Below are 288,358 nucleotides of genomic sequence, written 5' to 3'. Positions count from 1 at the left end.
ATATATGTGAAACTCTGTTAGATATTATAGATACAAAGATAATCTGATTCTTAAATGAAACACAATTTGGGAGTGGCTAATGGATGAATAAATGATAGTCGGGCAGCTGTAGATAGATTTATAAATAGCAATGGCAATGCCTAGTTAGTCTATGGTTTCTTGTAATTGTGCTGGTTTTAAGAAGATTCACACAATGTCTAATTTTACCCTCACTCTCTTGAGAGGGAAGTAGGATTGCTTATTGCCTATTGAAAAATGAAGAAACTCACATTCCAGTAAATAGTGTGAGTAACCAGCATATTAATCTGGTTATTGGAGGACAAGGGAAAGGAGTATAAATGGGGGCAAAGGGATGGAGAAAGGCCAGAAGAGTGATCTTTCTAAAGCAGATGGACCCAGCCAAGCTGAGTGGAGAAAAAAAAAGCCATTGTTCTGAGCACCTGGACCATGTATGTACAAGCTGTCTTGTCAGCAAAGTCTCACGTCTGGCGCTGGCAGGATCTCCATGAAGTTTGAAGGCTTGGGTGAGGTTGAGGTGGCTGTAAAAAGATCACTAACAGTAATATTGAGAAACACAAAGATGTACTGCATTAAAGAAAACTTGATCTGTGAGAGTCTGCATTGGCTTTGCTCTATACAACATGTTTGCAATATACCAGCTCAGGGTAGCTCAGCTCAGTTTAGGGACCAGGACCAACACTATGAATACTTTCCTTTTTATTTATTTTATTTCCTTTTAAAAAAATTAGTCATCATGAAATGACAAAGTTATTAATGAGTTGGTTTTGGTCCACTGTGTGTAGTACCGTGGTTTCTTTACCCAGTCATCTATTCTTGGACATTTGGGATGGTTCCAGATTTTAGCTACTGTAAATAATGCTGCAAGGAACATAAGAGTACGAATGTCTTTTCCACATTTTGTTTTTGGGGTCTTGGAGTATATTCCAAGAAGCGGGGTTGCTGAGTCAAATGGAAGCTCAATTCCTAGATTTTAGAGGAACGTCCATGTTGTTTTCCAAAAAGGCTGGACCACTCAACATTCCCACCAGCAGTAAATGAGAGTTCCTTTCTCCCTGCACCCACTCCAGCACTGGCTGTTCTTATTCTTTTTGTTGTTGTTGTTTTTGCTTTTTGGGTCACAGCCCGTGATACACAGGGGTCACTCCTGGCTGTGCACTCAGTAATTACCCCTGGCGATGCTCAGGAGACCATATGGGATGCTGGGAATCGAACCCAGGTCAGCAGCGTGCAAGGCTAATGCCCTAACCACTGTGCTATCGCTCCAGCCCCCATTTCATGTTCTTTTGGATGTGTGTACCAGTCTCTGTGGTGTGAGATGATATCTCATTGTAGTTTTGATTTGCATTTCACTGATGATTAGTGATGCACAGCATTTTTTATGTACCTTTTGGTCATTTGAGTTTCTTCCTTGAGGAAGTTTCTGTTCATCTCTTCTATCCATTTTTTAATTTTTTTCTTGTAAAGTTCTACCGACCTCCACTACCCAACTGCTGCCACGCTCCAGGCCACTTTCCACATGCTCGGGCCGAGCCTCACGTATGAATGAACACATTCCTGGACACATAATAAGACACTCTCTACCTATTTTCCACAAAATCATAGAGGGAAATATATATATATATGTATATATATATACATATATGCCTCTCAGAGAGCCCAGCAAGCTACCGAGAGTAGTCTACCTACCCGGCAGAGCCTGGCAAGCTCCCCATAGTATATTCAATATGCCAAAAACAATAACAAATAACAGGACTCATTCCCCTGACCCTGAAAGAGCCTCCAATCATTGGGAAAGAGGAGTAAGGAGAGGCTGCTAAAATCTCAGGGCTGGGATGAATGGAGATGTTACTGATGCCCACTCAAGTTACTCGATGAACAATGGGATGACAGTGATACAGTGATAGTGATACAGTGAAAGTTCTACCAGTGCTTTGTATATCTTGGATATTAACCCCTATTGGATGTGTGCTGGGTAAATAGCTTCTTCCATTCCATGGGCTCTTTGCATTAATTGTCTTGTTTGTATTCCAGATATTATTTTCTTTGAGGTTCAGAAGTTTCTCAGTTTAATGTGGTTCCATTTGTTTATCATTGTTTCCACTTGCTTGGTGAGTGGTGTTTTATCCTTAAAAAGAGTTCTGCCTACATTTTCCTCTATGTACCTAATGATGTTGGTCCTGATATCAAGGTCTTTTATTCATTTTAATTTGACTTTTGTGGAAGGCATCAGAAAGGAGATGTGACCTTAATTTTTACATGTAGCTGATCAGTTTATCCAGCACCACTTGTTGAAGAGGCTTTCCTTGATCCACTTTATGATTTTCATCTTTATCAAAAATTATCCAGTCACACACAGGGTTCTGTCTCAGGATATTCAACTCTATTCCATTGATCTCAGGGTCTGTCTTTATTCCAGTACATGCTGTCTTAATTATTATCTCTTCATAATACAGTTCAAAGTTGGGGAAGGTGCTGCCTCCCATATCCATTACCCCCACTCCCCAGAACTGCTTTAGCTATTTGAGGGGTGGTGGGAGGTTATAGTTCCATATGAACTTCAGTACTATTTGTTCTATTTCTTTGGAAAATATCATGGGTATATTTAGAAGGACTGAATTGAATCTGTGCAGTACTTTGGATATTATCATCATTTTAATGACATTAATCCTCACAGTTCATGAGCAAGGGATGCGTTTTCATTTCCTCATGCTTTCTTTTAGTTCTTGAAGTAATGTTTTGTAGTTTTCTTTTTATAGATCCTTATAGATCTCTTCATTAAGCTGGTTCCAAGGCACTTGATTTTTCTGAGGGTACCATTGTGAATGAGATTGTTTTTAAGATCTCTCTCTTTCTTTCATTACTTTCATAGAGGAAAGCCATGGACTTGTTGTGTATTAATTTTGTAGCCTACCACCTTATGATACAAATCTATTATTTCTAGGATATTTTTGTAGTCTTTAGGATTTTCTAAATATACTATCATATGGGGCTGGAGTGGTAGCATAGCGGGTAGGGCTTTTGCTTTGCACACGGCCAATCCGGGTTTGATTCCCAGCATCCCATATGGTCCCCCGAGCACTGCCAGGAGTAATTTCTGAGTGCATGAGCCAGGAGTAATCCCTGTGCATTGCAAGGTGTGACCCAAAAACAAAACACAAATAAATATAGTATCATATCATCCACAAAAATGTAAAGAAAGTAAAGCTTTACTTCTTTCTTTCCCATCTGTATTCCCTTAACATCTTTTTTTTAATCTAATTTCTACGGCAAGTGCTTCCAGTACTATATTGGATAGGAATGATGAGAGCAGGCAGTCTTGCCTTCAGTTTTTCCCCATTGAGTATGATGTTTGCTGTAGGCTAGTGGTAAATGGTCTTGACTATGTCGAGGTAAGTTTTTTCTATTCTCATTTTGCTGATAGTTTTTATTATGAATCAGCGCTAAATAGTGTTAAATGCTTTCTCTGTGTCTAGTGATATAATAATATGATATTTTTATTTTTATTTTATTATGAATTATGTTGATTGACTTGTGTATATTATATTTGCATCCCCAGAATAAATTCAACTTGGTCATGGTGTTATGATCTTTTTGATGCATTGTTATAGTCTATTTGCTAGTGTTTTGTTAAGGATCTTTATATCTGCATTTATTAGGAATATTGGCCTGTAGTTCTCTTTTATTGTGGTGTCTCTGTCTGCTTTTGGTATCAGGATGATATTTCTTAATAGAAACTTTTTGGGAGTATTTCTGTGTCTTCAATTTCCTGGAAGAATCTGTATAGGATTGACAGTAGGTGCACTTTAAAGGTTTAAAAAAAATTCATTAGTGAATCCATCTGAGTCTTGGCTTTCATATAGGGGAAGACTTTTGATGCCTTTTCAGTTTCCTCAGTAGTGATAGATCTGTTTAGGTATTCTAGATCATCTCGGTTCAGCCATAGGATGTTACAGGAATCCAAGAATTAGTCCATTTCTTCTAGGTTCTCTCATTTCATGGCATAGAGTTTCTCAAAGGATCTGATGATCTTTTGGATTTCTGTGGTTTCTGTTGTAACTTCCTCTCTTTCATTTCTGATTTGGTTTATTAGGTTCTCTATCTTTGTGAGTCTTAATAATAGTTTATCAATTTTTTTTACTTTTTCAAAGAACCAACTCTTGGTTTTGTTAATATTTTGGATTTTTGGGGCTGGAATGGGTAGGGCATTTGCTTGCACGTGGTTGACCCAGGCTCAATTCCCAGCATCCCATATGGTCCCCTGAGCACCACCAGGATGTGACCCTGAGTGCAGAGCCCCCTGAGAATCTCTGGGTGTGACCCCCCCAAAAAATTTAGATTTTTCTATTTTTGGGGGGGAGGGAGTTCCAGTTCATTAATATCTGCCCTGAGTTTTATTATTTCCTTACTTCTTCCTGGTTTGGGCTCCTTTTGTTGGCTATTTTCCAGTTTCCTAAGGTGTACAGCCAGTTGTTTATACAGGTCCTTCTTTCTTGATGGGTAGATGCTTGCATAACTGTGAACTTTCCTCTTATCACTGCTTTAGATATGTCCCACAAGTTTTGGTAGCTCATGTGCTTATTCTCGTTTGTTTCCAGGAATCTTTTAATTTCCTCTGAGATTTCCTTTCTGATCCACTGGATGTTCAGAAAAAAGTTATTTAATTTTGGAATGTTTGAGTTACTTTTCCATTTCTGTTTGTGACTAACCTCTGTTTCCAGTGTATCATGGTATGAGAAGATAGTTGGTATGATTTATATCTTCTTGACTTTATGTGGTATATTTTGTGTCTCAACACGCAATCTTTCTTAGAAAAATGTCCTATGTGCATTGAAGAAGAATGTGTATTCAACTTTTTGGGAAAAAAACCATATATATACATATACATATATACATATACATATATATATGTATATATATCTCACTGTATCACTGTCATCCCATTGTTCATTGATTTACTCGAGCAGGCACAAGTAACGTTTCTATTACAGTCAGCATTGAGCTTTTAGCAGCCTCTCCTTACTTGTCTTTCCCAACGATTGGAGGCTCTTTCAGAGTCAGGGGAATGAGACCTATCGTTACTGTTTTTGGCATATCAAATACTCCACGGGTAGCTTGCCAGGCTCTGTCGTGAGGGTGGAATACTCTCAGTAGCTTGCCGGGATCCCCAAGAAGTATGTATATATCTTTTACTGTATTGGGGATATGAATATGCCATGGGGAGTTTGCAAGGCTCTCCCATGTGGGCAATAGAGGCTTGGTGTCTTGTCAGTTTCTCCAAGAGGGAGAATAAGGCTATTAGATGTCGCACAGCCACTTTGTGGCCTCGTGCTTCTGGGAGCTTGGTTTTATAGTCTCTGGATGTTGGCCATTGGTGGGATTACATGGCATCGGGGGGCAGTTTATGGGCGTGGCTGCCAAGCTACTGGAAAATGGGGGAGTCTGGGTGGAGAAGGCCCAGTTCCAATCCGAGCAGGCTTGGAGATATCAGCCCTGGGTTCTACACACCTTGGTTCCTCTGCTGGTCCCTTCATGTGTGAGGCTAGTCTGAACATATATATTAGTTAGTATATATATAGTATAGTATATATAGTATATGTAGTATATATATGTATATATATACTAACACACTCTCTTCTATTTATTCTTTCAAAGAAAGTCTTTGTTTACTGAACTTTAGTCTAGTTGATTTATTAAGAAGTGGCAGAGTGCTAATACATTCTCTGACTACTATTGTGTTGCTATTAATGTCTTTTAAAATTTTTTAATATTTAATTTTTGAATTAAAAATATTTTTTATTAGTGAATAACCATGAGGTACAGTTACAGGCTTACAAACTTTTGTACTTGCGTTTCAGTCATACAATGATCGAGTACCCATCCCTCCACGAGTGCTCATTCTCCACCACCAATGGTCTCAGCATCCCTCCCACCACCCCGTCCCCTCCACCCCACCCTGCCTCTGTGGCAGGGAATTCCCTTTTGCTCCCTCTCTCCTTTTGGGTGTTGTGGTTTGCAATAGAGGTATTGAGCAGCCATCATGTTTGGTCTATAGTCTACTTTTGGCACACATATTTCAACCCGAATGGGTCCTCCCAACATCCTTTACTTGGTGTTCCCTTCTCTATCTGAGCTGTCGTTTCCTCCAGCATGTGAGGCCGGTTTCCAAACCGTGGAGCAGACCTCCTGGTCCTTATCTCTACTACTTTTGGGTGTTAGTCTCCAATTCTGTTACTTTATATTCCACAGATAAGTGCAATATTTCTATGCCTGCCCCTCTCTTTCTGACTCGTTTCACTTAACATGATACTTTCCATGTTGAGCCTCTTACATGCAAATTTCATGACTTCATCTTTTTTAACAGCTGCATAGTATTCCAAAGAGTAGATGTACCAAACATCTGTTCTAGGGCACTCAGGTTTTCCAGATTTTGGCTATTGTAAACAGTGCAGCAATGAACATACAAGTACAAATGTTATTTTGACTATACTTTTTTGTCTCTCCGGGATATATTCCCAGGAGTGGTATTGCTGAGTCAACTGGTAACTCAATTTCTAATTTTTTGAGAATCATCCATATTGTTTTCCAAAAGGGGTGAACCAGTTGGTATTCCCACCAGCAGTGAAGGAGAGTGCCTTTCTGCTCACATCCGCACCAACAGCGGTTGCTTTTGTTCTTTTGGATGTGGGCCAGTCTCTGTGGTGTGAGATGATATCTCATTGTTGTTTTAATCTGCATGTCCCTGATGATTAGAGATGAAGAGCAATTTCTTTTTTTAAAATAATATTAATCACTTTTATTTCTTTCAAAAAATTTTATGTATATTTTACTTTTCTTATTTTTTTACATTTGAATTTCTTTCTTTTATTTATTTTTTATTATTATTTTTTTATTGAATCACTATGTGGAAAGTTACAAAGCTTTCAGGCTTAAGTCTCAGTTACATAATGTTTGAACACCCATCCGTTCACCAGTGCACATATTCCACCACTAAGAACCACCATAAACCTCCCCCGCATCCTCCCGCCCCCCAGCCCCCTACCCCACCTGTGTAGCTGATAAATTTCATTTTACTTTCTCTTTACTTTGATAACATACAAACAAAAAAACTCACTATTATTGTTTGGAGTTTCCCCCCCAGAGTCGAAACTGCTGGAAAAGAAGCATTTGATAATTTGTTTTCCATTGCTGAGAATAAAGAGATATGAGGTCGTGTGGCCACAAGAGCGGCCTCGAGGTTCTAGATTTCTGTATTTTAGTATTTTAGTGACTGAGTCCAGAGGGCTTTCTGCCAGAGATTGCATCATTGCTAGCTCATACCTCTCTGCTACTTTATATTCCACATATGAGTGCAATCTGTCTGTGTCTGTCTCTTTCTTTCTGACTCATTTCACTCAACATGATACTTTCCATGTTGATCCACTTATATGCAAAGTTCATGACTTCATGCTTTCTAACAGCTACATAGTATTCCATTGTGTAGATGTACCAAAGTTTTTTTAGCCAGTCATCTGTTCTCGGGCATTCAGTTTTTTTTCCAGATTCTGGCTATTGTAAACTGTGCTGCAATGAACATAAAGGTGCAGATGTAATTTTGACTATACTTTTTTACTTCTCCAGGGTATATTCCCAGGAGTGGTATTGCTGGGTCAAACGGGAGCTCAATTTCTAATTTTTTGAGAAGCGACCATATTGTTTTCCTAAAGGGCTGAATCAGTAGGCATTCCCACCAGCAGTGTAGGAGGGTTCCTTTCTCCCCACAACCACACCAACAGCTGTTGTTTTTGTTCTTTTGGATATGAGCCATTCTCTGTGGTGTGAGGTGGTATCTCATAGTTGTTTTGATCTGCATCTCCCTGATGATTAGTGAAGAGCATTTTTTTCATGTGCCTTTTAGCAATTCGTATTTCCTCCTGGAGAAAGTTTCTGTTCATTTCTTCTCCCCATTTTTTGATAGGGTTGGATGTTTTCTTTTTGTAGAGGTCAATCAGTGCCTTGTATATCCTTGATATCAAACCCTTATCAGATGGGTATTGGGTGAATATCCCTTCCTATTCTGTAGATTGCCTCTGTATTTGGGTCACGGTGTCTTTTGCAGTGCAGAAGCTTCTTAGTTTAATATAGTCCCATTTGTTTATTTCTGTTTTTACTTGATTGCTCAGGTCCGTGTCATCTTTGAGCATACCTTTGGCTCAATATCGTGGAGGGTTTTTCCGACCATGTCTTCAATGTATATTATGGTTTGTGGTCTGATGTTGAGGTCCTTAATCCATTTTGATCTGACTTTTGTGCATGGTGTTAGGTTGAGGTCTAAGCCCATTTTTTTGCATGTGGCTGTCCAATTATGCCAGCACCATTTGTTGAAGAGGCTTTCCTTGTTCCAATTCACATATCTTGCCCCCTTATCAAGGATCAGATGATCATATATTTGGGGTTTCATGTAGGGATATTCCACCCTGTTCCATTGATCGGCGGCTCTGCATTTTTTCCAGTATCAGGCTGTTTTAATTGTTACCGCTTTGTAGTAAAGTTTGAAGTTGGGGAGGGTGATGCTTCCCATCGTCTTTTTCCCAAGAATTGCTTTAGCCATTCGTGGGCATTTATTGCTCCATATGAATTTCAGGAGTGTTTGATAAATTTCTTTGAAGAATTTCATGGGTATCTTTATAGGGATCTATTGAATCTATATAGTGTTTTGGGGAGTATTGGCATTTTGACAATGTTAAGTCTTCCTATCCATGAGCAGGGAATATGTTTCCATTTTCTCGTGTCCTCTTTAATTTTGTTGAGTAGCGTTTTGTAGTTTTCCTTGTAGAGATCCTTTAATTCCTTAGTTAAGCTTATTCCTCGGTACTTGATCTTCTGAGGCACAATTGTGAATGGGATATTTTCTTAATGTCACTTTCCTCTGATTCGCTATTTGCGTATAGGAAGGCCATGGATTTGGGGGTATTGATTTTGTAGCGTCCAACTTTGCTGTACAAGTCTACTGTTTCTAGGAGTTTCTTAGTGGAGGTTTTAGGATTCTCTAGGTATAGAATCATGTCATCTGCAAATAGTGAGAGCTAGATTTCTTCCTTTACTATCTGTATACCCTTAATGTCTTTTTCTTGCCTAATTGCTATTGCAAGTACTTCCAGTACTATGTTGAACAGAAGTGGTGAGAGTGGGCATCCTTGTCTTGTCCCTGATCTTAGAGGGAAGGCCCTTAGTGTTTATCCATTGAGGATAATGCTTGCCATGGGTTTGTGGTAGATGGCTTTGACTATCTTGAAGAAAGTCCCTTCTAAACCTATTTTGGTGAGAGTTTTCATCTTAAATGGTGTTGGATCTTGTCAAATGCTTTCTCTGCATCTATTGAAATGATCATATGGTTTTTATTTTTACTTTTGTTGATATGATGGATTATTTTGATTGATTTCTAAATGTTAAACCATCCTTGCATCCCTGGGATGAATCCTACTTGATCGTGATGTATGATTTTTTTTTTATGAGTTGTTGGATTCTATTTGCTAGTATTTTGTTGAGAATCTTCGCATCCGTGTTCATCAGGAATATTGGCCTGTAGTTTTCTTTGTAAGTGGTATCTTTGTTTGCTTTTGGTATTAGGGAGATATGAGCTTCATAAAAACTGTTTGGTAGAGTCCCTGTTTCTTCAATTTCCTTGAATAACTTGAAGAGAACTGGCAGCAGGTCCTCCTTAAATATTTCAAAGAATTCACTAGTGAATCCATCCGGGCCTGGGCTTTTGTTTTTGGGAAGAGATTTGATAACAGTTTAAATTTTCTTGATATTGATGGGTCTATTCAGGTAATCCAAGTCATCTTGATTCAGTTTTGGGAGATTGTAGGAATCAAGGAATTTGTCGATTTCTTTTAGGTTCTCTTGTTTCATGGCATAGAGATTTTCAAAGTAGTTTCTGACGATCTTTTGAATTTCATTGGTTTCTATTGTGATATCCCCCTTTTCATTTCTGATTAGGTTTATTAGGGTTCTCTCTCTTTCTTTTTTGTGAGTCTTGCTAGCAGTTTATCAATCTTTTTTATTTTCTCAAAGAACCAGCTCTTTGTTTTATTGATCTTTCGGATTGTCTTTTGGGCTTCCCTATCATTAATTTCTGCTCTAAGTTTTTTTTTTAATTTTTATTATATCACCATGTGGAAAGATACAGTTTTCAGGTTTATGTCTCAATTATACAATATTCAAACACCATCCCTTCACCAGTGCCCATATTCCACCAACAAAATCCCCAGTATACCCCCGCCCCCGCCCCCCCCTCAACTGTATAACTGATGAATTTCACTTCATTTTCTCTCTACCTTGATTACATTCCATATTGCAAAACAAAACTCACTATTGTTGTTGGAGTTTCCCCCCAAGGAAGACAGCCCTACTAAGGAAGCATTTGATAATTGGTTTGTCATTAAAAGATTGTATGTTTTCAGTTTTTAGAAAAGGTCGCGCGGCCGCGTCAGTTGCCGCGCGGCTCGGATGTGTTCCAGTCCCGCAACCCGGAGCCGTGTTAGTTGCTGCTCAGTGTCGCCAGGGCTCCATCTGGAGAAGGTGTACCAGCTGTACCTCCTCCGTCTGGATCCCTGGTGTTGTTGGCTCGGATTCGGGTCCGGAGCATTTCTCCGGCCGTGTTGCTCACCAGACTGCCTGGCCTCTTCTCTGTTGAAGGTGGGAAGATCCTGCTCTAAGTTTTATTATTTCTTTCCTTCGGTCTGGCTTGGGTTCCTTTTGCTGGTCCTTTTCTAAGATCTTGAGCTGTGAGGTCAAGCTCTCTGTGTAGGCCCTTTCCTCCCTCCTGAGGAATGCTTGAAGGGCTATAAATTTTCCCCTTAACACAGCTTTAGCCACGTCCCATAGGTTCTGGTAGCTTGTGTCTTCATTCTCATTTCTTTCAAGGTATCTTTTGATCTCTTCCTTGATTTCCTTTTTGATCCACTCGTTGTTCAACAGGGAGTTGTTTAATTTCCAGGTGTTCGATTTGGTGCTCCATATCTGTGTGTGCTTAGCTTCTATTTTCGGTGCATCATGGTCCCAGAAGATGGTTGATACAATTTCTATCTTGCTGATTCTATTGAGGTATGTTTTGTGACCCAGCACGTGGTCTATTTTGGAGAATGTTCCGTGTGCACTGGAGAAGAATGTATATTCTTTCTTTTGGGGGTGTAAAGCCCTGTATATGTCTATAAGCTCTCTCTCTTCTATTTCTTCCTTCAGGGCCATTGTTTCCTTGCTTAGTTTTGTTCTTGTCGATCTATCCAGAGGTGGTAAGGTGGTATTGAAGTCTCCGACTACTATTGTGGTGCTAGTGATGTCATCCTTAAAGTTTGTTAGGAGTTTTAATATTTAGCTGGTCTCTCATTAGGTGCGTATACATTTAAGAGTGTGATTTCTTCCTTTTGTACATATCCCTTGATGAATAGAAAATGACCGTCACGGTCCCTTCTAATCTTTGTCAGCCTGAAATCTATGTTGTTAGATACTAGTATGGCCACCCCAGCGTTTCTGAGGGAGTTGTTTGCTTGTAGGATTGTTTTCTTTTTTTTTTAATTTTATTTTTATTAAATCACCGTGTGGAAGATTACAATGCTTTCAGGCTTAGGTCTCAGTTATATAATGGTGAAACAACCATCCCTTCACCAGTGCCCATATACCACCACCAAAAAAAAAAACCCACACAGTACACCTCCCATACCGCCCCCCCACCCCCTACTTTGTAACTGATAAGTTTCATTTTACATTCTGTTTACTTTGGTTACATTCAATATTTCAACACAAACCTCACTATTGTTGTTAGGAGTACCCCACTAGATTCAGACCTACTGTGAAGACAAATAAGGTTTTGAATTTCTGTACTTTAACAAGAAGTCCAGGGAGATTTCTTCCAGATATTAGATAATTGCAGGCTTGAAAACCCAATCTGTGGTCGTCTTAATATGGAGGCCACCGCGCCCTTCATCCCCGGAGAGAAAGAGGCGAGAGAGAGAGAGAGAGAGAGAGAGAGAGAGAGAGAGAGAGAGAGAGAGAGAGAGAGAGAGAGAGAGAGAGAGAAAGAAATACCTTTCCCCTCCTGGGCGGGCACAGGGCCGAGGCTTAGTTCTCAGGCTGGAGACATTCTGCGAGGAGTTGCCCATGCCGAAAGAGGTTTTGCTGGGTCTGGATTCACGCTTGTGCAGCTGCGGAGAGGCCACACACCCGTGCGGCCCCCGGGATCACATCTCGGCGGTGGAAGGGGCCGGTGCCTCCCACCTTCCCAAGAGCACCCTCGTGTCCTTTTGCTGCAATTTTTGTCGTAAATCCCATCTGTGGTCGTCTTAATATGGCGGCCACCGCGCCCTTCATCCCCGGAGAGAAAGAGGCGAGAGAGAGAAATACCTTTCCCCTCCTGGGCGGGCACAGGGCCAAGGTTTAGTTCTCAGGCTGGAGACATTCTGCGAGGAGTTGCCCATGCCGAAAGAGGTTTTGCTGGGTCTGGATTCACGCTTGTGCAGCTGCGGAGAGACCGCACACGCGTGCGGCCCCCGGGATCACATCTCGGCGGTGGGGCTGTAGGATTGTTTTCCATCCTTTGACTTTGAGCCTATGTTTGCTCTGACTGTTCAGGTGTGTTTCTTGTAGGTAGCAGACAGTTGGGTTAAGTTACGAATCCATTTGCTAGTCTGTGTCTCTTGATTGGTGCACTTAGCCCATTGACATTGAGAGAGATTATTGTCATGGGATTCTGTAGGGTTTGTTGTTCTTGTTAGGGTTTTTGTTTGTCTTACAGCAGCCCCTTTTGACCTTTTTTTAGGTTTGATTTTGAGTTTATGAAGTTCCTGAGTTGTTGTTTATCTGAGAAATAGTGTATGGTTCCTTCGAGTTTAAGTGAGAGTTTAGCCGGATAGACTAATCTTGGTGAGACGTTCATTTCGTTGAGCTTTTTCACTATATCCCACCATTGTCTTCGGGCTTGGAGGGTTTCCTCTGATAGGTCTGCTGTAAATCTAAGGGGTGATCCTTTGTATGTGATTCCCTTCTTTGACCTTGCTGCTTGCAGTATTGTGTCTCTATCCGTGTCATCCATCATTGTGACTATGATATGCCTTGGAGTTTTTTTGTTGGGGTCCCTTTTAGTTGGCACCCTTTGGGCTCCTTGGATCTGGATGCCCGCATTCTCCAGCTCTGGGAATTTCTTAGCAATGATATCTTTAACTGTGTTTTTTTCATTGGGATTAGTTCCCTGTGCTTCTGGTACTCTCATGATTCTTACGTTGTTCATTTTGAGGTCATCCCCTAGGACTCTGATTCACCCTAGAGCCATCTTGTGGTCTTTTGCCATTATTTGTTGTTGTTTATAAGCTTTGTGCAGGTCATTTTCAAGCTCACTGATTCTGTCCTCGGCTGCAGTCATTCTACTGTTGAGGGCTACTATTGAGCTTTTTATTTCATCTACCGATTCCTTTAATTGTGTGACTTCTGTTCGTAGCTATGAAATTTCTGCTCTTATTTCTTCCTATATTTTCTTGGTGGTCCATTCCAAGACTGTGTTCATATCCTCACTTAGTTTATTGATTGTTCGTTCTATAGTTGTGTTCATATCCTCCCTTAGTTTATTGGTTGTCCGTTCCATGGTTGCTTTGAGTTCCTCGATCATCTTCACAATTTCTTCTCTGAATTCTTTATCTGAGTGGAGGTTGTATTTGTGGGTGCCCTCTATTGAGGTTTCTGGAATCTCTTCATTTTCTCTTTGTGTTGTGTTTTTTTCGATGTTTCTTCATGTTGTTATGGAACAATAGAGGTGAAAGCTCCTGATTCTATATCACTATTCCTCTTGCTCCAGGAGGGGATTCTAGGTGAGCTAAATCGATAATGGTAATCTTTTCCCCCTTCTAGAAAAATTCCTTACATTACTGTGGTCTTCCTAGTTTATGTAGGGCTTCTAGTCAAGGCTTGAGGCTATGATCTGTTTATGAGAGCTTTGTGTACCTTCTTGTATTCCTGACACTTTTTCTGGAATTAGGATGGGTTAATGGTTTATTGGCATATAGTGATCAACATGGCCAGCTTATTCTTTGAGTACATAGATCACAGAGATTTGTGACCTAAGTGTGCAGTATAGGAGAGGGGGAAAAACAATTGCAGCTGCTCCGAAATTAGGCCATACCCCTTTGAGGCCACGCCCCCTGACGTAGAGGACACTCTCCCACCAGCCAATGGGCTGGACCCTAGGATTATCTGGGGAGGGGAGTGGTTGACTAGAACTGTGCGCAGGCGCCCGAGGACCCAGACCCCCACCCTGGCAGTCCCCCAGGCTGGGTGGAGCCGGCGTGAGAATTCTTTTAGAGGGGCAGGAAGAAGAGAGTGCAATCCCCAGTCGAAGTTACCTGGCGAAGGGGAGTGGTTGACTGAATGGCGCGCACAGAGGCAGGTGGCCCGAGGACCCGGAACCCTACCCTGGCAGTCCCCCCACTATTAATGTCTTTCTTCCAGTTTTTTAGCAGTTGTTTTAAGTGCTTTGTCCTTCATGGTGTATATGTGTTAATGAGTGTGTTTTTTCTGCTTTTTGTTCCCTGATCATTAAGAAATAACCCTCACTGGTTTTTATAACATTTTGGAGGCTAAAGTCTATGTCTTCTCATACCAGTATGGCCACTCTGGTCTTTTTCGGTGGGTTATTTGCTTGAAAAATTGCCTTCCAACCTCTTCCAACCTTTAAGTTTGAAGTCTGTGTTTGTTCTGACTATTCAAGGATGTTTATTGAAGACAGCAGAATGTTGGGTTTAATTTTCCAATCCATCTTGTCTCTTAATTGGTGCATTTAGTTTATTGACATTCAGAAATACTATTGTCAAGTTTCTGTAGAAGTTTTGTGTGCTTGTAGGATTTGTCTTGCCTTTACAGTATCACTGTCACTGTATCACTGTCATCCCATTGCTCATTGATTTGCTCGAGCGAGCACCAGTAACATCTCCATTGTGAGACTTGTTGTTACTGTTATTTTTTTTTTAATTGAATCACCATGAGAACAGTTACAAAGCTTTCAGGATTAAGTCTCAGTCATACAATGACCAAACACCCATCCCTTCACCAGTGCACGTGTCCCACCACCAAGAACCCCAGTATACCCCCCTCCCACCCCTCACCCTGCCCATGTGGAAGATGATTTTCACGTAGCTCTCTCTTTACTTTGATTACCTTCAATTTTCTTCTTTTTTTTCAATTTTCAACAGAAAACCCACTATTATTTGGAATTTCCCCCCAACAATCAGACCTGCTGAAAAGGCATCATTAGATCATTTGTTTTCTATTGCTGATAATGAAGAGCATATGATGTTACATGACTGCAAAAGCGTCTATGCGGTTTTGGAATTCTGGTATTTTAGTAATTAAGTCAGAAGTATTTCTGCTAGCAGCCACTGCGTTCTGAGATTGGTTTGTGTGCCTCTGGCATAGTGGCTGTTAGGAGCAGAGAAGCTGTTCATGGGCTGCCGCTCGGGGTCTTATTTGGGCAGGGAGCAAGGGCTGGTTCTGCCCTCCCATCTCGAGATTTCCCGAGCACCCCATCACTGCAAACTCTGTCCAATTGTCTCTGAAAGGTGGCAGTCACCATCCTGCCACAAAGGGGAAAAGGCCGAGGGACAAAAAACCTTTCCCTGCCGAGGCTGCACAGGGCCATAGCTTAGTTCACAGTCCAGGAGTGTATCTTCCAGCAGCTACTGTGTTCCGAGTTTGGTTTGTGTGCAGAGGAGCCATTCCTGAGCGGTTTTTGTATATCAGGAAAGGTCGTGTGGTCGCATAAATGGCTGCATGGTTTGGAGAAATAGTCCTGGTACCCACATACCGGAGCCATGTTAGTAGAAGCTCAGTGTCACCAGCATTCCATCTGGAGAAGATGGGGAGACTGCACCTTCTCTGTCTGGGGCACCCCAGTGTTATCAGCTTGGTCTGGGGTCCGGAGCATTCACCAGTGTGTGGTGTCCATCGGCCAGAATTCTTCACTGCTCAGTGTGGCAAGATTGATGTTGTTACTGTTTTTGGCATATTGAATATGTCACGGGAAGTTTGCGGGTGAGATACTCTTGGTAGCTTGCCAGGCTCTCCGAGAGGGATGGAAGAATTGAACCCAGGGCAGCCGTGTACAAGGCAAACGCCCTACCAGCTGTGCTATTGCTCCAGCTTTTAGAGTCACTATCACTATCATCCGTTGATCGTCAATTTCCTCGAGCAGGCCCCGTAACGACTCCATTCATCCTAGCCCTGAGATTTTAGCAGCCTCTCTTTACTCATCCTTCCCAACAGTGCTGCATTAGAGGCTCTTTCAGGGTCAGGAGAAAGAGACCCATCATTGTTACTGTATTTGGCATATGAACATATCACGGGGAGCTTGCCAGGCTCTCCTGTATGAACAGGAAGCTCTCAGTAGCTTGCCAGTTTCTCTGAGAGGGAGAACTAGGCTATAAGATGTTGCACGGCTTCGAAATGGGAAGCTTGGTTTAATAGTCTCTGGTTGTTGGCCGTTGATGGGATTACAGGGCGCCCAAGGCAGTTTGTGGGTGTGACTGCCTAGCTACTGGAAAATGGGGGATCTGGGTGGAAGAGGCCCAGTTCTGATCTGAACAAGCTTGGAGATCTCAGCCCCAGGTCCCAACTCCTGGGTTCAACTCCCAGTTCCTTTATGGTGAGGCTCATCCAAGCATGTGGAGAGTGGCCTTGAGCTTGTCTGTGGCTGGGTTCTGGAGGTCTTTGGCTGCTGGAACTCTATTGGGGCAGGGAGGGAGACTCAACCTACCCCCTCCGAGGGGCCCCAGTGAAGACAGTCAGGTCAAGAGACTCCTTAGAGTAGCTCCTTTAATTCTCCTTGTAAAGATGGTTTCACATCTATGAATTCTTGAGCTGTTGCTTATCAGTGAAGTTGTGTACCATTTCTCCAAATCTGGATGAGAGTCTGGATGGGTAAAGTATTCTCGGTGAGGTGTTCATTCTATTGAGCTTTCCTTTCTATATCTCAGCATTGGTTTGGTCTCAGAGTGTCTACTATAATTCTTTTTTTTTTTTTCAATTGTGTCACTGTGAGATACAGTTGCAAAACTTTCATGATTGAGTTTTAGTCATACATACAGTGACCAAACACGGATCCCTCCAAAAGTGTACATTTCCTAACACCAATGTCCCCAGTTTACCTCCTGCCACCGCCATACCACCCCACCCCCTGCCTCTCTGACAGGCACTTTCCTTCTTACTCTCTCTCTACTTTTGGGCATTATGGTTTACAATACAGATACCTAGAGGCCATCATGCTTGACCTTTTCAGCACACATCTCCCATCCTGAGCAATCCCTCCAATTATTACTGACTTAGTAATTTGCTGTAAATCTTAAGAATGCTCCTTTGTATATATTTTCCTTCATTTATCCTTCTGTTTTCAACATTTTATCCCTATCTGGTGTCTTTGTCATGCTGATTAGGATGTGTCTTGGGGTATTTTTATTTGAATTTAATTTTGCTGGTACCCTTTAGGCCTGCTGGACCTGGGTGTATGCACTCTTAAATTCTGGGAACTTCTCAACAATAATACTTTTGACTGATGCTTCTTCATCAGGGTTGTCTTCCTGGCCCTCAGGAACCCCATTGATTCTTAAGTTGTTCCTCTTGAATTCATCCCAAATTCATCTATTGTCATCTGTTCATTTATTTATCTTCTGCTGCTGTTTGAAGGTTTTCTAAGCCTCATCCTGAAGCTCACTGATTCTATTCTCACCATCTGTCACTATGCTGTTGAGTTTCAGTGTGTTTTTCATTCCTCCTTCGAAGTTTTTCAGAACTGTCATTTCTGTTCATAGTTTTCTCATTTCTGTTCTCATATCTTCTTGTGTTTTATTGGAAGTCAGTTCCATAATTTCTTTGAGCTTGTTAAACACCCTAATCATTTCCACTCTGAACTCCTTTTCAGAGAGATTATATAGGGGGCTGTTACTGATAGGATCCTCAGGATTACAGTCTCCTCTCAGTAACATTTGAGGTATTGGTGCTGCTTGACCATGGTTTCTTCTGTAATCTGAAGGTGCATAATCATCATCCACCCCACTGAGAATGAGGTCACTGGGAGAGTTTTATAGGGGGGAGTATATTGTGCACTGGGGTAGGAAGTGTGCCTTTAGCTTTTATTTTTTTCTTTGGGGGTCACACCTGGCGATGCACAGGGGTTACTCCTGGCTCTGCACTCAGGAATTACTTCTGGAGGTGCTTGGGGGTACCATATGGGATGCTGGGGATAGAACCTGGGTTAGCTACTTACAAGACAAACACCCTACCTGCTGTGTTATAGCTCCAGCCCCCACTTTGGTTTATTCCACTAAGGCTAAAGTCATACAGTGAAAACTGGGGACACTGGTGGTGAGAAATGTATGCTGATGATGGAGGGATGGGTATTTGATTATTGTAGGACTAAAACACATCATTATATGAAGTGTGGGAGGAGTGAGGAGACTTGTTGTTCTGGCCCACGTTGGGAAGGGAGGGTGTCTTGGCCACTGCTCTATGAACACTTTTCTTTCACACTTTTTCTTCTTCTTTCCCTAAATACCACATCCACAAGGTTTAAGTATAGATACTGATTAAATGCCTCCTCTTTCAGGAAGTCTTCCTCGACTTCAAACATAAAGTTAGAGGTCCACTTCAGCTACAACTCACACTTGCCACAGAATATGGAAGCTCTTAATGTCCTTGTGTTTCCCACTGATAATGGGCTCCTGATGGAAATATTCTTATAGTCCCAGAACTTTCTGGATCATCTAGCAAAGAGTAAGTATTCTAAGTTTGTGATAGAACTCAATGAATAAGAGAGTTTATGTACGTAAGAGCAGTATTACCACATCCTCCAGACAATGTTATCTGTATTTTCTACAAAATTTCTAGTTTCTGGATCCAACAGTACACCCACTTTTTCTAAAATACAAAAGCTCTTATTTTCAGAAACATTCTGGACTTCCACACAAAATTGATGATGGTCTTTTTGATCTGTTAGTTTGAACAGGTTTTGGCAACCAGTTACTTATTCAATAAAACACAAGTTTAGGTATTGCCATGAAGGCATTTCATAAATATAATTAAAATCTTTAACTGGATAATGTTAAGTAAGGGAGAAAACTTTAAATGAGCTAGACACATCTGGCTCAACCAACTAAAATATATTTTTTAAAAATTGTATTCTATGCATGGTGTCAGTTCGAGGTCTAAGCCCATTCTTTTGCATGTGGTAGTCCAGTTATGCCAGCACCATTTGTTGAAGAGGCTTTCCTTGATCCACTTCACATCTCTTGCCCCCTTATCAAATATTAAGTGATCATACATCTGGGGTTGTGTGTAGGGATATTCCACTCTGTTCCATTGGTCTGCGGCTCTGCCTTTGTTCCAGTACCATGCTGTTTTAATTGTTACCGCTTTGTAGTATAGTTTAAGGTTGGGGAGGGTGATGCCTCCCATCATCTTTTTTCCAAGAATTGTTTTTGCTATTTGTGGGCGTTTATTGTTCCATATGAATTTCAGGATTGCTTAATCCATTTCTTTGAAGAATGTCATGGGTATCCTTATAGGGATCGCATTAAATCTGTATAGTGCTTTGGGGAGTATTGCCATTTTGACAATGTTGATTCTCCCTATCCATGAGCAGGGGATATGTTTCCATTTCCTCATGTCCTCTTTTATTTCATGGAGTAGCATTTTATAGTTTTCTTTGTACAGGCCCTTTACTTCTTAAGTTAAAATTAGATCAAAATGGAATAAAGACCTCAACATCAGACTACAATCCATAAGGTACATCGAAGACAAGGTCGGAAAAACCCTTCAGGATATTGAAGCTAAAGGTATCTCCAAAGAGGACACGGAACTAAGCAATCAAGTAGAAATAGAGATAAACAAATGGGACTATATTAAACTAAGAAGCTTCTGCTCCGCAAAAGACACAGTGACCAGACTACAAAGGCAATCTACAGAATGGGAAAGGATATTCACCCAATTCTCATCTGATAAAGGGTTGATATCAAGGGTATATAAAGCACATGTTGAACTCTACAAGAAGAAAACATCCAACCCCATCAGAAAATGGGCTGGAGAAATGAACAGAAACTTTTCCAAGGAAGAGATACGAATGGCTAAAAGGCACATGAAAAAATGCTCTGCATCACTGATCATCGGGGAGATGCTGATCAAAACAACCATGAGATACCACCTCACACCACAGAGAATGGCACACATCCAAAAGAACAAAAGCAACCGCTGTTGGAGAGGCTGTGGGGAGAAAGGGACCCTCCTGCACTGATGGTGGGAATGCCTACTGGTCCAACCCCTTTGGAAAACAATATGGATGCTTCTCAAAAAATTAGAAATTGAGCTTCCATTTGATCCAGCAATACCACTTCTGGGAATATATCCTGGAGAAACAAAAAAGTATAGTAGAAATGACATCTGCACTTATATGTTCATCGCAGCACTGTTTACAATAGCCAAAACCTGCAAAAAACCCCAGCGCCCAAGAACAGATGACTGGCTAAAGAAACTTTGGTACATCTATACAATGGAATACTATGCAGCTGTTAGAAAAGATGAAGTCATGAAATTTGCATATAGGTGGATCATCATGGAAAGTATCATGCTAAGTGAAATGAGCCAGAAAGAGAGGACAGACATAGAAAGATTGCACTCATTCCTGGAACATAAAATAACAGAGTAGGAGACTAATGCCCAAGAATAGTAGTATATAATACCAGGACTTTGACTCCATAGCTTGGAACTTGGCCTCACACACTGGGGGAAAGTCATACCAAATGGAGAAGGGAACACCAAATAAAATGTGATTGGAGATCCCTCGTGGTAAGGGAAATGTGTGCTGAAAGTGGACTAGTGACCGAACATGATGACCACTCAGTACCCCTATTGCAGACCACAGCACCCAAAGGAGAGAGAGAGAACAAATTAGAATGCCCTGCCACAGAGGTAGGGTGGGATTGGGGGGGATGGGACTCGGAGTGGGAGGGATACTGGGCTCATGGGTGGTGGAGAATGGACACTGGTGGAGGGATGGGCTCCCGAACACTGCATGAGGGAAAAACAAGCACGAAATGTATGAATCTGTAACTGTACCCTCACTGTGACTCACTAAATAAAAATAACAATAATAATAAAAAACTAAATCCCAAGCTACAATTTTTCCTCTTGAACAATAAAGTCAAAGTTGCAATAACAAATTGTATTCTATTTTATTTTGGGCACTGTGGTTTATAAACCACATTTGTAGGGTTTATATAGGAAGTATTGCAGCTGAAAGAGTTTAGCTGAAGAGCTGAGGCTTCTCTGAAGAAGAAATTCTGTTTGTGGACATTGAAGAAACTGCCCCTCCATTTACCTGTGGATTTTGAACTTGCACAGCAATCCCCCGCTAATCACTCAAGCCAGTTCCATACAATAAATCTGTTAACATACACATTTACTTCTGCCTCTCTGATTGAATCATGACTGACACACTATAAATTCAAAGGTTTGAATTCTCCATTTCCTCATGCATTTTCAGTAAATAAAAGAAGATTCCAGGCTTTCACAGTTTTAAATCATTTAGCTCATACAAGAATGTATCAGCATGCAGATTAAAACAACAATGAGATATTATTTCACACCACAGAGACTGGCCCACATCCAAAAGAACAAAAGCAACCAGTTGGTGAAGATGTGGGGAGAAAGGGACTCTCCTTCACTTCTAGTGGGAATGGTGACTGGTTCATCCCTTTTGGAAAACCATATGGACGCTTCTCAAAAAATTTGAAATTGAGCTCCCCTTTGACCCAGCAAAACCACTTCTGGGAATATATCCTGGAGATGCAAAACTGTATAGTAGAAATGACATCTGCACTTGTATGTTCTATTGCAGCACTGTTTAAAATAGCCAGAATCTGGTAAAGACCCAGGTGCTTGAGAACAGATGACTGATTAAAGAAACTTTGGTACATCTACACAATGGAATACTATGCAGCTATTAGAAAGGATGATTTCATGAAATTTGCCAATAAGTGGATCATCATGGAGAGTATCACTATCACTATCATCCCATTGATTGTCTATTTGCTTGAGCAGGCCCAGTAATGTCTCCATTTGTCCTAGCCCTGATATTTTTAGCAGCCTCTCTTTACTCATCCTTCCCAATGGTGCTACATTAGAGGCTCTATCAGGGTCAGGAGAATGAGACCCATCATTGTTACTGTATTTGGCATATGAATACACCACGGGGAGCTTGGCAGGGTCTCCCATGTGGACAGGAAGCTCTTGGTAGCTTGCCAGGTTCTCCGAGAGGGAGAAGTAAGCTATAAGATGTTGCTTCTGGGAGCTTGGTTTAATAGTCTCTGGATCTTGGCCATTGATGTGATTACATAGCATTGGGGGCAGTTTGTGGGTGTGACTTCCTAGCTACTGGAAAATGGGGAATCTGGGTGGGAGAGGCCCAGTCCTGATCCGAGCAGAATCTCTTGCTCCCACTCCTGGCTGACTTCACTGAGGCCCCTTGGAGGGGGTGGGTTGAGTCTCCTTCCCCGCCTCGAGCAGAGCCCCAGCAGCCGAAAACCTCCACAACCCAACCACAGCCATGCTCAAGGCCACTCTCCATGTGCTTGGATGAGTCTCACCATGAAGGAACCGGCAGAGGAACCCAGGTGTGTGGGACCCAGGGTTGAGATCTCCAAGCCTGCTCGGAGAGTATCATGCTAAGTGAAATGAAAGAGAGGGACAGACATAGAATGATTGCACTCATTTGTGGAATATAAAGTAACAGAATGTGAGACTTACATTCAAGAATAGTAGAGATGTGTACCAGGAGGATTTCTCCACAGTTTGGAAGCTGGCCTCACATGCAGGGGGAAAAGGCAGCTCAGATTGAGAAGGAACCACCAAATAAAGGATGCTAGGAGGGTCCACTCAGGATGGGAGATGCGGGCTGAAAGTAGACTATATAGCAAACATGATGGCCACTCAATACCTATATTGCAAACAACAACACCCAAAAGGAGATAAAGAGCAAAAGGGAATGCCCTGTCACAGAGGCGGGGTTGGGAGGGATGGGAGTGGTAGTGGGAGGAATAGTGGGATCATTGGTGGTGGAGAATGGGCACAGGTGGGGATATGGGCACTTGACCATTGTATGACTGAAACATAAGCACAAAAGTTTGTAAGTCTGTAACTGCACCTCACGGTGATTCATTTTTTTAAAAAAGAAAAAAAGAATGTATCATCATTCTTCTGTTTACTGACAAATTGTATAAAGGTATCTCATCTAACAGGACCTGTTAATTCTATGCCAAAATGGTTTGTCTAAACCCTCACAGAGTATAGGAGGAAATCGAGCTCATTAAGAAAATTAGGGGGCTGGAGCGATAGCACAGCGGGGAGGGTGTTTGCCTTGCATGTGGCCAACCCAGGTTTGAATCCCAGTATCCCATGTGGTCCCCTGAGCACCAGCAGGAGTAATTCCTGAGTGCAGAGCCAGGAGAAACCCCTGTGCATCGCCAGGTGTGACCCAGAAAGAAAAAAAAAAGATAAGAAAAGAAAAGAAAAAAGGAGAAAATTAAAATAATCCAAGTTACCTTGCCACCTTGAAGTAGGACTGATTTGAAGTGGTGTTAAATTATTCAAAAAGTCTTAGGTAGCACAATTTACATATTTTCTTTCAAAATCTAGTAAAAAAAAGACACTCAATCTTCTTGATAATTCAAAATAGCTTAATTGACAGTGTTGTCTGGGTTGGGTGGATGCTAATTGAAAAAGAGAAAGCACTTGGGTGAGTGGTGGTCAGGATAAAGCATGAACTATGAATTGTAATCTGCTAGCTGCATACTTACACTTTTACGTTACATCTGTCTCAGCATCTCTTGGCTTTCTACTGTCAGTTTTGTAGGCACATTTTTTTTTCTCAAGCTTTGTGATCCACTCTGCTTTTGGGGATAGTTTTTACTATGTCAAAATTAATTCCATATGTTGGTGAAAGCTTCCATCTATTTTCCCACCAGTTTCATTAAAAAAACATTTTCATGTTATCATAACTATTTCCCTTTTCTCAGAAGCAATTCTAATATTTTTTGCTGATTTTGTACAATGTACTTGTAGTTAAAAATGCTTTCTTAAAATCATGCACAAATGCTCTATCTGTACCAAATATTCAAGAATAAGTGACTGTCACAGACTGGCAAAAGCAGCCTTTCTTGTTTGGGGTAGAGCTGGCTTCTGTGTGTAATAGCTAGAATTTCTGTGTAATAATACATAGAAAGTATAATTCCTATAAAAGTTCCTAAGAGGGAGATCTTCTAAGGGATTTCACAGTTCTAGATGTACTTCCTTTCTGAGACAGTTTAAATATTTTATTTTTATTTTTTTATTTTTACAAAGTCGTTCACAGTAATTTATTACATTTATTATTTCAAAACCAATCCCACCACCATGACACCTTATCACTACCAATATTTTGAATTTTCCCAACCACCACTCAGGACTTCCCCAAAAATAGGCCCTAAATAATTTATTTTGTCTTGTTTATTATGAATAATCCACTAAAAATGACCAAAAAAAGTTGCCTTAGAAGAAAATGTATGAATATTGTTGTAGTTCAGTCTGGAGCCATTAAGCCCTTGTATAAGAGATTTACTAACATGCTGTTACAGGTTGAGCCTTTTGTGCTAACATATACATTATATAAAGTATATAATAACATACATATACTTTTTTTATCAAGATCAGTGGCCTTCTACTTTATACCCTATTCAATGTGGTGCGGTACTCCTGCTATATCATTGGTGTAGAGTTGAGAGTTCACAGCCATGCACTCCAGGAATGTGGGGTCCAGAGGCATCTCTGTAGCTTGTTGCTCTCTTCTGGGATTTATTTGTGAGTCTCTGGATCATGGCCATTAATGAGCTTATATGGCACTGGGGTCAGTTCGTGGGCATGACTGCCAGGCTCCCAGAAGAATAGGGAGATAGGGGAGGTTGCCTATTCCTGATTCCATGAGAGTCTGGAGATTTTGGTCAAAAAAACCCATTTCCTGAGGTTTTCAGCTGTTTAACTCATGGATGAGGTTTGTCCGAGCCTGTGGATATCAGCTGTGAGCATGGCAGTGATTGAGTTCTGGGGGTTTTGGCTGCTGGGGCTCTGTTGGGCCAGGTGAGTCCTTCCACTGGCTCCCCTCTGAGCTGTCCCAGATATAAGGTTCAGTCTGGGCGGGTCTGGAGGCATCTCTCAATTGTTTAAGTCTTTAAAGTTGAGGACCACTTTGGTCACAAAGTAATGGGGTCCATTGAGACATCAGGAGAACCCACATAAGGGAGGCCTGAGAGAGCCCACACTAGTCACAGCAAGCTGAGGTCATTCAAGTGTGCTCTGGCCATTAAGGCTGAAGGTCACACCAACACCAGAGATTCTCTACTCTGGATGCGCATCAGAACCTCTAAGGAAAGGGACTGGCTTGGGTAATTTCCCGCCCCATGTTCCCTAGTTGATTTTGGTATATAATCAGGACTTAAAACTACTTACTTACAGGAATAAGAGAAAGATATGGAAGTTAATGACCTCCACATTTGTATGTAATTTCCTCACCATGCATTTTAGACACAGAATTATTTATCAGATTTCCTCGGGGGATATCATATATCAGAAAAAAATATCAGGACAAAGCGGTTTCTTTATTTTCCTAAGGGTGACCAATTTATTTGTGACTAGTCCAGATTAGAATTTGGTACCGATAATTCTTAGCCCCAAGCATTGTAAATTAGAAGACATCATCTCCCTGTGCTTCCCAAGTATTTTGTGAGAAGCATTTTCTCATTTTCTCACAGGCCCCAATAACCATCATTTTTGTACAAGGTACTAATTGCTTCATTGTTATTTATGCTTATTTCCTTGCATGGTTATGCCACAACTTTTCTTTATTGTACTATTTAAGGATATTTGAATTGTTTTCTGGTTTGGCTATTTAAAATAAATTCTGTGTGGATATTTAAATATTTAACTTTTAAGGAAATACTTGAAGTATTTTCTTGGATCACAATCTAGAAGTGGGACTTCTAGCTATGCATATAATAAACTTTTATGTGAACTAAGAGTTTTTTATATGATTGTTACATTCCTGCTTATATCATATCTCATATCTTGATATATCAACATATGAGTTCCACTACTCTACAATCTTACCAATACCTGTTATTATCAGTCTTTCCAATGTTAACAATGTTGATACTATGTCAAGTAGTTTATTGAAATTTTAATTTTCCAGTATCTATGCAGATTAAGAACTTATTTTTTCACATTTACTGTGCTTATAGAAACTTTTGTGAGGAAAAAATTGTCCAAGTTTTACTAGGTTTTCTGACTCTTCCTTATGAAATTGTAGGAAAGATTTCACGCATGAAAAAAATTTCCCCTATTCTATGACGTTCAATTTCATTTTCATAATGATATCTTTTTCTAAACAGAAGTTAATAATATTTTAATATTTTATTTATCAATAATGCATTGTGCATTTTGGTTTTTTAAAAAGATCAAAGGGTAATAAATGATTTGTTTATCTAGAAGTTTTACATTGCATAACCAAAATCTGAAAAGAAACTAAGCATTCAAAAATTGATAACTGGATAATGAAAACTCTGGCATATACACACAATGGACACAATGGAATACTACCTGGTTCTAAGAGATTAAATCATGCCATTTGCCACTAATTGGATTTTTTTATAATAAGATGGCTATCGTAGGTATACCTTTTTCTAAGTTCTATGAGTTAATTTAGAAAATCATTGAACCTAAAAGGCACATAGAATCCAACATTATAGTTCATTGCTCATAGGTCATAAGACTTGCAACTGAACTCTAAAGCAAAGGCAGTCTCATGAAGAACTTTGCCCTTAACCTGTACAGTCTGTTCATACTCATGCATGCAGTATTGAAATTGAATTTGCAAAACATCCAGTTGGTGTTAGAGAACTGAAGACAGAACATAGATTGTGAAATGTTTTCTTAGTTTTCATTTTTTTCTGAAGTGTTTCAATTTTGCTCTCATTTGAAGAATGTTTTTTACTGGACATAGATTTGATGTGCCTAACTCTATCAGTCCTGTCCCGTTGTCTTTTCACTCCATTGCTTCATTGAGGTGCCAACTAATTTCTGATTTACTAATTGCATATACAATATTTCCCCGCTCTCTAGTTGCCTCTGGGTTTTATCTTTATCTTTGGGTTTTCCTAGTTCAATTGGGATGTGTTAGTTGTGATTCTCATTGCATTTTATTTTATTTTTTTTTTAATTTTTTATTGTGGAAAGTTACAAAGTTACAAAGTTTTCAGGTTTAAATCTCAGTTATACAATGCTCGAATACCCATCCCTTCACCAGTGCTCATATTCCACCACCAAGAATCCCAGTATAGCTCCACCCCGCCCCCTCACACCCCAAACACCCCCACGCCCCTATCTCATTGCATTTTAGCCTAATTGGCATTTCTTAATCTGTTCTCAAGCTTTGAGAAATTTTCTCTCTGAAATACCGTATTTTTTTCCTCTGTTCTATTTTAATTTTCTTTTCCCCTGGAAAAGAAAGACTCCAAGTGCCCTATGGTAAACCACTTGACCTTGTCCTGGATGTCACTGAAGCTTTCATCAAACTTTTTATTTTATTTATTTATTTTTTTTGTTTTCTTTACATTATTTAATATACAGCGACAATCTCAAAAATCTTTCTCTTCATCGGTTGTTTGATCCGCTTGTAAGTTTTTTGGTCTTCGAACTTGAACATGGAGCTTTATTCCATCAATAATATGATTTTCCTGTTGCAGTGCATCATGAAGTTCCTCTTCCGTAGAAAGTTGAGCCCAGGCCATACCTCTGTGAAAGCCAGTCTCTTCATCAAAAGGCGGGGTGCACTTTCGTACATGACCAAACTGTGCAAAGTGTTCTCCCAACTCACTGGCGGCAGCGGTCCAGGGGATCCTCCGCACGAACGCCACGTGCCGGCCCACGCTCGCCCGCGCTGCCAGCGCCGACCTCGCCGCCGCCGAGGCCGCCATCCCTAGGTCGCGGGCTCCCGGTGACCCCCGCCCCGGTCGCGACCCGGTCATCAAACTTTTTAAAAGATTTGTCCCTGTGTCTTTTATATTAACTGATTTCTACTCACATATTTTTAAAGCTTTTTAATACTTTATTTTTTGCCTTTTCAAGTTTACTCTTAATCTTACTCAGTTATATTTATTTTAATCTTTTTCTGTGCAGTTCTAGAATTTCCATTTGCACCTTGTTATAACAAGAAATGGAAACTATAGTTTCCATGTCTCAGCTGTGATGCTGCATATTTTTGTTAATTATAATAATGCTTTCCTTTAAGCTTTTAACAATATCTAGAGAGCTACTTAAAGTCTTATCTCCAACATCTGAACCATCTCACACTATATTCTATCACCTATTTCTCTTGCTTATTTTATACTTTCTTGCTTTTAGCCTGTGATAATTGTTAACTGTGTATTAGACATTTTGACTAGCATATTGAAGTAAGAGCATTCAATTTATGTAGTGCAAATATTATATTGAATGATATATCAAATAATATAAATGAAATATACATTATTTAAACATATAAAATATATATTGAATATATAAACATATATTGAGTATTATCAAAAGATGCTATTATCTTTGACGATTCAGGTTCTTCTGTCCCCTTATGAGGGAATTACTCGTTAACTTGGGCGGCCCCTCTCTGTGGTGAGTAGTAGCTGGAATCTCAAAGTTTCTCAAACATCCACTACTGCTTTTTACTGGGCTTCACACCTGTGTAATTCAGGGCTTATGCAGGGGTTTGAGATATCTCTCTTTGAATTCCACCTTTTCAAGATGTTATTCCTCACTCTCTATCTGCATGAGTGATTTACCTAATCATTTATTAGAAGGTTAAGATCTATCTTCTCTTCTTAGATTCTTGTTGCCCTTTCTCACCTCTGGAAACTGCCCTCAGACAGAGGCCTCTACAGGCAAACATGTCACGAAAAATTGCGATCCTGACAGGAATGATTCTTCTCCAGTTTTTGCCCATTCAGTATCTTTAAATAATTTTCTTTTTTCCTCCAGATTTTTATCACTGTTTACCATAGGAATATTTATCTAGTACAAGCTAATACAAAATACTAAAAGAAATATATCATACCTTGAATTATATATCTAATACATAAATATAAAAATATAATATACATATATAATACAGACATATTTATATATACACACATACATACATATATGGCTTGGAGACCAACCTGAAGGTACTCAGGGCTTAGTTCTAGCTCCTCTATGCCACTTGGGGACCATCTGGGGTGCTGGGGATTGAACCCAGGTAGGTAAATGCTAGGCAAGCATTCTGCCTGCTGTATTATTAACATAGTAACAAGTACAGCACTATGTAGACTTCCTAGCTTTTCTTGTTTTATATTTGATAAACTATGCTATCCAAGGAATTCGACCATGGGAAACTTTAAATTTATTAACAAAATATTATTTGTATCTTAATATATACATTGTTAGATTAAATATTTTGAATGTGTATAGAACTGAGTAGGAAACTAGAGAAAGTTGTAAGCATGGCCCAAATCCAAATCCAAAAGTGTTTTTAAAATAGTGTAACATTTATTTATATTTCCTTAAATTATCTTTTTGCTTCAACTTAAGAAACTGTAAATGAGAATTTTTAATTTAAAAATATCATGTTATAAAATTTTATCTAATTAAAAGTTTAATAAAGTATTATCTATTAATTAAAGCAAAGTCAAATTGCTCCATCCTCATAAATGGTAATATTTCTGAAAATTGCCTAAGCCTTTTTTATTCTCTTTAGTGATAAAAATATGTTGGCACTGTAGCAGTATTATAGTTCAATTATAAGTAAATAGTATGTTAACTAAAGTTAGCTAAAGAGTACAGTAGTTAAAACATAGTTTTCAAATTAAATCTAGATTCTAGTTTTGTAGCTGAAAGAAAAAAATAGAAAAAAGATGTGGATTTAAATCAAATAAAATTTTTGAAAGGCTAGTTCTGTGAATTTTAATTCTCAAGTTACTATTCAAGGTAACCTCATCTGGGAAGTAAACTTTACTTGATACTCAGTAAGAAAAAGTTTTCATATACTTCTCAGATATCCTTTGTTCATTCCCTTGTTATAAGCTATAATTCAATTATCACAATGCATCCTTAATTCCTTATTTGAAACTTACACTTAATTTTCTACACCTAAAATAACCTCTTGCTTTCTTTTTCATTTTGCAAATATCAGTTTCACCATCTCCTGTTTTCTATCAAGGGGTGAGGTCAAAGAGGAAGAATAAGGTTAGATCTATGTCTTCTTCATATTTATGGAAAAACTGCTTCACTTCATAACATAAGAGATTACTCTAATGTTTCTTATTTTAATATTTGTCAGAGTGATTTGCATACAGTAAGATCCACCCTTTTCAAGCAGAATAAATTTTGATAAATTTACAAAATCTAGGAATAACCACCACAAAGTATAGAGCATTTTTCTCTACCCAAAAGTTTCTTTTGTTGCCAACTCTCTCCCTGTGTTTTTAATAAAGAGCTGAGCACTAATCTCTATTTTGTTCCAATAAGTTTGGATTTTACATAATATCGTATTAATGAAATCATATACATATTTTCCTACTAGTACTGCATTTGAGGTTTATTCATGCTGATGCTTGTATCAATCATTTTTATGGCTCAGTAGTATTCCATTGTACAGCTATACCACTATATTTTACATATTTATGTAGTTAATTCACTCAAATACTCAATTGATGAGCATTTAAATAACTTCAAATTTGGTGCAGTTACTGGTAAAGTTAATAGGAATCCATTTTGGTATGGAATTATGTTTGCATTTCTTCGGGGTAAATATTTGAGTGCTATTCATCTGCGGACTATAAAACAACAGAATGGGAGACTAACACCCAAGAATAGTAGCAATAAATGCCAGGAGATTTGCTCCATGGCTTGGAAGCCAGCCTTACATGCTGGGGGAAAAGGCAGCTCAGATAGAGAAGGGAACACCAACTAAAGAGTGGTGGAGGATCTGGTCAAGATGGGAGAGGTGGTTTGAGAGCAGACTATAGATTGAACACAATAGCCACCGAATACCTCCATTGCAAATCACAACACCCAAAAGGAAAGAGAGAATAGAAGGGAATGCCTCTCACAGGGGCAGAGTGGGGTGGGGTGGGGGGTACAGGATGGGGTTTGGGAGGGATTCTGGGGCCATCGGTGGAGGAGAATGGGCACTGGTGGAGGGATGGGTACTCAAGTATTGTATGACTGTAACACAAGCACGAAACTCTGTAACTGTACCCTCACAGTAACTCATTAATAAAAAATAAAAACATATTTAAGAGTGCTATCACTTGTATCACTTGTCCCATTGATCTTCTATTTGTTCGAGCGGGCACCAGTAACGTTGCCATTTGTCCCTGTCGAGTGCTAGTGCAGCCCAATGATATATGCTTATTCCATTAACAGGAAGAGCCTGCCTCAAATCGTTCATTCAGGGATTTGATGAAGAAATCTGACCATCTAGTTAGTGGGTGGCCATGTGGTCTTCTGACATCCTGTGGAATCCAGTCAGTAACAGCTCTAGTCCAGCGGTCGTCTCTGAATTGCATTACATGACCGGCCCATCTGATTTTTGATGCCTTGGCAAAAGAGATAGCATCCCTGATTCTTGACCATCGACGGAGGTCAGAACTACGGATTCCTTCTCTCACTTGAGTGAGATGTGATACTCCTAGCATAGCTCTTTCGATTCCTCTTTGGGATACCCAAATAGTGTTCTCATCCTGTTTGCACAGGGCCCAGGTCTCTGAGGCATATGTTAGTGCAGGAAGAATGGTGGAATCAAAAAGATGTGCCCAGAGCCGGAGGTTCTTCGTCCTCTTAACCACTTCTTCGACGCTCTGGAAGCTATTCCACACTGCTCTCTTCCTCCTGCACAGTTCTGGTGCCAAGTCATTCCTCATGTTGATTTCTCAACCCAGGTGCACATAGCTGCTGCATTCGGAGATGTTTGTTCCATTGAGAGCAAATGGAGCTTCAGGGACCAGTTCGTTTTTCATGAGCATCATCTTGTTGAGATTCAGCTGCAATCCGACCTTTCCACACTCGTGGTCGAAGTCGGCCAGTATTTGTGCCGCTTGGCTAATGTTTGGCATTATAAGAATGATGTCATCAGCGGGGCTGGAGTGATAGCATAGCGTGTAGGGCGTTTGCCTTGCACGCGGCCGACCCGGGTTCAAATCCCAGCATCCCATATGGTCCCCTGAGCACCTCCAGGAGTAATTCTTGAGTGCAGAGCCAGGAGTAACCCCTGTGCATTGCCAGGTGTGACCCAAAAAACAAAAACAAAAAAAAAGAATGATGTCATCAGCGAAGCGGAGGTGGTGTAATTGCCGACCATCTATCTTCACTCCCATTTCTTCCCATTCCAATCGTCACATGATGTTCTCGAGGATGGCACTGAGGAGTCTCGGTGAAATGGTATCACCCTGCTACACCCCTCTCTCTACATCAATGATCACTTCCTTGTAGAATGGTGAGATCCTAGTGGTGAATCCACAATACAGCTCAAGGAGGATTTTGATATACTGAGTTTGAATGCCCTGTTTGGCTAGGGCTTCGATGATCGCTTCAGTCTCAACAGAATCGAAGGCCTTCTTTAAGTCGGTGAACGTTAGACAGAGCGGCATCTTGAACTCTCGCGAAACTTCAATGAGTTTGGTCACTGTGTGGATATGGTCTATTGTGCTGAATCCCCTTCAGAACCCAGGTTGCTCATATGGTTCTCCTTCATCTACTGTTCTGCCTATTCTATTCAGGATGACATGAGTGAACAACTTGTAGACGACAGACAACAGGCAGATTGGGTGATAGTTGCCGATGTCGTGGATGTCTCCCTTCTTGTACAACAGAATGGTCCTACTGGTTTCCAATGAGACAGAACCTTGTATTCAGACAGGTAGCATGTGAAGAGCCAAGCCAGTGTAATTATGAGTACTGGTGGCACATTCTTCAGGTGTTCGGGTCTGACCTTGTCCAGACCAGGTGCTGTATGCATCTTTACCAATGAAATGGAGTGTTGGATTTTGGAAGGGAGGACGTTGGGAACAACATATCCATCCTGCGGAATTTTGTATGTGGGAAGGTGGACATGGCTGTCAAAGAGATCCGAGTAGAAGTCATGAATAATCCTCTCCATTGCCTTTCTGGAAGATGTGATAGATCCATCAGGATGTCAGAGGGCAGTCATCTTGGTCTTGTAGTTGGCGAAGGATCGGCACCTCCAGGACTGTGCGAAGAATGCCGAGAGTGAGAAAGCCACAGACAGATGCCTGTCTTCAGAAACTCTCGAGCTCATTCATCAATGGAGTTTGGCGTGAGCCTCACGCAACCACAAGCTAACATTCGTGCTTGTAAAGCTGTGCAGAGATGCGATAAAGGAAGACTTCAAAGAGAAGAGCAGCAGTGTTGGCCAATGCAGCAGAAACTGGGAAAAGTATTCGCAACACTCGCCTATCCTTCCTTAAGAGTGCTATAAGTAAATCATATGGTAATTGTATACTTTGTTTTTTTTTAAATGCCGAACTTTGTTTTCCATAGTAGCTGTACAACTTACACTTCCATCAGCAAGTGTGAGAGTTCCAATTGTCTTGCAATGTTGCCAGCAACTTTTCTTATAGGTGTTTCTATTAGGGTGTTGCTTAAATTTACTTTCTGGTTTCTCCTTATTTTGGGCCACACCCAGCAGTGCTCAGGGCTTACTCCTGGTTCTACACTCAGGGATCACTCCTGGTGGGTTTGGGGGATCACACTTAGTGCTTGGGGTCAAATTTGTGTTGTCTGCATGCAAGGGAAGCACAAAACTCACTGTTCTATTGCTTTGGCCCTAATTTTACATTTTATTAATTACTAATATTGTTGAGTATATTTTCATGTTTGTATTTTGCCATCATAAGAACTGTCTCTTGGGGGCTGGAGTGATAGTATAGCAGGTAGAGCATTTGCCTTGCATGCGGCCAACCTGGGTTTGAGTCCCAGCATCCCATATGGTCCCCTGAGCACCCCTGTGCACCTCCAGGTGTTACCCATAAAGAAAAAAAAAGAGAATTATCTCTTATGAAGTGTTTGTTTAAATGCTCTGCCAGCTTTCAGTAGTTTTTTGTATTGTTTTGCTTTCTTATTTTTGTTTTATGAGGGACCTTGGTATGTTTTAAGTGTGTTTTGAAAATATTTTATCCTAGTCTTTGTCATGTATTTGCGTTTCTTAAAGAATGTCAATCATGTGTGAAGAGTTTTTTTTTTCTCAGTAGTTATATTTATTTATTTATTTTTTTAAAGAAATATTTTATTGAAACACCGTGAAAACAAAAAAAATACAAAGCTTTCAGGTTTAAGTCACAGTCAAATACTGATTAAACCACCATCCCTTCACCAGTGCACCCGTTCCACCACCAAAAACCCCAATACACCCCCCTCCCACCCCACCCCCCATCTAAGTAGCTGATGATATTCCCATTATTCTCTCTATATATTGAGTACATTTCATATTTCCATACAGAACTCACTATTGTTGATTGGAAATTTTCCCCAACAATCAGGCCTGCTGAATAAGCATCATCTAATAATTTCTCTTCCTTGGTAAAGGTGAAGATTTTGAGTCCGCGCGGCCGCGATAGCGGCCGCGCGGTTTTGGGTTTCTAATATTTTAGCTCAGTTCGCAGTCAAAATGGATGGCTCCAAGAATCTGCTCTGGTGCCAAAATGGGTTAGGAGACCTCAGGATCACAGTCAGTAGGCGGGAGGCTCTGCTTCTCGTGCCGCGGCTCTTGGTTCATCTCTGGGCGGAAGGCGCGCCGGGAACACCTCCCCTCCCAGGATCACCTACAGGCTACGTCACTAAAGAAAGTCCTACCTCCTGGTGTAGGGGTCTTAGAGGGTGGCTCTCACCGCGTGGTTGCTGCCGCTGCCGCCATTTTCGCTCAGAAAAATGGGGTGGAGAGGGAAAAAAATCCCTCCCCGGGCTGCACGAGGTTGTAGTTCAGTTCGCAGTCAAAATGCATGGCTCCAAGAATCTGCTCTGGTGCCAAAATGGGTTAGGAGACCTCAGGATCACAGTCAGTAGGCGGGAGGCTCTGCTTCTCGTGCCGCGGCTCTTGGTTCATCTCTGGGCGGAAGGCGCGCCGGGAACACCTCCCCTCCCAGGATCACCTACAGGCTACGTCACTAAAGAAAGTCCTACCTCCTGGTGTAGGGGTCTTAGAGGGTGGCTCTCACCGCGTGGTTGCTGCCGCTGCCGCCATTTTCGCTCAGAAAAATGGGGTGGAGAGGGAAAAAAATCCCTCCCCGGGCTGCACGAGGTTGTAGTTCAGTTCGCAGTCAAAATGCATGGCTCCAAGAATCTGCTCTGGTGCCAAAATGGGTTAGGAGACCTCAGGATCACAGTCAGTAGGCGGGAGGCTCTGCTTCTCGTGCCGCGGCTCTTGGTTCATCTCTGGGCGGAAGGCGCATGTGTGAAGAGTTTTAAATTTTGATGAAAATCTTTCTATCAACTTTTTCTCTAGACTTGTGCATTTCATATCCTATCTAGTAAATCTTATCTAACCTAAGGTAATAAAGGTTTTCTTCTAGAATTTTTTAATTTCTAGAATTTTCATTTAGCTCTGTAATCTACTTCCCAATTGACTTTTTAGTGTGTGTGGCAGGATGCATTTTATTGTACATGAATTCCCCACTGTTCCAGAATCATTTGTTTCAAAGACTGTCTTTTCACCTTTGAGTTGTGTTGACTCAGTTATGGGTTCTTCAGTGTTATTTATGTTCTTGATTTCAGTAATATCTCACTGTCTTGATTAACATGGTTTTCCACTGAGTCTTAAAAACATGTCATGTGAGCCCTTTAACTTTGTTCTTTAAAAATTTCCTTGGCTACTTATGTGCCTTTTGTGTTCCTTATAAATTTCATAATCAGCTTTTGTAGTTCTATAAAAAGCCTGCTGGATTTTTGAATGTGTTGGCTTTATTGGTTAATTTGGATAAAATTGACTTCTACACAATATTAAGATATCTAATAAATGAACACAGTATATCCTTTCATTATTTTAAGTATTTTATTTTCCTATTATATTTTAGAGTGGTTTTATAGAATACAAATCATTTACATTTCCTACCAAAGAGTTCAAATTTCTATGTAGACTCTACAAATTCAAATTTCTATGCAGATTCTATTTTGAAGAAAGGCTTTTGTGTTGGACTCCTGCATCCTTGTCTGTCCTTTCAGTGAAAGGAGAGGAGTCTGGAAATGCAGAGACGGTCCTAACATGGAGAGTTTTATTGCATAATTAAAGAATTTTAACTTTACCTGGTAGTATGCAAAAGCTGCTAAAATTTTCCTTCTCAGGAGGAGAGCTGGATCACATATGTATATTAGAAAAATCTTTGTGTGCATTCCTGTCTGTTCTTGATGCTTGTCAGGGTGCTCTCACCTCAGAGGAGTTAATCTGAGGTGGGTAAGAAATGGAATCAGCTGAGAAGAAATGTGGTCTTAGAGCCATCTGGTCTAAAATTAGGCTACAGTCATCTATTGTGCATTACACTGAGCCTCTTTTCATGCCAGATACAGTCTGGGGGCCAGACCTGTTTGGAAACATGGGTTGGGTGAGAAAGTGGTTGTCCTTTCCAAAGATGATTTGGATTTCAAGAGAGAAGTCACGGCATAAGAGATTCCAAGCAAAGAAGTTTCATAGGTCAGTTAAGTTGATAAAACAATTAATGCCTCAAAATAAATCTAATTAAATATATTTGAGAGTATAAGTGGGAGTTGAATCCATGTGTACCCCGGAATAAAATTGCGAAGCTTTATCAAAACCAGAAATAAAAATACAAAGGTGAATTTAATCTTTCTGAAGCAGGACTGGGTTAAGATTTGGCAAGTTTCTGGACTCTCTGGAAGGATAAAAATAATAGCAGGGCAAGAAGTTTTCTGTAAAGGGGAAAGGAGAAGTGTATTGTTCTATAAGCCCTGTTTTTCTTCTCAGAATCAGATGGTGCCCTGCCAAAGTGAGGCAGCTGGACAAGAAACATGAGGAGTTTGACAATGATTTTCAAACAAGCCCATGGATCTCTGAACCCTAGATCAGCCTTATATCATTACAAAAAATTGACCTAAATTAACTATAACACAACCATTAATTAATATTTTGTCCCATCACTGGGTCTTTCAGAAACAACCCATTGGTTAATTCTATACTCTGTTCAGCTTCCTAATGGAACACTAACGACATTGGGAAGCAGAAGATTTAGAATACTGGTCCCAAGTCCAAGATGTGCTGCTTGATAAAGCCTGTTTCTTCATCTGCAAAGGGGAGATGATGACACAGTATCAGCAATATCCTAACAGAAAAGTCAATAAAATGAGAGTGGATATCCCTCGACCATCATCATTGAATATAATAGCCATAAGAGCAGGGTTTTGAAATATGATTAGTTTCAAGTAAAATGTGCCATTAGAATAAGTACCAAAAATATAAAGTCACTTCATAATAATTTTTCTATAACTTTCAAGTAGAATTATGTTTTATCCCTATAGGATTATATAATTAAAGCTCTAAACATAAGAAAAATTAAAACTAATTTATTATTAAATTATTGATTAATATTTTAAAATGTACTAAATTAATCTATTTCATTTTACTTCTTTTATAACAGCTATTAGAAAAATTTGAAGTATGTGTGTGGGTTCATTGGGTATTTCTGGTGTATGGAATTTCCCATCTATAAAACAAATGATATGAAATGTGAGAATTTCAAGAGCTATATTCAAAATGAAGTCAAGATATATCTCACTAATTCATTGGCATATGTGTACGTGTGTGTGTGTGTGTGTGTGTGATGTTAGGTACCGAACCTAGAGGTCTCACACATGCAAAGTACTGTATTCTTCTTCTGAGCCACATCCTTAGTTCTAGTCCTTTGTCCACTTAAAAAAATGTATTTTCCTGACATGATTTGGGCACATACTGTGTACCAAAGGTGGGATACAACATAGTCTATGGCTCATACTGTAGCCATGAATGAGGATTAGTGAGTCTTTATGAAACTCACAGCACCCCATGGTCATCTAGAATGTGGTTCTGATAGAGTATCACCTATCTTAGGGTCCCCAAATGCAGCTCTAAGGAAAGAAAAAAAAACATACAATACAGGAAATATGACTCAGTCTTAATATTCTTCTTACTGTGGTTGAACAGCTCTGGCGTGTTTCAATATTGTATATGGAGATGAATAAAGGGCCAGTTTTCAGGAGGCCTCTCTTAGCTCAGACTGAAAGATATAGTGCCTAGAAGGTCAAGGTCATAGATTAGTTCTCTGTATGTGTCACTTACTTTGCTCTAATCCATGTCTCAGATTGGCCCTGCAAACATCAGCCAGTGCCTTGTAAATATCTCTGACTCTCTTGGGGAATGGAGTGGGAGCATATGCAGGGGGCAGTGCAAGTATCTCACTGCTAGAGAAAGGACTAAAACACTTGACTAACACTGAAGATGTCAGAGAGTGTGTGGCTTAGTGTATCTGTGCAAGACTGTGTGCAGTTATCTTTCTCCTGTACATCTCTACCTAAAGTCATTGACCAAAGCAGCGCTGGCAGGGAAAGACTCCTGGGCACTCTAGCCCCTGACACTCTGGACCATGGATACTGCAGAACACATGCAGCATTCACTGGGAATTCGGGCTTTTCTAAAGACAGTGTTGCCAACAAGGACATGGGACCTCCCTGTCTGGCCGACAGAAATTGTTTAGACTTGGAAACATGGACACCTATGTCTTCAGTGCCCTGTCGACTGGTAATATTTACATCCACATTCACACATAAAGGTGGTATGTTTTAATTTCAGACTGAGATTCAGCGACATGCACCTCACTGAAGCATCGCTGACAGAAAAGCTGGTCTGGGATCTCCAGCTACACAAATAAATCCTAGAGCAGAGCCTAACAGGAAGACCCGCACTCCCCAATTTGTTCCAGATGGCAGTGATGGATGGCTGTATGTTTATATTTACTTGGTTTCCCAGGTGACTACTGTCCTGGTTTCTACTGGTCATGGTTTGGTGAGAATTTCTTCGAAGATATGTGCTGCCTTCCCCAACAGTCCAGCTTTCAGCCCACAGGTCTACACCATACTCGACATTGTCAAGAGGTCATTATGCTTCGTGGATGCTTAGTTAGTTAACTCTTTACTAACTCACTAATTTGCACAATGTTCACATATAAAGAAACCTGTGACTCAAAAGTCAATGTAAAGTGGAATAAAGAGTATGATATTAGACCAGAACCTATGAAATACATCATGAAATTCTAGGCAGAATGTTTCAGGATTAGCACCTCAAGGTTATTTTCATTGATATGACCCATCCGCAAAGACATCAGAGACAAAAATAAACAATGGGACTACATAAAATTAAAAAGTTTCTGCATGGCAAAAGAAACAGGGGTTAAGATTTTAAAACTCTCTACTAAATGAGAGAAAATATTTGCCCCTAATACATCAGGTAAAGGATTCATATTCAAGACACACAAAGTACTCATGAAGATTAACAGCAATAAATCTAATAATCCCATAAAATGGGAGCAGATGAACAGACACTTAAAGAAGACAGACAGGTCACCAGTAGGTATATAAAAAAACATGTCTGTAATCACTTATTATCAGAGAAAACCAAATCAAGATGACAGTAAGATGTCACGTCACATCAGTGAGAACAGCAAGTATCAAAAATACTCGCAACGGTCCCATGTCCCACAGCTGCCCCATGTAAGCCCATCTACCAGCCTTCTACCAGAGACTCAGAAATAAATCTCGAAAGAGATCAACTAGCCATGAAAACTTCTCAGTTTTCCTGGATGAGACCTTTAGGACAATCTCAGGAGTGGGGTGGACAGCTCTCATCCTAACAAAGCCCTAGCAGCTGTTCCCACACCCCCAAGCCACTGCCATGCCTTCAACCGGATTGCCCAGTTAAATATTCTTGATTTTCAGAACATTTCCACCCTGCACAATCCTGACTGGGAATTCCAGTTAGTATCCCAGTAGTAGCACAACAGATTGGATGGGATAAACATAAGAACCAAACAAATTTGACTAACAAAAGCATTAGCACTGAGGGCTTAATTTGCAACTGTATCTCTGTATCACTGTATTTTTTTATCATTCCATTAGCCATTTAGTGGTAACAAGCAATATAAAATAAATTATTGTGAGCCTGCTTAAGGGGCAGGCTTGAGGAGTGAAAGGAAGGTGACAGTGGTGGTGGAGTTGGTGTTGGAATATTAATGCCTACAACACATCATCAAGTCCTAGAGCAATAGCACAGCGGGTAGGGCATTTGCTTTGCATGCAGCCGACCCAGGTTTGATTCTTCCGTACCTCTCAGAGAGCCCAGCAAGCTACCAAGAGTATCCCACCCACATGGCAGAGCCTGGCAAGCTACCCGTGGCATATTCAATTTGCCAAAAACAGTAACATGTCTCACAATGGAGACATTACTGGTGCCCACTCGAACAAATCGATGAACAACTGGACAATCATGCTACAGTGCTACAGTGTTAGAACAAATCATCATGAACAACTCTTTAAGCCACAGTGTTTGACAAAGTTTGGGGGAAATGTTAGTAACAATCTGTGTTGCTGGAATACAGTGAAAACAAGCTATCATGCACTCACTGTTCAGGTGGGAATGTTGTCCAGTTCAGACCCTATGGAAACAGTATAAATATTTCTCAATAAAATGAGCTTGCACATGACTCAATGATTCCACAGACACAAAAAATTTCATTCACAAAGTTAAATGTACACCTGTGTTCATTGCAACACTTAGTATGACTAAGTATTGCAATACTAAGTATGCAATACTAAGTATGCAACACTTAGTATGACTTAGACATGGAAACAACCCAGATGTCCAACACTGACAGATAAGTTGGCATTGGACTTGTGGTACATAAATACAGCATTCTACTACATGGCCACAAGGTGTTATAAGGGGGTTTGCCTATTTTTTTGCAAGTAACTGACCAGTTTTTCAGCACCATTTGATGAAGAAACTTTCCACTTTAAACTTTTTGTTCCTTAGTACTTTTTGCTCTAAGACATCAGACTTAGTCCTTGTGTTAGTTAACCTGTGCCCCAACACACCTTTTTACTTGCTTGTCTCTAGGTCTTTGCAAATACTATTTCTTTGCTTGGAGCACAATGACCTTAATGTGTCTATAGTTACATCTTATTCAGAAGACTTACCTCAGGCATTCTTTGATCCAAGAAAATTCCTTTGACATATCTCTTGCTTCCTTATGGCAGTTCTGATGTGTGTTCTGTGCACTTGATTGCACAGGAATTTTAACTCCCTCCTTTTGCTAAATAAGAAGATAAATATACACAGAAAAAGTGACATAGAAATATGTAAAAAGAAAGTTAAATTCTCTTGCCACCACTCAACAGATCTTGCTGCTCAATTATTATTACTTTCTTGATAACTATGCAGGAAAATAATGTCTAACCATGTATTATAGTGAATGTCTAGGTAGCTGGGATGGAGAGAGGAGCACTAAGTTAATGATGGTTGGAAGGATCGTTTGGGATAGTAGATCCATGTTGAAAATAGGTTATGGACCAAACATAATGGCCACTTGATACTTGTATTGTAAATCATAACACCCAAAAGGACAGAGAGAGTAAGAGGGATTGTGCCTGCCACAGAGGCAGGAGGTGGGAAGGGGTTGGGGGGAGGGATACTGGGAACATTGGTGGTGGAGAATGGGCACTGGTGGAGGGGTGGGTACTTGAACATTGTTTGACTGAAACGCAATCATGAAAATTTGTAAGTCTGTAAATTATCGCATGATGATTTATTAAAATTAAAAAAAATTTCAAAAAGCTCCGAGTTAGATCTCAGCCTCAGATCTGCACCATATCTCTGAATAAGATTTCTGTCACCAGTGAAGGTGATCCTATAATCACACTAAAGGTGACCCACCGCACAAGTGGGTCCTCTTGTCCGCTGACACTACGACAACAACAACAAACAAACCCTATGCTCCTTGGGACTGGAGCAATAACCCAACAGGTTAGGGCACTTGCCCTGCATGCAGCCAATCTGGCTTCAATCCCCAATGCCCCATATAGTCTCCAAGGTGCTCCCACCCCAGGAGTGATACTTGGGCGCAGAGCCAGGAGTAAGCCCTGAGCACTTCCAGGTGTGTCCCACAAACAAACAAAAAAACAGAGTGATAGATGTGTAAGGTCAAAGCATAGACATTCCTTCTGGCATTACTGACTTGCTGTTGAAAAGCAAGACAGACAGGAAAATATGTGAAGATACCTCTGATTGCTGAGACATAGGCACATGAGGAAGTTGAAATTATTTTCCCACCAATGTGGTAATACTCCCACAAACTGTGCATGTGCCTGCACACACATATATACATATAGGAGGGGAAAGAAATTGTCTTAATGAAAGAAAAATAGATGAGGCAATTTCCTGTTTTTGCTAGAGTCAAATTTGGGCTGGAGAGTGGGCAAAGCCAGACTTGAATCCTTTTCGCGGAAAGTCCCCTCTGATTCTTTGCAGTGCTACACTGTTCCTCGGGTCCCATTACTTAGAATATTGAACCTGGTTCCCTGAACATGGACTAAGGATGTGATAGGTGTATTAAGAACAGTAAGGACTGTAACTGGCAGGAGACCGGAGGAACCATGTGCCCTGGCGTATTTGTGAGAACACTGGCCTTACTTAACTTCTATCTTTCTTCACACTCTTCATCTTTACAACATCTATCTTTACATTATCTCACATACATGAATGGGGCTCTTGACATTACATGTAGGTGTATGCTTATATTTGTGTGACATGCATGTTTAATTCAATAATGAATTCTTATCTTTATATGAAGAAAAAAATTTTGAAATGCAACAATTTCTACTTGAGGAAAAAATTTTATTCATATTCAAAGAGAAAATAAATTTTCTCTTTAGAAATTTTAAAATAACGACAAATGTTTAATTTACATAATAAAATGAATATACTTTTTACAGATTCTTCTGGGAAACTAAAATATGATTATGTGCTAGCTTTGGGCAATTTTATTATTTTTCCTTAAGTAAAAATCACAGAATTTTCATATATAAAATATGGCAAAAAAGAGTAATAAAAATCTTTTTTGATGTATTACCGTGTGCTTTTATTGTTACCTTTTTGCTTTTCTGAAGAAAATGATGACAGGTATTGATGCTATTATCTCCCTCATTACTATGTATCTTGTGTGAACCTATACTGATGAGAGATCATGCAAGTCATAATCCTGGGTTGACTCTCAACAGTTTTTTTTTTCTTGAGTCATCACATCTAGAGTAAAAACAATATATCTCCTTTATATACTGTACTTTTGACTCTGATTCCTACCATTTGATATGCAGGAAGTTGAGAATTGGTATTTGAAAGTGAAAATGCCCCTCAAGCAGGAGGATTATTGTAAGAGCCCTGGAGAAGTGAAAATGTAAGGAATTTTATTACAAAATGTTTCAACTTGGAGTGAGCTGAACAGATCCTGTCTCAGCTCCTAAAAATTGGTTGGGCTAAGAGGGACAGACTGTTTTAATTGAAGATTTCTTATCTTAATTGAGTTGGGTTTCAGAGTTGGGTTTCAATTCTAGCCTGGGAGAAGCTATATATTTCTAACCATTTCCCTGTCAATGCACAAATCTCATCCTCACCAGCTTGGTGGGGAGTCTGAGGAGAAGGAAATGCCACATTAGGAGTGATCGCACATTAGGAGCCACAGTTTTGAGTCACACTATATGGTTAAAAATAAAGTTAAGGGGGGGATTAAAAAAAAATAAGGTTAAGTTTAGTCCTGGAATTTCACCAAATGGTTTTTGTGCCGTGAAATAAGACAGCATCATTTGGAGAGGTTGGTGTCCAGGCAGACCAAGAAGAATATATGGCATCAAACTTTCCATTTCCCTCCATGTCATTATTACTTTCTTTTTTTTTCTATTTTTAAATTTTTTTTTGTAACAGAAAATATTCTGCCTTGGAAATTCTTTTTTTTTAATAAATTATTTATTTTCAATTAGTGAATCAACGTGGGGGTACAGTTACAGATTTATACATTTTTGTGTTCATGTTTCCCCCATACAAAGTTCAAGAACCCATCCCTTCACCAGTGCCCATTCTCTACAACCAGCAAACCCAGTATCTCTCCCACCCTCCCCAGTCCTGTCTCCCCCCACCCCACACTGCCACTATGGCAGGGTATTCCCTTTCGTTCTCTCTCTCTGATTAGGTGTTGTGGTTTGCAATAAAGGTGTTGAGTGGCCATTGTGTTCAGTCTCTAGTCTATATTCGGCACACATCACCCTTCCCCCGCATGACCTCCGACCACATTTTACTTGGTGTTCCCTTCTCTGAGTTGCCCAGAATGAGAGACCAGCCTCCAAGCCATGGAGACAACCTCCTGGTACTTATTTCTACTAATCTTGGGTGTTAGTCTTATAGTCTATTATTCTATGCTCCACAGATGAGTGCAATCTTTCTTTGTCTGTATCTCTCTTTCTGACTCATTTCACTTAGCATGATACTTTCCATGCTGATCCACTTATATGCAAACGTCATGACCTCATTTTTTCTAACAGCTGCATAGTATTCCATTGTATAGATGTACCAAAGTTTCTTCAACCAGTCATCTGTTCTAGGGCACTCGGGTTTTTTCCAGATTCTGGCTATTGTAAACAGTGCTGCGATGAACATATAAATGCATATGTCACTTCGACTATACTTTTTGGCTTTTCTGGGATATATTCCCAGCAGTGGTATTGCTGGGTCAAATGGGAGCTTAACCTCTAATTTTTTGAGAATAGTCCATATTGTTTTCCAAAAGGGCTGAACTAGTCGGCATTCCCACCAGCAGGGTAGAAGGGTTCCTTTCTCCCCACATCCTCTCCAACAGCGGTTGCTTTTGTTCTTTTGGATGTGTACTAGTCTCTGTGGTGTGAAGTGGTATCTCATGGTTGTTTTGATCTGCATCTCTCTGATGATTAGTGATATAGAGCACTTTTTCATGTGCCTTTTGGCCATTCGTATCTCTTCCTTGGGAAAGTTTCTGTTCATTTCTTCGCCCCATTTTTTGATGTGGTTGGATGTTTTCTTCCTGTAGAGTTCAACCAGTGCTTTATATACCATTGATATCAACCACTTATCTGATGGATATTGTGTAAATATCATTTCCCATTCTGTGGATAGTGTTTATATTCTGGTCACCGTAACTTTTGTGGTGCAGAAGCTTTTTAGTTTAATGTAGTCCCATTTGTTGATCTCTGTTTTTATTAGATTGCTTAGTTCTGTGTCATCTTTGAAGATACCTTTATCTTCAATATCATGGAGGGTTTTGCCGACTTTGTCTTCAATGAACCTTATTGTTTGTGGTCTGATGTTGAGATCTTTAATCCATTTTGATCTGACTTTTGTGCATTGTGTCAGGTCAAGGTCTAAGCCCATTTTTTTGCATGTGGTTGTCCAGTTGTGCCAGCACAATTTGTTAAAGAGGCTTTCCTTGCTCCACTTCACATCTCTTGCTCCCTTATCAAAGGTTAGATGATCATACATTTGAGGTTGTGTGTGGGGATATTCCACCCTGTTCCATTGGTCTTCGGCTCTGCCTTTGTTCCAGTACCATGCTGTTTTAATTGTTACCGCTTTGTAGTAGAGTTTAAGGTTGGGGAGGGTGATGCCTCCCATCATCTTTTCCCCAAGAATTGTTTTAGCTATCCGTGGGCGTTTATTGTTCCATACAAATTTCAGGATTGCTTGATCCGTTTCTTTGAAGAACCTCCATGTCATTATTACTTTCTTTTTTTTTTTTTTGCTTTTTGGGTAACACCTGGCGATGCACAGGGGTTACTCCTGGCTCTGCACTCAGGAATTACCCCTGGCCGTGCTCAGGGGACCATATGGGATGCTGGGATTTGAACCCGGGTCGGCCGCGTGCAAGGCAAACGCCCTACCCGCTGTGCTATCTCTCCAGCCCCGTCATTATTACTTTCAAAGTGTGCAGCACCCCGGGCAAACAGCTTCCAAAGTGTTTGGAGCTATTAGACAAAGCAGCTCTCTGACTCCAGCAGTTCTCTTGGATTTCCCAGTCTTATCATTCGGCACAACAAATGAAGCTGAAGACAAGTTGCTTCTATAGAGCAAATGTTTAAGCACCCCATATGTGGGACATTTTCACATTTGGAGATATCTTGCATTATCATGTGTATATTGTCTTGTAGTTATTATGTTTGCAGTTATTTTTAAATGCATGCTGGACTCTGCTCACTCTGTTAAGATAGAATTACAGATAACAGATATAAGAAGTAAAATAATTTATCAGTAAAATGAAAGGACAACCTATTGCATGGGACAAGATATTTGGTCTGGTCCAAATCACACATTTGACCATATTCACAATATATAAAGAAAATGACTTAACAAAAATAGTATGACTAAAAATGACCAGAAGATATAAGACTTTTCCAAAGAAGACATACAGATAGCAACAGTTCCATGATAACACACCCCCTCCTAACATCTCTAAAATTCAGAAAAACGCAAATCAAAGTCACAGGGAGATATGATCTCACAGAGTTAGAATGGCTATTATCAAAAAGATGAAAAATGATATGTTGTCAAGGATTTGGAGAAAAGTGAAACTTCATAAGCTGTTGGTGGGATATAAATTGTGCAGACATTATTGAAAAGAGAATGAAGTTTCCCCAAAAAGTAATAACAGAACAATTTTAATAATTCTATTAAATATGATATGGTCCAAAAGTTTATTTCTGTGCTTTCATTTATAGAAAACAAAAACACTATTTCAAAAAGATACAAAAGATACTTTTGTGTTTCTTGCATAATTATTATAAATAACCATAATGTGAAATGACCTAAATGTCTACTGATAAATGAAAAAAAAGTATACACAAGCACAATAATGGACTATTATTGTAATAAGAAGGAAACGTTGCCATTTGTGACAACAGGCATGGGCCTCACGGGTGTTGTGCTAAGTTAAATGTCAAAAACAATTCAGTATTCACTTTCTGTAGCACTGTCCTCCTGTTGTTTGTCGATTTGCTCGAGCGGGCACCAGTAACCATTGTGAGACTTGTTACTAGTTTTGGCATATCGAGTACTCCACGGGGAGCTTGCCAGGCTCTGCCGTGTGGGCAGAATACTCTCAGTAGCTTGCCGGGCTCTCCGAAGGGATGGAGGAATCCAACCCAGGTTGGCCGTGTGCAAGGCAAATGCCCTACCCACTGTGCTATCACTCCAACCCATGGATACATGACAGATGAAAAAAAATGGAGCAAAGAGAAGAAAGCAAAGTGCAGCTTTCATGACAGACAGTTTGGGTGAAGGAACTATGATTTATATAAAACAAGCAAAATAAAAATAATTCACAGACACAGAGCACAAATTTGTGTTTTGCAGAGATGAAAGGTGATAATGTGGTATAAAGTAGGCTATGGATATTAAAAGATATAAACTCTCAATTATATAAGTTGTGGGGGTATAATGTATAGGATGGTGACTGGATTTCAAAATACCTGAGTCTGGAGAGACAGTATAGCAGTTAGGGTTCCCTTACATGCAACCCAGTCAGGTTCAATTCCTGGAGCCCCATATGGTCTTCTGAGCTCTGCCATGAGTACTTCCTAAGTGTAAAGCCAGAAGCCAGGAGTGCACACCCTGAGCATCTCTGGGTGTGGCTCAAAAGCAAAACAAAACAAATAACCATATTGCACCTTTGAAAATCACCCAGAGTACATCATAACAATTCTTCCTACAAAAGGAAATGTAACTTCATATAGTGGTAGACACTTATTAGACTTACAATAATAATAATTTTTAATATAGACAGATATCAAGTCATTATTATACACCCCAAACTGATATAATGCTATATGTCAATTATAATCTCAGAAAACTAAAGGTTGGAAATGATTAGGTATAGGAAGAAAGTAAGAGGCGTAAAACTAGGGGCTGGAGTGATAGCACAGCGGCAGGGCATTTGCCTTGCACGTGGCCAATCCGGGTTCGATTCCCAACATCCCATACGGTCCCCTGAGCACCGCCAGGAGTAATTCTTGAGCGCATGAGCCAGGAGTAACCTCTGTGCATTGCCGGGTGTGACCCAAAAAGCAAAAAAAAAAAAAAAAAAAAGAGGTGTAAAAAGCCCAGATCTAGCCACTGAAGAAAATCTGAGTCAGAATTAGCCAAAGTTGGATGGATAGTAGGTTACCACCACAGATGGCATAGAATTGGAGGAAAGGTGGGGGCAGAGTCTGTCATCCAATGCAAGGCAAAATCCAAGGAGTTAATAAGGTACAAGAATTCTTGCTAGAGCAATGGTATAGAGGGGAGGGTGTTTGCCTTGCACCAATCCTGTCCCCAGAATCCCAGAGTCTAGCATGAAGTCTACTTCAGGCTCTGATGGTTACAGGTATTCTGTGATTGGCACTAATATTTCTACTGTAAAAGTTGATTTTAAAAAAATTCTATAAAATATTTTACGTGGTCTCCTAGTTTTTTCTATTCCTGTTTTAATACTAAAAATTCCATGCATAGCATATTTCAACCTACTTTCTTCCCCCATCTTATTCCATTTGATCTTCACAGAATTTGCAATCAGTGTTTACAGAATAAATTTTTATCTTGGGAGATGACTTTCTTACATTCACAGTTATTAGGGAAAGAACTTAGAATTTAACATGAGTTGCCTAAGTTCAAAATTTATCTTCTACTCATTTTCCATTCTGTATTCCTATAATAGATAAGTATCAAAGACAGTTTGTATTTCTCATCAGAACTTTTCCATACTTTAGGAATGTCTACTTCATCTAGAGAAAATTATGTTGCTTGATTGTCTGGTTGTTTAGTTGAACTGGAACATCAATGTTGGTCATATAAATGTTTTCACAATTTGAATATTTTGGTATGTGGTCCAAGTTGACCTAGGAAAAGATCTCCTGGAGAAGATAACTGACAGGGTGCCAAGTGACCCCCTGGTGACCTTATCTAGTAAGTGTCAGTGCCAGAATTGGAACCAGATCCATCTGACTCTGAAGCTGAAGTCTTTTACATTTACTCTGTGTGCCTCCCCATCCAGAGAAGGATGTTCAGGGAAGAAAGACGATCAATGCATTCTTTTCTTATAGGCAAATTACATGGAAAGTCAAACTTGCAGAAGGTTGCATGCTGAGCATGGAATCAGAGCAAAGAAAGTTCAGGGCTAAAGAAGTTAATTTCATCTCAACTTGCTGAATGTTAGCTTATGCACAGGGGGTTGTATAATGAAAACCCCAAAGAGGCTATTAACTGAGTAACAGAGGTTTTGAAAAAATCCGGTCAAGGATGAGGTATTATTAGAGTAGTAGGGACTATTGCAAGATGGAGAGCATACAGCTCTTAGGAAGAGCTGACCCCGCTTTATCTCAACCCATTGTTGCCAGTGTAGTTAATGCCAGGCCTGCCAATTTTTAGTACATAATAGAAACCTAGATTTTTCTGTATGAAATTTAACAACTTATTAAATATTTAAACTTTGGAGTCAAAATAACATAGAACAAGCAAAACTTATCTGTAAGTCAGGCTTGGTCTCCCAATTACTAGTCTGTGACCTTTCAGCAGAGGAAAACTTTGACCAAGATGGGAGTTGGTGCAATAGTGCAGCAGGTAGAGTGCTTGCCTTGCACACTGCTGACCCAGTTCAACCCCCAACATCCCATATAGACCCTCAAGCCCCACCACGAGTGATTCCTGAGTGCAGAGCCAGGAGCCAGCCCTGAGAATCATTGGGTGTGGGCCAATAAAAACAAAGAAAAGACAATAAAGAAAAACTTTAACCATAAAAGATATGTGCTCCAGGTCATGATTTAAAGTCTTCTTCACTTCTAAAAGGTTAAGATTTTCAGTTCTTTTTCTTTTTTAATCCAGCAATCCAACTTTTATTTACAGTCACTTCCCAGGTAGAAGAAATCATATTTCTCTCAAGTTCCTCTTCCTAAATTACTCTTAGATATCAGCCATATCTTCTTAAGGGTTTCTTGCCCAGCTTTTAATTGGATTGACATGTAATCAATTCTTTGTGTTATTTTTACTGTCGTTATTATTTTTAGAGTTGCTATTTTTAAGGCAGGAGCTTCCTCAGGAGACCCAACTGACACTAGGAAAGTCAGGCTGAAGAGTTCTGTGTGAGGGTCCAAGGATCTGGAGTTGCTTGGGTCCTGTGGTGTGAAGTTCCACCAGGGTTATTATTGTAGGTCCTTAAAGGGCCATGTGGTGTCTGCGATCAATCCAGAATTGGGTACATGACCCCTGAGCTATCTCCATGACTCTTTATATTAGATAGCTAATTATGACAACTGAGTGAAATTTCTACTAGTTTACTTATCAGTGGACAATCCAATTTTTATAGGACTCCTTCCATGCTGTTGTACAGTTGGGATCAAAAACAAGCAAACAGAAAAGAGATTGTCATTATTTTTCACACATAAAAATTGCCTCTAGCAGAGACAGAGACAGAGAGATAAGTAAAGCCCCTGCCATAAAGGCAGGCCGGGGGGTGGGAGGGGGTGGGGTGATGGTAGGAAACTGGGGGACAAATGATGTTGGGAAAAGTACACAAGTGGAGAGATGGGTGCTGGAATACTGTATGACTGAAATATAATCATGAACAGTTTTGTAAGGGTCTATATCATAGTGATTTAATTTTTAAAAATTGCCTCTAAATATCTAAATAGAACCTCACGGATATGTGAGATTTTTTAGTGAGTGACTTTTTTTCTCTAAGAATTCTGTGGGAGTTACAGTAAAAGAAAAAGAAATAAATAGGGATGCTACTTTAAATGCTAGCATGCACAAAATTAATTGGTTTGGGGATTACACCTGGCAGTGTTAAGGGTTTACTTTAAGCTCTGTGCCAGGAATCACTTCTGACTCAGAGAACCATATGGGGTGCTCGATATTGAACCCATATTGGCCACATTCAAGGTAAGTGACCTATCCACTGTTCTATCACTCTGGTTGTACACAAGATGAATTAGACTGGCTTTCAATTCAAACTGAAGACTGACAGGGCAACACAGGTTTAAAATCAAAGGCTGGAGAACAGTATTTCAAGAAAAAAACTTTAAAAAGTCACCCTTTAAGAAGTCACGATGACCAAATTTATATCAAACAACATAGACTACGAGTTTTAAAAACTTATGAGTGACAGGGATGGTCATTTCTTATTGTTCAAGATATATGTACATGATAAAGAACCCACACTCATAAATATTTATATACCTACTGAGGAACCATCACAATATGTAAAAAAGTAACAGAACTGAAGGAAGATAATTGGAGACATCAACATCACTCACCTTTGGATTGATTAGCTAAACTAAAACTCATCAAAATTTTAAAAAACACTGAATTTTAAGGAAGAAACAGAAGAGATGGCTTTGAACACACAGGCACAAACACACAGACATACATATGTACATATATACAGATATATGTGAATATATATACATACATACATACATACATACATACACACCACATTTCCCCAAAATTCAAATACACATTCTTCTCCAGTGTTTAGGAGACATTATCCAAGAGAGATCGCATGCTGTATCACAAAATATATCTCCAAATAAATCAAGAAGATAGAAAATTCAGGCAATGACACACTGAAAATGGAAGTTAGTCACAAAGTAAAAACCCATACATGATAGCCACTTAGTACCTGTATTGCAAACCATAACACCCCAGAAGGAGAGAAAGAGTAAGAGGGAATGTGCCTGCCACAGAGGTGAAGGGGGGGTAAAGGGAGGTGGCGGGGGGGATATTGGAAACATTGGTTGTGAATGGGCATGGGTGGAGGAATGGGTACTCGAACATTGTATGCCCAAAATGTAAGCCTGTAACTGTATCTCACAGTGATTCATTAAAATAATTTTTTAAATCTAAGCCAATCTAATGCCAAATGAAGAATAAACTAGTAACTGACATTGGAATGTAAAAGAAAAAAGAAAAAGAAACCTCAAACACTTAGAAATAAAACAACTGTACAGAACAAACAGCATGTCAAAGAGGAAATCAGAGATGAATTTCTCAAAAGATTCCTGGAAACAAGTGAGAATGAGTACACAAGCTACCATAACCTATGGGACACAGCAAAAGCATTTTAGGAGGAAAACTCATAGCAGTGAAAACATTCATTAGAAAGTAAGAAAAGGCTCTGGAAATGAAGGCCTAATTTTCCTTCTTAGACCTCATTGATGCTGGGATTGATCAGTCTTTCAGAGTGACAGTTTTTCCTACCACAAGGCAAACAGCTCTCCCAGCACCTGTTAAATTGCCACTGGAAAGGGAAAACAAGGAATAATCCTGAGAATTAAGAGAAGCTCTTCCCACATCATGCTAATCAGACTGAGGTAATGTACTAACACATCTCCAGGAGAAACAAACTGGTGAGTGATGGCATCCAGATGTGGAAACTTCATCAACATCTTCAAACAATCAATTCAATAGTTTAAGTTCATGGCCAACTAAAAAGAGTCATTTCAGTTAGCAACTGTCTGCCCTTCATTAAAGAAGTATTGACTTCAAGATTTATCCATTTGACTTATCTTGCCTTTACTGTGGAGACCTGACTGATGACACACTTCTAACAAAATGACATTCAGTCTGAATCTAAATAGCTAGGAATAATTTCAGATCTAGTTTCCCATTCCAATAGTTCTGCATAATAATAGTAATTCCTACGCAAGAGAGCCTAACATATTCAAGGGTCTCCTACTTCTCTGAATCACTGGCTTAAGAGCAAATAAACTGAACTATAAAGCTTTATTTACTCTCTTGTGACAATCTTGCGCATTGTTTTTGTGGTAAGCAAATTCTTTGGAAATTGGTGGTCTGAAATACAAGACTTTTCAAGAAACCATTGATACTTTCTTGATAATATCCTCAGATTATGCAATAATTTAGTGCTTCTTCTATTCCTTTCACTTGGAGGTAAAGAACACAGAATCAGACATGTGCTCGAATGCTGTCCATTTAAATCTAAAATCTTAGGCAAGTTTATTTCTTATCAAGTTCAGTCTCCTCAACTGAAAATAAAGCACAATGCTTAGCTCCTAAGGATATTCCTGTGGGGGCTCAGTGCAATAATGACGTACCACACTGTAATCCTTTCATTAATGGTAGCTGCCAGTGTCTTTTTTTTTAAAACTCATTCACCTATTTAGCGGGCAAATCAATAATAATGAAGCATAAAAAGTGAATAAGCTTTAAAGTCACCTTTTCCACTGAAAATAAGCTGCAACCAGCCATGAAACATTGCAAGGCCTGTCTAAGGCTACTTATAGGAAAGGGCTGCACCCCCCATAGAACACCAGTGATGCAGAAACTAATAAACGTTGCAATGGCAATGATGGAGCATTAGCACTTCTGACTCTCCTATCCTCACCTGATCCCAATAGTGAGAAGCAGATGCACAGAAGGAGCCCAGACTACACGCCTTCCTGACACAGCTGTGCTTTGCAACCTGTGAGAGCAAGCTGGAGCATCACAGTCAGATGGGTGATGGTGGAGACAATTATCTCCCAGCCCTTTGAAGCTCTAGCCAGGAATATTTGTTGTCACTATCACATGTGACTACTACAGCAATGTCTTCCTACAGAATATAGAAACCTTTGTGTGCCATCTTCCCTCTGCAACTGCCAGAGAGCAGGAAGTGGAGAAAGGGGCCGGCTTTCCTCTTCTCTTGGTCCAATTTCACATGTTGGTTTTTCAGCATTAATAAATTGGTTACATTTGCCCGCATTTGGCAGGCGAGGTTTCTAATAACACTTGGATCCCTTCAGAGAACATGAATCACTGGCATGTGGGGGCTCTGGTTACCTCCCCCTCCCACTCTGGGCTGCTAGAGGTCCCACACATTAGCAGGGGTCAGGCACTTGCCTGCGCCGGGGCAGAGTCTAGGACAAGGGCCATGGCTCCGAGGCACTGTCACAAAGCTCAAAGGCTTTTCCTCGGAGGGAGAACAGATAAGTTTAGAGCCCAAGCAATGTGTGACTTTCCTCAGCTGTCAATCCTATTTAGTTTGCATATAGATTGAGAAAATGTGTGAGATTTTACCACAAGAATCAGTCCAGAGAATTCAATGTGTGTGTGTGTGTGTGTGTTGGGGGGGTGGGAGGTGGGGGTGGCGGAGCAGGGATGGGAGAGACAAAAAAAATGTGTGATGCAGATGTCTGAGAGTTACCCTTGGCCCAACACCACTTTCTTTGTGAAGCTGGGAATCTTTGGGGTTGGAAAGCTGAATGAGGACAGTGTGTAATGCATCTACCTTTCTCTGAGGAAGCATTGTTCTGGCCATGAAATTAGGTGTACAAAAATTCCACAAGCAAGAAGCACTGGGTCTGAGAAGGGCTGAGAGTTAGGGTCCTGTCCCAACTTTCAGCTGTAGTGGGCCAAGGAGGAGAACAATTAGGGAAGAAGTAAATAGTGATTAGGGAAGAAGTAAATACTTACACATGGAGTAAGAAGGGATGAGAAGAAAGAGCAGTGAAAAGATGAGACTCAAGATGAGAGGGAAGAAATTAACTAAATCCCACAGATTCCTCCTGCTGACCTCCTCTGGGGAGAAAAGAGTGTCCGTACACAGCCCATACAGATAATTCAGTGCCGGCCTCCAGGAGCTCCCGGATAAATTTGAAAACTCAGTCACCTCACTCGGTCCTGGCACAGAATATGATGCAGTGTCATGCAGACATCAGTGTCTCAGCTGCAATAATGAAGAGCAGAGGTTATCTTGGGGAGGTCTTATTGGAGGTGGGTTTTGAGATAATTCTATAAAGGTAGATAAGTTCAAGCTAAGCATAGGTGTGCTGGAGTGTTCCCAGAAGAAAATGATGAAAAATAGAGAGAGGATAAGGAGGTGAGAGACTGGAGAGGAGCAGAGAGGATGTGGTGGGAAGACAGATGGAAAGGAAAATGAAGAGGCCAGGCTGTCTTCTCCACACCAGGGTATTCTTGGGTATCACACAGATTTGGTGATCTTAGATCTTTTATTTTCTTAATTCAGTGAATTTATTTGTAACAGTTTATTCTTTTTTTTAAAAAATTTATTCTTTTATTGAATCACCATGTGGAAAGTTACAAAGCTTTCAGGTTTAAGTCTCAGTTATACAATGCTTGAACACCCATCCCTTCACCAGTGCATATATTCCACCACCAAGAATCACACTATACCGCCGCCCCACCCCCCCACCTCCTCAGTCCCCCACCCCGCCTGTGTAACTGATAACTTTCACCTTACTTTCACTTTACTTTGATTACATTCAATATTTCAACAAAAAACTCACTATTATTGTTTGGAGTTTCTCCCCCCAAAATCGGACCTGCTGAAAAAGAAGCATTTGATAATTTGTTTTCCATTGCTGAGAATGAAGACATATGAGGTTGAGCGGCCACACTAGTGGCCGCATGGTTTTGGATTTCTGTATTTTAGTAACTAAGTCCAGAGAAATTTCTGCCAGAAATTGCATCATTGCAAGCTTGTACCTCTCTGCTACTTTATATTCCACATATGAGTGCAATCTTTAAGAGAATAAATAAGCATTGGAAATGTCTGAAAGAATTCTTTAACCCCTGGCATTCCCGTCCACACCAGCCCTGCTCCAGGCCACAGGGAAGGACATAGAATCCCTACATAGGGAGCAGAAGCAGGAAGCACTTTCCTGACCCCTGGGCCCTGACTGCCACAGGCAGATGCTCCCCACCAGCACATCTGCAACTGCCAGCCCAGTTACCTTTATCAGTCTCTGTGAGACAGTCCAAAGAAACTTGCTGCCTGCACCCCTCCCCCCCAAACCTCCTTCTCTTGCTGACTCATATCCATGTCTGTGCTTTCCAGGATTCCTGAGACTGAAAGATTTTTCTCTTCATTGTATTTCTAAACATTTTGTTTTGAAAAACATTTAATCTTCATTTGAATTGCTTATCTATTATTATCAATTGATTCCATATTGTTATTTGTTGATAAAATCTGGGTGTGGGGGGACTAAGGGAGAAGTTCTCATCTGTAGTATTTGCCACTTTCTATGGTATTGAAAACATCCATCAAAGTCAACTTTAAGGTAATTTATTATTTATTTAAATATTTTTTATTGTACCATAATTTATAAAGTAGATCATAATAGGATTTCAAGTCTTACTTTTCGAGCCTATGTTCTCTTTGCTTGCTTTTTCCACTCTAGAGAAGTCCCATGTTCACTCTTGAAGATGGATTCTCTCCTTCTCTCTTCTTATGTTTTTTGTTTTGTTTTGTTTTGTTTTGTTTTGTTTTGCTTTTTGAGTCACACCCGGCAATGCACAGGGGTTACTCCTGGCTCTTGACTCAAGAATTACTCCTGACAGTGTGCAGAGGACCATGTGGGATGCTGGGAATTGAACCTGCATCGGCCGCGCGCAAAGCAAACGCCCTACCCGCTGTGCTATTCCTCCAGCCACTACCCCACCATGTCTTTCTAAGTAAATTTTGTTCAATAAAACTTGTCTTAGTTTATTATTTCACCTCCTCTTGAAATTCTTTTCTGTGAGGGAAAAGGGATGGACCCAGAATACATGTGCTGAATTAAGGACCAATTTTCCTTTCCTGCAAAGACCAATTCCTTGCTCCAGAATGAGTCCACAGCTCCCAAGTTATCAAGTGGCAGGAATCATCTCCCATGAAGGACAAGTGGACTTCAGGTTGTGTTTGATATATACTTCATTGTATGTTGGCACTATGCAGGTGCTCATGGCAGGCATAACCAGTTCTGACCAAAGTCAGGCATTGCCCCAAATGCAGGTGGTTACAGTGGATGAGCAGAAAGGTGGAAGAACCCTCTTCTCAAGGCGACCCCCTCACTCCCCATTTTACCAAGTCACTGGCAATACATCTTTAACTACAGGCAGTTTCCTGATACCAAAAGTGAAAGTAATGATTCTGGCAGGAAAAAAGGTTAGCAAAACATAAGTTATATTTCTCTGATATATATCACTGTATCACTGTCCTCGCGTTGTTCATCAATTTTCTCGAGTGGTCACCAGTAATGTCTCCATTGTGAGACTTGTTATTACTGTTTTTAGCATATCAAATGTGCCATGGTGAGCTTGCCAGGCTCTGCCGTGCTTGTGGAATACTCTCGGTAGCTTGCCAGTTTCTCCGAGAAGGACAGAGAAATCAAACCCGGGTTGGCCACATGCAAGGCAAATGCCCTACGTGTGTGTGTGTGTGTGTGTGTGTGTGTGTGTGTGTGTGTGTAGTGTGTGTGTATACATATTCTTACTGTTGATTTTCTGAATCCACAAACCACTGCCTGGAACTCACTAATGCTAAGTTGGCATGAGATTTCACACACTTAAATGGGTAGGGGTTGCATTCGTTTTCTGCATGAAGAAGTTATAGAAGACAGGTCTTTCACTCATGTACCCCTTGTCGATCTAAGGGCGTGAAATCTTCATGGGGGAAACATTGCAGGCAGATAGATAGGTGAGCCCTGGTGATGAGCTTTTTGCAAATAATAAAACTGAGAAACTTCCTAGCCCTGAAGTAGCCCAAAGGCATGAGGAATTGCATCCACTTGAGATGCAAATCCTAAACTCTTTGGAGAAGGAGAAACTGAGTTATGGCCCAGAGTAAGGGTGGAGTCCCTTAGAAAAGAAGCTATAAGAGACTCTCAAAGTCATAAGAATATGATAGGATCATTACAAATACAAGATTTTCCCTGTGACAATACCCAGATTAACTCTTACATCTGACAAGAACTCCTAGACAGAACAACTTGGAGAAATTGTATATAACCTTCTCCCAAAAGCCATTCTCTCTTATTTTTCAACCCTGGAGAAGTCTGTGTCCAGTGCTGAACATCTCTCTCTCTCTCTTCTTTTCTCTCTCTTTCCACACACATTTCTCTAAATTTTCTCAATATAAATTATTCTGTTTCACATACACACAAATAAACAAATAAAAATTCCAAGCATACAACATTCCAACAGCAATTCCACTACCAGTGTCACCTTCCCTTCACCAACATCCCTAGAGTCTTTCCACTCCTCCCACAGGCTTACTCCTGGCTCTGTGCTCAGGGATTACTCCTGGCAGTGCTTAGGGAACGAAATGGCTTGTCAGAATTGAACCCAGATTGGCCGCATGCAAGGTGCTGCCTAACCTGTTGTGCTATTGCTCCAGCCCCTTAACAGGAACATTTTAGAATCTGGTTATTGCAGCTTGGTTTTATGTTTGCAGTGTTGTCAGAAATATAGATCATATTTATATATACCCCTCCTATCAGTGTGCTCAAAATTCCTCACCCCTTCCCCCGTTACTTCCCAACCCCTTCTTCAATTTCTTTCATTCTCTTTCTCATTTCTATAATCTAGGCATCCCCTCTGTGACCCCTTGCATTCCCTTGTTGTTGTTATTATACACATCACAGATAAGTGAGATCTTTCTTCTTCTGACTTACTTCACTTAATATGATATCCACCAGTTCTATCCAAGTTGCAGCCAATTCCATGATTTCATAATTCCTTGAAGCTGCATAATATTTCATTCTGAATATATACCATACCTTTATTACCTTTTTGTCTTGGTATTGAATCTAGGTTGATTCCATATCTTAGATATTATATTCAGTTCTGCAGTGAATTGTTTGTGTGTAAATGTCCTTTGTAATGAATGTTTTTTATGTCTTGGAGGCAAATTAGAAGTGAAGTTTCCGAGTCTTATGGAAGCCTTATTCTTACTTTTCTGGGAATCATCATACTGTTTTTGGTAAGGGTTGAACCAGGCAGCATTCCCACCAGCAATCGATGAGAATCCCATTTTTCATCACACCCATGCCAAGGCATATTGTTTCCAATTTGGCATATAGATATGCCACTCTCACTGGTATGACACAATATCATATTGTCTTGATTTTGGAATTTTCTGATAATAAGTGATGGTGAGCACTTTTTCATGTGCCTATTGGCCATCCATCTGTCTTCTTCAGAGAAGTGTTTCTGTTTATTTCCTCTCCCCATTTAAGATGGAGTTTTTGGATTTCTTTGTTGTTGATCTTTGTGAGTGTCAAGCTAATTTCAAACTGGTTTCACGAATAGCTTGCAAGATTCAGGAATGTTTTGCTTTCTCATAGGAATTGGCAAAAGCTGGCTCCAGTACACTATATTTTTCAACTACTTAAAATAATTTGTAGATATCATGGCACTGAACCAAATACACTTTCAGAAAGTATCTCTGAGAAATATGATCATACTTTAGCATAAGCACAGCACCATAACACACTTTAAAAATTAGCAACACATTTCATAAATTTATCTAACATACATACATTCTTACTAAATTTTTGCCAAATGTCTGTTATAGCATTTTCTAAGAATGCAATGAAATTTGGGGCCTCAAGTGAAGTACAGCAGGTAAGATGCTTGCCTTATACAGGGCAACCGTGCTTCTATATGCAGCACCCTCAAGTACTACCAGTGGTGATCCCTGAATGCTGAACATCACTTGTGTGTCTCAAAAGCCAGAGAGAGAGAGAGAGAGAGAGAGAGAGAGAGAGAGAGAGAGAGAGAGAGAGAGAGAGAGAGAGACTGCAAGGAAATTTGTATATTGCACATGGCATTTTCTATTTTCTTCAATTTATTTTAATCAAGATTAGCCCCAAATGTCTTTTTTTTTGAGTTGTACTTTTAAAAAAATGATACTGTGTAGATTATTTTTTTTTGGTGTTTGTTTTGGGACCACCCTGGCAGTGCTCAGGGATCACTTATGGTATGGCTCAGGTGAATATATGGGTAATCAGCGAGTGAACCTGAATCAGCCACTTGCAAGGCAAGTACTCAATGCTGTCCTTACCTTTCTGGCCCTCTGATACTTTCTCTTTTGAAAGATCATATAGAGAATGTGACACTGGAAATATACAGTCATTACTTATGGCTATAAGCAATCTTAAAAATAAATCAATAAATCAAGTTCATAAATAATAAATAAATCAAGTTAAGTATTAAAAATAAGTTAAATATTTTCAGCAAAAATAACCAACAGGTATATTTCCTATTAGATGTGCCCTAGAGCAAAATGTTCAATATTACCGTAGTATTCCACTGTTGGTGATGCTATTTGATTACTTAGTTGAATTAGTAGCCACCAAATCTCTCAATTAAAAAGTAATTATCCCCCTAGTACTTAATAAACTTGTGAGTTATATGTTAATTCTGTTCAAACATCTTATATTCACTTATACTTGGTGTTAGAAAATATAATAAGTATAACCAAGTTAAAGCTAAAATATGTTATTTTCTAATGATTTCCTATCCCTCTTTCTATACTTATTACATGCCATTTTATTTTCTTAAAAGTCCTTTTTTATATAATGATTATGGATTCATGGACTTCAAAATAACTTCAATGGATTATAATCCATTACTGTCATTTTCTTTTTGATGTTGAAATTATCCCCAACTGGGCCACTGGGAACCCCTTCAAGCAGGATCCTGTGTCCTTTTGACATGACCTCATTAATCTCTAAGTGTTTCCTTTCTTTCTAGCACACCAAGATTCCAGAATCACTTGTGTTTGCCCTGTACCAGAGCCAGAGCATTTATTTCTCTAAAGAGCCCTAAACTTTTTTAGTGGAAAATGATATTTACTGAATCAAAATCTTGGTGCTAGGTGTATTCATTGTTGCAGTGATGTTATTGCTTTTAGGATCTTTCACTTGCTAAGACTGGGGAAGCTATATACATAAGATCATATATAAACTCAAAAGTAAAACTCAGAGAAGGGAACACCAAGTAAAATGTGGTCGGAGGTCATGCGGGGGAAGGGTGATGCGTGCCTAATATAGACTAGAGACTGAACACAATGGCCACTCAACACCTTTATTGCAAACCACAACACCTAATCAGAGAGAGAGATCAAAAGGGAATACCCTGCCACAGTGGCAGTGTGGGGTGGGGGGAGACAGGACTGGGGAGGGTGGGAGGGATGCTGGGTTTACTGGTGATAGAGAATGGGCACTGGTGAAGGGATGGGTTCTTGAACTTTGTATGGGGGAAACATGAGCACAAAAATGTATAAATCTGTAACTGTACCCTCACATTGATTCACTAATTAAAAATAAATAATTTATTAAAACAACAACAACAACAATAAAAAACAGAAGAAAAAGAAAAAATATATATATATTGTGTATATAATTAAATAGAATTTTTATATGCTATATTATGTAAAATATTGAGTATAACTACAAAATGATATTCACAACAAATGTATTAATATTTGGAAATACGGTCATTATAAAGCTAAGTTAGTTAAAGTGAAATTATTAAAGTTGGAACTAAATCACTTTGATTCTGTGATAGTACAAATAGCTAAAGCAGTTGCCTTCTGGATTCTTGGGGATGGCAAGTATACATCATTTTCTTTAGTGTTATAGCTCTTTGCTTAAAACTCACAAGGGACTAATAGCAAACTGTTTAGGGCAGGAAAGCCCTAAAAGATCCCTTTCAGCGGCAGCTTCTCACAGTAGCTTCTCTCTCTTCAGGACTGCAATTCCCAGCAGTTCATAATCTGTGCTGCTGCTCTATATGTATCCCTGACTTTGTGGTCTGATTGGTTATGCCCAGTATTAGCAACGGTGTAAATGTTGATCAACCTGATTTGTTTCCTGACACAACCAACCGATCACCTAGATTAAGATCAGATTATTTCTTACACAAACTACCAAAACGGGAGACAGACAGACAGACAGACAGGGGGAGGAGACAGGGGTGGGGAAGTTACCTGCCTGCTTAACTTCTGTTGTAGCAAATGTTCTTATAAAAGACAATTATTTGAACATAGAGACACATATAGAGGGCTTAAACTGTGAAAACATAAAGAGGACAATCATCTACAGGCTAGGAAGAGAGCCCTGGAACAGTTTGGAACTCTGTTCCCATCGTCACTTGGTTTCAGTTGTGAGAGAATACATTTCTGTTGCTTGGTTTTCAACCTCTTTACACCTGCAGACCAATATTTGAAAACTACTGATTTAAACCACCCAATTTGTGGTAAAGAAAAACCTAGCCATCTAAACCAACCAAAACAGATTGACACAGATGTAACAGGTTAAGACAATGCCTATTTATTATTTCTCATTTCTGTAGAACACTGGCATAGATATCACAGGGCTGAAGTTGGAACGTCAGCAGGACTACATTACTTTGGGGACCCTCGAAAAGAAAACTTGTTTCTTGCTTGTCAGATTGATGGCAGAGTTCTATTACTCATGGTTGTAGAACTAATATCATCCTTTTGTTTTTTAATAGTCAGCTGAAGGATGTTCCCAGCTTGGTTTCACTGGACCCACTCAAATAATACAGAATGATCTCTTTATGTTAACATCAATGACATCTTTCAAAGTTCTTTTTAGCATGTAACATTACATTGTCACCCATTCTTGGGATGTATGCCTTGGGTTAAGGTGTTGCAGGGGACATATTAAATTGCCTATCAAGAAATTTTTACAAAACTCCTGGTATTATAGTTATATAGAGTATATAAATCTAACATTTACTAGTAATAAATCATAAAGAGGTACCAGAGAGATAGAACAAGGATTAAAGTGCTTGCTTTGCACAACCTTCGATGGATCTCTAGTACTGCCTATGGTCCACTGAGCATAATCTCCCTGAGAACAAAACAGGAGTCAGAAGGCCCCGAGTGTTTCTGGGTGTGGCTCTCCCACATGGTGGCAATCTTCTCAAAGAAAGTAGGCCAGAAGAACTAGTAAACCAAAGGCCGGAAACTCAACACTAGTCTTTATTTTTATTTACTTGTTTCTTTGCGGGTTCCCCCTCTTTGGAGTGGGGGTGTGGAAGGGGGAAAGGGACTGCTGAGAGTTTTATTCCGGGCCAGTGGCAATGAAGCAGAAGGGAGGATGAGGCAAGGAAGTTGCCCATCTTTTGACCCGGGCAACTAAGTAGTAATCGACTGCACTGGACTACGCAGGAAGACAAACCAGTGGGTCTGACCACAGACCGAGGCACTCAAGGTGTTAGAGAGAGGCACAGAGACAGGGTTTCTGCCCTTCTGGGAACTGTCGATTGTTGGGGGCAGTTTTCTGCCAACTTAAAGGGTGCTGGAGCTCTGGGAGAATGTGGGTCGTCCCTCTGAATTTACCAAAGTTCACAGGAGTCATAATCTGTACTGACTACGTAATGTAGGGTGTCAAGAAAAACCCCTGAATAAGATCCTGAATTAGGCTTCATGAAGGATGTAAGGCTTGATTCAGAAAACTTGAGAAAAGAAGATAACTTGAGCAACAACAAAAGCATATATTGTAGACATGGGAACAATTGGTCAGCCAGCGTGGATGAGTAGAGCAAGCACTTGAGTAGAAAAACTATGAGTCATATCTGCCTCAGAGGTTAATGTGTGACCTGTAGTGTGAGTATGTGATCACTGGGCCTCACATTTCTGTTTCCTCAACTGAAAAACAGAAATAAGACTACCTATTAACCTGTTCTCAAGAAAATCTGAGCCCTTTTGCCATTGCTGCCGCTCCAGCATGACCAAGGAGCCCCAAAGAGCTACTTTGGACACCAGCAGCCCAGTGAAATACTTCCAGAATGTGAACTGAGCATCTATGCCAGGCTGCTACAGCGGGGACCGGGTATTTCTCTCTAGGCTTTTCCATCGTATGAGCACCATAAAAGGGTAAAAGTTTGTAGTGATATAATTTCTGGCAGAATTTTCCCTGGACTTTATGCAGAAACCCAAAACCGCGTGACCTAATGTCATCTAATCATCAGCAATATGAAATGGTTCTTTGTAACGGGTTGGACTTTGGGGGGATAATCCTAACAAGAATAGTAGGTCTTTTGTTGAAATATTGAAGGCAATCAAAGTGGTAGCCATCTCTCTAGACTGAACTAAGCTATAACCCCACGCCAGCTGAGGAGAAAGAATATTTATTTCTTGGGAAGAAAGGCGGCGTGGCATTAGCCATATTATGATGTCCATTAAGTAGACATGAACCTGGTGGCATGGGAAAGGGATATAAGGAAAAAAAAATTACTATGTACATGGAACAGCGGGACGCTGGTGGAGTCTTGAGCCGGGGCCGATACCAGCACACTACTTTTGGTTCCAGAAACTGCTTGCAGGCATGCTGCTAGACTATCAACTAAGCTATAGCCCCACGCCGGCTGATGACGGGAAATAACCATCTTTCTCGGTTCTTTTCCCTTTGTCAGGCAGCGTGGCGTCAATCATACTATGAGGATTACTAAGTAGGCATGAACTCGGTGGCGCGAGAAGGAGGGGGGGGAAAAGTTATGTAACAAACAGCGGGACTTAATATCTCTACATTCTCAGCAATGGAAAACTATCAAATGCTTCCTTGGCTATAGGACTGTCTTTTTTGCGGGGGGGATCTCCAGCAACAATAGGGAGTTATGAGTTGAAACATGGAATATAATCAAGATAAAGAGTAAACAGAGTGAAACTTATCACTTACAAGGGTGGGGACTGGGGGGGCGGGAGGTATACTGGGGTGGTTGGTGATGGAATATGGGCACTGGTGAAGGGAAGGGTGTTTGAGTATTGTATAACTGACATAACTCTGAGAACTATGTAACTTTCCACATGGTGATTCAATAAAAAAAATTTAAAAAAAAAAGAAAATTTGATAGAAATAGATTTTTGTGGGGAGAGATAATACAGCAGATAGGGTATTGCCTTGCATGCAACTGACCCAGGTTCAATCCCCAGAACCTCATATGTTTGCTCAAGAACTGCCAGGAGTGATCCCTGAATGAAGAGTCAGGAGTAAGCCCTGAGCACCATTGGGTGAGCCCCCACCACAAAAGAAAACAAGAACAAACTGATTTTCTTTGTGGAACTTTGGGTGTATGAGAGGAGAGGATGAATTTGGAGAATAAGGTCTAAAGCAGATTATGAAGTGAGCGGTTCAATATCAGGCTGGGAAGTTTGAATTCTGCCTCCATGGCAGACAATTTCCCCCATACTCTCTCTCTACTTTGGGGCATTATGGTTTACAGTACAAATACTGAGAGGCATTATGTTTGGTCCTTTATCTACTTTCAGCACACATCTCCCATCCTGAGTGATCCCTTCAACCATCACTGACTTAGTGATCCCTTCTCTATCCCAGCAGCCTTCTCCCCAGCTCATGACTGTCTCCATTTCTTTGCTTGCTTATTTCCACTCTAGAAAAGCCTGTGTTCTTTTGTACACATTTCCTCTCTTTCTTTCTTCTCACACATTTCTAAGTAAGTTTCATTCAATAAAAACTATGATGCTTCACTAAATTTTACATTATTACAAATTAGTTAGTCATCATTGGACAGTTAACCTGGGCCCTTGTTTACACAAAGATACTTCCTTAGGAAGATTATTTCTTTAGCAGTGATTCTGAAATCTACATGTACATTAAAACCACCTGAGATTATTATTAAAATACAGATTTCAGGGCCCCACTCTCATAGTTTTATATTTACTAGGTATGGATGAGGCCTGAGAATTTACATTTTAGCAAATTTTCAGGCAATGCTGATGGTTTTATCTAGATTAAAGTTTTGATAGCTATCTTTCTATATAATGATAATCTAAAATTAGAATCTAAAATTAAAATTAGCTAATCTAAAATTAGGTAATCTTAAAGAAGAATAGTTAAATACGATGGTATGGAAAAAATATTCAGAGTATGCTATAAAAAATTTAAAATAGGTTCCAAAATATACCGTTAGTCTGTGTGATCTATGTGTGATAGAATTATAACTGATTTTTTAAATCTTCTTCCTTTAGCTTATCTGTTATAATTCTTTAAGATAAGCCTCGATGGCTGTCCCATATCAAAGGCATGATTCTGAATGAGAGCTGACATCTACAAAGCGATGTTTGGGTAAGATTGTCTTGCAGCAGGAATTTAGACTGAAAAAAGGCTGGAGGCAAAGAAGGGTTGGCTGAAGGCAAGAAAAGTTAGGAAATGATTGAATAATGCTGGAGAGTGGTGCTGTGGGATTAGGTAGAAAGTAGTAAATACAGTCAACATTAGGAAGAAAGACAATAATTGTATTCACATCCAGGGAGGGTGATGAGAAACAATTTCAGGCTAAATCCAGCAGAAGCCCCTGGAATTTCAGAATCATGTATTGAGGAGACACCTGGGAGGAGGAAGGATCCTCTATTGTTCATTTACTAATTTATCTTGGTATTGAAGTTTCACTGTCACTGTCATCCCGTTGCTCATCAATTTGCTCAAGCAGGCACCAATAATGTCTTCATTGTGAGATTATTTTTTTACTGTTTTTGGCATATTGAATACGCCAACGGGGAGTTTGCCAGGCTCTGCCGTGCAGGGTATTGAAGTTTAGGGTATGGGGATTAACATTAGAGGAAAGGAACATCATTGAACAGAACAACAGATTTGAAATCCCATAGCCCAGGATTTATATCCCAGTTCAGTGCAGAGATTCATTGAGAGACTCTGTGATATGGAAAAATTAAAATAAAGCATTATGCATTTCTACTGTGCTGCTTCTTATAACCATTAGTTAACACCCCAACCTATTTGAGTCATTTTGCTTATTAAATGGGAATTTTAATAGCTATTGTGAGAATTAAAAAAGATAGTGCCTATTAAATACTGGTTCACAGTTAGCAGGTATGTAAGGAGTGGTGCCTTCATTCATCATTGTAAGAATAACAATATCACAGAGAAACAAGACACTACAAATCATCCCACATCTTGACCCCTATAGAGATGAATTCATGGCTATCTAGACATGTCAGTTTGTCAGTGTAATAAAACTGTCCAATAAAACTAATTCTGAAGTTCCTTTTGTGTCTGTGATGGCTCTGGGTTGTGGCGTACTCTTGAGCTAAAGCTCCTAGATGAGTTGTCAGAAGGATGAGAAAATTCTGTATATACTGAATACCTCCAGAGTTTTTCTGAGACTTCAGGCATACAGAAACAATGAAAACCAAAACCAAGACAGATCTAGTCCTTCCTTTTTTCTTCCCTTCATCTTCCCTTCATCTTCCAACTCACACAGAAGTCAGACTATAGCTACAATATCAGAATGCAAATATCCATTGTAATAAGTCTGTAGATAAGTTTATTTCTCCAGTTGTGATCTTTTCTTTCTTAAAGTAGAAATATTACTTTCTAGGCAAGTCTGAGAATAAATGGTGTATTGCATTTGAAAATGCTTAGCACGATATCAAAGAGGAGTGGAGACTTACTGTTGTGTTTCCTTTGGGAACCTCTTTAAGGCTATTTCTCTACAGATCAGTAAGTCAACTACACTAGAAAATGAAGTTATTTCAGATCTTGGTAACCAGCAAGTGTATGACTAACAGAGATATCAAAAAAATCATTATCCCTCCCAACTCCACAAAACTAACAACTCCATGACACAGCATAAAACTCCTAATATCCACTCTCCTCACTCTTATCCCTTGAGGTTGGAAAGGAAGAAAACTTAGACCCACTTGCTAATGTCCTACCTCTTTTAGATGAAAAGAAGCACATTTCTATAGAGCAGTCAGTATTTTGGCAGAGAACACAATAATGTGTGCAGGTTAGTCAGAAAGTGAACCAACACTAATTGTTCCATATCTACTTTAATAAGTAAAATCCCTCTGATATGCCCTTGCTTAAATCTTATTTTCACAAGCCCGATAATGGATATTATTATCTTTCTTTATCCAGTGTGGAAATAAAGACTCAGAAAGATTAAGTTAATTGTACAGCAGTGTTGGTAGCTGGTGTTCCCCACCCCCACCCCACCCCTACCTCCCTTCTTTGGGTTTACATTCCTTCCCTGTGTTCCTATTACCTCAGTGGCTTTACAAGCCAACAGACTTGCAGCCCACACAGGAGAAGGAGCATTAAAGACCGTATTTTCACCTCCGGGTCATTCTGTGTCATCTGATCCTAAACTAGGCATTGTTTTATTCAAGGAACATAATATCAAACTCAAACATTACTGTTTGGTCCCCCATTTCTGACACAGTGAAAAATAAAGATGGAAAATTTTACTTTTTAGGGCTGGAGCGATAGCACAGTGGTTGGGCTTTTGCCTTTCACTCGGCCAACCTGAGTTCAATTCCTCCGCCCCTCTCAAAGAGCCCGGCAAGCTATCGAGAGTATGGAGCCTGCACGGCAGAGCCTGGCAAGCTCCCCGTGCGTATTGGATATGCCAAAAACAGTAACAGTAAGTCTCTCAATGAGAGACGTTACTGGTGCCCGCTCGAACAAATTGATGAGCAACAGGATGACAGTGACAGTGACAGGTTAATGCCCATTTGGTTTACTCATCTATTAAAAGTCTTACACAAGATAAACCAGTTCCTGAATACATTGTTTTAACAAGACCATTATGTTTTCAAAGTGAGATGAGTAGAAATGTGCCATTTCCTGCTGCCCCTCCCTCCGCCCCCTGCTTTTCTCTTTTTCTCACCCTCTGCTTAGACCAGAATTTCTTCCTTCCAGAGATGCTCACAGCTGTTCCCTTCCTCTCTCCTGAGATCTCTGCAGCTTTCATTCTTCCGCCTCAGCATGCCTGGGGCCGCACAGAAACTCCCCCATTGTATGATTGCTTCCACACTTTCAGATGCTTTAAGGAATATCATCTGAGAACGGCTTATTGATCGTGAGAGGAGAATCCTCCCTTACAAAGCAATTTGTAATTGGTGAGGAATGTTAAGGCATCCTTCTTTGCTTGCTGCCTCAAACTCCCTCGACACACCTCCTGCATATTGAGGTCCTCCAGTCCAGGCTAACCCTTACTAAGTACTTCTGTTCTTAAATGCCTCTTCGAGGCTGACTTTTCTGCTTTTCAGACCCTGATAACTTGGTCATCCCATTGCTATCAACTTTCAATTAGATCTCTATCTAGTTTAAAGATACTATTTTAAAGCTCAAATATGGAAAAGAAGGAATATCTCCAAGTGCTTAAGGTCCCCAGAGACATAGACTCTACCTTCTCAGATACTACCAAGAGTTTCTGCCTTCTCCCTTCTACCAAGCAGCAGAAAAATCAGTGGCAGAGCAACAGGAACAACTGCCCATGCTGTACTTGGTTGGCAGGACTGACTCTGCAGTACTGTACTCAGTCAGTACTCAGTGCTGAGTGAAGGAGTGGGGAGAAAAAAGGAGAGAGCTGCCTTTTACGGGTAGGGAGGGGAAAGCCACACTCAGTGTGCTCAAGTACTACTCCTATTCAGTGCTCAAGGTCCTTGGCGGGACCATACATTGCCATGTAACAAACCCAGGCATCCTGCATGCAAAACATGTGCTGCAGTATGACTTTGAACCATCTTTCCAGTGCCCTCTTTGCTTCAGTCACTAAACTGACCCATATTATGCTAACCCTCCCCATACCTCGCCATAGGAGTAAAATTTATGGTCGTATAAAATGAACTTTCCAAGACCCTTTCTCTTAGCATCATTATTCTATTTTTATTTTTTTGGTCTAGGAACAACACCTGTGTTCTCAGGGCTTACTCCTGGCTCCGTGCTCAGCAATCATTCCTGGTGATGTCAGTGGACTTTACCAGGTGTTGGGGATTGAAGTAAGGTAAGCGCCCTATCTGCTGTAGTATCACTACGACTCCTTAACATCACTATTTAACCAATGCAAAAAGCTCAGCTTAGAGAAGTAATGGTTTGCCCTAAACTACATAGCACATAAGCAATGACAAAGGTAATTCAGTCCACTCTGTCCCCAAGTTCTGTGTACTGGCCATTTCTCCAGAGGGTGAATCTAGAATTGAAACCAATAGGCTGCCATCCTATTGTGAGTTTAGAGGTCAACATTCCATGGCTAGTGCTTCTTTGCAGTTTACATAGTGACCATGAAAGCTGTCCACAGGATGTATCTCTGAGCAATCCAAAAGTTTGGATGTCCTGGGCCTTGAACAGGGTCACAGTGACTGCAGAAGAACCTTTCCTTGCAAGTAGAGAACTTCTACTAATATATTTGCTTATATTAGTATGGTTCACCAAAAAATCCTAATAAAATTTGTAGCAAAAATATGTAATAGAACTGAAAATAGAGATGAGTTAACCTCTTCACCATAAGCCTTGCCTTCTTTTTATGAATGGCGTTGGAAGGAATTCTTCATCTGCCCTCTCCTTCTGACTTGAGTTCACTTAGCATGGATGATATTCAGTTCATCCAAAAAGTGGAAAATTGTGTGATTTTGCCTCTTCTCATCATCATCATCATCATCATCATCATCATCATCATCATCATCATCATCATCCCATGGATCATTGATTTTCTCAAGCGGTCTCAGTAATGTCTCCATTCATCCTAGCCCTGAGATTTTAGAAGCCTCTCTTTACTCGTCCTTCCCAATGGTGCCTCATTGGAGGCTCTTTCAGGGTCAGGGGAATGAGACCCATCATTGTTACTGGTTTTGGCATATGAATAAGCCACCGGGAGCTTATTCATGCGGGCAGGCAGGAAACTCTTGGTAGCTTGCCAGGTTCTCCGAGAGGGAGAACTAGGCTATGAGATGTCGCTTCTGGGAGCTTGGTTTTATAGTCTCTGGATGTTGGCCATTGATGGGATTACACTGCGCTGGGGCAGTTTCTGTGTGTGACCGCCTAGCTATTGGAAAATGGGGGATCTGGACATTGCCTTTTCTAGCCAAATACATCATTATAAACATATACCATAGTTTCTTTATCCAGTCATCTGTTCTTGAACACGTGTTATTTCCAGAGTTGGGGCTACTGTAAATAGTGCTGCAGTGAATATAGGAGTAAAATTTGTCTTTTCTGAATAGAGTTTCAGGGTCCTTGAGGTTCACCTTGAGGTAAACCCCAAGAAGTGGAGTTGCTGAATCACATAGAAACTCAATTATTAGTTTTTTGAAAAGTGTTAATATTGTTTTCCAAAAGAGTTGAACCAGTTGACATTCCCACCAGCAGTTGATGAGGGTTCCTTTTTTTCCCACATTCACACCTGAACTAGTTTTTATGCTTTGTATTACGAGCTAATCTCACTGGTGTGAGATATCTTCTTATTTTGATTTGCATTTATAACAGCACATATTTTCCATATAACTATTGCTCATCTGTATGTCTTCCTTGAGAAAGTTTCTTTTATCTCTTCTCATTCTTTGATAGAATTGGCTGGTTTCTTCTAATTAAATTCTGCCAGTGCTTTATACAGCTTAGATATTAACCCTTCTATCAGATGATTGCTGGGAAAGTATTTTCTCTCAGTTTGTGGGTTGACTTGTTTTTCTGGTCATAATTTTTTGTTCTGAGCAGAAGCTTTTAAACTTGATGCAGTCTGATTTGTTTACCTTTGTTTCTATTTATTTGAAATCATTGAAGATACCTTCAGATTCCATGCCATGACTTGTTTGTCCTATGTTTTTCTCAAATGATTTATGAATTCAGGTCTGATACCAGGTCTTTAGTTCATTTTAAAGGGAGTTTTGTATGTGGTGTGAGATAGGCAATTGAGTTCACATTTCTCACATGTGACTGACCAGTTTTCCTTATATCATTTGTTGTTGTCCTTGCTCTACTTCATCCTTTGCTTCTGTGTTGAAGATTATCTGACCATATACCAGAGGCTCTGTTCTATATATGGTTCTCAATGGCTCTATTGTTCTGAGAGTCTGTCTTAATTCCAGTACCATGCTGTTGATCATTTTATAGTATATTTCAAAGTTAGAAAAGAAAAAATTTCCCATAACATGTTTTCCTAGAATTTCTTTGGCTATTTAAGGTGGGGAGGGGGTGGTTGTGTTTATTATGCCATAGAAGTTTCAACAGCATTTGGTCTATGTCTTTTAAAAATGTCATGGGTATTTTATTTTGCTAAATTAAAAAATGAGAATACACCATCGAGAGGGCTAGAGTGATAGCACAGGGGGTAGGACATTTGCCTTGCATGCAGCCAACCCATGTTCGATTCCTCTGTCCCTCTCAAAGAGCCCGGCAAGCTACTGAGAGTATCCCGCCTGCACGGCAGAGCCTGGCAAGCTACCCATGGCGTATTCCATATGCCAAAAACAGTAACAATAAGTTTCATAATGGAGACGTTACTGGTGCCCACTTGAGCAAATTGATGAACAATGGGACAACAGTGCTGCAGTGCAAGGCTACACCATAGAGATGCATCCAGACACTGAGCCAGGCTGTCTCACCTGGGGTAACTTAAAGTTGGGCAGGTGAGTTCCCCTCCTCATCCAATGGAGCCCCAGTGGCCGAAAACCTCCAGAACTCAATCATTGCCATGCTCCCGGCCAATCACCACAGGCTCAGACAAGTCTCACCCATAAGCAATTCTACTGAGAAATCCACGTATGCGCGACTTGTGATTGAAATCTCCAGGCTCCATAGAGTTGGGAATGGACAACCTTCTCCCATGTCCCTGTGCTTCCGGGAGCCTGGCAGCCATGCCCAAGAACTGCCTCTCATGCCATATAATCTCATTAATGGCTATGATCCAAAGAGAAATAAACCTCTCAAAAAGAGCAACACAGAACAATATGCCATAGAAATGCCTCTGGACCCCAAAGTTACCATCCAGTTAAAAATAAAGTAACCTCAGCTGTATAACAATATTTAAAACTTTAGAATTCCTGGAGTGTGCAGCCACATTTGCAGCCATGTGACATCTCATTCTTATAGAAGGGCTTAATGGCTCCAGTGTGAAATATGACAGTCTTCACATACTTTCCTTTACGGAAATTTTTCGGATCATTTTTAGTGGATTATTTATAACAAGCAATAAATTATTTAGGTCCTGCTTTGGAGGCAGGGTTTGGGGGTCAGGGTGGAAACATTCAAAATATGGTGATGGTTAGCTGTAATGGTGGTGGGATTGGTGTTGGAATATTGAATGTAACAAATTATCGTGAACAGCTTTATTAAAATAAAATAAAATTAAAATAAATTAAAAATTTTTAAATGTTTATTTAATCATCACAATATACAGTTACAAAGTTGTTCGTGATTGAGTTTCAGTCATATAATGTTCCAACATTCATCCCTTCACCAGTGAACATTTCCCACCACCAATGTTCCATTTCCTTCCAGCCGTTTTACCCCAGCCTCCCAGCTTGCCTCTATGATGACTCTTTTCTTCTCTCTCTCTTTTTCTCTCTCTCCCCCCTCACACACACACACACACACACACACACACACACACACTCACACAAACTTTCACTCTCCTCCCCCCCCTGTTGAAATATAGCTCTAAACATTTTAGGTTTTACATTGGTTTGCATTCCCTGCCTCTGTGGCAAACTTCCTACCATGGATCAGTCAATGTCAAATTTTTATTCCCAGCATGGCATGTGGTCTCCCAAGCCCACTAGGAGTGATTCCTGAGTGCAAAGTCAGGAGTAACCACTAAAGCACTGCCAAGAGTGGCCCCAAAACAAACATGTTTTGGAAGAACTCATGAATAAACCATCTGGACCTCAGCTTTTGTTTGAGGGGAGACTTTTGATTATTATTTCAATTTCCTTCATAGTAATTGGTCTATTCAGGTGTGCTATGTTCTCTGGGTGCATCCTTGGAAGGTTATAATGCCCAAAAATTGATTGATTTTTTTTGAAGCCAAATAGATAGTACAGTGGTACACTTGACTTGCACACATCTAATCCAGGTTTTACCCACAGCACCCAATATGGTCTCCTGAGCCCACCAGAAGTGATCTCTGAGAACAGAGCATGGATTAAATCCTGAACACAGCCAGTGTGGCCCAGTAAAAAACAAAAACAAAACAAATTTTATTGATTTTATCTAAGTTCTCCAATTCATGGCATAAAAATTTTATGGTTGAAACAGAATGACAAGTTGAACTTCCCAGGTGGGACCGGTTCATAGGATGAAAACTCTGGGGTATTATCAGAATGGGTGAGGGCCAGGTTCCCCACATCCTCCCCACCATTGTAAAACCCAGCAGGACCTGCCACACCCTCATTTTACCAACAGAGAACCAGCCCAGTGCCACGTCTCCAAGAGATTGTGACGCCATCAATTCTTCCCAGGTAGACTGGTCCAGGCTGAGAACTCTGGGGCCTTCTCAGAATGGAGGAGGGCAGATTCCCCTTTATGCCTGAAGGCATAGCAGCCCTCAGCCATATCCAACACCCTCCAACACAGAAACAGTCCAGCAACACAATTGAACTCATCTAACTGCCAAGCCACCAACTTGTTCCAGATCTTTAGTTCCTGCAGACTTCAAAATTTAAAATATTGTAAGCCCAGCAGGATCACAACAAATCTGATGGGAAAGCTGCATAGATGACCACCAAGCACAATGAGCCTAAACAATGACACTGAAGGCTCAACTAACCAGCACAGTAGAAACTCAGATAATGACTTCAGTAGCATCATCATAAGATATGACAATTGTTACAAATTAGCCAATTTGTATTGACTTATACTGTCAATATAAGATTTGATAATTCCATTTTCCTTTGTACTGCAACAATATGAAGTAAATATTGTGCCTGCAAGGGGGCAGGCTGGGCTGGTAAGTGGAAAACTGATGACATTGGTGGAGGGATCGGTGGTGGGATTAGTATTGGAACATTTAAGTCCTGAAATAATTGCATTATGAATAGCTTGATAAATCATGATGGCATAATAAATTTTTTAAAAACAAATACAATAAAAATTAAAAATATGTTGTAGGGTAAAAAAAAAGATTTTCATAGTAACCCCTGATGAGCTATTGTATTTCCATGGTTTCTGATGTGAATGTCTCCACTTCAATTTCTGATAAGGTTTACTAGTGTCTTCTCTCGGCTTCCTTCCTTCCTTCCTTCCTTCCTTCCTTCCTTCCTTCCTTCCTTCCTTCCTTCCTTCCTTCCTTTCTTCCTTCTCTCCCTCCCTCCTTCCCTCCCTCCACCCCTTCTTTCCTTCTTTCTTTTCTTTCTTCCTTCCTTTCTTTCTTTCTTTCTTTCTTTCTTTCTTTCTTTCTTCCTTCCTTCCTTCCTTCCTTCCTTCCTTCCTTCCTTCCTTCCTTTCTTTCTTTCTTTCTTTCTTTCTTTCTTTCTTTCTTTCTTTCTTTCTTTCTTTCTTTCTTTCTCTCTCTTTTTCTCTCTTTCTTTCTTCCTTTCTTTTTTCTTTCTTTCTTTCTTCTTTCCTTTCTTTTTTTCTTTCTTTCTCTAGACTCTAGCTAACAGTTTGTCAGTCTTGTTTATTATTTCAAAGAACCATTTCTTGGGTTCATTGATCTTTAGAATTAGATTATTTTTGTTTCTATTTGTTTATATAAAGTCAATTTTTTACTTTCTATTTCATTGATTTCTGCTCTAAGTTTTATTATTTCCTTCTGTTTGCTTGGATTTCTTCTGTTGGCCTTTTCCTAGCTTCTAAGTTTACTTTTAGGTTATTTATTTGGTACTTTTCTTGCATTCTAACAATTTTTGTATTGCTATAAACTTACCTCTAAACACAGCTTTTGCTATGTCTCATATGTTCTAATAAGTGTGTCTTCATTATTGTTAACTTCTAGGAATCTCCCCATTTTCTTCGTGAGTTTTTTTCTTTGATCCAGTGGTTGTCAGTGAATTATTTAATTTCCAAGTATTTGAGTTTCCCCCACTTTTGTTTTCAAAGATTATAGTCTGAAGGGATAATTGGTACAACTTCTATCTTTTTTATTTTATGGAGAGAAGTTTTGTGACCCAGCATATGAGAGGAACAGAAGCATGGAAATTAAATAACAAATGGCCAAAAGATCTGAACAGAGAACTGGTCTACAGAACTGAGCCCACCATGGTAGAAAGACGAAATGTAGTGGGTGCTGAAGAGGGAATTCTGAGACAATGGTGAAAGGAAACAGAAACTCTGGTGAGGATGGGTGTTGTGTTGTAGCATTGTAGGCATAAAACCTTTATCATGAAATTATTGTAAAAGATAGTGACTTAAATACATTTTTAAAAACATACTAAAATGTAAGGACTTCTTAACTGTTCTTGGTGAGCTCAGTATTCAGGTTATAAATGCCAGCTGCTTGACACTGACATATTGAAAAGTTATATTTAAAAATATAAATAAGTGGTGCTGGAGCGATAGCACAGCAGGTAGGGCATTTGCCTTGCATGTAGCTGACTTCGATTCCCAGCATGCCATATGGTCCCCTGAGCACCGCCTGTGCATCGCCAGGTGTGACCCAAAAAGCAAAAATAAGTATAAATATAAATAAGTGACTAGAAAGATAGTACAGCAGATAGAGCACTTGCCTTGTATGTATCCTACAATAGTTTCCTCCCAGGCACCCATATAGTGTGGGTGTGGCCCCCAAACTATATATATAAAACATGAAAATATAAAAATATATTCCTAGGTATTTGAGCCATCTGAAATAGTCTCTAATTTCCATGAATTTTTTCAGTATTTTGCCCCTTTGGAGGGTAAGTAATTTCTAAAACATTATTTGTTCTTCCTCTTGCCCCCACGCCTGGCTGTCTCCAACTGAGGCCCCTCAGAGAGGGACGGGTTGAGTTTCCCTCCCCACCCGGACCAGAGCCCCGGCAGCCTAAGACCTCCAGGACCTATCTACAGCCATGCTCAAGGCCACTCTCCATACATTCGGATGAGACTCATGCATGAAGGAACCAGCAGAGGAACCAGGTATGCGGGACCCGGGGCTGAGATCTCCAAACATGCTTGGGTCAGGACTGGGCCTCCTCCACCCAGATTCTCCATTTTCCAGTAGCTTGGCAGCCACACCCACAAACTGCCCCTGGTGCTGTGTAATCCCATCAATGGCCAAGACCCAGAGACTATAAAACAAAGCTCCTGGAAGCGCGAGGCTGCATTCAAGGCCTTATGACCTCTTATAGTCTATTTCTCCCTCTTGGAGAACCTGGCAAGGAACCAAGAGCATCGTGCCCTCATGACAGAGGCTGGTAAGCTCTCCGTGGCTTATTTGATATGCTAAATACAATAACAATGATAGGTCTCATTCGCTTTACCCTGAAAGCACCTCCAATGCGACATTGCTAGGAAGAACGAGTAAAGAGAGACTGCTAAAATTTTAGGGCTAGGACAAATGGAAACGTTACTGGCACCCACTCGAGCAAATCAGTGAAACGGGATGACAGTAATACAGTGATATTTGTTCTTCCAGAAGATGATTCCAGGACCAAATTTTTAGGATCAAAATGTCCTATAGAACAAAGAATTACACTGAAATCAAAGTTAATATACATTATTGCTTCTCAAGAGAAGGGATGGAAGAACACCAAACAATGGATTCTGCAGCAAAGATTCCCTTTGTCTGCTGTATTCCATGGATCATAGCCAAACCTTTAACTAGGTCACAACTTTCAAAGAACCCACCAAAAGTATGCTCTTAAATGACTATTTCTGGGCCGAGAGCCATTGTATTATATTATGTCTCATCCTTCTTCTGCCATCACACACTATCAAGTCCACACACTGGACTAAGGATGTTTACAGCCTTTCACAGTTTGGTTCTAGATTCACTTCCAGTCTCCTGTTGTTGATGGACAAACACACCAGACTCTCCTAGTCTCTGTGGATTATTTTCACCTATTTCCATCCTGCAATAGCTATTCTCCTTCTTCTGGTTCAGTGACATTGTATGAAACTCTCCAGGTCTGGTTTAATATTTGCCTCTTAAGGAAAATCTATTCTTCCTCCCCCTCGAGGCTCCCTTTGAAGTGTGAGCAACTGACTTCACATCAGAGCCACACAACATTGGCACAAACAGGAGTTTGTCACCTTTGGTATCTATCAAAGATTCTGGCACATAGTAGGTTCTCAGTAAATGATTATTGAGTTGAATTTGTTGAAAGTTCTTAAAATGTATAGAACTGTTAACATAATAAACTGTTAACATATTATGTCAGCATAATAGAACTGTTGTGAAAGAATGTCTTTTGGTCATTTTAAATAACTATTAATTCTAACCTGTCTCATTAACATAACATGCTAAACAGTTTCTGTTTAATAATAGACTTGTATCAGTTGTTCATGTATTAACAACATTCTTCCAGAACAAAGAATTAGGATTCTTTTTACTTTATTATAATATTTATTTATATTAATATGATACTTTATTATGCACTATCATTTTGTTGTTCATCAATTTGCTTGAGCAGGCACCAGTAATGTCTCCATTGTGAGACTTATTGTTACTGCTTTTGGCATATCGAATATGACACGGATAGCTTACCAGGCTCTGCCGTGTGAGCGGGATACTCTTGGTAGTTTGCCGGGCTCTCCGAGAAAGATGGAAGAATTGAACCCGGGTTGACCCTGTGTAAGGCAAATGCTCTACCCACTGTGCTATCACTCCAGTTTTAATACTTTATTTTATTATAATAAATAAAAGTATAATCCTGTAGAAACTTATGTGTGTATATATATATATATACACATGAATAGTGCAAATAATTTTGGTTACTTTAGGTTGTAAAGTAGAAGTGTAAATATTGGTTGCAAATTGCTCAGCTGCATTTTTCCCCTTTGATTATTTAACCTCAAGCAATTGTCCTAAGAACATTAGATAAATACCAGACTTTGGGTGAGTATGATACCTGCTTTGTGAGGAATAATAATAAGATCTAATTATGGTTTATTGTGAGAGAATTAACAAAATAACTATCTAAAGTACTTGTTAAAAATGATAGCTTGTAATGATGAAATTTCTGCTTGACCTGATAGGCTTAGGAGAAATTCCTATCAGATCACTATTTTCCTACTCACTGGCAAAGATGGAGTTCTGTAGTTTTATTTCTAGTTGTCCTCTGATATTGGACTGATACATACATAGTTTTGAATAACTCCTAAGGGTGCAAAGCCTGCAAGATGTGCTCGGATCAGTAGATTTCTGTATGGACAGACTCATCATGGGCACTCTTGGTGCCTGTCACTTCCTCTGAGAAGGCTTTTCTTCCTTCCTCTAAAATAGTCTGTCCAAGAAGCTTTCCTCCATAGGCTGAATCAGGATTTTTTCTAAAATTAATTCCAATACAAGGAAGAAATGAGAACAGAAATTTCAAACCTACGAACAGAAGTCACACAAATAAAGGAATTGGTAGATGAATTAAAAATCTCAGAAGATGCCCTCAACAGTAGAATGATTACAGCCGAAGACAGAATCAGCAACCTTGAAGATGAGCTGCAGAAAGCTTATAGACAACAACAAATAATGGCGAAAGATCTCAAAATGGCTATAGAGCGAATCAGAGTCCTGGGGGATGACTTCAAGAGGAACAACATAAGAATCATTGGAGTACCAGAAGCACAGGGAAGTAACCCCAATGAAAAAAACACAGTCAAAGACATCATTGCTAAGAAATTCCCAGAGCTGGAGAAGGCAGGCATCCAGATACAAGGAGTCTGAAGAGTAGCAGCAAAAAGAGACCCAAATAAAAAGACTCCAAGGCATATAATAGTCAGAATGACGGATGTTATGGATAGAGACACAATTCTGCAAGCAGCAATGTCAAAGAAGGAAATCACATACAAAGGAGCACCCCTCAGATTTACAGCAGACCTGTCAGAGGAAACCCTCCGAGCCTGAAGACAATGGTGGGACATAGTGAAAAAACTCAACGAAATGAATGCCTCACCAAGAATACTTTATCTGGCTAAACTCTCACTCAAACTCGAAGGAACTATACACTATTTCTCAGATAAACAACAGCTGAGGAACTTCATAGACTCCAAACCAAACTCAAAAGAAGGTCTAAAGGGGCTATTGTAAGACAAGGAGGAACCCCATAAAAACAACAAACCCCACAGAAAGATGACACAAAACCCCATCAAAATAATCTCTCTCAATGTCAACAGCCTAAATGCACCTATCAAGAGACACAGAGTGGCAAAATGGATCTGGAAATTAAACCCAACATTCTGCTGCCTGCAAGAAACACATCTGAACAGAGTAAACATAGACTCAAAGTCAAAGGATGGAAAACAATCCTGCAAACAAACAACTCCCTTAAAAAAGCTGGAGTGACCATCCTGGTATCCGACAACATACATTTCAGGTTGAAAAAGATTAAAAAGGGACAGCAAAGGTCATTTTCTATTTATCAAGGGATATGTACAACAGGAAGAAATCACACTCTTAAACGTATACGTTCCTAATGAACGACCGGCTAAATATTTAAAACAACTCCTAACAGACTTCAAAGAGGACATCACTAACAGCACAATAGTAGTCGGAGACTTCAATACCGCCTTATCATCTCTAGATAGATCGACAAGAACAAAACTCAGCAAAGAAACACTGACTCTGAAAGAAGAAATTGAAGAGAGAGGCCTAATAGACCTATACAGGGCTTTAAAATTAATTCCAATACACTTTTACTTCCTTTTGGGGAGCAACTAACACATCGTCTTGAACAGCCTTTTAATATCTTACCTGAGACTTAAATATTTAAGCCAGATACTGAGTTCCACACATATTTAACCTTATTATCACTACAGTAATGGGCACATAGTAAGCTCTCAATTTATATTTGCAGAGTTAAAAAAAGAATGAACAAATGTTAATAAGAGGACAACTAGATGTGGACAGATATCTGATCCTATATTTGGAATATCAGGCAAAATGATATTGTAAGATGACAATTAGGCCTGATACTAAAAGTTCATTTCCCCACCAATAACAACACATGTACTTCAAAGCTTTGTATTAATTAAAACATTTTCAGATTAAAACCTGAATATGGACACATGGTGTGTATGATGTGTGTATGTTTTTGTGATTTTAAATAAATTTTGTTGGCTAGGGCTGTAGTTTAGCAGTAGAACACTTGTCTTGCATGTTTGAGGCTTATCGAGGTCCCTATAATTTTTTTCATGCTATTTTTATTTCTCAAAGAGCAAGAACTCTGTGAACAATGAACAATAAACTGGGGAGAGCAATGAACCATGGCAAACCTTGATGCACCTGGTTAAACTGTGCCCTGAATTCCTGCCACCTACTATGTAAGAAGATACACAACTTCACTCTGGTATTTCTCTCTTTAGCACTAATACTAATAATAATAATCAATACAGCAATATATGTTACAAATTGAGAGAAACTAGTCATGTATTACTAAAGACTTTCTATGAAATGTAGAATTATACATAGCAGGTACTGATGAAAAATATCCATTATAATTTTGAGGGTGTTAGTTTAAGCTCTCTCTACTTTCATAAAGTGATATTCCTCGTGTATGCCTCAGAAGGGGAAAGGCAGGTGCAGAACAAGTTCCTCCCAGTTTTGAAGCCAGTCTAACAAAGACCAGTGGTTTTCCGAATGCTCAGACTCTTAGCTGCTTGGAAGTCTGGAGCCTCTTGTTGCCGCTAACATCACTGGGTCTGGAGTCTGCAATTTTGAATTGGACAAGCCATCACTCTTGTTCACACCCCTTAGATGGCCCAAGTAATATGTATGGACATTTACTCTGTTTCCAGTAGACTCTTTCCATCTTGGACTGACCCTCTGCCTTTTGCCCCAGTATATCCTCAGTCAACCAGCCTGACTCCCAAAGATTCCCTCTCTTCTTAGGAGAACATAGTATTGAGACCTAAAAGACAAAATCTTCAACTCTCAGTACTCTCATAGGACAGACATAAGATTTCAGAAAAATAAAGCCAAAATAAGAGTTAACTCACTGGGTGTGAATGCTTATAGTAGAATAGTAACTCAGAAAAATAAGGTGTATGAGAGCCAACTAAGGATGTTTACAGCCTTTCACAGTTTGGTTCTAGATTCACTTCCAGTCTCCTGTTGTTGATGGACAAACATACCAGACTCTCCTAGTCTCTGTGGATTATTTTCACCTATTTCCATCCTGCAATAGCTATTCTCCTTCTTCCGGTTCAGTGACATTGTATGAAACTCTCCAGGTCTGGTTTAATATTTGCCTCTTAAGGAAAATCTATTCTTCCTCCCCCTCGAGGCTCCCTTTGGAGTGTGAGCAACTGCTATACTAATTTCTACCATAATAATTCATTATGTTGGAACTTCTTAGATAGCAGTAGTTTTTTTTCTCCTTTGTGTTCTTTTATTTATTTTTTTAATTTTTAATTTATTTATTAGTGAGTCACAGTGGGGGTACAGTTACAGATTTATACATTTTCGTGCTCATGTTTCCTTCATACAAAGTTCGAGAACCCATCCCTTCACCAGTGACCATTCTCCACCACCAATAAACCCAGCATCCCTCCCCCCCACCAAATCCCATCTCCCCCTGCCTCCCTCCCCGCCACTGTGGCAGGGTCTTCCCTTTTGTTCTCTCTCTCTAATTAGGTGTTGTGATTTGCAATAAAGGTGTTGAGTGGCCATTGTATTCAGTCTCTAGTCTACATTCAGCACTCTTCACCCTTCTCCCATGTGGCCTCCAACCACATTTTACTTGTGTTCCCTTCTCTATCTGAGCTGCCTTTTTTCCCAGAATGTGGAGCCAGCTTCCAAGCCATGGAGTCAACCTCCTGGTACTTATTTCTACTATTCTTGGGTGTTAGTCTCCTACTCTGTTATTCTATATTCCACAGATGAGTGCAATCTTTCTATGTCTGTCTCTCTCTTTCTGACTCATTTCATTTAGCATGATACTTTCCACGCCGATCCTCTTATATGCAAAGATCATGACCTCATTTTTTCTAACAGCTGCATAGTATTCCATTGTATAGATGTACCAAAGTTTCTTCAACCAGTCATCTGTTCTAAGGCACTCGGGTTTTTTCCAGATTCTGGCTATTGTAAATACGCTGCGTTGAACATATGAGTGCAGATGTCATTTCGACTATACTTTTTTGCTTCTCTGGGATATATTCCCAGCAGTGATATTGCTGGGTCAAATGGGAGCTCAATTTCTAATTTTTTGAGAATCGTCCATATTGTTTTCCAAAAGGGCTGAACCAGTTGGCATTCCCACCAGCAATGTAGAAGGGTCCCTTTCTCCCCACATCCTATCCAACAGTGGTTGCTTTTGTTCTTCTGGATGTGTGCTAATCTCTGTAGTGTGAGGTGGTATCTCATGGTTGTTTTGATCTGTATCTCCCTGATGATTAGTGATGTGGAGCACTTTCTCATGTGCCTTTTGGCCATTCGTATCTCTTCCTTGGGAAAGTTTCTGTTCATTTCTTCACCCCATTTTCTGATGGGGTTGGATGTTTTCTTCTTGTAGAGTTCAACCAGTGCTTTATATACCATTGATATCAACCACTTATCTGATGGGTATTGTGTAAATATCCTTTCCCATTCTGTAGATAGTCTTTGTATTCTGGTCACTGTATCTTTTGCGGTGCAGAAGCTTTTTAGTTTAATGTAGTCCCATTTGTTGATCTCTGTTTCCACGTGGTTGGCCAGTTGCATGTCATCTTTGAAGATACCTTTATCTTCAATATCATGGAGGGTTTTGCCGACCTTGTCTTCAATGTACCTTATGGTTTGTGGTCTAATGTTGAGGTCTTTAATCCATTTTGATCTGACTTTTGTGCATGGTGACAGGTCGAGGTCTAAGCCCATTTATTTGCATGTGGTTTTCCAGTTGTGCCAGCACGATTTGTTAAAGAGGCTTTCCTTGCTCCACTTCACATCTCCTGCTCCCTTATCAAAGATTAGATGATCATACATTTGGGGTTGTGTGTAGGGATATTCCACCCTGTTCCATTGGTCTGATAGCAGCAGTTTTAATTATCAAATTCACTGACCTGGTTGGCCCCCAAACATGGATATAACTTTCAAGAAGAACTTCGTTATTTCAACAGAGACCTTCTTCAATTTAGTGACTTTTCTCTGAGAACAAACTTCCTCAAATTTTCTTTCATGTGAACCAGTTCAAAAATAGAAGTAATGGTCAGAGAACATACTAATTCCTATCATATTATCTCCAGGCTCCCACCTTAACTCAATGCCTAGGCTAGAGTCCTCTAACCCACCTCTGTAGCTGCCTTAAGCTCCTTAAAACAAGGTGTCCTGGTATGATTTTCTAAACCTCATTCTCCTAGGCTGTCATTTCCAACTAAGAAGGTTTTTATTTGATGTGCCTGTTTGCCAAAACTCATATAAATCAAAGTGTGCACTTTGCAAGACTTAGATTTGATTAATCTTAAAAATTTAGAAGCTGCATGAGTGGGGTTTGAGATTAAGTGTGCAAAGATATTTAGAAGCAGCCTCCCCGCCAGCCTGCAGATTGAGATGGATGAGAAGCAATACTGGCTTTGAGCTGTCCATAATTGAAAAAGTGTGTGCCTGAAATATCATATTTATTCTGCACTTCTCCAAGAGCCATAACTCTAAAGGTTTCCATTAGAACTTTGATAAAGCCAATATCTTCAACTTTAAAGGTCCCAGAAAATTTCTGCATTTAAGATTTTAATAGAATGAACACAGAGGTATGGGAGGAAGCTCAATTCCCCAAAGGGGACTGGCCTGACGCACCAATGGGAAGGCAGCACAAATTTGTAGCATAAAAGTATTTGTAAAAGACTGAAAAATAGGATAACAGATATAAACCACATGAATACGAACTGATCACCCAAGGAAGCTGTGTCCGAAGAAGCCCACCACAGTTTCTCCAGAGAGTTTCCAAGGCATCCAGGTGTCTGGGGCAGTCGGGTTGTCTGTTGCCCAACTCTGGGCTCTCCATCCACACTCCAATCTGGGATTTGATTAATCAAATATAAGTTCTTGAAGTTGTGCAACATCATGGCTACGAGCAGCAGGAGCCCCCAGGAAGACCAAAAGGGAGGACTGCAAAGACAGTACATGGGTCTTTTGGCTCTCACAAACCCCCACATCTTAAAAAAAATTGTAGTTTTGGAAATAATAGTGCTAACTTTTATGGTTTTGATGTGCAAAGTCACTGTGCTGTCACTGCCACCAAAGTGCCCCAGATCCTCCACCGCTGTCACCGTTAGATCAACTCATCCTTCTCCCCACTTCCTCCACTTCTGGCCAGTCTCTGTTCTGTTTGTCAAGACCAAGAGGAAAATCCTGATTCTGTACCAGTGGCATCTTCAGAAGTATTTGAGGGAGGGCTGGTGTTCCATGAGCATCCAGCAAATGCTGAGCACATGGTCTGTGCGAAGTTTTAAGCAGTGCCATGAGGTATGCAGATATGAAGGAGAAATATTTTCTGATCGAAGAAGCATGTAGAGATGGACTTCAGCCTCCCACCTGGCCGTGACACTGGGGTCTGGATGGGAGTTTGCCAACACTGCATCTGCCGTTCACTCCCTGCCTGCCATCCCCATCCACTCCTATTTCCCGACTTCTGTTTTCTTAACAACTTTTGTTTTAAATAACATAATGTAGGACTCAATTATATATAAACATGTATATCTTAGACTATGAATCTTCCCCAGAAAGTTAACTTCAATCTTTGGTCTCTTTGGGATACTTAAATGCTGACATTTAAATTTTCTCCTAGTGTTTGTGTGAGTGTATATGTTTATACCTCCATTAGCATGCATGAATAATTCACAAAGGATATTTCTAATCAAGCATAGACCAAGGGTTATAAAATCAGCTTTCAATGTGAATCATAAATTAAGTATAATCATTAAAAAAATTGTCAGGAATCTTGACACAAGATTTCACACATAGTAACAAATTGAGAACTCAGGGAAAAACAGTGTGGAGGAGGTTGATTCTTTTTATTTTTAAAAGAATAATACCAATTTTAGATAGGAGATTTCAATTATTGCAATATTCCCACCACTCAGTGGACCTCTTGGATTTAATATCACAAAGGGACAAATGAACAGACACCTGAGCAGCATGAGGCCCCCAAGAGGTCAGTTCTTAGGAATGAATTCATGCATACAAATTGAGGCACTGTGCAAAGCACAGCATCCAAGACTGTCCCAAGTTTGTGAGTTAGGAGTTTTGGAATCATTTTGAGGTAGGTAGTCAGAGGATCCAACTAAGAAACTCACGAATGGTGAAATACTGATGACCTATCACACATCTACACAAAGTGTACACAGGACTTCAAAGAACTACTCTGGCAAGTTACCCTCATAATTGCTTTATAAAATGAAGAATAGAGCAAAAATAGAAAGCCCTCCTCTCACTATATACTCAGTTCTCCGTACATACTCACATCTCAGAAATATAAGCAAATAAGACAAATGATGGGGAGCCAAACTCCCCACTAGCCCTCAGTTCTTGGCTCATTCTCGATCTATGTGTGTCTTGAAATTCTTCTGTACTTGTTGAAAAGCCACATAGGGGATGCTTAGTCAGAAGTATGGCCACTTCAAATCAGAGCAGATGACAGACTGACAGTTTCTACTAAGGGAAACTTTTGTCCTGGACCCTTCAGAGAACAGAGGGGGGTCCTGTCAGAGTCACAGGTGTAGAAGCATTTTCCCCCACTGGGCAAGGAGCAACAGCTAAAAATTCTTTTCTTAGGGTCTAAGAACCCAACATATGTGACTGATTATACCTAATATCTCATTTCTAATTCCATTGATTTCTTGCAAAGCAGAAGTTCCAAAGACCACGGTTATTCTTAGAAATTTCAACCCTCCCCCACCAAGCTCACAGCCTGAGAGAAGGAAATGGAGGCCATCAGGGACTCCTGTCAGATGTGGGCAGCGAGGACTCCTGGCCCTAGCCTAAGTCTGTGGGGCATAGTATCCAAGGACACACCTGTGATCATAGCAACACAGATTTAAACAAGGGTCTCCCCTGCCTCTCATTTTGCTCATTTTTAAGATCTAGCTGTGTCAGAGCTACCACTGATAAGGAGAAGAGTCCTTTCTGGACCCAAAGATTGTGACTTTTACAATCAAACTCAATTCTTCCTCCCTTGTACCGTAACCTGTGGTTTGGCTAGCAAGTTTCTCCAGGGTCTTCAACATTTTTGCCACTGAAATTAAGGAAGAGCTTGGGTCCCACTTAACCAAATCAAGGAATGGAGTCATCAGAGTGGATTTTCCAGGCTATATGGAAACATCTGGAGACCTGATCCAGGTGCCCCTTGGAACAGAACAGACTGAAGGATTGAATTTGGCTTCCCAGAGGTTCCATATCTTGGCATGTTTTCTTGGTGGTGGCCTTGAATGAGTGCTTTTAAAAACTGAGTTGAATTAATTACATGAAACTCTCACCTCTTGGCTTTCTCCAGGTAAAGCCAGGCCGTCTTTGAGAGGATCTTTGGTTTTACTGATGAAGCATGTCTAGTATTTAGCACTGCCACCAACTAGCTGTCATCTTGGATAAGTTATCTGATTTCTCTGAGTCTTATTTTCTGCATAAACAAGAGTAATATCCTTGAACCTATATATCTAAATATTTTCTATGATGCCTTTCAGTTGTAAAGAGGCATAAATGAAGATCTGAGTCATTTTGGTTTTTCCTCCAGTAAAAAGTTCTATCAGGTCACCGTATATTTGGTCTTTAGTTTTTAGCTTTGAAAATACATGAAGTTGAATGCATGATTTCATGGTTCATATCTAAAGATCCCCAAACTAGCACTGGGGATAAAATGATGATAAATGGAAACTAACTTTGTCATCCAAAAATATCCCCTAAAACTCTGAAGAAATATTGATGAAAATTCTCCATCTGCTGAATAAATCAGAACAAGACTGGAGATCCTACCCAGCATTGTTTGAGCGTGGAGGAAAGCCAGTAAAATACTGGAGTTTCATGAAAACTAATCTCAGGAGAATTGACATAAATAAAACATGTCAAAGTTTTAGAGATGAAAATGAAAATAAAAGAGATAGCAGAAGTGTTTTCTGTTTATTATTATCCTCCATGTAAAGAGCTTGTGTAGGAAGGATAGAAATCAAGGTCTAGGAACCAAGAAACTTTCACATTTAGTCTCTGCCCCTGATTCCACCTAAACTTAGTAAGTCATTTCACCTCTTTTGATGGGCTACCTCACTCGGTGATTGTGAAATTCAATTTAAAAAGTAAATAAACATCAAAAGTTGCTGGGGAGCGGGAGTGCGTTCAAGTTAAGAATCCACCAGAATAAACCATGTACTTAATTATAATTGGGTGGACTTATTCTGGCAAGTCCTACAGCAAAGAGCTTTGGGAAGTATCAGCTGCTTTATTCATTAATTTGGAGACAAGGAGTGTTAGGCTGCACCTCGCAGTACCCAGGATCTACTTCCTCTCATGTGCTCAGATGTCACTGTGGGCAGATGCTGCAGGAACCATGCAGTGCCAGGAATCCATCAAGGGTGGGCAGCATTTAAAGAAAGCATAAGCTGTATTAAGGCAACCCCTGTAGGTTGTTCTAGGTGTTGGCCACGGGCTAGAGTCCAAGATTTCCCATCCTGGGGGACATTCAGGGAACCTGAGCCCAGCCTTGTGCTAAGAAGAAATACCTGTGGTGAGCACACACAGGTTTGTTTGTGTGTGTGTTGGGAGAGCGTGTGAATAAGAAAATACAGTTTAGTTTTTATTCTCAAGATTCCTAAAATGGGGGCTGGAGTACAGCGGGTAGGGCGTTTGCCTTGCATGCAGCCAACCGGGGTTCGATCCCCAGCAACTCATATGGTCTCCTGAGCACTGCAAGGAGTAATTCCTGAGTGCATGAGCCAGGAGTAACCCCTGTGCATCTCCTGATATGAATCAAAAAGCCCCCCCACTAAAAAAAAAACGATTTCTTTTTTTTTAGGGTGCTGGAGTGTTATTTATTTATTTATTAAATTTATTTTATTGAATCACCATGTGGAAAGTTACAAAGTTCTCAGGCTTATGTTTCAGTTATACAATGCTCAAACACCTGTCCTTTCACCAGTGCCCATATTCCACCACAAAAAAAACCCAGTATACATCCCACCCCCCACCCCCTGACACCCCCCCCCATAACTGATAAATTTCACTTCCTTTTCTCTTTACCTTGATTACATTCCATATTTCAACACATTACTCACTATTGTTGTTGGAGTTTCAACACAGAACCCACTATTCTTGTTGGAATTTATCCCCCAAGAATACGGCCCTATTGACAGGGAAATATTTGATAATTAGTTTTCCACTGATGAGAATGAAGAGATATAAAGTCCCGTGGCTGCATTAGCAGCCGTGCAGTTTTAGGATTTCTGTATTTTAGTAATTAAGTCCAGGGAGATTTAAGTTGGAAATTGAATCAGTTCCCTTCCTGGAGCAGCATGGAGCAAAAGCTTAGTTCACAGTCTGGAGACATGGCTGCAAGCACTGGCTGGAACCCCAAGTCATATGGCTGGCTCTGGATCCTGCTCATTCAGCAGCCAAGCGGCTGTGCAAAGGCATGGCCACCCGGGTCGAATCTCGGCAGCGCTCAAGCCGGCTCCATCCCCAGCCCGAGACCGCCCAGGCATCCCGCTGTTTCAAGTTCAAAGCACGTTTTATTCTTTTCCGCGCCACCAAGTTCATACCTGCTCAAAAGTCCCATAAAATGGCGGACACCACACCTCCTCCTCCCGGAGGGAAGAAAAACCAAGGAAGAAGGATATTTCCTCCATTAGCTGGCGTGGGGCAAAAGCTTAGCTCACAGTCTGGATATATGGTTGCAAGCACTCGCTGGAACCCCATGTCATATAGCTGGCTCTGGATCCTGCTTGTTCAGCAGCCAAGCGGCTGTGCAAAAAAAAAAAAAAAAAAACGGTATCTAAGATGCTATTACTAAGGCCCACTGATGTCCCTTCCCTACCAACAAGTCCCACATCTATTGCATGAGGTTCAGATTTCATCCTGGTCTCTTGCTTTCTTCAGTCTAAATACCCTGGGGAAGAACACATGTTCTCCTGAAACCTCCTCAAAGGCAGGTCAGATAAGGTGACTGATAGTTGTTAGCTGGGTGTGAGAGCTCAAGATAGGGAATCTCACCAGTTTGCAGAATTCTTGGCTTATAAATAAAGATTCTTTGTGTCTCCAGTGAGTATCTGTTGTGTTTCCCACCTCCAAACAAAGTAATAAATGTAGTCTGCAGTCTAAATGACTGATCAGCCACACAAATGGACCAAAATATCTTCTGAGGCTAAAGTAAGAACAGCTGTAAGGATCAGAGTACATTGTTGGAAATTCAAACTGGGGTAAGCCCAACAATTTATAGATATCAGCATGATTACATTAATGTGATCAAATGCCAGTATTGTTAGCATATGCCATATAGAAAATAAAAATCATAGCACCCTTTTCTCTTTTTTCCTTTTTTCTTTTTGCTGTGGGGGTAGGAGTGCTTTCTTAGATATTCTATCTGGGAAAGAATTTGAAAATACACTGCATGGAACAAAGGAGCTTCAATATGAGCTACATATAATAATCTTGGGAACTTTAGCGGCCAGATGTGTGTGTGAGGGGGGTGGGCAGGGGATTCCCTTTTTAAATTGTTTTTTGTGTGTTTTGGGTTTTTTTTAGCTCCTCCTTATTCCTCTCTTCCATATCCTGATCTTCTCATACTGATAAAATATCTGAAAATGCTAGAGCAGAGGAACGAATTAGATTTGTGGGTGGGGAAACGGCAGTGACAGATTCATTTTTTACACTCTAATATTGATGCAGGGTGGAGGAGAGGAGTCCCCAAAGACCAGCAAAGGGGGATTGAGTTATTTGACTTGTCAGTCATGACATGGTCAATTTGTGCAGATTTTAAGGAATTGAGAAGAAAATTGTGTTACTTAAATAAAATAGGTATTTCAAAGAGTCATAGAATTTTACTATTAAAAGGAAATTTACAGATCACTGTATCTTAAAGATGGACAAATGTTTCCCCCAAATAAGTAAAATAGCTTATTTATAATGCATTGGTGAGGATCAAAGAGAGCACAGAGGGTGAGGCACTTACCTTGCACACGGCCAATCTGGATTCAATCTCTGACATTACATATGAGCTCCTGAGCACTGCCAGGAGTAATTCCTGAGCACAGAGCCAGGAGTAATCCTTGAGCATTGCCAGGTATGGCCCCAAAATAAAATCACTGTCAGAGTCACTGTCACCCTGTTGCTCATTGATTAGCTCAAGAGGGCACCAATAACGTCTCCATTCTGAGACTTATTATTACTGTTTTGGGCATATCAAATACACCACAGCTAGTTATATGGCACTGGCAGTCCGCATGTGCTCTTCAGACAAGTGTCTTTTCAACCTCACTCTCCATTTTTACTGGCAGTATTGGTTTTTACTTTTTTTTCACTCCAGAGCTTTGTGAATACTTCATATATTTTGCTATTAGCCTTTTGTCTTATGTTTTATGTACAAATATTTTTCTCCCATTTAGTAGGATATCTTAATTTTGTTCCCAGTTTTTTTAGCCATGAAAAATCTTTCAAAGTTGATGTAGTTCCATTTGTTTATTTATTTTTTGTTATATTTGGCATTGGATTTAAATCACTGAAGACACTTCTGAGGCTGAGCTATGTCCAGAATATCCTAAAGAGTTCTGCCTATGTTTCCCTCAAGGTATTTTATGAATTTTGGTCTAATTTAATTTACTTTTAATTAATTTATGTGAATTATGTGAAATACAGATCCAATCCCATTTTTTTATTAGTTTATTTTTAATTAGAGAGTCATCATGAGGGTACAGTTACAGATCCATACATCTTTGTGCTCATGCTTCCCCCATACAAAGTTCGATAACCCATCCCTTCACCAGTGCCCATTCTCCACCACCCGTAAACCCAACATCCCTCCCCCCCTCCCCAGTCCCGTCTCCCCCCACCCCACCCTGCCACTATGGCAGGGAATTCCCTTTTGTTCTCTCTCTCTGATTAGGTGTTGTGGTTTGCAATAAAGATGTTGAGTGGCATTGTGTTCAGTCTCTAGTCTGTATTCCGCCCGCCTCACCCTTCCCCCACATGACCTCCAACCACATTTTACTTGGTGGTCCCTTCCCTGAGTTACCCAGAATGAGAGACCAGCCTCCAAGCCATCAATCCCATTTTTTGACACGTGGTTATCTGAGCAGCATTTGTTGAAGTGATACTCATTGCTCCATGTCAAGTATCTTGATCCTTTAATGGAAGTTAGCTATCCATGAATCCAAGGGTTTGTCTCTGGGATTCCAGTTCTTTCCCATCAGTCTGAGAGAGTCTATCTTTATTCCAGTACTACACAGGTTTGATTACTGTAGCTGTAACATGATATCTCAACTATAATTTTGAAAACAAAAAAAAATGAAAATAAACCTTTAAAACTTTCTTGGGAGTGTATTTTGTAGAATTGATGGGATATAATGTTCATGTTTAGTTTTTTGAGGAACTATCAAGCTTTTCCAAAGAAATTGGAGGATTTTATATTCCAATGGGTAATATACAAGGGTCCCAGCTTTTCCAGATTTTTGGCAACACTTGGTAGTAAAGTTTTAATTGCAGTCATCCTAATCAGTGTGTGAGATGGTGTCTTACTGCGGTTTTGATTTGCTTTCCCTTGATGAATAATGATGCTGAGCATCTTTTTACATGCTTATCTTTTTCGGAAAAAAAATCTTGTAACTATTGAAGATTACTGAAGAAACTTGTTAGTTCTCCCTAGTTCTCTCCTCCTTAAGACTGTCAAGGAAAAGACCTAAACACTTTGCATATCTGTCCCCTGACCTTTCCTGGGAGAGGACTGCAGAGAAGAGGCAGCAGTGGGTTGAGATGAAAGTAAGGTACAGAAGGGTGAGCAGAACACCCTTCAAGGTAGAGAAAGGGGGGAGGAACATCCTTACATCACATAACATGAAATGATTCATACGTGACAGTGTGAACACATAATATGTTAGTGCCTTTCTTTTTCTCTGGATCCTATTTGTAATAATTCTTCCTCTGATAGTTATAAAACAGTTAGAGGAAGTCATGATGTAGAAGTCATGGTTCTTCCTCTAAGATATGAAGGACATACCTGTAAAACATGTAGTTGATAAAAAAGCTCATGAGGCATTCATGAATAAGACTGAGTACAGTACCTCTGCACTGTACACATTCCTTCCCCAACTCTCCTTCCTGTTGTGACACTGAGAGACTTCAAAGGATTTCTCAAGGATCTATAGGCAAAGATGTAATTAACCCTTTAGTTCGGGGCTTTAGGGATTCCACATGTTCCAAGGGCAATATGTGCTTGTGAAAGAGACTCAGATTTCATGCATATGCTTAGCATTGGGCTGGGTGCTAGAGTAAGGTTATAGAAATAACAGATTCATTACTTTTCTCACTATTTATTTAACAAATGCCTTTGAGCACTTACTATGGGTCAGACTCATTGCTTCCTTGAGGAAACCAAACTGAAGGAAAGTAATTCAGCCCAAGTCAACAACTGATATGTCCCATGTGACGGTCCCTCTATAAGAAGAGAAGAGTAGAGCGGGATCTACTCTTAGTGGGAAGCCCCACTAAGGTGGTGTCATGAAAGAATGCCCATTGGTGCAGCTACCACTATTGGCCAAGGAAGCCCCAGACTCAAGGAAGGACTCATTCCCATGGCATGCAAGTAAAAATGATATTTTTGAGCTTTTACACATCTTCAGAACTTATCTCCTACCTTATAGAAAAGTTATCCTATTCCAAGTTCTAACTTTGTAGTTAAGAAGTAAGTGTTGTTGTTTCAGATCACTATCATATGGTGACTGGAGTGTCCCTTAGAGCTTTTGGGGCCAATCACCATCCCCCAGGCTGGCCAATGATGACAATGGAACAGGGGCACAGGCTGGTTGGTAATAAGTGGCCATTTATTCAAGTCTCACAGTGTTAATTACAAAGAAATCATGAAGGGCTTGAGAGGAGCAATTACAAAAAGGTGTGGTTGAATGTTATCGTAAACAATGAACAGATGTAAAGCCCTTCCTTCAAAGGGGAAGTTCTAGGAGACCCACCCAAGGACAGAATCTCATCTACTGTTCCAGCACTCTAGATTCCTACTAGGAGATTTTTTCCCAAGGGAAGAATTCCATCTAAGGGCATATTGCTTTCTCCTTTCTGTTGCTAGTAATCCATTTAAACAATTATATTAAATTTACTTCTTAATAATGTTTCTAGTCATTTTGTATGAACACAGTAAGAGATATATTAAGATTAAATGGTGGCTCTTCCTGAGGACATCTCGCTATGTGTGTATATATATATGTATATATATATACATATATATATTACTGTATCACTGTCATCTCGTTGCTCATCAATTTGCTCAAGCAGGCACCAGTAACATCTCCATTGTGAGACTTGTTTTTACTGTTTCTGGTATATTGAATACAGCACAGGTAACTTGCCAGGCTTTGTCATGCAGGCGGGATACTCTTGGTAGCTTGCTGGGCTCTCTAAGAGGGACGAAGGGATTGAACACGGGTAAGCCAAGTGCAAGGCAAATGCCCTACCCGCTGTGCTATGGCTCCAGCATATATATATTTATGTATATATATGCATATGTATATATATATATATATATCACTGTATCACTGTCATCCCGTTGCTCATCAATTTGCTCAAGCGGGCACTGGTAACGTCTCCATTGTGAGACTTGTTGTTACTGTTTTTGGCGTACTGAATATGCCATGGGTAGCTTGCCAGCCTCTGCTGTGTGGGCAAGATACTCTCGGTAGCCTGCCGGGCTCTCCAAGAGGGGCGGAGTAACCAAACTTGGGTTGGTCTTGTGCAAGGCAAACGCCCTACCCGCTGTGCTATCACACCAGCTCCTATATGTGTGTGTGTATATATATATATATATATATACATATATATGTATATATATTTATATACAGTCCTCAGGCTAGGTTAGTTTTTTCTAACCCCAATAGGGTCCTTATTCAGTTACTTCTTTTTGGGTCATGTCAGAGTTTGTTCATGACCATGCTCTTAACTTATTATACTTCTTATGGTGCTTATCCTGCTCCTTCCCAAAGCCAGGGTAGCTTACAGCTTGCTCTGAGCCCATACGAGTCCCTCAGCAGGACCCCCATTTGGGGTGTTGGGAACTAAGGGCAACTGAGGCTTAAGTCAAGTAAACATGATGGATGCCCAGAAGTAAATTTTATTCGGAGTCAGTTAACTCCCTTGTTTCAAAAGCATAGAATTAACTGTCTTCCTGTGTCTATACAAAAAGGATATTGCTTTAAAATGTTTTTATGCAAAGGACATAAAGAAAAGAGCAAAGCAATATTTCACTTACATATACAAAACCCAGAGTCCTCAGGAGATTTGACCTGCAGGTCACAGAGTCTGATTTAAAGATATTTGTGGTTAACAATCAGGGAAGAGAAGCACAAAGGAGAGGTTCAAGATAAACACAGAGAATTGGGAGTGCCCATGGGCTTTGGTGTGCCTCAGGAGCACTGTGGAAAGTGTCCTGCAAGGGAAGAAAGGACAAACCAGTGTTACTTCTTAAAATGCTTAGAATTATAATCCAACAGTAAGCAACCTATTATTAATTACTAAGCAGTTATTATTATTTTAAATAGAATCTTATTGATCACCCCAAACCTTTCTTGTTGTTTACTTTTTAGTCAGGGTTAATTAGTTTCTCTTTGCTCTTTTTAGTTTTCTACATGATAAGCAAACATTTTGAATACATCTTGATTAAAGCATTGAGGCCCCCAACTCCATCCTGCCAGCTTCTTTTGAAGTTCATGTAAACTCAATATTCAGATCAGCTGCCCAGGGCACAGAAAAATGAGCTATGAGCTGTGACAACATGAGGGCACCAGGCCATATGTTGCAAGACTGTCAGCTTCCTTCTGGGAACACACTCTCCAGATAGTTTCATCTCTCTCTCCAGTGGTTAGGTGTGACTAAGGGGGGCGGCAGGGGAGAATTTAAAAAATGAAAAGATGATTTCTCAAGTCTCTTTCACATACTGTCTAAATTAAACCAGAATCAATTTGCTAAAGCTGCTAGCTGACTTTCCAAAGCTTGAAACTGCCCAGGAATCTAGATTCTTCTAGGATGCTAATTTGGCAAGTTGGGTAGTTGATTCATAGTTAAAAAGGAAACGTGAGACGCTGTTATTCAGCCATAATAGGAATAGAGTATTGATTTGTGCTACAATATGTATAAACCTTGAAAATATTAAAATTAAAAAGTCAGAAAGTCAATGTATTGTATGATTTTTATTTGCAAAAAATCACTAGAATAGGAAAACAAATAGAGACAAAAAGTAGAATAGAGGTTGTCGGGGCTTGGGGAGAGGGGACAATGCCATGAAAGTGGTAATTAATTAGGGTTTCCGTTAGGAGTAAGGAAAATGTTATAGAATTGAGTGTGGTCATAGTTAAACAATGCTTTCAATATACTAAGAAAACACTGACTAGTATAAGAGAGTAAATTGCATGGTGTGTAAATTACATAACAAGAAGCCATTCTAAAAGAGAAATTTGGAATTACTTAAAGAACAAATGAATTGTTCCTGAAAACTAATCTCAATTTGAAACTTTGGAGAGGGGTATTGGGGTCACACGCAGGGGTGTTTAACAGCTGCTCCTGGCAGGGATCAGGGGACCGTGTGGTACCAGGGATCAAACTGGATCGACTGCATGCAAGGCAGCACCTTAGCCCCTGTCCACTCTCTCCTGCCTAAAACACTTTTCAGTTGCAAAGACACCGGCCTTTTCATCATTAACATCCCAGCTCCTACCCTAATGCTTCCCAGATCCACAATCTCTACCTAAAAGGGAGAAGAAATAGGAGAGACATCAATCAATAGTCAGAGATAAATTGGGAAGCACTTGAGATTTGCAGACAATCTCTGTAAGAGGGTGGGGAAGAGATGAGACAGAGGAAAGGGATATAATGGAAAACGAATTGCCAAATACCAAAAAGTAGTCATCTGCTGTGTAGGAAAGGAAGGCACACTGTATCCAGAGAGGTGACACTTGAATCCTTTCCCAAGCATTGACTGTATGGTAGCACAATCAACTTAATCCACTTTCAGCACACATGTATTTGACCTGAAGATAGGGGTCACCACTATAAATTTGAGGCTTGTCTGCTTTCTGGGATTCTGCCTAGGCTCATATTTTGCTGGTTTATCATCTCCCCTGGTTCAGAAGCTGCCAGTTCCCTGTTCCGATTCCCTTCTCTCTTCTAGGATAGATATATAACATTCTCTGAAGGCAGGCCAATGCATTATATGATTAGTTGCTTATTCAGCTACTAAAAAACATGTCTTAAAAAACAAATGGATGTCTTTATAAGATCCTGCCTTTTCTATGAAAATGGTTACTGCTGCAAAATAAAAACTACATGGTCACTTAATTTGGACTATTTCAATAAACTCATAAAGAAAAATAATAATGTTTCCCAGATCCACAATCTCTAATATTACACTGTCAGTGTAATGTTAATTAAATAAAAGAACATTTTAAAAGTATGATTAATATCAGCCAAAAATGGTATTAAAATAGACATGCTTTCAGATGAAGGACACATCATTCATGAAATCCATGCAAAAAAATAGATAAAGAAGAACTTAGAATGGGAATTTGAAGATATAACTGGCTAGAGGAACAAAATAAACTTTTTTCTAAGGGAAACAGAAAAATTCAGGCATTTGGAAACTCTACAGATGAATGACTTAATTTCTTCAACAAGTGAATTGTAAAGAAACCCTAATGGATTAAGAGATAGTGAAAAACTGGGTCAGAGCAATAATACAGTGGGTGGGGCTGTACATACACATTGCCTTGCAAATGGCTGACCTGAATTCAATCTCTGGCATCCTATATGGCCCCCCAAGCCCTCCAGGAGTGAACTTTGAGCACAAAATCAGGAGTAAACCCTGACCATAGCCAGGTGTGGCCAAAAGAACTGTATCACTGTCATCCCATTGTTCGTTGATTTACTCGAGTGGACACCAGTAACGTCTCCATTCATCCCAGCCCTGAGATTTTAGCAGTCTCTCCTTACTTGTATTTCCCAATGATTGAAGACTTTTTCAGGGTCAGGGGAATGAGACCTATCGTTACTGTTTTTGGCATATCAAATACACCAAGGGTAGTTTGCCAAGTTGCCAGGCTCTGCCCGTGTGGGCAGGATACTCTCGGTAGCTTGCCAGGCTCTCCTATATATATATATATGTATATATATATATAACATAGAAATTAAGATTATTTACATATTTTGCCTAAAGGCACATCATTTAAAAGAAAGTTAATTTGGAAGTGAAAATAAATATATATACATATATATATATGTATATTGTTCTCTAGGATTTGTTACCTACTGTCTGAATTCCAACAAATATGGTGTGGTAATTATGGAAAATAGGTAGGAAGTGTCCGGAAATTGGCCTGAAGCGTGGCGGCAATTGGGTAGTGGAGGTCGGCTGGGTCCCTTGGGGTGGGGGAGGGTTCTCACCCGGCCCCCTCTGGGGCACCCCGAGTGAAAATAGCCTGGCACGGAGTCTGAAAAATGTTATACTGATGAAATGTGGCCCAATCAGTTCATAGTTACCATCGTGGTTGCCATCGAGAAGTGAGAGATAATGTAAACAAGGGAATCGCAACATTAATGTTTACATAATTGGGGGGATGGGGTGGGGGGAATACAAACACTAACTTCCTTCACATTCTGGTCGATTCAGCCTGGCTGAATGAAAATTTAAAAGCTCCAAATGATCATACTAAACCTAATCATATACAACCTAAGCTTACTCTTGAACAAGAAATTTAGGTTGAGACCAGAACAACAGTACAGTGGGTAGGACACTTGTTTTGCACATGGCATCTCAGACGGTCCCCTGAGCACCACCAGGAGGCCAGGAGTCACCCCTGAGTGCAGAGCCAGGAGTAATTCAAGAGCACTGCTGGGTGTGGCCCAAAAACAAACAAAATAGAAATTAAGATTATTTACACATTTTGCCTAAAGGCACATTATTTTAAAGAAAGTTAATTTGGCAGTGAAAAGACCTGAATTTGAACCCCAACTCCAGAAATCCCAGCAGTCATACACACACCCCAAAGCCAGTTGAAAATCTAACTTCAGTTGTATTGAATGCCTGGAACAAATCATCACGAACAACTTTGTAAACCACAGTGTTTATAAGAAGTGTACAATGTTAAATATATATTTAAACAATATATATACAATGTTAAATATATATTTTATATATTATATATAATATATTATATATTCTTAAAATTATATATAATATATATTTTAAATATATAGTTATTTATATATATATTAAATATATAGTTAAAAAACTATGCATAACACACAGACAAAGAGCCAGAGAGAGAGACCCCAGGTATAAGGTACTTACCTTGCATGTGGGCAATTTAGTTTCATCCCACATGTGATGAAACTACACCACATGTGATCCTCTGAGCGCTATCAGAAGTGATCCCTGAGCACAGAACAGGAATTAGCCTTGAGTACTGCCAGAGGTGACATAAAAATAGAAACAAAAAGGCACACATCTAGGCAAAACTAAGTTAGTTTTTTGTTATGTACATTTAAATGATAGCACTGTAAAGAAAAGTAGGAAGAGGTTGCAATAAAAATAGGGTCAATGGTTACTCCAGAAGAGAGAGGTATGTATTTGAGAGGAGTGCAGAGAGACCTCTGGGTAGAGCAAGAAAAATATCTTACACGGGTCATGGAGATATCTCAAGTGGTAGACTGAATGTCTGTCATATTCAAGATCCTGAGTTTGATCCCAGACACTACATGGAAACAAGGACCACTGTGTATAGCCCTGGTATACCCCTCCACCCTTCTCTCTGAATCCAGCTGTCCCTACACGGGCTGAGATTTGATGATTCTGGTTCTATCTAAAAATATCTTGGGGCGAGGGCCAGGAGTGATAGCACAGCAGGTAGGGTGTTTGCCTTGCACTCGGCCGACCCGGGTTCGATTCCCAGCATCCCATATGGTCCCCTGAGCACTGCCAGGAGTAATTCCTGAGTGTAGAGCCAGGAGTAACCCCTATGCATCGCCGGGTGTGACTCAAAAAGAAAAAAAATTTTTTTAATTAAAAAATTTAAAAAATTAAAAATAAAAATATCTTGGGGGTAAAGTTGTGGCTCAGCATGCAGAACGCATGTCTTGCATGAGTGATGCCCTGTGCCAATCCAGTTAAAAAATTCATACATGTCCTAGCATGGCTGTGGCTGGGTTCTGGAGGTCTTCAACTGTCAAGGCTCTGCTTGGGGTGGGGAGGGAAAGGCAGCCCATCCCCTCTGAGGGGCCCCGGTGAAGATAGCCAGGCGCAGGGGGCAAGGGACTCTGCTTCGCTCTCTTCCGGGAGCTTGGTCTTACAGTCTCTGGATGTTGGCCGTTAGTGGAATTACACAGCGCCAGGGGCAGTTTGTGGGTGTGGCTGCCAAGCTACTGGAAAATGGGGGGTCTGGATGGAGAAGGCCCAGTCCCAATCCAAGCAGGCTTGTTGATCTCAGCCCCGGGTCCTGCACACCTGGGTTCCTCTGCCAGTCCCTTCATGTGTGAGACTCATCCAAAATGTGGACAGTGGCCTTGAGCATGGCTGTGGCTGGGCTCCAGAGGTCTTTGGCTGAGGGGGCTCTGCTCAGGGCTGGGAGGGAAACTGAAACCCACCCCCTCCGAGGGGCCCCAGGGAAGACAGAAGAAAGCCAGGCACGGGGGGCAAGAGACTCTTTTTATTTAAAAAAAAATAAAATAAGCCTGACTTTCTTCTTGCCACTCCACCATCCCAGGTGCAGCTTGCCTCTGGCTGAAGTCACTGGACCTGTTCCAGAATGAGAGGCAGAGCCCCTCCCTCCTGGGTGGGTCCCAGCAGTCTCCACACCTGATCTCATACAAAGAGTCAGCATCACAGCACCTCCCTGGCCTTCTGCTTGCTTCTACACCATCCCAGGTGAGGCTTGCCTTCAGCCAGTATCACTGGGGCGATTCAAAGGGAGGCAAAGCTTGAGCAGGAGTCAGTGCTCCTCCCTCCTTAGTGGGTCCCAGATCCTCCACACCCAACCTGTGCTGTAACAGGGGCCCACACCACAGTTCCTGAAGCAAGGGATCTACTTAACAAATTATGTGGTGCTCACAGTTATTCTTCTTGTTATTCAGTGAGCATGGGCAGAGAAGACAGAGAGCAATATCTAGCTTAATCCCTCAGCATCTTCCAGGAGGACTAACTACAGAATCTCACCACCCAACACACCAAGAACACTAAGAAACCAATGGGGAAAACACATAGAAACCTACCAAGCTCAATAAGCAAAGACAATATCACTGAAGACATGAAAATGAGGATGTTCAAAGAAACAGGTAGTCATCAAAGCACAAGGAAGTATAAGAGGCCCTCCCCTGCCAGCTGCCGCACTAAATTCACCTGACTAACTTCTCCAACCACTTGTGTGTGGACCTCAGCGACCTGCACTGCCCATCCCCCCAACCTTGCCCTCTACCAGGAGGGAAGTTCCTCCTCCCAGCATCTCCCTGGGAACTGCCCTCCTCTGCCAGCCGCCACCCCAAACACCCCAAACTGACTTCTCTAACCAGGTGTGTGGTCCTCCAGCATTGCCCCCAGACCTACCCCTCACAGCATACCCTTAAAATCTAACCACAAAACCGTGCAGACACAATAGCATCCATGCAAAGAAGTTACTTCATCTGCACTCCACACTTGAACTATTAGTTAACCTACACCTCCTTACCCTATCAATAAGCCATGGTGACACACAAAGAAAGCCCTACTGCAGGGGCCAAAACGTATACAACAACACACAGAAAAAAAACTACAGAATGCAAAGGTCACAATGGTAAAACAACTCAGAAACTCACCAGGCTTAATTATTGAAGTTACTAGCCCAGATGAATCAAATAGTAATAATGAACCATATAACCTCTCATATAAGGAATTTAGAATGGAGCTTTTAAGGAGGTATAAGGAGTTCAAAGAAGCAATGGAATGTACTGCTGATAAACTGCAAGAAGGTATGAGAGCAGAAGAGAGGAAAATGCAAACAAAAATACAAGCTGAAATGACAGACCTAAAAAAACTTGGTGGGTGAAATGGAAAGCTCAGTGGAAGGTTCAGCAGCAGAGTAACAGCTGCTGAGAACAGAATCCAGTGAGCTCCAATATGAGGTGCAGAGAATCTCCAGACAACAACAGAAAATGGAAAGGAATCTTAAAATAAACCAACAGATGTCAAGAGAAAATCAGGATGATGTCAAGAGGAATAACATAAGAATCACAGGAGTCTGAGAGGGACAAGAATAAAACCCTCATGAAGAAACTGCCACTTTTTTTGCCACATAATTGCTGAGACATTGCCAGAGCTGAAGAGCATATGTAAATAGATTCAGGAGGCTCAAAGGGTACCCAGTTAAAAGAAATCCAAATAAAAATACTCCAAGACACATCCTTATCAGAATGACGAAAACCATAGACATAAAATTCTGAAAGCAGCAAGATCAAAGAAATAAATTGCTTATGAAGGAAAATCTTTAAGATTCACAGCAGGGCTGGAGCGATAGCACAGCGGGTAGGGCATTTGCCTTGCACGTGGTCGACCCGGGTTCGACTCCCAGCATCCCATATGGTTCCCCGGGCATTCCTTCATTCCTGAGTGAAGAACCAGGAGTGTCTCCTGTGCATCACCAGATGTGACCCAAAAAGCTAAAAATATAAATATATATTCACAGCAGAGTAATCTGATGAAACCCTCAGGGCCCAAATACAGTGGTGGGAAAAAATTCAATGAAATAAATGTTTAGAATACTTTATCTAGATAAATTCTCATTCATATCAAAAAGAACAACACACAGCCTCAGAGACAAACAATAACTCAGGAACATCATAGCGTCAAAACCATGATTACAAGAACAACTAAACGAACTACTTTAAGACAAGGAAAGCCCCTCAAATACACCAAACTTTGGAAGAAAGATGGGACAAAACCCAATAGCAATAATTTCTCTCAATTATGAAAGTTTATAACTGTATCTCATGGTAATTCAATTAAAAATAATTTTAAAAAACTAAAAAAAACGAAAGTTTGCGAGTCAAAATTAAAAAAAATCACTAGCCAGAAATGAAGAACATCATTATAATATAAAAAAAAAATGTCATGAGGGCCAAAGCGATAGTACTTCAGGGTTGGCATTTGCCTTCTAGTAATTCCTGAGTGCTGACCATGAGTAACTGAGTAACCCCTGAGCATTATCAGGTGTGATCCAAAATGCTACAAAAGTAAATAAATAAGACTTTTTTAAAAGTCATTAGAAATTCTGAATAGAAGAATAACAAAAGCTGGGCAAATTATTGAGAAGCTCCAAAATAAAAAGAAGGCAATTGCTAGGAAACAGCATGAAGAGGAAATAGTAAGAAAATTAATGAAGAGCATATCAGAGGGCTATGATATGAGTTTAAGAGGAACAATAAAAGAATCATCGAAGTCCCTGAAAAACATGAAGGCAAATGTGATGAGAAACAATAGTTAAAGAAATTATCAATAAGAACTTCCCAGAATTCAGCATTATAGGCACAGAGATTAAAGAGGCTTAAATGGTCCCAAAGAAAATAGATCCAATTAGGAAAACTCCAAGACACATTATACTTAAGTGACAAAATTCAAAGACAGAGACAGAATATTCCAAGTGACAAAATTCAAAGACAGAGACAGAATATTGCAAGCAGAAAGATCAAAAAAGGGACTTATGTACAAAGAAAGTCCATAAGATATGCAGCAAATCTATCAAATGAGACTCTACAAGCAAGAATATAGAAGGATAAAGTACAAAAGCTCATTGAAATGAACACATCACCAAGACTACTCTCTTCAGCTAGATTATAAATCAGATTTATTTTTTTTCTTTTTGGGTCACACCTGATGATGCACAGGGGTCACTCCTGGCTCTGCACTCAGGAATTACCCCTGGCGGTGCTCAGGGGACCATATGAGATGCTGGGAATCAAACCCGGGTCAGCCGCGTGCAAGGCAAACGCTATCCCTGCTGTGCTATCGTTCCAGCTCCTAGATTATCAATCAGATTTAAAGGAACTATACAAAGCTTCATGAACAGACAACTGCTTAGAGAATTCATCACCCTAAAATGAGTTTTACAAGAACCATTAAAAGCGCTCCTTTAAAGGACAGGAGAAATTTCCTTCCATATGGTATTGAGTAAGGCACTCACTGATGGTGCTAAAGGTTGTTTTATACTATATTAAAAATGGTTAAAGATATAGCAATTCATCATCACAAATTGATTTTCATTGATTTATTTTTCTGATAACTCTACTTGCCCTTCCTTAAAGATTTTTGAACCAAGTAATATGAAATAAATTTGTATATGACCTCAGGGGAGGGGAAATATCATTCATAGGGAAGATATGATGATTATCACGATAAGATTCAAGTGAAAAATAAAAGTTAATGCAATACATTTTAGATAACAGTGTTGAAAACTTAACTATGTAAATGAGAATAGGTAATATACTATATTGAATGAAATTATTTGAATTTCCTTATTTACATAAATTAAAAATCATATAGCACCCACAAATTGTTGTTGATTTGTTTTCTGATAATTCAAGTTGCCATTTCTTCAAGTTTTGTTGAAGCAGGTAATATAAAATAAATTTGTTGTTTGCCTGTCAAGAGGTCAGGCAGGGGAGTAGCAGGGACCTGGGGACATTGGTAGAGCAAAGGGGACACTGGGGGTGGGATTGATGTTGGAACATTGCATGCCTAAAACAACTCCATTATGAGCAACTTTGTAAATTATGATGTCTTACTAAAAAAAATAAACAAAATGCACAATAAATTTGGTTAATTGTAATGTGCAGTGGAAGCAAAGTGGGAATAAAACGGCTAGCAGAGAGGAGACTATGCAAGACTGGCAACAACACGTCTGGCCAGAGGGATGGCAAATATCGAGGCCACTGTTTGGCAGAGGCCTGGCAGCACCACAACTGTCAGAAAAGCATGTGGCCTGGGGTCTCTGCCGAGTCCCTTCAGAGAGACACCAGCATTCCTGGGAGCAGCTGGAGAAGTCAGGACCCCTGAGAAGAAATGTCAGCCCCAACACAACCTTAGGAGCAGGCAAGAAGGGCTCTGTAACAGAAACTTTTGTCTGACAGCCTGCCTGTCTATCAGCATGACATTTTAGGTCAATAAATATTCATCAGGATGCACCATTTCAGCTGACCTGTGTTCTCCCCTCGGCTGGAGGAGAAAATAAACAGGCCCTGGGGGTGGGAGCCAGAGGATCTACCTCTTCAGAGTTGCCATTGTGCTCAGTGTACAAGCCTTGAGCTCTGAGCACGTTCTGGCTCCAAAAATCCTTGGGGATCTGTGCATCCAGTATTTGGCATGGAGCCAACTCCTTCCCTGTATGTGACACAGGAACACAGTGCTATAAATGCACTATATTATGTCAACCACGACGAGAATCACATTCAAATGGGAATTAATCACCAGGAACCTCTCCATGTAACTTTCTACTGGAGAGGGAAAAATATCCCTGCAGAGCATCTTTCCTCTGGCTCTGACATCTATTTTCACCAATAATTTGGCTTTTTCCTCCCAATTCTGTATCAGTCTTCACTGTTGGATGTGGAATCTTTACTCAATAAAATATCTCTTGAATAAGGCTTATATGCAAAGCATTATGCTGGATAAGGTGACAAAAAATGGTGCCTCGTGGAGCACTAAACAAGCATTAAACAAGAACATAAAAGAAATTATTATTTTCTAGTGCTGAAGAAGAAAAGACAAAGATTTGAAAAATGAAGGATTTCTGGGGAGATTTGTTTGATATGGTCACCTCAGGAAAGACTTTGGTGGGAAAGTATGAGTAAGGATTAGTCAGACTAGAGATGGGGAATATATTATCCTGAGTATCGAGCAGAGAGGGCAAACCAGGGGTGGAGAAGTGACTGAACCATAATATGAAAAATATGGAAGACCTTAAAAAGAATTTTGAATTCATAACATATGTGCAATATAAAGACCTACACGTTAAAAATGATGAGGCCCATCAGATGATTGACAATGGGGACAAAAGCAGTGAAGATGAAATTGTGGACTAGAATATGGAAGACAGTGTTGGAGAAAAGGTCAGAGATCTGAACTTTATCTGAGAGGTACATTTTTTAAGAATGTGAGTGATAAGGGTTAAACCCACAGCTTCTAGAATCATCCTCAAGTCAGTGATGGTACCATTTAATTGCATAAGCAATATCCTCCAAATAGTTCAAGACTATTCCACATGTGTGCACAAATTCTAAGTAAGATTCAACAGGTTTTAGATATCAACTAAAAATGTTAATCTAAAAATTAGCAAATCTGGAGGCTGGAGATATAGTACAGAGAGTAGGGCCCTTGCCTTGCACACTGCCCACCTAGGTTTGATACTTGGCATCCCATATGATTCCCCATGCACCATCAGAAGTAATTCCTGAGTGAAGAGCTAGGAGAACATCGACAGGTGTGGCCTCAAAACAGACAAACAAAAGTTAGCAAGTCAAACTCAGTAGTGGAGTATTAGTAGCTAACATATATTAAGTATAGATATCTACCAGAGGCCAAACACTGTTCTAATTTTTGCATTCGCTCAGTCATCTAACATTTACTCAAACCCTAGTTACTTCCGTAAAGTCATTTATCTCTACAAATAACACGTACAAGCACTCTCATTCATCCGAGGGGTAAATCATGACTCAATGAACTACTTTACTTGCATAAACATAAAGAACTCTTCCAGATATAATGGTGAGTAGAAGAAAACAGACTTCTGAGCCCATGGATGCTTCCATTTGTGAGAAGTCCAATAGGCATATTATTCTATGGTACAGATGTTACCTCTGTGTAAGATGCTGATGGACAAATAACAAAGAATTTTGTTGGGTAGAGAAAATTTTGATGGATAGTTTTCCAGATATATGTATTTGTTGTGTGATGTAAACATACCAGATTGTAAACTATCTGTGCTCTATATGTTTTACCTTGAATTTAAAAAGAAAAAATGTAAACCTTAGAAAAGATTATTTTAAGGACATAAAGAAGACATCAATATTTTAATTTTAAAAAACAGTCCCCATAAAGTCAGTACAAATTAAATCTAGTTGGAAGTGGAGATCAATGTTAGGGTATATGTCACAGATCTCAGGCGTTCTGGGTTTAATCCCCAGTACCACAAACAGAAAATTAGTGATACAAGACATAAAAAGATGGTTCCCAAATAAGAAAATCTATGTGGAAAATATATTAAATGTGTTGAAGTCATGAACTAAGAAATATAAGTTAAACATTAATGGCATGTTTTTCTTCTAAGTGACAAAAATATGAAGGTTGTTAATATCAGTTGCTATGATGATGTTGATAGAGGCAAATGTTGCATGTGGAGGTATCAATTATTACCAATTACTAATTTACTGTGTTCAGGCTTACTACACCAATCAAGAGTCTTTTCAATTGTATATACTTGAAAAAGCAATTCTATTTCTCTAAATTCATGATAAAGAGTCCCTTTAAACATGTTTAGTTATATAGACCTTCACCATAACTCTCAGGTAAAAAAAATGTTGAAAACTACTTGCAAATAAGTAATTAATAAATAAATTAATGCAACAGCCCAGAGAAATTGCTTGAAGGGCTAAAGTGTATACTTTGCATGCAGAAGACCTAAGTTTGTTTCCCAACACTCCACGGCCATCTGAGCATATGTAATTAAGGAGTGGCCCCCTATCCCCAAGTTGCAAGAGTGGCCCTCAAGCACTGTCACTTATGGCACAAAAACAAAAATTGTACAGTAATACAAAATGCTGTCATTAAAATAATTATTTCAATCAATATTTTCTTGAATGAAAATATATCCACAATATATCATTTTAATTTTTAAATTGGACAATAAATAAAATATGTATATACACTTATTTATGCATCTGTGTATTTGTCATTTGTATATCTGTCAAACACATAATACACATGTTGTATCATTTTAACTATATTAGATGGATGTATCAATGGAGAAGTATAAAACACAGTGTAAGGGGTAGTTATTGATCAGTAACACTGTTGGGTGAAACTTGTTTCTTCCCAACACACATCATTATAGTAGGAAAAATTCTATGTTGAGAATGATGTATACAAAAATACTTTGCATTTCATTGTTATAGCAATACCAATACCTTATAAACACGTTCAGGTATCTATGCTGAAAATAAAGAAATGGATCACAACTGGATAGATTTTCTAGCGATTTTTATTTACTAATTTCATATGCCTGATTTATAATTTGAGTAGTAAAACAAGCTCTAGTAATACCAGGTTCTTACCTAGGACCTTAATTTTTCTTCTCAGTGGAGTAGTTTGAGGCTTCCTAAAATCTTCTGAATATATTTTCTAAATTTAGAGGAGTCTTTCATACTGTAATCCCTAGTAGAGCTAACGTCAGTAATGTGGGCTCCTTTTGTCGTTGACATCAGAGCTATGAATTGTGCCTTGCCAATCAGATGTACTCATCAGAGTCGGCTTGGAATGCTGTAAGCAGACAGGAGGGAAGGGCATCCATTCCAGATGAACACGACCATAGGGGTTTAATGGCTGAGTTTTTGGCCTCCAGAACTGAATAGTATCAACACAAGCTACACTTCCATTGCCAACTGTTGGCAGAAGTGATATTTTCATTGAAGCAAATTCTGCAATATGATTTTGTGTTATTTCTGGCCTCATAATTTCTAAGTCTTATTCTCTTCATCTGTGGGGGATTCTGTGAGTTGTGTGAATTGCCTAATATTTTCAATAAATTTATTTTTTAACCTAAATTAGTCAGAGTGGGTCCTCTTCCTTGTACCAAATAACTGTGCCTAAAAGTACTCCCTTCATCCACATTTTCCAGACAAAGAAAACTGAGTCATTAAAAAGAAATGAGTAAATTGTTTGAGATTACAGTTACTTACACTATAGATAATACTTTAGATTAAATTTCTAGAAATCTAATATTTAGATGTTATAGTACTTGCCATAATGTAAGCGTATCAATAAAATTAATGTTACTATATAATAAATATTATGTACCTAAAAATGTGCATGAGCAGTAAGAGAGCTCCTAGTGGTTATCTAACCGCTCTAACTTATAGATGGGGACACTGGGGCCTTAAACATGATGGAATTTCCCCTGCATCACTCAGGGAGTAAAGACAAGGAGAGAAAACTATATTTGTTGAACCCTATTTCTTTTATATCAGTGAAGAATGAAGCGGATAGGTATGCTTGCATCACAGAAGGCCAATGTCTAAGCAGAAAATCTAGTTTAAATATAAGAATAAATAAATATCAAATGTAAAAGGAATAGGCACACTTGAAATCTCATCAACCAGTACATGGATATACACCTGGATATAGATCACTGTATTTGGAGGATATAACCAAGAAGCCTAAAAATAATTTTTGAGAGAAATCTAATGGGAAAGTCTTTGGAGAACTTAGGTCAACTTTCACCCATCTTTGAAGTACGGAATTTTATTTTTCAGTTTTAGTGCAAAAAATAATTCTTTCTGCAGAAATTCAGAAAATTACAAGATGCCTTGTTAATTCATTTAAGAGTGTAAGATTGTCTAAATATTTTTAAATCATCTATTGAAAGTTAGACACTATTATCCTTACATAAGTATATAATAATTTTTGTTTCAATAAAGTCCATGGTTTGTTTTGTGCTAAGGGACATTTCTATTGACTCTAAGAAAACAAATTAAAAACTTGTGTCTTAGAAGAAAACTGAATTTTTAAATATCTGATTCTTTCTCTTTAAATCATTTAAATTTTTTGTATGAACTATGTCTCAGTCTCAAAAGATCTAGTAATGCATTTTAAGTCTTGCTCCCTTAAAATAAAATATCAAAAATCAATGTAAAACAGGAGGAAGAGATTTAAATGAATCTACTTGAGCTAGAAAAGTTCATGCTGGTTCAAGTTCTAGGTTGGTTCTGAATTTTCTAAATCCCCTTCTTTGATTAAAAATCGACACCTTCATGGAAACTGCCTTGTTTAAAATGTTTTCTTATAGAAAAAGAAACTCAGCCCCTGAAAGCAGAGTCCCCTGTTTTTCTCCATAAGAATTCACCTAGAAATGTCTAAGGGTAAAGGTTAGTTATCAATCTAAACCATGTGTTTATTTGTATTTTACTCAAAAGATAATTGCCGGGAAACTACATTTTACTGAGGGGATCCAAAACCACTGAGTTTCAAAACCACTGAGTAATTGTAAAAAGGTATGCAATTTACTAAAGCCAAATTAAATAGAATCACATATTAGCATAATATGTAGCACTGTAGTAGCACTGTCATCTCATTGTTCATCAATTGCTCGGGCAGGCACCAGAAACATCTTCATTGTGAAACTTGCTGTTACTGTTTTTGGCATATCAAATATGCCAAATATGCCAGGCTCTGCCATGCGGGCAGGATACTCTCAGTAGTTGCTGGGCTCTCCAACAGAAGAGAGACGGAAGAATCGAACACAGGTCAGCTGCGTGCAAGGCAAACACCCTACCTGCTGTACTATCACTCCAGTCCTCCACTTATTCAGCACTTATTGAAATGATGAATTCCTCTTGGTTAGAAGATTGGTTAGATGAGTAAATCAGATCATCTACAGTATCCTTTATCTTACTTTTCTTATGATCCTACTTATATGAATAACTTGAGCAGTTTGAAAAGAAGTTTCAAAGGCTGGAGAGGTAGTACAGTGGGTAGTGTGCTTGCCTTGCAGGCGGTTGATCTATATTTGGTCCCCAGCATCCCTTATGGTCCCCTGAGCCCCACCAGGAGTGCAGACAGACCCAGAAGTAAGCCCTGAGCATTGCCAGGTGTGGCTCCAAAACAAAAATCAAACGGAAAAAAAAGTGGAAAAGAAGAGAGCTAAGACTGAAGACTTCTCAAGCAAAATGGATTTATGGATTTTGTACCAGCTTATATAACAAAAAAACACACCGTCTGGATTTTAACTTGTATTAAAGAATTAACTATTAAGAAATTTGACTGAATAAAGACTAACTGGAATTTGAAGAAAGACTAACAGAGAAAACATAGCATTAAAGCAAAAATCAGAGGAATTCATCCAGAAAATAATTGAACCTACTAATGTTTGTTCAGAGTCAAATATGGACAGGCAATGTGTTTGGCACTGGAAATAACAGAAAACAAGAGAATCGTATTCTCAAAGAAAAAGGATGATTAAATATTTGCTTGGAAGGACCATGGTTGCACAGTCAGTACAAATACTTATTCAGGACCCATTTTGGGCATGTTTTATATTTTAAGAAAAATAAAACATAGCAGTTCAAATACCCATTGATTACTTTTCATCTTCATGCCTGTCATATTGGATCATTTTTTTTGTATACATGCAATTAATCTAATTTGGTACCAATAACACTACTCCTTGTAGCACTGTAGCACTGTCATCCCATTGTTCATCGATTTTCTCGAGTGGGCACCAGTAACGTCTCCATTGTGAGACTTGTTGTTACTGTTTTTGTCATATCAAATACCCCACAGGAGCTTGCCAGGCTCTGCCGTGTGGGCGGGATACTCTCGGTAGCTTGCCAGGCTCTCCGAGAGGGGCGGAGTAATCAAACCTGAGTGGGCTGCATGCAAGGTAAATGCCCTACCCTCTATGCTATAAACATAAACAAAATGTATTTGACAGCAAACAAACTGCACCCATGGCCTGTGGTTCCTTTAACCTTCCGCGTCCTAAACACTTTTTTTTCCGAGGTCGTGTCTTCTGTCCTAGCCATTCATTATCTTCAGGGAAGATTTCCTGCTGGCCAGCATGGACTGTCCACGCCGCTACACCAGGAGAGCTCTGGGTTCTTCCTATGGCGTTTCCCTCCTGGCCTTCATCCTCCTCCTCCTCCCTTCTAACCTCCTGCATTACTAACCCACTTATCCTCTCTCCTGACAGCATCCACTGCCTGCCGCCTGGCCAATTCAAGCCCATCCTTGACTGGCCATCAGTGGCTTTCCTGTTTCTTTCTGTTTGGTGAACCCGCTGGTTCAAGCCTCACCTCCAGCTGTCGCTCAGGGGCCACCTGGGCTGCCGGCATCAGACCTGGTGGGCCGATGCACAGGAAGAGCCTTTCCCCTCTACTACGGCCCGGCCCCTGGCTTTATTTCTGCCCTTGGAGCCACCGTAAAAATCCATCTCCTGGTGGTTGGCAGTATCTGTGCTACCCAGAGTCATTCGCGTAACCATTGGTCAGCTCTCCACAGCTGGGAGCGAGGCTTGCTCAAGACAAGGACCCTCACCTCGCCAAGACGCCAGTTCATTCCAACTTCAGATGATGGACTGGCATTCGTATGTGGTGCTGCCCTGTTTCCCATCTTAGAACAGAAGCGTGCCGAGACTCCTCTACAGCCAGTGCTGGTCCCAGTTCCCCGGGCCCGCCCCAGCACAGACGCACCGTTCCTGCCCACTGTCCAGTCTCTGTGACCGGCAGGCCCCTGGGACCCCCACGGCTATCCGGACTCTCACTGGGACGCAGAGCCCACCCTCAGCACCCCTGGTAGTGCTCAGGGGACCATATGGCATGCCGGGAATTGAACCTGGGTCAGCTGCTTGCAAGGCAAACACCATCCCCACTGCACTATGGCTCCGGCCCTGCATTTGATATTTTTAGAAAACTTCAGGCTATCTGGATTTCAGAAAACATCGTGGCTCATTGCTGGTGTTGGTCCAGAAGGAAGACGGCAGGTGGGTCTGGACTCGTTCCTCTAGAGCTGAAGGGGTCATCATACGTGTGATCCATGGGGTCTCAGCCGTTGGAACAAAAGCCAGACAGTGTGAGGTATCCAGGAAGGATGGGGGGAGCCCTTGTCCAATGAGATGCTGGACTCAGGCAAGCTTCGACATTCCTGAGACTGTTTCCTCAGCACAGGTGGTGCCAGGAGGGCACGAGGGACCAAGGACGGGAATGCCAGGGCCCACTCAGGGGACAGGCAGTGCACAGGCCAGGTGCGTGGGGAGGCGCCAGCCTCTGAAGGTGGAACTGCTGTGTGTCTAGAAGGCAAGAAAAGTTGGTGGGAACTATTCCTTGTAACAAGTACAATTCACCGAAATTTTCACTTCTCATCATTAGTCTTTAGTTCACTCCTATGCTCTATTAGTTAATAGGAAACAGACCCCGTTTGTGTCCTTGTTTCCTTTTTTTTTTTTTTATTGAATCACCATGTGGAAAGTTACAAAGCTTTCAGGCTTAAGTCTCAGTTACACAATGCTCAAACACCCATCCCTTCACCAGTGCACATATTTCACCACCAAGAACCACAGTAAACCTCCCCCAACCCCCCACCTCCCCAGCCCCCCCCCCGTATAGCTGATAAATTTCACTTTACTTTCTCTTTACTTAGATTACATTCAATATTTCAACGAAAAACTCGCTCTTATTGTTTGGAGTTTCACCTCCCTCCCCAAAGTCAGACCTGCTGGAAAGGAAGCATTTGATATTTGTTTTCTATTGCTGAGAATGAAGAGATATGAAGTTGTGTGACCACAATAGCAGCCGCGAGGTTTAAGATTTCTGTATTTTAGTATTTCAGTAACTAAATCCAGAGGAATTTCTACCAGAAGTTGCATCATTGCTAGCTCATACCTCTCTGCTACTTTATATTCCACATGAGTGCAATCTTTCTATGTCTGTCTCTTTTTTCTGACTCATTTCACTCAACATGATGCTTTCCATGTTGTTTCACTTATATGCAAATTTCATGACTTCATCTTTTCTAACAGCTGCATAGTATTCCCTTGTGTAGATGTACCAAAGTTTCTTTAACCAGTCATCTGTTTTTGGGCACTCCGGTTTTTTCCAGACTGTGGCTATTGTAAACAGTGCTGCAATGAACATAGAAATGCAAATGTCATTTCTACTATACCTTTTTGCCTCTACAGGATATATTCCCTGGAGTGGTATTGCTGGGTTAAATGGAAGCTCAATTTCTAATTTTTTGAGAATCATCCATAATGCTTTCCAAAAGGGCTGAACAAGTCGGAATTCCCACCAGCAGTGAAGAAGAGTCCTTTTCTCCCCACACCCGCGCCAAAACCGGTTGCTTTTGTTTTTCTGGATGTGGGCCAGTCTCTGTGGTGTGAGATGATATTTTATTGTTGTTTAGATCTGCATCTCCCTGATGATTAGTTATGTCGAGCATTTTCTCATGTGCCTCTCAGTCATTTGGATGTCATCTTTGGGGAAGTTTTTGTTCATTTCATCACCCCATTTTTTGATTGGTCGGCAGTTTTCTTCTTGTGGAGTTCAACCAGTGCCTTGTATATCCTCGATAGCAACCCCTTATGGGATGGGTATTGGGTAAATATCCTTTCCCATTCTGTAGGCTGTCTTTGTACTTTGGTCCCTGTATCTTTTGAGGTGCAGAAGCTTCTTAGTTTAAGGTAGTCCCATTTATTTATCTCTGTTTTCACTTGCTTGGCCAGTGGCATGTCAGCTTTGAAGATACTGTTGGCTACAATGTCGTGGAGAGTTTTTCTGACCTTGTCTTCAGTGTACCTTAGGGATTCTGGTCTAATGTTGAAGTCTTTAATCCAATTTTATCTGACTTTTGTACATGGTGATAGGTGGAGGTCTAAGCCCATTATTTTGCATGTAGCACTCCAATTTTGCCAGCACAATTTGTTAAACATGCTTTCCTTGCTCCACTTCACATTTCTTGCTCACTTATCAAAGACTAGATGATCATATATTTGGGGTGGTGTGTCAAAATATTCAACCCTGTTCCATTGGTCTGCAGCTCTGCCTTTGTTCCAGTACCATGCTGTTTTAATTATTACTGCTTTGTAGTAGAGTTTGAAGTTGGGGAGGTTGATTCCTCCCATTTTCTTTTTCCCAAGAATTGATTTAGCTATTCATGGGGCTTATTGTTCCATATGAATTTTAGGAGCGCTTGCTCCATTTCTTTGAAGAATGTCAAGGGTATCCTTATAGGGATCGCATTGAATTTGTACAATGCTTTGGGGAGTATTTCCATTTTGATAATATTAATTCTTCCAATCCACGTGCAGGGGATATCTTTCCATTTCATCGTGTCCTCTTTTATTTCCTGAAGTAGCGTTTTGTAGTTTTCATTATACAAGTCCTTTACCTCCTTAGTTAAGTTGATTCCGAGGTATTTGATTGTTTGAAGCACAATTGTGAACAGGATTGCTTTTATCATGTTGCTTTCTTTTTTTTTTTTTTTTTTTTTTTTTTTTGCTTTTTGGGTCACACCCAGCGATGCTCAGGGGTTACTCCTGGCTTTGCACTCAGGAACCACTCCTGGCGGTGCTTGGGGGACCATATGAGATGCCGGGGATCGAACCCGGGTCGGCCGCGTGCAAGGCAAACGCCCTACCCGCTGTGCTATCGCTCCGGCCCCTATCATGTCGCTTTCTTCTCTCTCATTATTTGCGCATAGGAAAGCCATGGACTTTCATCGTCCTCTCCTTGTGGTGGGGATTTGCGCCGTTTCTTCATGTTGTTGTGGTGGTATAGAAGAGGGACCTTCAAGAGCAGTATTCCTGTTCCCTCTTGTTGTGAAGAAGGATTCTATATAGGCTCAGTCAATGGTGCTTGCCTTTTTATTTTCCCCTTCTAGAACATGGCTTCCCACTCAGATGTTCCTTTAACCCTTATGTGAAGTCTTGGGTTTTATTGTCCTAACTGTTGACGGATAGCTAGGATGTTAATCTTGGACATGACATACGTAATGAAGGCTGGAATGAAACAACATATTGATGGGTCTTAGGAGAATGGCTGCTGGCTGACGAGAGGCCACGCCCACTTTTGCCTAGGCCACTCCCCTGACGGTTAAGCCACGTCCATTTCCCACAATAGCACACACCTGTGCCGAAAGACAGAACAGTTGCGGTGCTTGGGAGCGGCATGCCGGTCACTAGGGTGGCAGTTCGGAGTGGGGGGAACGCTGGGTGCTCAGTGTCCGAGGAGCAGGCTGGGACATGGGAAGGGTGGTCGAGGGGTCTTGTTTCCTATTTTACCATGAAAACTGGAGACATTGAACTTGCACTCTCTCGATCCTTTTTTGTTTTTGTTTTTGTTTTTGCTCTTTGCACCCACTGATGCACAGGGGTTCCTCCTGGCTCTGCACTCAGGAATTACCCCTGGCGGTGCTCAGGAAACCATATGGGATGCTGGGAATCGAACTTGGGTCAGCCGCGTGCAAGGCAAATGCCCTACCTTCTGTGCTATTGCTCCAGCCCCGCTATCAATTATTTTCTTTTCCACCTTTAGAATAATTTATGTTCTATACATTTAATGCAATTCCTCCAAATAAGATCCATAATATATGAGAAGGAACTAGAAATGATTAATATTATTTCTAGTTCATGCATACAAATAAAATATGTGTGTATCAAAGAAGTATTTTTAAAAGATAGGGATAATTAACCCTATTAGATAACATGGTATATTTTAAAACTTCAATAAATAAAAAGTCTTGCTCTTGAGTAAAAAATACAAAGGGATATCGTAAAAATTTCAAGAATATTAACACATCTATGAAAACTTGGTTTATAAAAATGTGATATTTCAAACTGGGTTAGGAGAGAAGACGTCAAAATATGATGTTAACAACTGGCTAAGCACAGAAAATATTAAAACTATCTATTTATCATCAAAAACAAATTCCAGTTAAATTTAATATATAAATGCATCCAATTGAATATTTAGAAGAAGACATGAAAAATAACGAAGACCTTATCTTGTCTTCTGAAACAACTGTAAAAAAACAAATAAATAATGATTTTTAAATAGTGAGCATCAGGAACAGAGGACAGTTATATGTAAGATAAAAAAATAATTTGAAGGGTCATGGAGAAAGAGAGTACGGTGGTTAATGTGACTGTCTTGCATACAATTGACCTGGGTTGGATCCCTGGCACCTGAGGGATCCTATGGTCCCCTGAGTTCCTCCAAGAGTGATCTCTGAGAGTAGAGCCAGGAGTAAATCCTAAGCACAGCTTTGTGTGAGGAAAAAAAAGAAAGAAAGAAAATTGAGTCTGAGAACTTTAGCTCACTAGCTGGGGAAAGTTTCAAGATTGCTCTGCAGTGAAGGAGTAACACATATACTATTTTTTATAATCCATTGACATTGACTAAAATCAGTTAAAATACATGATCTCTCTAAGTTATGGACAGAACTGGACGGTTAAAGGACTAGAGTTCACAGGGTGGAGTACTACAAAGTTTTTAAAAATTGCAAAGAGAGCACTCTAGAGGACTTTAGAGGGTCCTGTTACAGAATTCTCTCAGTACTGGTCAGCAGGTATGTGTGGGTAAATGAATACAGGCCAAAGAGGCTATGCAAAAAATCATTTAAAAGATCTAAAGAGAACAATACCTCAAAAATGGTTATAAATTGTCCTACTACCAACATTCTCATCAAACACATGTGTGCAATAAACAAATAAAACTCTTCAAATTTACTGGCCATCAAGTGAAGTACTCAGAACAATTTTGCCTCATTTATAGGGGAAGTCAAGCCCAAACTACGTGTTTCTCAAGCCTTCTCCAGCAAAGCTCAAAGACATGATCCAAATGAGTCCATGATTTCCAAATGTGTTCTAGGATAAAACTGAAAAATAGCTACTAGAATACAAAATAATCAGCACCCAACAAAATAAAATTCACAAATATCTGGCATTTAAATAAAAACTACCATGCAATGAAGCAGGGAAATATATGTATAAAAAAAAACAAGGTAAAGAAAGGTCCATTCAAACAAAGAAACAGACCTCAGAAATGACTATGATAAGGGAATTAGCATGTAAAGGTATTAAACCACTTATAAATATAATCCATATGTTCAAAATGTAAAGAAGATATTTTCCTTTCTAGGTAGAAATCTGGAAGTTATAAAAATATCCAGAGCAAACTTATGGAGATGAAATCCAAGCAGTAAAAAATATACTGACATGAAAAAACATACTGAGTAGGAGTTAATAGTACATTAGAGGGGCTGGAGCAATAGCACAGCGGGTAGGGCATTTGCCTTGCACGCAGCCAACCCGGGTTCGATTCCCAGCATCCCATATGGTCCCCCAAGCATCGCCAGGAGTAATTCCTGAGTGCATGAGCCAGGAGTAAACTCTGTGCATTGCCAGATGTGACCCCCCCAAAAAAAAGCAAAAAAAAAAATAGTACGTTAGACATTGCAAAGAAGTCTTAGTGAACTCGAAGACATAAATAGAAGAATGCACGAGTGATTTCTACATCCCTACATAGATTTTATTTTTACCCCCTCCATGTCTTCATTTCCCATTAATTTCTCTGACCTATGATACAGTTTCTATGCTCTAACTCCACCAATAAGAAAGTATGAAAGTTTGCTTTTGAATTTTGTCCTATCAAATCTAGTTTTAATATTAATTATGAAAAAATCCATGTCTCTTTTTTTGGCTTTTTTAATATGCCAAAAAACAGTAACAGTAATAACAACATGCTCTTCGTCTTCCTGGAGTGAGCAGATGCCATTGGGCTCCACTAACACACTACAGGGATGAATGAAGACGTTACTGGTGCCCGCTTGAGCAATCGATGAACAACGGGATGACAGTGAAAGTGACAGTGGCTTTTTGGGTCACACCAGCAATGCACAGGAATTACTCGTGGCTCTGAACTCAGGAATCACTCCTGGCAGTGCTTGGGGGACCATATGGGATGTTGGGGATGGAACCCGGGTAGGCCAGATGCAAAGCAAACATCCAACCCGCTGTACTATCACTCCAACCCCAACTCCACCTCTTTTAAAGTACTTTCATTAGGTTCCAGAACACATTCTCGGTTCATCTTCCCCTTTATCTTACTACCTTTTTAGCATTTCCTTTATGGGTTCATATATCTACAATAACCCTTCCCAAACTGATGTTCCTCCGTTCCATCAATCATCCTCTTCTCGATCTATTTGGAGAGGGAGAAGTCCTTAAAGACCCACTCAAATTGTTCTCTTCCACTCTCCTTATTTTGTGAACTTTAGACCTATATTTCTCTTCATTGACTATAATTGAATGTTTCAGAATCACCATATTAATAACTAAAAAAATCCCAAGTTGTAACCATCTAACATCTCCTCCTTTGTCTCTCTTGTCCTTGTACTTATTATTTACTAAATATTGGTATAAATCAAGCTTGGTATTGGTATAAAGCAATACTAAATATTGGTATAAATATTGGTATAAAGCAAGCTCCCAGAAGAGAGCCATGAAGAGTCTCTTGCCCGCGCACCTGGCTGTCTTCCCGGGGCCCCTCGTAGCGGGGCTCCAGCTTCCCTCCCCACCCCGAGCAGAGCTTCTGGCAGCCGAAGACCTCTGGAACCTAGCCACAGCCATGCTCAAGGCCCCTCTCCACACGTTCAGACAAGCCTCATGCATGAGGCAGAGAAGCCCAGGTGTGTGGGACCCGGGGCTGAAGCCTGCTCAGATCGGCACTGGGCCTCTTCTGCCCAGATTTCCCATTTTCCAGTAGCTAGGTGGTCACACCCAGAGACTGCCCCCGGCACCGTGGAATCTCATCAATGGCCAACATCCAGATACTTAAAAGCAAGCTCCCGGAAGTAGGCTGTCTTATAGCCTACTTCTCCCTCTGGGAGAAACTGGCACGCTGCCCACATGGGAGAGCCTCGAAAACTCACCATGGTGTATTCATATGCCAAAACCAGTAACAAGCTGGGTCTCATTCCCCTGACCATGAAAGAGCCTCCAGTGCAGCATCGTTGGAAAGGACAAGTGGAGAGAGGCTTCTAAAAATCTCAGGGCTAGGACGAATGGAGACGTTACTGATATCGCTCAAGAAATTTGATGATCAACGGGATGATGATGATGACGGTATTTATATATATTCAAATAGAATATGAAAATCACTTTTTAATATTATCTCCTACTTATATCCTTTAGTTCAGGTTTTCTGGAAGTGACTATGAAGTTATAGTCATTATAATATGACTATAATAATTATCTTCCTGCATTCAATATCTCTCATTTCTAAATATAATTAACTCTGATAATTAAGTACAATAAAGCAAATGTGTAGTTTTAACTATCATATTTTAAATCCCTTCATGGGTCTTCATTGCCAGCAACAATGACAAAAAAAAAATAATCAACTTCCCCAGCTCATCATTCAAGGGATTTAATAATTTGCCCCCACATACCTATCCAGTTTCACTCATCATTTCCTCTCATCTGTTCAGGTGCAGGATCTTAGGATTCTTTCCCTGCCTCCGAGCCCACATCTCCAGATCTTACACAGCTACACTTCCACCATCCTTCCACCTGCCATTCTTTTAATCATGGTTGAAAATTCCTGACTATCAGAAGTGGTACTTCCTTTGGAACACTTCAGATTCATTATCATTTTCTAATTTCATTTAAACCTAACTTTGCGCACATCTATTACAACATTTGTTAGTTTTCATTGTCTGCACAAACCTGTTTCCTATTAAATCTGAGCCTATTGCTACTAGATCTACCTAGTTTAGGTTTTCTTTTTTTGCCTGTGTTTTCATTTTATTTTAATAATAATTTTACATGAAGAGGTTCTTAAAATAATAATGATTTTTAAAAACCCCAAGGCCGTCCGCGCCCCCGGGCCCTGCTCGCTTGCCCGCCAGGACATCACCACACCCGCATGCGACTCGCTGTCCTGTACAGGGGCTCAAGGTGCCCGCCCGCCATCCCCCGACCCCTCACACCCCCCCACCCCCGCCACCTACCAGCTCACACAGGCCCTGGCTGCAGATGGGTGTGCCCTGGGCCCAAGCCTAGTTGCAGCCGGGCTACTGCTGGAGTTGGCGCGCAAGGACCGGCCCAAGACAGAGCAGGAGAAGCAGCAGCCGGGCCAGGGCGAGGATCCCACCATGGAGTCCCCAGTGCTTCGAGCTGGGGTCAGCACTGTCACCACGCTAGAGGAGGACAAGAAGGCGCAGCCGGTGGTGATGGCGCGTGACGTGGACCCCGCCGAGCTGGTGGTCCGTCTGCCCGCTCTGCGCCGGAAGATGGGGTGCCCACCCATCATCAAGGGGGAGGCCTGCCCGCAGGCCACAGGAAGATGGGCACCGCCTTGCCTTTCACACAAGTCAACTCAGAAGACACAGGATCTCTGGCTAGGTTGATGGGAGCCCTCAGGACCAACTACGGTGAAGAGATTCGCAGGCACTGGAGTGGCCACATATTGGGTCTAAAGTCTGTGGCATGCATCGCCAAACTGGAAAAGGATAAGGCTAACGAGTTTGCCACCAAATTGGGTTGAGCTGTGGTCCCTGCGGTCCAGTCGCCGGTCTGTACATAGATATAATAAAAGTTTCCTTTCAAAAAAGAAGCTCTAAGAAGCTCCCATCTCGTTTGTGAACACAGATATGAAACTCCCAAGCAAATAAAATGTTTTAAAAAGAAACGCTAAAACTAAAAGTTAACAAGTCTCATGCTCTTGTCAATCAAAATATGTGTACATGACTGCTCATAACAGCATGGCTCATATTTATCCAAACCTAAAATAACACCCTGTTCATCTGGCACGTATTAGGTAAATAAATTATGTTATATTCAGGCAAATTTTTAATGCAGAAAAAAAATTCCATGCAACAATGTAGATAAAACTGACAAAATTAAATGAATCCGACACAAAAGAATAGATATAGTATTATTACATTTGTGTAAAGTGTTTAACAGGATACCAAAAATCCTAAACTGTTTAAACAAAAATGAACTGGTGTTACGGGATGCAAGGATGCCTGAGTTCAGTGAGAGCTGTTTGCAATCCTCCCCAACAAAGAACCAAGACCACAGTCTGATGGTGAAAATGGCCCGTTTAAAGCAGGGTTGCTAGCACACTTATAGAACATCTGAAGGGGGGTTGAGGTAAGCACAGGTGTGATGGTCATTTACATAGATAAACATTTGGTAGAGGAAATTCTTTTAGGGAGATCAACTCAAGGAGACACACTGTCTCCCAGGGGCAACTGTAATGCTTTTATGTTTCCCTCTAATTGTATTAAGTTATCAATACTAGCAGTTGTTTGGATAAACACAGCAAGAAGCAAAGATCCCAACACTTAGTTCTCTGGGCTGAGAGCAAACAGGGTTTTAAACACTTGGTTGTCTGGGCTCTGAGTGCAAGCAAGGCTTTTACCGTAAATCCCAGACTAAGTCCTCAGGCCAGTTCGGCTAGTCCTTCCCCAAGGAGGTCCTGTCTCTAAAGTTGTAACAGTTTGCATGAAAACCATGCATTTATGCTTTCTAGAATGTCCCATTTCGCTACCGGGTAGTTTTGCCACTCACCCTGGGTCCACCCTAGTCCCATGGCGGGACCTCCCCTTGGGGGTGTCAGGAACTACAGAAACTGAAGCCTGAGTCAAGTAGTTATGATCAAGTAATTATGCCCAGGAGCAGATATATTTCAGAGTCAATCAACTCCCAAATATTAGGAGCACAGCATTCATGGTCATTCTGTGTTTAACGAAAGAACATTGCTCTATGGTAACATATAAAAGGCTATAGGAAAAACAGAAAAACAAGTACAAATATACAGCACTTCAAATACAAAGCAGTGTCAATACAAGTTCAGAATAACCAGAAAGTTTTGTTTTACAAGCAGTAGAGATTAACATGGGGGACTGTGACAATGCGAGGTAACATATAAGGGAAAGATTACAAATAAGCTTTAACTAAGTTAGAGATGCTAGCAAGGGTGATATAAATTCCTCTAGGAGGAGGAAAGGGGATAATTCACTGATTAAGCCTAAAGCACTTAGGGTTGATATCCAACACTAAACTATTTTAATAACGGACATATTCAGAGGTGGTAAAACTATAATGAAAAAACAGAAAGGGGGGGCTGGAGCAATAGCACAGCAGGTAGGGCATTTGCCTTGCACATGGCCAACCCAAGTTCAATTCTCAGCATCCCATATGGTTCCCCCCAGCACCTCCAGAAGAAATTCCTGAGTGCATGACCAAAGAAATAATAGCACATGTAGTAAGAAAAACACAAGAAATCATGAGAGCATGAATAAGAGAACTATTCAACAGAAGTAATAGATATGGAGACTATGACAAAATGCATTAAAATGTAATAGAAGGTCTGATTAGCAGAAAAACTGTAGTTGAGGAAATAATTAGAGCTCTAAAACAAAATGCAGAAAGCCCTGATAAAACAATAGAAGATGGGTGAAAATCTGAAAAAAAAAATGAACAGCACACCAGAGAACTATGGGATGAAGTTTAAGAGGAACAATATAAGAATCACTGGAATCTCTCAGTCAATTAAAAATATAAAATAATCATCAAAGTCCCTGAAAAACACAGAATCAATTTCAATGAAGAACAAATAATTAAAGAAATCATGGATAGGAATTTCCCATTGTTAAAGAGTGCAAGCACCCAGATCCAAGAGGCTCAAAGTGTCCCGGAGAAAATAGACAAAAGTAAAAGATAGAGACAGAATATTGAAATAAGAAAGCCTGAAAAAGGAACCTCCAAATGAAGGAAAGCCCATAAGATTTATAGCAGATATATCAAGTGAGACTAAAAGAATCTGATAGAAGTGCATTAAAAATTAAAATTTAAAACAAACCCTCAGTGAAGTGATTACTTCACCAAGAATACGCAACAATACTCTATCCAGCTAGATTGTCATTCAGATTTGAAGGAGCAATGCAGAGCTTTGGGGACAGGCAACAGCTTGGGGCATTAATGGTCTTGAAATCAGTTTTGCGAAAAGCACTAACAGAGTGTCTTTAAAAACATGACAAACTGGGGCTGGAGAGATAGCACAGTGGGTAGGGCGTTTGCCTTGCACGCGGCCGACCCGAGTTCAAATCCCAGCATCCCATATGGTCCCCTGAGCACGGCCAGGGGTAATTCCTGAGTGCAGAGCCAGGAGTAACCACTGTGCATCGCCAGGTGTGACCCAAAAAAGAAAAAAAAAAAACATGACAAACTTTGATATTGCCGCACTCAGGAGTGAAGAAAGCCGGTGGGAATCACAACACTAGAGAATTCTCTGGGCCCCATACCAAGCCAATATCTCCAGGACACCCCAGATGGAGCAGGTGCAGTCTCCCCGCCTTCTCCAGATGGAATCCCAGCGACCATGAGCTTCTACAAGCATGTGGCCGGACATATTCAGAGTTGGTAAAACTATATGTGGCCACAGGACTATTCCTCTGAAAAGTGTGGCCATGTATACAAAGTGAGCAATGGAAAATAAATGATTTAGCCTCTGCCCCTGCCCAAAACTAGAGAGAGACCGACGACACTCGGGACCTCGCAGGATGAGGGGTGGAACCAGCCCCTATCCCCACTCTGGCGAGGCCCCTAGTTGCTGCCCACAAATGGCTTCTGGCTCCGGAATAATCATGATCCCAAAGGCACACAGACCAATCTCGTAACCCAATGGCTTCTGGCAGAAATGCATCTGGACTGAGCAATATGCTGCTGTGCTGTTCCAACCCAGGTGGGGAAAGATATTTGTCCCTTCTGCCTTTTCTTCCTGGTGGTGCAGTGGTTGCCACCTTTTCAAAGCCTATTGGACAACCAGGTATGAGACTGCAGTGATGTGACACACGGGGCCTCACGGGCCTCACGGGATCGCCATTAAGGAGGTGGAACTGTCCCCTCTCCCCACCCTGACAAGGACCTGAGTTGCCACTCACAACGGCTCCTGGCTCCTTAATGGCCATGATCCCAGAAGCACATAAACCAATATAAGAGCCCGGCAGCTTTTGGCAGAAATCCCTCCAGACTTATTATTAAAATATTAGAAATCCAAAATGCTCTTCATATGAGCAATAGAAAACAAATTATCTAATGATGCCTTTTCAGCAGGTCTGATTGTTGGGGAAAGTTTCAAATAATTATGATGGATCTTTTGTTAAAATATTGAATGTGATCAAAGCAGAGAGAGAGTAAGCTGAAAATCATCTGCCATATAGGTGGAGGGAGGGGTAAAATGGAAGGATATTATGGGGTTCTTGGTGGTGGAGGGTGTGCACTGGTGAAGGGATGGGTGTTTGATCATTGTATGACTGAGACTTAGACTGGAAAGCTTTGTAACTGTTCTCACGGTGATTCAATTAAAAAAAATGACAAACTTCTCAGCAATTTGACATTGCATATGGATTTTGCTCCTGGCATTTATAGTTACCCTTAACTAGATCAAGAAAGGTCTGTTTAGCACTATTCACAATAGCCAGAATCTGAAATCAACCTAAGTGCCCAATGACTTATGTTGACTGGTTAAAGAAAGTATGGTACATCTACACAATGAAATACTATGCAGACATTAGGAAGAATAAAGTCATAAAATTTGCTTATAAATGGATGAGTATGGAGAGTATCATACTAAATGAGATGAGTCAGAAGCACATGGACAGGTATAGAATGAATGACTTCATTCATTTGTGAGATATATATATTTACTATAAATAGTATATATACACACAGAGATATATATTTACTATGTATAGTATATACACAGATATATATATATAAACTATATATAGTATATACACAGATATATAAACTATATATAGTATATATAGAGAGATGTATATGTATATATATTATATATAGAGAGATGTGTATGTGTATCATTTACTCCCCACCCCTAGCAGAGCCCTGGCAGCCAAAAACCTCCAGAAACCAGCCTCCACCATACTCAAGGCCACTCTCCACACACTCGGACAAGCTTCACACATGAAGGAACTGACAGAGGAACCTAGGTATGTGGGACCCATGGCTGAGATCTCCAAGCCTGCTCGGATAGGGACTGGGCCTCCTCCACCCAGATCCCCAGTTTTCCAGTAGCTTGGCAGTCACACCCACAAACTGCCCCCAGTGCCGTGTAGTCTCATCAACAGCCAAGATCCAGAGACTATATAAAACAAAGCTTCCGGAAGAAAGTGATGCAGAATCTCACATGACAGAGCCTGGCAAGCTATCCAAGCATATTCAATATGCCAAAAACAGTAACAATAATGGACCTCATTCCCCTGACCATGAACGCAACAGGGATAAATAAGACATTACTGGCATCCACTCAAGCAAATCGATGAGCAACGGGACTAATTTCCAAGGCCAGCGTAAACACGGTCCAGAAGTATTGGTCAATAGTCAGAAGCTTGCCACAGGAGTGTCCAGGGCAGTGAAGGGCAATTAGGAAAGAGAAGGGCCAGTATGACAATAATAGTTGGAAATGATAATTTTTGACAGAAACTGATTGTTGAAAGTAGGTGATGGAATATTCCTGATAACCTTTCATTATTCATTATCCTTATTGCAAGCCATAAGTCCCAAAAGGGGGGGAGAGAGAGAGAGAGAATAAAAAGTGCCTGTCATAGAGAGGCAGACGGAGGGGGGCTCAGGAGGCAAACTGGGGACATTGGTGATGGGAAATGTACACTTATGAAGGGACAGGTGTTGGAACATTACATGACTGAAATCCAATCATGAACAACTTTGTAGCTGTGTATACCACTGTGGTTCAATTTTTTAAAATTTTTTAAGAAAGATCTGTTTATTCCTAGCTTGCTAATGTATTTTATACTTTTCCAGTAATGAATTAATCTTTCATTTGTATTGAATACGATAAGTCTACTCAGATGACTTTATTACCCTGTATTATTACACTTTATTTACACTATAAAGTGTAAAGATATTTATACTTTAATTATTATTAATGCAGACATTCAGCATTATCTAAAATATATTTTCTATTATATTAAGGGTCATTTGGGATACTAGTGGAGGGAAGTTGCATTCTGCTGATGGAATAGGAACATGTATGCTTAAAAGTATCAAAAGCAAAATTTAAAATATTGCAAAGCCTGATATCCCAATGAAACGGTAAAAAAAACTTAAAAATAAAAAATTACACATTATGTTTTAACTGAGAGTTAAGAATATATTTATTTTATAATTTTTATTGCATTTATACACAAGCTAATCTAATTCCTGCCACAATCCTCCTATCTGATTCTATAACTGCTAAGCAAATTACACTCACAGATTAGATTATTTATACAGATAGTTAATAATTTAATTGCTTTTATATGATTTAATTGTATCTCTTTTATCCTAAGCACCACCACATTATTTTCTTTAACACAAAATATGTTTGAATAAAGAAATTAGGCAAGCAGAAAAACACTTCACTGGCTATCACACTTTACCTACCACTGGGGTAGGCATTGTATAAAATATGAAAATGACACAGGTTAAGGTGCAAGACAGAATACCATGCCTTGATAAAGGTAATGATACCCTCTCATGCCTGAGATGCCACAGACCAAGTCAATTAAATGATTATACATTTAAACAGCTAGAGAACAAGTCAAATATCATATGATTAAGATCTGCTGAAACAAAAGATACTGCTTTTCATTACTTTTTAAACCTTTTAAAAGATAAGCTTAGTTTATAACATGGCATATGTCTCAGAAGTACTGTTACATACTCCTCAAATGCATGTTATTCATGAGATTTGTTTCTATAACTGTCATACCTATAGCTTGGCCATAAATTCTGAATAACCATGGCTTTCATGACAAGCTAGAGAGTCACAGCTATTTGACTTTGGCTTGGCTATTTCCATTCTCAGTAGTGTCTAAGAGAGCAGTGGTTAAAAATCAGTAGAATTAAAGAAGACCTTACTCAGATTATGAACAACGATAATGATTCTTAAACATAGGACACTTCTCCACCCAATGTAGAGGTTTGAATGTTGCTAAATATCTACAAAGAATAGAAAATTTTTTTCCTCTTCACCTACCTCGGCAACAGAGTTAACTGACTCAAAAGTCCTCCAACACATTGTCAAAGTTCTATAAATTTTGAATTTGTGTGTGGAAGAACAGTTATTCTCATACATTAGTCAACAGTAAAAGTTCACAAATCAGTAGTTATAATACTACTGATATACAGATCTTTATCCCAGAAATCTACCCAACTTCTCTATTCACAATTGTGCAAGATGTATAATGTATTCAGTGAGTAATTTAAAAATTGGTAATCTCCCTAAATGTAGATTGATAGTGACTGTAAAAAGTCAGAAATAATATAATTTCTCATTAACAATTATAATATAATTGCACACTTACAGCATATATACTGTGCAGCTGTACAATGTCCTAAGAAAGCTGTAGATATGTGAAGATAAATACCTCCAAATCGCTAAGACACATAATTAAGAGAACAGCAATGTGAATAGCAATGCATACATCACCATATGCAGAAAAATAAACACAGATGTAAATTCATGTTTACTGTAAATTTATGTTTACTTGTTTCTTCAGATCTTGGTGGCTAGTAGCAAGAATAGAAACAATACTTCATCTACATTAGACATAGAATTTTCTGACTTTCTAATTCTAAACCATTTGTTACTACCACCAAAGCAAATAAACTTTTCAAAAAGAAACTTTTAAGACAAACCCCTAAAAAATCATCCTTATCTTCAGCCAGCCAAGTTTCTTTTTCTTAAATTTATTTATTTTTTAATTAGTGAGTCACAGTGAGGGTACAGTTACAGATTCACATATTGTCGTGCTTGTTTTTCCCTCATGCAATGTTTAAGAGCCCATCCCTCCAACAGTGTCCATTCTCCACCACCTATGAACCCAGTATCCCTCCCACCCCCCAGTCCCATCCCCCAACCCAATACCGCCTCTGTAGCAGGGCATTTCCAATTTGATATCTCTCTTTCCTTTTGGGTGTTGTGGTTCCAAATAGGGGTATTGAGTGGTCATCCTGTTATCCTGTTCAGTCTCTAGTCTACTTTCAGCACGCATCTCCCTTCCTGCGCAGGATCTCCAATCACATATTATTTGGTGTTCCCCTCTCATTCTGGGACGACTTTCCCCCAGTGTGTGAGGCCAGCTTCCAAGCGATGGAGCCAACCTCCTGGTATTATATACTACTATTCTTGGGTATTAGTCTCCTACTCTGCTGTTCTATATTCCACAGATGAGTGCAATCTTTCTATGTCTGTCCCTCTCTTTCTGGCTCATTACACTTAACATGATACTTTCCATGTTGATCCATTTATATGCAAAGTTCATGACTTCATCCTTTCTAACTGCTGCATAGTATTCCATTGTATAGATGTACCAGTGTTTCTTTAACCAGTCATCTGTTCTCGGGCACTCAGGTTTTTTCCAGGTTCTGGCTATTGTAAACAGTGCTGCAATGAACATATAAGTGAAGTGTCATTTCTACTATACTTTTTTGCTTCTCCGAGATATATTCCCAGCAGTGATATTGCTGGGTCAAATGGGAGCTCAATTTCTCATTTTTTGAGAATCGTCCATATTGTTTTCCAAAAGGGCTGAACAAGTCAGCATTCCCACCAGCAGTGTAGAAGGGTCGCTTTCTCCCCACATCCTCTCCAACAGAGGTTGCTTTTGTTCTTTTGGATGTGTGCTAGTCTCTGTGGTGTGAGGTGGTATCTCATGGTTGTTTTGATTTGCATCTCCCTGATGATTAGTGATGTAGAGCACTTTTTCATGTGCCTTTTGGCCATTCATATCTCTTCCTTGGAAAAGTTTCTGTTCATTTCTTCGGCCCATTTTCTGATGGGGTTGGATGTTTTCTTCTTGTAGAGTTCAACCAGTGCTTTATATACCCTTGATATCAACCCTTTCTCGGATGGGTATTGGGTGAATATCCTTTCCCATTCTATAGATTGCCTTTGAATTCTGATCACTCTGTCTTTTGCAGTGGAGAAGCTTTTTAGTTTAATATAGTCCCATTTGTTTATCTCTGTTTCTACTTGATTGCTTAGTTCTGTGTCATCTTTGAAGATAACTTCATCTTCAATATCATGGAGGGTTTTGCCAACCTTGTCTTCAATGTACCTTATGGATTGTGGTCTGATGTTGAAGTTTTTAATCCTTTTTGATCTGATTTTTGTGCATGGTGTCAGGTCAAGGTCTAAGTCCATTATTTTGCATGTGGTTGTCCAGTTATGCCAGCACCATTTGTTGAAGAGACTTTCCTTGCTCCACTTCACATTTCTTGCCCCCTTATCAAAGATTAGATGATCATACATTTGGGGTTGTATGTAAGGATATTCTGCTCTGTTCCATTGGTCTGCGGCTCTGCCTTTGTTCCAGTACCATGCTGTTTTGTTATCGCTTTATAGTAAAGTTTGAGGTTGGGGACGGTGATGCCTCCCATCATCTTTTCCCCAAGAATTGTTTTAGCTATCCGTGGGCATTTATTGTTCCATATGAATTTCAGGGTTGCTTGATCCATTTCTTTGAAGAATGTCATGGGTATCCTTATAGGGATCGCGTTAAATCTGTATAATGCTTTGGGGAGTATTGCCATTTTGACAATGTTGATTCTCCCTATCCATGAGCAGGGGATATGTTTCCATTTCCTCATGTCTTCTTTTATTTTATGGAGTAGCGTTTTATAGTTTTCTTTGTAGAGGTCCTTTACTTCTTTAGTTAAGCTGATTCCAAGGTATTTGATTTTCTGGGACAAGATTGTGAACAGGATTGCTTTTATCATGTCCCTTTCCTCTGTCTCATTGTTTGCATATAGGAAGGCCATGGATTTTTGGGTATTGATTTTATAGCCTGCGACTTTACTGTACAGGTCAATTGTTTCTAAGAGTTTCTTACTAGAACTTTTAGGCTTCTCTAGATATAGTATCATATCGTCTGCGAATAGTGAGAGCTTGATTTCTTCCTTTCCTATCTGAATCCCCTTAATATCTTTTTCTTGCCTAATGGCTATTGATAGTACTTTCAGTACTATATTAAAGAGAAGTGGTGAGAGTGGGTATCCTTGTCTTGTCCCCACTCTTAGAGGAAAGCCCTAGTTTTTCCCCATTGATGATAATGCTTGCCGTAGGTTCATGGTAGATGGCTTTGACTATCTTGAGGAAAGTTTCTCAAAAACCCATTTTGGCGAGAGTTTTCATCATAAATGGGTGCTGGATCTTGTCAAATGCTTTCTCTGCAGCTATTGATATGATCATATGGTTTTTATCTTTATTTTTGTTGATATGATGGATTATGTTGATTGATTTTCGAATGTTAAACCATCCTTGCATCCCCGGGATGAATCCCACTTGGTCATGGTGTATGATCTTTTTGATGAGTTGTTGGATTCTATTTGCTAGTATTTTGTTGAGGATCTTCGCATCGGTGTTCATCAGAGATATTGGTCTATAGTTTTCTTTGTTAGTAGTGTCTTTGCTTGATTTTGGTATTAGGGAGATATGTGCCTCATAGAAACTGTTTGGAAGAGTTCCTGTCTTTTCAATTTCCTGAAAAAGCTTGAGGAGAACTGGCAACAAGTCTTCTTTAAATGTTTGGAAGAATTCGCCAGTGAATCCGTCTAGACCTGGGCTTTTGTTTTTGGGGAGACTTTTGATTACAGTTCGATTTCCTGGATATTCATGGGCCTATTCAGGTATTTCAAGTCTTCTTGGTTCAGTCTTGGGAGAATGTAGGAATCAAGGAATTCATCCATTTCTTTTTGGTTCTCTTGTTTTGTGGCATAAAGACTTTCAAAGTAGTCTCTGATGATCTTTTGAGTCTCCTTGGTTTCTGTCGTGATGTCCCCCTTTTCATTTCTGATTTGGGTTATTAGGGTTTTCTCTCTCTCTTTCTTTGTGAGTCTTGCTAGCGATTTATCAATCTTATTTATTTTCTCGAAGAACCAGCTCTTTGTTTCATTGATCTTTCGGATTGTTTTTGGGTTTCCATATCATTAACTTCTGCTCTAAGTTTTATTATTTCTTTCCTTCAATCTGGCTTGGGTTCCTTTTGCTGGTCCTCTTCTAAGATCTTGAGCTGCGAAGTCAAGCTATCTACATAGGCCCTTTCTTCCTTTCTGAGGAAAGCTTGCAGAGTTATTAATTTTCCCCTTAACACAGCTTTAGCTGCGTCCCATAGGTCTTGTAGCTTCTGTCTTCATTCTCATTTGTTTCAAGGTTTTTTTTTGATTTCTTCCTTGATTTCCTTCATGACCCACTCATTGTTCAATAGTGAGTTGTTTAATTTCCCAGTGTTTGATTTGGTTCTCCGCGTCTGTGTGTGATTAATTTCCATCTTCAGTGCATCATGGTCTGAAAAGATAGTTGATACAATTTCTATCTTCCCGATTCTATTAAGGTATAATTTGTGACCCAGAACGTGGTCTATTTTGGAAAGCGTTCCATGTGCGCTGGAAAAGTATGTGTATTCTTTCTTTTGGGGGTGTATAGCCCTGTATAGGTATATTAGCCCTGTCTCCTCCATTTCTTCCTTCAGAGCCATTGTTTCTTTGCTGAGTGTTGTTCTTGTCGATCTATCCAGAGATGATAAGGCAGTGTTGAAGTCTCCAACTACTATCGTGGTGCTAGTGATGTCCTCCTAACTGATTCTGTTAGGAGTTCTTTTAAGTATTTGCTTGGTCGTTCATTAGGTGCGTATACATTTAACAGTGTGATTTCTTCCCGTTGTACATATCCCTTGATGAATAGAAAATGACCTTCGCTGTCCCTTCTGATCTTTTTCAGCCTGAAATCTATGTTGTCAGATACTAGTATGGCCACCCCTGCTTTTTTGAAGGAGCTGTTTGCTTGCAGGATTGTTTTCCATCCTTTGATTTTGAGTCTGTGTTTGTTCTGACTATTCAGATGTGTTTCTTTTAGGCAGCAGAAAGTTGGGTTTAGTTTCTGAATCCATTTTGCCACTCTGTACCTCTTGATAGGTGCATTTTAGACAGTTAAAATTAAGAGAAATTATTGTCATGGGATTTTGTGCCATTTTTCTGTAGGGTTTGTTGTTCTTGTAGGTTTTTTCCATGTCTTATAGTAGCCCTTTGAGTCCTTCTTTTAAATTTGGTCTTCAGTCTATGAAGTTCCTGAGCTGTTGCTTCTCCGTGAAATAATGCATGGTTCCTTCAAGTTTAACTGAGAGTTTAGCCGGGTAAAGTATTCTTGGTGAGGGTTTCATTTCATTAAGTTTTTTCAGTATATCCCACCATTGTCTTCGGGCTTGGAAGGTTTCTTCTGATAGGTCTGCTGTGAATCTAAGGGGTGCGCCTTTGTATATGATCTCCTTCTTTGATCTTGCTGCTTGTAGTATTGTGTCTCTATCCACGGCATCCATCATTCTGACTATGATATGCCTTGGGGATTTTTTATTTGGGTCCCTTTTAGCTGGCACCCTTCAGACTCCTTGGATCTGGATGCCCACATTCTCTAGCTCTGGGAATTTCTTAGCAATGATGTCTTTAATTGTGTTTTTTTCATTGGGATTGGTTCCCTGTGCTTCTGGTACTCCAATGATTCTTATGTTGTTTCTCCTGAGGTCATCCCCTAGGATTCTAATTTGCTCTAGAGCCATTTTGAGGTCTTTTTCCATTATTTGTTGTTGCCTATATGCTTTGTGCAGCTCATCTTCAAGCTCACTGATTCTGTCTTCGGCTGTAGTCATTTTCCTATTGAGGGCTCCTACCTAGTTTTTTATTTCATCTACTGATTCTTTTAGTTGTGTCATTTCTGTTCGTAGCTTTGAAATTTCTGCTCTCATTTCTTCCTGGATTATCTTGGTGGACCATTCCAATGCTGCATCCATATCCTCCCTTAATTTATTGGATGTTCGTTCTATAGTTGATTTGAGTTCGTCAACCATCTTCACAATTTCCTCTCTGAATTCTTTATCCAAGAGGAGGTTGTATTTCTGGGATGTTGCTGCTGAGGTTACTGAGATCCTTTCTTCCATCTCTCCTGGTGGTGGGGATTTTCGCTGTTTCTTCATGTTGTTATGGGCTTTACTATCAGGTGCTCTCTTTAGCTTGAGAGGGGCCTCAACTGAAGATGTGGGGCTATGATCTTTTTACAAAGGACTTTTATTTGCAGCTTGATGTGTTCATTGACAGTTTTTGTGAAATTAGGATAGACTAGGCTAGTTGACTATTAACATATAGTGACTAAAATGACCAGGGTATTCTTCAGAGGAATAGATTATATCGATTGTGGCCAAAGAACAGTGCATGGAATGGGAGAAACACCTGCAGCCGCTGCTCCAGAAAGAGGCCACGCCCACTTTGAGATCAAGCCCCCTAACGTGAGGACACGCCCCTAACCTGGAGAACAGGGAGGGGTCAGGGCGGGGGGGGGGGGGGGGGGGGGGGTGTTTTGGCTCAAAGGTGCCAGGCGGGGCTGGGGGCTTGAGGCAGCCAAGTTTCTTTCTTTGTTTCCCAGACTGTCTCTGCACGAGAAAACTAGGAATAGTTTTAAAATATAGTTTTAAAATATGGGGATATCTTTCCTCCTTCTGCTTTCCTCTAGCACCAAATCAAGCCTAGAGCTCCACATGGTTCTTCAACAGCCTGCTTTAAATCCGCAGGGTTTGAGAGTTTAGCTTAATTTTTAATTGAGTGGAATTTTGGTGCCAGAGCAGTGGTACAGTGGGTAAAGTGTTCGCCTTGCACACAGCCAACCAGATTGAATCCCTGGTATCCCATACACCCTTGCCCTGCAGAGCCAGGAGTAACCCCTGAGCATTGCCAGGTGTGGCCCAAAGTAAACAAATAAATTGGATTGAATTGAATTGTGGAGAACTTCTCAAGTTACTAAATAGACTTAAAAACTTGTTCACAGAAAAAAGACCTAAATGTGTATAATTTGGCTAAATGACAGTAGTGCCAAGCTGTGGCTAGCATAAACAAATATTCCCTGAGTTTAAATATCAGGAAAAAATAGAAACAGTTGAAGATGTAAATAAGAGGAAAGAAATGAAAAACATGCAAAGAAAAACAAAAGAGATTTTCCTGAAAGAGAGCACTGCAATTCTTTACCTTGAATCACATCCCAGAAAACCTTTACCTTTTCAATGTTGTAAGTCCACACCAGCTCTCAGCCCTGGTATGGGAGGAGGTGAGCCAGAACTCCACAGAGGAGGTTCGCCAAATTCCCTTCTCCTAATTTCCACCTCCCATTCATACCCAAAGAGACTCAAAAAGTCTCTGCACAGATGATATTAACAATTCATTTATATTTCAAAATCTTGTTGGGTGCCTGATGAAACAAGAAAGGAAGATGCCGGCTCCCTTCTGTTATCAGGGAGTTCCTGTTAGCTCATGGTAGTCTATCAAGGAATGAGCAGAAGCTAACACAAATCAGTTTAGCAGCAGCAATGGATTATGCATCAAGACTTTCTCTTTAATCAGCCTCTCATTAGGCCCATCCCTGCAGCTTCTGAAAAGTTTACACTATCTCAATGCCACTGAAAATGATTATCACTTTCTCTTGTAATATATGTATGCACTTAGATTTTAAAGCTGCTATATTAGTTTTATTGCTTATATTTCCTTTTAACTGAATTTCAATACATATTCCTTTAAACATTTATACTGATGCACCAGGGTCTATATCTAAGGGTGTGCATTTTAATGTGTGAATATATTAAAATCTATGTGTGCCCCTGTGTGTAGTAATCATAAATCTGTGTGTATATTTCTGGGTTTATATTTATATATTTCTGTGTATCTAAAGATGCACATCTGGGTTAGATGAACTAAAAATAAGATGAGCCAAAAATAAAATTCAAGAAACACTCTGGTAGGGATTCCAGAACTAATATATGGGTGCATTTTTAGTCATTATGGCTTGTGATTATTTTAAACTTTTCTCATCTATCAGATGAAAGAACTGAGTTATGGCTGAAACTTGAGTCCAGTGTGCTTACTATTGACAGCATCAGGTGAGAACACACTCCTGTGGGCAGAATATGTTTGGGATACTAGTCATTATAATTCTCAATTCTGGTGAAATAGAAACTGCTTCTGGGTCAGGAGATGAAAAATTGGCTATTAAGTTTTCTACTATGGGTAAAGAGAAAATTCCTTTATATTTTTTTTCTCTGAGCCCTTGCTCTCTTGGAAAGAGACTCTGAGAGTCTAGACATGCTGTGGGCTTGTCTACGTAGTGGAGAAAGGTTGGCCTCTGTCATATGTAACTGACATAGGCAGGTAGAAGCATGTTCATAGCTATTTTGCCATGATCAGAGGTGCCTACATACTTTTAAGAAAAATTACACAAATGCACAAAGAAGTTAACAGCAACACACATAAACATACACACACACACACATGCAAACACACAGAGCCCAGAAACAATTGTTTCCTAGGAATACTGCCCTGGAGTACTAAAGCAGATCTTGGTGAAACTCTTTGAGTTTGAAAGTAAGTAAGTACACAATGAATAAGAAAAAAATACTATAAACCAGGTAGCAGATTTGTGAAACCTGTTATCTCAATTGCACATACGGGTTGAAAATATAAATTTTGTATAGAAAAGACTTAAATGCATTATGGGCGACATAAGTTCAATAAGTTTTGATTTCAATGAAAGATTCCTAGAACCTATATTAGGTGATTGACATAAACTAAAAAAAAGGCTCAAAGTTCGTCTAAACCTTTTGGAACCAGTACTTTTTAGGGTAAGCATTACTTTCCATATACATGTAATCCCAGAGTGATGCTTCAAGATTCAGATATTGTTCTGCAGGGAACTTGGACCAATAAATCTTTTTTCGGTGTTTATATAATGGTGAATACTGGCATTTCTTTTCCAGCTAGGTTTTTCTACAGCACTGGGATAGAATGTAGACCAGAAACACAACAAATACTGCTATTGCCAGCAACGTGAGAACATATGCCTGCTTTGCTTGGTCGGGTTCATGCTTCATTTCTCATAACATGAATAATAATTATGACCAGCATGTATTTAGGTCATATTTTTTATTGATTGAGCACTTTTATTGATTGCTAAAGGTAGGACATTGGTCCTGATTAAAAATAAAATGTAGGGACAGAGAGATGGACAGCAGGTAGGGCTCTTGCCTTGCACCCAACTAACCCAGGTTTTATCCCCTGCATCCTATATTGCTCCCCAGAGCACCACCAGGCCATCAGGAGTGATTCCTGAGCCAAAAGTAACCTCAAGCATCACCAGGTGTGGCCCAAAAAGCAAACAATCAAATAAATAAATAAAATAAAATGTCACTGAATGAAGACTTTTGAGTAAAGATTCCTTTAACACTGAAATTTTAGCAGAAAAAATCAATTTTGCTATTCAAGTCTGTCTTTCTTCTAACACTTTGTTTTTTTCTAAAACAATAGAATTGAGGGCATGGAAAGTTACTTAAGCATATAATTATTGAGTTACTACTAAGCTACCTGCAATTAGGAGTTTTGAGTAGGCAATAGCACATTATAATCAGCAGGAGTATAATCCATTAACAAAAACTTGGGGCAGTGACTCAGGCTACTTAGGAGACATGTGAATAATCCCGCTAAGATAGATTTTCTCCAACACTGTAAGAAGTATGTCCTGTCCTAGAAAAGAATTTCTAGGTGATTAAAGCTGCAAGTGACCTCTTCCCAGGTCATCTAGTTCAATCCCTTCAGGCAGACTCCTTAAAAATCCTTCATAAGTGGCTGATAAGGCAGCTGGAGAAGGATGAATGCATTCCAGAATCTCTCCAGCCTGAAGTTCTTCGCTGCCAGAAATGCTTGAGTTTATATATAATTCCTAATGCTCTGGCAAATTTGCTTTTGCTTTTGTTTTCTATTTTCTTCTCCTAAGAGAAAAAAATGAACCAATCAAGTAAAACCAAGCAATCAAAAGAAGCACCACCTGACCAGTTAGTGAATTCCAAAACTAGAGAATTCATCATGTATCCATTCTGCCCCCAGGGCTAAAGAATAGCAAACGCTTTCCTTGGCAGGCAGAGCGCATCTGTAGGAGGCAGCTGGTCTACCTGGGTGCATATAACTAAAATTCTTTAATGGTTAAGGTACAAATCACTAAGGAATCATTTAGTAGTGCCAAAAAAATGATCAATTAAAAAAAGGTAGAAAGAGGTGCACAGCAGCATTTTAAAAGTCTACAAAAATACTGAGCCTAGTGGGTCTGGAGCAGGCGCTTGAGTGTGAAGATGAGCTGGAGGTGTCTTTTTCACCCAGGTAATGCTTGCATGAGCTCCATAAGGAGATGGTTAAATCAAACACTGAGAAGACTGCTCTTAAGAGGGAAAAATATGTCAATCACACTTTGCCTTTGACACAAGGAAATTCCTTGAAACTGAGAATGGAGAGTGGAAGGGGGGAGAATGCCTCCTGATGTGGGTGGCCAGGAAACCAGGGGCCAGAAAAGCATGAGAGGAGTGAGGGAGAAAGAGACAGAAAGGGAAAAAAACACAAGATTGAATTCTAATCAAAATGCTATGAGGCGTTCACACCAGGCCTTAAGAGAATATTAACAAGGTTACCCGAGGGGGGGCCTTTAGCCCCAGGAATTATTAGTGAATATGGAATTATATTTGCACAAACATTACCAGATGCAAGGAGCTAAATGTCCTGCAGATGTGGAAGGAGCCAGAGTATGTTCCAAATAGGCAGCAGCTTTATTTGTTTTACCCTTCTTACAAAGCCTGGGCAACACATTTTGGAGGGGTTAAATTTCTGGAATGGCCACCACACCTCTAGGCCTGCTTCCCATCCTCACAAGGATCTCTGCCCAGGCCCATGTGGCACAGCCTCCAAAGCAAGCGTTGAACATACTTGCGGTTTATCTTTGCCATCTTGGGGAGAGTGCTCCATCACAGCCATAATGGTGCCCCAGGAAGGGACTTTCTGAGAGATGAATGAGCTCAGCATCAAGTAAATCACAGCAATTTCAAAGCGGCATTCTGAACTGAAGTATAACCAGCTGACTTTGGAGGAAGAACATAGCAATATAAAAAAAAGGAACAAAAAGCTTTTCCTGATATTCCACCATCAGATTTAATTAGATTTAAGTTTGATTCACTCCCGCTAATGGAACATACCTTGTCTGTGTGTCTGGACAAGATATGGGGTAGGAGTGTCTCTCAGATACATAACCCAAATCTTCACCACTACCTTTCCATTTTCTCCCAGTTTTGTCAGTATGGTGAAAGCACATTGATAGGATGCATAAAAGCTGTCAACCATAAAGTTAATGGTTGCTATGGCATGATTCATTTCCAAATCCCTACACGAACTCTATTAATATACTGGCATTATTTTGATTCTATAAGATTTTACAGTTAAGGAGTTTAACTCCTAGATTTCTTTCTGCCATGCTTCTCTATGGTAGCTTAACACTGCAGTTAATTGTCAATTAATTTAACTTGGAAGAAGTAGGATATATTTTGAAGTTCATATTGCTTCTTTGTGTATCTGTTGTTTAGCCACCTGGTTGTAAAAATGGTATCTGGAGATATTCCTATCATTACTTGTTTGCCTGTGAGATGGGGGGATAAAGTTATAGGATGTGAGTGCATTCAGGAATGCTCAATCCCCAAATTAGGAAATAATGGAAGAGAAATAATTTGAAGGCATAATCAGAAGTTAATCCATGAAACTCATTAAAAACTATGGTGGAAACTTTTGTATATTTGATCACAATAGTAAAATTTTGTGGTATATACACTGTGGTTTTGAAATATTTTTTCTAAAGTAGCAATAATAAATTTTGAAAAATAATACTAAAGAAGACAAAAATGCATTTATCACAAATTTGTTGTCATCCAAAATGGCTAACATAAATCATATGTTTTCTTGTATATGTGTATTTACACACACACATGCATTCATAGGTTCACACATAAATGTATGAGATGTTTCAGATAGGTAAAAAATTTTAACATTGTGCTGCTTACCTAAATTTTGTGATGTTTGTATTATTTGTCAGTTTGTTTGTTTTGTAAGTAGTTATCTGTTACATTTATTTTACTATTCAAAATAAATATTTTGTGCCTAATTTTATAACTAGATTTGTGTCTCCTTTTCATTTACTTTAATGTTTTGGACCCACATTCAGCAGTGCTCAGGGGACCAGGTGGTGCTGGGAATCAAACCCAGGGCCTCACACTAGCAAGCAAATGCTTTACCACTTAAGCAGCATCCCAGCCCTGTGCATTCTTCTGATTCGAAGTGATTGAAGTATGCAGAGCATGCAGTCCAGCCCGTTGAGTCGTTTCCCTGACCCCTATTTCAATTTCTTTAGCCGAACTAGTCCAGCATGTTTGTGAATGGGAGATTTAGATTTCTTTGTAATTTACAAAAGGATAATAAATTATGAACAATTTTTTTAAAAAAAGAGGAATTTGAGGGGCTGGAGTGATAGCACAGCGGGTAGGGTGTTTGCCTTGCATGCGGCTGACCCGGGTTCGATCCCCAGCATCCCATATGGGCCCTTGAGCACTGCCAGGAGTAATTCCTGAGTACAAAGCCAGGAGTAACCGCTGTGCAGCGCCAGGTGAGACCCAAAAAGCAAAAAAAAAAAAAGCAAAAAAAGAGAGGAATTTGAGGATAAAGGTATTATCAGAAAATTTTCTCTGCGTGTATAAGGTTCTTGGAAAGGAAGGGAGGTAGGGAGGGAGGGAGGAAGGGTGTGAAGAAGGGAGGAAGGGAGAGGGAAGGGAGGGAGAAAGGCAGAGAGGAAGGGAGGGAGGGAGAGAGGAAGGAAGAAAAGAAGGAAGGAAGGAAGGAAGGAAGGAAGGAAGGAAGGAAGGAAGGAAGGAAGGAAGGAAGGAAGGAAGGAAGGAAGGAAGGAAGGAAGGAAGGAAGGAAAGAAGGAAGGAAGAAAGGAAGGAAGGAAGGAAGGAAGGAAGGAAGGAAGGAAGGAAGGAAGGAAGGAAGGAAGATGTACAATGTTATATAAACTTCAGACCCTCCATAACCTAAATGTGCCTAAATTCATTCACCAGGTAAGCATTTTTTCACTCTCTTTTGTTTATCAACTTATGAGGTAGGCCTTGCTTACACCAGTTTTTAAAAGAAGAACCATAGACTTTTGGTAACAATGCTTCTATCACTGTATCACTATCATCCCATTGCTCATCAATTGCTCGGGCAGGCGCCAGTAAAGTCTCCATCTGTCCCTGTCGCATGCTAGTGTAGCCCAATGGCGTCTGCTCACTCCCAGGATCATGAAGAGCACATTGTTATTACTGTTTTTGGCATATCGAATATATCACGGTAGCTTGCCAGGCCCTGCCATGCGGGCAGGATATCCTCGGTAGCATGCAAGGATCTCTGAGAGGTATGGAAAAATGAGTAGGGAGTGTTTTATGATGTGCGGCCACGTGGTCCAGGAATATATTCACTGTATGTTAAGCTCAGCCCCAGCGTGTGGGAAGCGGCTTGGAGCATGGCAGTGGTTGGGTCATGGAGGTTGGATACCAGGGCTGGGTCCCTTGGGGTGGGGAGGGCTCTCACCCACCTCCCTCTCGGACACCCCGAGTGAAAACAGCCTGGCACAGAGTCCCGTGGCATGATTATGGATGGGAGAACGATCTGGCTGCGATATTTGTCATCAACGTCAGGGTTGATTCCGCTGATCTGGCTGCTAGGCGGGCGTCCCCTTCCTCCCTCTCCGCTCCATGTGCATTCCTCCAGAAGCTGCGCACTTGGTGAAAGAGAATGGCCTTCCCCGAATAGAGATGGACCCAGTTTCCATCAAGGGTATACGAGTAGCTGCGCTCCCTTCCTAGGACCTCCAAACAAGCTCTCTCTCCATGCTTCTATATGAATTTGAATTCAAGGTCTGTCTTACACAAAAAGAAGTGATTAATCTGAGCCCTGTATTCCCTTCCCTCATCAGAGGGCATGCTGTTTCCTGACATGATTTTTCTGTGCTTTTTCAAGTCTGGCTTGAACAACTTTGGCTGATGCCTTTCCCCCTGACACTTCACCCCATCTGCCCACCGAATCCCCTCACAGTGAATCTGTTTGAGAGCTCTCACTGCTAGAAAACATCCCTTTCGTTCCATCTTGTTGCTCTCAATGAATTATCCTTTTTTTGACATTTGAGAATCTTCTAAGTGGTATTTACACTTCATAGAAATAAAAAGAAAAATATTTCGAAGAATCTCTGATGAGGTGTGCATATGACATTTGAAATATTTTCCCCTTCCCTTCTTTCTTGCCGTTGTGTTCTTGCCTGGGGGTGCACATGCTGGATTACAGTGTACCAGGGTCACACACCTTGGGTGTTGACACACTTGATCATGGTGTTCACACACATTTGGTTAAGATACAAAAGATTATACTGTCAGAGCTGGAGGTCACACTGAACTGTATTGGACAGTACCAGATGGAACTCACAACTTCATACATACAGACATGTCCGGAAGCACTTTTATTTAATACCCTGAAGTATTTTTTAAGTTCAAGTCCGAAATACACACCCTCCAGGAACCCCCCAGATTAATTCCAAAGAGCAAAATCCGCATGGCCTCTCAGTCCTTTTATAGCCATTATTGACTATTCACAACCACATTAGGTGTGTTTGCTTATATTTTCATTTTTATTAAAAATTATGATTAGCATTGCCTTACAGTATTTACTACTTAAACTAAAATAAATATCTGTATTCCAAAAATCTTTTTTGGGAAACAATGTAAAATTGTCACATTGAAGAGGTCAAGTTTTGTGTGTGTGTCTGTGTCTGTGTTTCTCTTTAGTATACCTCTGTATTAACTATGTCATTGCAGAGTGTTAGTCCATTTTGTATAAAAGGAGAAAACCTCTTTTCTTGTGGTAGCACAGCAGCAACAAAACATTATCAAAACCCTACACTGATTCTGATAAATGACTTTAGCTCTTTATCATTATCAAAACCCTACACAAATAATGACTTTAGCTCTTTAGTGTGCAACTGTGGCAAATAAAACTGCTTTAGTTTCTCTATCTGTAAAATAAGAATTGTGTTATTTCTTTCCCCATTTACTTCACAAAAGTCTCATAGGAAACATGAGTTCAGTGATTAATGACTGAGAGCTCTTGGACAAACACAGAATGCTTAATAAAAATAATCTCTCTTTGCCACAGTGAAAGGTACCAATGACCCGATGCTCAACCCTGGCTGAGATGGAAGGCAATTAGGATCCACTGTGGGTCCTTTCCATGATTCTGAGCTTCTTTTTCTCCTTGGCAGGACAATCTGAGCCCCTTTCCTTGGACTTCCTAGTGACAAGACTCACCATGGCTATCCCAGGCTCAATTTAGTCCCCCAATGATACAAACTTGGTTTCCAGACCATCAGCATTATTTTATCCTCCTTCTCAAGGATACATGCCTACTCAGTCAATACTACAATATTACTAAGAAAATTAAGATCAAAACTCAATTTTCATTCAATTAATATCTTTCCTATGAGAAGCCCTTGTACAGCTTTGGAAAGAGTTTTAAAGTTTGTGCCTAGGGAGTAAATACATCTCTATTGGTATAAACTATAAAGCCTATTTTCAAAGGAGATGAGGAATTCTTACATGTTTTTAGTTTACTGATTTTATTTTCTAAGTACATTTTATTGATGTACTATTAGTATATAACATTCTATAGTTTAAGTTATACAGCATTCTAATTCAATATCTATATATTGGTCTTCATGATCACCACTAAATTTGAGTGTCAACGTTGTTGAACATAATCTCAAGCTTATTAAACATAATCTTTGCCTGGTCTTCAGGTTTAACACAAACGCTTGAAACTCCTCAACTCAAGTACAATCCCAGAGTTCATTCACAAGGCTCAGTGAAACTCCCACTTACTCAACCAGCTCTGATAAATCTAAGACTGCACAGTCCCCAAACAATGCTTTTATTTCCTCCTTTGAGGGAATTTAAGTAACTAAAATATTCCCCTCTGAAGAGAGAACCACTAGTATCATTATAAAACATAAAACAAAGAATGAAATAATACAAGGCACTTCAGCTTTGGAATTAGACAGACCTGAGCTTGCAATGTCTAAATTCTTTGGGGGACGGGGGGAACCAAATAAAATATTTGACACTTTCTGTATTTTTTGCCTTTAAGAGCTATTTTTAATTGTTGATATTTCGAATGCATGATGTTTTCTTTGTTTAGTTTTGTTTCCAATTTGAAAGCATGGAAGTTTTTATGTTTTCTCGCATAGCATTAAAATAATTTTGGATGGTGGGGTGTGTGTGTGTGTGTGTGTGTGTGTGTGTGTGTGTGTGTGTGTGTGTGTGTGTGTGTATGGGATTGGGCATACCCAGCAATGTTCAGGGTTCACTACTGTTTACTACTGTTCTCCAGTCAGAGATCACTCCTGGAGGTGCTCAAGAGGCCATATGCAGTGCCATGGAATGAGTCAGGGTCAGAACCATCAAAACAGAGACAGTGCCTTTATTCCTGCACTATCTCTCTGACTCTCCGACCCACATAGCATTCAAATCTTATCCCTGAATGATCAAAAGAAAAGAAAAACGAGTTAAATAAAATGCTAAAAATGACATGAACTTTAATGTTTCTAATTTAGCACTGTAACAGAGTTATGATAACTATATACTGTGTATTAAAAAAAGAAAACTGAATATATAAAGACATGGAAGATTTTTTTTCCTTTTGAAAACAAAGAAATGAACAGGTCCATGCTAAAAGAAGGCATACAGATAGCCAAAAGCTATATGAAAAAAATCTCTGTATCACTAATCATCAAGGAAATGCAAATCAGAACAAAAATGAGATATCATCTAACACCAGAGAGACTGACATACATCACAAAGAATCAAAACAACCTGTCTTTGAATGGACATAGGAAAAAGGAATCTTCATTTACTGCTGGTGGCAACATCAACCACCCCAGTCTCTTTAGAAAACAATATGGACATGCCTCAAAAGAATTCAGAATCAAGTTTCCACATGACCTATTTTGAGGCTTCTACACAAGGCACTAAAACTCTATTCAGAAAATGCATTTGCGCTCCTATGTACATTGTAGCACTATTCACAGTAGCCAAAATCTGGAAACAACCCAAGTGTCAGAAAAAGATGACTGGGTTAAGAAACTGTGGTACATATACGCAATGGAATACTACTCAATTATAAGAAGAGATGAAATTATGCAATCTTTTATCATGTAGATGTGCCTGGAGAGTTTTATGTTGAGTGAAATTAGTCTGAAGAAGTGGTACAGACACAGAATGATCTCTTTCATATGCAGCTACAAAGAATCTCAGTAGGGCAATAACAAATGCCCAAAGAAACCGAGGATTAGCACTCAGTAGGAAGCCTAGACTGGCAGGGGAAGAACACCAGGGCCATCGAGGAGGGAAGTAAACACTCTCCAGGAGGGATGTGCTGGAACACTTGTATGTATAAAACCAAACTAATAGCAGTTCTGTAAACCCTGGTGCCTAAAGTAAAATTAGGTGTAGGATACTTCAAAGATTATTATAAGCTATAGTAATCAAGATAGTATGTATACTGATATCCATACATCTATGGAACAAGATGGAGCAGCTAGAAAAAAACCCACACATATATGATCAACTGATTTTGACAAAGGAGCAAAGACAAGTAGAAAAATGAGAATCTTTCAATAAACGAATCTGGCAGAAATATATATATACATATATATGTATATATATACACTATATCACTGTATCACTGTCAGTGTTACAGTGTTCATTGATCATCGATTTCCTTGAGTGAGCGAGCACCAGTAACGTCTTCATTTGTTCCTGTTGTGTGCTAGTGTAGCCTGATGGCATCTGCTCGATCCAGGAACATGAAGAGCATGCTGTTGTTACTGTTTTGGGCATATCAAATACGTTACAGGTAGCTTGCCAGGCTCTGCTGTGCAGGGAAAAAAATAAAAAATAAAAATAAAGAAGTTGCAGGGCCACAAAAGTGGCCATGCGCTCCAGGAAAAATTTCGTTGCTCTTTTCCAGGAGCTTTGTTTTATAGTCTCTGGATCTTGGCTGTTGATGAGATTACATGGCACAGGGGAAGTTTGTGGGTGTGATTGCCAAGCTACTGGAAAACTGGGGATCTGGGTGGAGGAGGCCCAGTCCATATCCAAGTAGGCTTGGAGATCTCAGCCCGGGTCCCACATACCTGGGTTCCTCTGTTGGTTCCTTCATCATGGGTCAGGCTTGTCCGAGCATGTGGAGATTGGCCTTGAGCATGGCTGTGGATGGGTTCTGGAGGTTTTCGGCTGCCGGGACTCTGTTTGGGGCAGGGAGGGAAACTCAACCCGCCCCCCGCCGAGGGGGCCCCAGTGAAAACAGCCTGGCAAGGAGGCAGGGGATTCTGCCAAATATATATATACATATATATATATTATGCAAAAATTAAGAACTACAGATGCAAATGTAAAATTTAAAATTGTAAAACTTCAAAGAAATGGTTATTTGCTGAATATGCTGATGGAAGTTATAGACAGCATAACCTTTCAACCTTAATATTTTAGATTATGGGGCCAGAGTGACAGTACAGCGGGTAAGGAGCTTGCCTTGCAAACAACCTACCCAGATTTGATTCCCGGCATCCCATCTGGTCCCCTGAGCTTAGCAAATAAGAAAAAGAGCAAAATTTTATTTATTAGTTATTTTACTTAATCACTGTGAGATAGTTACAGATTTACAAAATTCTGTAATTATGTTCCAGTCACACAATGATCAAGGACCCATTCCACCTCCAGAGCCCACTCTCTACCACCAATGTTGCCCTCCCACCACCACCACTCCCACCCCTTCCCACCTCCTGCCTCTGTGGCAGGCACATTCCCTCTTACTCTCTTTCTCCTTTTGGGTGTTGTGGTTAAGAGCAAAATTTTTGAGCAGAGAATTTGCAATGAATGTATATTGAAGAACATCTATTTCTGTGACCATGAGCCTTGCAATTTTTATTATTTGTTTTATGTTTGATGTTCAAATTCTGGAAATCAGCAAATAGTTTTTTTATACCAAAATTACAAATGTAATATCTGGATTTTACATTTGTAAAATGTACATTTGTATAGTGACAGTTACAGTGACAATATCTGGATAGTTACTTTGCTATTGGTGAAGACTGACTAATATTTCTTTGAGAAAGATTAAGAATCATTAGAACTCACTAGTAGTTCTAGTGATTCTAGCTTTATGAATAATCACTGTATCACTGTCATCCCGTTGCTCATTGATTTGCTCGAGAGGGCACCAGTAACATCTCCATTGTGAGACTTGTTGTTATTGGTTTTGGCATATCAAATACACCATGGGTAGCTTGCCAGTCTCTGCCATGCAGGCTGGATACTCTCAGTAGCTTGCTGGCTCTCTGAGAGGGACGGAGGAATCAAACCCAGGTGGGCCACATGCAAGGCAAATGCCCTACCCGCTAGTAGTCACAATAGTTCATCCCTACTATGAACTACTTTTATGAAATAAAATACTATGAACTACTTTTATGAAATAAAATACATAAAAATAAAAAATAAAAAGCCTTTGTCAAATAGCTAGAAATAGTTGAATAGTTCACTTTAATCTGGGTATGTAAAACTAAATAGGAAATGCCGATATTCAACATTTTGAGCAACAGACAGGCTGAAAACACCAGCATTTTCTATGTTTAGGAAATGAAGTATCGTGGCTCACTACCACAAGAGAGAGAAGACCCAAACACTCCTCCCCCTGACTGGGCAACAGAAACATGGGAAGTTCATTTAACTGCTTGAAGTCTGTTATCAAGTCTGTAATATGGGTATAGACTTGCACCTCATCTTTTTTCTAGAGAAATTCAGATTATGGGGCTGGAGAGATAGCACAGCGGGTAGGGCATTAGCCTTGCACGCGCCAACCCAGGTTCGATTCCCAGCATCCCATATGGTCCTCCAAGCACTGCCAGGAGTAATTCCTGAGTGCATGAGCCAGGAGTAACCCCTGTGCATTGCTGGGTGTGATCCAAAAAGAAAAAAAAAAGTAAAGTAAAGAAAAATTCAGATTACAAAATCTACGTTAAAGCTCTTCCAACTGTGAGTGCTCCAGAGGAAACAGTGCTGCAGAGGATCAAAGTAATAACCGATAACTTTATTACAGCCTGTGTGGAAGATGGCATTTTGCTAGACAATACAGGGACAAGAAGTAGGCGATGTTTGTTTTTAAGGACTTAAAATTTTAAAAGAAGAGACAAAAGATAATAGCAATATAGTATTTTCTGCCTAAAAAACACAGTATAAACATAAATTCTCTAGACCAGGGTGCTGACCTGCAGGCCAAACTCAACCACCTTTTAAAGTTTTACCGTGACACTGTTCATTGTCTGTGGTTGCTTTTGAGACCGAATGGCAAAGGAGGCATTTACTATCAGGCTCTTTACAGGGAAAGCGTATAAAGAAGCTTGCTCTTGAAGTTCGGAAGAAACAGAACTCTAATCTGAAGAGCACAGTATGTTCATCAGGCAGTACATTATGCTCTAAGTGATACCGGGCAGAAAGTGCTATGTGCTATCTATGCAACAAAATTCAAGAAACTGCTCCCAGCCTACAGAGTCAAAAATCAGCAATGCTACGTTAGTCCTGAGTTTTCCTCTTAAATCCTTGCCCTGATTTTGGTCTATGGTCTCTTGGATGTTCTCTCTCTGTTCTTTTTTAGAAGCACCTAATGAAGTTTTCAGATCAAAGAACTGATAAGTTCTTACAGGACCAGAATCACAATAATTGGGTGAAATAACAATTATGAATACCTGAACTTTTTATTTTTGCTTTTTTGGTCACACCTGGTGATGCACAGGGGTTACTCCTGGCTCTGCACTCGGGAATTACTCCTGGTGGTGCTCGGGGGACCATATAGGATTCTGGGAATTGAATCCAGGTCAGCCATGTGCAAGGCAAACGCCCTACAGCTGTGCTATCGCTCCAGCCTCATACCTGGACATTTTAAACCTACACAACGCTGGGGTCAAAGAGATATTACAGAAGTCAAAGCACTTCCTTGCATGCCACAGACCTCCATTCCATTCCTAACACCACATATAGTCCCTTGAGCACTGCCAGGGGTCATTCCTGAGCACAGAGCTAGGAACACCCCTGAGTTATAGTTTGGTATGGCCCAAACTCCCTTCCTTCCCCTCAAAATAAAACCACATTTCTTCACAGTCGTGAGTTTAAGTAGTGGGTAATCCTCACAGAAGACCCAGGTAAAAGCAGATAGCACTGGAATGCGGGTTCATGAGCTTCCTAGTTTGACAATTCAGTTGTACTTCAGCACTGCAAAAGAGAATAATAATAATAGGAGGAGGAGGAGGATGGTGATTATAATGGTTGTTCTTGTCATTCTAAAGTACTGACATCCTCTAACAGAATTGGATCACATGTGTAAATTTAAGTTAAATTAACAATTAACATCTCATTTCTTTTTCAGGATACTTAAAAAATATTTTGCAATTTCCCTGGAGAACTCAAGTTCCTTGGATTAACACAAAGCCTGAGTCAGTAAATGTTGCCGGTGAGGATAACTAGTGTCAACTGCTTTTGAGACGCTGAGGACAGTATAAAATGGCACTAGTGTGTGTTGTTGTCATTTGCTTTGTTTGAATTTTTTAAATTAACTGAATTGACACTTCTCCCACCCCTTGAGTAGTATTATTGCTCAAAGATTTCCTGAAACCCTGGGTTTCTGGTTATGTGAAAACACTTCTACCATTTCTGACAAACCCTGGTAACCCATTTGCAGCCTGGCCAAGCCCAACATGACTGAATGCTCTGTGCAACAAGGAACAGTTCCTCCCACCAGTCCCGGGTCCCATCCAACCACTGATGTCAACTTCAGTTTGCCAATGGCTAAGTAAACAAGCAGTGTGTATTTCAATTGTGTAAAAAGAAACATCTGCAATTAACTTTAGATTTTCCAAAACATTTTCACCCTCATAGATCCCACACTCTTTCTTATACAAGCATGAATTATGGAGAAATTAAATACACAAATTAAAAATGCGTGCTAAGTAGATTAAAATAATAATTTTTGCTGTGAACTAAATCTTCATGTGCACCTTAGTAATTCAAATCAAACTGAAAATATGAAGTTATTTGAGAAATATGGAGACATGTTAATGCTTTCTAAGAATTAACCAATTATGAGTTAGAAAGTACAAAAGATAAGGCACTAGCCTTACATGCATCTGACATGCATCTGACCCAGGTTCAATTGCCAGCACCATATATGGTCCCCAAACCCTTCAGAAGTGATCCCTGAGCTCAGAACCAGATCTGAAATACAGCAGGATATAGCCCAAAACAAAACAAAACAAAAATTTGTCTACTCTAGTACACTGTTTATACCATTTAGTTAATTAAGTAATTATTTATTGAGCACTCTCTGTGCAGGCCTCACATGTCCCAAACTGCTTTAAAATAAGTCACTGCTCTAAAGCTCATGGGTCTATGGAGAATGAGTCTGGAGACAGGATCGGGTGTGAGAAGTCTTGAGAAATATGGGTGCACCTGATGGTGGTGCTGACTTCCCTGGGAAGAACGTGTCTCATGTGACTTCAGAATAGATAGCCACCACCTCTTCGAAGTAGGCTAGGGAGAAACACACTGTTTGGATTACAGGAAGTGCTGTAAAGGGATCCCGTCTGGGGAGAGCCAAGAAAGCACAGACTTGCCCTCAGCTCATTCATATTCATCAGATTTTCTCCCAAGTTCCTCTTTTATCTCATCAAGGACATCGTGGAGTGAGGGGCCTAAATAACTTTCTGAGAAATGGCCTGGAAATTTGTGTGTCATGCCAGAGCATGGGAGGCTGTGAATAAAGGGAGAAGGTGGGCAGGGAGCAGGGACAGGGACAGTAGGAATGACACCTGCAAAACAGATGGATATGGTTAGGAAAACCTCCGGGAACAAGGAGAAGCAAGACAAAAGGGCCCAAATCTTGACAGCTGCTGGACAACTCAACTAAGGTGTTACTCTCAGGATTCTCATCTCATCACCCCCTCCACTCCATATGCTGTTTTCCAAGAAGAGTTAATGCCTCATAGAGTCTCCACTGAAACTCTGATTCCCTCCCTAGTTGTACCTGCTTTTTCTTTGGGTTCAGGCAACCCTCTATTTACACCCCATTTATAAGATTGTTAAATGTAGATAATTAAAGGGTTTTTTTTTAGTCTACAATGTCTACAATAAAGTATGCTCAGAATATTTATTAGGGAATTTTTTTTCTGAGGCTGGAGAGCTAGAACAGTACATAGAGAAGCCACAGTTTTTGGAGCAACAAACCAGAGTTCAATCCCTGACAACCCATATGGTCCCCTGAGCCTTCTCAGAAGTTATCACTGAGCTCAGAGTCAGGAGTAAGCCCTAAGCACAACTGGGTGTGGCCCAAAATAACAAGAATAAAATAAAAAGGGGAAAATATTTTAATTAAAAACATTGGTAATTGCCAAATTAAAGTAAAACACACATTTAATTCCATTGTTTTCTTTGAAATTACAAAAATATTTCAGAATAACATTTTTGTAGCCCTTTTTTTCTTTGCTAAGACATACAAATATGAACAGTCAATGTGGGATGAGTTGAACAAATCTAATGGAGTTGAAGGGACTTTTGGATGAAACATTGGAAGTAAAACACAGTGATCTAAAGTATTATCTCCAGAACTTCACAAGAATAAAACAACCAACCCCTTTAAGGCAAAAACTCATGGGGGAAAGATAAACAAAAACTTCCTCAAAGAAAACTGTCTCTGGCCATTTATGAAAAAAAATCTCTGTATCACTTATTATGAGGGAAATGAAAATCAAAATGAGATAACATCTCATACCTGAAAGACTGGCACACATCACAAAGAACAAAAAAGTTAGGGTTGGCACAGTTATGGGATGAAAAAGACCCTCATTCACTGATGGTGGGAATGTCAACTGTCAAGCCTTTTTGGAAAACAAAACAGATATAGCTCAAAAAACTAGGAATTGAAATTCCATATGACCCAGTTCTTGATATCTACCACAAGGGCCCAAAAACTACTCAGAAAAGTTATTTGCATTTCTGTATTCATTCCAGCAATATTCACAGTAGCCAAAATCTAGAAATAACTCAAGCATCCAAGAAAGGATGACAGAATAAAGAAACTATTGTTCATATACACAATGGAATACTATTCAGCTACAAGTAAAGATGAAGTCAAGAAGCTGAATAGTATAGAGGGTAGGAAGTTTGCCTTACTCACAGTGACCCGAGTTCAATCCCTAGAATCCCACATGTTTTCCCAAAGCCTGCCAGGAGTGTTCCCTGAGTACACAACCAGGAGTAACCCCTGAGCATTAATGGGTGTGAACCAATATTTTAAAAGAAAAGAAAATCATGCAATTTTCTTCCATTAAGATGGATCTGGAGAGTCCCACATTGAATTAAATTAACTAGGGAGATGGACAGACAGAGAATTATTCTCTTTAGTATGTGGGATAGAAAGAAACATACTAAAGGAATAACAAACTGCAAAGCAACAGAAACTGGGAAGTGGACTTTAGTAGCTTAGCCTGGCAGGACTGGGGTGGGGGTAAAATATGGGGTTGGGAACACGAGGACCATGGTGGAGGAAGTGGATATACTCTGGGAAGTTGGAATGTGTTGTGCATGAAACATTAAAGTATTACCTTTAATAATAAACAATAAATAAAATAATAAACAATACCTTTTTTATATTTAAGGATTATTTCTGCACTCCAAGACATTTGACTTCATACAATCTGCAAAATCCTGTTTGTGTTACCCAGTTGCTTGGCTTCCTGATGAAGACATCTCTGGAAACCATTATTCTACCATAGTCCTTGGGAATGAAAGATTATCTAAATACTTGTTAAGCGTGCCAACAAGGAACACTTTAAGCTCATTCGTCTTCCCTCTTTGTGTCTCAGTGTCATTTTCTGTAATCTGAGGGTATTCACTCAATGTTATTAGTCATGAATAGTCTAAACATAAGGGACACAGAATAAAAGAGAGGTAAATCCCTGGTCTTATGATGTTTACATCTCAGAGGGGAAGAAAATAAATAATACACTTTAGAAGGAGATACATGTTGAGGGTTGGTGAGGGACTGGTGTGTACAAAGCAGAACAAGGTAGAGAAGACAATGAGGAAAGACCAGAAAGGAAGGCAAGGGTAGAGAATTACAATCTGCATAATGACATCTAGTTTTTTTTTCCAGTTTCAAATGCCATTTTAAAGGCAACAGAGGATTTTGAGAAGAGGATTCACCATGATTGGACATACATGTCCAATAACAACAGGTTGTGAAAACTATAAACAGGCCAAGGGTGGAAGCAGAGAGACATGTTAATGCTTATTCTCTGCCTTCACCTTTATGTCCACCCTATCTATTTGTGTACCTGAGCCTCATTCCTGCAGTCATGCCTCCTTGGGCATCTCCTCTCTTCAGGCTCCCATTCAGTGCCTCCTACTCATACAAGATCTATAAGTGCACTCAGGGAGCTCTCTCTGCCCCATATGTTCATGAGGAAGATGGGATACAGACCTTTGAGAATCTTCTCAGGTCGTAACAGCAGTGAGCAGTGGAGTCAGAACTGCCCATGATCTTTGATTTGAGGGAACTTAAAAGGTGTTCTTGATCTAATGATGTTTTCTCTGATACTGTTTTCAATTGCCCCTATTAAATTGTTACTTTTTAAAAAATGGATCACTGTGAGATACAGTTACAAAGTTATTGATAACTGGGTTTCAGTCATACAATGTTCCAACACTCATCCATTCACCAGTGGACATTTCTCACCACCAATGTCCACAATTTCCCTCCCACCAGCCACCAGCCCCCAGCCTGCCAGGCACTCTCTCTCTCTCTCTCTCTCTCTCTCTCTCTCTCTCTCTCTCTCTCTCTCTCTTTTGCTCTTTTACTCTTACTCTTGCTCTCACTCTCTTGCTCTCACTCTCTCTCTCACTCTTGCTCTCTCTCACCCTCTCTCCCTTTCGGGTATTATGATTATGGTTTACAATACAGGTACTGAAAGATTGTCATGAATATCTCTTTACCTATTTCAGCAGTCAGTTCATTGTGATCTCAATTACTGAGCAGTGGCAGCATTTTATACAGCTTTATGTTCTTATTATCTAGCACAGAGCTGAGCACATGAATGTCATGGCCTCAAAAATCTGTGTATAATTTTAGCACCAGGTCTCCACACCACTAACTTCCTAGGTACTATTTTAGTGTGTCAAGTGTCAGACAAATGGAAACATCTATAAATTGGTGTGCTTTAGGGAAAAGACTATTTTTTTTAATTTTTAAAAAATTTTATTGACTCGGGCTGGAGTGATAGCACAACGGGTAGGGCGTTTGCCTTGCACGTGGCCAACCAGGGTCCGATCCCCAGCATCCCATATGGTCCCCTGAGCACCGCCAGGAGTAACTCCTGAGTGCAAAGCCAGGAGTAACCCCTGTGCATCACCGGGTGAGACCCAAAAAGAAAACAAAATTTTATTGACTCACTTCGAGATAGTTACAAGCTTTCATGTTTAACCCAATGAGCAACACCAGGATTAGATGGGAATATTTCTATCCCAATGAAGGTCAGAAGTAGAGACACTTTCTTTTCCTTCCTCCCTTCCCTCTTCCCACCCTTCCTCCCTCCCCCCTTCCCTCCCTCTCCTTCCCTCCCTCCCTTCTTCCCTTCCTTCCCTCCTTCCTTCCTTCCTTGACTTCCAAGAAGTTCAGAATAATGTGAACATAATATGTTCTAAAAGGGTGCTGTTCTTAGAGGGAAAACTGTGGTCCTATTTGGCATAATCTTCTGTACCCTATGAGTGTGGGTTTTGTCCTGAGGTGGTAATTTGGAGTAACAATAGACAATATAATTCATAAGAGTATCCAGGGCTAGCTCAGGAGCTGTGTATGCCCACTAATCTGGTTTCTGTAGAGTCATTCTAAGTAAACCAGTGCTAATACTTAAATTTTTTAAATAGGAAGTGAGTTTATATTGCTATAGTCAAACTCCAGATCAGTGATTTTCTGTAGCATTTTAACTAGTTTACAAGAAAACTTTTCTGAATTCTGAGTTTCCCCATGGCGAAATTCATGTTCTTAACCTCTCTGGATATCAAGTATCTCTCTCTCTCTCTCTCTCTCTGGATACAATATCAAGTATCCAGAGAGGTTAAGAAACTTAAACTGTTTCAACTTCTGGCCTTTTTTTTGCTCAGGAAACCCTTATGCAATCCTGATAATACTTAGAGGGGCATATTGGATACCAGAGATTGAACCTGGGTTCGCCTCATGCAAGGTAAGTGTCGTATCCACTGTACTACTTATCCAGCCCCTAAATTTATTTTTAAAACAACATTTTTAAAAGGAATGCATCTCACATTCAGAGGTGGGGAACAATCAGCCCAGAGGCTATGTAAGGCCCTGGAAATCATGTGACCTGGCCCTGGACCATACACAACTGCCCATGGCCTGTCTCTACTGTCTGGCTCCTGATGATGCTATAAATACTCAATGACATGGCAGGAAACAAGGTTCCCTACCTCTGAGTTGTGGCCCACAGCTTAAGAAGCTTTGAGACTGTCCCAGACTAGCATAAGTATTCAGTAAGTGTGGGAAGAAAAGGAAGGGTGTGGGGTGAAGAAGGAAGAATAAGGGGGAGAAAAGAATGTTGGCTTTCCACTTCCTTTTGTCTATGAGACTTTTGAGTGGAAACTAGGAAAAGAGGATTCATGAGATAAACTTTATATGTGGCATTTGTAGTAGCCAAAGATTACTTCTCAGTCCTTTAGCCTTGTGGGTATGCAGTAAACATACATATGCAACATTGAACAGATGAATAATATAAATAAATCAGAGCACTGGTGCTTCTGCCTGACAATCTCTATACACCATATGGTTCTCCAAACTTCTTTTAGGCCCTCATTCAATTCCTGCACTACCTAGATTACTCAAGATACAATTTCCAGATCTCCCATAGATTCACAGTATAATAATGATTCATTGTGGTGCTGGCAGGATTATCTGTCAAAATGGGAGGTTATTTCAGCCTGTTTGTCAATAGTTGTATTTCCAAAGTGCCAGGAGATCCTTGGATTGAAAATGTGCCTTCTGCATGAGTAGGCTAACAGGTTAGGGCTGAAAGGAACCATTAGAATCAGCTTGTTGAATCATTCTAGTTTTTGTCAGGTAAAACAGTAGACTGAGAGTTAAGTAATTCTCAGTATCTGTGAGCTAGTTATGATAAGGTGAGGAGTTCAAGTCAAGCCACTGCCTTCCAGACACAATCTCTGCATTCCTACTTCCCATTGCTTCAACCTCCAAATAGAAGTTCATCCCCTTAGATACAAAGCTGATATTAACAGATCCGTATAAAGAGGCACTGGCAAAAGAGAATTTGATGACACACAGGGAGATGATGCAAGTACAAGGGCTGAATCTAGGAATAAATCATATCCACAGTGTTTACAGAAATTACATTTTTAATAATTTCTATGGAAATTATTTTACCCACCACAGGAATGCTATGCCCTCCCACAGGGATCCCACAGATCAGAAAGGGCAGCACGATGGAGAGAAAGAAGTGACTTAGATTTATAAAGAAAATGTTAGTTGGAACCCAAGTAATAACCCTCAACTAATCAGAATATTTTATGCATTCTGCTTTTTAGTGGAAAGAGAAACCCACAAGAAAAACAGCCTATATCAGAGATGTATTTTTAAAAAATGCTTCCAGGGTTTATTTTAGGGTTAATTTTTTTTCCAGCAACTCCATAAACTATGTTTTAAATATTCCACTACATAACTTTCTTCTTTCCCTTCTTGTATTCATTTGTCATTTAACCAGTCTGCTAATATTTACTGAACCCTCATCTGTAGTGGACGAAAATGTGAAAAGCCTTCAGGTTTATTGCCTGAATTAAAAATTATCTTGACTGGGGAGGGTGGGAGGGATGTTGGGTTTACTGGTGGTGGAGAATGGGCACTGGTGAAGGGATGGGTTATCGAACTTTGTATTGGGGAAACATGAGCACAAAAATGTATAAATCTGTAACTGTACCCTCAAAAAAATTCTTAATTCATGTGAAAAAAAAGTAAATTAGTAACTATCTATGAAAAGTTATATGGAGATTTCTCATAAAATAAAAATACCATTTTTATCTAAAAAATTATCTTGACTTTTATTTTTTATCACTTTTTAAAATTTTTGTCACTTCTATCTCTAATTCTACTATAAGTTAATATTCATTCTATGTTGACTTTCTAATTTGTGGTTTGAGGTTCACTATCATTTTAGACCCTGTTTTGTGCTGCTGTGGGGTGGGGGGAGTGCAGGGGAGGATGTTGGTCTTTATGAATCAGATAAATCACATTCTTTGGCCCTGAAATTCAGTCCATTGGAGGAATCAAAATATCAGGAAAAAAGAGAAAGGTATAATATTCCCCACAATGTCCTCCTTCCCACATATCACCTACCCTACACCAGAGAAGCTACGGTGATCAGTGGTCACAGTCCTCTCCCAAAAACTACAGCACCTGTTAAGTAACCCTCTCCAAGAACTTCGGTTAGCAACTGTCATACAAATCATTCTGATAATCAGTTACAAAATAATGGGTTTATTTATGGGGATAAAACAGCAGCAGTGCAGTGGGAATTAAAGAAACTGATACCTAAATTAACTAGAAAGAAGAAAAACAGGCCAATTTACTCATCCTACTTACCCTTTTAAAAGAGACCAGTGCAAAATTCATAGTTGGGTGAAAAAGTTTTACATTCTCTGTCTCTCATAAACCTAATAGTGTTTAGCCAGGATAACCAGGAGTCTGAATTTTATTTGGTTGACTTCAGCTTTACAAGACACAGCATTGAGAAAAGAAAAAAAAAGAGGTCTGTTCTCAGTATTTTTGTCTCAGTATCTACCATGGATACATGTCAGGTTTATCCTCTGAATCACGATGCTGACATCCACTTTCTAGCATCTCTATATCTCTCCTCTATATCTAGTTTAGGGAAAAATAGAAAGTAATTCCTAGAACCACAGAATTTAGTGTTTGTCATCTAAACCTAATTTTATATTGATTTTACAGATTAGTTTGCTGATGGTGCCTGATGGTGCATCCAAATTGCTGCTGTGCCTCTGGTCAGACCTCAACAACTTGGGACCAAGTTTTCCAAGAAATTAAACTGTCAAAAGTTAGGTATGTGGAAGCCACACCCACAAACCACTTCCAATTCAGCTATGCAAGCTCATTTATCAGCCTTGCTTCGAGACCCATAAATACATTTTGAAAGAGATCAAAAGCTGCAGTTAATCTCGGACCTGCACAAGGCTGAACAGACCACAGTAAATCAGAGGGGGACAGGTATGCCTGGTGCCCTCCCAAGCAGAGCTCCTGGAAGCCGTTTGTTACCACAATCCAAAATTGTCCTCATACCCCCAGCCAGACTCCACATCTCAGGACAGATCTCACTGATAAATATAATATGCTAACAATTTGGGTTGCAGTTTTTGTGACTGAGTCTCTGGCTTTCTCGGGGATCAGGATAGACTAACTTCCACCTCCTCCCTGTACTTCCGGAAGCCTCAGCAGTCATGTCCACACCCCAAAGCTGCCACCCAGTAAAAAAGCTACTCCAGCCTTACCTTCCCAATAAACTAATGAACTTCCTGAATAAACACAATGTCCTCTTAGTTCCTATATTTTTTAAAAATTATTTCTTATTAAATCACCATGAGATACACAGTTACAAAGTTGTTCATGATTGGGTTTTGGTCTTACAATGTTCCAACACCCATCCCTTCATCTGTGTACATTTCCCACCACCAGTGTCCCCAGTTTCCCTCCTCCACCCCCCAACCACAACCACAGTCTACCTCTACAGGAGGCACTTTTCTTCTCTCTCTCTCTCTCTCTCTCTCTCTCTCTCTCTCTCTCCTTCTCTATCTCTCTCTCTCTCTCTCCTTTTGGGTATTATAATTAAATGCAGAGATTTTCAAAATCATTGAATGCCTCTGTTACACCTTAGTAAATGCATCAATGCATCAGAAAATATCAGTGTTGATATGTGTAAGTACAAAGTTCATTAAGAAATTGGACATTTGCAGTAGCGAACCTGACCTAGGACTTACAAGTAAATTCTGTTAACTATTACAGTCCAGTTATTCGTGTGAGGAATCCTAAACTGATGCTGCAGACATGGATAGAGATGGAAGGAGGTTGAGAACTCTTAGTTCTTGTATTGAAGCCATATTGCACAAAAAAAGAGGAGAAAGAAGAAAATTACCTGCCTTAGAGGCAGGCTAGGGTTGGGAGAGGGGGTGTTGGTGGGGGTGTTGGGGGATGGTGGTAGGGAAAGAGGGGACATTGGTGGTGGGAAAGGTACACTGGAGGGAGCATTGGTGTTGCATCATCATATCACTGAAACCCAATGATAAACAGCTTTGTAATGACCTATCTCATGAATATTCAATAAAAAAATTTAAAAAAAAGAACCACCAGGAAAAAAATAAAATAAAGCAAAACGCTTTCAAAAAGTTAATTTTCTAGTGCTAGGTTTTATTTCCTCCAGGAACACGTTTCAATACAAGGGTCAACACTATAGGGATGGCCTATGTTGAAAGTAGTCACTCACATTTCAACAAAATTATTCTCTTCATTCTAGATGTAGGCTTACTTAGAAGGAGAAATTCTCTGTCTTCTTTCAAGAGTGGTACCCTAATATTCAAACAGCAGCCTGGAAAAGTATGGAAAAAAATCATTAAATATAAACAAGAATTTAAGGGAGTGCACCATTCCCATATAAACAGTTCTCCTCCTGTTACCACAAATTACGGACTGTACAAGTGGAGTCACTTCACTTGTGTCTGTTCTGACTCTCCCACTCTCCCCTCCTCACATAGTAAATCAAAACACCTTCAGCGGAGAGAATAGGAAAGTCTTTAAGGTAATAATTTGAATTGGGAAAGAAAAAAACTAGCTTGAACTTAGTTTTAGAGAAAAGTTACTCTGAAAAACTCTTGTTTTGCTATCTACAGTGTTCAGTCTCTAATTTAGCTGTATAACATCTCCCAGGGGTATGGTTAATAATACTAAAGTATCTAAGTAGGATTTTAACACAAGAAGTTTTTGAATGATTGCTCTGACATAAATAAATTCCTTATATGCACCACCCTATCTCCCAAACACAACTAGGGAACAAAGGCATTTTTTTAAATGTTAGAGGTGGAGGGGCTGGAGTGATAGCACAGTGGGTAGGGCGTTTGCCTTGCACGTGGCCGACCTGGGTTCCATTCCCAGCATCTCATATGGTCCCCTGACCATGGCCAGGGGTAATTCCTGAGTGCAGAGCCAGGAGTGACCCCTGAGCATTGCGGGGTGTGACCCAAAAAGCAAACAAAAGAATGTTGGAGGTGAATCAATTCTGAAAACTCAACCATTCAGACTCTGGAGAATGATACAAGAATGTGTCATTAGGGGGCTGGAGCAATAGCACAGCTGGTAGGGTGTTTGCCTTGCACGTGGCCGACCTGGGTTAGATTCCCAGCATCCCATATGGTCCACTGTGCACCGCCAGGAGTGATTCCTGAGTGTACAGCCAGGAGTAACCCCTGTGCATCGCCAGGTGTGACCCAAAAACAAAAACAAACAAACAAAAAGAATGTGCTATTAGGTAAGACCTACCCTTGAACCAGCCCTAGTTTAGCTGCCTCAGCTTTACCCTACTTTCACTTAAAGTAAAACATTTGTTTAGTGATACAAGTCTTTTCGATTCCTGCTTTTATTCATTGATATTTGTGAAAACATTTTAGTATCTTTTGGACAGTTCATCATCTATGTAATGAGGGTTAGACCTAGAGTTAGCCAAAGGAAAAAAGGGAACAATCTCCAAACCATTATTCTTTTTTCCCACATACTAATGACTTCTGAAAATTCTCTCTCTAGGGAAGACTGTCTCACTTTGATCTAGTTTGTTTGAGGCTAGCAATGAGTGATATGCCCAGATAACTACACCTGCACCCCAAAGTATGGAGAGAAACGTTTGCCTTCGTTACAGAATTTCTTCCTCTACATTTGAAAAATTTATTCGATATAAATGAAAGGTCAGAGTTGTGTTTTAAGTAAGTCTTAAACCTAGATGCCATCTAGACTTTTCATTCTGCAAAATTCCTCTTTAAGTGAATAAATGTGTAAGGTAACTCTCTCTTACCTTGATCAACATTTAATACCAACCTGACACTTAGAATTAAATTAGAGAAACAAAATTGGATACTTTGAGACTTGAGGACTGATTATACTACTAGAGGTAAGAGTGAATTTGAACTCTTTCCTTATCCCATTTAAATCTAACGAGAGATAAACTCCCCATTACTAAGGAGTAGAGAGGTGTGTCTGCAGAGGTGGAAGTTCCCTTGATGTTCTGGGACAAGGAAATCTAATCCTTTCTTTTGACACACATGGTTGCAATAGAAAGCTTTCCCCAACTGCCAGTCTGGTTTTAATCTATTGTCTCAAGCAAGACAGGATTTGTAAGGAATGTCAAGGGAAAGGGTGAAATTACAAGAACTTACTATAAAGTAAAAGTGTTGATGAGAAATCAAATTTTAAACAAGCTTTCAACATTGCATGAGCATATGTTGACAAAAAGTGAATGCTTTAAGTATACAATTAAGAATAATATTAATCGTAAGTATTGCTAAAGTCTACTTTCAATCCATTTTATCTCACTTACTAAAGTTCTTTAGCAATGGCCAAATACTGCCAATAAATATAACAGTGCTTCATTTAAACAAAACTTGGATATTATATAAACAATATTCCTATGTAAGCAAACTAATCATGAATTATACACATTTTAATAAAATGTTAAACACTTTTATATGAAAACACCTCAAAAGTACTATATAATTGTTCTTTAAAATATACTGTCTTTTCCTGATAGCTCAGGATTAATATTAAAAATATTTATTATAACTTGTTGAGCGTACTACATTTTGTAAGCATCTTGTAAAAATCCCTAACATCCAAAGGCTTCAGAATTTGATTGAAAAGACAAAAGGAGGCATGAAGTTCCTTTAATGGCCCTAGTGTCATTTCTATCAGTTGCCCCTTCTGGCTGCCAAATCATATCAACCTCTGTCAGTTAATATACTTATCAAAATAAAAGATTCAAAACATTTCCTACTCTGTGTAAAGAACTATTCTAGATGCTGGGAAAATGGAAGAAATAAAAATACAGTCCTTGTCTACGAGTAAACTTGCCGGTTACGTGAGGTAAACTTATGAGGTAAAGGTTATTATTGTGATAGGAATGTAATTTATTACTTCTTAGAATGTAAGTAGTTTACTTAAAAATATTCAAGTGATTCTACTTTTATTCTTATTGGAACTGTACCTTAGAAATATCTCCTATGGAAACTTAACCAGTCACTCATTTAGTTAAATGACTTAGCTAAAATCATGACCTAAGGAAATGAAGTGGGCAGGCCTTCTGCTATAACCCTGGATTTGTTGCTAGGCTTTACCTTACTATAAATGTGCCCGAGGATTTCAGAAGAATAATCTTGCTCATCTGTAAGAGTAAGTGAATCTACATACCAACATTTGTGGAAAATTGTTTTTTCATACTTTTCTACCAGTACACAACTTTTTAAGTATTTGTAAAACTGCATGTTTTCAAGATAATGTCCATCTTTATCAAGCTCAGTCACGGTTTCTGCTGATCTTTCCTGGGTCTCAGTAACACTACATTTTTGGTGTTTTAAAATCACTTTTAAACTTATATTCTCGAATTAGTTTCATTTCATAAATTCTACCTGATGGTCTCAAAAATTTATTTCAATTACCATCTGTTGTGCAGTCAGTTCACTGAGCTCCAGATCCATGATCAACCTTGTGGCATCACATTTGGAAGTAGTAAAATACCTCAAATACAAGAAACAAAACCAAACCGATAAATTTTGTTGAAGAATGAGGCTTGACTTCCATGGTTGCCAATTTTTGCCTTCATCTCTAAAATTCCTTCCCTGTTTATTTCTATATTGCATGGATCATGCTTTGAATTTCCCATGATTTTTTATCCTTTTAGAGCTTTCACTGTATGGTTCTAATTTTAGGTTTCTGTTTTTTCCTTTTCTCATCCAGCTGTTACATTTCAGTTTCTTAAGAGATCTGGCATTTCTTATTCCATTAATCCCCTACTTTTCCCTGTGGAAATGTGGTAATCTTTAATATTTGTCAAACGGATAAAAACACAACAAAATACATAAAGGAATTGACAAAAGCCTTCCGGTAGGTTATCTTTTATTGATAAGAATCTTATCTGGGAGCTTTGAGTATGCATTATCAGGAGTTGGGAATATCATGTTATCTCTTCTCATAAATTCACCCGCAAACAAACCAATTTCTTCTCTTATGTTCTCCAGTGGGCCTTATCCATGCGACTACAAAGATTTGCTGTATATATATTGTGTATATGTTATGTATTGTGTATATGTATAAAGGTATATACATAACCTTTAAGTATCTGCATTGTGTGTGTGTGTGTGTGTGTGTGAGAGAGAGAGAGAGAGAGAGAGAGAGAGAGAGAGAGAGAGAGAGAGAGAGAGAGAGAGAGAGGGAGGGAGGGAGAGACCCCAGAAAGAGGGGAAAGAGGTGCTTATCACGGGGGGGGGGGGCTAGGGAGGGCAACTGGGGACACTGGTGGTGGAGCACTGCTCTGGGGAGGGGGCGGGTGTTGGGACACCGTAAGACTGAAACCCAATCACGAGCTGAGTATCTCACTGGGATCCGATTTTTAAAATACAGATTACATTTTATTTTAAAGGTCTGCTACCGCCCTCGGAGTGCCACACCTTTCCCATGCACGATGTCTCTCTGCACCTTCACTAGCTGGCAGAAGAGAACCGAGCAAACGTCTGGGAGCCACAGGTCTGGGGGGCTCCACCCACAAACGTTAGGAAAGCTCCCTGATTCTATTTTTAAAAATAAATAAAAACTCAAAAGGAAAGAAAAAGGTGATTCTGAATGTCCAGGAATCGAAGGCACATTTCCTTGACTTTCTTCCAGCCCAAAGCGCTGACACCATCCCCCAAGGGGAGTGTTCCCCCACCCCCCCGGCCCCCCACGTAAGGCGCTGACGCTCACCGCCGGTCCTTTGCAGAGCCCGGGCCCAGGCGCCCGCCCCAGACATGCGCCCTCCGGCCCGTGGGCGGAAGTGGGGCGGGCACCGACGTCACTCCGGGCGGGCCGACTCCGCCCTTCCCAACATGGCGCTGCGCTCAATGCGGAAGGCGCGTGGGTGCTGGCGCTTCATCCGGGCACTTCACGAGTGCCCCGCAGCTGCTCGCGCCCCCCAGGCCCCCGAGGCTGGCTCTTCCCGGTCCGGCTTCCCACCCCGCCAGGTACTCCTCGTCCTCTTGCCCTGCCCTGCCCTGGCTTCCCGCGCCTCTTGCCCTGCGGGGAGTCGGCGCCGCGTCCCGGACTGCCCTCCTCGGTGCGCGGCGCCGCTGCGGAGCGCGTCGTGACGTAGCGCGCGGCGGGCGGGGCGTGGTCCCACCGCGGGCCGCCTCCCGCCCGGGCGTTGGTAAGGCAACTGTCGCCGGGCAACGGGAGATGCCGCGCCGGCCGGGCTTCTCTAAGACCAGGTCGTGCTTGCCCTGGCCGCTGGGCTTCTCGCGGTGGTTGCTTTGGGCCCCTTTGATCCAACTGCAAGCCGGGGGCAGGAGGAGGGGTCGGAAAAGACGTCGTGTTAGCACTGCACTGGTTTAAGTCGGTGGCCCTTGAGAGAGTGTCTTTACACCTTCCTCCCGGGTTCCTTCTTAGAGCTGCAGAGTAACAGTATGCAGCAGGCGTTGTGAAGGAATCCTAGGAAGCTTCCAGGCTCCATCGTCGTCCTATTCTGTTCCCGCCAGCACTACTGTTATCCATACTCCTGTCGTGCTGGTAGCATGGTACCTATCACCATCAATCCATTCGATTTAAGAATTTTACCCTCATGACAATACATATATATATATATATATATACTCATCTGTATACACATATATATGGTGTTCTGCAGGATTTATGTATTTTTCAAATATTTACTAAACATCTTCCAAGTGTAATTTCAGTTTTAGGCACTTTGCCTACATCTTTTAGGAAATATATATATTTTGGAAACTAGATAGAAATTTGAGGCTCTGGTTATTAAGTGGTTTCCTGGAGGTTTTGCATAATAATTTTCATAATGTATAAGTGTGCAAAGTTTGTGTCATAACTGAGGTATTGGAAAGAACACTAGACTGTAAGTGAACCAGAGGTCTAAGTATTTGTCATTTGCTAGCTGTATGATATACCAGTTACTTGTGGACTCACTTGCACATTAATGTTCCATCAACCTTTGAAAAAGTAAAGTGAAGCCAAAGAGATTAATTATGCACCCAAGATTTTAAGTTCCACGTATTTTTCTAATTGTCTCTTAAATTACTTCTGTTTCTCTAGGTATAGTTCATTGGTTTGGGCCTCACATGATTCTTGTATGGTTAAAGGGCATTTGGTACTAGAAAGCTCTGTCAACAAAACATATGTTCAAATATTATTTTAAATTTCAGATGGCAGTTTTAGGTAAGAATGGATTCAAAATTAGATCAGTTATTATAAATTCTATTTAAAAATTAGGTAAATTCATCAAACACTCCTCCCATTTGACATTTGAGGATTTTATTCTTTGGAACTGAAACTGATCTATTACTACACTTAGAGTTAACAATAGTATATTAAAATGTATTTTACCCAAGTAACAAAGCCTTTGACCCAGACTTTCATTTCAAAATAAGAATTGTGTATGTCATGAAAGTTAGGGAATCACAGAGAGGGGAAAAAAAACCCATAGAACTCAAGCCCACGAAATCACTATCAATGAAAGAAAAATTATTAACCCTCTTATTGTTCAGTGGCATTTATGAACATTATTATCTTAAAGTTAATCAGCTACTAGTCTATCATTACAAGATACAAAATTTCCAGAACAAACCAAGTCTTCAGTTTCACTTTAAGTAGAGTAAGAATAAAAAATGAGAGCATTTTTGGGGCTGGAGTGATAGCATAGTGGGTAGGGCGTTTGCCTTGCACGCAGCCGACCCGGGTTCAAATCCCAGCATCCCATATGGTCCCCTGAGCACTGCCAGGAGTAATTCCTGAGTGCAGAGCCAGGAGGAACCCCTGTGCATCGCCAGGTGTGACCCAAAAATCAAAAAAAAAAATGAGAGCATTTTAAAAAAGATGTATAATATACATATAGTTTTTAGTAATATGTAGAACTATGCAGAGCTATAAGAACTAATAACTATAAGAACTAATGGGTTTTTTTAAACTAACAGAAATTTTGCAAAATTGTATTCATGATGTAATTGAAGTACATTTGTAAATAAATGTATAATTTATGCAGAGAAAAAAAGACTGGCAGCCAGGAAGTTACCGTTCTAAAATTTTTTGTTTTGCTTTGGTCTTTCTAAATAATAGATTGGAAATGATTTTTCTTCTTTAAGCTTTCTGGTTTTTTTTTCACATGGTTTAAATGGAAGATATAGCACTTTCAGTCCAAAGAAAGTTTTTAAAGCATTGATTTCCTTATAAATACATAGTTGTTAGTATCATCTGTGATTCTTTAAGTTTCTAAAAGAGATAGTTCCCCACAGTGCTGTTATTAAAATGGCCCAAGAAAAGGACTACTAAAAATTTATGGCCACTTTTCCTGCATGTATCTCCTTTTTCGCTTGAAAAGCTTGCTTTGAAGTCAAAGAAATTTTTGTGAACAGATGCAGAAATATGTGAAGGAAGAATTGGATTCTCAAACCAGATGCATTCGACATTTTTATGATATCATAACCTTTGTAGAAAACAAAAAATATTTTTTGAGAGTATAGTATAATAAAAAGAAATAAATATTTATCACATGGGTGATTCTATCAAAAGAAAAGAAATAGTCACTGAAATAGTCACTTTATTTGTTATTAGTTTTGACCGTGCAGTTACTCCTTATGGTGAGCAGCAGAAATGAATAAACCAAAGCAGTGCTTTGTTGGAAACTGATTGTTAGCCTGTTGTGGGTTCAGAGGTTGTTTTAATATGTTTTAATATTTTCTTTAAATAGCAAAATCATGGGTAATAAGCTTGGCATGTCAGGACCCTTAGTTATCTTAAAGACTGGCTTTTACTTGGCAAAGCTAGTTGTAGACTCAGGTTCAAACTGAAAAATAGGGAGAAAAGGGGAATAATAACATACCAAGCTTCCTCATTGTAAGATGGCTACAGTTTGTATGAAAGCCGTTTATTTTGCCAGGTGATGCCTGTCAGAAAACTGTTGAAGTCTGATGCAGTGAGAGTAGTCACAGAGTCAGAGGGATAAATATCTAATGTGTTATGTTTAAAACTGGTGGCATTACATAAATTGAAGCCTGTCATCATTGCGTTGACTAAGTGTCCAGAATCTATACTTCTTTAAGCACTCTCTTCTGATGATGATGTTGTGCAAAGACTGATGTATTAGTGAACTTCGGCGAGAATTTTGTACTCATTCAGTGGGAGTATAAAATGTTCATATTTTATTACAGTTGATTACTACTGTCAGTAATTTTGATTTTGCTGAAAGCAAACCTAGGGCCTCCCTCGTGCAGGGTGAGTGCTCCTGGTATCCCCACCCCTAATCTTTAACACTTAATTTTTTAAATATAAAGAAATAAACTTCATTTAAATCACTTACCTAATGTCCCAAATCTAATTGTGGAATTAGGGTGGTGATATTTACTATTGGCATTCATTCCATATTTTTCAAGTTTGTGAGTGTTTCATTTTGAGGATTCAAATGCTGTTAAATTGGGATAGTGTTTGTCCCTGAGTTACTTTTATCTCTGCTTTGGCTTTCTAAATTAAAAGAAAAAAATTAATTGAAGAACTGTGATATACAAAGTTATTGATAGTTGAGTCTTAGGCATACAATATTCTAACACTAGTTTTGCCAGCACTGTTAACTCTCCTCAAACTGTGTTTCCATGCTCCCTCCCTCCCTCCCGCCATGTCACACCCCACCCTGCCACCTTGGTAGGCACATTTCAAAGTTCACTGTTGTTTAGATTTCACCTTTTCAGGGTTGTTGACTCTGTGCTGTGGATATATAAGTATACCACTCTCCCACATCACCGGTGCACTCAGGCCCCTGACTCCTCCTCCGCATTACTTCTCTTTCTCATCTTCTCTCAGCTTTTTCTGCTCTATATGCTCTGCCCAACATACACATTGGACAAATCAGCCTGACAGAGCTACAAGGAATCATAAATACTATCAGGGAATTTTATTGGTTGATCACCTATCAGATTACTTTATCTCTCTGTGCTTTTCTTAGGGTGTTCCTTAGGGTATCATGTAGGCCTTCTCTAAAGGACCTTTGAAACTCAGTTCACTGTCATCCCATTGCTCATCGATTTGCTCGAGCAGGCACCAGTAACGTCTCCATTTGAGACTTGTTACTGTTTTTGGTATATGGAATATTCAATTCGATATTCGAAACTCAGTCTATTTATTTAAAATGCTCTTAGATTTGCTTTTGCTGTGACCTGATTTAGCTTATTACAAACAATAAAATTTCAATTATTTGAAAATATCTTTTAAGTGGCTAGTGAAGACTAATGATAACTGGTGAAAATATAGAGAAAGAGCTGTAGAAAACTGCTTGGATTTATGCATACAGGTATTATGGCAGCCACATCCTCACAGTCTGAGACTGCAGAGGCCCACAGCCTTCTGATGTATGTCCACACACACAGTTTAGTCAACACACAGATATCTCTGTTTCTTCGAAAGAAAGAACCATCTTTAGTGAGGGCCTACCATGTATGTGCTAAGGCCTCATGCTGTGTGCGCTATACACTTAATCTAACACAATCCTATAATACTTTTCTGTTCATTTATTAAAGAGGAAACTGAGACTCTAAGAGATTCTGTCCTTTCTTAAATCACAGTCGTAACCTGCAGTTCCAGGACTCAAACTCTGTCTACTCCTTCTCCTTTCCCACTTGACCAGTAGTAGTCTCTGATCAAATTACACCTGTGTGGCTCCCCTAGATAAAGGAGAGTTTTGCTGATGTGAGGAGGAGGAAGAATTGCCTTCTTTCCCCACGACGCCCTGCACCCATGCAGTCAGAGACCCTTGAGATGCTATCACACAATCTTGAACTTTGTATGATGAAGTTTGAAAAATACTTCAGCTTTATTAAATACCCAAGTGAGGGGGCAGGGAGACAGCTCAGAGAGCTGGAATGCCATGGCACAGAACACATAATCTTGGTGGCCCCCAGTACCACCCTGCCAGACCCCCACCCTGAATTGTCAGGCCCGCAATGCTGGTCTGGGGATCACAGGCTCCCAGTACTGCTGGAGAAGCCCAAGTCAATCAATACCCAAGTGAGTTTGTTGGCTTAAGGCTAGTGGTGACTTTTAAAGAGCTGTCCTATAGATAAGTAATTGGGAAGATTTACTTTATATGTGTATTTGATAACAAAATACTACATTCTATTTTAAGCTACACAAATTGTTCTGTAAATGTGTGGATTAATTTACTAATGTAAAGGTTTTATCAACTTTTGCAACATTTAACGTATTTAACATAAGCTACTTGAAATTTCAGTGCCTTTTTTCTTTCTTCCTTCCCTTCCCCTTCTCTCTGTCTCCTTTTTTGGGGGGTGCGGTCACACCTGGAGATGCTCAGGGGTACTCCTGCTTTGCGCTTAGGAATCACTCCTGTCAATGGGTAGGATACCGTATGGGATGCCAGGAATTGAGCCAGGGTTGGCCGCGTACAAGGCAGGCACCTTACCCACTTACTGTCTCTCTAGCCTCTCTCTCTATCCTCATATCCCTCTCCCCTTTCTCTTTTCCTTTCAAACACAGTTGACTTTTGCATCATATGCTGAACTCTGTGTATAGATAACAATGCTGGTAGATTCACTCTCAGGTACTCTTGCAACCAACTAGATCCCTAGCTTCTTCATAAAGAACACTTCCTCTAGTTCTGCTTTTCTGTCTGTCCTACTCCCGACAGTTAGAAGTCCAAGAATTTCTTGTGCCACAGGAGGCATTCAGCTTCCTCTGGATTCACACTGGAGGCACGTGCTCACTGAAAGTGGGGACTGCTCTGCCTTGATGAGACACTAGTTGTATAGGGAAAATTTATAGACACCAAGGTGATACATTGATTCCAGCCTGACTTAATTTAGCTTTGCTCTGGCATTTATAGTTTCCTCTATATATCACTTTTTAGCAATGCCCTATCTTTTATTCCCTACTTACTAACTGAAGCAAGGTCATATTTTTGTCTGTGCTACCCCATCTTCTTCATTTTGCTGAACCTGTTCTCATTTACCAAAATCTTTCTACATTTGCCTGCCCGACTCTTAGGAGAGCATACAGTTTTCCTTGCATTATACCTGCTGGGGTAGGCTGAGGAACTACTTTTTTGATTATCTTTTAGGCTCCTATGAAGTAGTCCAGTCAATCTGGTGTCTAACTCATATAGATTCTCAGAACCTCCATTTTTCCTTTTCTTGCTCCCTAGACTGAGATAGCAGCAAGGAGTTAGTTGCAATTGCTCCTTTACATATCTGTCCTGGTGTTTTGATTATGACATCATGTAGTGCAAGCATGCAGGCTGCTCCATTGTGGACAGAGCCCTGAATAGCCTGGGTTATATTGCTTCATATCCAAGATTCCTGGGATTATTGTAGACTTTTTAAAGATATTTAAAAGTAGGGGCCGGAAACATAGTACAAAACATAGTACAGGGATAAGTTACTAGCCTTGCATGTGACTGACTCCAGTTCGATCCCTGGTACTGCCAGGAATGATCTCTTGAGTTCAGTGCCAGGAGTAAGCCATGAGCACTATTGGGTGTTGAAAAAAAATGTTAAAGAATAAAGTAAAACCACAGGTCTCACGTTGCAAGATATTTTCAAGTAGAATGTATTATTTGCTGGAGAAATAGTACAGTGGTAAAGCACTTGCCTTGCACAATCTGTGTTCAGTCCTCAGCACTTCGTTTGGTCTCCAAGCCTCACCAGGAATGATCCCTGAGCACAGAGCCAGGAAGATGCCCTGAGCTTCTCAGGGCCAATGTGGCCCAGATACCCCTAAGTTCTTTGGGGCCAGACTCATAGTATAGTGGGTAGGGCACATGGATGACTTGGGTTTGATTGCAGGCACTCCATATAGACTTCTGAGTCCTGCCAAGAGTGATTCCTGAGGGCATAGCCAGGAATAAGTCCTGAGCACACAAACATTTAGAAGTAGAGGCCAGAGATATAGAGCAGGGGTAAATCACTTGCCTTGCACACGACCTGCCCCAGTTTGATTCCTGGCACTGCTAGGAATGATCCCTGAGCTCAGAGCCAGGTATAAGCCTGGAGTACAGCTAGATTGAAAAGACCTTTTTTTTTTTTTTTTTTTTTTTTAGAATTAAGTAAAATCACATGTTTCATATTGCAAAGCATTTTTAAGTGGAATGTATTATTCTCATTTAAAAGCTTGCTCTAATGTAATACTTCGTAGTTTCAAAAATACCTCAGTGTAAAAAACTAAGGCTCGCCGAGGGGGCGAGTGCACTCGCGGGCTCTCCGGGAGGCTCTGTCTCACCACCCGCGTTCGGTGCTCTGGAACCGCAGTGTGTAGACTGGATCGGGACGGCCGGTGGTCAAGGACAGGCGAAGGAAAACGAGGACCAAGCTGGTTGCTGATTAGTTACTGTTTATTCAATCTTCCCACTTTCTCATCTCCCGCACTCCCAGCTCCGGCCTCTCTCTGGATCTACTGCTCAACTCTGCTTCTCTCTGGCTTCTCTCTCTCCTCCTCTTGTCTCTCCCCCCCTTGCCCTCTAGGCTACCACCAGCCAGGTAGCCAAATTAACATAAGAAAGCCCTTCCTGAGGGCAGAGCACTCCAAAGCCCTTCCTCACTCTTAAGGTTTTTTTCTTTTCCCTAGTCCAGGAACTTATTAACATCTTAATACTAGTTATTTTTGTATGGACATAGCAAGGGATACATTGAGGCTTGCAAGGCAGCTCTCCTGGCAACATCTTGCCACAGGCTCAGACCACAGCACTCAGGCCAGATTAATCATTCCTCACCCTAGCAGGGTCCAAATCTAGTATCACTGTTTGGATCATGACAGCATTTGTCCATGATCAAGCTCTTATAGTTAAGCATTAGGCACTTTGGCCAGGCCCATCTCGATGCCAGGGTAGCACACAACTCACCGCTTGCCCTGGGTCCTTCTTGTCCCACGTCGGGACCGTGCTTTGGGGGTGCTAGGAAGTAAGGGCAGCTGAGGCTTAGGTCAAGAGAACAGATGCCCTGGAGGAAAATATGTAGAGTCAAATGACTCCCAGGTTACAAAAGCATAACATTTGTTAAGTCTTCCTGTGTCCATACAAAAAGGACATGGCTCTGAATAAACTATGCAAAGGACTCAAGGAGAAGAGAAAAACATTATTTACAAGTCAACAGAACACTAAGAAAGAAGCTACAAATAAACAAAGAGGAATAGGAGCACTGTAACGGGAGTAACCCAATAAACCTAAACTACTGAGGCTATGTTATCCTACACCTCAGTATTCTCATTTAATCTTGGGTATGTATGTTAGTTCACTCTTCGGCCATCTACTTTTTTTTATTTGTAGCACTGTAGCGCTGTCATCCTGTTGTTCATCGATTTGCTTGATTGGGCACCAACAACATCTCCATTGTGAGACTTGTTGTTACTGTCTTTGGCATATCGAATACGGCACGGGTAGCTTTCCAGGCTCTGCCATGGGGGCAATATACTCTCAGTAGCTTGCCAGGCTCTCCAAGAGGGACGGAGGAATCGAACCTGGTAGGCCCATGCAAGGCAAACACCCTACCTGCTGTGCTATCCCCCCGGATGTGAGGGCGATCTGGCTACAACATCTGTCATCCCATTGGTCACCAGGGTTGATTCGGCTGATCCGGCTGGCTTCACCACTTCATGTGCTTTCCTCCCAAAGCTGCGCACACGGTGGCAGAGGATGGCCTTACGGGAATAGAGACGGAATGGTCCTCAGTTGAGGGTATATGAGTAGCTGCGCTCCCCTGCTAGAATCTCCAAAAAAGCTCTCAAGGTCCATTTTTTAATTTACTGATTAAATTTTCATCGTGCCACATTTTTGCATGTAGTGATATACATCAAAACCGTATGTAGATATGACAGAGGGAAGCCACTGGGACAGTGGTTGAGGAAGCTGACACTGGTAGAGTGTGTGGTGTTGGAATGTTTTGTGCATGAAACCCTGCCATTATCATTCTTTTAATGGCACCTAAAGTAAAATTTACAGAGCAACAAAAAATTTAAACCTGTATGTAGTGCATCAATTGTATAGTGATGATGGATCTAAATAAGTAAATATCAGTAGTTTTACAAAAATATCCTCAGTGGATATTTTTTCTTGCTTGTATTAAAATTGATCTGATATTTAATATTTGGGGGATCCTAGTCTAATATGACTGTGATAATATTCTTCTTTACAGAATGAGGATGAGGAGAGGTGATTTATTAGATGCTTGACCTGTACCAAGCATGGTTTGAAGCACTTGGTGTACATTAGCTCATGTAATCTTCACAGCTCAATGAGATTGGCTCTAATATTAGCTTCATTTTATAAGTGAGGAAACTAAGGGGTCAAATAACTCAGCCAAGATCATGTAGCTGGAAAGTTTAGAGCCAAATAATTCTAAACTCATTTCCTAAATGTTATAAAATTTCATTAAATCCTAGACAAATGATCATTTGCTGTGCTGATAGTTGCCTTGCAACTTTCAAGTCTGTTTCGTGAAAGCAACATAGATATCTTGCCACAGTGACATACAGATTATAAATTATAAATCAGTCTGTGCTGTTGCTGCTCCTACTGTCTTGTTTAGCTCGATGAATTATGAGAAAGGAGCAAAGCTGTCTTATAAATTTATCTCCATGTCTCTATTTAGCTACTGCCACTAGGATTACCCTGTGTAAAATAGGGGCTTTTAACACATGAGTCCCAAGGTGCATGTAGGAAGTTCTGTTTCTACACAGAACTACACAGCATATAGCTGTCGGGTCAACCTGCAGGCAGAAGGAAGGTGGTGAGTACTGAAACTGATGGATGACCAAGGGACCGCTATTTAGGGTCTGGTTGGGATTTACGACTAGAGCACTTCTTCAAGAAACTGCAGAGATGCAAAGTAGGAAGATGGAAACGATGCAAGTAATTAGTGTTATAGGCCATTTTCTGCAAAAGCTTAGCCACTTAAATTTTATTCTAAGGAATTCTCATTTCAAGGAGTTCTTTAAGAAGTCTATAATTCACTGATTGAATTAAAGTGAATTTTTACCAATTAGTACATGAATTAGGATGCTGTTGAAGCATGAGAGTTACCAGCATTGAACAGGGTTTATTTTATGCTCCAAAGAGCTTCTTATGGGACTTTTCCTGCTCTTCTTGTGAACTGAGATTTCACATGGTTAGCAGTTGTTCTTTTTTTTCATTCAGGCTCTCTTTTTACTCACTCTGTTACTTTTGGACTCCTTTTGGGGAACAGGAGAATGTAATGGTGAAGGGAAATAGAGTTGTTTATTCAAATCCCTGATTTGGATTCAGATCTTCCCTCGGGGAGAGTGGTCGAGGCAGCCAACTCAAATCTGTTAGAAGAGAAGGGCTCTCTGGGCCTATGAAGATGCAGTCCCAAGAGAGAGCTTAAAGAGCAGCCTTTGTGGAATACTCCCCAGTTCTGGGGAAGGAGCCAGGTCGGCCCTTTATGGATACTAGTTACCTGACCAGCTTGGTTGTGAAGGAAAAATACCCCTTTATGGGCAACTCTGGCTTTTCCAGGGCTGGCAGCTTTCCAGCCACCCCCAAGCCATGAAATCCAGTAACCTCAAGGAATAAGTACCTGGAGGATAGACGCACCAGCATTGTACTGTCTTGTACTGTCTTGGCTGACTCTTCACTAGGAGGAAATGTATTAAAGTAAAAGCAGCATGATTCGTGGGGTCAGGCAGGCTACCACATACTCATTGTGATGCCAGGTAAGCCAATTGACCTGGTAGATCTCATTTCTCATTGGCAAGTGCTCAGTAGCAATGCATGGTAGGGTTAAATGGATTCAAGTCTGCCATATAAAGTGCAAAACACCACACCTTATTGAGCCTCTGTTCTTGGGTATTTTTTCAATATAATTCTTTTTACTCTACCACAATTGTCTCTTCTTATCAATGTTAATAATCCTTTTTTTCTCCCCATTTCCATATTGTCTTTTCTTTACAACCTCTGTCCTACAAAATTCTAATAGATTAATATCCCCAAATCAATATTATCCTTTGCTGTTTCCTTGCTCAAAAACCTTTGCCAACGGGGGGGAAGGGGGGGGCTGGAGTGATAGCACAGCAGGTAGGGTGTTTGCCTTGCACGCGGCCGACCCAGGTTCAATTCCCAGCATCCCATATGGTCCCCTGAGCACTGCCAGGAGTAATTCCTGAGTGCAGAGCCAAGAGTAACCCCTGTGCATTGCCAGGTGTGACCCAAAAAGGAAAAAAAAACCTTTAGGGACTTCCTATGAAATTTGCACTCCATATAGCACCCAAAACATTTCATATCCAGGGACCCTAAGAGATAATACAGTGAGTAAGGCACTTTTCTTACTTTTCTTGAATTTTTTCAAAATTCAAACCCTGGCACCCCATGGTCCTCCAAGCCCTGCCAGTAGTGATCCCTGATAACAAAGCTTGGAGTAAGCCCTAATAAGCATTGTGGGATATGGCCCCCAATCAGAAACAAACAAATGAAGGACCTTCCACAGTTCAGATCAGAAGTCTCTGTATCATTGCTGTGGGAAATCATTCCTGTAACAGAATCCCTAAAGTAAGGATAGTTCCCTCGGTACATCTGTTTAAGTGTTTTAAATAACAGGGCAGCGAATGTGTCACCCAGGGAAGGATAGAGTAAGAAATTTTCCAGGCTGTACTTTAAGAGTGACTCTGTGAAATATCTCTACCTCTGTCCTGTTAAATTTTGATATGCTTCTAAATTTCCTTAATGTCTCTGTCAACCTAAACAACAGCTCACATGTTGTTTATTCAATATTGAATTGAGTAAGTGACCATCCTGTGAGCGCATATATGGCTGCTCAGGTGACCCTAAATCTTGGACAGTTCTTGTGTGTTTGTTCCATTCCCTGATACCAACCCTGATGAACAGAGGTTAAAGATGCCAGTCTAATTTGCTTTATTGTGATTTATTGCCATAATTGCTATCTTAAATGAATCCTTTCCTCTGGAGTGTCATAGAATTTACAAGTTAGTTCAGCTATTTCCTTTTACTTACTTACTTTTTAGATTCTTTTAAGTTTAATTTTTTAAGTTCTAGAAAACCTTCAAAGTTGAAACTGATTGCTCCACTTCTGAAATTGTATAGAACTTTGTAGCTTTCTGAAAAAAATAGCACATACTTTAAAATATTCTTTTGTTAGAACAGATAGAGAGCTTTTAAAAAATTTTTATATAGACCTTTGGTGACCATTTCAGAAGGAAGCAAATGCCTTGTGGCGCAGGGTTGACTGCCGCTCCACAGACTGACTCCTGAGGTCTGTTCTTGGAGTTGACCGCCAGTGCATGAAAGCAGGGTAACAAGAAGGCGTCCCAATGAGCCTGGGCTCTGGGAACTGTGTGTGTGGGAGAAAGGAAGTTATTACTTGGGGCTTCATCATAATAATTCTCATGACAAAAGAACTCAGGAAAATATTTATTCTGTGAAAACTAAAGGCAATGTGATAAGAAACGAGAAAGTGCTACAAGAAACTTTTAGAATTTTGTTTAAACCATTTTTGTGTGTTTTTACCTATTTAATTATCAAAAGTTTTCAGCGTTTGCCACAGGTAATAAGTGATTTTATTTTTCACTTAAAACTCCGGATGTTTATGTGATTGAAAAATAATACTGATTTTGGGGCTGGAGCGATAGTACAGCAGGTAGGGTGTTTGCCTTGCTGCCAGGAGTAGTACCTGAGTGTAGAGCCAAGAGTAACCCCTGTCATCTCCAGGTGTGACCCAAAAAGCCTTAATTAATTAATTAATTAAATAAAAGCCACACACTGCATCCAGAATTTAAAAAAATAAAAAATAGTAATACCGATTTTATTTCAATGAGTCCTAATAGGTTATACATTTTCAACTTCTTTCTCTGACTTTTATTGCCACTCTAGCCTTACTTTATGTTTTGCAGGTGTAGTTAACTGTACTGGGTTTTCTACCTCTGTATATTAAAGCTTTCTATCTATATATAAAATTTTTAAGGGTTAAAATGAGATTTTATTATGAGCATAGTTGTGCCTCAATCGATATGCAATAAATATATGGTAGTATTATTTACACAACAATTGATGTGTTATTTTTGCTTTTATAATTAGCAGTATGCCTCTTTAATTCATGAAGGAGCTAAGTAAAAAAGACATTGTCAATACAATAAATGTTGAAGTATCGTTAAGTCAGCCTATCAAACCACCCTCGTATCTTTGCTCTGTAGATCTTGTAGATCCCATCTGTGTAGACCATTTGTAAGCGTGCAGTTGTTTGTGTTTACACCAGGTAAGAATGGAGTACTGCAATTCAAGCAAGGTTTTTAGTTGCATTACAGAGACTATGTTTTTTTATTTTAAAGTGACTAGTGGCATTTAAATAGCTAGAAAATTTTGATTATGCTCATTTACCAATTTATCAGTTACACATTTAATAAAACATTAAATCAATGTAGTATAATAATAAAACTGACAGAAAATCTCATCTGTAAGGAGTTTGATCGCATCAGCTTCTTCCTGAAACAGGTTGCTTGACAAGTGTGCCAAACATCTTGTTAAGTCTGGGACCATTGTACCCATAAATCTTTAAACTGTCTTGGAAATCCCAACATTTCAGCATCTATATGACATCTTCTGCATCATTTTTCACATTATAAAATAGAACAGAAATTCTCTTAAAAACCATGTGTCCTTAATTTTGATTGGGAATGTATTAACCTAGCTATCACTCCTTATAGAGATACAGTTTATGCACAGTTTCATGCATGTGTCATTTCAATAACTCACAGGGTATCCACTTCCCAAATGCCTTTCCTGTTTCACCTCCACCCCATAAGCTAAGTTCTGTGGGCCAGCTCTCCAGCTATGTTGCCTTTGGCCATTTGTTTGTTCCTTACCGTGTATCTTTAGGACCTGAATTTGAGGGATCATTCTGTGTCTATCCCTTTCCTTTTGATTGACTTAACTCATCATGAAACCCTTTAGTTGCATCCATGTCATAGCAAATTGATTTTGTCCTTTCTTAGAGCTGCATTGTACAACATTGTGTGTGTGTGTGTGTGTGTGTGTGTGTGTGTGTGTGTGTGTGTGTGTGTGTGTGTGTACGCATGACAGCTTCTTATATCATTCATCCATAGTTGGGGATTTGGGCTGTTTCCATATCTTGACTCTCATACTAAGTGCTGCACTGAACATCGGTGTTTATATGTCCTTTTGAATCCATGTTTTTGTGTTTTAGGGGTAGGTGCCAAGAAGTGGTATTGTTGGCTTATGTGAGGGATCTAGTCCTACTTTTTTTATTTCAAATTTTATTTTATAGTTGTTCACAATAATTTATTGCATTCAGTATTCCAACATCAATCCCACCACCATTACACCTTCCCACCACCATTATTTCAAATTTTCCTACCACCACCAAAGCGTGCCCCCAAAGCAAGCCCTAAACAGTTTGTTTTGTATTGCTTCTTACTAATAATCTCTAAAATGATCCAAAAAAGTTTCCTTAGAGGAAAGTGTGTAAAGATGGTTGTGTCTCACCCTGGAGCTATTAAGCCCTTGTATAAGAGATTACTAACATCTTGTTACAGGTTAAGCCTTGTGTATTCATATATTGTTATATATATCAATATATTTGATATATTTGATCAAGATTGGTTACCTTCTACTTTATATCTCGTCATATGTAATGTGCTACTCTTGGCACATCAGTGGCATAAAGTATGAGATGTTGTGTGCTCCAGGAATTCTAAAATTTTTTAAAAGGATGATATAGAGGGATCTGGTGCTGCCAGCAGGTCAGCCTGTACCTGTGGGGCGAGTACATCAGCAGCAGTACCTTCAGACTTCCTGATACCCCCAAATTGCCGCTGTGCCCTTGGCCAGACCCCAATAACTTGGGGCCAAGTTTACCAAGAAAATAAATGGCCAAAAGGTAGGTATGTGGGAGCCATACCCACAAACCACCTTTGACTCAGCTATACAAGCTCATTTATTGGCCTTATTTCAGAGACCCATAAATCTTGAAAGAGATCAAAAACTGCAGTTAGGGCCAGCATTGCTTTGTGCCCTGTAGGGAATATGCCAATAGTTCATTTCCCTGGAAAGATGGAAACAAGGGCCATGATCCAGAGACACACGAACGAATCTCTGAACCAAGCAGCTCGTTGTGGAGATGCCTCCAGACCTCCAGACTTTAAGCCAGGCTGACTACACCAGGGTGCCTCGGGCAGAGATAGGTGTCGTCCTTCCACCTGCCCCCTAAAATCCCTGGTGGCCACCAACTTCCAGAACCCCGTGAGAAGTGCAGGTACGCAGGTTCAGTGACGGCAAACTCCAGGCCTCAAGGGATAGGGGATGGGCCAGTCTTCGAATCCCCTTGTCCCCATGGGACCCTGGAGGTCACAACCACAAACTGCCTGCAGCTGCTAATTAAGCTCGTTGGCAGCCATGAAACGAATCTCCGAACCTAGCTGCTCCCTGCAGGGATTTCTCCAGATCCTGATTATCTGGAATTTTGGAGTTCCAGGAGCTCATGGCTGCTATTCATAACAAGCAATACAAAAGAGAGTATGGGGGGTTGTCTGCCATAGAGACAGAGGGAGGAGTGGAATGGGAGGGGATACCGGGGGCCTCAGTGGTGGAAGATGTGTCCTGCTGGAGGGTTCGATGATTGATCATTGTATGACTGAAACCTAAACAGGAAAGCTTTCTAACCATGTCTCACGGTGATTAAAAAAAATAATAAAAAGGATAAAATAAAATTAGCTTTCTGAATAAAAAAAAAGTAATGTGGAGTTCATGCCCAATTCAATCTGTTTAATTAATGGCTGAATAAATAGCAGTTCTCCTACATTAGAAAAAAAAGAAAAGGATGGTATAGCTGAAGTTGTCCCTCTTGGAGAGCCCCACAAGCTACCGAGAGTATGCCGCCTGCACATGGTGTATTCAATATGCCAGAACCAGTAACAAGTCTCACAATGGAGACACTATTGGTGCCCACTCGAGCAAATCAATGAGCAGTGGGATGACAGTGATGATGATGATGACAGTGATAGCTGAAGTTAAATTTTTAACTGGATGATGACTTGGGGGTCCAGAAGCATCTCTGTACTTGTTGCTGTCTTCCGAGATTTATTTGTGAGTCTCTGGATCATGGCCATGAATGTATTATATGGCATCAGAGGCAGTTTGTGGGCATGACTGCCAGGCACCTGGAAGCACAGGGAGATGAGGGGAGGCCACCCATCCCTTACTCTGAGAGCTTGGAGATTTTGCATACCAGAGTATTTCAGCAAAATCATTCTCATGCATGAGGGGCTCATCCCAAGGCTGTGAAAATAGGCTATGATTATGGCAGCATTTGGGTTCTGGAGGTTTTCAGCTGCTGGGGTTTTGTTGGCGGATGGTAGGCATCTCTGCAGCTCTCTTCTGAAATTTATTTATGAGTCTATTCCTACTTTTTTGATATATCTTCATGTTGCTTCCATAAAGGTTGAGCCAGACCACATTCCCACCAACAGCAAATGAGGTTCTTACCACAACCTTTCCAACATGGACTGTGCCAGACTTTTTCATTTATGTCATCTCTAGTGCTGTGAGATGATATTTCATTATTGTTTTGCTTTGCATTTTCCTAATTATAAGTGATGAGCACTTACATACCTACTGATACCTGTATGTCTTCTTTGAGGAAGTGATGTACATCTCTCCATTTTTGGAGAGGGTTGTTAGATTTTTTTTTTTTTGTCGTTGAGCTTTGTGAGTGCTTTATAGACATTGGATATTAGCTCTTTATCTGAGATATTACATGCAAATATTTTCTCCCATTCAGTGGGAGACTAACATCCAAGAATAGTAGAGGTAAGTACCAAGAGGAGTACTCCACAGCTTGGAAGCTGACCTCACATGCTAAGTGAAGAAGCAGCTCTGATAAAGAAGGGATCACCAAGCAAAGGGTGCTAGGCGGGCCCACTAGGGATGGGAGATATGGCTGAAAATAGACTATAGACTGAATGGGATGCCTACTTAATACCTCTGTAGCAAACCACAGCACCCAAAAAGAGAGGGCGAGCAAATGGGAATGCCCTGCCACAGAGGCAGAGTGGGGTGAAGGGGACAGGGTGGGGGTGGTGGGAGGGATGCTGGGACCATTGGTGGTGGAAAATGGACACTGGTGGGTACTCAATCATTGTATGACTGAAATGTAAGCATGAAAACTTGTAAGTCTGTAACTTTGTCTCACGGTGATTCCCTAATAAAAAAAATAAATAAAATAAATAAATAAATAAACAGATTGGGAAGTGCAAAAAACTATATATATATATTTTTTTTTCTTCCATTCAGTAGAGTGTCTTTTTATTTTAGTGTGAGTTTTTCTTTTGCTGCAAAGAAGTATTTTGATTTGGCATAGTCCTGTTTGTTTATATTTGTTTTTGACTGCCTCTGAGGTCACCTCTTTGAAGATATCTCTGAGGTCCATTTCCTAGAGAGTTTTACCTTTTTCCTCAATATATTTAATAGATTCTGGTTTGATCTTGAGGTCAACCCACTTTGAGCTTACTTTTGTAAATGGTGTGAGGCATGGGGAAACCCTGCTCTAGCATAACTATGCAGATAGGGTCCTCTCACTTAGAACACGGGTTAGAGGGTATAAGGAGAGGGAAAAATAGTTTTTTTTTAAAAAGTAATAAAATAATGGTTATAGATAGAATTATAGTCAATTGAACAGCAATACATTTGTATCTAGTAGAGAGAAATCACCAAGAAAAGTATGTAAAGTGAGACCAAATAATCTTTTTTTAATGAGAGGTTTCTAGTCGCTGAGCTTGAACTCTGGGAAAGAGACCAAAATTAAGGGTTTAAAAAACAAAGACAAATATGGGAAAGGAATCATTCTAGTATGGATCTAAGAATTCCTAGGTGATCATGAATTTCAAAGAAGAATTGAAGAACAGAGTAATGGCATCATATAATATAAGAGAAAATCATACTTTAGAGTTCATGGTTAGTAAATTACTAACCATTACTAATGAAATTAAAAATAATAATTGCAGAGTTATTGACATGTAAAAATGATTAATTACAGTGAGATGAGGAATTGAGAATTACTTTTTTGATAAGTCTTAATGAAAAAGACATGTCACAAATGGTAAAGAGAACTACAATAAAAATGCCCCGTGCAAGCAAATTGTTAGGAGGTAGGGTCTTTTAGGATTAGAGAGCTGAGAAGGAATCTAAGAATCAGTAAAGACAGAGGTGGAAAGAAATAGACACAAATAGATACAGTAGAGAAATAGATATAAGTGAATTAAGTGCTATTCAGAATAAGTGGCAGGGAAGACATGACTCTGAAACTAATAGAGAAAGGTGGAGATTACTGTAATGTTGCATAGGTTTGCTAGGGATGCAACAGGAAATCAGGAAATCTGAAACTTGATCGGGTATAAATCTCCCAGGAGGTTTAAGTCACGGAGATGGAATAGGTTAGTGGCTTAGTGTATGGACTCAAATCCAATGTTTTCCATCTGCTAACTGAATATTATGCAAGTTAAACTTCTCTATACCTAATATTCTCCATCTTTAGCTGGAACTCTGCAGCCAGATTGCCAGGTGTTGGAGGAAATAGTTGCATCACTAAATAGCAGTAAGTTTTTGACAGCTTAACTTTTCTATGCTTTAATTTCTCCATTTGCGATATAAAGACAATAATAGAATTAACCTCAGGTTTGAATGAGTTGCTATTGGGCAGCATTTAGAATAATACTAGCTACATTGTGACCACTACACAATATTGAATGGGTTAGATTTAACTGTATTGAGAATTAAGAACCAAATTGAGATTAGAAATTCTAATTTAGGCATATAGGTGAATTCTGTGTTGATTTAAGATTTTTCACAAGAAAATTATCAACATGTATAAGTGAGGAATGAACTCTGTCTTAATTCAGGATTGGAAATTTTTGGCATGACTGATGAGACATATGAGCAAGAGGAGATGAGATTGCTAATAAGAGTGCAAAGAGTGCAGTGATTCACCTTGGATCAAATTAAGTGGGCAAAAATGGACTGCTACACCAGGGGGGAAAATAGAAGAATCAGAGACTGTTTTTTAAATAAGCTTGGAGAATAAGTATAGTGGGGGGAAAAAACCCTTGAAATAATTGTAAGGTTGGAGATTGAAGATGGGTAGAATAGTAATACTTATGATTCAAAATGAATTGTTGATGCAGGGTATGAGAAAGGATAAAGTAATAGAGGTTAATGAGTTCAGACAAATGTATTGACAGCTAGTTGATTGGGTGGGTAGTATATTTAAGAGTAGATGTCTCTTGAATTTGGAAATTAGAGCAGGAAGAAAGACAGCTTCCTAAGCCTTTAACAATTTAGGAAATATTTTAGGAAATAGTGAAATAACAGAAAAAGACTTAGAGTTTGTTGTTATCTACTCCTAAATAAGCATCTCTTCTTTTCTCATTATATTTTCAAGTAAGGTATTTTGGAATGTTCATACCCACTGTCTCCTGAAGTCTTAAAAGACTTTTTAATGGAGTATTATTTGTGAACTCTGTGAATGCCGCTTGTTGCTAATTCATGGGAGCTGTAAGGTCATTTATTTTATTTATTTATTTATTTTTTGCTTTTGGGGCCACATTCAGCTAGGACGTTTTTTGGTATACTGATGTATTCGATAAATATTGAGCACTTACTATTCACTAGGTGTTAGGGATATGCTAACAATATACATAGACCAAAATCTTATATTCCATACAGAGATAATCATAAAATACTTAAAATAAGAACGAAAGATATTGTGACAGGGTAATGCACTTTTTAGTTGGGTACTTAGTAGAGGCCTCCAAGAAGGTGACTTTTGAGGAAAGATGAAAGTGGTTAGAACATGTAAGAAGTAGATATCCAGGGACCAAGTGGGCCCAGCAGAGAAAACAGAATGAAAAAGACATGAGGCGAATCTCAGAGGGCATATTTGAAAACCAGTGAACAGTCCAATGTGGTTGAAGGAAAGTGGGCAATTCATTTTACTGATACTAAATAGTACTTTGCTTTGAATGCTCTTCTAAATATTTTATAAATATCAAATCACTTAATTTTCTTAATAATCCTCTAAAGCAGTTCTGTAATTCGTTCCATTTTATAGATGAAGATCTGTAAAACAGATGCTAATCAACTTGTCAAACAACAATTAAATGCATGTAACATGGAAGGAGAGGAATTCAGGGTCCGAGTTTGGGGTTGGTTTTGCTTTATCCTGCCCATTATAGTAATTGGGCATGAAGTCAGTTGGCTGATAGACAGGTGAAAGAAGGGAAGTCAGGTGTAGAGAACCTTAAAAGCTTTTATAAAGGTTTTGTTTCTTACTTGGACTGAATTGGAAAGTGATTGAAGGCTTTGATTAGAGGAATAACATAATCTGATACAGGTTTATAGCCTCACTGTAACAGTTACATTACAAGTGGAATTTATGGACAAGAGTGATAAATTTCCAATCCTGGATTAAGATAGAGTTCATTCCTCACTTGCAAATGTTGATAATTTTCTAGTGAAATTTTTTTTTTAATTTTTAAATGAGAATTTATGATTCAAAAGTTTTTTTTTATAACTTTATTTATTGAATCACTGTGAGAGCAGTTACAAATCTTTCAGGTTTAAGTCTCAGCCATACAATGATGAAACACCCGTCCCTTCACTAGTGCACATTTTTCACCACCAAAAACTCCAGTATACCCCCCATCCCACACTCTCTCCCTACCTTTGTGGCAGATAATTTCCACATTACTCTCTCTACTTTGATTACATTCAATATTTCCACACCAGACCCACCGTTATTATTTGGGATTTTACCCAACACTCAGATCTGCCAAAAAAGCATCACTAGACAATTTGTTTTCTATTGCTGATTATGAATAGCATATGATGATTTTGGAATTTTGAAATTTTAATAATTAAATCTGGAGGGATTTCTGCCAAAAGCTGCTGGGTTCTGAGATTTGTTTCTGAGTTTCTGGGATCATGGCCATTAAGCAGCTTGATCAGTAGCCAGAGGGGCGGTTCGTTGGGGCGGGGGAGGAAAGGGCCGGCTCCCCCCCCCATCCCATGAGGCCCCATGTGTCTCTGTCACTGCTGGCCCATACCTAACTGTCTATTGGCCTCTTGAAGATGGCGGCCACCGAGCCACCAGGGAGAATAGGCGAGGGGAAAATACCTTTTCCCACCTGGGGTGGCCCGGGGCCGTTATTCTAGTGCAAAGTCCGGACACATTTCTGACAAAAGCTGATGGTTCCGAGATTTGTTTCTGAGTCTCTGGAATTATGGCCATTAAGCAGTTTGGTCAGTAGCCAGAGGCTCTAGTGAAAAATCTTAAATCAACACAGAATTCACCTATATGCCTAAATTGGAATTTCTAATCTCAATTTGGTTCTTAATTCTCAATACAGTTAAATCTCTCCCCTGCCCCAAGGAAAATAAAATTGTCAGGATTACCAGCTTTTTATTTATTGATTACCAAAGTCTCTATTTGCAGGCCAGTTTTATTAGGAAACCCAGTTATTAAATAAGGTAAGTGAATGGGTCTGGAGACAGAGAACAAGGGGATCGCATTGGATCACCTAGTAGACTAGTGTGATTGGACGATCAATGCCCCCATGCTCCCATTCATGTACATTCCTTCTCCTTGAGCAACGTGTTCCCATTCTGTGTTGTGGCACAGTGTCCCTAGGACTGCTCTTTTGAACACACAGGTATACTTTTTCTATACTTTCTACACGAAAGTGCATACTTTCCTACACTTCTCTATACTAAAGTCTACTTTTTTACACCAAAGTGTAAAGTATTCTACACTTTTTCTGCTTTTTCTACATCAAGAGCTTTAGATATGTTACTGTATTTCATCTTTTTCTTTTTTTAATTAAATCACTGTGAGATAGTTACAAGCTTTCATGTTTGGGTTACAGTCACACAATGATCAAACACCCATCCCTCCACCAGTGCACATTCCCTACTATCAATATCCCCAGTATACCCCCTTTTCCACCCTCCCCCTGCCTCTGTGGCAGACAATATTCCCCATACTCTCTCTCTACTTTTGGGCATTATGGCTTGCAACACAGGCACTGAGAGGTCATCTTGTTTGGTCCATTATCTACTTTCGGCACACATCTCCCATCCCGACTGATTCCTTCAGCCATCATTTTCTTATGATCCCTTCTCTATTCCATCTGCTTTCTCGTCTCCACTCATGAAGCAGGCTTCCAGCTATGGGGCAATTGTCCTAGCCCTTGTCTCTATTGTCTTGGGTGTCAGCCTCATGTGATGTTATTCTATACTCTACAAATGAGTGCAGTCCTTCTATGTGTGTCCCTCTCTTTCTGTTTCTATTGAATTTCAGAGTTTCCCTTTGAGAAGGAGAGTGCTATTTCCTTTGATTAAAATGTGACCCCTCTGGCCAGGAGGACTGGTCCATAGTAGGAAGCTTGCCACAAACAGGAGGGGGATGCAATTAGGCCAGAGAAGGGACCACTATGACAGTAACAGTTGAAAATTATCACTCTGTACAAGAACTAAGTGCTGAAACGAGGTAAAGTGATATGCATGTTATCTTTCAGTAACAGTATTGCAAACCACAGTGCCTAAAAGGAGAGAGAGAGACAGAGACAGAGACAGACAGACAGAGAAACAGAGACAGAGACAGACAAGAAAAATATTTGCCACAGAGGCAGGTTGGGGTGGGAGGGCATGCAGGGAGGGAAACTGGAGACATTGGTGGGGAAACTGATGAAGGGATGGGTGTTGCTACATTCTCAATCATGAACAACTTTGTAACTGTATATTTCATAGTGATTTGATTAAACTATTTTTAAAAAGTGCCATTTCACATAGAAAAAATAGAACTTAAGCTCACACAATTTAGTGTGCAATTTCACAGCTCCTCACAGCAAAACAGCTTCAAAACAGCAAGTTTTGAAGCGCCAATTTTTAGTTGAATTGTCACTGTTTTGCACACAAAAGGCAAGTGTTATTCTGTTCCTTCTTTTAGGCCAGAGAGCGTATGGTGGGGAGGGCGCCTACCTTGCACATCAATCTGGATTCGATCCCCAGCATCCCATGTGGTTTCCTGAGCACCGCCAGGAGTAACCTGATCATCGCCGGGTGTGGCCCCAAAACAAAAACAATAGACCAAAGATTAAGACCTATTCTGCCTTATGCTTTAGAGAACTTTTACTCCTTTGCAGTTTAATAACTACAAACCTGGTCTCATGTACATCGGAGCACTATATATGAAATCATTTATAATGAGGCATTTCTGGTTCTTTTTTTAATTGAAAAAAACTCACTAGTCTGAAATATGAAGTAAGACTTCATAACTCATTCCCCCTGTGCAGCTGACTTGTAGCATTCTGTGTGTGCTTATCCAGTGACACGATTCTGAAACTCAGCCTTCAGTGGAGGTGTGAGAATCTTACTGTAAGATAATGATGGATGAACAATTATGAATATATGTGTGTATAATATTTTATTGAAGTTTTGGAGGAAATAGAAAAGTATTGAAAATATTTACTTGAAGGGTGACAAAAGCCTGTCCAGAATATGAAGAGCAACACCCCCTCTGAACTTCACAGAGACTCTTGTGCGAGTGTCAGTGATTAGAACTGATTGGGTATTTGACTGTCCTTTTCAACCAGAAGATGGATTTGAACCAGATTACCACATCCATGGTTTAGTTTCGAAATAGAGGGAGGGCAATTATTTGTCTCTTTGTTCAAAGGCTTTTTTCTTTTTTTGGTTTGTAGATCCCTGAAAAACTAGTAGAGAAGCCAGCCTTTCACATCCATTAAGGTTAGCCCTGAAACTGTTGAATTTGATCTCTTCCATTTGCCATCTGGATACAGTAGAGAAAAAGCTATTCTGCACGGGTTGCTGGACACCATCCAGAAAATAATATGTCAGGGGCATCAAAGGCTTGAGGCACTTGGTCCAGTCTGTCTGATGATCACAGGCAGGGTCTGCTCTCCACTTTTGTAGGATGTTTTATTTTTGCAGTGACAATATATATCCCAGTAAAATAGATCACAAGGATTACTGCTAACTTGTCAAAGCTTGGATTCCTCCATCATGGGCTTCCAAAAAAGGACCATATTTTAATGGAGCAATGCCTGATTTTTAAAATGAGGAAACTCCACCTCATCCCAAGTTATCCCCTTTCTTATGGCAAAACCTTAATGTAAAAAGGACTTTAATTCATAGACTGTTTCATCCCACACCCAAATGCCAGCTTTTGTCTCCTTAAAATAGACCATGCTTAAAATTATATTCTTCCTCCTTTATAAGTGGGCCCAGTCTCTGGCCAGTAATGGCCACACTGGCAGTTTTCCAGGAATCTGACAGCCATGTCTCATTATTCACACCAACTGGAGCCAATTTGGGCTGTTTCTCGCCCCCTATTATCTTTAAATGTGGATAGGAAACAACAGCAAGGAATGGCATTCCATTTAGTCTACTCTGGGATCCGAAAAGAGCCTTGCCTAATAAAACCTGTACCTATCAGGAAGCATCTGGCTGTGTTTTAAGGTTAGAATCTAATAATTCTATTTTTGTTTGTATGAGGGCCACACCTGGCTGTGCTCAGCGATTATTCCTGGCTCTGTGATCAGGGGTCATGCCTTGTGGTGTTTGGGGGACCATATTAAGTGCCAGGGATTGAACCCAGGTCAGCTGCATGCAAGGCAAACACTTACTTTCCATATTATCTCTCCAACCTAATTCTAAGATCTGATAAAATAGGCTCTGGTGTGGGTCTTTGCAGGATAGGATGTACTAGGGATGAATTCATATTTTCTGCAATAGGTATTGTGAGGCAGTTGTCATTTTTTCTTTTACACGTGGAGAGAATGGCAGGAAGAGTTGCCAGAACCTAAACATGAACTTTTCTTTAAGATCTAGAATGCTCCCCAAGCTACACCCTAAGTGCTAAGACAACACCTAAAACTCCCGTGCGGACCTGGGAAGGCAGAGAAAGCTTTGCTGTGCTCTGGCCAGCTCCCCAAGGAGGGCCAAGGACCTTAGTGAACTTGACTCATTTTCAATCTCCTAGATTTAAAAAAAAAAAAAAGAAGCAAACAAAATCTTCCACAAACCACAAATCAATGTTGACAAGTTTTTGCTTTTATTTTTCAATTTTATCTTATTATTATTAAGGTAACATGGTTCACATTAGTATTTATGTTTGCCGGTGTATGAATATTCCCTGCTGCCACTGCCAAATCCCCTCTACTGACTTCCCTTACAGTCCCTCCAGTCCTCCCCATTTCTCCCCAGTACCCCTCTATACAAACCGTTCTGGAAACTCAGTTCTGTTGTCAAGAGTCCAGGGGATTTGTTTTCATTGACGCTGTCCACCCCTTTCTTTGGTTTCTCTGTAGACCATAGACGAGTGAGATCATCTGGCATTTGTTGTTTCACATAACATGGTACCCTCTAGTTGGATCCAAATTGTAGCAAAAGGCAGAGTTTAAAATCTCTTCATAGCTGAATAGTATGCCATTGTGTATCTATACCACAGCTTCTTTATCCACTCACCTGTCATTGGACACTTGGATTGTTTCCAGGTTCTTGCTGTTGTAAATAGCACTGCAGTGGATGAACATAGGTGTGCACATGTCTTAGAGGTTGATGTGTTTTGGGGCTAGATGCCAGAGTGGAATCACTGGATCATGTGGTTATTCTGTTTTAAGTTTTGAGCTTTTGCATACAGTTTTTCATAAAGGGTTAGCCAGGTGATATTTTCTCCAATGAGAACAAGGTTACTTTTTCACCCCAGCCTGCTAGCACTGGTTTCCAACATTTGGCAAAGGACATTTTCACTAGTACAAGGTAATATTTCATTGTCATTTTGTTTCCTGACAGTGATGATGAACACTTTCTGATACACCTGTGGACCGTTTATGTCTTTGTTAAGGACATGCATATGTATCTCTCCTCAGTTTGTGATTTTTTTTTATGTTGAGTTTTGTTAGTGTGCTGTTATGTCTTGAATATTAGCCCTTTGTCAGGTGTATGTGAATATTTTTCCTATTCACTAACATCTTGTTGAGTCTTTTTGTGTTGTTCTTGTTTCTCTGTGGAAGCTTTTCAGTTTGAGATAATTGTTTGGTTTTGCTTTTGTTTTCTTTGGAGTTAAATCATCAAAGATACCTCTGATATCAGCATTCCACTTACTTTTTCCTCAATGTCTTTTACGGATTTGGGTCTAACACTGAGATCTTTAGTCCACTTTGAATTAACCTTCATGTAGTATGTGAGACCAGTAACGTCTCCACTGTGAGATGGCACAGCAGGTAGCGCCGGGGCCCCTCAGAGGGGGTTGGTTGAGTTTCCCTCCACCCCCCCACCCCCCCCACCCAACAGAGCCCCCAAATCCAAAGACCTCCAGACCCCAGCCACAGCCATGAGCAAGGCCCCTCCCTCTCCACACAATCTGAGGAGCCTCACACATGAAAGAACCAGCAGAGGAAACCAGGTGTGCGGGACCCGGGGTTGAGATCTCCAAGCTTGCTCTGATTGGGACTGGGCCTCTTCCACCCAGATCCCCCATTTTCCAGTAGCTAGGCAGTTGCACCCACTAACTGCCCCCGGCGCCATGTAATCCCATCAACGGCCAACATCCAGAGACTATAAAACCAAGCTCCCGGAAGCATGACATCTTATAGCCTAGTTCTCCCTCTCAGAAGAACCTGGCAAGTTACCGAGAGTTTCCTGCCTGCATGGGAGAGCCTGGCAAGCTCCCTGTGGCATGTTCATATGCCAAAACCAGTAACAATGATGTACTCATTCCCCTGACCCTGAAAGAGCCTCCAATGTGGCACTGTTGGGAAGGATAAGTAAAGAGAGGCTTCTAAAATCTCAGGGCTAGGACGAATGGAGACATCACTGAGACCGTGTGAGAAAATCGATGATCAACGGGATGATGGTGATGATGATGTGAGACCAGGATCAGTGGCCAAACAATTTTCCTCACATCCTTTGTTGAAGACTTCCTCTCCTCCACCTAATATACTTAGTTCCTTTGTCTTAGATGAGGATTTACTTTGTAATATTTTGAGGGCCCTCAGTGTTTGGGCTCTCAATTACACTTGTCTGATAGTCTTTTTATTCCAGTACCAACAGTTTTGATTATTATAGCTTTATAGTATAGTATGAAGTCAGGGGATAGAGTACCTCCCATCTGTTTTTGTCAGAATTACTTTATCTATTCAGGGACAATTTGCATGGGTCCATACAGATTTTAGCAACATTTCTTTGCTGTATGTCCTTGAAAAATGTCACTGGAATTTTTCATGGGAATGCATTAAATCTGTGTGATACTTTGGGTAGAATGGTCATTTATTCTGTGTTTATTTTTCCAACCTATGAACATGTTGCTTTTTTCCATTTTCTTTTGTTCTCTCTGTTTTTTTTTTGGGGGGGAGGGGCCTGGTGGAAGCCCACACCCAGTGGTGCTCAGTGTTTACTCCTGACTCTGTGCCCAGGATCACTCCTGGTAGGGCTCATATAGAGTGCTGGGCATAAGACTTTGGTTGGCCACATGCAAAGCAAGAGACCTACCCACTGTACTATCTCTCCAGCTCCTTTTTTATTTTTTATTTTTTTAATTTTTTTATTTTTATTTTTTTTAAATTTTATCACCATGTGGAAAGTTACAGAGTTCTCAGGTTTATGTCTCAGTTATACCGTATTCAAACACCATCCCTTCACCAGTGCCCATATTCCACCACCAAAAACCCCGGTATACCCCCCGCCTCCCACCCCAACTGTATAACTGATGAATTTCACTTCATTTTCTCTTCACCTTGATTACGTTCCATATTTTAACACAAAACTCACTATTGTTGTGGGAGTTATACCCCCAAACAAGATAACCCTAATAAGGAGGCATTTGATAATTAGTTTTCCATTAAAAGATTGTATGTTTTCAGGTTTTAGAAAAGGTCGCTTGGCCGCATTAGCGGCCGTGCGGCTCGGATGTGTCACAGTCCCGAATCCTGGAGCCGTGTTAGTTGCTGCTCAGTGTCGCCAGGGCTCCATCTGGAGAAGGTGTGCTGGCGGCGCCTCCTCCTTCCGGCCCCCCGGTGTTGCTGGCCCCGATTCGGGTCCGGAGCATTTTCCAGGCCGCATTGCTCACCAGAATGCCTGCCGCTTCTCTGTGGATTGTGGCAAGATGGCACCGAGGGCGGGTCGAGGGCGTGACTTCCGGCGGCCGGGACCACTTGGAGTTTTGGGCTGCCGCCGCCCCACTCCAGTGCCCCCCCCCCGCGGCTCGGATGTGTCCCAGTCCCGAATCCTGGAGCCGTGTTAGTTGCTGCTCAGTGTCGCCAGGGCTCCATCTCTCCAGCTCCTTTTTTTGCTTTTTTAAATTAATGACTTACAGTTTTCAGTGTATATCTTTTATATCTTTTGCTAAGTTGATTCTTAGGTATCTGATATTTTTGGACAAAATTGTAGATGTACATTGTTGTGTGAATATATAGAAATACAACAAGTTTTTTGTTGATTTTGTAGCTTGTTGCATTATTATATTGGTTTATCATTTATAGAAATTTTGTGGCACTGTCTGTAGTACTGGTTGCATTATTATATTGGTTTATCATTTATAGAAGTTTTGTGGCATCTTTAGAATTTTCTATATATATTTTTATGTTGGGTGGAGCCATAGCACAGCGGCTAGGGCATTTGCCTTGCACACAGCCAACCCAGGTTTGATTCCTTCGTTCCTTTCAGAGAGCCCGGCAAGCTACCAAGAATATCCTGCCTGCACAGCAGAGCCTGGCAAGCTACCCGTGGTGTATTTGATATGCCAAAAACAGTAACAACAAGTCTCACAATGGAGACGTTACTGGTGCCCACTCGAGCAAAATCAATGAACAATGGGACAACAGTGCTACAGTGCTACATTTTTATGCCATCTGCCACTAGTGATAATTCAGTGTTTTTCCTATTTGAAGTATCCCTTTAATGTCTTTTTCCTGGTAATTGCTGTGGCTAGGATTTCTAATACTACATTGAATACTTGTTATGCAAATGGATGATATTCTTTCTTTGTGCCTGATTGTAGAGGAAAGATTTCTTTTTTTTTTTTTACTGTTAAATATGATAATACTTGTCTGGGTTTATTGTACATAATCTTTATTACATTGAGATAAGTTCTGTCCATTTTGTTGTTTATTTTCATCATAAATGGGTGTTAAAGCTAGTGTAAAACTTTCTTAGAATCTATTGACATGGTCATAAGATAATTATATTTCTTTATTTTTATTACTCTTTTGTTCCTTTTTTAGACCATACTGGGCAGTGCTGAGGGGCTACTCCCAGCTCTGTGCTTGGAAGTTGTTCTGGTGGAGTCAGTGAGCCATTTGTGGTGTCGGTGATTGAACCCAAACCTACCACCAGCACAGCTCGCACACAGTTCATTGAAGTATCTGTCCTGTATATCTTTTTGTTAATTGATATGTGTATATTGGACAATTCTTGAATCCCTGGAATGAATCCTGCTTGATTATGGTGTACAATGCTTTGTTGTTTGTTTTGGGAGCCTCATCCAGTGTTGCTCAGTGCTTACTCCTGGCTTTGCACTCTGAGATCACTCCTGGCGTGGCTTGGGGACCAAATGGAGTATCAAGGATTGTAACCTGTTTGTCATGTGCAGGTCAAGAGCCTTACCCACTATACTATCTCTCCAGCCCCATATTGCTCTTCCTTTCTTTTCTTTTCCTTTCTTTTCTTTTCTTTTCTTTTCTTTTCTTTTCTTTTCTTTTCTTTTCTTTTCTTTTCTTTTCTTTTCTTTTCTTCTTTCTTTTTAATATCAGCCATATTCATCACTTCTGTTACTTTTGAACGTAGTTGACTCGTTTTTCCTCTGATACTAATGCTTTAAAAAAAAATTGGGTTTGGGTTTGAGGCCAAACCCAGAGATACCCAGGGATTACTTCTTGCTCTGCACTCAAGAATTAGTACTGGTGGGGCTGGAGCAATAGCACAGCGTGTAGGGAGTTTGCCTTGCACGCAGCCAACCCAGGTTCGATTCCCAGCATCCCATATGGTCCCCCGAGCACCGCCAGAAGTAATTCCTGAGTGCAGAGCCAGCAGTAACCCTTGTGCATCTCCAGGTGTGACCCAAAAAGCAAAAAAAAAAAAAAAAAAATTACTCCTGGAGATGCTAGGGGGACCATATGGAATGCCAGTGGATTGAACCTGGGTCAGCCTTGTGTAAGGCAAATGTTCTACATACTGTACTGTTTCTCCCTCCCTCATACTTGTGCTTTGCTGACTACCAGTTCCATCCTTTCTTTGAGCTTATTAAACATCCCCAACATGCTATTACTAAAGCCACTCACTGAGATTTTATAGAACTGGTCAGTACTGGTAAAGCCTTTCATGCTATTTAGTCATTAAGTGTTGTGGGGTTCTAGGAGCCTGCCCCATTGCATTCGCTCTGTTCCTGCTGTGCTGAGGGTGAATCTCTGTAGATGACTCCCTACCTCCCCACTCCAGGACTCACTGAGGTTGAGGCTATGTGTTGCACTTTTCCTTCTCTACCTAGTTTCACCCAGTAACGGGAACTAAAGTGTGAGCTGTGTGAAGTGTGACGAGTAGAGCCAACAGAGGTTCCAGAAATGTGGAGGTGGATGCTAAGAGGATGGTGGGGAGGGATGGGCCTGGAGGTGCTGGGACTCAGCTGCAGGGAAGAGGAACCTGCTTCTAGATAGCAGAAGTCCCTGGAGTGTCAGCCCGGAGATTAACCTTAGGAGGAGGGTTGGTTCAAGAGATGTGGAGGTGGCCTGCTGAAATGATGGTGGAGTGGGTCAGGTGTCCCCTGAATCTACTGACCTGACTCCTTGGTCACGTTCCAACACCATCCTCCTCCTGGCTCAGCATCGTGATCACTCGTATCCTCACTTCTGCTCTGTGCATTCCACAAAATTCAATTTATTCTTCATTTTTCTTCTCACTCATCATTTTCTTTTCACTTTTACTTTTACCTCTTGTGTGCATTCCACAAAATCTACTTCCTTTGCTTTTTTTTTTTAACCTTTGCTTTCTTTTTCGAGCAGCCAGACAGAATGGCAGAGTGCTAAGTGCTACATCTTTAATTCCTGACCAAAATCTTGAAATAGATCTTTACTGTTCCCTGGTATCTGGTATTCTAGCCAATTTCCTTGCCTCACACGCAGCGGTGCTAGAGCTGACTGCTGGACTGTGCTCGGGGATCACGACTGGCAGGATTCGGGGGGCCATGTGGGATTCTGGGGCTCAAATTCGGGTTGGCCACAAGCAAAACAAGCACCCTACCTACTACATTTTCTCTCCAACTCATATTGTCCTTTCACTGTTGCTCTACTCCTCTGTTCCCTTTCATGGCAAACTTTCTTTTAAAAATTGATGATTTGGGTAGGGGTATTTATTTGCCTTCCATGCAGCACACCTGAGTTTGATCTCCAGCATCTCATATAGTCCCCTGAGTATTTTTTGTTTTTTGCTACACAGAATCTTTTCAGTTTTATGTAGTCCCATTTGTTTATTTTTGCATTTATTTAAACCTTAAATATTTCTCTTTTTTACCCCCAAGATTTTTTTGGTTTTTTGGTTTATTTTTTACTTTTGGGTCACAACTGGCGATGCACAGGGGTTACTCCTGGCTCTTCACTCAGGAATTACTCCTGGGGGTGCTTGGGGGACCATATGGGATGCTGGGAATCGAACCCGGGTCGGCCACGTGCAAGGCAAACGCCCTACCCACTGTACTATCGCTCCAGCCCCCCCAAGATTTTTTTATTGAATCACTATGAGATAGACCCTTACAAAGATGTTCATGATTAGGTTTCAGTCATACAGTATTTCAACACCCATTCTTCCACCAGTGTACATTTCCCAGCACCAGTGTTCCCAGTTTCCTTCCCATCACCTCCCCCATCCACCCCCAGCCGGCCTCTATGACAGGCACTTCTCTCTCTCTCTCTCTCTCTCTCTCTCTCTCTCTCTCTCTCTCTCTCTCTCTCCCTCTCTTTCCCCCCTTCTTCCCTCCCTTCCCCCCCCCACCTACCACCTCCTTTTGGGCATTGTGGTTTGCAATACAGATACTGAAAGGTTATCACGTATATCTCTACCTACTTTTAACACTCAGTTCTAGTCCAGCATGATCATTTCCAACTACTATTGTCACACTCGTCCCTTCTCTGACTACCTACCCTCCGCCCCACACACATTTGTGGTAGATTGTAACCACTGACCAGTTCTGCTAGCTCCTGTTTCCCCTGGCCTTGGATATTAGTCTTCTAGGCAGGAGATATCACCTTAAAGATGAAACTAGTAAAATGTGAGCTGTTCATCATTTGTCTTAGATAAGCCAGAACTTTTTCATGGTTGTTGTTTTGATTTCAGATCAGCAAACTAATATTCCATATTGGTTACTTCCTAACAGAAGTAAGTTGAAGTGGTTCTGATCCTAAAGCATGCATTTCTCCTTGACTTATGTGGTAGCAGTCAGAGTTGGCTGTTTTCTTCATTAACAGCAGGAAACTAGTAAGACCAATTCATTTTTCACTATGTTGCTCTTGATTGTATGGAATTGTCACAGGGAAAACTCTGGCTCATGAACCAGCAGGTGAGCAAAGGCAGAACTAGATTCCAAAACATATTCAAGACATTTATTTTTGTTGTTGTATTGAAATCCTTTCACATCTGATACCGATTTTGAGGGTCTCATCCATTCTTCTTAAAGATTCAAAATAAAGTACATAAACACATTTCTATCCAGTTTCCCATAGATACAACCCTTTGACTCATCCCAGAAAAATACTGATTCTGCAGTGCGCTGCTATCTCTGCTCCTGGTGGATTAGGCATGCTTTCGGGTCCCTGGTGAGGTATGTGAAGGGCCTGTTTTCTAGAAAAGAGGAAGTAGTGTTGTAGGTTAGACACACATGATCTAAGTATGATGCTACTCAAAAACAAAACAAAATATTAGGCTGAGCTGTGAGCTCCCTATGTACTTATGAATACCCCTTTAGCAGCACATTGTTCATATAACTGCCAGGAGTTGCATAAAACCCTCTCTGAACCTTAAGGTAAGATAGTTTGCATTTAAGGAGAGTTGAGCAACCTTACAAGGAATTCATAAAAATGGTTTTTCATCCTCTGTAAGAGTATTGTATAATATGGGGCCAGAACGTACAGCTGGTAGGGTGTTTGCCTTGTGTGAGGTCAACCTAGGTTCAATCTCTGGCACATCCCATATGGTTTCACAAATACTGCCAGGAGTTATCCTTGAGTTATCCAGGAGTAAGCCCTAAGCACTGCTGGGTATGTCCCTCCCCAAAAGTATTTATATGTGAGTATTATGTATGCATTATATATAATACAAACATACACATATATAACATCAACTAAAATCATAGTACATGAAGAATTTGAGGGAATGGAGATACAGATAGATGGGCTGGAAGATATACTTTGCATGCAGAAGGCCCCAGATTTGATCCCTGGCACTGCATGATCCCCAAGCACTACTGGGAATGACCCCCAACTACTGAGCTGGTAATGACCCCTGAGCATCACAGAATATGGCCCAAAACACAACACAAAACAAAAGTAGAAAATCACATGGACAGTCATAGAAACTAGTGACTAAAAGATGGCCGGCATTTGCACAGATAATCTGGGGATGGATCATTTGAAAATGCCCCATTATTTTTAGTACCTATTTCTTACATCCTCTTCTCCCCAGAGTGCCATGAAACTGACCAGGCCTACAGCCATATGCATTATGTAAGCTGTAGATAGTTAATAGTCATTTTTCCTTTATTTTATACATGCCATGAATAGAACATCCTTCCTGTTGCTATTTAGACTAAAAACATGGTTTTTGCTGTGAGAATTTCATTAACTGGTGAAACTAATAATTTGCAGGAAAGCAAAAATACAGTTCAGCTATGTGACACTGCATGACTATAATTGAAAGCTGTAATTGAAGCACTGTATCTGTTCATAAGAAAGAAATCATGCATTTTGCCTTGAGAAGGCTGTCATTGAAACAGTTTATATTTATAAGAAAGAAATAATGCATTTTTGCCTTGGGAAGTTGAAGAAGAATTAACACATGTGGTGACACCTGAACTTAGTCATTAAAAAATCAACTGAAATTTGTGAGGTGCACAAAGTCACGTTAAGCAGAGAAAGCTGAATGTATGTCACAGGGTTGGAGTGGAGACAGGATGCAGAGAAAGAGTGGAGAGAGAGCTTCTCTAGGGAGGTAGATGATGGAGAGGAGTGGTGGGAGAAAAGCTGGAGAAAGTAAAGTAGGCTGCAGGCCTTATTTTCCCAGCAGTGCTGGGAGGGCAGAGGCTAGAAAAAAAATAAGGTAAAGTTACTAGAAATGTGAGGCATGAGAGAGCTTGGAAATACTTTTAAAAATTGGAGCTGTAGAGATAGTACATAAGGTAGGACTTATGTCTTGCACATGGCAAACCCAGGTTCGGATTATCATCCCCAGAGCCCACCTGGAATGATCCCTGAGTGCAGGGCAAGGAGGAAGCCCTGGCCACTGCTGGATGTGGCCCCAAAACAAAACAAATAAACAGAATGTATTAGACATTTACCGTCACTGTCACTGTCATCACTGTCATCCCATTAAACAATGATTTGCTCAAGCAGACCCAGTAACGTCTCCGTTCGTCCTAGCTCTGAGATTTTTAGCAGCCTCTCTTTACTCATCCTTCCCAACGGGAATGAGACCCATCATTGTTACTGTATTTGGTATATGAATACGCCACGGGGAGCTTGCCAGGCTCTCCTGTGCGGGCAGGAAACTCTGGGTAGCTTGCCAGGTTCTCCAAGAGGGGAGAACTAGGCTAATTTTCTGGTAAGGAATGTAAATTTTTTTTTCTATTTCTTGCCTTCAGTCAGGTGACCAGGACATCTGGGGGCCACCAGGTCCAGGATAAATGGAGAGTGAGGGACTGAACAGATGGCATATGCAGCAGAAATCTTTGTTTTCATGCAAAGAACAAAATTTATAAAGATTCCATGCAAACAGCCCCCAGAACCATGCCTCAGTATCATCTTATCTCACCTCTTAACCCCAAGCATCAGCATTAGATTCCAAACAAAGACCTGGAGGAGCTGTGAGCAGAGAGAGGACAAACCTCCAGCCCTGACCTGAGAATTCCCTGCCTGGGACCCAGAAATGTCCTGATGGCAGGCACCTTCCCACATCAGGTCACAGCCCATTTATTTCCTACTGCAGCTCAGGTTTGTTTCTAATTCCAATGACTTTGTTGGGAATTTATGCACTCTTGCACTCATCAAATAGTACATACACCAGAGCATTTTTTCAACAAGTCAGATGGTTTGACATCCTCTCTATCTACATGCAGATTGTTACATAAATCATCCAATGGGGGAGTGAGCTCTAGTACAGTGGCAGTGTCTTACATGTGGCATACTTGGGTTTGATTGCTGGCACCAGATATGGTCCCCCGAGCACCACCAGGACTGATCCCGAGCTTAGAACCAGGAGTAAGCCCTGAACACTTGTCAGGTGTGTCCCCCACCCCCCAAATCATCTAATAGGTCAGAAGATTAGTTTTTCTGCTTCACCGTGTTGTGATGTTTTATAAATTCTCACTAAGATGAAAAACCAACAAAGAAAACCACTCAGTATATTTCAGCTGTTGACATTTCAGTTGCACCAATCTATTCAGTTGCCCATTTATTCCAAACAGCTTTATCCCACTGGTACATCCATTTCTGATGCTCCCTTTCTTGTTATTTGTTTTGACATGAGTGTTTATTATTGCTTTCTTAATGGCTCTGTCTCTTTAATAGTCAGAACACATATCAGGGACCAGAGACATAGTACAGAATGACTTGCAACTGTGTCAATGCCAGCATTACAGATAGTCCCCAGGCGCTGCCCCTGAGCTCCACTGGGTGTGCCCCTCCACAAAAGAACCACATACACACACACACAAAATGCTACACAAGTCAGTGTTATTTTTCACAAAACTATCTAAGAGTTTATGACTGTAGCAAGCAGATTTTTTTAACTTGGAATGACACATTTTATTTTTAATAATTGTTTGGTGTATATAGTAATTTGTCACTAAGTAGATGGAAAATAATATACTTTCAAGATGTGCTTTTCAAACCATATGATTGAAATTGTTTAAAAAATTGGTAAGACATAAAATACTTATGTTTTACCAATTACTACTGTTATCAGTATTGCTATTATATATTGTTGATGCTTACATTTTATATACTAAAATGTAGTCACAGGAGAAAATTGTATGCAACATAAAATTTTTGTAATGGAAAGAAAGTGGAAGTATTCACAAAACTTCAAAAGTAAATAGTAACTAAATACCATTACAATGGCAGGGTGCTTGCCTTGCATACAGCGTAGGTGCAGTACCCAGCATCATGTATAGTCCTCCAAGCCTCACCAGGAGTGGTCCCTGAGGTCAGAGTCAGAAATAAGCCCTTCCTGGGCACCACCAGGTGTGACTCCAAAGCAAAATATATGATTTTTAAAATCATTACGATTTGAGTATTGGTTTTGTGGTGAAGCTTTTGGGGGAAAAATTATTTTTGATTTAAGCATGTTTACAAAAATAGAATATAGTCGTACTAAATATAAAACATGTTAAAATAAAATCAGTCCTGATGGGTTGGTTTTTTGTTTTTTTTTTCTTTTTGGGTCACATCCAACAATGCTCAGAGGTTACTCTTGGTTCTGCACTCAGGAATTACTTTCTGGTGGTGCTTGGGGGACCATATGGATGCTAGGGATCAAACCCAGGCCGACTGCATGCAAGGCAAATGCCCTACACGCTGTACTATCTCTCTGGCCCCCTGAAGCATTTTTTTGAAAACATTATTTACTGCTAAAGTGACCTGGTCATTATTCATTGGGGAATAGAGGCAGGTTTTTTGAAGTTGTTAGAAATCAAAGTAAAATATGAAAGAATGATTGTTTTGATTCATACATCCACAACTTGACTAGTACAAGAATGCACAAATTCCAGATGAATCATTGGAATTAGAGAAAAAGAAAGCTATGATACTTCATTATAGGTGCGGTCAGTGTGCTGCCTTCATTTTCAGCACTGGGGAGACAAGTCTCGCTAGGCTGCAGATGTGGCCAAGTCCAGGAATCATTCCTGCACAATCAGTCCTAGAAACGGCACAGAAATACTGAAGATAACCAGTCACGAATTTATGCATCTCTTAAAGTCCTGGACCCCAAATTTCTGAGGGGCTTGTGTTTGCTGAGAAATACCACAGAAGGCCTGAGGAAAATGCCAGCAGTGATACCAAGGCTGGAAGTGCAAGTGCTGAGACTTTGCATGCTTGTGGGGCGTACCAGGCGAAGGGCAGCGGTTGGCAGCTTCGTCTCAGCTTGTGTACGTACACTGCCCACCCAATTCCATTTCTAGCACCCCATGTGGTCCCCTGAGCCTGTCCAGGGCTGATCTGTGAATGCAGAACCAAGAGTAAGCCCTGAAGATTGCTAAGTGTGGCCCCAAAACAATGACAAAAAGAGTCATAGACTTATGTAAGTAAGTACTTACATACAGTAACATAGCAGGCTATGAAATCAATGCAGAGATGTCAATGGCCTTTTCTGTATGAAATAATGAAATAGAAGAGAGAAAGTTTTTAAAAGCTATTCACAATTATGCCAGTCTATGGTAAGATTTGTACTAAAAACTATATTTAACAGTAAAGGAGTCATTCCATCTTTATCATCTAAGAGTATCTGTATGTAGAAACCATTTGGGGTGAGATGATTAGGTCTTTTTAAAGGAGAACTGTGTGTCCAAAATGTGTGGGCTCTCACTCTCACTCTCAGGCTGGCTGGCCACTGCTGACAGACACATGAAGGAGGGAACAGGGCCACTGGACTGGTTGATCAGTCGCCATTTATTCCTATCTCCATCCCCATTTCAGACTCACACTGCTCTCATCCCCGTCTCCCATACCCTATCCAGTTTCACTCTACTCACCCAGTTTCCTCTCTGCCCCATTGCAGTCTTCCTCTGCCCCCATTCCAGTCTCCTAGTGTTAATTAAGAGTAAAAACATCAAAGGTTGGGGGTAGCAATTACACATAGATGAAGTGGCACAGTTGACATATGTTCAGCCCTTCCTTCTGGGGAAGCTCCTTCTAGGACAAGGATCTCATCCTGCTAGGATATCTACTCAAGGGCAGGATTTCATCTATGGGCATACTTCTCCTTTCCCTAGTCCACATCCATTAAAACAAACACCTTAATAATCTTCTTAATAATCTTTCTAGTCCCTTTGTATGGACACAGTAAGAAATATATTAAACTTATTAGGGTGACTTTCCTGGGGACATCTCGCTATAGATCCCAGACTACAGTACTTGGGACAGGTTAGTCCTTCCTAACCCCAGCAGGGCTCTTATCCAGGTACTTCTCTTTGGATCATGACAGAATTTGTCCATGATCACGCTCTTAACTTATTATAAGTCTTATGGCACTTGACCTGTCCCTTTTTGATGCCAGGGTAACTCATAGCTTGCCCTGGGTCCATCCAAGTCCCTTCATCAGGATCCTGCCTTTGGGGTGCCAGGAACTAAAGGCAATTAAGGTTTAAGTCAAGTCAATATGAGAAATGCCTGGAAATATATATTATTCGGAGTCAGTTAACTCCCAAGTTACAAAAGCATAGCAGTCATCGTCTTCCTGTGTCTATACAAAAAGGACTTTGCTCTGAAGTAAGCTGCAAAGGATATAAAGGAAAGAGAAAAGCAGTATTCCACTTCCAAATACAAAATCCAGAGATCTCTGAAGAATCCGACTTTACAAGTCACAGGTTCTGATTAGGGGAGATAAGTGATTAACAGATATGGGAAGCAGAACACAAAGGAGAAGTGAAAGATGAATCCTGAGGAAATGGGAGCACTTCAGGAGCATTCTGATGGGTACTGCTCAGTGATCCTAAGCTCCTCGCACCAGAGGAGAAAGGATGAATCCATTGTTAACCCTAAAATGTTTAGAACTCTGATCGGACAGAGAACAATCATAGACCATTGCAGTGCAATAAAGAAGTGTATTTGGGGGGCTGGAGTGATAGCACAGCAGGTAGGGCGTTTGCCTTGCACACGGCCGACCTGGGTTCATTCGATTCACAGCATCCCCTATGGTACCCTGAGTACCGCCAGGAGTAATTCCTGAGTGCAGAGCCAGGAGTAACCCCTGTGCATTGTCAGGTGTGACCCAAAAAGAAAAAAAAAAGTGTATTTGTTCAGTTGACATTGACAGTTTCTCAGTAATTACAGCACAGCAGGAAGTTTAGAGCTAATATGAAAGGAATAAATGAAACTGATCACATATTTTGTAACTGGAGGAGCCAAGATTTTAGCCCACAGAATCTAGTGAGAGAAAGGAGGGCATCGGGGATAACTTTTGGTACTGGGAGACTGAGTTGTTAAGATTAGATTGCAGTGGGGGGGTTAGCTATGAAGGCTGCGAGTCAGCCGACTTAGTTTCACATATTAAATAGTAAGTTTGAAGAGCTGCTGATGGGAAATTCAAATGGATATGTCCAAGAAATAGCTGAAATGATGTGTAGTATTAAAATTAATCTTTTCCTAGAAAGAAAATAATGGTTTACTGTATATATTATACAGCTGCAGTAAATTATTAAAAAATTAGTAGAACTCTCAGCTCAAAAAGAGTCTTAACAGGGTGAAGTTAAGTGTGATTAGTTCATTCTTGTGGTCCTCTTTATACTAATAAGTAAATGAACTATCTTGCCTGGAATTTTGTGGTATCTTTTGACCAAGCAGAGAAAGGAGTGGGACTTGTGATGAATTGGTACCCACCAGATCAAAAGTGCATCTACATCATTGCAAATCCCCTCACACTCCCACCCTTTTGCTCTGCACATTCCACCAGCTATCCCCCTGCCTTGCTCTAACCACGGGGTGTTTCAGTTCAAGTCCCACAGTTTATGGGAACTGCTTTCCTTGGAAGTCATTAAAGAAAGAAAAGCCTGTGAATTCTCTTTCTGAAGCTCTGGCTGTTTTCTGTTTCATTTCAGTCTCATTAATCAGTGTTGCAACAAGGTAGACATTGCACTGTGTACTTTCCTGTCCCCAGTGCAGGGTCTTCTGTGTTTCTGCCCCCGGGCTGATGCACTGGGGAAAAGGGGAGAGGGAAGCCATCAATCTTCCTAGTTGCACGTTGTCAGCAGTGAGTCCTTCCCCTTCCTGTTGGCGCTCTCTCTCTCACCACCTGTGTTTAGAATTAGCACTGAAGCTGCTGCCCAGATGAATACGAACCCTGTCCCTGTCACCTGCCCTGGTAATAGGCCACCTCTTCTAGAAGTCCAAAGGGCAGCTGTCTTCATTGTGGTCTGTGCAGAAGAGAGATTATGTATTCCCCTAGAAGTTCATAGTAATGGAACGTGAAAGCAGGTACTCGGCCCCACATTCTAGAAGGTAGCATCACTTCTTGGCTCTGAGGGTTAAAAGCAAATTATTTCTGGCCTGAGCAATTGTACAGCAGGTATGCTGCTTGCCTTGCACATGGCTAATCTGGGTTTGATCCCTGTCACCTCATACGGTCCCCCACGCCCTGCCTGTACAGAGTACAGAGTACAGAGCCAGGAGTAAGCTCTCAGCACTGCCAGGCATCACCCCCAAACCATACAACCAATAACAAAAGCAAATCATTTCTTGCTATATTTCCTCCTGAAATACATACCTAACTTCAAACCCTAACTCCACCATTTATAGCTATGAATGACATGCTAAACTCCCATACCTGTTTATTTATTTGCAAAAAAAGAATAATTAGACGTAACTAATAAACAGGCACTAAAGGATAATATTTCAGGTAAGGTGCTTGCCTTGTACACAGCCAACCATGATTCAATCCTTGGCACCACATATGAGCCCCTGAGCACAACCAGAAGTCATCCCTAGGCACAGAGCCAAAAAGTAAGCCCTGAGTACTGTTGACTATGTCCCCCAAACCCAGAATTTTAAAATATGATTATAAATCCTACCTATCTCATAGGGTTTTTGTAAGGATTAAATGAGATCATGCACTCAAAGCTCTTGCTGTAGTACATTGCACATACTAAGCATGCAGTATATGGTGGCCATAATCATCATCGTTATTAACTTCATCATTCAAATAGTAAAGTGGGTACTGAAAGTGCTTAGCTACTTTGCACAAGAGACTAGAAAGTGTCAAAGAAATTTGTACCTCTCTATGATCCCTGACACTCATACCTTTTGTATCCTATTTGTTATTTTCATTTTACAAATAGCTTCATGTGTGAACTGAATAAATTAACTTTATTTGTATCATTATTCCCCATTGAGTAAATAAAAATGGAATAACTGAGATTACTGTTAGGTATGAGAATAATTATATACCAGTAGTATCAGGCTTTATGCAGAAAAACTAAGCATATTTTAAAAAATTGGTTACAGGAAATGCCCATGCCATTACTCTCTTTCCTTGGGTAACCACTAATAGGTGAGATGTGTATTCTTCCCTTTTATCATTCACTTAACAAATGTTTATAGAGGACAACTATAGGCTGAACATTAATCTTGGGCTTTGAGAGGGGTGCTGTTGTTCCCATTTTATAGGTAAGGAGTTTCTGTGATTGCACGAGGAAACAGACTAGACATTGTTCTGAAATAAACTCTGCAAAGGACATAAAGGAAAGAGTCATCATCACTCTTCCAGGGTAACCTGGGGTCCTGGGTGTATTCAGGGTTGATAACCACCCCCCTGGCCAATGGACGAAGGAACAGGTTAATCAGTGGCACTTTATTCAGATCCATCAGGATTATTATAGAGAAATTATGAAGGGTTGGGCGGCAGCAATTACATACAGGTGTGACTGAACATTAACATTAAAAACTGAATAGATGTAAAGTCCCTCCTTGAGGGGAAATTCTGCTAGGAGATTCACCCAAGGACAGAATGTCATCTAAGGGCTTCAGCACTCTAAATTCCTTCTAGGAGATTTGCCCAAGGGCAGAATTCCATCTAATGGCATATTGCTTTCTCCTTTCCGTTGCTGGTAATCCATTTAAACAGTCATATCAAATTTACTTCCTAATAATTTCTAATCATTTTGTGTAAACACTTTCAGAGATATACGTTTTTATTTATACCTTAGATTAAGCTTAAAGGTTTACTTTTCCTGGGTACATCTCGCTATCTATTCCAGACTACAGTCCTCACTCCAGGTTAGTTTTTCCTAACCCCAACAGGGTCTGGATTCTTACTGATTTTGGGTAATGAAGAGTTTGTTCCATGACCGTGCTTATATGTCATGCTTCTTATGACACTTAGGCCATCCCTCCTTGAAGCCAGCGTAGCCTAGAGCTCCCCTCAGTCCATTCAAGTCCCTCAGCCGGACCCACTTTTTGGAGTGTTAAGAAGTAAAGTCAATCTAAGGGCAACTGAGGCTTAAGTCAAGTAAATTTGACAAGATGCCCAGGAGTAAATATTATTTGGAGTCAACTAATTTCCATATTACAAAAACATAGCATTTACTGTCTTCCTGTGTCTATACGAAAAAGACATTGCTCTAAAATAAGCTATGCAAATTTCATAAAGGAAAGAGAAAAGCAATATTTCACTTAGATATATAAAATCCAGAGCCATCAGAAGGTTTGACTTTACAAGTTACAATGTCTGATTTGGAGATATTTGTGACTAACAGGTGAAGAAGAGCACAAAGGAGAGGTTAAAGATAAACTCAGAGGACTGGGCATGCCCTGATGGAATTGGGTGTGCCTCTGGAGCACTGTGGTAAGTGTAACTCAGATAACCTAAGCTCCCTGTGGGAGGAGAAAGGACAACTTAGTGTTAAATCTAAAATGCTTAGAACTGTAATCCAACAAACTAGTATATAGCAGAGCTGCTATGAGACTTGACATTCTGTCTCCCATGTTGACTCTATCACCTCTTTGCAGATTCTCAGTACTGGGTTTTTTCTTTACTGCTCCATGCTATTATTCCATTTTATAAAAAGAAAACTACAGTTTAATTTCTCCCTTACTGATGGCTTATAGTTCTTTTATTTTGAAATCGTGTCAGATCCATATAATCTTACATTCTTGCATTTAGTATTTCTGTAGAATACTAAATTTTATGTGAACCATAGTAACACCTGTAATGGCGTTTAGAGGCCGCCCTAAAAGCCTCTATCCTTCTCAGAGAGCCCAGCAAGCTACTGAGAGTATCCCACCCGCACGACAGAGCCTGGCAAGCTACCCGTGGCATAGTCGATATGCCAAAAACAGTAACAACAATGGGCCTCATTCCCTTGACCCTGGAAGAGCCCCCAATATGGCAGAGTTAAGAAGGACAAACAAGGAGAGGCTGATAAAAATCTCAGGGCCGAACTAGGCTGCCAAAATAAAGGACTAAAATGACTGTTTGCACGTTAACATGTATGCTGGCATTGAAGACCTGATGGTGCAAGTGCAGAAGATCAAGTACGACGTCATTGGATCGACCTAGATGAGACAGCATCAAATACATCACACCGTTTTCGACACTGGAGAAGAACTGTTCCTTGGAACATGCAACAGTAGAGGTGTTGGTGGTGTTGGTGTCCTTGTCAACAGGAACTTGACCATGAGCATTGCTTTGCTGAAATGCCTAACAACCCGAATCAGATGCTTACGTTTGAATAGATGTGGCTTGTTGCCTGCAGTTTCTGTCTTTGTCATCTATGCGCCAACATCCAACTACGACGAAGAAGAAATTGAGAAGTTCTATATGGAGCTGGAGAAGTTCTATGAAGAAGACTACACCTTCTACAAGGTCACTGTCGGTGACTTTAATGCCAAGATAGGACCTAGAAGGTCACCCGAAGAACTCCACATTGGGATCTGTGGCCTAGAATGGAACAGACAGGGTGAGAGACTGTCTGAGTTCATCATGTTGACCAAGACCACCCATGGTAACTCGCAGTTCCAGAAGGCTGAATCTAAACATTGGACATGGGAGTCTCCCAGTGGACAGTTCCACAGTGAAATTTACCACATCATATTCAACTAATGGTTTTGCCTGACCAATGTCACTGTTGTCCCAAAATTCCAAATGGGATCAACCACAGTCTCCTTCGTGCAAAAGTCACAGAGCGGGGAGAAAGGACTGCAAAATTAAGTTTAAGAAGAGAACTCCCAGAAAGACCACCAATTTTTCATAGTAATGTTATGGAGCGATAGCACAGCGGTTGGGCATTCGCCTTTCACACGGCCGACCCGAGTTCGATTTCTCCGCCCCTCTCGGAGAGAGCCCGGCAAGCTACCGAGAGTATTGAGCCCGCGCAGCAGAGCCTGGCAAGCTACCCGTGCGTATTGGATATGCCAAAAACAGTGACAATAAGTCTCTCAATGAGAGACGTTACCGGTGCCCGCTTGAACAAATTGATGAGCAACGGGATGACAGTGACAGTGATGATGAATATTTTATATTCCATATTTCAACACCAATTCCACCACTTTCACCCCTTCACACACCATTATTCCAAATTTTCTTACCACCGTCTAAGCCTGCCTTAGAAGCAGGCCCTAAATACTTTATTCTGTATTGCTTCTTATGAATAATCCACTAAAAATGATCCAAAAAAGTTTCCTTAGAAGAAAGTGTGTGAAGATTGTTGTTTCTCACCCTGGAGCCATTAAGCCCTTGTATAAGAGATTACTAACATGTTACAGATTGAGCCTTATGTGCTGATATATATATATGTATATATTTGATATATATATACATATATGTATATATATGTATATATTTGATAAAGATAGGTTGCCTTCTACTTTACACCACATCAAATGTGTGGTGTGCTACTCTTGGTACATTAGTGGGATAGAGTATGAAATGTCACATGCTCCAGGAATTCTAAAATTTTAAATATGGTGACACAGCTGAAGTTAAATTTTTAACTGGATTGTGACTTTGGGGTCCAGAACCATCTCTACAGAAGAGAGCTTGTTGCTCTCTTCTGAGATTTATCTGTGAGTCTGTAGCTCATGGCCACTAGTATTAGAGCTGATATGGCGCCAGAGACAGTTCATGGGCATGACTGCCAAGGTCTCAGAAGAACAGGGAGGTCCCAGAAGAACAGGGAGATGGGGTGGAGGTTGCCCATTCCCGACTCCCTGAGAGCCTGGAGATTTCAGTCACAAAACCCACATAACTAACTGAGTTTTTCAGCAGATCCATTCTTATCTATGAGGCTCTTCCTGAGCCTTTGGAGATTGACTGTGAGCATAGCAGAGATTCGCTTCTGGAGGTTTTGGGCTGCTGGGGCTCTCTTGGGATGGGTGATGGGCTCACCCGCCCCCATCCAGGGTGCTCCAGTTGAGGTCAGCCTGGAGGCATCTCTGCAGCTTGTTGTTCTCTTCCAGAGTTTTGAATTTGGATACTATGGAAGGGATCATAGAGAGTAAAGAGAGTTCTCTAGCGGGGCCAGAGTGATAGCACAGCGGGTAGGGCGTTTGCCTTGCACGCGGCCAACCCGGGTTCAATCCCCGGCATCCCATATGGTCCCCCAAGCACGCCAGGAGTAATTCCTGAGTGCAAAGCCAGGAGTAACCTCTGAGCATCGCTGGGTGTGACCCAAAAAAGCAAAAAAAAAAAAAAAAGAGAGTTCTCTAGGTAGGGGAATAGATAGAATAAGAGTGTCTCACAGAAATATCTTTATTTTCTATTCACTGCAGCTCTGATGTCGGAAATCCTCCCAGGGCCCAAGGATATGAGTCACACTGATGACCTATACATGTCTTGAATGTGGGCAGCTTGGGTTGGTTCCCCAACAGTAATGACACTGCCACATGCAGCCCTTGGCACCCTGGAAGCAGCAGTAACACATGTGCTTACTCATTGTCACAAGAGTTTCCTCACCAAGGTCAATGCTGTGACCTTCATAATCTGCTGGCCTTTGTAGATAGAGAATGTGATCATCAGGGTTATCTGGAGCCAAAGGACTTTCTGGCCCTCTATCAATAAGTGTCTCCAGGATTTCATTACCTTGAAATGTAAATTATAAGCAAGAGATTTACTTTTCACATTTTTACAACCTGTGTGTGTGTGTGCATGTTTGTTTGCATATTTGTTTCCTAGCAGGTTGGCAGCTTTTGAAAATAATCATGTAGTAGTTGGCTTTGAACAGTGGTTTTTGGAATCATCTGGGGACCTTTTAAAAATTCCAGTGCTTATGCCAAATCCCAAACAGATTAAATCAGAATCTCAGGATGGGTCCTGGGCACTGATAATTTTTTTAAAGCTCTCAGGTGATCACTCTGCAGCCAACATTGAAAACTATGGACTCTGATGCTTTCCTCTTTGTTTTATTCATGGTGCTTTGTTTGTACCTCAGTTTATGTAGTTGAAATGAATTTTAAGAATAGATAATAATTCTTCCGAATTCCTTTACATCTCAGTTTGCATTTTGAATGGCCTGGAAGACTTGTCAAAGTAGAAAATCTCATTTCTTCTGAGATAAGCCCAGGAATTGGCATTTCAGATAGTTTCCCCAATTTCCTGTTACAGTGATGTGACTCATCCCTCCCTTCCACCTTCCTTCTCTGTTCTTTCCCAACAGTGGCAGCTAGGGAAGTTCATGCTCATGGGACAAGTGTCAGGAGCTGAAGGATAAGGGAAGCAGCACTGGTTTATTGCCCCACTTCCAAGTAACTGTACAAGCCAGCATCTTATGTCAATTCTTTATGCACATGCTACCTCTTCTTCCTACCAGATTGCTTCCTTCAACCCTTTCTACTTCAAATTCAGAGTCCGAGTTTCAATGGAAAAAGTGCGGGGACACATGGGACTCAAGGAATCGGTGGCCAAGAGCCATTGCCGTGGCTCTTGGCCATGACAGATAGATGAAGGAACAGGGGAATGGAGAAACTGACACTGTAACCCAGGCTGATCTGCAGTCATTTTATTTCTCTCTCCTCCCCCATAGTCCAATCTCTCCCTCTACTGCACGATTGTCTAGTTTGTGTCATAGTTCTGGTCATCATACTCCCATCATTCTAGCTCCTCATAGACCTCAAAGTTCTCTACTTCATTATATCTTCTTCCTAGTCTTGTCGTAGTCTCATAGTCCTCTACTTCCAGTCATCATCATCATCTAGTCCTCCTTCTAGTCTTCACAGACCCTCTAGTCCTCAAAGACCTCAAAGTCCTCAAGTCCCCAAGTCCCAGTCTCAGTTCTCATCCTCTCTCTAGTCATCAACTTTCTAGTCCCCTCTTACCCTTTACAACACAGTTATATAGAGATCATAAAGGGTGGGGATACACAAAGGTGGGGCTGAACATTATCATAACAACAAACAGATGTGAAACCACTCCTTCAGATCAACGCAAGGACAAAATCTCATCTGAAGGTTCAGCACTCAAGATTACTAGGAGATCTGTTCAAGGGCGGGATTCCATCCAGGGTGTATTGCTTTCTCCTTCCTCAGCTAGTAATCCATATAACCAATCATAGTAAATTTACTTTTTATAATATTTCTAGTCATTTTGTATGAACACAGTAAGAGATATATTAAGTTTAAAGGTTGGTTCTTCCTGGGCACATTGATATATATCCCAGACCACAGTCCTCAGGCCAGGTTAGTCTTGCCTAACCCCAGCAGGGTCCTAATATATTCAGTTATTTCTTTTTAGGTCATAACAGAGTTTATCCCATGACCATGCTCTTAACTTATTACACTTATGGTGCTTAGCTTGTCCTCTTTCGATGCCAGGGTAGCTTACAGCTTGCCCTAGGTCCATCCAGTCCCTTCGTCGGGACCCTGCTTTTGGGGTGCTCGGAACTAAGGGCAACTGAGGCTTAAGTCAAGTAAATATGGATGCCCAGGAACAAATATTATTTTGGAGTCAATTAACTCCTATGTTACAAAGCATAGCATTTGTAACATTTTAACATGTCTTCTGTGTCTATACAAAAAGGACACTGCTAAATAACCCATGCAAATGACATAAAGGAAAGAGAAAAGCAATGTAGGATTATTAGTGCTTGATGGAATTGGGTGTGCCTCAGGGTCACTATTTTGGGAGTGGCTCAATAAACCTAAGCTCCCTACAGGAGGAGCAAGGACAACCCAATGTTATTTCTTGTGTACGCAAGTAGATCTTGGATTTTTCAGTTTTTCCACAAAACTATTTTATGAATGGTGTTTAGCCAAAATTATGCTATTAAAAAACCATTTGCCAGTGAGGGTTGGGTACTCGATCATTGTATGACTGAAACATAAGCACGAAAGTTTGTAAATCTGTAACTGTACCTCATGGTGATTCATTAAAAATTTTTTTAAAAAAAGAACAAGAAAAAAAAACAAAAAAAAATTTTCCGGGAATTGTGTGGGCTCAGTGATGCTTCCAATAGGTTCCTTCAAGGAGCTTAATCACCATTTCAGGAACTGAATTTCTGAGTTTCAGAAAACCAGTTTTCCAACAAACTCTTAGAAGACACTTATAACTGGACATTTGGTTCATTTTGTTTAGTTATTTTGCCCTTCATATTTGGAGTCAAAGTGTGTTTCAGATGTTTAAGTCAAGAATTTATCCCCTATGCTGGGTAGGTAGTGCAGGGGCCTGGGGCACATAACTCGCATGTGACAGACCTCAGTCCTGTCCCTGGTGCTGCATTGTCCCTCAATGATCTCCAGGAGTGGCCCCTAGGCAGTACCTGTGTTGGCACCACTCCCTTGAAAATAAGAATTTGTCTCACTGATTTGGTTTGACAAGAAGTATTATAAGCAATTAAAAATATTTCTTACTATATGTCATGCTTTAATTGTTATGTCTTGTTCTGTAACTGTCACTGTCATCCCGTTACTAATCGATTTGTTTGAGTGGGCACCAGTAACGTCTCTCATTGTGAGACTTATTGTTACTGTTTTTGGCATATTCAAAACACCACGGGTAGCTTGCCAGGCTCTGCCATGCTGGCACGATATTCTCGGTAGCTTGCCCAGCTCTCCAAGAGGGACGGAAGAATTGACCACGGGTCAGCTGAGTGAAAGGTGAATGCCCTACTGCTGCTCTATTGCTCCAGCCCTTGTTCAGATAATACAAATTAGTTTATTTTGAGGGTGGGTTGGTTTGATGGGGTGGGGGGAGGGGTCACATCCAGTGCTCAGAGGCTATTCTTAATTGTGTGCTTGGGGTGAACATCTGGTTCTAGGGATCAAACCCAGGCCTCCAGCATACAAAATATGCATCCAGCCCATTGAGTTATCGCTCCAATCTTTGACAATTTAATATTAATTACCTTCCTAAAAAAAGTTATTAAATGGTTAGGGACTTGCCAGTTTATTCTGCTCTTCAGTATAAGTAGCACTGTCATCCCATTGTTCATTGATTTGCTCGGGCACTGGGGCACTGGTAACATCTCCATTGTGAGACTTGTTACTGTGTTTGGCATGTTGAATATGCCACAGGTAGCTACCAGACTCTGCCATTCAGTATAAGTGTTATGTTTAAAGCTATGTTAGCATCTCAAAGGTGGTGACAATGTGTTTTTTTCTGGGAACCATCATCCTCAAACTATTTGATCATCTATGTCTGATTGGGGGCATTCAAGGTTGCTGCTTGACATTTGAAAAAGAAAACAAAAAATACAAGTCTGAAGAGATGTTGAAATGCAAAAGAGAGAGCTACTGAAGTAAAAAAAAAAAAAGAGCAGAACAAACGCATAAGCCTGGAGAGAGCCTGTGGTGGTCTGATGGGCAAAGTGTTGGAGTTCTGGATTCTGTATGTATGTTTGGGGGTGGGGAGGGAGGGATATGGGGAGATGCTGGTAGGAATGGGAATGCTTCAAGATTAGGTTAACCTTGAAGTTAAGAAGAGCTTAGCTGGATGCAGGGCTCCTCTTCAGTGACTCAGTGGTTAAATGCCTTGTAAGTGTGAAGCTATGAGTTTGATTCCTGGTACATCATTCATGTGCCAAGCATGGCAGCTTTGTTGTCTGGGACCTCCTGCAACACAACAGAATATATAATCTCTGGTAAACAGCCAGTTGTATGCCATATCACCCTCCAGGTCAGGAACCCTGAAAAGGGGAAGGATGCCTGCTACCTGGTGTGGATCTGCCTGCCCCAGTCCAAGAAACTAGCATCATATTGGTGTCCTGTTTGTTAGGAAGCAGTACTGAGAAGTCAACATTTCACTTTCTCCCCAGGTGAGGGTCCCTGTGAAGCATGAGCAGCCATTCACTATTTCACTCTTCCTATCTCACATTGACATCCTTACTCAGCTGCCTCCACCACAACACAAAGAAACATCTCCAAACTGCTTCAGCCACAACGGGGAAGCAAAGCAGAACCCCACCATGCTTGGTGAACATGTGACTCTCTGATAAGGATTTTAGAGAGAAAATGTTGAGGATGTTTAAGGAGCTCAAAAGAAAAAAAAGGTAATAGGCAGCCAATAAAATGCAAGAGGATATGAGAGCAGGAATGAGAAAACTACAAGCAGAAATGACAAAACTAAAGAGTTTGGTAGTGAAATAAAATACGCGCTGAAAGGCCTCAGCAGCAGAGTAACAGAAGCTGAGTATAAAATCACTGAACTCCAAGATGAGATGCAGAAAACCTCCAGGCAAGAGCAGACAATAAGGGGGAAAGTCAACATAAATGAACAGCAGGCAAGGGAACTCCAGAATGAATTCAGAAGGAACACCCTAAGACTCATCCGGGTCCTAGAAAACCAGAAAGGGAATTCCGATGAAGCATTCATCAAAGAAATCTTCACTGAGAAGTTTCCAGAATTGAGGAGCGCATATACCAAGATTCAAAAAGCCCGAAAGGTTCCAGAAAAAAGAGACCCAAGTGAAAACACTTCAAGACACCTCATAATCAGGATGACAGCAACCAAAGATGGAGCTTGAACATTGGGAGCAGCAAGGTCAACAAAGGAATGTTGTGTGTGTGTGTGTGTGTGTGTGTGTATGTGTGTGTATGTGTGTGTGTGAGTGTACATAGACATCTGTGTAAAATCTATTGAGACATCCCACTGCTGCTGCCATGGAAGCCCACCTACAGGCATTGTTTCAGAGACTCATAAATAAATCTGGAAAGAAATCAACTAGCTGTAAAAATTTCCCGGACACCTGTTCCCTGCTAAGACCTCCAGGGCTATCTCAGAGGTGCTTGGGTGAGTTCCCATCCAAACTAAAAGCCCCCTGGAAGCCTCTCCCACACCCCAAAGCTTCCAGCATGCCTCTGGCAAGACTGCCCATTAAATATTCTGGATTTTCTGGAGTGACATCTCCAAACATTGACATCCCAGTAGGAGCACACCAGATCGGATAGGATGTAATCTTGAAGGCAACCAATCTCAATGAACAAAAACATTAACACAGAAGACTTGCAACAACAGCTTAGTAAACCCTCTGACAAGGACCTAATGTCCCCATGGTGAGATTAAAAATTTGCACAAATTTTCTCTAAAGGAAATATTTTTGGATCATTCTGTTAGCCATTCAATGGTAATAAATAATATAAAATACATTATTGTGGGCCTGCTAGGAGGGCAAGCTTGAGGGGTGTTTGGGAAAATTGAGGCAGTATGGAGGGAAGGTGACAGTGGTGGTGGAATTAGTGTTGAAATATTTAAACCAAATTTAAATAAAATGTGTGTGTGGTGGGGCAGGGGAGGGAATATCAATACCATTACAGAACTCATGGTTTGATGGGTTGATATCTACTTTCATCCCTACCTCTTTCTCCTCCTTTCTTCCTTTCTTTGTTTCTTTGTTTCTTTCTTTCCTTCTTTCTTTTGTTTTTGGGGGCCACACCTGTCAGTCCTTGGGATCACTCCTGGCATGAGGCAGTCCATAGGCAGTGCCAGAGATCTAACCAATCAGCCACCTGTAAGGCTTACCCATATTATTATCTCTCTACCTCCTCTACTTTTTAACTTCAGTTTTAAAAGAACCTTCATTTTTTTTGTCAGTTGTAGTTGTTGGCCTTAAATATATTGTTTCCTGTTTGGGGGTGATATGAGATCTGCTTTCTCTCATATTGAATTAATATTTTTTATATTGATCCGCGGATCTGAGCATCTGGTTTCATTTCTAGTAAGAAATGAACCCATTTTTCTTGGTATTGAGTCAGCGTTTTCTCCAGGTTGGGGCTCTTCATTCTGTGAAGAAAAGAGCTGATGGCAGGACAGTTGGGCTGAGGCCCAGGCCGGCTGCGGAGATGCACCTGGCTCCTCCATGTAGGACTAAAATGTTTTGTTTTGTTTTTTTCAAAAAAAGAAATCCCGGAGCTCCTCTGTTTCAGCTTTTAAATGAGTAATTGGTAGTTTAAGAAAATACTAAAGACATCTTCCATCTTTTCTGTTCGTTTTCTAGTCTCATTTTGCTATTTGTTATTTCCTGCTGTTTACTTTGAGTTTAGTTTCTTCTTTTTCTAATTCACTGAGGTGTAATTAAACTTTTATTCGAAATCTGGTTTTGTTTTTGTTTTTTTTTAAATGAAGACATTGATCCCTTAGCCCGATTTTTGAAATGCTAAAGATATATTTGCTGTCTTAACGTTGATGCAGTATGCTTATGTAAGAAACAGAACGGAGAAGTTACAGGGCTGAGGAGTGAGTTTTGAAGGGTCCTTTTAATTTACATACAAACAAAACACTACACTTACAGAAAGGGGTTTGCATCCTATTGGTACTAAGTTCATTACTCTTTTGCCGTGATCTGTGATAACGTGGAACCAATCAAACAGTGGTTCTTCAGCCAAGTTTTTGGTTTACCTTTGACTATAGTAAAAGCAAATGTGATGAATGAACAATCAGTGTTACAGCTGGATACAAGCAGGACTTTGTAATAAAAGTCTTGAAATCTTTAGTTGAAGTCTTTGGTTTCCACCACCATCTAGAGTTGAAAGTGTTTCAAAGTTACTGGGCAGTTTTCTTTTGATGTATCTTATTCATTTAGGATTAAAGACAGAAGCTCTTTTGGTTGATGGAAAAATTATTTTTTGCAGTAATTAGCAGCTTGGGAATTTGCAGTTTGCTTTGGGTCATAAATTAAATTAATTGTATTATGAATTTTATGTATTGCCAGTTACAGCATAAAAATAGTTTTAGGTACATCTGTCAGATAGATAAGCCTGTTCTTGCTTCTATTCAAACATCCAGTTTCTCTTCTGGAATAAGTTTATGTTTAAAAATTTTAAAGAGTCAGTGAATATATTGATTGAAAATGGCATTTGTTAAGAAAATATACCTGAAATAAAAATGAGGACTTTTTTGTGAAATGCTCCTTTTTTGTCCTCCGTTCTCCAAGAAGGAATTTTAGGTTGGTGCACAGCCGTCCCCACAAGCAGATGCCTGTGGGCTCGTCTTGAAGCTGTTTTCTTTGTGGTTTGCCTCACGTCCGCTGGAGAGCCTGGCCCCTTTCGTTTTCATTCTTTGCCAGCTCTTGTGCTTTTGAACCCAGAACCCCCGTGCTCCCGCCACCCAAACTCCACATTCCAGCCGTGTGATTTCATGGTACCAGGCGCTTCTCCCCTGCGATGCTGTCAGGCTGCCTGCTGACTCTTGCCTGGGGAGCTGACAGCAGCATAAACTCCACCGGAGAGCAGGGCACTTTCTGTATGTTTTGAAGACTGAAGAATCCAGTTTTCATTTAGGGATGTATTTCCGTGTTTTTAATAGCTCCCTTAAAATTGAGCAAAATATTTTTTGTTGTTCTTATTTCTTGATAACATCATTCCCTCTGCACGGACGTACAGAATTGTAGGAACTGATGGAATTAGATCATGGCTCTTCCCTTTCGTCTGGTCACGTATGTTTTTTCCCACAGCCTCTTCTTGAGTGCTTTTCTCAAGAATCAGTCTCTCCTTTTCTCCTGGGGAATAATTCCTCAGGTTGAGCATGGAGGAATTTATGTGCAAATCTTCATATCCTTATTTTCCGCATCATATTCTCCTGCTCTGCAGGGTCCTTTGTGTGACATAAAGCTCATCATCCTGGGTTAAGTATTTCTGTATGATTTTTCTCCTCTCATCCATTTATTAAGCTCAGTGCTTGTTTTTCTGCTTTGCGTTCTCTCTTCATCATCAGTCCCCAAAGCCCATTAATCATTTGTTACCTCACTGCAAGCGCCTGTGCTTATTCCCATGTCAGGAACCCAAAGCTGGGTGAGGCTCCAAGGTCCAGAAAGAAGCCTCACTGACGTTTTTAGTTTTTGCTAAACCCCTACCCCCACCTTTCTCCTCCCCTCTACCTCAGTTCTTTCAGTTCTTTTCTTTCACATAACCTCTCTCTCTGTCTCTGTCTCTCTCTGTCTCTCTGTCTCTGTCTCTGTCTCTGTCTTTCTCTCTCTCTCTCCCTCTCTCTTTCTCTCTCTCTCTCTTCTCCTCTGGCTTGGTTGTACTGTTGCCCCATGTAGCTGCAGTCACTTCAGATGCAGTGTTTGAGCACAGGCTCCCTGTATGCTTCACTCCCTGAGTCGTAATGCGCATGTCCACTCTGTGCTGGGGGTTGCCTTGGGTTGACATGTGCTTGCGATGGAGTTCACACTTCTAAGATGCTCGCACATTGTTAGCTGTGGTGCTCGGACACACCTGGCTGTGAACTAGAGATCACACACTCTGCAGAAGGGGACCCACATACCAGGACCCCGTGGTGATTGTGGGCATGGCACCAGGAATAAACTCATGGCCTTACGCCACCTGCCAGGCAGGTGCTGTGAGACCTCTACATTTTTTTTAAAAATTTAAAATTTTTTAAAAACCATCCTCTACAATTTTTAAAAATAATATTTCCAAATTATGACAGGGAGTTATTTAAAAACCTATTGGAGGGGGGATGGGTAAAGTAAGTTTATACGTTTTCTGTTACATAAAGAAAAAAATTTGATATTCTCCGAGTCAGAAGTCTTTTTGTTCTCCTAAGTACATGGATGAAGTGTAATTCTATACCATGAAACAATGAAGTAGCTTTCTGGTTTAGGTTTGTTTGTCATTACTGGAATAGAGAAGAAAATAGTAGATATGGATTCAGGGTGGGGCAAGAATAGAGAAGCTGTAATCTATTAAGAAAAAAATCTAAACAGCCTCTGTACTTTGTAATTAACCCTTAGGAGCTAAGCCTAGTTCTAAGGAAGAAGACTAACTTATGTCACTTTTTAAAAAGGTTTATTTTTATTGAGGTATTTTATTGACAAAATGGTGAGTGTACATCATAGCAATCAAATAAATATATATGTATATATGTTTGTGTTTATGTACATATGTTCATGTGTACATAAACATGCACATATATATTACATTATGTTATAAGATATTACAATATATTACATTACAGTATATTATATTACATTGTAAGTGGGTTCCCACCAGTTAACTAACAGCCATTACCGCACATATTTCTTTGTGTGCTACTTTCTTAGCAAATTTCATTTATATAATGTTACCAACTATGCAGTCACGATGATTTACATTTCTATATCAACATTAATTGCTATACAGTTTCCTAGATTAGAGGATCCAGTATTACAAATATGTCTGTTTTCTCCAAAACAATGCACAGACTCAATGCAGTCCTGCACTGTAGCACTGTCATCCAGTTCATAGATTTGGTCAAGCGGGCACCAGTAGCGTCTCCATTGTGAGACTTGTTGTTACTGTTTTTGGCATATCGACTATGCCACGGGTAGCTTGCCAGGCTCTGCCGTGCGAGCAGGATACTCTCAGTAGCTTGCCAGGCTCTCCAAGAGGAACGGAAGAATCGAACCTGGGTCGGCCGCGTGCAAGGCAAACGGGATGTCCTACCCACTGTGTATCACTCCAGTCCAATGTAGTCCTAATTTTTTTTTAAGAAACTCAATAATTTGTTCCCCCTGGAATTGACAAAATGATTTTAAAATATATTGAGAAGTGTAAATGTCCAAGGATAAGTACGATACTCTTGAAAAACGTAGAAAAATTTTCTCTCCAAATCTTAAGGTTTGTTTAAAAGGCTATTGTAAAGCTAGTATGGGGATTGCTAACTAACCAATCTCTATAAATAAATAAATCTCAATAAAGACCAGATACAAACCTAAACATAAAGAGATGATTCCTTTATGATAGAAGTGACATTTCAGAACAGAAAAAGAACCTTTTTTTTTTCAATAAAGGTTGTTGGAACAATTTAGTATCCATTTAAGGAAGGGACAAGAAAAGAAAAGAAATTGGACAACTCCCTTGTGTCGCTGAAAATCCAATTAGATACTGACTTCCGTATGAAAGATAAAGCAAGCATATGCATGTGCATATATGGACTTTATATGTATAAACATATATCTTTATGACCTCAAGGAACTTCAGTTTCTTTAATGACTTAAAAATCTGTTGTTGCAAGTTATACATTTGACAAAAATCAAAAACATCTCTGGATCCAGAGCTTTAGTATAGCAGGTAAGGGGCTTGCCTTGGGCACGGCCCCCACTAGCTTCTCAGCATCCCGTATCTGCCTCCATCTCAGGCTGTGCCTGGAGTGATGCCTGAGCGCAGAGCCAGGACTGACCCCTGAGCGTGCTGCGTGTAGCCTCAAAACAAAAAAGCAGAAAAATAGAGAAGACAGATACACAGTGAGATGCTAGAGTATTGGCCATGCATGTAATTAACAAAATGTTAGTATCCAAATTATATATAAATTCTTTTTTTTTCTTTTTGGGTCACACCTGGTGATGTACAGGGGTTATTCCTGGCTCTGCACTCAAGAATTACTTCTGGCAGTGCTCAGGGGACCATATGGGATGCAGGTAATCGAACCTGGGTCGGTTGTGTGCAAGGCAAATGCCTTACCCGCTGTGCTTTTGCTCCAGCCCCTATATATAAATTCTTAATTCAGCAAAGGACAATCCCATATGAGAAAAAAAAAAGGCAAATTAACTTGAATAAACTCTGTACAGAAGAGAAGATAAAAATGTCTATAATATAGTAGTTGTTCTGTAAGTTACTATTATTTATGTTTTATTATTTAAAATTATAATAAGCAATGCAGAGTACAGGGGTTAAGGTGCTTTCTTAGGATGTGGCTGATCATACAGTTCAAATACTAGCACCATACCTTTTCCCAGTACTGCTCTGTGTGTTCCCAAAAGCCAAATAATAAATTCAAAATGAATTTTTTTTTCTTTTTGGGTCACACCCGGCAATGCCCAGGGTTACTCCTGGCTCTGCACCAGGAATTACTCCTGGCAGTGCTCGGGGGACCATATGGGATGTTGGGACTCGAACCCGGGTCAGCCACATGCAAGGCAAATGCCCTACCCTCTGTGCTATCGCTCCCGCCCCCAAAATGAATTTTAAAATTACTGATGTGAGGGAATCTGGGGACCCTGGTAGAGAGATGTTGACACTGGTGGCGGGATCATTGATGCAACATAGTATGTCAAAAACCCAACTATGAATAACTTTTTAACTCATAGTACCATAATAAAATTTTGGGGGAAAAATTAATACTGTAGTCTTTTGGCAGAACTGTTTTTTTTTTTAATTTATTTTATTGAATCACCATGTGGAAAGTTACAAAGTTCTCAGGCTTATGTCTCAGTTATACAATGCTCAAACACCCATCCTTTCACCAGTGCCCATATTCCACCACCAAAAAAGAAAAAAAAAAAACCCAGTATACATCCCACACCCCACACCCCAAACACCCTCCCCCCCCGCATAACTGATAAATTTCACTTCCTTTTCTCTTTACCTTGATTACATTCCATATTTCAACACAATACTCACTATTGTTGTTGGAGTTTCAACACAGAACTCACTATTCTTGTTGGAATTTATCCCCCAAGAATACGGCCCTATTGACAGGGAAATATTTGATAATTAGTTTTCCACTGATGAGAATGAAGAGATATAAAGTCGCGTGGCTGTGTTAGCAGCCGTGCGGTTTTAGGATTTCTGTATTTTAGTAATTAAGTCCAGGGAGATTTAAGTTGGAAATTGAATCATTTCCCTTCCTGAGGCAGCATGGAGCAAAAGCTTAGTTCACAGTCTGGAGACATGGCTGCAAGCACTCGCTGGAACCCCAAGTCATATAGCTGGCTCTGGATCCTGCTCGTTCAGCAGCAAAGTGGCTGTGCAAAGGCATGGCTACCCGGGTCGAATCTCGGCGGAGCTCGAGCCAGCACCGGCCCCGGCCCGAGACTGCCCAGGCGTCCCGCTGTTTCAAGTTCAAAGCACATTTTTTTTTTTCCCCGAACCACCAAGTTCATACCTGCTTAAAAGTCCCATAAAATGGTGGACACCACACCTCTTCCTCCCAGAGGGAAGAAAAACCAAGGAAGAAGGATATTTCCTCCGTTAGCAGGCATGGGGCAAAAGCTTAGTTCACAGTCTGGAAACATGGCTGCAAGCACTCGCTGGAACCCCAAGTCATATAGCTGGCTCTTGATCCTGCTCGTTCAGCAGCAAAGCCATTTTGGCAGAACTCTGTATTTGCACTTACTAATATTTAGTTTTGGTTTTTCACTAAAAAATACAAAATCAGTTAAGGAAAAATAACATGTTTTACCCTCTATTTCATTTTCTTCTGCAGTTCCTATTATAACATCAATATTTGACAGTATAACATAACCATGATTCTTTTGGATGTGTGCTAGTCTCTGTGGTGTGAGGTGGTATCTCAAAGTTGTTTTGATCTGCATCTCTCTGATGATTAGTGATGCAGAGCACTTTTTCATGTGCCTTTTGGCCATTCGTATTTCTTCCTTGGTAAAGTTTCTGTTCATTTCTTCGCCCCATTTTTTGATGGGGTTGGATGTTTTCTTCTTGTAGAGTTCAACCAGTGCTTTATATACCATTGATATCAACCCCTTATCTGATGGGTATTGTGTAAATATCCTTTCCCATTCTGTGGATAGTCTTTGGATTCTGGTCACTGTATCTCTTGCGGTGCAGAAGCTTTTTAGTTTAATGTAGTCCCATTTGTTGATCTCTGTTTTTACTAGATTGCTTAGTTCCGTGTCACCTTTGAAGATACCTTTATCTTCAATATCGTGGAGGGTTTCGCCGACCTTGTCTTCAATGTACCTTATGGTTTGTGGTCTAATGTTGAGGTCTTTAATCCATTTTGATCTGACTTTTGTGCATGGTGTCAGGTCAAGGTCTAAACCCATTTTTTTGCATGTGGTTGTCCAGTTGTGCCAGCACCATTTGTTAAAGAGGCTTTCCTTGCTCCACTTCACATCTCTTGCTCCCTTATCAAAGATTAGATGGTCATACATTTGGGGTTGTGTGTAGGGATATTCCACCCTGTTCCATTGGTCTACGGCTCTGCCTTTGTTCCAGTACCATGCTGTTTTAATTGTTACTGCTTTGTAGTAAAGTTTGAGATTGGGGATGGTGATGCCTCCCATCATCTTTTTCCCAAGAATTGTTTTAGCTATCCTTGGACGTTTGTTATTCCATATGAATTTTAGCTGTTGGAGAGGATGTGGGGAGAAAGGGACCCTTCTTCACTGCTGGTGGGAATGCCGACTGGTTCAGCCCTTCTGGAAAACAATTTGGACGACTCTCAAAAAATTAGATATTGAATTCCCATTTGACCCAGCAATACCACTGCTGGGAATATATCCCAGAGAGGCAAAAAAGTACAATCGAAACAACATCTGCACATGTATGTTCATCGCAGCACTGTTTACAATAGCCAGAATCTGGAAAAAACCCGAATGCCCCAGAACGGATGACTGGTTGAGGAAACTTTGGTACATCTATACAATGGAATACTATGCAGCTGTTAGAAAAAAGGAGGTCAAGAATTTTGTAGTCAAGTGGATGGGCATGAAAAGTTTCATGCTGAGTGAAATGAGTCAGAAAGAGAGAGACAGACATAGAAAGATTGCACTCATCTATGGTATATAGAATAACAGAGTGGGAGACTAACACTCAAGAAGTGTAGAAATAAGTACCAGGAGGTTGACTCCATGGCTTCGAGGCTGGCCTCACGTTCCGGGGAAAGGTCAACTCAGAGAAGCGATTACCAACTACATTGTAGTCGAAGGCCATGTGGGGGAAGGGAGTTGCGGGCTGAATGAGGGCTAGAGACTGAGCACAGCGGCCACTCAACACCTTTATTGCAAACCACAACAGCTAATTAGAGAGAGAAAACAGAAGGGAATGCCTTGCCACAGTGGCAGGGTGGGGTGGGGGGGAGATGGGATTGGGGAGGGTGGGAGGGACACTGGGTTTACGAGTGGTGGAGAATGGGCACTGGTGAAGGGATGGGTTCCAAACTTTGTATGAGGGAAGTATAAGCACAAAAGTGTATAAATCTGTAACTGTACCCTCACGGTGATTCTCTAATTAAAAAAAAAAAAAAAAAAAAACATAACCATGATTGTTTTTTATTGAATCACCATGTGGAAAGTTACAAAGTTTTCAGGCTTATGTCTCAGTTATACAATATTCAAACACCCATCCCTTCACCAGTGCCCATATTCCACCACCAAAAAACCCCAGTATACCTTCAGCTCCCGCCCCCGCCCCCTCCCCCAACTGCATAACTGATGAATTTCACTTCATTTTCTCTTTACCTTGATTACATTCCATATTTCAACACAAAAATCACTATTGTTGTTGGAGTTTCTCCCCAAGAAAGACAGCCCTACTGCCAAGGAAGCATTTGATAATTAGTTTTCCATTGCTTAGAATGAAGATATATGTAGCCCCACTGCTCCAAGTACATAACTCTTTTTTTTTCCTTTTTCCTTTTCCTTTTTTTTTTCCCCATCCCCCTTCCCGCGCCTCATAGTATGGTGGACGCCACGCTGCGTTTCTCCCCGAAAAAGGGAAACAACCCGGAAAGAGGGATATTTCCTCTTCCCGGCCGGTGTGGGGCTATTGCGTAGTTCACAGTCTAGAGAAATGGCTGCTACTTTGATTATCTTCAATATTTCAACAAAAAACTCACTGTTATTGTTTGGAGTTTCCCCCCAAAGTCAGACCTGCTAAAAAGGAACCATTTCACATTGCTGACAATTAAGAGATGTTAATTAAGAGAGTTTTGGATTTCTGTATAAAGTCCAGGGAAAATTCTGCCAGAAATTGCATAGCCCAGCTCACAGTCCCATTGCATTGCTGTCCGTTTCGCTCTCAGCAGCTCTGGATTTTTCTGGGCCGAGGGCGTTACACCTACTTCCCATGATTGCCTATGAGCCCCAAAGTGTAAAAACCGTATACCTCTGGGTTAGGAGTCTTAGAAGATGGCTCCTGCCACGTGGATATTGCTGTCACTGCCATTTTCCATGCAGAAAAACAGGGTGGAGAGGAAAGATCCATCCTTGGGCAGTGCAGAGTTGTAGCCCAGCTCACAGTCCCATGCATTGCTGTAAGAAGCTGCTCTGGATGCCAAAATGGGTTAGAAGGTCTCTGGAATCAAAGTCTTTAGGCGCAGAGGGTCCAACCCTGATTTTTTTTTAAAAAAATGTTCTCTAACTTAAAATTATACAGAATTTAAAACTCATATTTGAAGAAATAAAGGACCAACTATGATTTATTGAAAGTAAAAGGATATTGGGCATTTGGTGATGGTGAGGTCAGATAATTGTATACATCAAGACAGGAAACTGAAATATGTAAAAGCTAATAACCTTCTCAAGATGTATCACTAAATGTAGAATGTACATTTCTCAGATTCTATCCTACCTTCTTCTGGGACACTAAATTATAATATTAGCAATTATTTTTCAAAATAAAATGAAGTAAATAGCATTTATTTGTAGTAAACTTTCCCCTTATGCTATGGTCTTTACTGTTTTAAGTGTGCAACAAATGAAGTCACAAAGAAACCCTTGGGGACCCTATTTTCTAGTGAAATTTGATTCTGCCTGAAGACTTTCTCACTGACCACCAGAACCACAATCATCCTTTCCTCTGAGGAATTCCTGCCTATTCACTATTTATCTTCTGAAATCAGTCATAATCATGTTGCCATGTTGCACTCTTTTCACAAATCTATCCTCCATCGCCAATTAGATTACATTTTCTTGGGGTTGAAGACCTTTTCTTCTGTCTCTGTATTTGTATGCTTTTGAGTGGGGGGGGAAGCATTTTCTATATTATGTTCTGCCCTCAAATGCACCTAGTGTTGTGATTTGCACAGAGTGAGCCTAGAAATAAATACACAAGAATTATGACTGTCACATCATTTAATAGCTTTAAGCTATTGCAGCAAAAGCAATAGTACCATAGGTAAGGTACTTGCCTTGCACAGGCCTGACCCAGGTTCAATTTCTAGCATCCCAGATGGTCCCCCACGCATAGTCAGGAGTAATTCTGAATAATTCTGGAGTGCAGAGCCAGGAGTAGCACTTGAGCATCACCAGATTCGGTCCAGAAGCAAACAAACAGTCTTAAACTATTAAGATTAGCCATCATAGTTATGATAACGGGGCAATGGATTTATGATTCCACCTCAGAAGTCAACGTGTTTGTTTGTCTTTTTCCAGAAAGATGCCATGACACGAATATTCTCTGGCATTCAGCCTACAGGAATCCCGCACCTAGGCAATTACCTGGGAGCCATTGAGAGCTGGGTGAGACTACAGGAGGAGCATAACTCTGTGCTGTACAGCATTGTTGACCTACACTCCATCACCATCCCCCAGGACCCAGCTGTTCTTCGGCAGAGCATCTTGGACATGACTGCTGTTCTTCTGGCATGTGGCATAAACCCTGAGAAGTGCATCCTTTTCCAACAATCTCAGGTCAGAGACTCAGATTAGAATTGAGCAATTTAATTTTCAGATTATTTAAAGAAAAATAAAAGGGGTTTATAGCTCATATTTCTGACTCTTTTTTAAAAATTGTTCGAGTGACTCATCAAATATGATTGTTTCATTTATATGCTTTCTCTGTATTCAGATGATCCAGTATCATTATAATGCAATTCTATTTCTCAACTTCACCTCCACTCTACTTGGTTAATTTATAATGCATCCTATACTCAAAAGCTGTGTTTCATTAGGACTTCCAGCCCTGGAATTGTCTTTCACTATTGGGTTGAATTCAGACATCACTCTGGTGATTGAGGATAGATTTTGGTGACCATGGTTTTTGGTTTTGTTTTTAATTTTGTTTTATTAAAGCACGTGATTGCAAAGTTCTTCATAGTTGAGGTTTAGAAATGTAATGCTCTTTCACTGATCCTACCACCAGTGGTTTTACACTATTCCACTAATGTTTTATTAGGTATTGCATTTGGAAGGTATATTGGATAATTCCCTTTGTTCATTCTTTGTATAATAAATTTTGAGAAGATTTGAAAAAACTAGGTGGAAAATTGGAAGGCCTTGATTCAAAGCCAAAATAAGGCTTCAGAACAAAGCCAAAATGTTTGAGTCATATCTTCACTATGAGCGAATCAGTTTACTCTTGGACAGGCAGAGGTATTGGATTAGAGATATTTAAAAGACTCCCTTGCAAAGAAGAGAAAAATTTTTTTCTTCCACTATCTCCCCAGCCACATGTATATATTTTTTAATTATTGAGAAAATATTTTTAATTAATTAATTAATTAATTTAAAAAATTTTTTTTATTGAATCACCATGTGGAAAGTTACAAAGTTTTCAGGTTTAAGTCTCAGTTATACAATGCTCGAACAGCCATCCCTTCACCAGTGCACATATTCCACCACCAAGAATCACAGTATAGCTCCACCCCGTCCCCTCACACCCCTAGCTCCCCCCACACCCCTAGCCCCCCCCTTGCCTGTGTAACTGATAAATTTCACTTTACTTTCACTTTGATTGCATTCAATATTTCAACAAAACTCACTATTATTGTTTGGAGAGTCTCCCCCCTAAAGTCAGACGTGCTGAAAAGGAAGCATTTAACAATTTGTTTTCCATTGCTGAGAATGAAGAGGTATGAGGTCAAGTGACCGCACCTAGTGGCCTCACGGTTTTGGGTTTCTGTATTTTAGTATTTTAGTAACTAAGTCCAGAGAAAGATCTGCCAGAAATTGCATCACTGCAAACTTGCACTTCTCAATTCTATTATATTCCACATATGAGTGCAATCTTTCTATGTCTGTCTCTTTCTTTCTGACTCATTTCACTCAACATGATACTTTCCATGTTGATCCATTTATATGCAAATTTCATGACTTCATGTTTTCTGACAGCTACATAGTATTTCATTGTGTATATGTACCAGAGTTTCTTTAACCAGTCATCTGTTTTGGGGCACTCTGGTTTTTCCCAGATTCTGGCTATTGTAAACAGTGCTGTAATGAACATAGAAATGCAGATGCCATCAAGAAGAGAAAATTTTAACTAAATCATCCCCTCTTATATATCTGCTTAGCCTTGTAGCAATTTTTTGGTTAGACATTGCATTAACATGTTATGGCATATGTTAAGATGTAACCAGGTGTAACATGTGTTATACATGTAAATATGTCTTTCCTTGATCATAGACTACTGTCATTGTTTTTATATACTTTTATTAGCTATAGAACTTAATGTCATGATTCACATGGTGCAACCATTTAAAAACATGTAGTGAAGACTATCTTATTAAAATATAAATGCTATATTAACTTAAACTTGTTGCCAACCTGTAGATAAGATAATAACAACTAATGATTAAATGACCATATAGGCAATTCATCTCAATTTCTTCTGCACAGTTGAAGCCATCACTTATCCTTGACCTTCAGAATTCAATTTCAGGTAGATCTGATGGCCCTAATGTAGTTACTTATATTGAACAAATATCTGCCTTCCTAAAAATTTCCGTTCTCCTTTAATGTCTGCTTTCTAAAACTAACACAACAAATCCACTTTCTTTTCCCCGTGATTGCTCTCTGAATATGTGAAGATGTGTTTTATGCAACATCCACATCTTGTTATTTCTTACTCATTCTGTCTTATGGCCAACTGGTCATCTCCAGCCCCACCTCGGTTGTCTTCTGAAGCACTCATCTCTCTGAAATGGGTATGCTTCTCATATTTGTGTTACAGTGATTATTCAGACTCTTCACATCCATCTACAATATTGTAATTCTGGTCATCATTAGAACCTCCTTTGACATCACCAAATGAATTTTCCAAAGCACATCTTCATTCCGTGTAATCTGCTCTTGTTTTTTGATCCTTATCAAAGTTTTAAAAATCCTTATCAAAATTAAAAAAGTCAAATGCTGGGCTGGAGCAATAGCACAGCGGGTAGGGCGTTTGCCTTGCATGCGGCCAACCCGGGTTCAATTCCCAGCATCCCATATGGTCCCCTGAGCACCACAAGGAGTAATTCCTGAGTGCAGAGCCAAGAGTAGTAGCTCCTGTGCATCGCCAGATGTGACCAAAAAGGAAAAAAAAAAATCAAATGCTGTTTGATTGTTATATATATCCATACTGTGAATAGGGAAAATTTTTCTTGTCCGCAAAGTAACCACTCACTATAATTTTTTAAGTGACCTTTAAAGTGAAAGGCTTATTTACAACCACATCCAGTATTAACTTTGAGCTCATACCCCCAGGAATGGTTTTTGGACAGTTACCTCCAAAGCCTCTAAAATTGGCAGATAAAAAAGAGTTATGTTATTTTTATGATATTTTGCTACTCGGTGTAGCAACTGAAAGAGTAGCCTATAATATGGGAGACTTTGTAAGAAGTTTTTCAAAAGTAGGAATTATTGTACAGTGACTAAGGCACTTGCTTTGCACGAGGTTGACCTGGGTTCAATCTCCTGTTCCCCATATTGTCCTTCAAGCCCCACCAAGAGTGATCCATGAGCACAGAGCCAGGAGTAAGCTCTAGTACCACCAAAAACAACAAAACAAAAACATTAAAAAGAGGGATTATAAAATCATCTTTTCTCTGATTTTCTATGGTGACAATATCATTGATTTTTTTTGTAACTTAGGTAATGTGATTAAAACAGTGTTAAGTTTTGTACTTTTAATGAAGATACACAAAATTACTGTGTACCTTCACCACTACCACAGTGCTCTACACCCTCTATGAACTCATTAATTCTTTTTTTAAAATTGTTTTTTGGGGCTGGAGTAATAGCACAGCAGGTAGGGCATTTGCCTTTCACGCAGCCGACCCAAGTTTGATTCCCAGCATCCCATATGGTCCCCCGAGCACTGCCAGGAGTAATTCCTGAGTGCAGAGCCAGGACTAATCCCTGAGCATTGCTGGGTGTGACCCAAAAAGAAAAAAAATGTTTTTTATTTAAAAAATTTTTAAATTAAATTGCCATGAGATATACAGTTACAAAGTTGTTCATAATTGAGTCTCAGTCATAGAGTGTTCTAGCACCCAACCCTTCACCAGTGTACATTTTCCACCACCAATGTCCCCAGTTTCCCTCCCGCCTGCCTGCCCCTCCCCATCCCCACAGCCTTTCTCTATGGCAGATACTTTTCTTCTCTATTTTCCTTTTTGGCACTGTGGTTTGCAGTACTGTTACTGAAAGGGTAACATGCATATCACTTTTTTACCTTTCAGCACTCAGTTTTTGTCCAGACTGATCTTTTCCAACTATCATTGTCATAGAGTCATTGATTTTTTTTTTCTTTTTGGGTCACATCCAGCAATGCTCAGGGGTCACTCCTGGCTCTGCACTCAGGAATTACCCCTGGCCGTGCTCAGAGGACCATATGGGATGCTGGGAATCGAACCCGGGTCGGCCGCATGCAAGGCAAACGCCCTGCCCGCTATGCTATCACTCCAGCCCCAGTCATTGATTATTTTTAAAAAATAATTAATTAATTTTTGTGGACTGGAGCGATAGCAGAGCAGTAGGGCATTTGCCTTGCACATGGCCAACCCGGGTTTGAGTCCTCCATCCCACTTGGAGAGCCTGGCAAGCTACCAAGAGTATCCTACCCGCACGGCAGAGCCTCGCTAGCCACCCGTGGCATAGTCGCTATGTCAAAAACAGTAACAACAAGTCTAAAACAGTAACAACAAGTCTCACAATGGAGACGTTACTGGTGCCCGCTCGAGCAAGTCGATGAGCAGAGGGATGACAGTGTGATAGTACTACAGTGCTGCAGTTGTTGAATATAAAAGATGTGAGATATAAAGTTTCAAAGTCACTTATCATTGGGTTTCAGTCACATAAATCTCCAGAATCCATCCCGTCACCAGTGTACATTTCCCACCACCAATGTCCCCTTTTTCCCTCCCTGCCCCAGCCTCTGCCTGCCTCTGTGCAGGCACTTTTCTTCTTTCTCTCTTTCCCTTTTTCTTGCCCTTCTTCCCTTTTGAGCACTATGGTTTGCAGTACAGATACTGAAAAGTTATCCCGTATATCCCTTTACCTACTTTCCACTCAGTTCTTGTCCAGAATGATTTTCTTTTTCTTTTTGCAATGTTCAGTGGTTATGCTTAGCTCTATACTCAGGAATTACTCTTGGTGGTGCTCCCAGGACCTTATGGGATGCTGGGGATCGAACCTGGGTCAGCCTTGTGCCAGGCGAACACCCTACCCACTGTACTCTTGCTCCAACCCCCAGAGTCATCATTTCTAACTACTTCTACCCTACTGGTCCCTGCTGTATCAGAACTGCCCTTTATGTTATTGATTCTTAAGTTGGTTGTAGGTCCAGGTTAGAGTGTAAAGTTCATGGTCTTATTGTAGCTCTAAACTGTCCCATGATACTCTCTCCCATCCATGATTGCAACTTCCTTGGGAAATTTTTTCAAAAAGTTTGAGGGAGGTATTGGGGGAGATAGTACATCAGGTATGGTATTAGCCTTACACTTGGCTGACCTGGGTTTGATCCCCAGCATCCCATTCAGTCCCCCAAGCCCAGGAGTGATTCTTGAGTGCACCCCTGAAAACCTCCGGGTGTAGCCCAAAAACAAAAAGACAGAAAAATCTTGAGGGAAACCTACATTCATATCAGCCAGCATTCTACAACTTTTTCCACAAAAACAACATGACAGACTCTTCCAGGTATCTTTCTGCTTTCAAGACATGTTTGGTCTGAGTATTTCTTTCTTCTTTGACTTGAACAACTTTTCCTTTTAATAAATGTAATAAAGAACACTTAATAGACAATTAGATAGAAAGGTAGAATAGTACACCATGCCTCTGCTATTTATTAGCAGTATGTGATTTGTCTCATCTGTGTTATTTTTGTGGTTGAAATAATTTTTTATTTAAAATTGATTATTTTTTTTCTATAGTTTTTGAACACACCCAGCACTTACTGGTTTACTCTTGACTCTGTATTCAGACATCACTCCTGGGGACGGAATGGGGATCAGCAATATGCAAAACAAGTGCCTTAATCCCTGTACCATATCTCTGGTCCTGTTGTTGAAATATTATAAAGCAGATGCCATGTATTATGCCATTTTACTCCCTAAATATTTTAATATGCCTTTCAATTAAGGAAATGTTCTTAATGTAACATTTCCTCAACTGGCTACAATACTGTCATCCTACTTAGCAAAATTAACGATAATTCCATATTGCATTGTAGCATTGTGGTCCCATTGCTCATCAATTTGCTTGAGTGGGCATCAGTAATATCTCCATTGTGAGACTTGTTGTTACTTTTTTTAGCATATCGAATACGCCACGGTATCATTTAATATCTAGTTCATATTCAAATTATGCTCACCCTCCCTAAGAGATCTCTTATAATTGATTTGCTTGAATTTATCTATGGGCCACACATTACAATTGACTGTGAATCTTAAGTCTCCTTTTTAGGGGGGGGGGCTGGAGCAATAGCACAGCGGGTAGGGCATTTGCCGCACGCTCCCGACCTGGGTTCAAATCCCAGCATCCCATATGGTCCCCCGATCACTGCCAGAAGTAATTCCTGAGTGCATGAGCCAGGAGTAACCCCTGGCATCGCCGGGTGTGACCCAAAAACCAAAAAAAAACAAAAAAAAGTCTCCTTTTTTTATGCCTTTTATTTTAATGATGGAGTCCTATTTCAATTCCCTATAGTCCTTCTGCACTAAAAAAAGTAGTACTGTAGTACTGTCATCCTGTTGTTTATCGATTTGCTGGCGCAGGCACCAATAACATCTCCATTGTAAGACTTGTTGTGACTGTTTTTGGCATATGGAATATGCCACGGGTAGCTTGCCAGGCTGTGCCGTGTGGGCAGGATATTCTCATTAGCTTACCAGGCTCTCCTCGAAGGATGGAGGAATCAAACCCTGGTCGGCTGTGGGCAAGGCAAATGCCCTACCCATTGTGCTATCGCTCCAATCCCTAAAAAATGTAAAATAAAAAAAAAATTGATTGTTGTTTTGGTTTTGTTTGGGGTTCACACAAAGTGATGCTCAAGAATTACTCCTGGCTCTGCACCTAGGAATTACTCCTGGTGGGACTTGGGGGACCATCTGGGTGCCAGGGCTCAAGCCTGGTCGGCCCCACACAAGACAGTTACACTACCCACTGCAGTCCCAATTTTTATTTTTTTAACCCCTCCCCTTTTTCATGCGTTTAGTACATGGGTCATGTTGTGGTGGTTTTTTCCACCAAATTATATCTTTTGTATGGCTCAAAAGTCTTTACTCGATGTTGTTTTCTCTTTTCACTATTCTACATTGGCATTTAAGTGGGCAGACTATACTACAATAAAGTGACTCATCACCATTTTTCATTATTTGAATAAAAATGGAACTTGCCTGGTGCCCAGAGGGAGTCTCGCATGGAATATTAGATTTTAATTCGTTAGAAATAAGCAGGAAGCTTCAGGTTTTCACGGAAGGAGCAGAAGTTCTTCGTTTTGCTTTAGCTTGAAACTGTGCGGGCATCAGTGGCTTTGTTCTTAGCACCATTCTCAAAATAAGGCACAATCAGATTAGACTGGCCTTCCAGAAAGGCCAGTTATTATTTTAAACCTGGCCCATATTTGTTCTAGTAGATGAAAAAATCGTCATGGCCTGATTTTTCTGATACATAAACCAATACTTAACTACTACAACCTGTACCACTGGCTTGTGCCATCTTCAGTCTGTGGGAACTGGAAAGAAAATAATCATGGCACTTACCGATCAGAAAGACAACCATGGGAGATCATGTTTATTAGAAAACTAATATATTTTAAATGTGTAGGATTTTCAAACTTTTCATGTCTTACCTCTCATGCATTAGGTATTACCATTCTTTCATAATGAATGCATTAAGGCATGAATAGATCAGGTAAGTTAGAAAATGTACTTAAGACCAATTCTTAGACGTTCCTGGTGGCATGTTCAGGTGGCGCTGTTTTTCCCTATAAGGCACCACTTTGGCAGAAAGTGGAAAGATGTACTATTGGAGAGAAACCCCACACTTTTGCATCAGGGGCTGATTGATGGACCGATCACCAAGCTGACCTCACAGGCCCCACTTTTTTCTGACCTGGGCCGTTAAATTTCTCCCTCACCCCTGCCTGTATGCCATAAATCCATGGTGCATCCCTCACATCATAGCCATAGGCATCTTTCCGCTTAAAATGCACCAGCTCCGCCTCTCCTCTCATGGAAACTCCTAAACTGAGTTCAGTTGAAAATCCATTCAAGAAAGGGCCTTTTGAGAACAAAAGACCAGTGTTTCCTTTCATCTCCACAATTAAAGTATGCAGGCCCTTTACCAACACTTAATTTTGTGTTCAGATGATCTGATTATTTTCTTTTATTAATAATTATTTTACCAATAGCCTTTTAAAGCAGGAGGTAATGTCATTTGGGTGGAGGGCATTATCTTGAGAAAAATTGTAGATAATTTTTTACTTATAAAATAGGTGTCTAGAAAGTTGTTGGTTGTCTACATTTTAACAAGTTTTTCTGGCTCCTTTAAATTGGTGTTTTGTAGTACATTTAAGCATTTTGCTGGATCATTGATATGAATAAACAGTCTAGGAATTTAGAAAACAATTAAACTCAAAGTTTTGGGAGCCACTACTCTGTTCAGATGAGTTACAACCGCATCTGACTACCATGCTTTATTTGTATGGAAAATCTAAACATTTTGAAATTCTGAGTTGGAGAAACAGGATTTTTAAAATTCTTTAGTAAGTTCTATTCATCTATATCTGTTGTGTTGGGAAACACTTATAGCTAAATATAGACGAGTTCCCCAGATACTCTGTTCACCAGAATAAGTTCTAGTAATCATTTGAAGTAGGGAAAGAATTTAGTTATGTTATAATGCTGATTTTACCAATAATTTTCTTCTCTAGCCCTTTGCATTCTTTCTCAGCAGTCTGACTGGAACAATTTAGACTTATTGAAGTTTTTTTTCCTCATTATTTTCTTTTTCTTTCTCTCCCACTGGCCTTCAGTCATGGTGCTTCCCCTAAAATATGTTTGCCATATGTGGGCAAGCTCTTCTATGAAAGGTGCGCATGCGCATGAGTGTGTGTGTGTGTGTGTGTGTGTGTGTATGTGTGTGTGTGCCTGTACATGCATGCATGTGTGTGTGTGTGTGTGTGCATTTGTAGGGGGGGGAAAAGAGAGAGAAAGGAAAGAAAAAGAGAGAAGAGAGGAGGAAGAGAAGAGAGAGAACTGAAAGTGGGCATTGGGGAAAAGAGAGATACCTGTATGTGTATGTGGCAGAGGCTGCCTTCCCGGGGCCCAGGTTAATGATCTTCATGTCCAGCTGACTGGAGTGGTGCGTCCCCTCTTATCCCAAGCTGTCTCTGCAGTGAAGGGCTCCGTATCTTTAAGTGACACGTTCCTTGAAATCACCCTGCAGATGGAGGAGAAAAGACAGAGTCCATCGCCTCAGGCTCTGGCTTCCTGCCAAGGCATGGAGAAAGGACAGTGCGAGCATCTGACCTCCTGCTGCGGAGACCAGAGCAGGGCAGGGAGAGCGAGGGAGGAGAACGGAATCTCCCTAATTAGAGTCATGCCCCCCCAACAAAAATCAATACTAAGAATAAAGTCAGGGGGTCTTTGGGGAAGCTGGTTTTGAATGAAAGCCCCAGGCTCATGAATCTTGGCGCAGTATGTACAAACAAGGATTCTGCTTGGCCCTCTGCCCCTAGTCTTGGCAGTATAAAACCAAGGCCCGAAACGGAACTGCAGTTTTCTGTTGCTTTCCTTGCCCTGGTGACTTGCAGCTGAATGGAGTCCAGAGCCACACTTGAATGTCTGGGGCTGCGGGGTTTCCAACAGGGGGCGCACTCCCCCTTGGAGTGGAAAGGGAGTCAACAGTGTGGACCAACAGAGCTGGGAATCTTCTGGAAGATTCCAGAGTTTCTGGAAATAAAACAGATGGGTCTAAATTACCTGAGGCATACAAAATGCAGAGACGTTTGAAAGCTAGTATTAGACAATCACATTCCTTGTCACAAAGGTGTCAGCTGGGGCCCAAGAGATAGTACAGTGGATAGGGCACTTGCCTTATTTGGTCATAGCCAATCCAGGTTTGATCCCTGGCACCACATTAGGTCCCCAGAGCCCAGCAAGAAGTGACCCCTGAATGCAGAGCCAGGAGTAACTCCTAAGCACCTCTGCATGTGGCCCAAAAGTCAAAAAATTAAAATTAAAAAAAGAAAAGGTTTCCACTGCCTTATTATATCTCCAAGACGAGCTGGGGAGATAGCACAAAGGGGTGGAGTTCATGCTGACATGTAGAGCCACTGATGTCACCAGCACCACGTGGTTGCTCAAACACTGCCAGAGTGTCCCAAACAGAATGCTTAAAAGCCATTACATGTTTGTTCTTTCGTCCTCTTTCCCCCCCCTAAATTGAAGTAGTATGTTCCAAAGGGACTTTTCCGTCCATCTGGGTTCTTGAATGGGAAGATCTATAAAGCAGATTGTGTTCAGCGTAAGGTTACCAAGTTATAGTGTGAATTGGAAAGAAATCATTGCTATAAGTCATTTCTTTTTTGGTTTATTTGTTACCCAACATGACATAGCAAAAGCTAAGGAAACAAATTAAGGAAGTACATCCCTACAGAGAGATGTGTGCAGGCACAGCACGTCCTCAAATAATGTGGTCTTACTCAACATTCTTTTGTTATAATGTTTATACGAGGAAGAAACCCACGTCACATCACACTGAACAAAATGACATTAGTTAAAGGACCTGCTTTCTTTTTGATAAATTGTAAAACTTAAAGTGCAATTTTGAAGAGCCTATAAACAACAGTAAGTCAAGAATTAAGGTAAGCAGAAGTAATTATACACATACACAATAAGCAATAGAATTTAGATAGAAGTGACTTTTAAATCAGGAACAGGCTCACAAAAGTTACTTATGTGACTTTAGAAGTATCAAAAATCAAATGTGCACAAACAGTTGTACACTGACAAACATAAATGCTTATAAGAGACAGAACAGTTGGAGAGCAAGTGAAAGTTTATCATTGATCACAGAGTTCTTTTAATTAAAATCAGATTCCCAAACAAGGTTCGTGTTAAAGGGATTTGTCATGGGGATGATAAGAGTCTAATAAAAATAATACAGCATGAGATCGCTCATTTCCGACAGAAAGCAGTAAATGGAAATTTGTGACTCTGTGTAGTCTCCGAGTGTCCTAACCAGAACTTCAAGGACCCGGTTCCTGGAATGATAACATTTATAGCTTTTATACGGGAAGTAGAAAAATACTAAGGGAAATCTAGGGTATGTCAAGCATTCGATCTGGCGTTTACTGAACCAGCTAATTGTGTGAATGGGTTTGACTTATGCACAACAGCCCCCTCTTTGGCAATCATGTTATCCAGTACTTTCTAATTAAACATCTTCCTTTTCCCTTCGCTTTGTGAGTTATGTGGTGGTAGAGGTGATCACCAGGATTGGACTCTGTCCTGTTTGCTGTGCTCACACCTGGGCCATAGTGTTTGCTTTGGGCAGGTGGGGGGGGCAGCGGGGTGCTCTCTTTAGTGTAGTGCTCACATGCATGCTCTCCAGAAGTGGCACGTCTGACTGTGAGGCTAACACATTTTTTAGTTGCGCTGCTTGCCGGAGGTCTCATCCTCTGTCTGCAGTGCTGTGGAGATCACACACTTTGATGCAAAACCAGGAGTCCCACATATTAGAACCGCGAAGACCATGCTCCGTGTACTGGCACCAGGAATCTGGAGCTGGCTCAAGTAGAGCAGCAGACCTCTCCTTGCATGGCTGGGGGTCTTGGTCCCAGCATCAAAAAGCAACATCTACACAGCTATTAGGGAAAATGAAGTCATGAAATTTGTTTATACATGGATGGACATGAAGAGTATCATGCTGATGAACTTTGCATACAAGTGGATCAACATGGAAAGTATCATGCTAAGTGAAATGAGCCAGAAAGAGAGGGATAGACATAGAAAGGTTGCACTCATCTGTGGAATATAGAACAACAGAGTAGGAGACTAATACCCAAGAATAGTAGTATATAATACCAGGATATTGGCTCCATAGCTTGGAAGCTGGCCTCACACACTGGGGGAAAGTCATCCCAGATAGAGTGGGGAACACCAAGTAATATGTGATTGGAGATCCTGCGTGGGAAGGGAGATGTGTGCTGAAAGTAGGCTAGAGACTGAACAGGATGACCACTCAATACCCTTATTTGGAACCACAACACCCAAAAGGAAAGATAAATATCAAATTGGAATGCCCCGCTACAGAGGCGGGGTGGGGTGGGGGGATGGGATTGGGGGGTGGGAGGGATATTGGGTTCATGGGTGGTGGAAAATGGACACTGGTGGAGGGATGGGCTCTTAAACATTGCATGAGGGAAAAACAAGCATGAAAATGTGTGAATCTGTAACTATACCCTCACTGTGACTCACTAATTAAAAAATAAATAATTTTTTTAAAAAAAGAGTATCATGCTGAGTGAAATAAATTTAAAAAAAGAAGAGTATCATGCTGAGGGACACATTTCAATTGAATGACACATTTCAATTGAATGACACAGTCATTCAATTGAAAAAAATTTTTAACACCAAAAACACAGCCTCACACATTCACAGTTGGTGCTTTTTTCCCTGAGCCATCTCTGGACCCTGGTTAATTTAAACGTTTTTGTTATTGTTTTATTATTGTTGTTGTATTGGGGTCATGGACTACTCCAGGCAAGGTGCTCAGGCCCCACTCCCAGCAGTGCTCGGGGGACTTGTAAAGGAATAAATCTTGACCTCTTGAAAGCAAAGCATGTGTTCCAACCTTTTGAGCTAGCTCCTATCCCTTAATTAAATGTTTGAAAAAAATAATTGCAGGGGGCAGGGAAGGGGAGGTGTGGCAGAGAGATAATGCAGCGGTTAGGGTGCTTGCCTTACTGATCCAGGTATGCACCTGACCCAGCTTCTATCCCTGGCAATCCATATGGTCCCTCGAGCCTGCCAGGAATGATAACAGATCACAGAGCCAGGAGTAAGCCCTGAGCATCACTCAGTATACCCCAAAACCCTAAGTAAGTAAAATATTTTAAAAGATAATAATGGAGGGGGTAGGTGGATCACCAGCAGTGCTCAGAGGCCACTCCTAGCTCCATGCTTAAGAGTCACTCCTGGTAGAGCTTGGGGGACTCTGTGGGTCAGGAATTGAACATCGGCCTTCTCCCAGCAAAGTATATAGCCCAGCCTATTGCATTTTCTCCGTTCTAAAAATAGTTTCAGCACAGAGAATAATACCACAAACATTCATGTTTCCAATGCTAAGGGTGAATACTGTCAACATTTTAAAACTTGCTCTGACCCTTTTATTTAAATATGTCTATGTAATAGAAGACTACTTTAATCTTTTTCCCTGTCTATTCTCTGATTCCTCCACTCTTCATTTCTCTCCTCAGTCCCTTAGCAACCAAAATTTTAACTTGGTGTATATTAATTTTACCATTTTTAATGTGTAATTCGACAAACCATACATATTAATTTGGTTTTTAATTCTTTTTGTATAAATGGTGCCCATTGTAGTGTTTTTTTGCAATTACCGTATTCATTCAGTAACATGTTTTTGACATTCTCTCATGGTTTTGTTTTTATTTTTTTTTTTGGAGGGGGTTACACCCAGCGATGCTCAGGGGTTACTCCTGGCTCTGCACACAGGAATTACCCCTGGCGGTTCTTGGGGGCCCATATGGGATGCTGGGAATCGAACCCGGGTTGGCCACATGCAAGGCAAACGCCCTGCCCACTGTGCTATCACTCCAGCCCCCATTCTCTCATGTTTATACAGACAAATCCAGCTCATGTTGTATTAAATGGTTTTATATAAATACACCAGATTTTATATGGATATCCCCCTATTGATAAACCTTTCGTTTCCTTCATATCTTTATGTTTTTTTCCTTTTGTGTCACACCTGGTGGTGCACAGGGGTTACTCCTGGCTCCGCACTCAGGAATTACTCCTGGCGGTGCTCAGGGGACCATTATAGAATGCTGGGAATCGAACTCAAGTTGGCCGTGTGCAAGGCAAATGCCTACCTGCTATGCTATCGCTCCAGCCCCGCATATCTTTATTTACAATTGTTTCCAAGCACTTACTGTTTGAGCCCTCATATTCCATCACTATCATTATCATCTCAATGATTATTGATTTGCTTATGAGGGCCCAGTAACATCTCCATTCGTCCTAGCCCTGAGATTTTAGCAGCCTCTTTACTTGTCCTTCCCAACGGTGCTGCATTAGAGGCTTCTACGGGGTCAGAAGAATGAGCCCCATTGTTGTTACTGTATTTGGCATATGAATATGCCACCGAGAGCTTGCCAGCCTCTCCCGTGTGGGCAGGAAACTCTCGGTAGCCTGCCAGGTTCTCTGAGAGGGAGAACTAGGCTATAAGATGTTGAGCAGTTGCAAAGCAGCCTTGCGCTTCCTGGAATTTGGATTTATAGTCTCTGGATCTTAGCCATTGATGAGATTACATGGCGCTGAGGGCAGTTTGTGGGTGTGACTGCCTAGCTACTGGAAAATTGGGGATCTGGGCAGAAGAGGCCCAGTCCCAATCCTAGCAGGTTTGGAGATCTCAGTTCCAGGTCCCACACACCTGGGTTCCTCTGCCGGTTCCTTCATGTGTGAGGCTAATCTGAGCATGTGGAGAGTGGCCTTGAGCATGGCTGTGGCTGAGTTCTAGAGGTCTTTGGTTGTCGGGGCTCTGCTCAGGGCGGGGATGGAGACTCAGCCCACCCCCTCTGAAGGGCCCCGGTGAAGACAGCCAGGTGCGGGGGCAAGAAACTCTGCCCTCATATTCCATAGATGAATAAAATAGGCAAAATTTTGCCACCTTAGTACTTGCATTCTGTTGGATACCAATAAATAAGTAACATATGCCAAAGTATATCAGAGAGTGATGAGCTATTAAGGGGAAGTGGGAGTGGCACATTTCTATTTTAAATCCAGGTAAACTTCTTAGATAAAATGATTGTAGAGTTACCAATAGGGGGCTAGAGACCTAGTACAGAGGTTATGGAACTTGCCTGGCATGGAGCTGACCACAGTTCAATCACAGGTACCACGTGGCCCCCCGAGCATCAAGTGCAGCCTCAGAGGCCCCAGAGCACTGCTGGCATGTCATCATTCCTACCACTGCAGGGCCCAAGCAGCACTACTCAGACCCTCACCTTGAACTGCTGACCAGGTTGATGGAGAATTGCCAGGAGGACATCTTGGGTCTCCTGAGCACCACTTGGTAAGCCCCGTCCCCAAAGCAGAATTCATGTCGTGACTTCAGGTGAAGGAGTTAGCTGGTGTGTGTGTGGGGGGGGGGGGAGAGAGATTTCTTCTCAGAGAGAATTGTTTTTTCAGAGAAAAGGTTGTGAGGTGAGAGTTTGGTGTGTTAAGGGAACACAAGAAGACCAGTCAGTCTGGAGAAGAGAGGAAGGGGGAAGGAGATAAATTCAGATCACAGATGAGATAGGGTTGATGGAAAGGGATGAGGATATCTTGTCTCATTATTTGAGAAAATGGGAAATTCAGGCTTTGAAGGAAACAAATGGCCTGATTTATGTTTGGACAGTGTCATTTTGGCTGCTGAGCTAAGAAAAGACTCTCTGGGAGTTGGGGTGGAAATGGAGAGACCAGGGCAGAAGTTAATAGTAATCTAGGTGTCCATGCTGGGTACCCGAGACCAGAGTGGATGCCGCCAAAGTGGTGAAAAGTGGTAAAATTTTGAATGTCTTGAAGGCAAGAGCGAGATTTGCAGATCTGGTAGAGAAGGACTGTGAGAGAGAAAGAAGAATAAGGATTGACTGCATGGCTATTTGCAGAAGTAATGGCAAGGAGAATGTTGCCATTTTCCTTGAAGGGATGACCACTGTGGACAGAAGAGCCTTGGGAAATAGGATCAGGAGTACTGTCTTGGATGGTGTGTTAGGGATGTCCATTGGAGAGCCACGTAAAGATGCTGACAAGATGGTGTTATGAGTATGGGGTTCAGCAGGAAGTCTGGCCATTACAGATTGATAAATCATCATTTGTAGAGATTGTGTTTGAATCCACGAGATAAGGTGCAGACAGGGATTGAATATAAAAAGAGAACAGATACAAAGAAGCATGGATGGGTTCCTTGGTGTCTGCAATGTTAAGAGAATGGGGAGAAGTGGATGCATCATACAAATTGAGAACATAAACTATTGGCATAAGGAGGAAAACTAGAAGAATGAGGGGAAGGCAAGTGGATCAAGGTGGGAAGAAATAATCAGTTATGTCAAATGTTGCTAAATATGTCAAGTGAGAGAATAAGTTTATCTTAATCATGTGATTATAAAAAAATAGAGAATAAGCTTCTATTATCTGTTGCCAATAGGGATTTAGTCAAGTGATAGAAATGAAAACTTTTTTGGAATGGGTTGAAGGAGAGAAAGGGTAAGTCTCATCAGACACAGTGGTAGCTCTGGTTTCTTCATTTCTCTTCATTCTTGAGAACCTCTTCTCCCCACTAACTGCCAAAGTGCCAGTATTCCTGCCACTGTAGTCCACTGAACCTCATCTCGTTCAGCTCACCACCCATTTTGTAATCTCAGTTCTGTGATCAGTCTAAGGGCTTGCTCTCAGACTTTGTTTGCTTTGTTCTTTTAAGTCACACATGTGAATGAGATTATCTGTATTTGTCATTCTCCTTCTGACTTTTCACTCAGCATAATGTAGATTATATCTTTCTCATAGCTTAGTATTTAATTGTGTGTACATATATATTTATAACCTCTCTTTTATTCATTCATCGTCATTGGACATTTGGATTATTTTGAATCTTGGCTATTATAAATTGTACCACAATGAACATAGGTGGCATGTATCTTTTTTTTTTAAATTAATGTCTTTTTAAATTTTTATGTCCTTTGATAGAGACAAATCTATAAGTGCTCAAGTCCCTTATACAATAATGGTATAGTTTTAATATAACTCATACGTAATCCCCCAAATTTTTTCAGTCATGTCTAGATTACTTAGAATTACTAATACAGTGTATTACTAATACAATGTAAGTGCTTTGGAAATAGTTATTATATTGTCTAGGGAACAATGGCAAGGGAAAAGCCTGTTCATATTTACTACAGACAGAACCATCATAGGCCTGACTATACAGTGCATATTTTTGGTGCATGGATTTAAATACAGACAGATGGATACAGAGGCTCATCTATAATTTATATATATATCACCCAGTTCATTCACTTAAAATGTGCAGTTTAATGATTATGACTTTTAATATATTAGAGTTGTGCACCCATCATAATCAATTTTAGATTATTTTGTTGTTGTTTTGAGGCCATGCCTTGCAGTGCTCAGGGCTTACTCATGGCTCTGCCCTCAGGGATCAATCCTGGGGGGACTTGGGGGACCATATGGAGAGGCAGGATCAAACCATGATCCAGTACATGCAAAGCAAATGCTCTACCCACTATGCTAACTCTTTAGCCGAATTTTAGAATGTTTTCATCTGTCCATAAAGAAACCTCCACCCATTGGCAGTCTCTCCTCACTGCCCCCCACCTGCTTTCTCGTCATCTCTGATCTGCTTTGTCTTCTATGGCATTTTCTTTCCTGAACATTTTGTACAAATGGAATCATACGAGTATGATTTATTTTGTGATTGGCATCTTTCTTTTTTTTTTTAATTGAATCACCATGAGATAGAGTTACAAGCTTTCATGGTTGAGTTACAATCATACAATGATCAAGCACCCATCCGTCCACCAGTGCACATTTCCCATCATCAGTATCCCCAGTATAACCCCCCTTTCCCACCCTCCCTCTGCCTCCCTGGCAGACAATTTCCCCCTTATTCTCTCTCTATTTTTGGACATTATGGTTTGCAATACAGGTACTGAGAGGCTATCACATTTGGTCCTTTATCTACTTTCAGCACACATCCCCCATCCCGACCGATTCCTCCAACATCATTTTTTTAGTGAGCTCTTCTCTAGCTGCCTTCTCCCCGCTGCTCATGAGACAGGCTTCCAACTATGGAGCAATCTCCCTAGCTCTTGTGTCTACTGTCCTTGGGTGATTGGCATATTTCAGTTAGCATGTTTTTAGTATTTATCTGTGTTTTTTATATTATCAGTATTTCATTCCTTTTTATTGTTAAATATTTCATTGTATAGCTATACCACATTTTGTTTATGTGTTCATTAATGAACATTTGAATTATTTCTATTTCTTATAGACCATGTTGTTATGAATGAATGTCTGTACAATCATTTTATATGGATGTTTTCAGTTGTTTGGCTATATACCTAGGAGTAGAATTACTGGGTTAAGTGGTAACTATGTTTAACATTTTGAGAAATTCTTAAACTATTTTGGAAGTGCCTACATTACTGTGCATGAGAGTTCCACTACCAATGTATAAGAAGTCAAGATTACCTGCTTCCTTCCCAAAGTTTATTGTGTGTTTTGGGGGGATAGGTGAAGGGGGCACACCTGACTATGTTCAGGGCCTATGCTTGACTCTGTGCTCAGAGATGATGTTTAGGGGGTACTTGGGGGACCATTTGTGGTACCAGAAACCAGTTGGAGGCCAACTATGTGCATGGTGAATGCCTTAACCTCTATACTGTCTCTGTTTCATTATCTGTTTCTTTCCATCTTAGCTATCCAGTGAGTGTGATGTGGTATTTCAAAGTGCTTTTGATTTGCATTTTCCTAATACAGTGATACTGAGTGTCTTTTTATAGGCTTATTTGGACACTTATCTTAGGGGCAGGGGCATACCTAGAGGTGCTCAGGGCTTCCCTCTGTTCTGTGCTCAGGGGTCACCGCTGGCATGTTTAGGGAACTGTATGGGATGCAAGGGATCGAACCCAAGGTGGCCACATGCAAGGCAAGCTTCCTGCCTGCAGTGCTATTGCTCCAGCCCCAAGTCTTCTGTATGAAAAAGAAAAAATATCTCTTCAAGTTCTATGCCAAGTTTCAATTAGTTTTTTTATATTTTTATTGTTACATTTTGAGTTCTTGTATATTTTGTAGTTTATAAGATATTAGAGCATATATGTTGTAAATTATTTCTCATTTTGTAGATTGTCTTTCACTTTCTTGATATTGTCTTTTAAACCATCAATGTTTGTGATTTTTATGAAACAATATTTTTTCCATTGGTTGCTTATGTTTCAGACATATTTAACAAATCTTGCTTAACCCAAGGTTATAGAGGCTTACTCCTTTTTTTTTTAAAGAAAATTATCATTTTGAGGGGGCTGGAGCGATAGCACAGCGGGTAGGGCGTTTGCCTTGCAGGCGGCCGACCCAGGTTTGAATCCCAGCATCCCATATGGTCCCCTGAGCACTGCCAGGAGTAATTCCTGAGTGCAGAGCCAGGAGTAACCCCTGTGCATTGCCGGGTGTGACGCAAAAAAGAAAGGGAGAAAGAAAGAAAGAAAGAAAGAAAGAAAGAAAGAAAGAAAGAAAGAAAGAAAGAAAGAAAGAAAGAAAGAAAGAAAGAAAGAAAGAAAGAAAGAAAGAAAGAAAGAGAGAAAAAGAAAGAAAGAAAGAAAGAAAGAAAGAAAGAAAGAAAGAAAGAAAGAAAGAAAGAAAGAAAGAAAGAAAGAAAGAAAGAAAGAAAGAAAATTATCATTTTGAGTAGTTACATTTGGATGTAGATGCATTTTGAGTACGTTTATCTTTCTTAAGGGGGGGTCCACCATCATTCTCTTGCATGTAGATATATACAAAGATAGTTTTCTAGCATCATTTATTGAAAAAGTACTTCTTCCATTTGAATTATCTTGGTATCCTTTGGAAGCCAATAGATACATGAAACGTTTCTGAATTCTCAGTTCCATTCCATTGAGCATATGTTCCCAAACTTATTTCACTTATCTCCCCTTTTCAGAAAAGTCACTTTGTGCACTCCTGAAAATCTACCTTCTTCTTTAAGTGAACAAGTAGAAAGCACCCCCCAACTCCACCCAAAGCTACTACTGAACCCCTAGGTCCTCCTAGCATCCCCAGGGGGTCATAATTACCTAATTTTCAAAACACTGATCTGTAGTGTCTTTCCTAATATCGGTACTTCATTGCCGTGATCACTGTAGTATTACCTTGATTGATTTGGGGGTGTTGAACCAAAAGTGCATTGCTGAACTAAATGCTATTGGGTCGTGTTTTGTAAGTCTTTATATCTGTGGCTTTTTTTTTTTTTTTTGGATCACACCCAACGATGCCCAGGGGTTCCTTCTGACTCTGTACTCAGGAATTTCCCCTGGTGGTGCTCAGGGGACCATATGGGATGCTGGGAATCAAACTTGGGCAAGGCAAACGCCCTACTTCCTGTGCTGTCGCTCCAGCCTCTCTGGCTATATTTGATTTGCTAGTGTTTTATTAAAGTTTTTGCATCTTTGACCACGGGGATGTTAGTCTATACTTTTCTCTTATTGTGATCCCTTACCTGGTTTTGGTGTTGAGCTGAAACTCACCTCCTAGCATGAGTACAGGCAATGATGATTAAGCAGAAATTTCCAAATCCTTTGATCCCATATCTTTGGACCTTTGCTGATTTACAAAGGAACTCAAAAATAAGCCCAAGGCAAGAGAGCAAATACTCAAGTCTTCCAGGGATACGTGTTATCTGTGCAGGCCTGAGACCTTCTAGATGTCCAGAAATACTTAAGATTCCTTCATGGTACCCAATGGGAATATCATTTCTCAGATTTTCTCCTTACAATTTTGGCAAGCCCAACCAGCTGTAAGATTAAATCATTGCCGGTGATTATTTTTGAAATATGTACTAAGGAGAAGGCTATTCCCACTGAGTGAGTTCTAGGTCAGGTCAAATAACAAGTCCTGCTGTTGTAGAAGTTCTATTTACTCAATATCATGGCTGTAATTGGCTTTTTCACTGCACTCATTCAGGTACAGGTAAAGTGATATCACATTGTGACTTTAATTTGTATTTAATGCATTTGGACAATTTTCATAGTTACCTGTTCTTTTTTCTTGTCAATTTATAATTCTTTTGGAATATTCATATCAATATTTTTTCTGCTGCCTTGCAGATATCTTTCTCCACTCTAACTAATCTTTTTCTTTTAAATAATGTTATGTAATAAAGAGAAGTTATTCATTTCTTTATAACTTAATCAAGATTTGTTACCTGTTTAATAATTTTTCAATCTTACTAAAATTCCTGGTGATCAATGAAAATTTAAAATAAAGTCAGCTAACTATAATTTTTTTCTAAAAATTCTTTTTTAAGCATTCTTTAGTTATAATAAGTTAACATAACTCAAGGAGAGCCAGTATTTTTCCAAGATTATGTTTTCTAAGCAGATGTTCTCTTTCATTCATGAAAAATCAATATCAAAACTTATGCTATTTCAGAAGATCTTTTGTTTCATCCTGTGAAATCTGCCAGCTCTGTTGAGTTTATTTCCTTTATCATTTGACTTTGGTTTGGGGTTTTGGAGACATGCCTGTTGGTGCTCAGGGTCCTGGGAAAAGATCTCTCCTCGCAGTGCTCTGGGGACTGTATGGTGCCAGGGATTGAACTGGACCTACCATATGAAGAGCATCCATTGAGCAGTCTTTTTTTTTTTTTCCTTTTGGGTTACAACCAGTGATGCTCAGGGGTTACTCCTGATGGTACTTGGGGGACCATATGGCCATATGGGATGCTGGGGATTTAACCTAGGTCATCCGCGTGCAAGGCAAATGCCCTACCCGCTGTGCTATTGCTCTGGCCCTTCATTGACCACTCTTGCTGGCCACTGTTAGGTATATTTCTATCTCATTTATTTCTAATTATCATGTCTTCCATTTTCAGTAGAGCCCATGAGGTATAAAGTTTCCCTCCTCTCCACAAGCCATGTCCTTGCCTCTATTCCCCCCACACACACACCTGTCCATTTTAGAGAAAGATGTTTCATCTCTCTCGTGTTGGGATAGGTAATGAGAATGGGGGGAAGGAGCCTCCTGTTCAGGGAACACCCAAGACTGGAAAGCGAGAGTGTTCAAAGAACATGGAAGTTCTGCACCACTTCCTACCTTGCCATTCACACCTCTTTTGTCTGTCTTTCTTGAGATACCACCTTTATAGTAAACCAGTACTCCAAGAGATGTATAGTACCCATGTTTTAGAGAACAAAGAATATTGATTCACCACAATTTCTGTGAGAACAAAGCCATTGTAGACAAGATCACCACAGTCATCACAGGTCCCAAGACAGAGCCTAGTGCCCTGGAGACTAATGACGTTCAACAAAGATTTATTGACTAGGTGCTTTTCTTTGAGTATTAAAAACAAAGCAAAACAAAACAAAACAAAAAACACCTACTCCAAAGACAACTTCATTTTATGGGGATTCTTGTTTTGTTAGCTCTAATGGGAATGTGTTCTCACTGATGACTGGAAGCAGCTTAATCCTCTTATGTCCATCCGGGTTACTGTTTTGTCTTATAGCTGTTCATTTGCAGCAGCAGTTAGCAATCTGCATGGAGAGAGGTGTTGAAGTCACTGTCTCAGTGAAACCCAACTGCCTCTTGGAGAAAAGAAGACATATTCAGTCCAGCCACTTGCAAAACATTAAAAATGATTCCGTGTCAAACACATGAAAAACAACTGTTCCTTTCTATGACTTGAGGGGGAAAATGAGAAACTATCTTTCACCAGAGGGCAGTTCCTTGCTAGTAAAATAGGCGTGGGATGATTCCATTATGCTCCTTTGGCAAACCCACACCAAAAAAAGAAAAAAGCACTTTTAGGGCCACTTTTCAGAGTTGAAATCATATGAATGCCAAAAAAAAAAAAAAAGCCACAATGGATTAAGTGCTGGGAATCCATCCCGAGGACCCAGAAATCGGATGCAGAGAATTTTGATTTTAAACCATCACTTAGAACCTGACCAGCATTCAAGTGTTGTTGAATAAAACCCAGTTGTTGCCAGGCTTTATTACCTGATTAAATTTGGTTAAAACAAAACCAACTTGGAAAGAAGGTTATCTTTTCTCATTTGCTGAGCCTCTCCTTTTAACTTTTTAAAAATTAAATAAAATAAAGAAGGATAAAGGAGAAGTGGAGAAGAAGAGCTTGAACATATCTAAACACATTTGGGATGGTAGAGTGATACCTAAATTTTAGGTCACCCTAAATTGAATGATTTAATCTTTTAAGTTCAGTATCTTCTCCACTGTTTACCTGTAAGGTAGCTGCTTTCATATATTCAGAAGTTGTATGGAGAGGATTTGAACATGTGTAGTGTGTGTGTGTGTGTGTGTGTGTGTGTGTGTGTGTGTGTGTGCTTTCTAAATCCTGGCTTGTTACGCATATGGGGTCATGTAACTGAATGTGGGGGTCATGAAAAATTTGGCAACAGTAAACGGTTTCTCAGTGCTCAGTGACCAAAAGTTAATTCAAATCAACCATGTAATGAATTCAAGGTGTTCCTGGCATGCTCGCCCATGTTGCATTTCTCAAGTGAAAAGGGCTCATAAGTGAAAGTTTAAGAAACCCTGTTCTGAAGAACCTTTTAAATATTATTTTCTGGGGCTGGAGCAATAGCACAGCGGGTAGGGCATTTGCCTTGCACGCGGCCGACCTGGGTTCGATTCCCAGCATCCCATATGGTCCCCTGAGCATGCCAGGGGTGATTCCTGAGTGCAGAGCCAGGAGTAACCTCTGCATTGCCGGGTGTGACCCAAAAAGCAAAAAATAAATAAATAAATAATAAATAAAAATTATTTTCTGGGGGGCTGGAGTGATAGCACAGTGGGTAGGGCATTTGCCTTGCATGCGGCCGACCTGGGTTCAATTCCCAGCATCCCACATGGTCCCCTGAGCACCACCAGAAGTAATTCCTGAGTGCGGAACCAGGAGTCACCCCTGAGCATCGCTGAGTGTGACCCAAAAAGGAAAAAATTAATTATCACCTGGTTTTGTTGGTTCTTGGTTGGTTGGTTGGTTTTTTGGCTTGGGGACCACACCCAGCGGTGCTCAGGGCTTACTCGTAGCAGTGCTTGGGGGACAATACAGGTTGCCAGGGATGTAGCCCAGGCTGGCCATGAACAAGGACTGCGTGCTGTACTGTCACTCTAGTCTTGTCTGTTTTTGTTTTTAATTTTCACTGGGCCCCCAGTCCCTTGCCTTCCTTTTTTCCTGTTGTTTTTGGTGCTTGCCAAGCGTGTGGTGGTGCTCACAGCTCACACATCCTACCCTGGTGCTTACTCCTTTTTCCATTGTGGTACTTTCTAGGAGTCACACCCTTCCTCCCACACTCCTGGCTGAAGGGTGGCCAGAAATCAAAACTAGTTTGCAGCCCTTGGGAGTGCGCACAGCAGACTTGCCGGGCAGAGTAGCAGCATCGCCAGGACTGCACCTGGTGCGTGCAGCAGCACAGGACATGGACCTCGGCTGCGGGAGCTCTAAGGCACCATACTGGCCACACATCACATAGCCCGGACAGTTGAACATGTTGCCATGGGCACATACAAACCTGTGGCTCACACTTAGCATAGCTTCACTAACACAAGTTGCAGCACTGGTGTCTGTGTTGAAGATGAAATATACATCACAGGATATAATGAAACCCTCTGTGTATGCACAAGACACTTGTTAGGGAAGTTTCAAAGAGGATTTAAACACTAATAACATATTAGGGTTTTTTGTGGAAAGCTCTGTGTTCAGGGATTACTCCTAGCAGTACTCGGGGGACCATGTGTGGAGCTGGAAATGGAGCTGGGCTTGTCCAGGTGCAAGGCAAATGCCTTAAACCCTGTACTCTCTCTTCAGCCCTCATTTTATAGTTTTTTTTCTTTTTTTAAGACTTCACCTGAAATTTGCTACATTATGAATTAGCCTCCTTCACTTGTTCCTTTTTAAGTTGCCTTGATTTAGGGGAACACAGTCATTAAAGGTAACATCTATTGTCTATATGCCAAAAAAAAAAAGACCACTTCTTCTAATGTTCTGTTTCATTTTTCAGGTGTCTGAACATGCACAGTTGAGTTGGATCCTTACCTGCATGGTCAGACTCCCTCGACTGCAGCATTTACACCAGTGGAAGGTAAATGCCAAAGATGTGATTGATAACCATGAGAGTTCAGTGTCCTGTTATAGCTGTTTTTACGCCAATCTGTTTATTGTTATGTTAGACTCTGAAAATCCTAAGTTTATTGAGTCTCTCTGGTCTGCTGTTCAGAGTGGTTGGAATCGCCTCTTTAATTTTTCTGCCTCTATTAAATGAAAATCAAAGGGCTTTTCAAGATACCTTCTAACTTAAAAACTAAATCAAAATATCAAATGTGTTAGTTACTTGATCTCATCTACATATGGTTTAGTCTGCGTACCTTTGCCTGGACTTGGTAATCTCTTGGTGGCTACCATATGACAATGAGCAAATCATCTTAATTTCTGGATCAGTGGTACTCTGCTGCCCTGTCCTCCGGGCAGTGGCTGGCCGTAAGGTGAGATTGTTTTCATTGTGGAGAGAGGAGACGTCATTCACTTAGCGTTTAAACAAGTGGAGTCCAGGCAACAGTTCAAACCCACAAAGGGGAAAAAAAGAAAATAGGGCTATAGTATTCTAAGAAGTTTAACTGAGAAAGAGAAATTGGATAATTCAAAGTCGTTTGCTTCCTTTTATTTTTGCTATTGGATAACGCAAGGGTAGGTAGCCCTTGACCACGTCAATGCTAATTTCAGTTTCAGGCTTCTTCCCAGCATATTTTCAATGCCACTAGTTTCCTCAAAAGCTTGTGGAAAGCCTTTGCTCATTGAGCTGGAGAAAGGGCCTCAGAGTGTCAGTGCTGAGACACAAACTGAGCTGACCAGGGCTGCAGGACGGTTGGCTACCTTCAGGAACTGGAAACGAAATTCTATTATGTTCTTTACCACACTTGGTTTTCAGCAGGCCACTTCTATTTTAATCATACTATTCTAAATTATGAATGCTGACATTTTTTTATATAAGCACTGCATGCTAATTTAATAGAAAATGTTCCAATTTTAAATTGTGTCTAAGAACCGAATGAAACATTGCAAGTTATTGCACTAATAGTCTGGAAAGCCTTCCCTCCATCTACCCCTGCAGTTCCTGGCTTCTCTGTGGCTGGAGGTTAGGCTGTCAGCAAGATGGACAGAGGCAGCCCCTTCTTAAGACCTGCTGTCTGGAGGCAACAATTGATTAAGTAATCAGTGAAAGGATGAAGTAGTCAGAGCTTCCAGACTAGGGGCAGGGCTCAGAGTACCTGCACTGGTTTCAAATGGGGCTTTGAGAGGTGGAAGTAAGGAGTGGAAAGGTAGCTGAGGTGAGTGTTATTTGGAAAGATAATGAAATAACACTGGGGTAAGGTATCTGAAGCAGATAATCTAAATAAATACTGATGTTTTTCTATGTCTCCCTTTTTCCTTTGTAATTTCAAGATCCAGTGTTCTTATATTAAAAAGACATTAATACAGGAGGAATTTTTTAATTGGGCTCCTTTTCACTTTGCCCATTTTTATCTTTTTTAACTGATCACCATCATCTTTACCCAGTGATCACTGTAAACTGGCCTTTGTTATGGGTACTATAGTAAGTCATATTAAAGAAATTTTAAATTCTGGGCCAGAGAGATAGTAAGGTCAGGCCAGAGAGATAGTACAGGAGGAAGGGTGTTTGCCTTGCATAGAGTCAGGAGTAATCCCTGAGTATAGTGGGGAGTCACCCAAACATTTAAAAAACAATAAGAGGGGCTGGAGCAATAGTACAGCGAGTAGGGCGTTTGCCTTGCACGTAACTGACCCGGGTTCGATTCCCAGCATCCCATATGGTCCCCTGAGCACCGCCAGGAGTAATTCCTGAGTGCAGAGCGAGGAGTGACCCCTGTGCATTGCCAGGTGTGACCCAAAAAGAAAAAAAAATAAAAATAAAAAAACAATAAGATTGTAATAAATATGAAACACTGAGTCAAGATGGTTAAAGGGAGAAGAGTCTATCGTGTTTCAGACCCAGCTCCCTAGAGTATGTTTCCATGGCAGTGGGGAGAGCTCGATTGTGAGCTTAGTCCTGGAATCATGTAAGTTTACAAATTCACTTGTCCAGTTTGTTCTGAGATCATAGTAGACCAGAGAAGTGATTCCTGTTAACTTAGCAAAGAAGATTTATCTGCATACCAAAATACCCATTTATTATCTTGCAAGAAGTTATATACCTAACTCAATCTGAGCAGCAGTTACCAGTGAGCTGTGTGTCACATTCCCTCCCAACAAGCAGCTTTCCTCAGAAACCTGTCAGCAGCAAGGAGGTTAGTCATTCTGAGCTTGTATTTATTGATGGACACGTTTATTTTGTAGTCTGCACCCAACTGTTCATCAGTTATTGAATATTACCTGTGGTGGTTCTATCAGTGTCTGATGAGAAAATATTGTGGGTTTTTTTTCTCTTGTTTTTTGTTTGTTTGTGATTCTGGAAATGAACCTAGGTGCTCGTGAATACAAGACTCACACTTTATCAGGGAGTACACCAACCCTGAAGGAAATAGTTCATCTATACAACCTGTCGTGCTCATTGGAATCACTTTGTTCTCTCTTAGATGCTCCAATATCTAAAGACCAAGACAAATTTTGAACTGATTCCACTTTAAAATTCAGCTTTTTAAGGGCATTATTTTTATCTTTTTCACTTCTTAAATATGTTGTTAAGAGAAATAAGTTAATCAGTAACACAGTAGAAGATACTTTCTGTGAGGTTTCCACAGATAAACAATAGAGTATTTGATATTAATTCATGTCCATTTATAAAAATTTCATTTCAGCCTACTTTCTATACTTTCTATATGCAAAATCTGGAATCTATCTGATATGGAACCTACAACACTCTTTTGTGCTTAATTTAATAATATGAATAAGATATAGTGCTTGTGCAAGATCCTTTAAAGGGGCAGTAATGAAATGTATTTTTTTTCCCTGAGCCTGGAGCATGAAGACAAACCAGCTAGAAGATGGCTAGAATTGCTAAAAGAAACTGAGACATGATGTTATTACAGGTGGCTTCAGACCAACCTTTGCTTGCTTTAAAGATTTCTTAATTTAGCAGTATAATTAGGTTCATGCTGGATTTCTTTACTCTCTTCTTTGCACTCCCACAGGCAAAGACTGCCGCGCAGAAACAGGAGGGGACCATGGGCCTGCTCACCTACCCAGTTCTCCAGGCAGCTGACATTTTGTTGTACAAGTAAGAAGTAGAGTTTACCCCCTGGTCTTACACATACTCTTGCTGACAAGAGGGAATCTTAACCTTCCCAACCCCCCCCCCAACTAAAGTGATTGTTTTGCACATGACTGACCTCACTCTGATCCCTGGCTGCTGGCACCACATACAGTCCCCCAGACACCAACAGGAATGATCCCTGAGCTCAGAGAGAGCCAGGAATAATCCCTGAGAACTACAGCTTGTGACCCCCAGACCCCCACTCCACCCTCCCCCACTTAAAAAAAAATGAAGATTTGGTTGAAGGGGAAGAAGGTTTCTGAAAGGATCAAGCACGAATCAGTTTACGTCTTCTGTGCAATAGGTGTTACTAAATTGTAAAGCATGTCTCAATGTGAAACTACTAATATTAAGATATAAAACTTGGAGCCGGAGCAATAGTATAGCATTTGCTGCACATGGTCAACCTAGGTTCAATCCCTGGCATCCTATATGGTCCTCCAAGCACCACCACAAGTAATTCCTCAGTGGAGAGCCAGGAGTATCCCCTGAGCATCACCTGGTGTGACCCAAAAAGAAAAAGAAAAAGAAAAAACACTTAAGTCTCTTTTTACATGTTAGGATTAGTTGGTGTTTTACCTACAGTGTCCCAGTTAGCTCTCAGAACAGCATTTGTGTTATTATCACCCTCATTTTACAGATGCACATAATGATCAGTGTCAGCCAATGATCACAGAGCTAGCAAGTCATGAACCCTGCCTGGATTGGGGTCTAGAGAGTTTGGGTCTAGATTTCAGTGCTTTTAACCACAAGCAAGTATGTACTTCTCCAGTGATGATTGAATTTTATATTTTTTATTTGGTTTTGGGGCCTCACTCAGTGGTTCTCAGGGCTTACTCCTGACTCTGCTCAGGGATCACTCCTCCTGGGCTCTGGGGACCATAACAGGTGCCAGGGATCAAACCTGGGTTGGCCACATGCAAGACCAATGCCCTACCTGTTGTACTGTGACCCCAACCCCAGTAATAAACTTAATGAGCTCTAACTGTTCATTCTTCCCTATCAAGGCTCTAAAGCAATGCTGTTCAATCAATTGATCTTACCAAGACTGTGGAAATATTCTATTCCAGCACTTTCTAAGTCATCAGCCACTAGCCATATGTGGCTATGAGCACTTGAAGTGTTGACAGAGAAACCAAAATGGAGATTTAAATAGATATCTGTGTCTAGTGGCTATAGTGTTGGTCCTAGGAATTGAGGTTCAGCTTTTCAACATAATATAGTGTTTCTCACTTTTCCTGGACAAGTAATCCATCTTGCTAACTCCTACTGTTACTTACCATCTCAAAAATATAAAGCCACAGGCAGTCTACAAACAATTCCTGGAGTCTGTGCTGATGGCCAGGACTTTTGACTCTGTATCTATTCCAGTTCTTCTCTGCTACCCCCCAGTCACTGTCCTGCCCTCCCCCTTTCCCAATTTGGCATCCTAGATCTGCGTGAACTCAAATCTTGGTACTTCGAAAAGCATCTAATGAAGAACACCCTTGCCCCCTCTGCCTTTAATGCCTTGACCTTATAAAAGTGGTTCTTTCTGGGCCAGAGAAAGAGTACACAGGTAGGGTGTTTGTCTTGCATGCATCTGACCCAAGTTGGATGCCTGGCACCACATATGATTCCCCTGAGAACAGAGCCAGGAATAAATCCTGAGCACTGTTGGGTGTGACCCCAAATAAAACAAATGAAAAAAAGTATTTCTTCCCTTGTAGAACTAGATTTGCATGTAAGTCTGATGATGATATTGAGGTGATAATATGTGAACCTTTTGACACAGTTCCAGGGTCCCCAGAGTCCTTAAGCAATTATGATGGAGACAAAATTTAAAAATAGCTGCTTAGATTTACAAATAATACTCACTAGCAAATGCAGCCTCCCTTCTTTCTGTTTAGCAGTGTTGCACTGTCATCCCGCTGTTCATCGTTTTGCTCGAGCGGACTCCATCATGAGACTTGTTGTTACTGTTTTTGGCATATGAATACCCATGGGGAGCTTGCCAGCCTCTGCCATGCAGGCGGGATACTCTCGACAGCTTGCTGGGCTCTCTGAGAGGGACGGAGGAATCGAACCCAGGTTGGCTGCATGCAAGGCAAGCGCCCTACCTGCTCTGCTATTGCTCCAGTCCTTCTTTCTGTTTAAACATATATATAATATGTGCATATATATATATATATGCGTGTATAAATATATATCCAAAGAGATAGTACAGCAGGCATTATTTATTATTTCATGTATATATCTTTCTATATAATTACATATTATATATTTATATATAATGGATTATGTGCCTATAAATTACTTTTGACCTATCTGGGGAAGTCCAGACCACTTTTCTTCAAGATGTAGCAAATAAAAATCTAGTAAATTCCTAATATCTAGTTATTTCTAGCAACATAACATTTATTTAGAAAGTTTTTTTAATGGACATTGATTTTTATTCATATAAAAGGGAAATATGGGACCTGAGGGTACAGAGGGTAGTGTGCATGCCTTGCACCCAGCCGACCCGGGTTCAATCCCTAGCATCCCATCTGGTCCCCCAAGCACTGCCAGGAGTAATTCCTAAGTGCAAAACCAGGAGAAACCCCTGAGCATTGCTGGGTATGGCTCCCAAACCCGAAAATAAATAGATAAGCAATAATAATCACCATGGGCAGTATCCTTTAAAGCCTGAGATGAAGTATGGGCCAGGAGTTGTCACTTGGTTTTGATAGACAGATGCAATTTGGTTGTTTGTTTCAGGCCTAATTCTTGATATTTCTTTATTTTTGTCATGTCTGCTATAACCCAGAACCATACACATGAAAGTCACGTGCTCAACTGCTGAGCACAGGGATATGAAAAAAGCACATGGGCTTTGTAGATTGTGATAGTTCATGAGCTCTGATGCACGAGTGCCTTGAGCTCAGGACAGATGGTGAAAAATGACTAAATGTAAACAAAAATACCTTCCTTGCTTTAAAAATTCATACCGGTATGCTCACCCATTTAAAACTTTCCTAAGCAGCTTTTCCAATGTTGTGCATTAGAGTGAGGGTAGGGAAGCTCCAGAGTGGGTCATGGTCTCCTGAGCCCGTGATGCTCCTCTTGCTTCCTTACGGAGCCCCTCATTCGCTTCAGGAGCAAGGTGAGCGCACACAGAGCTAACTGGGACAGTACAAGATCTGATACACCAAAGTGATGGTGACACTGTTTTTTGTCTGTTGCCAGGAACAGAGTTGGCAGAATGATAAAATCCTACGATTTCTTTCACCTATGAAGTGGGCTCCTGGGAACCTAGACCAGGAGAAAATTAAACAAATCACATATAAACTGATACTTCCAAACATATACTCAGAAGAACATTTGGGGGAGTATGTTCCCAGGCAGTCTCAAGGGGCCTGGGGCCACTCCTGGTGATACTCAGCCAGTGATTCCGTGTTAAGGCCCAGGGGCACCAGTCTGGTACCTGGTGGTTCTTGGAGCATGCAGTGTGGGGATCCATTCTGGCCTTCACATGCCAGGCATGTGTTCCAGCTCTCTAAGCTGTCATTCTGGTACCTGAACAGCACATTTAAGAGAACAAGAATATGATAGATGTGATGTTAGAATTATGTCTATGAGAAACCATTATTAATAGTATTGTAAACTGAAAAAATGGATTAAAAAAATTTTTTTTGCTTTTTTTTTGGGGGGTCACACCCAGCAATGCACAGGCAATGCACTCCTGGCTCTGCACTCAGGAACTACTCCTGGCTCAGGAGACCATATGGGATGCTGGGAATCGAACCCAGGTTGGCCGTGTACAAGGCAAACATCTTACCCATTGTGCTATCACTCCAGCCCATGAATTAAAATTTTTAATTAATAAAATTAAGCCAAGTTTCATAGAATTCAATTGTTGTAGAAATTCAGTGAAGAAAAATTAAGACTGAAGTATTGGAAAATACTATTTTTCTTGGCTAATCTTAATTCTGCGTCCAAATATGCTTTTTTATAATAACAATAGTGTTTGTTTTTTTTTAAGAGTACATGGACAGGGACCAGAGCAATAGTTCGGTAGGTAGAGTGCTTGCCTTGCACACAACTGCCTAGGTTCAGTCCTCAACATCCCATAGAGTCTTGCAGACCCACCAGGAGTGATCCCTGAGTGCAGCGCAGGAGTCAGCCCTGAGCACTGCCTGGTGTGGCCCAAAAACAAAACAGAAAAAGAAAGAGTGCCAACAAGTGCAACAAAATCAGCTTTAGTTCTCTGCAGCATTTATTTTGCTAACATACTTGTTTCATGTGTCTCATTATGCTTCGTCCAAAGTTTTAAACTTCTTCATTGTTAGGGCCAGAGAGATGGCTCGGTGGGCTGCGCACATGCTTTGCATTCAGAAGGCCTAGATATGACCCCCAGCACCTTGGGGTACCCCAAGCACCACTGAGAGTAACTCCTGAGCACAGAGCCAGGTGTAACATCTGTATTTCTTTTCTTTTTTTTAAGCCTGCATTTGCTTTTTCGGCAATAGAATTCAACCACTAGAGACATTGTGTGTACGTGTGTGTGTGTGTGTGTGTGTGTGTGTGTGTGTGTTCTCGGTTTTGTTCCTTTATTTCTGGATTTTGGAAATGGTCATAGCCAGAATGTCTGTGAACATTTATGTTCTAAATAAAAGTAAATTAGGTAAGTAGATTGAAGGATGGATAAAACATTTGTTCTTTTTCTAAAAAACATCTTTGGCCTCTTTTTAAATTTTCATGTAGGTCAAGTGCAGATTTAGAGTTTGTTTCTGTCAGAGTAGATTAGAGTGGTACATCATGAGTTGGAAAACAAGTAGAAATTAGTAGAGGAGATGGGGTGGGGTGGAGTGGGGGATGGGGTGGGAGGGTGGGAGGGATACTGGGAACATTGGGGGAGGGGACTGGGCACTGGTGGGGGGATATAAACAAAATGCAAACATGAAAGTTCATAAGTTTGTAACTAACTCATGGTGATTCACTAATAAAAGAAAATAAATTAAATTAAATTAAAAAAAGAATCAAGCAGGATGCACCTGTAAAAAAAAAAAGTAGTAGAAATGGGCCTTTCAGATAGAAGTTTCATAGACATATGAAACATTCTTGGCAGATCTTGGTATTAAAAAACAGGAGTGGCAAGCTGAAACCATCATAGTTTGAGTAATTTCAAATATATACTAAGCAAATATTTTATCTTTTACAAAGATATGAAGGTAGGTAAGCAGACAGACATATAGTCTCCCAAGCTGCGCCTTATAGTATTTCTAGATGAAATGTTAAGATGAAATGTTAAGATGAATATTAAGGATGCTCTCACTCCTATGTATAATAGACTGGTCTGGCCCATCGTGGCTTCACCAAATTCACACAAACATACACACACACACACACACACACACACACACACACACACACACACACTGTTTGTTTGTTTGTTTGGGAGCCCCACCCAGCTGTGCTCAGGGAAGGAATTACCCCTGGCTTTGGGCTCAGAAAATCACGCCTGGTGGTGCTCAGGGGACCATATGAGGTATTGGTGGTCTAACCCAGGTCAACCATATGCAAGGCAAGTGCCTTATCTGCTGCCCTATCTGCTATCTGCTGTATCTGCCCTATCTCAAGTGCCCCTACACATCCTTTGTAATTAATACACGACAAATGCTTTCATATCTGTTAAATCATTGATCCGGAAAAGGCATAATGCATGGACTTGAGGAAAAAGAATGAAGATATTAATATGTGTTGGGCATTAAAACATTCTCATAAGGGCCCTGTATGATAGGGAGTAGTATTATCCCTACTTCACAGATTAAGGAATGTAGTATTAGTAAAGTATCTAATACAAGTAACTAGTATTAGAAAAGTAATTCTACTCGAGTTGAGAGAGATTACCTAGGCCATTTGATTTTTCTTTTACATTTGAACAAAGTTATATGAGATGAAGAGAAGGTAGAGAAAGCCAAAAGCTGAAAAGACAGGAAAATGGGAAAACTGGGGCCTCAAGGAACTTTGACTAAGAGGAGCCAACGCCTAACTAAACGGAGTATCGTCAGATAACTGGTGTACAGTGTCAGGGTTGGAAATGGCCAGAGAAGCGCTGAGTCACCCAGATGTCTGAGGATGAGACTGTTGCCATTGAGATCGTTAGTTCCTATTTTGGAGGCTTCGGAGACTTCCAGTTCTTGAATCCTTTCTCTGTGAGGCCAGTTGGTCCCTCATTTTTCAGGAGATAGTGAACTCTGCTCATTTCAGCAGCTTGCTGCTAGCCTAATACTCAATACACAGTATTTTTTTCTCCATCTTCTTCCCTTTACAGCTGTCAGGCAAGTGGCTTCTCTAACTTGGAACCGGACTAGAAGGCAGTCTGAGTAATGCAATTCCAAGGGGTTTAGCCCCCAAAATTAAGGAATGTCACAGAAGGGAGAAAGTGGTGCTGAGATGCACAGAGCACAAATGGAAAGGAACAAGAGCATCGGGAGGTACTGTCAAAGGCTATGCACGCCTCCATTTGGACCAGGATGGTGACAGTGAAAATGAAGAGAAGTAGGCAAATGTAAGAGATAAAATGGACAGGACTTGATAATGGATTGGGTGTGTATAAGGTTCGAGAGATGAACCCCATGGTACTGATTAACACATTTGCATTGTTGCCATCACAGTTCACTGAATTGAGGTAAGGAGTACTGAAAGTGGATTGCTGAGAGGAACACAGAGCTTCATTCGACTTCCTTTCTCCTTCAGGAGAACTAACTACAGATGGTTTCACCTTTATCACATTTCTCATAGTATCCAGCACTAGGCCTTTCATAGCATAGGCTTTCAGTAACTTATCGCTAAATAAAGAGCCATCCACATGTCTGATAGACAGTAAGTTTATCCTTTACATAAGGAAAAAAAACAGCGCCAAACTTCTGCTCCAGTCAGACTGGTTAAAGGCGGCAGCACTAGAAACTCTACACAAAGCCAAAGAAGTCAGGAGGGGAAAAAAAAGAACAAATCTCTGTGAGTAGATATATGTAGGCAATGATTATTCATCTGGACACTAATTCTGCCAGAAGGGTGGGGTGGATCCGAAGTAAACATCGGTGCAACAAGGAACCAGAGGAATTAAAACAAAAGAAAAATGGTTTTAGTCACCAAAGAGAAGATCAGACGCATTATTATGTGACAGAAGTTATAACACTCAAAATTATGAAAGACTTTTGTTTTATGTTGCGTCTAAGGAAGCACAGTCAGAGTAAGTAAAAAAAAAAAAGAGGAGAAAAAGAGATGACATTAATATGGATATCATTATGTGGAGTATAAATTTTAAAAGAACAGCACTAAATTATTTGAAGTGAAAGGCAGACTATGAAGAGAGAGGTTGAAAATGTGAAGAGAATAAGCCCTATAACTGAACTGAATCAAAGACAGGCTGAATTAATGTAAAGTGTAAATTCAATGGGTGAAAAGTGAGGCTAAGATAAATTATCAGAGGTGAAGGAGCAGCAGGACAGAGAGGGGAAGACTCAAACAAACGAACTAAAATCAGATGAAAAGGCCGAATGGAGCAATAGGACCAGGTGAAAAAAAAATTTTTTTTTAGTTTGTAATTTTTTTTCTTAAGCAAAACTTCACAGAATTATAAGAAAAGAGGCAAGGTTCTGGCATAAGGCAAAGACACATGCAGAGTCATTATAAAAACTAAATGTGTTTTCTGTTTAGTTTGGTTGCTTGGTGAATCTGGAACCACTTTGACATGTGGAAATACTCATTTTGATGTGCTTAAAGTGTATTGATTATGGTAATTGTTTTTTCTGTGTTAGTTGCAGTCCATTGTGATTTCCTATGGGCTACTGTAATTGCTTTTTAACCTGCCCTGCTGGCTAATTTGATTTGGGGGAGTCAAGATGACCTCTTTATGTCAGACTTGTTGTAATGACAGGGCAAAAAATGCCAAAGTCCAGTCAAAGAAGAGAAGTTTCTGAAGGTGGGACATATGTATGTGCCCTCAGAGAGGGATGCATGCAGCCTTCAGGGCACCAAGGGAAGCATGAAAAGGAACAGTTGTATTCTTATCACTCGTCGGCAGTGACTTTCTGCGTGGTTGCATGTAGACAGCAGTGATCACACACCCAAACAATCATCTGGGCAATTTCCTAAATTAATTTGCACACCTTAGAAGATGAGAATCTACTTCCAAAATAATGGTAGTTGTTCCCACATTTTGCCTTTCCATTCATTTTTCTGTTCCTGTTCTTAAATTCAGAGTTCACAGAATGCCTGTAGTATGACATTTATATTTGGGTCAGATGCATGAACATCAGCTCACCTGCTTCCTGCCTGTCTCAAGATTGCTGCTGCCCTGGCCTGTGTCTGTCTCTGAGATGATAAACTGACATTTAATGTTTATTGTGTGAACCAACTATTAACAAAAAGGAAATGATTCTGGTTTTAAAAGTCACATGTACCCTGCCCAAGAGTTCTGATAGTACCATTTGCTTGTTTGTTTAACTATTTGCCCCTTGTTGTGTTAGATATTAATGAATATCTATTAATATGTAGTGTTTATTGAGCTCATACTAGTTATCTTTGGTCTGGGAGCCACACTTCCTGGTGCTTAGGACTATTCCCATGCAGTGCTTAAGAAAAACCCCCTGTGATGCTTGGGGGACCGTATGTGGTGCAGGGAATTCCATCTGGTCAGTGGGTTGTGAGGGAAGTGCACTAACCTGTGTACTAGCCCCTTTGTTTGGCAGTCTTTTTCAGTCCCTGTAACAACTGTGTAAGTTTAGCACCATGATGATGATCTCCATTTTACAGAGGGAGTAGAGACTTAAAGAAAATGAGAACTTGGCTATAATTTGTCGAGAAGTTGGAGGGACTGTCTTTTATTTATTCATTTTATTTATTCATTTTTTGCAATAGAATAAGTATTTATTAGAGATTGTAGAAATAAGGAGTTCAGACAGTAGGCAACAAATCATAGATACTAATACTCACGCGCGCTCGCGCACACACACACACACACACACACACACACACACACTTCTCGGAAAGCCTGGGAAGCTACTGTGAGTAACCCACCCTCAAGGCAGAGCCTGGCAAGCTACCCGTGTTGTATTTGATATGCCAAAAACAGTAACAATAGGTCTCATTCCCCTGACCCTGAAAGAGCCTCCAATCGTTGGGAAAGATGAATAAGGAGAGGCTGCTAAAATCTCAGGGTTGGGAGGAATAGAGACGTTACTGGTGCCTGCTTGAGTAAATGGATGAACAACAGGATGGGGACTGTCTTTTAAACCCAGATCATCTTGAGTTCTGAGCCTGGGCTATTATCCCCCCATTCTGATGTCAAGCTGATTTTATTATGACTTTCTTCTTGGTATAAAACTATATGGATTGCAGTGTCTTCCTTTTAAGATCATGCATTTATTCAGTGAATATTAAGTTCCGCATACATACCATGCAAGGACCAGGTGTTGAAAGTGTATTGAAACAGGACATAAATTTTTAAAAAGCATATTTTATTCAGGAAAATACAACCAAATAAACAAAGGGATGAAATAGAATGATTAGGTTGGGATTAATACTGCAAGAAAACCATTGGGATGTTGTGAAAAGGATGAGGGAAACTGACTTTGAGAGTGATTAAAGAAGACTTTTCCCCAGAAGTGAAATAATATAAACTTAGTCTGGCATGAAGGAGACAGCATGCAGGAGCTCAGAGCGAAATCTCGTAGGCTAAGATTTAACAGATCCACTCCCTAGCAAGGCATTTGGTTTGTAAACTACCCAGACCCATCACTTTGTTTCATTTATATTTGTTTACTCCCCCCTCCCTTTATTGTGATAATGGAGGTCTCCTCATACACTTCTCTTGTGCTGTTCATGCGCTCTCAGTTGCAGTGTCCACCAAGGGAGTATCTCTGATGATCCAACTCTCAGCCACATACCTGTGAGGTAATTTTTTGCTACTATTCTTATTTGTCCATTAGAGCATTTCATCCAGTAGAGCATTTCCTTTTGGGGGAGTTTGGCTTTGTTTTGTTTGGGGGCCACAGCCAGCAGTACAGGGATCACTCATGGCGAGCTCAGGGAACCTGTGAGCTGCTGGCGATCGAACCTGGGTCAGCTGCATGCGGGGCAGTGCCTTATCTTCTGTATTATCTCTCCATCCCCTTTTTTTCTATTTTTAAAGGTTTTTTTTTTCCTTTTGGTATACTGTTTCATGGGCACTATGCTGTGGATATTGCATTGATTATTTCATAAGAGCAACTTATGTGTTAGGATTATTATTAATTTTTTTATTTTAAAGAAAGATGTATATAGGTTCAGTAACTTGCTCAGGAATGCTGAGCTCATCTATAAAAGAATGCTCTGACCCCAGACTGCCTATTTCCAACATCCCTCACTCGAAAGACTTTGTTTTCCCCTTTTGTGAATGATGAGAAATATATTTTTCAGAACATTTTAATCCTTTTTCCCCCTTTTAACATTTTCTCAAAACACTATTGGTTTTATTTTTATGAGTTAAATTCCTTAGATTTGATTGAATTTTTCCCCCAATCTCTTACATGTTTGAGCATTTATTTCTGTCTAAACTACCTCAGCTATAAAACCGGATTGAGCGCATAAATGGCTATTTGAAAAGTTTTGAGCAAATGGGCAGCATGTGGAGGTGTCAACAGCTTTGAACTACTTTATTATCTTCTTCTTAATTATTTTTGTATTTCATACATGCAGGACAGGTTGGCTAGGTTTTAATGACATTTTCTCGCAAAGCTGTATTCCATTGTTGCATTGTCAACCTGATTTTTCTTACATAAGGATTTTGTTTGGTTGGTTTTCTGACTTAAGCAAAAATGATTTTTTAAAATTTTTTAAATTTTTTTTGGGGGGATGTGCACACTGTGCAATGTTCAGGGGTTATTCCTGGCTCTGCACTCAGAAATCACTCGTGGCGGTGCTCAGGGGACCACATGGAATGCCAGGGATCAAACCCAGTCAGCAGCATGCAAGGCAAGCGCTTTACCCATTGCACTATCCCACCAGCCTGGTTTTGTTTTTCTCTTTAACATTGTAATTAAGTTTTTTTTTTTCTTGGTCATATTTAGGTGTAAGTTTCTTGTCTGAACCTTGCCCAGTGCTTCAGTGTACATACTCTGGTTTGTTTCCTTGCTTGTTTGTTTTTAATTCTGCAAAGTCCTTCAGTTCCAGACTATCTTTAGGAGAGCCATAGTCAGAGGATGTGCCTCCACCCAGCTGAAGCTGATAAGACCTGTCCTTGTGATTTTCCTCACTGCTCCTTGTGCATGCCATTATGTGTTTGTTTTAGCATGTCACTTTTTCTTCTTAGTATTGCTTTCCATCATCACCCAGTTCTCTCCATCTTGCCACTTCTTACTTTTGGTTTATTACAACCATGACTTTTTTAATTATTCTGGGGTTATGAAACAATTTTCTTATCTTTTTTTGGTGGGGGGTTGGGTCACACTCAGGCAATGCTCAGGGGTTACTCCTGGCTCTGCACTCAGGAATCACTCCTGGTGGTGCTTGAGGGACCATATGGGATTCTGGGGATCGAACTGGGGTCAGCCATCTACAAGGCCAATGCCTCCCCATTGTGCTATCACTTTGGCACTGAATTTTCTTTTTAAAACAAAACTGTTTCTTGTAAAAAGTTCTTATTGAAATGTCTTGTGTGGAGCTGGAGAAAAGGAACAGTGGACAGGGTGTTTACCTTGCAAGCAGTCAACCCGGGTTCAATCCGGCCCTGTGTATGCTCCCCTGAGAAATGATCCCTGGGCACAGAGCCAGCAGTAATCCTTGAGCTCTTCTTTTTCCAAAAGGAAAAAAAAATTAAATGTCTTCTCTAAGATTATGTTTTTACAAATGTCAGTGTGTAAAGGATAGGCTAATATATTATTCTGTTGTCCTACATTCTTTTTTCTCTTTTATGAAAATTTACCTGTCGCACTGTAGCACTGTCATCCCATTGCTCATCAATTTGCTCAAGCGGGCACCAGTAATGTCTCCATTGTGAGACTTGTTACTGTTTTTGGCATATTGAATACGCCACAGGTAGCTTGCCAGGCTTTGCCGTGCAGGTGGGATACTCTCAGTAGTTTGCCAGGCTCTCTGAGAGGGATGAAGGAATCAAACCCGGGTCAGCTGTGTGCAAGGCAAATGCCCTACCTGTTGTGCTATCGCTTCAGCCCAATTTTACCTATTTTTCCCCTGGCGCCGTGTAATCCCATCAATGGCCAAGATCCAGAGACTATAAAACTCCAGGAAGTGCTCGGCTGAGAATGCCTATTTATAGCCTAGTTTCCTCTCTCGGAGAACCTGGCAAGTTACTGAGAACATCCTGTCCGCATGGCAGAACCTGGCAAGCTCTCCGTGGCGTATTCGATATGCCAAATATAATAACAATGATGGGTCTCATTCCCCTTACCCTGAAAGAGCCTCCAATGGGGCACTACTGGGAAGAACGAGTAAAGAGAGTGCTAAAATCTCAGGGCTAGGACAAATGGAGACGTCACTGGCACCCGCTCAAGGAAATCGATGATCAACAGGATGACAGTGATACAGTGATACCTATTTTACCTATAACTGAATAAATATTTTATGAGGTTTTGATTATCCACTTTGCTCAAGATTCGTAAAAAAAGAATCTGGATTTTTTTTCCTCCATTCACAAATGTTCCTTACTTGTAGCCAAGCTTCTGAGAAGCTGTAATCAGAGTCAGGTAATAATGGGTTTTCTAATTGTATAGGGAGGATATTTTGAGCAATTTTCCGAAGATAGTATTCCACTTTAGAGTTCCTCAGATAGCTACCATTTCTTGAAGGCTTACCAAATTTCAGTCACAGTATTATGTACTTATGGGTTATCTCACTTAATCTCTATACTAGTAGTAAGGGGTAAATATCCCAATTCACAGTCAGAAAGTTGCCTATGACATAAATTCTGTGATTTACTGAGTCACACAAACAAGATGGACAGACTTAGAATTTGTACTTGACCTGATCCTAACATTTGTGTGCTTAAGATGGTGTTGGTGCTGGGATAGTACAGCGGGTAGGGTGTTTGCCTTGCATGTGGCCGACCCAGGTTCAATCCCCAGCATCCCATATGGTCCCCCGAGCACCATCAGGAGTAATTCCTGAGTACAGAGCCAGGAGTAGTTTGTACAATGCTACCTGAGCATTGCCAGGTGTGACCCAAAAAGAAAAAAAAAACAAACAAGAACAAAAGACAGTGTTGAGCATTGCCAGGTGTGACCCAAAAAGAAAAAAAAAACAAACAAGAAAAAAAGACAGTGTTATGTTGTGCATGCATTCATGTAATCCCATAGCAGCTGTATGAGTATGGGAGAGAATATATGAAAACACAAGTAATGTTTGAGATTTTTTTCATGCATACAGCTTCCATACGAAAAAAAGGGTTAAAGAGTCATTTGAACTAAGTAGCTTCTAATATGTAAAATATTAATCATATTTTCTCTTGAAAGTGTACATAATTATTTTGTCATACAAATATTAGTTTCATTAACAGTCATACCTTGCTTTTGACCAGAAAATATTGAACATCATTCACCAGACTTGTCTCCAGAGAACTTTGGGTTCTTATAAAAGATTATCATTTTTTCTGTCAACCAAAATTTTCCCCTATATGAATTTTCAAAAGAATCTGCAACAAGATTACATAACTTTTTTATAGTTCTGTAAGGGAACACTCTTGTGCATCTACCAAAAATTACTCGGAGGCCAAAGCAATAGTACAGCAGGTAGGATTTTGCCTTGTATTCAGTCAACCTGAGTTCAATCCCCAGGATCCCATATGGTCCCCTGAGCACCGCCAGGAGTAACTCCTGAGTGCAGAGCCAGAAGTAACTCCTAAGCATTGCCAGATGTAGACCAAAACCAAAAAAAGTTGTTTTATTAAAGGCCTTACAGAAGTATGGGAAATACCCTGTTATGTTAACATAAAGAAGTATGCATAATTCAACACTGAAAACTTTGTGTGGATTTAAATAATTTTGAAGTCCTCATTTATTCAGTTTTTTTAATAAAACTTTATAGACAGAATTCCAGTATCCTTTGCTCGTTTCCCAAGGCCCACTCTCTTGAGCTAAATCTATAGGGATATCCATACCCACCCTTCTCCAGAGGAGGAGCTTTCAGTATGGTGTTATACTAATAAATGCATCTGTAAGGAATTTGTGTTTTCATATGTAGTATAAAGATTTTGGGGCCAGGAGGAGATTTCAGGTGGTAGAGCACAGGCCCAGTATGTGCAAAGCCATGAGTTCAATCCCTGGTACTTCTTGGCACCTACCAGGGGTGTCCCTGGCAGCCCTTGACCACTGTAGGGTCCAGGCAACACCTCATTACAGATTGTCAGGTCCACATTGCAGAGCCAAGGATCTTTGGGATGTCCTAAAATATAATGTGAGCCTGGAGAGATATAGCAGGCAGAGTGCTTGCCTTGCCTGTGGCTGACCCAGAGCAATTCCTGCCACTGCATAAGATCTCCTGTGCCCTGTCAGGAGTGGTCCTTAGGCACAGAGCCAGAAACAAGTCCTGAGCATCATAAGAATATACATATATCTGCATAAATGTAGGTAGCAGCATACTTTGCATGTTTCTGCAACTTTTTTTCTTCAACATTATCTTTGCGATCCCTCTACATTGAACTGATCGACTTTATTCACTTGGTCTTCTGTCTCAAATTAATTCTCCTGTGATTGCTATTCACTTGAAAATGAAGGAGCATATTGCAAAAAGAGCTTGAGCTGCTCATGTGTGACGGGGAGGGGAAAACTTTTGCTTGAAGGGCTCACCACCATTTCTGATTGAGAGTAGGGTGGAGTCTCTTTCAAGTTAAGCATGAGCTCTGAACTCAAAACCATCTGGTCAAGGCTAATATGTGCTGACTGGGTGAGGGACTGAGAAAAGGTTTTAATGCAATTATTCTCAGCACACATGCTCTTTAAGATGCCATTCCTCTCTTCACAGCAAGATCTTGTGACACTGGTGCTGATGGCTATATCCTTCTGCAATGGGAGAAACAGAACTAGAGTAGACAAATGTATCTTTGGTATTTGCCTGAGATAGATAAAAACTGAGGTTTCCACATTCCCTCTGTAGTTACCGAACATTTGTTGCACACCAACAGTGAAATGAGCTCAGGCAAGGCAGCTGCTTGCAATATCAGCACAGTATAAGCAGGAGCCATGCTGAGCTGTTCTGTCTTTTATTATTGAAGGTCCACACACGTTCCTGTAGGGGAGGACCAAGTCCAGCACTTAGAGCTAGTTCAGGACCTAGCACGAGGATTTAACAAGAAGTACGGGGAGTTCTTTCCGGTTCCCACATCCATTCTCAGTAAGTACCAACCATGGGCTTGTGAAATGCAAATCGTTTTTGAAGGATGGGATAATGAACCAGGCTGAGGCTCAACTTGGCTTTCTTGTGGTCTGGCTTCAGAATTTGTAACCAAAATGTCTATCTTTTTCTGTAAAATAGGACTTACTAGATAACCTGGTTGGGTTTTTGAATAAAAGAACATTTGAAAAAACATTTGTAAAGTATGAGTCTTAAAAATAACAATTTATATTTATAAAGTATTATATAATTGACCAAACATATGTAAATACACATCTCATTTAACAGGGAAATTGTCTTTCCTTTATTTTAATAGTGAGGAAATTAAGGTTTGGCGAGACTATTTGGTGTCCAAGTTATGTATCTGGTTGTGGCAAAATCAGGCACTAGACACCAGGGACATGGCTGAAGTGGCACAGCTGCCTTGCATGTTTGAGGCTCTGGATTTGATCCCCCGCACAGAATTCCCCCCATCCTGAAAAAAACATAAAGTAAAGAAAACACAGCTGCTCTGGCAATCCCACAGTAGTAAAAAGTTAAAAAGAAAAAAATGTTTTGTTTAATTTAAAGGGCTGATGCAATAATACAGCAAGTAGAGTGTTTGCCTTGCATGTGGATGGCCCTGCCAGAGTGATCCCTGAGCGCAGAGCAAGGAATAAGCTCTGAGCACCCCTGGGTGTGGCCCAAAAACAAACAAACAAACAAAAAATTTTTAATTGGCTCCTGTATTGAACCTTTTTGAGTTCCAAGTTGGTTTTCTTTTTCTTTCCTGAAAACAAAATGTACCTTTCTATCAACAATTGGGTAGCAACAGATTTGTGTGGCACAGCAGAATCACCATCTGCACTCCAGTGTTCATTACAACACTATTCACAACCTGGAACCAACCTTAGTGCCTGAGAACAAATGAATGGATAAACAAACTGTGGCGCATCTACCTAATGAAATACTATGCAGCCCTTAGGAAAAATGAAGTTGTGAAATTTGCCTATAATGGATGGACATGGAGAGTATCATGCTGAGTGAAATGAGTAAGAAGAAGAGGAACAGATACAGACTGTGTTCATTTGTGGTATATAAAAACATACATATAAAGTAGAAGACTAATATTCCATGGCCAGGGGAAACAGGGGCTAGGAGGACCAGTCAGGCTGGAATCAACCACAAGTGTGTCAGGGGCAGAGGGTAGGTAAGATAGAGAAGAGACCAGTATGATAACAGTAGCTGAGAATGATCACACTGGACAAGAACTGAGTGTTAAAAATATCACTGTATCATTGTCACTGTCATCACATTGCTCATCGATTTGCTCAAGCGGGCACCAGTAACATCTCCATTGTGAGACTTGTTGTTACTGTTTTGGCATATCCAATACACCACGGGTAGCTTGCTAGGCTCTGCCATGCAGGAGAGATATTCTCTGTAGCTTGCCAGGCTCTCCGAGAGGGGTGGAGAAATCAAACCCGGGTTGGCTTTGTGCAAGGCCCTACCCACTGTGCAGTGTTAAATGCCCTACCTGCTATCATAGTGTTAAAAGTAAGTAAGGGATATTCTTGGTAATCTTTCAGTTATCAATATATCAACACAATGCCCAAAAGATGAAAAAGATGGGGGGGGGGGGAGAAGACAAGTGCCTGCTATAGAGGCAGGCAGGGGGTGGGGGGTGATTGGAGGGAACTGGAGACACTGCTAGGAAATGTACACTGGTAGAGGGACGGATGTTGGAACAGTATACAATTGAAACCTAAACCTATCATGAACAGCTTTATAAGGGTCTGTCTCCCAGTGATTCCATAAAAAAGTAAAATTTAAAAAGAAAAAAAAATAAATAAAAAGAATTGTGGTGGGACCAGCGGTCACTGCAAATAAGCTCTGTCCATCTTCATCAAGCAGTTAGCTTAAGAGAGTACTTTTATATCGTGCCCCTCGTGTCAGTTTAGAGACGCAAGGTAGATCTGAATGTTTGAGTTGTTCTAACAGTTCGTGCAAGTATATCTGCAGAATCCCATGCATTGGAATCAAACTTTCTGTGATAACTAGTTTTACTTAATGCTTTGACTTATAACTATATTACCTGTTTTGATTTTATATGGTCTATGATAACCATAAAATTGACCATTACTAAGAACACTGGTTCATGAAGCACAGCTTAGCTTCTTGATTCCATCAATAAATAAATCTCTTCTCTCATGAGTACATATATGTTGTTAGGAAGAGTAGAGATAAAAAGGAACTAACGTTTTTTAATGTGCATAGCAAAAGCAGTTTAATATAATTACAATTCTGTATGGCTATATATTTTTATGTAAATATGTGCATTAAAAGATGCATGAAACTATAAACAAAATATCAACAGTACTTTATATGCTTTCATGTTAGTAGAAATCACTTAAAAGTTTCAGAATAGTTGCCATATCTATAGTCAGATAAAATAATAGAGTAATTTGGTATTTTGGCATTAGGCCAGTTTCTGATGTGTCTAATGATTTTTTCTTGTTATTTTTGTTTTGTGTATTGGTGTTCTTACCCAGCATCGATGAAGAAGGTGAAATCCCTGCGTGATCCGTCCGCCAAAATGTCAAAATCAGACCCCGACAAACTGGCTACGGTCAGAATAACGGACAGCCCGGAGGAGATAGTGCAGAAATTCCGCAAGGCCATGACGGACTTCACCTCAGAGGTTACCTTCGAGCCCGAGCTCAGGGAGGGCGTCTCCAACCTGGTGGCCATTCACTCGGCCATGACGGGGCTCCCCGTGCAGGACGTGGTGCGCCGCAGTGCGGGCCTGGACACTGGCCAATATAAGCTGGTGGTGGCAGAAGCTGTGATTGAGAAGTTTGCCCCGATTAAGAGTGAAATCGAAAAACTGAAGCTGGATCGGGGCTACCTGGAGAAAGTTTTACAGATGGGGTCAGCAAAAGCCAAAGAATTAGCTTATCCCGTGTGCCAAGAGGTGAAGAAAATGGTGGGATTTCTGTAGGGAGTTTCATCCTAAGTGCAAAAAAGGTTTTTAGATCCTGTGGTCTGAACACTCCAATAATAACAGCATTTTCCAGTAAGCAAAGTTACATTATTTGGTAACATTTAATTTGGGATTCCTGGTTACTGGCTAAATTTGATGAATAATTTTGTGTAGCCTTCAAATAGAGCAATATTCTAAATGCCAGGAACAAAATTCTGTGACTGGATAGAAGAAATGATAGATCAGGTGTGAAGTACTTGCCTTGCATGTGACCCATCCATGGTACTGCATAATGGTCCTCCCCCACCCTACATCCTCAAGAGTGACCCCTGAACAGAGTCAGGAATAAATCCTAAGCACTGCAGGCTGACATGCAAAATGCCATGGCCAAATAAAACACATATTGTATGACTCCTCAGTTATTTGGGATATGCTCCTTGGTCTGAGTTGATCTTCACAAATGTGAGTGAGGTAGGTAGTTGTTGGGCGGTCTCATTTGTGTCTCTCTCTGAAGTACTCACCAGTGCCCTCTTTACCCCAGACCTAAAAAGCAGTATATAGACATCTTAAAATGTTAGTCCTCAGCATGTCTGTTGGATGTATATATATACTGATCTCATAAAATATAGGTTGATTGACATTGGAGAGACAGCTCACAGAGCTGGAGTGAATGTTTGTCTACAAGAGGCCCATGTTAGATTCCTGTCACTGCTTGGTTCCCCAAACTCTGGCCAGGAGTAGACCCAAAACCACAGGGCATGGACCAAAAACAAACCAAATAAATAAATTGATTGTTGTTATTCATTTGTTGTGAAAATGGTACCTCTCTTAATGCATTTAAACTTTAATTTATGTTTCCCAAGGGATTTTCACCAACTATACAGCAGTTTCTTTTTCTCTTTGGGTCACACCTGGCGAGGAACAGGGGTTACTCCTGGCTCTGCACTCAGGAATTACCCCTGGTGGTGCTCGGGGGACCCTATGAGATTCTGGGAATCGAACCCTGGTTGGCTGCGTGTAAGGTAAACACCCTACCCACTGTGCTATCACTCCAGTCCCTGCTTGGTTTGTTTTTAATTCAAAGATATATGATAGAAATCGGTATAATTCCAACTTGATGTATTGTACAGGAATCCAGTTCCTGGATTATATTCATAGTAAGTATGCCCCCAGATTCATCTCTCAGCTTGATCTCACCAGCACCCTGTGAAACAGAGAAGAAAGGCCATTTTGCATCTTAAGAAGGGAAACCTCAGAAAGCAGAAGTTATTTTGTACCATATTGCTCACAAGAGGCAATCCAAGATTAAAATCCATTCTGGTTTTTGTTTGTTTTATCCCCTGGGTGCGTGCAGTGGAAGGCGCTAGTGCTCAGGACTTACTCTGGGCACTGTGCTCAGATATCACTCTGGTGATTCTCTCTGGGGACCCTGTGCAGGATGCTTGTCCATGTGTCAAACAATCACCACTAAACCTCTGTACTGTCTCTCTGACCCCTTATTTCTCATTCTCAAGAGCAATGCCTTTTTTGTTTTGTTTTGTTTTCAGATTAGCACAAAATCTTGAGGGTCAAAGTACTTGAGGCTGCAGACATTCTTGTTTTGGAGATGGCTGAGGGGCAAACTACTTGAAACTTAGACATTCTTGTTTTAAAGATGGGTGCTTAGAAAATAAGACCTGAACTGCTGGTGCTGTTCATATCCATATCTGAGCCAGTTCCTGCTTGCTTAACTCTGGATCCATCCCACCATGGTCACATTCGCTTCTTAGAATCCCCAGGACACCACAATCCACAAGGTACATCGAAGACAAGGTCGGCAAAACGCTTCACGATATTGAAGCTAAAGGTATCTTCAAAGATGACACGGAACCAAGCAATCAAGTACAAACAGAGATAAACAAATGGGACTATATTAAACTAAGAAGATTCTGCACTGCAAAAGACACAGTGACCAGAATACAAAGGCAATCTACAGAGTGGGAAAGGATATTCACCCAATACCCATCCGATAAAGGATTGATATCAAGGGTATATAAAGCACTGGTTGAACTCTACAAGAAGAAAACATCCAGCCCCATCAGAAAATGGGTGAAGAAATGAACAGAAACTTTTCCAAGAAAGAGATACGAATGGCTAAAAGGTACATGAAAAAATGCTCTGCATCACTAATCATCAGGGAGATGCAGATCAAAACAACCATGAGATACCACCTCACACCACAGAGAATGGCACACATCCAAAAGAACAAAAGCAACCACTGTTGGAGAGGATGTGGAGAGAAAGGGACACTTCTACACTGCTGGTGAGAATGCCAAATGGTCCAGCCCCTTTGTAAAACAATATGGACACTTCTCAAAAAATTAGAAATTGAGCTTCCATTTGATCCAGCAATACCACTTCTGGGAATATATCTCAGAGAAACAAAAAAGTATAATCGAAATGACATCTGCACTTATATGTTCATCACAGCACTGTTTACAATAGCCAGAATCTGGAAAAAACCCGAGTGCCCAAGAACAGATGACTGGTTAAAGAAACTTTGGTACATCTATACAATGGAATACTACGCAGCTGTTAGAAAAGATGAAGTCATGAACTTTGCATATAAGTGGATCAACATGGAAAGTATCATGCTAAGTGAAATGAACCAGAATGAGAGGGACAGACATAGAAAGATTGCACTCATCTGTGGAATATAAAATAACAGAGTAGGAGACTAATACCCAAGAATAGTAGTATATAATACCAGGAGGTTGGCTTCATGGCTTGGAAGCTAGCCTCACATGCTGGGGGAAAGTCATCCCAGATAGAGAAGGGAACACCAAGTAAAATGTGATTGGAAATCCCGCACTGGGAGGGAGATACGTGCTGAAAGTTGACTAGAGACTGAACATGATGGCCACTCAATACCCCTACTGCAAACCACAACACCCAGAAGGAGAGAGAGAGAACAAACTGGAATGCCCTGCCACAGAGGCGGGGTGGGGTGGGGGGATGAGATTGGGGGGTGGGAGGGATACTGGGTTCATTGGTGGTGGAGAATGGACACTGGTGAAGGGATGGGCTCTCGAACATTGCATGAGGGAAAAACAAGCACGAAAATGTGTGAATCTGTAACTGTGCCCTCACTGTGACTCACTAATTAAAAAATAAATTTTTTTTAAAAGTAAGGAAAAAAATTAGAATCCCCAGGACAGGTCCACAAATTTTATCTCCAATGCTTAAATTTTGGAAACATTTTAAATTATATTCTGCCAGCAGCAAGACCCCACAAGACTAGTGGAAGTGAAAAGCTTCCATCTCTAGGTTGGTCTTTGTAAGCAATAATAAGTCGTTTCAAGCCCGGCTTCTCTACACTTCCATCCCCCTACCCAGAAGTTGAGATAATAATCCTGACTCATACCAGGATCTTATTGATTTTGTAACAGAAGTTGCTTAGGGGCCAGAGAGATAATACAGTGGGCAGGGCAGGGCACTTGCCTTGCATGCAGAGGACCCTGGTTTCATTTCCAGTACCCTATATGGTCCCCCAAACACCACTAGAAGTAATCCCTGAGCACAAAACCAGAGTAAGCCCAGAGCACTGCTGAATGTGGCAACAGGAAACATAATTGACATTCATACATGAGAGACAAGCATGCCATGCAAAAATTCTTACTGGTGTTTCTTTAGAGAGGGAAATAGAGTTTTGCCAGAACTGATGTAAATCTACAAAGACTACATGCCAGAATCCAAACTAAAGTTCTCTATTGGATCTTTCCTTGGAATGGGTTATCTGTAATTGTAGTACCTCTAAAAGCATATTTCTAACAACTCTTCTTTTTTTTCCCCCTTTAAATTGACCCTATTATAGGGGCTGGAGCAATAGCACAGCGTTTGCCTTGCAGGCGGCCCACCCGGATTCAAATCCCAGCATCCCATATGGTCCCCCGAGCACCGCCAGGAGTAATTCCTGGGTGCATGAGCCAGGAGTAACCCCTGTGCATCGCCGGGTGTGACCCAAAAACAAACAAAAAAAAACCAAAAATAAATAAATAAATTAACCCTATTATAGAGACTGGAAAATGACAGAATTAAAGATGGATCTATCAAGCCAATGTCTGTCTGTTGACCTATGTGTATTTTATCTTTTCAACACTTTCTATGCAAAGAAATAAGGGGACCATCAAGGAATCTCAGAGAACTACTAAATGGCTTGTGATAACCTCCAAGGAGCATCGCCTACTGAAGGGAGGTCAAATTTGTGAGCATCAAGCTGTGATTCTTAGAAAATGGCTCATCAAGTCCAAAGTTGGTCCACGCTGTCTGAGACACATACCTCATGATACCAGGGAATTGATATAAGAGGCAAGGATAGAACTTAGATCAGAAAGTAGAGAGAGAGAATAGGAGGTAATGCACTTGCCTTGCATGCAGCTGCCCTAGAATCTGTCCCTAGCATCACATATGATCTTACCAAGCACTGCTAGAAGTGATACCTGATCACAAGAACAGGATTAAGGCCTGAACATTTCCTGGTATTGCCCACCAGGCCCACCACCAAAAAGGTAAAGAAAACTCAGGCTAGAGGCTAGAGCGATAGTATAGTGAGTAGGGGTTTTGCATTGCACACAGCTGACCTGAATTCAATCCCCAGCATCCCATATTGTCCCCTGAGCACTACCAGGAGTAACCCCTAAGCAACACCGAGTGTGACCCCAAAAGCAAAAAAAAAAGGAAAGAAAAAATAAAACAGACACAGCAATGTATCTAAAGTCACCATGGTTATTTATAGTTGTATTTATAATTTCTGCTAGTTAAGATTCTACCAGTACTAGGGCTGGAGCAATAGTCGCTTTAGGTTGCTTTCTCCTGCAGACTTTGTTTTACACCAGCTCACAAAATGCTGGCAAAGTCTCTGTGTCCCGAGAGATGCAGCCAAAGGGAGTGGCTGCATTGTGTGGCATCTCTTGATCATTCTCTCTCTTCTCTCTGCCTACTGGCTCTTCTCTTCCTGTGTTAATGGCATTTTCTTCTCACACTCTCTGGGTCTTCTGTGATTTATTTGGTGAGAAAAAGTTCCTTTCTTCCTGAAACTGAACTAAATGCAGATTGTCTATCACTCGCATGAGACATTTTTCAAGCACCTCCATTGGCTGACCAACTTGGAAACTTTTCTATTAATATTGACAAGCCTTTATAAGTTCACTGTCAACAGCTCTGTTATGTTACTGGGCAGAGTTTATTTTCTTTCTCTGAGAAGGAAACAGGTTCAGAGGAGAAGTGACTTGTTCTCATATCTAATTCTGCATTGTGACTAATGTTTATGTGGGGACTCTGTGAAAGGAGAAATATAATATCGCCTTAATTTAGAGGAGGATACACACATATTAGCTAGCAAATGCTGGGTGAGCATGGGAATGAAGGGAAGGAATAAGGACTTTCTGAACAGAAATGCAAATGCAGGAATAATAGGGGGAAACAAATCTATATAGCATATGGACAAAATGAGAATGGAAATAGTAGGTTGAATCTATACCAAATTATGATCACTTTTAACCAGTAAACCTGGTAATTCTATATGGTTCAATCTATATCGATGAACAAGCATTTTATGGTGATTTTAGTTTGCAGATCCCGTCCAAGCATTCCAAGCACCAAAAATTAGAGATAAGGCAGTCAGGCTCTTTGTCCATGGGAGGTGAACATAGAAATGAAAACAGTAAGAGCAGGGGCCAGAGCAGTAGTCCATCAGGCAGTCTGTTTGCCTTGCATGCGGTTGACCAAGTTCTACCCCCATCATCCCATGTGGTCCCCCGAGCACTGTCAGGGCTATTTCCTGAGCACAGAGCTAGGAGTAAGCCCTGAGCATCACTGTGTGTGGTACAAAAACCATAAATAGAATAAAAACAAGAACCACAGTTTTAAGTCTCGTGTCTGTCCCGGGTACATCAGTTATAGAATTGGGTCTTGATTATTTGAAATGTGGCATTTAGCTGTCAAACTCAGTGGCTCTGGAACAGGATGTTCAGTATTCAGTATAACCCCTTGACTCTGGGAAATGCAGTGCTTTCTTTATATGCCCACCTCCACTCCCTTACCAGCACATACACAGTTAACCAGACAACAGACATCATTTTCTAAAAGTGTTTCTGAAGAGTGCATGATGCGACTTTATGTGACTGTTTAGAATAAATGAATCTAATTTTACTCAATCACTTTCTTACTCATATCTGTCTTAATTTTATCTTCTAATGTAATTTTTAATCTTATTTTTGAATAGCTTATTACATTTAATATTCCAACACCAATCCCACCTTTACACCTTCCCACCAACATATTACAAATGTTTTCAACTCCAAACCTTGCCCCCAAAGCTGAACCTAAATAATTTATTTTGAATTGCTTATTGTGAATAATCTGCTAAAAATTATCCAAAAATATTTCCTTAGAGGTAAGTGTGTAAAGATTACACACTTAATATCTCACTCTGGAGCCATTAAGCCCTTGTATAAGAGATTACTAATGTGTTAACAGTTGAGCTTTGTGGGCTTATAAATACACTATGTTTTCTCCCCAATATTGGTTACCATCTACTTTACACCCCATCTAATGTGGTGTGCTACTCCTGGTACATCAGTGGTGTAGAGTATGAGATGTCATTCCAGGAATTCTAAAATTTTAAATATGGTGATACAGCTGAGATTAATTTAATTTTTTGTTTTAATGGGATATTGACTTAGGGGTCTGGAGGCATCTTTGCAGCATGTTGCTCTAGTGTTACTCTCTTCTGAGAGATTTATTTGTGAGTCTCTGGATCATGGCCACTAATGAGCTCACATGGCACCAGAGGCAGTTTGTGGGCATGACTGCCAGGCTACCAAAAGCACAAGGAAATGAGGGGAGATGACCCATTCCCGACTCCGAGCGAGCCTGTAGATTTCAGTCACAAATCCCACATACCTGGGTTTTTCAGCAGATTCGCTCATGGATGAGGCTTGTTCAAGCCTGTGGAGAGTGGCCATGAGCATGGTGGCAATTGAGTTCTGGAGGTTTTCAGCTGCCGGGGCTCTGTTGTGGTGGGGAGGGGAACTCACCCACCCTCCTCCAGGTTGCCTTGATGAGACAGCCTGTGGCGGAATCTGGAGGCATCTTTGCGGCATGTCACTCTTCCGAGTGTCTAATATAACTTTAAATACAAATTCTTCCTTGGAAGAAAGCCACCTCAGTTTCCTCTGCGAATGCTGCATGAAGATGTGCCTGGCGTGCATACCTGATTCCCACATGCTAGCCTGTCCCTTGAGGAACCCCATGAAGAGCAATTGTCAGTTCTATAAACAGGTTGTCCAAGCGTTGAGTTTACAGCAGCCTCTGCAAAATATTGGGATTTCCTGTGATAAGTTTAAGAAATGAAACGTGTTGCTACTTCTGACCTGACCAAGGGACCTTGATCAAGTGTTCCCTCTATGAAACCGTCAGCCAGAAAACAAGAAGAGATAGTACAGCAAGTAGGCACTTGCCTTGCAATGGCTGGCTCAGGTTCAGTCCCCAGCACCTCATATGGTCCCGTGAGCCTGTTAGGAGTGATTCTATTTGGTTTGGGGGCCACATACAGTTGTTCTCAGGGCTTACTCCTGGCTCTGTACACAGGACCACTCCTGGTGCGCTTGAGGAGCCATATGAGATGCTGAGGATTGAATTAAGGTCTGCTGCACACAAAAGAAGCGCCCTATCTGCTGTGCTTACTTATGTTTAACCCTTTATGTCACTTTTATATTCTGGCATGTTGCCACATGAAGATAAATAAGAGTTTTTACTTCAATTCATCTTAATTCCAGATTAAGATGAAACACGCCTCTATCAGGCGTGTTTCTCTATCCCATCCCTTCTCCCTCCACACACACAAAGGTATAAATATGCAAATAACCTTTACTGTATTTATGATTTATATTTTCATCACCATATCCATATATATCATAAAGTCATTATGGCAGAGAAAAGACTGTTAATTACACTTCAGTATCCCAACTCTCCTTCCTGTTTAGTTCTCATTTTATCAGAACATAGCACCAGGTTGGAACTAAATTCCTTAGCCTCCCTACAGCAAGGTGTGGCCTATAAATATGTCCTACCCAGTGAGATGTAAGCAAAAGTGATGTGTGCAATTTATTTTTTATTGTTTTGAGGGGGCCCATAATCAGCTGTGTTTAGTTTTTTTTTTTTCCTAGCTCAGTGCCCAGGGGACCATTCATATGCAGTACCGGGGATCAAACCAGAACTGACCATGTGCAAGACAAGTTTCTAGCCCCTGTATTATCTTTATAGTCCCAATATTTGTAATTTTCAAGTCCCTGTTTTTTTAAAAGGAAATTAGTATCCCCACCCAACTTCCTGAAATAGCATGCTGAACCCATTAACAGACAAGAGATAGATTATCTCAACCTAGGGACCTCAGCTGAGCTCTTCTGCTGGGTAGACCTTCTGCCCTGCTCCATCTACCTACTTATGGACTGATTCATGAAAATAGAACTTGTATCATTTTAAGTCACCTTAGATAGAATTCTCTTTGCTGTATACTTTACTAATGTCCTAACAAGTTCACTTATTTTTATGAGCTTCACTGGGATATTTGAGTAACCAATTCAACCAACATTGTATGAGAGTCTTCCATGCATTCAGGCAGTGGTTGTCAATGTATGGTTCCCAGACCAGCATAATCGTCAGCTGGGAACTTGTCAGACATGCAAATTCACAGATTCTACCACCCCACTCTTAATGAATGAGACTCTGGATGGAGGGCTTAGCAATCAGTCTTAACCTTCAGGTGATCCAGTGCACAGTAATGTACTAGGAAAGATAAAAAGGGAAGAAAACCAAGGCTCTGAAAACCAGGAAAAGTATAGGAGAGAGAGGAGAGACCACATAAAAACTAATGTGATCTTGACTTTCTGTTTACTGCCCACTTCTCTCTTTCTTCAGATTAACTTAAAATAATTTAAAATCATAGATATGATTACTTCTAAAGATTTAGGTTGTTGGATCTATAAAAATTCTAAAGTAATAACTGATTTTATTACTTATAAATAAATACGTTTGATCACATCAGTACTAAGTATCTAAGTACTGACAAGTTAGGGATAGGAGTTATTCATACAGCGGGTAGTAAAATTATTTTACTTAGAAATGGAAAGTAGAGCATGTATTAAGTTTATGAGTGAAAAAGTCATAAAATTGCATTAGGCACTAGTTATAAATGCTCAAATTATTTCTGAGTATGTCCCTTGTCAGTGACATACTCAGAAATAGAAAGAAACTACCATCTTCTTTGTCACCACCCTTTTGTCATAATCTTCAGTGCACAGAACTCTACTAGATCAAACTGGACCAATGTCCAGGCAGTAGGCTAGAACAGAGGCAGACCGAAAACTTTTATGCTTAATCTGCTTGTATAAAACCTACACAGAGGGGCACCAGCCCCTCCCACTGCCAAGATGTGATCCCAGGGGCTGCACATGTGTGTGGCCTCTCCGAAGCTGCATGAGCATGACTCCAGACGCCAGCTAAATTTTTCGGCATGGGCAACTCCTCACAGAATGTCTCCAGACTGAGAACTAAGCCGCGGCCCCATGCCCGCCCAGGAAGGGAAAGGTATTTAAAGGTATTTCTCTCTCTCTCTCTCTCTCTCTCTCTCTCTCTCTCTCTCTCTCTCTCTCTCTCTCTCTCTCTCTCTCTCTCTCTCTCTCTCTCTCTCTCTCTCGCCTCTTCCTTGCCAGGGGGTGAAGGGTGTGGTGACGGCCATATTATGACGACCACAGATGGGGTTTACAAGCTTGCAATGATCCAATATCTGGAAGAAATCTCCCTGGACTTAGTTGGTAAAGTACAGATATATCTCTTCACAACAGGTTTGACTAGTGGGGTACTCCTAACAATAATGGTAAATAATGGTAAGGTTTGTGTTTAAATATTGAATGTAACTATAGTAAATAGAAAGTGAAGTGAAACTTATCAGTTACATGGAGGGGGGCGGGGGGGCAGGATGGGGGGTGTGCTGGTTTTTTTGTTTGTTTGTTTCCTTGTTTGTTTTGATGGTGGGATGTAGGCACTGGTGAAGGGACAATTGTTTTAGCATTGTATAACTGAGACTTAAGCCTGAAAGCATTGTAATTTTCCACATGGTGATTCAATAAAATAAAATTCTTAAAAAAAACCCCTACATACAGGGGTTGGAGTAATAGTACAATGGGGAGGGTGTTTGTCTTACATGCCACCAACCCAGGTTCAATCCCCAGCATCCCATATGGCTCTGTGAGTACAGGCAGGAGTAATTCCTGCATGCAGAGCCAGGAGTAACCCCTGACCGTCATCAGGTATGACCCAAAAAGCAAAAAACAAAACAAAACAAAAACCTGCACACACTGGGCTGCAGAAGAGATAGTACCAAGGATAAGGCGCTTGCCTTACACGTGACCAACCCTGGGTTGGTAATCCCCAACATCCTATATGGTCCCCCAAGCACCACCAGGAATAATTCCGGATTGCAGAACAGAATAAGCGCTGAGCATCTCAGAGGTGCTCCCCCCACACACACCTCCAAAAAAAGCTGCACACACTGCAGATTTAATGAATGATAAAGATGGAAGTAAGTGAGGGAGACAATGGACACAGTTCATAAAAATTTGTTACGATTTCAAAGTTAAGCCAGTTTGCATTATTCTTATTAATAAGAGACAGTTCAGATCATTGAAATCTGTAGTGAATCCAGAAGCTTTAAAAACATGAAGTTTGGGGGCTGGAGCGATAGCACAGCAGGTAGGGCGTTTGCTTGCATGCAGCTGACCCGGGTTCAATTCCCAGCATCCCATATGGTTCCCTGAGCACCGCCAGGAGTAATTCCTGAGTGCATGAGCCAGGAGTAACCCTGTGCATCACCGGATGTGACCCAAAAAGCAAAAATAAATAAATAAAATAATAAAAACCATGTAGTTTTGCCGTCATACACAGAAACTGATCTTTTAGTCCTTGGCATAGGAGCTAAATACTTACAATAGTGCTAACACATAGAAGTATTAGCCAAACTAGCCAAACTTGAGACTTGGGAGATCCAGGCTTTGTAATAACGAGAACTTAGCAGTAAGTTAGACTTGTCTAATGCCCCCAAAACCATGTAAATCTTTAGAAGAAAGGGGTGAATGTCTCCCACTCATTGTTAGGATTGAATGGGGGACATTCAATGTTGTTTTGCCGGTTCTCATTTGCTCCTGTTTTCTTCAGCTCTGACTTATGTTTTGGAAATCTTGCAATATTTTCGAACTATCTTTACTTTGTAAAATGCAAACAGTTTATTTCCTTCTCCTCTTTCTTAGGATACTTCATCCATCTTCTTCCTCAAAACACTGTCACTCAGGAGTTATACTCCAAATAATTTGGAGTCAAACGTCTGGAGCTAGTGAGCTTTTTATTGGATTTTTATTGAGAGAAAATTGAACTGTGGAGGAGGCCAGAGAGGGGCTCCGCTGTGAGGGACCCCAGCAAGGATTCGGGTTACAAGAATTGCCTCACAGTGATCTGCTTATATTGGCTGATTAGCCTAAGGCCTGGGGGCACACTGACAGGGGCGGCTAGCTCCTGATCCTCTGAAAAACAGAAAGAACTCACATGTCTCTCTCAGACTTGTCTTTCTCCTCATAACTTGTTGATCTCTAATAGTTCATCATCAGAATAAGTGTTTGATAAAGTTTCCCCATATTTTGTTTTCACAACCCATGTAAAATTTAAGAAATGTGGGCTACAGTGAAGTCAGTACCTGACAGGGCATTATATGAATTTTGTCTTTTACTGGATGCCAGTAGAATTTAGAAGCTAGTAGGTTTAAATGATAAAAGACTAACAACTGCTGTAGAAACAGAATATAAGGGGGTGAAATATAAGTGGGTGGGGGGGAAATAGCTGTGTAGGCAGGCATCTTAATACAAGAGGGAAGCCTCAAGTAGGATAAAAGTTATGAAAATGGTAGTACATGAGCAAATGTGGAGCTCACATGTGAAAGTGGTGCTACCAGGTTTTGTTGATAAATCTGATACAATATCTGAGTTAAGGAAGTTCAGAATAACTTAAGGAGGAATGTATTTGCAAAGATCAGGGGTTTCGTTTTGACATGTGGATGTGCTTAGTGGGCAGCTGGATATTTAAAAGCCAAGATCAGGGACTAGAGCAGTAGTACAGGAGGTAGGGCACTTGCCTTGCATGCAGTCAGCCCTGGTAATAGTGCTCCGGCACTTCATACGGCCTCCTAACCCACTCCAGGAGTGATCTCAGAGCACAGAGCCAGGAATAAACCCTGAGAACTGCTAGGTGTGACAAAATAAATAAATAAATAAAACCAGAAGTCATAGTAGATGTATTCATTTGTGCATTATCAATAAAGAAATATCGTGCTCGCTTCAGCAGCACATATACTAAAATTGGAACGATACAGAGAAGATTAGCATGGCCCCTGTGCAAGGATGACACGCAAATTCGTGAAGCATTCCATTTTTTTTGTAACTGTAACTCACGGTGATTAACTAATAAAAAATTTTTTTAAATAAAGAAATATCATTTAAAGCCAGGATTTCTGATGAAATTTCTAACTGAATGAGTAGCCAGAGAAAAGAGAAATTCTAAAGACTGATCTTGTGTATAGGTATATGTTGCGTGAACGTTCGTGCAATCGGAGGCGCTGAGATAGGAACGCGGAAGAAATGCATTGATTGGAGGACTAAGGCTCGCTCTGGCTCTTAGCAAAGGCAGAGGGCCTCGTGGACCTCCTTTTATTGATCATGGTACCTCTAAAGGGCACAATATAGTGACCTCACCAAAGGCATCAAAAAATGTTACAGGGAGAACATTGAGAAAATGGAAACATTGTTTCCTTGTATGGGTAGGCCTATAGCCTCGGGAAAAGAATACAGAACTCAGAAGGGAAAGATACAAAACCGAAACTGAAACCTTCTACAGGCACCTGGATTTACATCCCAAAGACAAAGCTGGGCCTGCACCTGAAATCTACAATTTACAATATCAAAGGTCAGGCCTGGCTGACGCCATCTGCATGTCAAAGACCAGCCAGGCTTCTGTGAGAGAAGGAAAAACTGCTCTTTTCGGTATTCTGAAATTATTTTTCTGAAGGCAGCTTGAAAGGGGGAAAATGTTCAGCTTCATCCAAACCAGTCAGGACACACGAGAAATCTCGCCCATTTTCATGGGTCCCTATGTTCCTGTCCATAGTACGGTACAGTATACATGGGCTCGCGCTGATAGCTCAGTCCAGCCCCAACAGGTATAGGGAAATAAGAAACTATGCAGCAAGGAAACTTAAGAAATAGACTAATGTGATAAAAGGATAACAGAGGAGTGTTGCCCAGGAAACCAAGTAAAACAACTGTTTTCCAGGGGGCTGGAGCAATAGCACAGCGGGTAGGGCATTTGCCTTGCACGAGGCCAACCCAGGTTCAATTCCCAGCATCCCATATGGTTCCCTGAGCACCGCCAGGGGTGATTCCTGAGTGCATGAGCCAGGAATAACCTCTGTGCATTGCCGGGTGTGACCCAAAAAGAAAAAAAAAATCTGTTTTCCAGAAATGAACTAATGTGTGTCAAATAAGGTGACAACTGAAAGGTATTATTTATTGTATTTAACAGTGTGGAGTTATAGTAATACTGATCAAAGCAGTTTGAGTATATGGTGAGGTCAGATGTCTAATTGAATAGATTTAAGAGGAAATGAAAGAGGGGCTGGAGAGATAGTACAGCTAGTAACCTCCATGCAGCTGACCTAGGTTCGATCCCCAAGAATCCATATGGTTCCCTGAGCACCACAGTAGTATTCTCTAAGCACAGAACCAGGAGCAAGCCCTGAGCACAGCCAGTGTGCCCCACCCACCTCCAGAAAAAAATGAAAAAGAAAAACTAGAGACAATGACCTTGGCAACTTGGCAATTATTTCTATTAGTAATATTATAAAGGGAAGTAGAGAAATGGGACCATAGGATGATGATACAGAGGAAAGAGAGAGTTTGTTTTTAAGTTGCAGGAGACTAATGGCATATTTGTATATTGATAGCAATGATCCAGGAGAGAGGAGAAATTTGATGAGATATAAGAGAGGACAATTATGGATACGATTTGCTTGAGTAAGGAGGTATGGCTTCTGGAGCACATGGGAACAGGCTGGGGGAAATTCTGTGGCCACAAATGTAGATAGATTTTCACATGTTATAAAAAAAGTAAATAGAAGGGCAATTTTTTTGCTTCAATTTTGTGTGTGTGTGAAATAGGAATCAAGGTCCACGACAGAGGATTTGGATGAGCTAGGCATATTGAAGATTTGAGTAGAGGAGAAAGAGGTGTGAAATAGTCATCTTGGAGAAAATTAAGGGAATGGACCAGGGAAATGTAAGAGAACTTCCAGACAGCATTTTAAAGCTCTCTTGAGAAAAGGGAACATGAATTTATGAGAGCAGTCAACAGTTGAGTGTTTTGCTTCAGCCATGTTAAAATGTGTGAGTGTAGCCAGAGCATGAACAAAGTTGGGTTTAACATAAAGCAGGGTTTTGCTAGGTGGTTGCAAAAAAGGTCAAAAGGGCAAAGGATCTAAGTGTTTATAACCACGAGTCCTGTCTTCCAAACAGGGAAAGGAGAGAGTGAGGGTATGAGAAGTGTGGAGATAGTGAAAAGATGAAAACATCAATTGGAGAAATGGGGTACTGGAAAAGAAGTACAGGGGTTCGGACACATGTGTGTTTCACATGGCTAGCCCTGGTTTGATCCTCTGCATCACATGGGCCCCCAGCATCACTGGGTGCAGCCCTAGAGGCTCCCAAGTAATAGCAAGTAAGGCCCTAAAGAACCAGAGCCACCATTTGGAGTGGTAATCCCAGGCACCACAGTGTCCAAGTAGCACTGTATCCTCAGGCCCTTGCTCTGAATTGCAGGCTTGGCTAGAAAGAGCTTAGAAAGGAGTTGATCCAAGCTTAAATCAAAGACTAAATGGATGCAGTACTTACAAGGTATTACCAAGGATAGCCCAAAGAATGATTACTATTGTTGGACCAGAGAGATAGTACAGCAGGTGAGGGCATTTGCTGGTGAGAAGGGTCACCAGTAGAAAAGTGTAAGAAGTCCTGATCTATGGGATACCATCAGGGATTA

General features: G+C 40.5%; 2 protein-coding genes, 1 non-coding gene and 1 pseudogene across 5 annotated transcripts; 3 read left to right on the top strand and 1 right to left on the bottom strand.

The window, feature by feature from the left end:
- Nucleotides 1-27,749: 27,749 nt before the first annotated feature.
- LOC101541629 (SRA stem-loop-interacting RNA-binding protein, mitochondrial-like) lies at nucleotides 27,750-28,088 on the bottom strand. Its single transcript, XM_055131248.1, has one exon. It carries the CDS (start codon nucleotides 28,086-28,088, stop codon nucleotides 27,750-27,752), a length of 339 nt encoding a protein of 112 aa, XP_054987223.1.
- A 92,586-nt stretch (nucleotides 28,089-120,674) lies between these two features.
- LOC101549034 (60S ribosomal protein L7a-like) lies at nucleotides 120,675-121,372 on the top strand (annotated as a pseudogene).
- A 42,649-nt stretch (nucleotides 121,373-164,021) lies between these two features.
- On the top strand, nucleotides 164,022-276,147 carry WARS2 (tryptophanyl tRNA synthetase 2, mitochondrial). Of its 3 annotated transcripts, none has more exons than XM_055133810.1 (7): nucleotides 164,022-164,273; nucleotides 226,827-227,048; nucleotides 251,608-251,688; nucleotides 254,753-254,838; nucleotides 264,736-264,795; nucleotides 270,107-270,225; nucleotides 272,757-276,147. In XM_055133810.1, exons 1-7 carry the CDS (start codon nucleotides 164,061-164,063, stop codon nucleotides 273,203-273,205), a joined length of 1,230 nt encoding a protein of 409 aa, XP_054989785.1. In that variant the 5' UTR covers nucleotides 164,022-164,060; the 3' UTR covers nucleotides 273,206-276,147. The 3 variants fall into 3 exon arrangements, with proteins under 3 accessions (XP_054989785.1, XP_054989784.1, XP_054989786.1); XM_055133809.1 differs by having other exon boundaries at nucleotides 226,791-227,048; XM_055133811.1 differs by lacking the exon at nucleotides 264,736-264,795 and having other exon boundaries at nucleotides 226,791-227,048.
- A 9,453-nt stretch (nucleotides 276,148-285,600) lies between these two features.
- LOC129403799 (U6 spliceosomal RNA) lies at nucleotides 285,601-285,707 on the top strand. Its single transcript, XR_008629460.1, has one exon. It is a non-coding gene; the product is annotated as a U6 spliceosomal RNA (small nuclear RNA).
- Nucleotides 285,708-288,358: the final 2,651 nt, after the last annotated feature.

This window comes from Sorex araneus, chromosome 3 (assembly GCF_027595985.1).
Source record: "Sorex araneus isolate mSorAra2 chromosome 3, mSorAra2.pri, whole genome shotgun sequence".
NCBI classification, from domain to species: Eukaryota; Metazoa; Chordata; class Mammalia; order Eulipotyphla; family Soricidae; genus Sorex; species Sorex araneus.
The sequence above is the reverse complement of the archived record's forward strand: the minus strand, read 5'-3'. Positions and strand labels throughout refer to the sequence as shown.

What these genes read in the sequence shown, in the direction of transcription:
- LOC101541629 (XM_055131248.1), bottom strand. Translation starts at nt 28,088, where the DNA reads ATGGCGGCCTCGGCGGCGGCGAGGTCGGCGCTGGCAGCGCGGGCGAGC.
- WARS2 (XM_055133809.1), top strand. Translation starts at nt 164,061, where the DNA reads ATGCGCCCTCCGGCCCGTGGGCGGAAGTGGGGCGGGCACCGACGTCAC. An exon ending in CTCAGCCACATACCTGTGAG is followed by an intron (nt 264,796 to 270,106) that starts GTAATTTTTTGC and finishes TTATTATTGAAG; the next exon opens with GTCCACACACGTTCCTGTAG. An exon ending in GGTTCCCACATCCATTCTCA is followed by an intron (nt 270,226 to 272,756) that starts GTAAGTACCAAC and finishes GTTCTTACCCAG; the next exon opens with CATCGATGAAGAAGGTGAAA.